Source organism: Microcebus murinus, chromosome 16, assembly GCF_040939455.1.
Source record: "Microcebus murinus isolate Inina chromosome 16, M.murinus_Inina_mat1.0, whole genome shotgun sequence".
NCBI lineage: Eukaryota > Metazoa > Chordata > Mammalia > Primates > Cheirogaleidae > Microcebus > Microcebus murinus.
The window spans coordinates 54,806,848-55,031,412 of record NC_134119.1 but is presented as its reverse complement, the minus strand read 5'-3'; the positions used below and the strand labels follow the sequence as shown (position 1 = coordinate 55,031,412).

Here is a 224,565-nt window from a genome sequence, read left to right as displayed (position 1 = left end):
GGCTTCTCCAAGCTGCCAGGAGGAGCCACAGTCCCTGGGCCCCTGCTGGCACCTACTTGTGTCTGCAGCAGAGAGATCTCTCCTCGGGGTCTCTCAGTGTGCTCAGAGCCCGAGGACCCTGGTGTGGCTGCATCTTGTCCCCACCACCACCTGCAGGCCCAGGGGTTGCCATGCCCGCCACCAGCCACCGGGCGTGTCACGACTCTGCACACCTGGATGACCCCACCCTGCCCAGTGGGCTCTCACTTCAGCACCCACAGGGCAGCAGCACCAGGGCCCCGGATGCTCGGTGCCAGCAGTGGGGGCTGAGCGACCCAGTGAATGAAGCTGCCAGTAATTCTCAAATCCTAGAGCCCACGTCAGTGAGGCCCAGGACAGACAAGTCTGAGCACTAAAGGAAGTTGGTCATTTTACTTACGGTATCTCAGATTCTCAAATTGCCAGGTGATTTTGTCGGGCCCTTTGCTGTACACTGCCTGACCACTGAATGTAGGGGGGAGAGAATGGAGTTCCACCTTTAGGAAAAGACACCTCTTCCTGCTGGCTGATTTGGTGGGTTTTGTTGAGCTATATGGTTTTCAGACAATCTCAGCTGTGGGACTTGTACACAGGACGGACTTGTTATATTGGAAGTCCGATCCATAGCAGCAGAAGAAATCAACACACCCTGGTTGGCAGAGGCCTGGGGGCCCAGCACCCTATGTGCCTGGCCTTCATCCTTTCATCCCCCACCAGCCTTGGGCCCTCAGGGGGCTCCAGGAGACCCCCTGATACTCCAAGGAGAGCAGTGAAACCTACAACCTCTGGGACAGAAGAGATTACCAGAAACAACTGATCAGTCCTGGGGCTCCTGTAGTTTGGGCTTCTATACATCAGCTCAGGACAGTGTCGCTATTTTGTTATTGATAAAGACCTGCCTTGCTCCAAGAAGACTACAGAAATACAAATATCTTGGTTTAAGGGGCCTGGGACAAAGGGAAAATGGTGGCATGTGGTAAATACAACCAGGGTATGCTTGCTACGCAGAACGCACACCATACAGTTATGGTTGTCATGGGCGGAACACTTATGTCCCCCAGAGTTCATATGGTGAAACCCTAATGCCCAGTATGGCTGTCTTTGGAGATGGGCCTTAAGGAAGTAATTAAGGTGAAATGAGGTCATAAGAATGAGACCAAGATCCAATAGGATTAGTGCCCTTATAGGAAGAGACACCAGGAGCTAGCTTGCTCTCTTCACGAGCACACCCCAAGAGAAGGCCATGTGCGGCCACAGCAAGAAGGTGGCCACGCCCCACAAAAATTCATATTAAGCCTCAACCTCCAGTACCTTAGAATGTGTCTTTATTTTGAAATAGGGTCTTTCAGACATAATTAGTCAAGTTAAGATGAGGTCACATTGGAATAGGATAGATACCCAATCCAACATGATTAATGTCCTTATAAAAAGGGGAAATTTGGCCAGGTACGGTGGCTCACGCCTGTAATCCTAGCACTCCAGGAAGCCGAGGCAGGAGAATCGCTCAAAGTCAGGAGTTTGAAACCAGCCTGAGCAAGAGTGAGACCCCTGTCTCTACTAAAAATAGACAGAAATTAATTGACCAACTAAAAATATGTAGAAAAAATTAACCAGGCATGGTGGCGCATGCCTGTAGTCCCAGCTACTCAGGAGGCTGAGGCAGGAGGATCTCTTGAGCCCAGGAGTTTGAGATTGCTGGGAGCTAGGCTGACAGAGTGAGACTCTGCCTCAAAAAAGGGGGGAGGAGATGGAATTTGGACACAAATACACAGAGAAAGAACACCATGTGAGGACTGGAGTTATGCTGCCACAAGCCAAGAAGCTTGGAGATATGCCTGGAGAAGAAGACCATTTCCCTGGTGCCCTATCTTAATCTCAGACTCCTGGCCTTCAGAATTGTGAGAATATCAATTTCTGTTGTTTAAGCCCCTCAGTTTGTGATAGTTTATCATGCAATCCCAGCAAACAAATACACATATAATATAATCCTGCCAATTAACACATGTGAGTTCCACCTTCCGTCATGAGATTCCTGGTGGCCAAAGCAAAGAAAGGAATTTGTTATTGGAATCTCAGCATTTCATACAGGCTAAACTGGCCACCTCAACAGTACTGACAGAGTCAGGGTGACTAACACAGTGCCTGACACCAAGGCAGTGCTTAAAAATAAATGTTACTTTGCATTTTCTTGTTTTGAAATTTTTTCACTTTTTATTAACCACAGAATTTTTTCCCCATGAAATCATCACTTTGGATATCAGTAGACTAGAAACTATTCATATCTAGGTTTCCTTTCAGCCTGTGGTTTTAAGATTTTACAGACTTCTTTCTGTGGCTAGTGTTGGTTTTCATCCCACTGAAATAGCTGATAATGGAATCCATGGACTGTGGGCTCCGGCCAAACCACAGGGCCAGGGCCAGCCCTGTTCCCCAGACGTGTGCCGCAGAAACCACCCCTAGCGTTGGCAGACGTGCGGCAAGGACGGCCACAGAGCAGGGAGGAGCGCTCCTGTGCTCTAGCTCACCTTCCCGTTTGACTGGGAGAAGGCTCATAGGGACTTGTGTTCTGCCCCATCCTGCTCTGCAGTCTTTGGGTGAGCCAGCACCCTCCCTAGGCCTTGCTTTTCTCCTTTGTAGAAGACATTTCATGCACCCCATGACCTACATGCCTGGTGACCTTGTTCTTCGATGGCAGGTGGCTTCATGGCCCTCCATACCACTGTGCTGTTGACAGGCATTTTTAACCAGACCAACTGCACCAAGAGGAAGATCTTTGACATCCCTGAACTAAATAACCTCAAAGGCCCCTTCAGAAGGGAATGTTCTAGAATGCCACTCTTCCCTTTATGGGCCTCCAGACCTTGGTTCCTACACCAAGAGCCAAGCTGATGGCACCCATCTCTTGCTCACTGACCACTTGTTCTGGGAAGATGCCCTTTGGGCCCAGGTCTGGGCACACCACAGACCTCTCAGGCAGAGACCCCGAGAAGGGGGCACTTTTCCTTCCTCGCAGTGGAGCACAGCACGCCCACCTCTGCACCCTCCTGCCCTGGGCACCCGCTGGGGCTTTGCACACGGCAAGTGCTCAGAAATATTTATTGACTTAGTCAAATAGAAAGCAAATCTGATGTCACACCCATTACAGTGGCAACTATCATAACCCCTCCCCCAAAACTGTTAGCAAAAATGTGGAAAAAGCAGGATCCTTGAGCACCGCTGGTGGGAATGTTGAATGGCACAGCCACTGTGGAAGATGGTGTTCCTAAAAAAGTTTTTTTAATTAATTTAAAAATTAAAATTAGAAATTAGAAATTTAACCAGTGTGAACTAAAATAGAATCTTAAGCCTCCCTAGCTGACTCAAGGGATCCCATCTTGGTCAAGGGGACCCTCTAAAAAAACCTTAAAACTCAGTTGCCGGCCATAAGGAACAGGGAGATCAGACACACCTAGCTTTTCCCTGTCCCTTACAGAGTTGTTCTTTGTAACAATAAGATACAAAATCATTAACAGGCCTAAGGCCAAGTAAGGCAAGGCTCAACCACACCTGCAGGCCAGCAATTTACTCAACAGCTCACTTGATTCTTCCTAGTGTCCAGTGGTTTGTCTCTGATTAACAGACATCCTTATCTTAAAATGTTCCAAGCCTTTAGATGAAGCTTCATTTCTTAAACCAAGTGCAAAGCAAAGAATCTTTAAACCCACCTATAACCTGTAATTCCCTATTTTGAGATGTCCTGCTTTTCAGGCCAAACCAATGTATGCCTTCCATGTATTGACTTATTGCTTTATATGTAGTTCCTATCTCCCTGGAATGTATAAAACCACACTGTAACCCAATCGTGGTGGGACCACTCGCTCAAGGCTTCTTGAGTGTGGCTCTCCGGACCATGGTCACACAAAATCAGCTCAGAATAAATCTCTTTAAATTATTTTACAGAGTGTTGGTTCTTTTCCATTGACACCAGCAATCCTGCTTCTGAAAGCAGGTGAAAGGACAGTCTTGCTAATAAACTATCTAATAGAGAAAAAAACTATCGAACTTGCTGTCTCTAATGTTAACCGCAGGGATCTTAACTCACTGTCTCTGATAATTAACCACCCTTGGAGAGTTTTCACAGCATTTGAAAAGAGCTGAGCAGACAGGAAGTGCAAACCCTCCTTGCCAGACCAGTCTGGGCACACCACAGAGCGGACCACCTCCAGGTGAAGGAGAAAGAGGAAAACCAGATGCAGCAGCTCCACAGCTGTTTTTCCTGCTATCAGTCTACCACAATAAATTTTTCTTTTTTTCCCCCTTTTCCTCAAAAAAATCCCAAACTCCTTCTGCTCATGGCCAGCACTTCCCCTTTTCTTTCTTTTGAGTGCCACACCATTTCCCTTCTCTCTCCTTCTCTCCCTTCCCCTCTCCCCAAGCCCCGAAAGTACTTCTTTCTACCCTAATCTTTGTGTTGAGAATTCTTTCTCCTCCCATGTACCAGCTCCCACCCTAACAGCAGGGCTGTAAACACATCTCGCTCGCGGCAGCTTATTCACAGCAGCTAGGAGGTGGAGGCAATCACAGTGCTCATTGGCAGATGAACGGGCAAACAGTGTGGTAATGCCTACCATGGAATGTTATTCAGCCTCAAAGAGAAGGAAACTCTGACACGTGCTGCAATAGATGAACCTTGAGGACGGTATGCTAAGTGACATAAGTCAGTCCTGAAAAGATGAATGCTGTATGGTTCCACTTCCTGTGGCATGCAGCTGCAACTTCTGCTTCTTTTTTTCTATTAATAAAGAAGACCACGCAGTGCCAGAGATAAGATCCCCTTAGATCATTGTCCCCCCACGCCAGTAACAAAGTAATTGTCCTTGGAATGTCTGTAACTAACCGCATCGCTGTGATGCGCACCTGGTCATGTAAAAGCTACATGTAGTCCTGCTGGGACTTCTGTCTCTGCTTCGATCACTGAGACCTCAACTTCTCCACTTTGGAAATGCAGACACCATTCATTTGGAGTCAGTGCTTTCCAGAGTGGCCATCCTCAAGCTCTGGACTCAATTAAAATCTATACTTAACCCTTTGCACTCGCTTGCTTTTTTTCTTGGTTCCTTTCTTCTACTTGGGATTTAATTTTTTAAATACCCCAGATTTTACAAAGTGCAGCAGTAGAATAAAAAACTGGAATTTCTTTTAATACAAGCTTATTTATTTGGAGTTTTTATATTTCAAACTATTGATACATTCAAAGAGTAATTTTAATCTCTATAATTTTTGCTAACCGTGTCAAGTCACACTCGACATCCAAGTGCAAAGGGTTAATCATATTTTCTGAAGCTCATTATTTAAGGCAAACACTCTCTCCGAAGGCTCTAGATGACAACCACTCTTTGCCTCTTCCAACCTCTGGTAGCTCCAGGAATTCTTGGCTTATAGCTGCATCGCTCCTATCTCTGCCTGCATTTCATGTGGCCTTCTGTTCTGTCTCTGTCCCATGTGTCTCATAAGGACACTGTCCTTGGATTGAGGGTCCACTTGAATAATCCGGGATGACCTCCTCTCAAGATCCTCAACTTAATTACATCTGCAAGGACCTTTTTTATTCCAAATAAAGTCACATTCACAGGTTCCAGGGGTTAGGACGTGGACTTCTGTTTTTGGAGGTCATCTTTCAACTCATTACATACACCTGTAGCCAGTGTACTTGTAGTTCATTTCAATTAATTTCAGTTCTCTTCTGCGTTTCATTTGAATCCAATTCACTTCAATCAATATTGATTTTATACCTGCCATGTACCAGGGCTGACCAGTTCCAGAGATGACTGGCGTGATTCCCACTCTCTCCAGGGGGGGCATGGCAGAGACAGACACAGGGAGAAGGGGGCAGCTAACTCTCCCTGTGGCCTGTGTGGGGTTTCCAGAAGAGGTAACAAGGGACTGCAGTGGTGGAGGAGGAGCCTGTCCTTTAGGAAGCCACGGGAACAGCCCATGGACAGCCCAGCACTGTGGCAGGTCACCCTGCAGGGGTGTAGGAGCCAGCGGTGGGGGACACTGAGAGGGATGCAGAGACATGGGCCACCGGTCATGGCTCAGGAGGACCAGGCTGGATGGGGCATTCCCAGGGCCTCAGAGGGTCCCTGGCCAAGCCCTGTCCACCCCGCCACTCCTCACTCACACAGCGTGTGACTGTTTGGAGACAGTCCTGGTCGTCAGGAATATGACGAACGTGGGACAATGCTGGGTCTCTGTACAATTAGGAGAAGTGGCCACCCAGCCTGCAGCACCGTGGCGGTGAAATCAAAGGTGATGTCATTAATAAATCGCCAGTGGCCTTCAGTGGCCTCTATTTCCCACCCCCACCTCCCACCCCTGAGCCTTTATGATTCAGAAATGGGCAATCTGAGCAGCTAGAGGCAAAACCATAAATATCCCTCCCTGCCTTTTGGAAAAGAGTGCGTTCTGCCAGGAACAATTTCCCTGAGTATAAATCAAGTCCTTCCTGCAGAGCCAAGTTCATCAGCCGCCCCACTCCCACACCGAGCTGTCTGGGTCCTGGTCCACACGCTCCCTGCCCCGCACGGCCTTGGCCCTTCCGCTGCCCAGCGCCCTCCCAGCCGGGGCCTCCTGGTCTGGCTGGAGCCGCAGAGATCTCTCTCCCTGAGGCAGGTGTGCTCCGCAGGGTGGGCGCTCCGTGGCCGTGGGCCTCCGTGTGTGCACATCTATAAAATGGGCATAACGATCGATTTTATTCCAGTGGGTGTTTTTAATTGAGGTAAAATATATACAAGATAAAATTTGCCATTTTAACCATTTGAAGCGTAGGACTCATAGGCACTCGTCCCACTCATAGTGTTGGGTGGCCATCGGCATCATCTATTTCCAAAACTGTCGTATTACCCCGGACAAAAACTATGTGTGCATCAGGCAGTAACCTTCCAAGATCCCCCTTGACCACTCTAACCCTGATCTTCTTTCTGTCTCCACGGATCTGACTACTCGGTCCCTCACGTGAGTGGAATCACAGGCTGTTTGTCCTTTGTGAGGGGCTTGTTTCACTTAGCAGAATGTCTTCAAGGTTCATGGACGGAGCGATGGCAGGTCCCCGTCCTTTGTTCATCCCTCCACCTGCGGGCGGACGCGGGGCTGCTTCCACCTCCGGGCGCTGTGCACAGCGTTGCCGTGGGCATGGGCGGGCGGACACCCTGTGTCCTGCTTCCGGTTCTCTTGGGGATATGCCCAGGAGTGGACCTGCCGGGACCTGTGGTAGCTCCGCGCTTACTGTTTTGCCAGACCGCGACTGCTTCCTTCCCACAGCGCCGCACCAGGCTGTCCCCGAGGGAGCCTGAACTGGCGGGGAGGGCAGTGCTCGGCACGAGGAGCAGGTCAGCAGACGTCAGCTACAGTCACTCCGTCATGTCACTGTCTGGGGACCCCCATCGTGTGGGGGAGCCAAGTTCCTAACCCAGAGTTCAATGGCCCCAAAGTGAGCTCTGCCTCCGTGAAAGACTGTCACGAAATGAGTAGCCAGTTCAGCCACGGGTGAGAGCAGGAACTCTGGAGCAGGCCACCTGCGTCCCCTTGCTGCCACATACTGGCTGTACAACCTTGGCCAAAAATCTCAGTGTGCCTCAGTTTCTTCTCAGTAAAATGGGGATAATTGTTCTTCCTCATAGGCTATCAGAGGATTAAATGAGTTCTGCAAAAAAGTAATTCAAAATCCAAGCTGTTGAAACCCTAAATTATTTTGAACCTTAAAGGAATGTGAATTATGGGCCCTGAGTCATGGGACAGGTGGGAGTAAGCTTTTGTTTGTCTGATTGAGTCTTTTTCCTCACCTGCACGTTTGGTGAAACGTTGTACATGGTGCAGGGCCCAGGGAAGAGGCTTCCTTCCCTCTTGCCGCTGCCGGTGTGGATTAGCCTCCTCTCCCTTTCTCACACTGTTAGAGCAGGAAACCGTAGGACCACAGAACAAAGAGACAGGGTCACTGAGGCTGAAATCATCAAAGGAGTTTTATTGACTAGCTTGAGCTGGGGTCCAAGTCCCAGAGCACCGACAAGGCGGCCTCTATTTGGACAAAGACCCTGAGCACTGTGGGACGGAGCCCTTGATGCCCTAGGTGCAGAACCTGTCCACACGCTTGCCCTTTACATTGATTGGTTGGCCCCTTGTGCCCACGCGCTTGACCTTTTGTTTCATCCCCAAATTTACTGCGATCAGCCCGCTCAAACCAACTTCCTAAAAACAAGCAATATATAGAAGCTAAAAGAAAGCAGTTAGCCTGAGGCTTCACAGCACGGACCTGGGGCTATCGGGCACCTTAGATGGAATGTTAAATACAGTCTGTTAAATTGGAAAGGAAATGAAACCAGCTATGAAGAAAAGAAAACAAGACACACAGAAAAGAAACAAACTGTAATTAATTTGTCATAATTTTTAGACCAGCCTTGTCTAGAAAATGTTGTAAGCCTATTATATTTCTTTGTCTTCCCCCTATATAAGCAAGAATTTAGCTTTTAACTCTGGAGCACTATCCCCATTTCTCCCAGAATGGCCATTCCAGCTTTCTGCTTGAATAACTCTTTAAAATTGGAATCTGACCCTTTTAAATTATTTCAGGTCGAGGGAGCTAATCTTTGTAAAGTGCTGGAGAGTGGTGTCATCTCAGTGTTGTTAAATAAACGAACATGCAGCTCACTGCCTCCTGAACTGCCCACACCCCACACTCTTTCTTCCCTGGACCTTCCTGGTCCCTGCGTTGGGACCTTGCCCTGTCCCCATCTGCCATCCCCCTGGTTATTCATAGCTCCCCGAAGCTGAGCCCTTTGCACATGACTAGAGTCCAAATGCCAATTTTATGGTTTAAAGACCCTACTTTATTGTCTGTGGCGCTGACGCTGCGAAGCCCTGCAGAGCGGGGAGCGCCTGCTTGCAGAAACCGACTTGCAGCAGGGAAGAGACCCAGCCTCAGCCTGCTGACCCACTGCGCAAAGTTGACACAAACTGTAACGGGGAATGGCCTGGAAACGGGTAAAAATGTTTTCTGTCTTTCTAAAACCTCCCCGACTCCTTTTGGGAATTCAAACCTGGACCCCTGGCCCAGGCCAGTGGTTGGGAGGGACAGGGGACTGTCCTTTGTTCTTTGTATCACAGGAGTTGGCTCCAGGGAATGTACCGGTGCAGGTCAGAGATGGGACGAATCAGAACCATCAAGTGCAGCTGAACAGCAAGAGCCTGCAGCTGAAAACCTACCTCTGAAAGCTCTGCCTTCCTGCTCAGAGTCAGGACATTGGCACTTTAAGACGGGAGTCTGCCAACCTCCCCATTTGCCAGCAAACTAACATGTTTCTCCCTCCTCCTCAAACCACTTGTTCTCATTCTTCTGATGTGTCCTCCGCGACAAGTGCCGAGCTTTCAGTAACAAAATCCTCCTCCAGGAGTGTGGATGTCCTGTGACTTTGACATTTAATCTCGAATGTGGGTTGCATGCCCAGCCCTGAGCCCCTGAGCAGTCTGAAACTTGGAGCTCTCACAGCTCTCACTTCCCCACGACAGTCTTTCCAGGCCTCCGTCCACCCCCGCCCCCGCATAAAGAGTCAAAGGGCATGTGTTCAAAACCCACTTTCACCACTTGCAGCTGCGTGGTGGCCTTGGCCACGTGACTTAGCCTCTCTGAACCATTTTCTTCTTCCTAAAATGGGAATAAGAATACTTTTTGCAAAGGAGCACTGAGGGGGTTCAGTGAGGTCAAGAGGAAATGAGGTGCTGGCTCTTGCTCTGGGGATGGTTCCCCTCAGGGCTCTCGCTGACTTTGCCTGCTGTGACCACCCTGTCTGGCCGATTCGCTGGGCGATCGCTGCGGGCGTGCTGCCAGAACCGCAGCGCTCGGTCCAGGTCCAGCCGCTCCTCACACAAAGACCCAGTTGAGACAAGGATGCTTGCCAAGGGAGAAGGGAAGTTTTAATATGGCAGACAGCTTGTTGGGAGAAGCTGCCTCAAATCCATCTCCCCACTAACAGAGACCGCGGGCTTTGTCGGGAGGGTCCCGTGCCTTGGGGCCGGTCGTGGTGTAACTAGCAGGGCTGCGTGCTTTGGGGGCCGGCCGAGGGGGATGGTGAGTCTTGGCGTCAGGAAGCCTGGCAGGGGCCTTGAGCATCTGGGCTCCTTTGTCTTGCAGAAAACCCATTTCTGGGAAAAACTCAAAAGGTCAAGTAGTTGGTTAAGGGAGATAATTATACAACAAACACATAAAGGTCACTGAAACTAGCTCACGGGGCCGGTTACAGGCAGCCCTCAGAAGCACGGTGCCCACGTCAGGGAGCAGCCAGCCCGGTGTGGTGGGCTCTGCAGAGCCGGCGCGTGGAGCTGCCCGGCCGGCTCTGCCCGCGAGATCCACACCCCTGTCCGCACGTTCCTGTGGTGGCGGTCAGCGTCCTTTCATGTGAAGCAGTGACTGTTTATCTTTAGACTTGTTTTATGCAGAGAAATTAAAGACATAAGAAAAGCCTCCCAGTGTCCAGTGTACGTGTGGAGAAACACCTGGAAGAGTGAGGGAGAGGCTGCTGGGTGACTTGAGGTCTGGGTCGCGGGGCCTGGCGGCGCTGCAGGAGCACGGCGCGCCCGGGGAGGAGGAGTGGCCGGCACCCGCCGCCCCAGCACTGCGGCTCTGCGTGTGGGCGCGGGAATCGGCAGGCACCTGGGCTCACAACCCGAGGGCACCTCTTATGAGCTGTAGGGTGGAGTGGCACCCCCTAAAAAGATGTGTCCACACCCTAATCCTCGGGACCTGCCGCTGCTGCCGTATTGGCAACAGGGTTTTTGCAGATTTATTCAGTTGAAGGAAAAATGGTGCCATTAAGAATTTTCAGATGAGACAATCCTGTGCTGTCCAGGTAGGTCCCCAATACAGTGACAAGTGTCTTCATAAGAAGGGCAGTGGGAGATCTGAGAAGAGAGGCCATGTGAAGACGGACGCGGAGGAGGAACTCTCTCCCGGAGCTCGGCCCGCGGGCGCTGACTGCGGACTTCGGCCTTTGGAGCGGCGGCTGCTGTGGCCTTTGCCACGGTGCCGTAGGTCCGTCAGGGCGCCGTCATGTGCCGCAGGTGTTTGTGATGGCAAGAAACTGATACAGGAGCTTTATGGCTTGAGTGGATCCCAAATCGTCTAAGTTTCCGTTTCCTCACCTTCGAAGAGTGCATAACTTACAGAATTATTTTAAGGATTAACTGAAAGATTTAGGTTGAAGCATATTAAATTGCCATTTCCGTAAGTCAAAATGACTGGGTGTTGGCAGCCGCCCTGGAGCCAGCCTGCCGCTGTGTGCAGCGACACACGGGAGCGAGCGGGGGGCCGGGAGCCGGCCTGCTGGGGGGGGCGGGAGCCGGCCTGCTGGGGGGGGCGGGAGCCGGCCTGCTGGGGGGGGGGCCGGAGCCGGCCTGCTGGGGGGGAGCCGGGAGCCGGCCAGCTGGGGGGGGGCCGGGAGCCGGCCTGCTGGGGGGGGGGCCGGGAGCCGGCCTGCTGGGGGGGGGGGCGGGAGCCGGCCTGCTGGGGGGGGGCCGGGAGCCGGCCTGCTGGGGGGGGCCCGGAGCCGGCCTGCTGGGGGGGAGCGGGAGCCGGCCTGCTGGGGGGGGCCGGGAGCCGGCCTGCTGGGGGGGAGCGGGAGCCGGCCTGCTGGGGGGGGGCCGGGAGCCGGCCTGCTGGGGGGGCCGGTGGCCGCGGCGCTGGGCCCGGGCGGTGGCGGGGCTCTGGTGGAAGGACGCGGCCGGGTGCCCGCTGGAGGAGGCGAGAGCGGCGACGCTGGGCGGGGAGAGGAGGTTCTGGAAGGCGCGGGAGGGCCAGGAGCCACAGGGTGATGGCCGCCGCTGCCGAGCCTGCCCGCCCCTGCTGAGCGCCTGGCCGCGCCTCCCCGGCGCTCCCCAGGTTCGCGGCTTCTGTGGTCGTGACGCTGGGACGGCTGCCCCACGCGTGGGCCGGGCGGGCCTTGTTCCGCGCAGCCCTGTGACGCGCCGGAGGGGCCTTGCCTGGCCTCCTGCCACCTCATCACCGCCCCGCCCTCGGAGGAGTCCTCCTCTTGGACACGCTTTACAGATACAGACCAGGCACCCAGAGTCCACACGCACCCACCCCCTGGGGGCTCTCACCCCCGCCATATCGCCTGCCCGCCAGCCCGGAGCCGCGCACCACACAGCCACCCGCCCTGCCGCCCACTCCAGAGCCCCGCCCGGCTCGCCTTCCCCTGCTGACGGCTCGGCCAGCGCCGCTGCCTCCTTCTCTGGGGAACTGCAACAAGCCACCTTTCAGGGCCACTCGCCTCCCAAGTGGCTTAACTGCACCTCAACTTTCCCATTAGCACACCATGGTTGAGAGCATGCCACTCCTCAGAAGTCACTGGGAGAAAGCGGAAAACTCCTTAGCTTGGTGTGCCAGTTTCCAGCGGCTGCTGTAACATGTTACCACAGACTCAGTGGCTGGAAGTAAGAGAAATTTATTCTCTCGAGTTCTGCAGCCCAGAGACCAGAGACAAATTCATGGGGCCTAAATCAAGGCGTTGACAGAGTGGTGCCCCTCCCGGAGACTGTGGGAGAGGCCCTCTGCCCACCTGCCCCAGCTCTGGGAGCTGCCCTCCTTGCGTTCCCCGGGGAGTGACTTTCCTCAGTAGTCACCCCCCCCCTCCCCCGGGAAAAAAACATAGGCGTTTTTTCTGTGTCAAAGCAGCCTTATAAGGACACCTGTGATCACATTTAGGGCTCCCCTGGTAGTCTAGAACACACTTTCCATCTAAAGATGCTTAACTTAGTCACAGCTTACAAAGCCCCTTTGTCATATAAGGTAACAGTTGTAGGTCCCGAGGATTAGGACCCAGATGCCCTGGGGCCGTGGCGCCGCCAGCCACAGCTGGCACTAAAGGCCCCTCCCGGTTTGGCCTTCGCTTCCCTCAGCAGCCCTAGCTCTTCACCTTCCCGCTCGCCCCACCTAGCCCTGCTCAGATGTGCCAATGACCTGCTCCTTCTGGAACGTTCTCCCTGCTCTTCCTCAAGGCTCCTTTGTCTGGAGGGTTCACAAGTAACCTTGTTACAGCAAAACAGGACTGGGAGACAAACTGAGAGTCACACAAGAGTGCTGCAAAACAGGCTTTTATTTACCCCAGCAGGCTCAGAGGGATCTTGCCTCCAGATTCTGAACCCTGAACAAAGAGCGCAGCAGTCTTTTATACGTTTTGTTTAGGGAGGGAGGGGGCAATGTGGTTATCTTTAGCGGGGCAGGGTCTCGAGCAACCTCGGTTCCTGGTACAGAGTTCCTGTAGAATTCCTTCCTGTCTTATCATAGCAGAATCTGCTGCAAGTGGGAACTTAATGGGAGGTTTCCAGAGTTAGAGCTGCTAGGGAAGGGAGCAGGGGTGTTTACAGAAGCGAGAGTTAGGGCTGTTTAGACAAGACTACAGGGTAGAGCCCCGGGAGTGGTGTTTTTGACTTCAGCCTCACCTGTGGCCATTCCCAGGCACCCCAGAGCACCCGGTTTGCACACCTCTCATGCAGAATCCAAATGCAGAGTCAGTTGGGACCCACACTGGGAGGAGATATTAACAAACAGGCACAGGTGTTGGTGGGGTTGAAGGTAAGAGGTTAGCAAGGAAGGGACAAGGTAGGTGAAAGCAGTTGGAGATTCTGAGAATGCCCAGAAAAGAGAAATGTCAGGGCCAGACGAAGTGCACTTTCTAACGGGTTACTACTAGACTAAAATTTACCAGCCGGGCGCACTGGCTCACGCCTGTAATCCTAGCACTCTGGGAGGCCAAGGTGGGTGCATCACTTGAGGTCAGGAGTTTGAGACCAGCCTCAGCAAGAGTGAGACCTCATCTCTACCAAAAATAGAAAAATTAGCCAGGCGTGGTGGTGCACACCTGTCTGCAGTCCCAGCTACTCGGGAGGCTGAGGCAGGAGGACGGCTTGAGCCCAGGAGTTTGAGGTTGCTGTGAGCTAGGATGATACCACTGCATTCTAGTGTGGGCAACATAGTGAGGCTCTGTCTCAACAACAACAACAACAAAACTTACCTTAAAATGCATATAGGCCTAAATGTAAAATGTAAAACTGTGAAATGGTTGGGAGAAAGCACAGGAGAAAATCTTGTGATCTCAGGTTGAACAGTGAGTTCTTAGGCATGAGACCAAATGCAATCAATAAAAAAATTGAGAAATTGAAGTTTTGAATTTTAATTGAAAAATTAAAAACTTTTGCTCCTTGAAAGATCCTTTTACAAAAATGTAAAAACAAACTGTAGACTGGGAGAAAATATTTTCAAATCACACGTCTGACAAGGGATATGTCTGGAATATAAAAAAGGACTCTTAAAAATTAAAAAGAAAACAAGCGACCCAATTTCAAAAATGGGCAAAATTTTAACAGACACTTTGCCAAGGAAAATGGCAGACATCAGAGAGCTTGATCAGCTGTATTCTTATTGTGATGGTGGTTACACAGCTCAGAGAATGGTACCCCCTAGAAAAGTGAACTTTCTTGTATATAAATTTTAAAAGAAACAAAAGGTATGCATTACATCACAGAAATACAAAAGAGCACTTGGGCTGCATGCAGAGAACAGACCGAAGGGGCATGAGTGTACACAGGTGGGCCTGGGCAGCTGGGAAGCAGTGACGACCACGGCAAGGCGTGGCTGGCATGGGCTTTGTTGGAAGACAGAGGTGATAGCACTTGCTATGGGCTGGCTGGAGAATGGGCAGAGCTAAGAGAATGAAGGAATCTTAGCTATGGGCACAGCTAAGAGAATGGAGGAATCGAGGGTGATCGTTAGGTCTTGGCTGTGGACATGCCTGGATGGAGCAGAGGGGAGAGGAGCAGGCACCTGCTAGCTTTCAGGCACAGGACAACTTGCTCCTGCTTCTTCAGGCAGAGGGCGATTTAAAATAGGGAATCCGATGCAGATACAAGTGTCCGAATGACCCAGGGAGCAGGAGTGACTTCAGGAGCAGCACTGCTGAACTAGGCCACCATAAAACCACCCTAGCCACAGCCAGGGAGATGATGGTGGAAGACACTTGTCTATCTGGTGGCTCTGAGAACACACTGTGCTGCAAATCAAAGGCCTCAGGAGATGTTGCCTCTTTCTCTAGTTAGTCCAAACCCAGGTCTCTGGCAGGTGCATCTGGCCGACAGTGTTAGGCCACCATAACAAAGAACCATACACGAGGCAGCTTAAATAACAGAAACGTATTGTCTCACGGTATTTGAGACCAGAAGGAGGCCAAGGTGGAGGTGTCAACAAGATTGGTTGCTCTTGAGGCTTTTCCTTGTGTCCTCACATGGTCGTCCCTCTGCGAGTGTCTCTGTCCTAATCTCCTCTTCTATAAGGATCCCAGTCATATTGGGTTAGGGCCCACCCTAAGACCTATTTACCTTAATCACCTCTTTAAAGACCCTATCTCCAAATACAGTCACATTCTGAGTTGCTGGGGTTACAACTTCAACTTATGAATTTTGGAGAGACACAGTACAGCCCCTAGCACTGATGGAATAGAAGTCACATCTGGAACCCCAGCTGCAAGGGGTAAGTTGCCCATATCCTGTCTCAAGCTGTGTAAGGAGGGCACAAGAGAAGGAGGTCAGCACAGAAGTGAGACCAGATAATCTGCTATTTTGGCCACAGGCAGGGTTGGAGTAGGGACAAGAGGGGATGTTGGGAGTTCTTTCTGGATACTTGGCTTACAGTGCACCTGTTGTGGGTTGGATTGTGTTGGTTCTAACATTTGGTACCAGTGAATGTGACTGTGGTATTATCATATGTATATTGGTTTTCATCCACTGCTCCTATGAGTTTTATGACTCCCATAGTCCTTGTTATGATGTTAGGGCACTTTAGGCTTCAGGAGTTAGACAATGAGGACACTACACCTGCTCACCATTGGGAAGTCAGTGGATCATGCATCTGGGATTGAGTTCAGGCCTGTCGGATTCCCATCACGCTTCCCAACCTCCCAGAGGTGTATGTGATGGCAGTCCATAGACTTTCAATTCAGGATCCTATTTTCTGCATAACTACAGTCATCCAACTCATGGAAACATAAAAATATGTGCTATTTCTATCAAAATTATAGCTACTAGTAATTTTAAAAACCCATTTTTCTTGTGGTTTCATGCCTTACATTTAAGACTTTTCTCCATCTTGTATTAATTTTTGTGAGTGCTGAGAGATAGGGATCCTGTTTCATTCTTCCGTACGTGGCATCCAATTTTCCCAGCACTGTTTACTGAATAGGGCTTCTTTTCCCCAGTGTGCACTATTGTCTGTGTTGTCAGAGACCAGCTGGCTGTAGGTAGATGGTTTTATAACTGGGCTGTCTATTCTGGAAGTCATTCTATCAAAAAGGCACCTGCATTCAAATGTTTATTGTACAATTCACAATTGCAAAGAACTGGAATCAATCCAAGTGCCCATCAATTCATGAGTAGATCAACAAAATGTGGTGTATGCATACCATGGAGTACTACTCAGCCACAAAAAGGATGAACTAATGCCTTTCGCAACTATTTGGAGGGAACTGGAGGCCATTCTCCTGAGTGAAGTGTCTCCAGAATGGAGAAGCGCACAGCATGTGTGCTCTCTGATGACCTGGAAGTAACCAGCAGGCACACAAGTGCACAGAGGAAGTTCAAGTCATTGGAAATCAAGCAGGCGCTTGGGGGGAGGGTAGGGGAAAGCCCACCCAACGGGTATAATAAACACTATTCGGGTGTTGGGCACATTTACAGCCTTTACTCAAATCATGTAACAAAACATCTGTACCCCCTTAATAGTTTGGGGGACAAGCGCAGTGTGTTGGTGTGTCGGGGCCGCCATATTGCAGCACTGCCGCCGGCGCCACGCGACGGCATCGCATCTCCCACAGTTCTGGGGCTGCCAGCCCCGAGGGAGCTCCGGCGGCCTCCATTTCTGGTGTGGGCTCCTCCTGGCTCGCAGATGGCCGCCTCCACTGTGTCCTTGCACGGCAGGGAGAGTGAGCCCTGCTGCCCCTCCTGTTTACAGTGGCGCGGCCCTCTCAGCTCGGGCCAACCCTGATGACCTCATTTAACCTGTATCACTTCCTTGCAGGCTGTTTCCAAGTGTAGTCGCACGGCGGCTAGGGCTACGGCACATGGATTTGGGGGGAGGATACTAACACGTTCCTAAGAGTGAGGTGCTCTGAACAATGTGCCCCCAAATTCCTGTACTTCCTACACCCAGGGCCTACGAACAGCACTTCGAATGGGAAGGGGGCTTTGCGTGTGTGATTCTGCCAAGGATCTTGAGATGAAGAGACCGTCCGGGATTGCCAGGGGTGAGGGGCTGATGTGACCACAGTGTCCTTGTAAGACACAGGCAGGAGGGAAGAGGGAAACAGAAATTGGAGGGGTGCATTTCGAAGATGGAGGAAAGGGCCACAAAGCAAGGAATGCAGGTGACCACTACAAAGAAAGGAAATTATTCCCTCCTTAGAATCTCTAGAAGGAACCAGCTATGCCAGGACCTTGTCTTAAGCCCAGTGGAACTGATTTCAGGCTTCTGAGCCCTAAAACTGTAAAAATATACACTGTGTTACTTTAAGCCACTCAGTTTGTGGCAATTTGTTGTGGCAACAATGGGAGACTGATACAGTTGGAATCAGGTTTGCCTGTGAGTGACAAAATCCCAAACCGTGGCTTAAACAAAAGAGTTGGATACAAAGTCTGGAACTAAGTGGCCCAGGGCTGTGGAGGGCAGGGCTCTGCCCCACTGAGTCCTCAGGGCCCAGCTCCTCCCAGCTCCCCGGCCACACGGTCCAGGGGGGCCCTTACCCTCCTCCAAGATGCTAACCACAAAGCAGGCAGCAGGAGGGAGAAAGGGACAAGAAGACAGGGCCAGGGAGTGTGCACCAACTGGCTCTTTCAGAAGGTTACCAGAAGCCGCCACATACTTCTGTTCTTCTCCCTCTTGTCAGAACGTAGTTACAGGGTCACACCTAGCTACGAGGGAGGCAGGACAATGAGGTTTTTATTCTGAGCAGACAGGCACCTGGAGGAAATGTTTATTGCAGCTGAAGAAGGGGAGAATGGATGTTTGGGATAAGCCACATCCCTGCTTCACCTGCCTGAGCTAATCTCAGGAATGTGCTCAGCTTCAAGGAACAGAAATCCTGCCCTGACAGGGCTTAAGCCAATAGGGCTCTACTTTCCTCACAGAGCAAGGAGTGTCTGATTGCTGGTGTAGCACAGCCAGCTCAAAGACAACCATATTTTGAGGGTTAGTTTCCATCCTTAGATTTGTAGCCTCAGGGACAGAAGGCAGTTGTGGCGCCAAACATCAGTTTTGCATTTAAGGCAGGAAGAAAGATGAAGAGTGCCACCAGACTTGTGTGTCCCTCTTCAACAAGAAAACAAAAGCTTTACCATGAACACCACTGGAAGACTTACAAACCGTACCCATTAGCCAGGATGGGGTCTCATGGGCCCCTCTCTGCAAGGGAGGCTGGAAAACCAAAAATTTAGCTTTGTAGCCTCTCTATGAGATAATCATTGAAAAGCATTATTCCCTTTGTACATTAATTCCATTTCTGGGAATTTCTATACCAACAGTTATTATCAAATAATTGCCCAAAGATATTCATTACATGGTTACTCATCATTGTGAAAAATCATTTACATCCTAAATGCTCAGCATGCCTTGCTGGGCCCCAGTTGATGAACCGATCGCTCAGTGTCTGGCCCCAGCACCTCGTTACTTTATCTGGAAGACAGAAGAAAATGTAACTTACCCATTAGGATGATGATGAGAACCAGAGATAAGAAGTAGAGGTTGTGCGGCCCATAGCTGGTGCTCAGTCAGTGGTCTCCAACCTTTCTGCTACCACCTGCCCCATCTTTTACCAATCAAGAAGAGTGGGGAACTAACAAAAGCCAATGTGTTGTTCGCACCTTATGAGAAGGGTGCATCTGTTACCTTTAAGATCAAGAGAGAGTGAAACTCCACCCTCTAATTCTCCACGCCCTGGTGAGAGCTGCCCGCGTGAAGGCCAGGACAGCACTGGCTGTGGGGCAAGTTGTTCTGGGTTCAAATTGGTGGATAGAGGACTTCATGCTCTACTGTCCTGCAGAGGGGACACCAACAGTCCTGACCTCCAGACTGTGCGGTGAGGTTTCACACACGCCACACAATGCTCCCAGCACAGTGTCCTGACCCCAGTGCCCCCCGAACACATGCTGACTATCTCACTCCTGACAGCGGATGATGGAGAAGGACACTCCTGCCCTGACGCGGAGACAGCAGCAGGGAGAACAATGTGACAGGCTCAGGGTTTCCGTTCCAGCTGGAAGTTTCCCTGGCCTGAGGCATCCAAGGGCTCCCGGCTAAAAGGTGACCTAATTATTAATGAAAGCTCCAGAGAGAAAAGCTAAGATGTAATCCACCCCTGAATGGATTCAGAAGGAGTGGATAATAGGTCAATAAAATTAATCTTGTACAAAAACACAATTAGCGGTGTCATTTATGAATCTCGTCTCCTTCCACATGGGGCAAAGCGGGGAGCACCCTGAGCCTCAGCGTGCACAGCTCAGCCTCCTATTTCGCATGGATGGATGCATCTTCTGCTGGGAAAACATTTTCATTTCACATTTAAGGGTCATTGTTGGAGGTTTAAAAACAACCTTAGGAAGCCGAGATTACCCAGAGAACAAAACGAGCAGTGCAGTCTGCGTCCCTGTGCTGTGCATTCCGAGTCCTTGGAGCAGTTGAGGGACAGGTGGGAGTGGGCGGGGGGCGCCCTGTGCCAGGCCTGAGGGTGGGAAGACGGACGAGCCCCCGTTCGGCCCTGCCAAAGCTCCTGAGCCCGACGGAGGAGGGGCAGGTACAGGAAACAGAAGACAGACTGGCCCAGCTGTAGCTCCTTTTCCCAGCTGGGTGACCTTGAGCCTGTTCTTGACCTTCACGAGCCTCAGTTTACCTACAGGCAACATGCAGCGAATGAGGTGAGGATGCCTCCCCTGGCTGTTGGTGCAGGCCGGCCCCGGGCAGGCTGGTGCTGGAGCTCAGAGGCGTCCTGGCCCTGCCCTCCACTGCCCCACTCACCTCACAGTCTGTTCACAATAGCGAAATGCAGCAATTCACACGACGTAAAACAGTCTCCACGTCAAAGCATCAAAGTCACTGGTTTCTTAGTGCATTCGGAGCCGCGCTGTCACCACTATTTAATTCTAGGATACCATCCCCAGAGGAAGCCACGACCATCAGCCACTACCTGCCCCAGCCCCAGCAACCACTAATCTGTTGTTTGTCCCTGTGGATTTGCCTCTCGGGGACATTTCGTGTAAACAGAATCACACAGCACGCGGCTTCCGTGCCCGGCCTCTCTCGCTCAGCGGACGTGTCCGAGGTTTGTCTGGCAGCGCCTGGCCAGTCCCTTCCGTGGCGAGTGGCGCTCTGTCGCGTGCACAGGCCACACTGGCCTACCCGCCTGGCGGGGATGGGCAGACGGTTCTTGCCGCCTCCGGCTGCTCCGACGAATGCTGTCACAGATGCTCGGGGACATATATTTTTGGGGGACATATATTTCAATCCTCGTAACTGCTGGCTTATGGGTGAGTCTCTGAAGGTCGCACGCCGTTCCCCCCCCTCAGCACCGTGTGTGAGCAGCAGCTCCAGTCTCTCGAGTCCTCTCCACACTCCTGTGGTCTGCCGATCTCCACCGCTTCCTCGGACTGCCTCTTGCAGCTCTCCCTCCCGTCCCTCCCCAGGGCCTTGTCCTTGTTCCACCTCACCTTCTCCTGCCTGGACAGTGGCTCCGCCAGAGGTTCCTGATTGCAGAGCTGAGCTCCTCCGGGCAGGACCGCTGCGCGCTTCCTGTGTCGGCCGAGGTCGGCAGCGGCAACCGAACTGCCAGAGTACTGCAGATGGTGTCCTTGCAGGGCCCCAGGAAGCTGTTCATCACCTTGGGTCTTCCACAGTTTCCCCTGCCTGCAAAATGAGGTGTTGGACTAGATTGGGGTCTCAACCCCAAGTGCCTGCAGGGGCCAGGCAGGCTAGTATCCCAGGTGAGTGAGCACATGCCCATCTAAGGAGGGATGAGGGAACAGAGGGTGTGGGAAATGGGCAGCCATTGTCCTTGTGCAACTGATTTTTGCCACATGACAATGTCTTTGTTGTCAGATCTCTTAATTTTTCAGAAGAAAACAGGAAATCTGGATATTTTATGACATCTATGTTTTTGTTTTTGTTTTTCAGAGTCTCACTCTGTTGCCCAGGCTAACATGCAGTAGTTCCATCATAGCTCACCAGAACCTTGAACTCCTGGGCTCAAGCAATCCTCCTGCCTCAGTATCCCGAGTAGCTGGCGCTATAGGCACGTGCCACAACACCCAGCTTGAAATCTGGTTTTTAAATGTTTCCAATAAAGGCATATTTTAAAGTATAGCCTGGCATGCAGAATTCCAGTTTGTAAACCCAGAACCAATGATTCTAAAACAGAATGTGCATCAGAACACCCAGAAGGCTTGTTAGAAGGGTTTCTGATGCAGCAAGTCTGGGGTGGCGTCCGAGAACCTGCATCTCTAACAGGTCCCAGGTACGGTGGTGCTGCTGGTCCCAGGACTCTGGGAACCACAGTCCTGGACTTCGCCCCAGCTCTAAATGTATGTTTAATGATCCTAAAACCCAAAATTCAGGTGCTGCACTTAAGGGAGAAGCTCATGGCACAGACAGGGCTCTGGACAAGCAGACATGAAGCCCTGATCCTGCCTTGACCTGTGAACGCCAACAGGGCCCGACGGCAGCTCTGAGCAGGTCCCCTGTGCCTTCACTCTGTTGAACTTTAATCACAGAAATTCACACTTGCAAAATACTTTGAAAACTTTCTACAATGTCTGTGATGTCCACATATGAAATATACAAAACATGAAGTATAAAAAACACAAAGCATCTATATTGATTTCCTAGGGCTGTCGCAGTCAATTACCATAAACTGGGGAGTTTAAAGCCGCAGAAATCTGTTGCCCTACAGTTCTGGAGGCTGGAAGTCCAAAATCAAGGTAGCAGCAGGGCTGTGCCCCCTCTGAAGTCTCCGGCCGCTGGCTTCTTTCCTGGCTGGCAGCTCTGACAAGCGCAGCATTCCTGGGGCATGGTAACGGCACTCCGGTCTCTGCTTCTCTTGTCACGCGGCCTTCTCTGTGTGTTTCCCTTTGTTCCTTCTTTTAAGGACACCAATTATTGGATTTAGGGCCCACCCTATGTCCAGATGATCTCACCCCCAGATCTGTACCTTTTTATATCTACAAAGACCCTATTTCTAAATAAGGTCCCATTCTGCGGTTCCAGGTGGACAGGTGTCTGGCAGGGGCACACTATTCCCCACTGCAGTGTCCCTACTCCTTTTCTCAGACCTCATTCCAGTAAGTTTGGCCATTTGGATTCTCTGTTCACAGCATACTAGGAGCAGCAAATTGGAAAGCGAGAGGGGTGAGTAGTGAGGGTCCCTGGCTATAGGCCCCCTAACGGGGGCAGTGGCCACAGAGGTGGCAGCAAAAGCAGACCCGAGCGCTACCCAGGCCCAGAAACCTGGGGATATTGAGTTCAGGCAGGAGGCCCCAGCCTATCACACCTGGCCTAGTGTGAAAGTGGCTATGCTTAAAGCTGACCTGATTCTTCGAGAGGTTAAATTCTTCTCACTCTCCTCTGTTTTGGAAGGCAAGACAATGTGCCTTCCATTTTAGATTGAGTCTGGTCCAGAATGAGAAAAATTGGAGCTAGAGGGATCAAAATTCAATCTCTGGAAAACCCTCTCCAGAGGAGCCCACCTCCTGCCCCGGCTGGGCCAAAGAAAAGAGGGGGAAAGTTTACAAATTAAGGAGTGTTAAGAGAATCACACCACAGCCAGAAGTCACAGGACAGCCCAGGGCCTGTGGGTCAGGGCTGGCCAGGGGACCACATGCTAATGTCACTGTGCTGCAACCACGGAAACCTCAGCCGCAGCTGCCTGGGTGGAGACATGCCAGCCAGAAATGCCCCCCTAGGCCACTGCCCTGCTGCGTACTCTGGCAGCCTGTGAATTTTAGACACTCTCCTGGGACCTTGGCTCCACAAAGCATGAAATGAATTGCATTCATCCATCTGTGGGCTTTAAAAATATTCAATAATTAATTCAAGCTTATGGTGGTATTACTGTTATTAGAATTTGGCCTTTCTGTGGTTCTTTACTTTCGCAAAGTGCTTTTATAATCATTTACCGGCTAAATAATTTAATTCGAGTTATTGTTACAAGGCAGCAACCTGGACTTGGTGGGTGCGGGGGCACTGGAAGGCCCGCGCGAGGAGCTGCGTGGACTTTGCGGCCCTGGGAATCCCTTTCCTGGTCTCGTGCTCCCCCATAGGCCTCACTGACTTCTGCTCTGAGTTAGCCTGGGCCTTTCTTGTCATGGTGACAGTGAGCAAATCGAAAGAGGGACTTCTGAGTGGGAGGAGAATTAAGTTATCCTTCCAGCCCAACCCCCTCATTTCGTGGAAGGGGAAACCGAGGTGGGAGGGTGTGCTCTGACCAAGGCCACAAGGCTGACATGGCTCTCTTGCCAAGGAGGAAGGGGAGTGAGGACGGCACGAGCTCAGGGTCAGGGGCTTTCAGGTTTGGGGGGCCTGCCCCCTTCAGTGGAATCAAGAGGGGGACAGAACACAGCGGGGTTCCTGCCGGCCCGTGTGAGCGCCCCACCAGGCCCGGGGAGGTGCGGGCCGCCTCTGCCTGGCTCTGCCCTTCCACCGCGTTCTTGAAGGGTCTGGTTCCTCCTTTCTGCCAACACCCCCAGCATCGTCTCGGCAAACACGTCACCAAGCCTTGGGGCCTCACCTGGGCGGTGGGACAACAAGAGAACCGCCCTATAATGTGAGTGGCGGGCTGAGAGAAGCGCCTGGAAAGCACTTGGGTGCTCGTCAGGTTTCGCTGAGCATTAGCTATTATTATTAATATGCTCATTTCAGCTAGTCATATTATTCCTTTAGCCGTAACATGGTGTAACAATGCCTGCTCCTTCTACTTCAGAATTTTTGTGAAGCTTAAAAAAAAAATGGTGATGGAGGGGACAGCATTCCGTCAGGCCATCGTCTGACCCTCCCCTGGAGGAGGTGAGAGAGGGGTTTCCCTCCTGAGACAGTAGGAGCAACAAACGTCTCCTTGGCATTTGTATCGGTCGGGATGCCAGGTCAGGGGACAGCTAGAATGGGTCGTGTGCGGAGGCTTGTTTCAAAGGCTCGTCTGTGACGGCGCGGCCGGCATGCGGGGCTCGCGGGGTGTCCGGCGGCCGGAGCGTGTGGCAGGGGAGGGCGTTCCAGGGTCCAGGAAGAGTGAGGCTGCCCTCGAAGAGTAGTGACCTTCTTCAACGGACAGGGGCAGCCTGAGGGAGCCAGGGGAGCAAAGCCCACTGGCCATGGCACGGGGTTCTCTGCACCGGGCCACAGGCCACACAGACCAGCTTCCGTCCCGGAGGCAGGGCTGCGGGCCTGAGGCGGATGGCGCACAGCACAGTCGCCGCCGGGCACAGGGCGCCAGGGCAGGGGCCTAGCTGCCGTGCAGGAGGCTGCCCTGGTCTGAGGGCTCCCTGGCATTGCTCACTGCGGGGAGCTGAACAGGCCGTGTGCACAGGACAGGCTCCATTTCCCCCATTTTAGAAAAAAACTAATTTATTTTTCAGAGACAGGATCTCACTCTGTTTCCCAGGATAGAGTGTAGTGGCCTGATCATAGCTCGCTGCAGTCTTGAACTCCTGGGCTCCAGTGATCCTCCTGCCTCAGCTTCCCTAGTAGCTGGGACTGCAGGTGCCACCACCACACCTGGCTACTTTTTAAAGTTTTTTGTAGAGACAGGGTCTCGCTATGTTGCCCAGGCTGGTCTCAAACTCCTGGCCTCAATCAGTCCTCCCGCCTCAGCTTCCCAAAGTGCAAGAGCCAGAGCACCCAGCTCCACTTCTCTTCTGAGTTGACAATGTCAACTCCCTGCTGGCCCAGGTGTAAAATGTGGGTGGGAACTTGGCGATTACTCGACCTCTGGAAGCCCTTGATCAAAGACAATTTCTCACTCAATCTGCATGCCACTCCCCACCCCACAGGACTTTGTAGAGTTTTATGTTCTGAATTAGATGCCCCCTCAATAGATATCTTGGAGGTGCTCTCTGGAAGTACACTTGTGCTCCCCCCTCCACCAACTGTCCTATGTGGTGAGGGGCTGCTTCTTCGGCTCCCCCCTCCCTCCTCCCTGATAGAAAACCTCAAGGTCAGGCCGGGCGCAGTGGCTCACGCCTGTAATCCTAGCATTCTGGGAGGCCGAGGTGGGAGGATTGCTCAAGGTCAGGAGTTCGAAACCAGCCTGAGCAAGAGCGAGACCCCCGTCTCTACTAAAAAAATAGATAGAAATTAATTGGCCAACTAAAAATATATAGAAAAAAATTAGCCGGGCACGGTGGCGCATGCCTATAGTCCCAGCTACTCTGGAGGCTGAGGCAGGATGATTGCTTGAGCCCAGGAGTTTGAGGTTGCTGTGAGCTAGGCTGACGCCATGGAACTCTAACCTGGGCAACAGAGTGAGACTCTGTCTCAAAAAAACAAACAAACAAAAAACTCAGGGTCATTGGATGTCCTTTCAGATTCCTTTTAGCTAGACAGGGAAATGTTTCTTTTTTTTTTTTTTTTTTTTTTGCGCTGCTATAAACATTCAAAGGGAAATGTTTCTTGTCCTAAATGTTTTCCTACTCTAATGGCCTTAATTTTCAGGTTGGACAGGTCTGCACATTTGAAAATAGCCTGTGTTGTGAGAGAGGAAGACAGGCAGGCAGCAGGAACTTGGAACTACCAGCATCTTGGATGTGATTATCCAACTGGAAAGAAGTCAACTTCTGCTGACTCTATGCCCATGGACTGACTCAACTGCCGTGCTCTGGTCTTGAATCCAAAAATGAGAATCAAGTGAGGAGCGTTTTTAAGATTGTTTCTTACATATAAAATCTTGGGGCAAAGAAAGAAAACCTATGTGATCATTCCCATCAATTTACATACAAGGAAACTGAGGTCCATTGAGGGCCACTCACCTGAGCCTTTGGCCATGTTGTTATTACTCACCCCCCCCAAGGTCAAGGGCTTCACAGACAAAGCAAAATGGATCTTAGAAATAACTTGCAGAAAGTGAATTGCTGAGCGGTTCATGAATACTCCAAGGCAAAGCCCCAACAACTACAAACAACCCTCCCCCCAAACCCAAAACAAAACACAGGCATGCAGTTCCATCTAAACAAGCTATCAAATGACTTTAAGTCCCATAATAGTATTTACTCAGTTTCTATGAGTATAAGCAAAGAAACAAAAACATGGTCTTTCGATTCCTTAACCATTTACTAAACACCTCGTGTGTCCAAGTGCTGGAAAGTCCAGAGGCCAGTAAAACACTGGAGGTCATTAGTGGTTGTGTTTATGATTTCATTTATATATCATGTATTTTAAATATTCATGTTTGGAGTTTTCTACAAATGAGCATTTTGCAGTAAGGTTAAATCTAGGAGAGAGAATGTCACAATGATGGCATGGGCAACACTGCCTTCAGCTTGAATTAAGCCATGAATTTTCTTACTACACTCTTGAACTTGGCTTTACACTTTAAATGTCTGAATTTATTGTGAGTGTAAAATCAGTGGATGCCTACTCAATTGAGCGAACATTTCTTGATTATTTAGGGTATACTGGGCCCTGTTTTAGGTGTGCAGGATGGAATGAAAGATCACGTTGTTCTGCCTGGATTTGCTCAAGATCTAAAAAGAGATGTAAACGCTCAGACCCCAGGACAGAGAAGCATAAAGAAAGGCCAGGCTTCAAAGAGGAGGGGACACTGGGCTGGGCCTGGGCCTTGGACGGCCAACACGAGTTTGCCAGATGAACAAGGGAGGAGGCAGGCGTTCCAGGCAAAGGAGACGCGCTCACAAGGGCAAGCACTTGGGGAATGGGGGTTTGGCTAGAGCACAGGGTTCAAGGACAGACAGGGATGACTCCACCCAGATGGGATGATTCTTCATATTGCAAATGGATCCCACGTGCAGAAAGATGGAGTCTAATTTCTCTCCCTGGTCCATGTCAGTGTGCCTGTTGGCTGTGATTGAGAAGTGGACCAGAGAGACTTATAGCCGTCAGAGACGAGGATGTGCGCAGAACAGACAAATCCACAGAAAGCAGGTTAGGAGCTGGCGGGGCTGGGGCAGGGGACAGGGGGAGTGATTGTTCTTGGGTACAGGGTTTCTTTATGGGGTGATGAAAAGTTCTGGAATTAGTGGTCATGATTGCACAACTTTGTGAGTATACTAAAAACTGTGAAGTGTACACTAAAATGGTGATATTTGTGGCATGTGAATTATATCTCAGTTTTTAAAAAAGGCGTTTGGATGAAGCATGTCTGGATCAAGATGGCCAGCTACAGACACACAGGGCTGAACCGCAGCTGATTCCTACAGCTACCACTGACTCTCCCTGTGCAGATGGCCCTGGGTGGCTAGCCACCCTGTTACAGCAAGTTACAGCTCTTGGCCAGGGAAAGAACCGAGCAGCATACAAACAGTCGGAGAACAGCCTTTATTTTTCCAGCAGGCTCAGCCAACTTCTAACTCCCCTTCCTTGTTCTCCTCCTGTTTTTATATCCTTGGTAGGACTCAAAAAGCGTCCAATCAGCAACAAGCTTTAACATCCAATCAGCAACAGAGGGACTCAAAAAGTATCCAATCAAGATCACGCAGCCAGCCCAGCCGGAGGACAGGAGCAGGCTGCGAGCACCCAGGGGCAGGACAGCGGGCGTCCCACGTGAGCCGGCCCAGCAGCACGCACCCCCGCATCCTCCAAGCGCCACCCCACGAGATGCGGGCGGAGGGAGGCGGCCAGCGGCTGCGTCCTGGCCCCCGAAGGTTTTCCCTCTCTACCCCACGTGGTACTCACCTGTGCCAGGTGTCGAGCTGCTCGTGGGGAAGCCTGACTAGAGCCTGCCTCTGCGGGGAACTTTGGGACCTGCAACTAGTCACTGGCCTTCTCTGAGCTACAAAGAGGCTCACTGGACTCTGGGGAATAGAGTCGCCTTTGTCACTCTGAGCACTAACCATATAACCATGAAATGCGTTGATCACCTTGTCCTGGCTCCAGTATAGGCTCCTAAGAATAGAGACCTTAGAGGTACAGAATTAGAGGTCAAAGTAATAGTAATAGCCAAAACAGGCACTGTTTTTGAAAAAAATATAACTCATTTGAGTCTTACACCACCACTATGATGAAGGTATTATTATCTCCATTTCATACATGTGAAAACTGAGGCACAGAAAGGTTAAGCAATTTGCCCAAAGTCACACAGCCAAGAAGAGGGAGAGAGGATTCAAAATCAGGCCATGGACCAAGCATGATAGCTCTCTGGGAAGCCAAGGTAGGAGGATCACTTGAGGCCAGGAGATCGAGACCAGCCTGAGCAAGAGTGAGACCCCATCTCTACAAAAAGTAGAAAAATTGGCCAGGCATGGGTGTGTGTGCTTATAGTCCCAGCTACTGGGGAGGCTGGGGCAGGAGGATCTATTGAGCCCAGGAGTTTGAGGCTACAGCGAGCTATGATGATACCACTATACTCTAGCCTGGGTGACACAGCAAGACTCTGTCTCAAAACAAAACACAACAAAAAACCAAAGAAATAAAACCAAAATCAGGCCATGGCTTAGCCACTGTGTCACATTGCCTCTTGATGCACCAGTCTAGAATTCAACTAGTGGGACAAAAGAAGTTGCTAAAAGGCTTGGACTTCGAAATGACAGGGTTGGCCTTGAGGGTCACTGTGCAGCATCTGCCTGCCCTGTGGAGGGGAGTAGGGGGCAGGAGTTACTTCAATTGTCCAAGCAGTGATGGATTTGTCCCTGCGATCCCTTACCCTGGAATTATCCCTAAAAGAGTCATCTAGAAAAATGAATATGTGCCCAAAATCCTTTGTGACACTTGGAATCAAACTGTTGGTGTTAGGATGAAACTCGGGTCCAGTGGGGAGACCAAGTCCTGATGGTTTCACTTTGTGTACACATTTGTATTTGTACAAATACCTGACACCTTTGTGTCCACAACCACTGTCACAGCTTCAGCCTTCCCATTTATGTGGCTGTTGCCTCTTCAACCTCATCTCTGCAGCCCCCTGTCAATTACTTGGGTTCCCTGAATCAATGCACCATGCCAGGCTTAATGCCTGTAGGGGCTGAATGGTGGCCCCCAAAAGACATGGCCATGTCCTAATCCCGGGACCCTGTTACCTTACATGGTGAAAGAGTGGATGTTATCTTATACGGCGAAGTGTGATTAAGTTAAATATTTTGAGAAAGGGAACTTGTCATGGATTATCCAAGCAGGCTCTAAATCCGGTGATGAGAGTCCTTGTAAGACACACAGAGGGAGAGAGACACACAGAGAAGAGGAGGACGCGATGTGACTGCAGTGGCGTGAAGGCAAAGATCAGAGTGACACAGCCACCAGCCAAGGAGTGCCTGGGGCCACCAGGAGCGGAAGGGGAAGGAACAGGCTCTTTCCTATCGCCTCTAGAGGGAGAGAGGCCCTGCTGACACCTGATTTTGGACTTCTGGCCCCCAGAACTGTGAGAGTACACATTTCTTTTGTTTTAAGCCACCTAGTTTGTGGTTACTTGTTAGAGCAGTGACAGGAAGTGACTTTGCATGCTCTGTTCCCCCACCTGGCATGCCTTCCCTGCACACGCCTTTCTCAGGCCTCCCTGTGGGAGGTGCACACTCCATCCACAGCCTTCTGGTGCTCTCTCCACTAGCAGTGGAGGTGGCCTTTCCCTCCCAGGCCCACTGCTCGGCCCAGAGACTTGCCATTTTATTTCCCTTGGCCCTAAGCTCCTTGCAGGCAGGCAGTGTGTCTGGTGCACTCTGCATTGCCCAGGCCCGTCCCAGGGCCCAGACATAATCAGCAGAGGAAGAAAACCACACAGAACAGAACAGCAGAGTCCCAGCTGTAAGGCTGGTGGCTGGGCCCCTCCTCTCCTCCCCATCCTCACAGCATTGCAAAGCTGAGACCTTGCACAGCAGCTGCCCTAACTGCATCCTGCTACCAAGAGAACATCTCGGCTGCCCAGACCCCGCCAAGGCAGAGCAGGAAGATGCCCTGAGTGCAAAACATCCTGCCTTGACCCCCGGAGACAGACGACAACAACAGCTAGCCCCTTTTAAAAGCTAACCTGCAGTCCTGGGCCGTGCAACTTCTGTCCCACCCCCAGTTCTGGGACTCTTGAACCTTGCCCAGGAGTGCTTTCAAAAAACGCTACATTTGCTAGCATCCATTTGGCCTCATTACTTCTTCTGCCACCACACAACTTGCATCAGTGACCAGCACCAGTCAGAACCCAAGAGAGCACAAAACAGTGAGTGGGCAGAAGCTGGACCGCCCACTGTCTGCCTTGGCACAGCCCGGGCCCTCCTGCCTTCATCCTCCCCAGTTGGCGAGTCTTCCAGGGAGAAGGAGAGGCCGAAGACCGCTCCTCCCTGTGTGGGACTGTGTGTGTGCCGGGCTCCGGGAAATGCTGGGCCTGAGGTGGGAAAGAGCCATTCCCTTGCCTAAGCCTACAGTGTCTCTGTCTCCTGACTCTTGTGCAGCTGCACACTGGTGCCTGGGCAGATTGCTAACTACTCTTCTCTGCTGCAGGAAGGTATCAAAGCGCCAGAGAGGTGGCTTTGGTGGCTCCCCAAGGCCTGTGGCAGGGGCCAGAGCCTGAGACAACTGCCCTCCTGGTCTTACCCAGAGCGGCCACACCTGGGCCCCCAGCGGGCTGACCTGCTGTCAAAGGCAGCTTAGACCTGCTGGGCGAGTTAAGAGGAGCTCTTCAGTCTCTTGTAAAAAGGAGCTGGCCCTCCTGAGGATTTTGAAATCAGGTCACTCATGGCAGATTCCTAGAGTGGGCCTGGGCTGGCTCAGGCACTGCAGCGGCTTTCTCGGTTCACTGCCCGGGATTCTCCTGACTCTCAGTTGGCTGATGGAAATCGCCTGGCCTCAGACGCTCGCCAGTGCAAACGGGGACCCTGAGCAAAGGGTGCGACAATAACGACTTCGGAGGACGCCTCCTCTGCCCTGGCGGTGCCCAGCGCGTGGCCCAGGTGCCCGGGCAGCAGCGCCATCCTCTGGGCGCAGGCCCACGCCCAGCTCGCCTCCCTCCCACAGCCCTTTCACCGGTGAGTCCGGCAGGCAGGGCGGCTTGGAGGGCCGCGCACGGGCCCTCACCTGGGCGGCTGCGAGAGCGCCGCACTCGGGGTGGGTGAGGGGCGCGACTCAGGCTAGAACGACCCGGCCGCCTTTCCGGGTCCCGGTGTCGCCCAAGCGGTCCCCTCTGTGCTTGGTGGCGGCCGCAGTGGGGGGACTCCCGGCTCCTCTTCCGACCAGACCCCGGGACCTCCCCGCGCTCCAGCGCGGCGCGCCGCGTGCCCTGACTACGCCCCGCTCCGCGGAGCAGCCGGCGCGCTCTCGGAGAGCGCTGCTCCCGCACCCGCGGAGCTCCGTCCTCCCTGTCCACGCGGGCCCTACCGGGGACGCGCCCTCCCGGCCGCGCGCCGAGGCACGCTCGGGCCCCCGCCGCCTCCAGGCCGCCTCGAGGAGCCCCGGGTGGGCGCGGCGGGCTGCGGGCCCGCACCTCTCCACCCCGCCTCGGGGGGCGCTCGGGCCCCAGGGCCTCCTTCCCGTCCCCTGCGCCCTTGGGCGGCCGCTGCGGCAGGGCGGAGGCGCCCCCGCTCCTCCCCGCGCGCGGAGCCCCGGGGCGGCGGGAGGGAGGCGGCCGCGCGGGAGGAGGGGGCGGCCGCCCAGCCCGCGCCTGGCCCCGCCCGCGCCGCCTCCGCCATTGCTGCGAGCCGAGCGGGCGCGGAGGCTCGGAGCGCGCAGCCAGACCTGCCGGCGCCGTGCGGTGAGTGCGGCCGGCCGGGCCGCGTGGGGCCGGGGCCTCCCCTCCGGGGAGCGGGCCTGGGGAGGTGCATCTCCGGAGCGGGGCGCGGGGTGGACGGGCGGGTCACTCGGGCGCAACGGCCCCGCGACGACGGACGCGTCTAGTCGGGCTGTGCAGGGGCGGTGCCCCTTCCCCAGCCGCGGAGCGCCCCCGCGCCCGGGCGACTGGAGTCTGGCCCGTGGGCCCTCAGCACCCCCATATGGCCGTGACCGGCACGTCCTCACGACCCCTCCGCGGAGACTAGCCCGGGACCGCGAGGGTGTGGGGAGCCCGCCTGCGCCCGCGCCGCCCGCGCCCTGCTCCCGGTGACTCCCGCCGGCCCTCCGTCCGCAGGCTGCAGCCTCGGGTCCCCGCAACCATGGTGAAGTTGGGGAACAATTTCGCGGAGAAGGGCGCCAAGCAGCCGCTGCTGGAGGATGGCTTCGACACCATTCCTCTGATGACGCCCCTCGATGTCAATCAACTGCAGTTCCCGCCCCCGGATAAGGTAAGGGCCCCCAGTGCCCCAATCCCGCCGAATGCGCACCCCGAAATCTTGGACCGAAACCGCAACAAAAGAAACGCGCGGCGTGCGCTGGGGACGTGAAGTGGGGGCGCGCTCGGGCAGCAGGAGGAAGCCGGGCGAGGACAATGTGCCCGCGCGGGATTCTGGATCGGGTGACGTTGGGGCCCCCGCCCTAGATGACGGCCTCGCCCTGACAGTGGAACGCGGCGGGGAAAGGTCCCTTCTGGATTTTTGTGGGAATCCTGTCTGCCAGCGGCCGCGCCCCCAGCGGCCCTCTGCTCCCTTGCTCCGCGGCACCAGGGCTCTGCGTCGCGGTGAGCCCAGCGGTCGTAGCTGTCCCTTGGGTCTCCCTGGGGGATGCAGTTTCCACCCAGTTTGCCCCACGGCGGCGGGAAGCCCCTCCTTGGCCAGACGGGCCCTTCTTCCAGGCTCAGTTGTCCTCCCAGCCCTTTCTGCCCACTGCTGCCCGCGCGCCCGCTGCAGGAGGGTGTGGGCTCTTCCAGCCTCCTTCTCTTTGTTCCTTCTGCGAAGTCTCCAAATCACAGCGCCTGGGCTCGCGCAGTTCTAGTGTGACTGGGAACAGCCATTCATCAGCTGTCCCCAAAGTGTTTTTTGCTGAATTTAAAGAATCCCGTCTTTTCTTGACTGCAGCTTCCAATCAAGTAGTTTCTATCCATTAAGGATAATATTTTCAAGAGTTAACATTTAAAAAGGCAGATACATCTTTGGACATCTGGACAATTGTATTGTAAAACTCAGATCTCAAACTATAAACACAGCATCCATTCTGACCCTCTCGCTGCTTAAAAACCTTAAAAACCACCTGGGCCACAAACAAGCTCGCTTTGTTGCATGGCGCTTGTGTTACGTCTATTGTCCCATTGATCCCTGATCAAGAGGTCTGAGTCGGGCTCTGTGTTCATTCTGGCAAGTTGGTGGTTGCTGGCTGGGGCAGACCCTGCGTGGGTCCTGGATTCCTGGTGGCCCCTTGAGAGGCTGGCCCAGCTCCCAACCCTATTGTCTGTGTTTTGGGTGGGGGGAGGCAGGGGAGGGACAAGGCTGACAGCAGTTAGAGAAAGGGGGTTCAGCTGGTCACACCCATGCCCCTCAGGCCTCGATGGGGTCCCTCTGGGGCACTGTGGCCCAGGCTGGGCTTTGCAGAAGGGGCAGGGCTGCCCAAGGCCTCCCTGCTCCTTGTCTAGGCATCAGACCTGTCCTGTTGGCGAGCCTGGCCCCGTGGCCCCCTCCTGCCTTGGCCCCTCAGCTGCTCAGCTGCGGGATTCGGTGCCTGTGCCAGGAATTCTGCGTCCTGAGGCAGCACCTCTGTCAGGTGATTCCCTCTGCCTGGCCTGAGTCTCCTCTTTCGCCCTTGGTCTGTTCCCTTCCAGAGTGCTTGCACTGTGGGCTTATGCAGGGTGGGAGGATTGGGGCAGGTATGAAACCCTGCCAAGCAGGGCTAGTCTAGGCAGCTCCAAAAGGTAACAAGTGTCCTGTCCCTGGAACTACTCGAACAAAGGGGCCATCTGACAGGGTGCTCCAGAGAAGGGAATTCCAGCAGGGACGGATGGTTTGGCTAGAAAGTTTCTGAGATCACAGATAAGGAAACTGAGTCTCAGCGAGTTTACGGGCCATTCCCAAGGTCACTCGGCTGAAGGTCACAGTCCTCCAGGATGCAGAAGTTTCTGGCAGTGCCTCACTCCGCCCTGCTTGGAACCGGATGTCGCTCACACAAGACGCCTCTTAGCAACAGCAGTGTGCTGCTAACAGCCAGGGTTCAGGGAGGCGAAGTCGCCTGTCCCAGGTGGCATGGCTTCTGAGGGGCTGCAAACAGGATCCATTCTCAGAACGTGTTCCGAGTGCTGCAGTGCTAGAGGCAAGGCGGCAGCGGTGGCCACAGCCGGCAGCAGCACCAGGATCTCTCCTGGTGTTTGGTGGGTGCATGTTTATTCCGAACCAGGAACTGTTCTATGAGCTTTCCAGGTTTAAATTCCTTTAATGTGCTGACAACACTGAGGTAACTACCAGCATGATCCCCAGTGTACGGATGGTGGACATGGAGGCACAGAGAGTTGAAGGGACCTGTCCAAGGCCACCTAGTCAGTTAGTGACAGATGCAGATAGAATCCAGATCAACAGAATATTGACCAAGTCCTGACATGGGGCTGAGGGTTCCAAGGCTTCCTTATCTTCACATTTCCTCACGGCTATCCCCGTAGCCGGAGGAAATAACCTTGTTCCCGTTTCATAGGCACGTGAAGTGGCTCCAGGTGGCCAGCGTGTGCTCGTGCAGCTAGTTGGGTACAACTGGGATCTGAGGATGGCCAAGTGCCACTCGAGTACCGCCTGGAGACACGGGTGCTGGACGGGGTGAGCACCGTCCTCCAGCGTGGCGAGCACGTGGCCAGGAACGAGGCCAGGAGTGCAGTTACAAGGGTCTGGCTCTTGGGGTCACTTTTCAGTGACACCTGGCATGGGCCACTTCCCCCATTCCTGCTCCCCGAAGCTGGCTTCAGGGGTTGCAGCTTGACCTAAGAGTCCCTCCAGCTGCCTGCCCGAGACTGACCATCCTGAATTGCTGGATTCCCTTTGCCTTAGAGAGCAGGTGTCTCCTCCAAACTGCACCACTGAGGGCATCTTCACTTGGCGATGAAGAAAGTGGGGGTGGCTGGCTCTCCCCAGTCCAGCAGCCCCTCCTAGCACTTCTCTGGGGAGTGGGGTTTGGGGATTAGAGCTGTGTCATCCCTTGACACTGCCCTGAACACCTCCCTCTCCAGTGGGGACAGAGAAGTAATAGTCCCTGTCAACAGGGTGTGACAGGGCAGTGCTGGTGAGACCAGGGCCAGGAGTGTCCCAGGGAGGAGGCCACGCAGGGCGCCGTGGTCCATCTGGAGCTGGTGGGGACACAGGGCAGAGGCGAGAGTCAGATTCCATATTGGAAAACGGCGCCCACCTTGCAATGGGGGTGGGGAGTGAGGGCAGGGAGACCCTTGGCGGCAGCTGCTGGGGCAGAGGAGGGAGGATGGGGCGCTAGACGAGGAGCCTGACCCAGATCTCTTTCCTGACAGACTGGCGGCCTGCTCCTTAGCCAAGTCCTGCAGGGTGTGGAGGTGCGCTCGGAGCTGCTCCCCCCCAGCAGCGCGGAAAGACCAAAGAGGAGATGCGCCTCCCCACCCCCGCCCCGCTCTGCTGGGTGGAGGGGCTCTGCCCGGTCAGGAGCCAGACGCCACATTGCATCCCTGCCCTGCCACCTATTAGCTGTGTGGCCTTGGCCAGTGAGCTTAGCTTCTCTGCCCCCCACCCCTGTCACGTTTCCCTCCTGGGGCTGCCATCCGGATTATTAATGTGTAGTTTCTCTGAAAAGCCCTAACACAGGAAGAGGAGAGTTCTAATAAGTAGGGCCTGTTCTCATTCCTTTTGTGAATTACTTCGTGGCGAAATGGTGACTGTGAACATAAGAGTTCCTGGACCCCCTCTTGGGCAGATGTCCTACTGCGTCTGGCTGTGCCAGTGACCTTTTGCTTCTCTGTTTCCTGGGAAAGGTGGTCGTGAAAACCAAGACTGAATATGAACCTGACCGCAAGAAAGGGAAAGCACGTCCTCCCAAAATAGCTGAGTTCACGGTCAGCATCACTGAGGGTGTCACGGAGAGGTTCAAGGTAAGTGGCTGAGGCGGGGGGTGAGATGCTGTTTTTGCCCCCAGGAGGCGTCTGCTGAGCTGCAGAGATGACCTACAGAACACGGGTGTGACGGCATTCGCCTGGGCTATCCCAGCTGCACAAACCAGGCAGCTTCCGGCTACTCACCAAGATGTTAGCCATGTGGCTTTTTTAAATTTCTTTTTTTTTTCATCTTCCAAAATGATCATGTATTACTTATTTTTATAACAGGGAAAACTTTCTTTTAGATAAAGGTTATAAACACTTACCAAACATTAAGATATTTACCTAGCAGTTCTAGAAAGGAAGCAGACAATGACAAGATGCTGGTGCCCCGCACTTGCTACTCGCTAGACAGGCTTCTGGGCCCTTTACCTATGCGAGCTCATCCAAACAGTGCTCCCTGGGGATCCGTGTGATTCATGTAACCCATTTTACAGAGGGGGAGGTTGAGGCAGAGTGGTCACAGCTCTCATGCAGAGCCAGGACCCAGAGGCGGTCTGGCTCAGGGCCCCGTGTGCACCCTCCTTCTGCCCCTGCTGGCGGGAAGGCCTGGGGGTGCAGCCTCCCCACAGCCCGGCGGCCTCTGAGGCGGCTCACGTGAGGCACAGCTGGATACCCATCTTCTGGAAACTCTTTCCTTCGGAAGCACTAGAAAGAAGGTGAAATGGTGGCCCTGGCCCAGGTTTAGAGGGGTGAGTTGAGAGACGTGGAGGGTCTCCAGACCTTGCGGTGTGGCCCTGGCTGGCTGTCTGGTCACACCCCACTTGGCTGTGTGAGCAGTTGGCTCATCCACGCCCCGCACCCTGCGGTCTGCAAAGCGCCTTGGCACTGCGGGTCCTGTTGGCCTTTGTGCCAGCCTTGCCGGTCACAGGAGGCAGGCCTGGGCCATCCTCGTAAGAGTAGAAAGTGAAGCGGGTACAATGCGTGGGATAGCCCAATAAAAAAAAAAAAAAAAAAAAAAAAAAAAAGAAAGTGAAGCGGGGGATGAGGGGCTCCGTGGAGAGACAGGGAGACAGGTGTGATCCGGCCTGTGGTCCCTGTGCCCACTGCTCCACACCGCCCCTCTGGGCCTGCCTGGCGCGGTGGCCGGCGAGCGCAGCCTGCTGTCTGTGGGGTGGCTTGTGTCAGCTCGTGCTCCTCTTGGCAGCCCTCCACCTCCGCCTATGGCAGTAGCAGCATCCGCAGCACCCGTCTTGCGGGGGAGGTGGCGGCGCAGGCAGTCCCCGCCTGTGTCCTGCGGGTGTGCCGAGGCGCTCCTGGGCGGCCCCCGGCTCAGCAGTTCGCAGGTGTCCGGGCTCACGGCCTGGCGCCGGGCAGACCCGAGTCAGCACCTCTCTCCCGCCCTGCCAGTGGGGTCAGTGCGCGCCTGGCCTGCCACAGCCCCGCCCTGCCCCGCCGCGCCCTGAGATCGGCTGCTGCCCCTGCTGAGGCAGGGGTGATCCGACTTCAAGGGCCTGGCCTCCATTCTGACGCCGGACACCATCTGGATGTCTGTGCGTGTCGGGCTCTCGCGCCCGCTCTGGCCTTTGCTTCCCCAGCCTGACGTCGCAGGTCCCCGCAGGGCAGGGAGCCGTGTGGCGCTGGAATGGCTGTTCCTTATCTGTTGAGTGTGTGTCATGTGCCAGGCTCTGTCCCCCGCCTCTGGGAGTTTCCAAAGCCCTGTGGCATCCTTCATTTGTGCTTTTCCTGCACGATCACCTGAAGTAGTCCCAGGTCTCTCACCTCAGGCATGGATGACGCATATTTGTCACCAGGGCTCTCGGCAGCTGCAGCTGGGACCCAGACCCCAGGGGCCCAGAAGACTTCAGACACCTGTGCTTGTCCCTGTAGACTGGCTGCTGGTGGCAGTCCTGCCTTGCCTCTCCTCTGGCTGTCTGAGAGGGTGATGTATGCAGTAGGTGCTCAGCAGATGGTGGCACTGATGCACTGTTTCCCTCATCTTACACACAGACCTGCAGGCTGTGTGCCTGTGCTTGGTTTTCGTGGCCTCCTCTGTGACTCACGACACCCTCACCACCGTCACTGGCCCCTTTCGCAGCTGAGGCTGTTGAGCCCAAGTGGTCCCGGGAGGCTGGTTGCGAAGCCAGCGCCTTTCGCCACGCCTCGCACCGTGCACACCTGCCCATGCCCATCTTCCTCACAGGGCTGGCCCAGCAGCACCTCCCCGGGAAGCCTCCCGGACCCCCCAGTTGTGGCCAGCCTCACCCTGGCTGTGCCTCCACTGCCCTTTGTCTCGAGGCTGTCACGGCCTCTGAGAGTCAGGGAGTGCGCCAGCCCATCATTATCTCATCAAATCTTTGTAAACACCGCACGAAACAGGCACTGCTATTATCTATTTCCGTTTATAATCGAGGGGAAACTGAGGCAGGGAGCTTGAGCCAGGTAGCCTGCTCTTGGCTGTGGCACCAGAGGTCCTTTGCCTCTCCTGGAGAGCAGGTCTGCACAAGGAGTCTCAGCCACGGGTGACCCTCCTGCTGTTGGATTGTTCTGCTCCTACAGTCCTTTCCCTGTGCTAGTTCAAAACCCTTCCCAGGAACTGCCGCCCTGTGGCCCTCGATCTGCTGCCTTGAGTCACTCAGAGCACGTGACACCCTCCTTCCCCATCCCATAGCCTTTGGGTACCCCAGAGCCCTGCCCCGTGTAAGCACTCTTTTTCTTGTTTCTTCCATACAAGTCCCAGTCTCCAGCGCCCTGACCTCACAGGTCCCTCTTCTGAGGGTCCAGGATGGCCCATGCTTCCCTCTGGGCATAAAGCCGTGGCAGGTGTCTTGGTGAGGTCCAGTGGGGTGGCCTTTTGAAGCAAAGGCCCCTCACCCTGAGTTGGTGACCTAGGGAGGGGAACCAGGCCATGGCGACCCTCTGAGCCAAGAATGTCAGCCAGATATGAAGGTGAGGGAGTCTTTGTGCAGACGGAGCTTACTCATGGCTGCTCTGCCAGCCACGATAAGAGCTCCTTGGTGGCTTTTCCTGTCTGGCGCTCAGTGCACGCTCCGTAACAGCGTGATAAGAAAATGCATGACTAAACGTGCCGCTGGGCTCCCGTGCATGGGGCCTTGGCCAGCTTTCCTGGGTCTGCGTGTGGGACCTTTGCTTGCTGAGTATGGTCACTGGAGTAAGCTGTCTCCCTGGGCCGCTCGTGGGTGTGAGTCCTGGACAGGCGACATTTGTCGATTCTGACCAAGTCAGGCAGGAGCCCTGCCCAAGGCCACGCGATCTGTGAGTGGCAGAGGCGGGCTGGGAGCCAGCGCGGCCGGGCGGCGGGAGCCCGGGGCTGCAGGCCGTGGCACCCGGTTCAGCTGCGGGCTTGGCCGGGACACTGCAGGCTGCACCCTCGCCGCTGACGGCCGCACTCTGAGGGCGCCTCTTGCCTTCGCCTGCTCCAAGGCCCTTTGGGAAAGAGAGTGACCGGCTCCCCGGCCCTGCTGTGAAGTGTGTGTGTGACGGCAGTCTCCACAGTGGTGTCCCCAAGTGCCTGGGGCCACCTGAGTGGGAGCCACCAAGCTCAATCCTGACGCAGGGAGCCTGGACCCTGGGAACACTCGTTTTAACAGGCTCTCCAGGGGATTCTGATGTGCTCCGAGTTTCCACCTTTCTGGGTGGAGGTGCATTCTCGCACAATGCAGGAAGGATCAGAAGGGCTGGTGCCTTTTGGGAATGCAGACAGTGCTTGCTCTTCTGCAATGTTCTCCCAGCCTTGTATTGCCCAGTTATGTCTGGCCCTGCGTGCGTGCACTGTGAGGCGTGCCGCTGCCCCGTGCCCGCCCGCTGGTCGAGGGGCGTGTGGGGAACAGGCGTGCGGAGGAAGGTCAGGATGGAGGATGCGCCTGCCTGGCCCTGTGCCCCTCCTGCCAGGGCTCAGGCTCTGCCGGGGCTGGGACAGGTCTTCCTCGTCCTGCTGTGACTGGGCAGCTTCTGAGAGGTGCCTAGCCAGCCGCCATCCGAGCCCTCTCCATCTGTGTGTGGCTCTCAGGAGTGAAGTCTCACCTGTCAGGAGTCGAAGCAGCACGTAAACCGTAAACCCGGTGTCCCTCGCGCTTCTGGCCCGCGTAGTTCTGCAGCAGCTCGTGGTGCCGGCCCTGGGCGGCGTCCTTGAAGGGAGTCTTTTGTGGTGTCGCTTCCTGACTACCACTCAGGGACTCATCTCTGGGCTGTGAGGTCCCTAGGCTGGTTGCTAGGCGACTGCTGACTGGGGCGAGGGTTCTGGAGGACTCGGCCACGCGGGACCAGCCCCAGTGGGCTCAAGCCCAGGCTCCGGCGGCGAGGAAGGCAGGCAGGTCATTGGTGGGAGGCGTCTCTGCTGAGCACGCGCTGGCTGGGCAGCCCGGCGAGCTAACCCGCACGCTCTCGGGGTGCGCTCTCCCACTCCCCGTGCACAGCCTGCCGGGGTGCTGCGGCGCCGCTCCTCAGCGCTGTCCTTCCCAGCCTGCAAGGTGGAGGGGCAGACGCGGCTGGCCCGCGACAGAAGGTCCCGCCGGCTGGTCCTGCCCTCTGCGCTTTGCCACGGTGGTGGAGAGCTGCCGGGACGCGGGCGCACGGCCCTTCGCCTGTGAGTGGACGGGCGCAGCGCCCCGCCACGCTGCCCTGGGCCTCAGGGTCGCGGGCGGGCGGCCGGCCGGTGCTCCGTGGGGCGCCTCTGTGTGCCCTGCCTGCCACAGGTTATCCTGAGGGCGGTGTGTCCTTCTCACTTCCGGATGACCTCGTGCTGCCTGTGCGTCTCCGCTATCTGGCGTGTTTCGGTTGTTGGATGTGTGTGAATGGTGATGCCGTTTCCATGGCACCAGGGCCTTCTCGTGAGGGTGATAGCGGAGACCCTAGAAATGTGTCTGGACGCCCCATGGCCTTCAGCTGTGCCCAGCGCCTGCCGGGTCCGGCGCCTGTGTCCGTGCCCCCCTGCGCCGTCTGTGCCCCCCGCCGGTCTGTGCCCTCCGCCAGTCCCTGCCGCCTGCCCGGTCCCTGCCGCCCGCCCGGTCCGTGCCCCCCGCCGGTCCCTGTCCCCCGCCCAGTCCCTGTCCCCGTCCCCCGCCCGGTCCCTGCCGCCGACCCAGTCCCTGCCCCCCACCGGTCCCTGTCCCCCGCCCGGTCCCTGTCCCCCACCTGGTCCGTGCCCCCCGCCGGTCCCTGTCCCCTGCCCGGTCCCTGTCCCCCACCTGGTCCGTGCCCCCCGCCAGTCCCTGTCCCCCGCCCGGTCCCTGTCCCCCACCCGGTCCGTGCCCCCCGCTGGTCCGTGCCCCCCGCTGGTCCGGTCCCTGCCCCCCGCTGGTCCCTGTCCCCCGCCGGGGCTCCCCCGACCGGCCCGCGTGGCTGGTGTCTCGGGGTGCGTGTCTGGTGCGGTTCTGTGTGGGCCTTCGGAAGTGTTTAGTGCCGGGAACGCTCTGAGATGGCGAGATTTGTCTTTCTCCAAGATTTTTTTTACTGCATTACTCAGCAGAAACGCTCTTTCCTTTCCCTCCCCCGAGGTGGGAGGCCAGAGAGGGCCGTGGAAGAGCCGCCCTGCCATCGCCCGGCGCCTCCGACGCTGCTCGGGCAGCCTCCCCTCGCTGTCACGCCGCGCCTGAAGGTCGGCCTTGCTGTCCTGCCTTCGCAGGTGGGGAATTAAGGCCAGAGCGGCTGAGGAACAGGCCAAGGCCAGCCCGCTGACGAGGGTGGAAGTGGGACATACAGCGCGCCCCCACACGCCAGGGCACGGGCGGCTCTCCCCTCTGCAGGTATCCTGGCTCTGCCGACCCGGCAGGAGAGCAGATGGGAGCACAGTGAGCCAGACGCCCCTCGCTGTTGTCTGCCAGACGGGACTCTGCCGACCCTGCCTCACGTGGGCGGGCAGAGAACTAGCTCGTGGGCAGCTGAGCGCCCACATAATTCACGCCCGGTGGGACACTTCTGTGAGTGACAGTGGTGGACAAAGCAGTCAGGAGGCCAGGCCGCAGCCGTCAGCCAGGACCCTGCTGAGCATCTGGTAGACAGGGCCCTGCTTATGCTGCAGCCCAGGCCTGCGCCCGGTCTGCTCGCCTGGCCCGCCGGGCCTCCAGAAAACGCTCCTCCACCCCTCTCACCTCTCGCGCAGGGAAGCTCTGGCTTGGGCTCCCCTCCTCTTGTCAGGACTCCCCAGTAGTCTGTGACACCCTGTCTCCCTCCTTCCTCTGGCCCATCTTAAAAGTTATTTTTGTTGTTATGTTTTAGAGACAGATTCTTGCCGTGTCGCCTGGGCCGGAGTGCAGTGTATGACCACAGCTCAGTGCAGCCTCCAACTCCTGCCTCAGCCGCCCAGAGTGCTGGGATTATAGGCGTGAGCCACCATGCCAGGCCACTGGCCCATTTTTTAAAAAATTGTGGTAAAATATACAAAATATAAAACCCACCATTTTAAAGTGTACAATTCATTGTCATTGACCATGTTTCCAACTATCATCACTCCCCAGCTCCAGACACTTTTATCCCCCCCAGAGGAGACCCCATACCCAGCAGCCACTCCCGGTCCCTTTTCTTCCCCCAACCCCTGGGACACTAATCTGTTTTCTGTCCCTGTAGATTTACCTATTCTACACATGTCATATAAATGGAATCATAGCATATGTGACCTTTTGTGCCTGGCTTCTTTCATTTAGTATTGATATTTTCAAGGCTTACCTATGTTGTAGTACATATCAGTGCTACATTCCTTTTTATGGCTGAGTAATATTCCACTGTATGGCCAGACTACATTTTGTTTATATGTTCATTGGTTGATAGACATTTGGGTTATTTCTACATTTTGGCTATTGTGAGTAGTGCTGCTATGAACATTCATGTACAAGTTTTATTTTTTTTGAATACCTGTTTTAAATTCTTTTGGGTATATCCCCAGGAGTAGAATTGCTGGGTCATTTGTTAATTTTATATTTACCATATTGTGGAATTGCCAAACTGTTTTCCATAGAGCTGCACCATTTTACATTCCCATCAGCAGTGTACAAGGGTTTCAATTTCTCCACATTTTCACCAACACTTGTTATTATTTTTGTTATTACAGCCATGCTAGTGGCTGTAAATTGGTATCTCATTCTTGTTTTGACCTGTATTTCCCTAATGGCTAGTGATGTTAAACATCTTTTCATGTACTTGTTGGCCATTTGTGTATCTTCTTTAGAGAGATATCTGTCCAGGTCCTTTCCCATTTTTTAATTGGGTGTTTGTCTTTTTGTTGTTGAGGTGTTCGAGTTCCTTACATATTTTGGATACTAGACCCTTATATGATTTGCAAGTATTTTCCACCATTCTGTAGGTTCTCTTTTCACTTTCTTGATAGTTTCTTTGATGTACAAAAATTTAAAATTTTGGTTAAGTACCATTTATTTTTTCTTTTATTGCTTGTGCTTTTGGTGTCTTATCTAAGACACCGTTGCCAAATCCAACATTGTGAAGATTTACCACTGTGTTTTCTTCTAAGAGTTTTATGACTTAGCTTTTCTATTTAGGTCTTTGATCCCTTTTGAATTAATTTTTGTATATCATGTGAGGTAAGGATCCAACACCATTTTTCTGCATATGGTCCCAATAACACTTGTTGAAGAGACTGTTCTTGCCCCATTTAATGATCTTGGTACCCTTATTGAAAATCGGTTGGCCATGGGCACATAATTTTATTTCTGGACTCAGTTCTATTCCATTGACTTATATGTCTGTTCTTATGCTAGTACCACTCTATTTTGATTACTGTAGCTTTGTGGGTTTAAGTTTTAAAATTGGGAAGATGAGTCCTCCAATTTAGTCTTTGTTCTCAAGATTGTTTTGGCTCTTCAGGGTCCCTTGCAATTCCATTTATGCAAAAATAAAAATAAATAAAAAGACTGTTAAGATTTTAGTAGAGATAGTGTTTGGGAAGTACTCCCATCTTAACAACATTAATATAATATAATTACTATTTAAGTTTTCCAATCCTTGAATACAAGGTATCTTTCCCTTTATTTAGGTCTTCTTTAATTTATTTTAGCAATACTTTATAGTTTTCCGTGTACAAGTTATTTCACTTTTTAATGTAGGCAATAAGCTACAGAGGTATTAGTGCCTGCGGCTGTGTTGCCAGTGCAAGTCACAGGCGTTTTCACGTCGTGCTGCAGTTGTTGCCAAGATCTTGGGATAGTGTTTACACTCATTGGCCCTTTGAAATCAGTCTTTATAAGATTTTGTTGTTTAGTGTGTCAATAAAGAAATATGTATATATTATTATATCATAAATTTATATTTTGCAACATTTTCATAATAGTATTTCAGTATAATTAGTTTTCTTTGCAAGCCTATGTATAGTGTTTTATGCGTTTAAAACATCATTCTGAGAAGGATTTGTGGCTTCACTAGGGTGCCCAAGCGGTCAGCATAAATATGGCAGAACCCTGCACCAGGCTTCCCCTACCTGCAGCTCTGGAGCCCTCACTCACGGCCCCTCTCCTGCCGGCCGCGTGATGCTCCAGCCACACTGGCCCAGCACGCCGTGTTTTCTGGCATCTCAGGCCTTTGGCACAAACCCCTTCTCCCTCTTGGACTCCCTCTTCCCTTGCTTCCCCGATGAGCTCCTCCTCCTTTGGGACCCGATGCCCCTCTCAGCAGCCTTGCCGAGCACGGTTAGGGACCCGCTCTGCGTTCTTGCCCTGGGTGGCGAAGACCAGGGGGACGCCATAGGACCACACAGCCCTGTAGGCTTCCCGGCCGGCTCCCGGGAGGCGCACCGCGAGTGCGAATGTCCACTGGCCACTTGGGGTTCCCCGAGACGGAGGACAGCAGGGCCGTCGTGGCCTTTCTTCGGTGGAGAGAATTATGGCAGTCTTGTCTAAAGACGGATACACTCCAGCCTGTCTTTATTACAGATTCATTATCATTATAGTATTTGTTCCTTCTGATTCTGAAACAGAATTAAAATCAAAGCATGTCTCTGGATTCCTGCAAGCGTGGCAGGCTGGGCACTGGGCCTGCTGCGCCTGGCAGAGACGCGGGCCCTGGAACGCCACTCTCCCTGCCAGGGCCCTGGCTGGCCGGCCCCTCATCCCACAGGCCCACCCCAGGCCGGCGCAGGGGCCAGGCACTGTCAGCCTCAGCTTCCTGGGCCTGGGGCAGTGGACGGAAGAGCCGCCCTGGGTCCCATCTCCTTCCAGGTGGGTTGTTTGATTAAGAAATGGCTTCATTTAAGCAAAGCCCTCACCCAGGCAGCTGGCACCTCCTGCAGACTAAACACCTGCTCTGTTTGGTGTATAGACGTTATTCTGGGTTGGCTCTAGGAACCCTCGTTAGGAGAGAGGTTACTGCCAACTGGATTCCTCCACTCACTCACTCACTCACTCACTCACTGCACAGGCAGGAGGCATCTTCCTTGTGCCAGATGTGTGACACAGCCCTGTCCTCAGGGGCCCCGTTTGTCGGGAGATGAGCTTAAAAGGAGAGTCTGAAGTCAGGGTGTGCAAGTATCCCCCTGAAACCTGCGGGGAAGACTCCCTCCTAGTCTCTGGGGGTGGCTGGCCAGCGTGGCCAGCGTGGCCTGCGTGCTGTGTGCCATCCTCCACCTTCACGTGGCCTTGCCCTTGCTCGCCTGCTGGTCTCTGCGTCCCAACTTCCCCCTTGCATAAAGACACGGCCCCTGGATGGGATGAGGGCCCCTTGTGACCTCATCTAAGCTCAGTTACATTTGCAAAGAGCCCGTTTCCAAATCAGGTCCCACTCACAGGTCCGGGGTGCATGTCGTCGTATCTTTCCGAGGGAGACGGGAGGGCCCCCAGCAGGGCCGGGCGTGTGCATGACCCTTGGTCTTTGTCATTCTCCCGATAGGTGTGTCAGGGCGGGAGGCACTGTCCCATGCAGAGAGGCCAGGCCACCTGCTCCAGGACACACAGTTGCAGCTTGCAGAGCCAGGTTTCAGCTCTTAGCCAGTTGGGGATCTTTCTAGAAGGGCCTATGGTCACCATGGGGGGATGCCATGCCACAGAGTGGCCAAGGAGAGGCCAGCCCCGGAGTCTGCACAGGTCTGGGGAGGACAGCCTGCAGGGGAGGGCTTGTCCCCTCGACTGTCCCCAGGACGGTCGTGTTCTCTTCCTCGGTTCTGTGCGCTCCTCAGCCGTGAGGCCGGGACCTGGAGGGAAGGCCCAGGCCGGGCTGAGGAGGACACCTGAGGAAGCGGCTTCCCCACAGCCTGGGGAGGGGTCACCCAAACATGGACGTGTGGGGCGGGAGCCAAGCACGGGCGGAGGGTTGCCCAGTCTCTCCGAGGACTCCACTCGTGTCCTAGCAGGTGTGTCAGCTGTGGCGTGGCAGGGACCTCTTCCGAGAGTGGCGTTTTCACAGCGCAGGGCAGAGCGCACAGGGTCACCAGGGACCCGGTGACACTGAACCCAGTCCTCCCCAGGGACCCCAGCGAGGCAGGCCCGCTGAGTAGACTGGGGAAAGGCCAGCAGGGTCCCTGGCAAGGTGGGTTTGAGCGAGGCAGTGGCCCGGTGGGCGTGGGGCAGCGCAGCTGGCGCAGAGGGTTGAGAGCCCGGCTCTGCCACCGGCCAGCTGTGTGGCTGGGCCAGCGAGCGCCGAGAGCAGTGACGCTGCTCCCTGACGCTCCGGTGCCCAGGCACTGTCCTCGGCGTCCTGGGGCTGCGCTGGCTCCGGGGCCCTCCCACCGCCCTTTCACAGGCGGGAGCCGGGCCTGGCACCAGGCGGAGAGCAAGAGCCGCAGGGTCTGTGCTCCTGCCGACCTCCACTGCAGTCTGTCCTGAGCCCCAGGCGTTGCCAGGGCCTGAGGCTGCCGCTGACGGGCCCTGCCCAGCGTGCTCCTGCGACGGCTGCCCCTTCTTGCTCTGGCAAACTCTGCCGTCCTTCGTCTCAGCTGCCCCAGGTGCAGGTGCTGGTGTGCTTGCCCGTGCGCCGTGGCCGCCGTGCCCTGGAACGCAGCCCTGGCTCCACCCCGTGTCCCACATCAGGCACAGGCCCTGTGGGCAATACAGGTTGTCCAGGCAGACTGGAGTCTCTCTCCGTTGGGGACGGTGGTGGCCTGGGAAGGGCTGGCTGACTTGGTGAGGGGACAGTCCCAGTGAAGGGTCACAGAGGCTGGGCCGGGATGGGGATGGAGGCAAGGGAGGTGACCAAGAAACCAGCAGGACTTAGAGACATAGGAAGGGCCTCCTCCGAGGTGGCGGGGTTGTCTGGCTGCCTGAGTGAGGGACACAGTGGAGACAGGTGTCACTCAGGCTGTAGTGGATGTGAGCTGGGGGAGGAAGGTCTAGCGATGGCTTGTGGCTTGTGGCAAGTGCAGGTGGTGGCTGTGCAGGGAGGCGGGAGGGAGCAGCCTGCTGCCCTAGTCCTGCCCTGGGGCGCTTGGCGAGAGTGCTGGGCACCGGGAGTTGGCTGCACAGTGGCCAGGAAACTGATGACAGAGAGGCCACATCCCTCAGCCCTGAGCTACCCCATCTGGCTGGCCCTGTGGCCTGGGCTCCCGGTAGCCAAGACGCAGGCTCGGGACAATTCTGAATGCTGCAGAGGCAGAGCGCAGGATGCGGGGGCAGAGCACTGACCAGCTGTCGCAACCAGCACGACTCTCTATGGGCGTTGGTTGTCCCAGGACAGTGGCTCAGAGAGGCTCTAGGTTTCCAGGGCAGTGCAGCGGGTGAGCTGCGGGGGCTCAGGTGCCTGAGCTGCTTGCAGGGGTGCGTGGGGCTCCAAAGAGAAGGAGAGTCATCTGGGGACCTCAGTGGTCCCAGCTGGTGGCCTCCTGTCTTCCGGGTGACCGTGCTTTGTGGCTTGCAGTGCACTCCCTCACTCACGTCTCCTGTCTCCCAGGATCTGGTGTCGCAGGGGCTCTTGTTCTCCTTTCACAGGTGGCCTGAGCCCAGGTCCTGAGCAGGGCCGGTGCACAGCAGACCAGCATGGGGGCCTCAGCCTCAGGACGCCACGCCTCTCTGTGTGGCGGGGAAGGGCCCAGCAGCCCTGTGGCTCCAGGCCGCCGGGTGGGCAGGTGGAAGCCACGTTGCGGAGCCCTGCCGCACGCTGGTGCCCAGCGCCCCGGGACCTGGCCTGTTTCCTTCCCACTGTCCAGGGAACCTCGTAGCTGCCCCTCTGCTTACCTGGGCTGGGGCAGGGCCACCTGTGTGCCCTCTTATTAGCCTTGGGACATGCTGTCGCCCGCCAGCCTCCTGGCAGCTGGGTGGGCACCTTCCGGGTCCAGAGTCAGCGTCACCTTGTGGCTCTTGCCTGTGCCCACCAGGGGGCAGGGCCCCGCCCCGTGCGGCCGCACGTGCTTGCTCCCATTCTCTGCAAACGCTTCACGAGCTCCTGCCGCCCTGTCAGGCGAGAGTGGCACTGGGCACAGCACAGTGAAGAAAACCGAGTCCCTGTCCTCGGGACGCTAGCTCAGCACACATACACAGGAAGCTGCAGAGGGCGGCGGTGGCGGGTCGCAGAGGCTCTGTCTTTCCTGCCTGGTTGGTGTCCGTGTGGCTCTGCGTCCCAGCACCGGCCGGGCCGCGTCGTCGCTCGGGGACGGCAGAGCAGCACCAGGCCCTGCTCCAGTCGTGCCTGAGACTGGGCACCTCATACCTGCACCCCGAGCTCTGTAAGCAGCTGGAATACTAACAGTAACTAATTTAAAATGAAGGTGAAACATGGCTGTGGTGAAAAATTAAAATGCTACAAAAAGTTGCCCAGTGAAAAGTAATTCCCCTGACCTCCAGTCCCCAGCTGTCCTCCCCAGCTTCTCGGTGGCTTTTCCAGAGACAGTCTGCACATGCCGGGACGAGTGTGCGTGGTGTGCACGTCTGTTCTGCCGCCTTCCCTGCCGTCCCTGACGCCTCTGCTCTGCCTGCAGGTCTCCATGCTGGTCCTCTTTGCGCTGGCCTTCCTCACCTGTGTCGTCTTCCTGGTCGTCTATAAGGTGTACAAGTATGACCGCGCCTGCCCGGACGGGTTCGTCCTCAAGGTAAGGCTCCATCCCCTTGGAGACCCCGGGACGCTCGGCACCTCCCTGTTCTCGCCCTGAACTCCAGGCCAGTCCTGCCGGCTCTCCCGCTGGCCCAGGGACAGGCACCAGGGCAGCAGGGCCCTGTGCCCTTAGACGGAGACAGGAGTGTCCTGCTCCAGGCCCTGCCTGGAGAGCAGGCTGGGTGGGCGGAGGCATGGCGGACCAGCTGGAAGGGAACTCTTGGACGTGACCCCTGGGACTGACCTCCGCTGCCTGGGCAGGGGCGCTCCTGGAAGGCAGGAATGCCCAGGTGACGTTTCCCTCCCAACACCGTGCTCGGGAGAGGGGAGGGGCCATCTCGGCCACAGGAAAGGGGAGCTGAGGCGCAGCGAGGGGAAGCCCTTGCCCGGCAACCCCGTCTGGGGGCGGGGCGGGGAGCACAGCCGCGCCCCCCTTGCCCCGTGGGAGTGCTCGCTCTGCGCAGACGCCGCAGCCTCCAAGTCCCACGTGGGGCGCAGAAACACACGCAGGACGACAGGATTAAAGAAAGAGAAATACAGGGAGGGAAGGCGAGGCGGAGAGAGGACGAGCCCGGAGGAAGCGTGGTCCAGTCGCTCGGCCACGTGGCAGCCTGAGGAGGCCTCCTGGGGCTGCTTCATGGCAGCCCCGGCGCAGACACCCTTGATGGCACGGCCGCGCCGCGCGCCAGCCTGTGGCCCTCCGCTGTCCGCACAGAGGCCACTGCGCCGGTGCTGGAGACAGCTGTCACGCAACGGCAAGTGTTTGTGTATCTAAGCAAGTCTAAACACAAAAGGACAGCAAAGATACCGCATCCGAGGTAAACAGCGGTGCACCTGGGCCGGGCACTTGCGGCGGGCGGAGCGTGCAGGGCGGGAAGTGGCTGTGCGTGCGGCAGCTCTCTGCGTGGGGCAGCGGCGCGGGCGACCTGCAGACCAGGACGTCGCCGTGCGCCCCTGCTGGCTCTGCAGACACTGCGCATGCAGCCGCGCTCAGTCCTGCAAAAATTTTCCTTCTTCAATAATAAGCTAACCCCAACTGTAACTCTTTTACTTTGTAAACTTTAATTTTCAAAAACTTGTCACCTTGGTAGTAACATTTAGCTTAAAGCACAAACACATTGTACAGCTGTACACAAATATTCTTTATGTCCTTATTCTATGAGCATTTATATTTTTAACTTTATTATTTTTATTTTTTACGTTTTAAACTTTTTTAAAAAAGCTAAGACACAAAAACACACACTAGCCTAGACCTGCCTACGCAGGGTCAGGACCGTCAACTTCACTGTCCTCCACCTCCACGTCGTGCCCCACTGGAAGGTCTCAGGCCCAGGGACACCCTGGAGCTGCCGTCTCCTGTGCTGACGGGGCCTTCTGGGCGCCTCCTGGAGCACCTGCCTGAGGCTGCTTCACGAATATCCCTGCACAACGCAAGGCACACTCTAAAATAACAGCAGAGAGTATGGCACCGTAATGCGTGAGCCAGTGACACAGTACATTTATGTCGTCATCAAGTGCCGTGCACCAGAACTAACTGCATGATGTGTGCTAGGCTTTTACATGCCTGGCAGAGCAGTGGGTCTGTCACATGAGCACTGCCACAACCACGATGACACGCTGCACCGCCGTGCTGTGATGGCATCGGTGACAGGCATGTCTCGGTTCAGTTGTGAGGAGCTCCATGTGTGACGGGATCGCCCCTGCACGCTCGGCCTGTCACTGACTGAAGTGCCATCATGCAGCCCTAACAGTGTCACCCCTTGCTGTGGACTCCCATTTCCCTGCACTCAGTATCTGGTTCTGAACTTTCCAGAGCCAATGTGATGTGATTATTTCCAGGATTTGGCACTAATTAAAATAAAACAGGAGCAGCCAGCTGTTTCTGGTTCTGAGCACATGTGCAGGCAAGCTTGGTCATCAGTGTCGCTGTGTAGTTGGGTTCGGGCTTTGCTTTCGCCCTTGTGCAGGTGCAGAGCAGAAAAGGCTGGAATGCATGTTCCCCGCCCAGGCCCTTTCCCTCCTTCCGTGCTGTAATGTCCTTCCGGGCTGTGGCGCTTCAGCCCTTCCTTCCTTGGCCAGTGTCCACTGGGTGCCTCCCGAGTGCCAAGCCCCTGCTGCTGTCCTTGGTGCTGGCACGCAGCCGAGCCCACCAGCAACAGCCCGGCCTCGTGAGGCTCCCTTACACTCTCAGACAGGAAGTCAGGCGTCTGTGCAGTGAGGTGGCTGTAAACAGAAGAGAAGGCCAAGGGGCGTGGGCATGCAGCGTAGGGGCTGTCGTTTCTGGAAGGGTGGTTGGTGTTGGAGCAGTCTCATGGGGGGTGAGGGAGGCAGTCTGCAGGTCCCTGGGAAAGGCACCCAAGAGGGGTGCCCACACCCCTTCCCTGGCGTTCCGTTTGGCAAATCCCTGTCCCTGCCCTGGGCTGGGGCTGGAAGAGCTTAATTCTGCTTAGATGCTGAGATGACACCTCTAAGGCAGCCAGTGGCGGGGGAGGGCTCTCAGGGGGGAGGGCTGGAAGAAGAGATCCTTGGCCTGAGTGAAATGCTTTGGTCACTTGGCTTGGACAGGGTGGCAGGTTTATTGCTGTCACACCCAAGTCCAGGCTGGAAGGCATTGCAGGGTCCCTGCAGTCATCCTGGAGCCTCGATTCCCTGTCTCTTGCTCCCCAGCCAAGCCCCAGCATTTTATCCTCTGCTGGTCAGAGCTGGCCAAGAAGGGGGAATAGGATCAGGGGAAGGCAAGGCAGCTCCCCCTTAAGGGCCCAGTCCGGAACCTGCTCCTCTTATATCCACCCGAATCCCACTGGCCAGAAGCGAGCACCAGCCTCACCTGCCACAGGGCAGTCTGGGAAGTGTAGTCTTCAGCTGGGTGCCCGTGCCCTGCTCAGCACTGGGGGAAAATGGTAGTGGAAGACCATTAGCCGTCTCTGCACACTTCCTGTGGGGGCGGATGTGCAGGGTCTCCAAGCTGTGTGGCACGCTGACTGCTGTGCCGTTAGTGCTCTGCCAGCGCCAGCCATAACTGCAGGGCACGGGACAAGCAGCCAGGCCTGGGTGCAGGATCTCAACCTTTTTTGGGTCCTAGATTTCTTACAAGCCAAAGACTGCCATGGATTGCTCTCCTTCTAAAAAGCCCATCCAGCAAAACTTCACATGCAATCTTAGGGGTCCGTGGCCCCCCCAGGTTTTGTGGCTCCCAGCATAGCCCCCATCCCACCCTCTGGAGACTCTGCAGCGGCGACCTGGTGTGCTGCAGGTCACACCTCCTCCCAGGACCTAGGGCTGTGTCGAGGCCTGTTCCCCCTGACGCCAGCCCCTGCATCGGGCTCTAGGTCCTGTATTTAGTCCTGCAGTTATTTCGTCGTCCTGCTCCAAGACTCCTCCGCTCATTGTCCCTTTGCCTTGAGTGCTTCCCAAGTCTCCCACATAAGACCCGCTGGGAACGTGACTGGAAAGAAGACTTTCTCACCTCCCTTCTGTCCTCATTTGAATTGGTTGTTTCTGGACATGTCAGAAGTGTCGCTGTTTTCTAGTAGGTTAAAAATAAATGACAACTAGTGCAACATCTTTAGTGAAGGACTGTCGTGTTATACACACCCTCTTTGAACCCAAGTACCAGTTTGCTGTGCACTTGTTAAAGAGTCTATCCTGTGAATGTTTAATCAAGGCCAGCCTTCTCTTTGGCTGTGCACTCTGAGGGTAGGATCCATGCTTGCTTTTGCACACCATTGTGTTTATTGCTCCAAGCTCAGGGAAGGTGCTCAGTAAATATCTGTTGGCTGTTAATTGGAGACACAGACTGGCATCCCTCCTGCATCAATGCGTGGTCTCAATGGCTTCTTGTCTTTCAGAATACCCAGTGCATTCCAGAAGGCTTGGAGAGCTACTATGCAGAGCAAGACTCCAGTGCCAGGGAGAAATTTTACACGGTCATAAACCACTACAACCTGGCCAAGCAGAGCATCGCGCGCTCGGTGTCGCCCTGGATGTCGGTTCTGTCGGAAGAGAAGCTGTCCGAGCAGGAGACTGAAGCAGCTGAGAAATCTGCTTAGCGGGATGGGCAAGCTCCCTACAATGTGTCACTTGAAGGTAACAGAGGGACTTTGAGGGACATTTCATTAAATACAATTACTGGTAATTTAGAGGTTACTCATTTACGGTGCAATTGCTTCTGTTTGCTAATGCTGCTTTGCAAATAAAGCTTGCTGCCGACCACCCATGGGCATAAAATCAAGTGCATATCGGCATTGCCTAAAGAGCTCTGACTCCACTTTTCATGTTAAGATCTTAATTTAGCTCATTTATTGGGATTTATTGGATGCTGTCAAAAAATAAATTTACACTGGATATGCCAAGGGTTTGGACTTCCGATAAATAATGCATTTTCTGGAATTGATTTTTTTAAGCCACCTTGTTGTCTGCAAACCTTACTCCATAGCTAATCTAGAGTGATCTCTTGTTTTGCTAAGAGCAAGACTCACTTGACGTTTCTTCCCGTCTGCCATTGGCTGGAGCAGTGCCGACTGCCAGGGCGCCGGCAGTGAATGGTGCGATTCTGGAGTGGGAGAGCCTGCGACAAGGCAGCTTGGTGTGGGTGTGCTGCCGCTGCCCCCAGACGCCTCTGTCCCGTCCCTTGGCTCTGGCGTGTTGATAAGGGCGGGGCACTGCTGGGTGGAGATGTGGTGGACTGGTGGAGCTTGAGAGGGAGGGGGCTTGGCAAGAGATGCCCCTGGGCTACGAGGCTGCAGAGCTGCCAGCTCTCCCTGTAGGTGGGCTGTCCGCTCTGGGACGTGCCCAACAGGAAGCCCCGCTGGCCCTTTCGTTCACTTCTGTTATGAATAAATTTGCAACAACAGCCTTGTTAGCAAGTAAGTTTTTAAAAAATTAGCTGGGAAGAGTGAAAATGTAATTGCTGGTAAGCCAGGGCTAGTTTAATTTTTATTTTGTGAAACAGATCTAACTCCCTTGAGGTGAGAACCAGGCAGGAAAGGCGAGGGGAGGGCTGGTGTGGCACCGTGCAAATGCAATGATGACATTTCAACTCATAACCTTTGTACGAAAATTATGTTTCCATTTGAATCTTGACATTAAAGTATGTTTACAAAATTGCCAGTTAGATAAACTAAGTGTGTAAGATAATTAAATACAAAAAAGACATTCACAGCCGTTTCTTCCATGTTATTTGAATGTGTTGTTTCTGGTGGACATGTCAGAAGTTTCACTGTTTTTTCAGTAGCTCAGAAATAAATGACAAGTAGTGCGGATTTGTTGTGAACGAGCCTGGTGATCATGGTCAACTCCACAACTGTTGTCTGAAAAGTGCTCCCAACACATGAGATGGAGCTTATTACCAAGGGTGTTTGAAACGAAGACCAGGACCTTGACATAGTGACTGTGCATCACAGAGGCAGGTGCCACAAAGGACGTGGCTAAGCCGTGGGAAATGCCTAAGGAATAATAAATAAAGGCCAAAACCTTCCCTGCCTAAATATAAACAAGCAAAGCCCATGTAAGCACAGGTCAAAGGCAAACCCCATTTGTATTTTCTCGTAGACATGTACTTTGTTGACTGTAAATTCACTCACATGTAACCTCTGACATTTCACTCTGTGCAAATAAAGAACACGAGGACACCTGTGCTGCCCAGTGGACTGTCTGTACACTCACACACTGCCAGGAGCGGTGCCAATGACCTCACGCCCGAGTGGACACCAGGGCGCTTCCTGCACAGCTGCGTCCAGATGTCTCAAGCTTTCAATCACAACTAGGTGTTCTTGTTCACACTTCCTAGGGGTCAGGTGGGCGGGCATGAGAGCAGCAGCCCCATTCTTCTGCAGTCCACTTCCTTATCTGAACAAAACCTCCTTGGACCCAATGGCAGGAAACCAGGCCTCCCACACCCCTGCCCACCTTGTGGGCTGCACCCTTCGGGAGGGCTGGAGTTTGCCCGCACTTCCTCCCTGTCGTGAGGTGGGTGGGCGTCCACTGACCTTCTCAGCTTAGACTCACTGACGATCCACGAAGTGGCTGTAATTGTATTTATTAGATTAACAAGGCAAATGTAAACTTTCTGTGATACAATCAGTCTGTGTATTGGTTGACTCAGGCAGACAAGAAGCCACAAGGAAACAAAGAAGTAATAATTTGTGGAGAGACGTTATTAACCATGTTCTTCCCTGAAGCTACGGGGACAGGAAAGGTTTCTTTTGAGCCCTGAGACACTCTGGGGATCTTGAGGCCTACTGTGCCCCTCTACTGCAGCAAGCCCCTGCCACGGCGGCCTCACGTTTAGGTGCTGTTGATAACCAGCTCTCCCTATTCAGTCTGTCTCGCCTCGTGGCTACACAGACCACTCTCCTCTCATGCGCACCACTTTCTGTTTCAGCTGCTAAACAGGCTCAGCACCACTGGTTGGGCACCCTTTTGTGGGAGTACATATGTCTGTCTCAACCTCCTCTTCCTCAAATGGCTCCGTGGTAAAATCTGGTCACCACCACACTCCAATGCCGGAGACACAGGAGAGCTCAGTGTGTCAGCGTGTCCCACGCTAGCTGTCATACCAGTCAAGGAAGAGCAAGGAGAAGGAGCACATCACAAGGAAGAAGAGGATCCACACACGGAAGCCAGCGTTGTTTTTAATGGCCTGGGCAGGGACAGGAGCACAGGTGTTTTTATCAACAGGATTTTGGTTTTAAAAGCCCCCAAATGCTCTATTCTTACCATGTCCTCTCCCAGTTGAGGCTATAGCTGTATGTGTTGCTCAATCCTACACTTACCTTAATAGATGACTTAATTATTAAGCAAAACCAAATGGTGAGTTTAAAATCTATCAGGAGACAAATGGGTTCTATTTTCCTTGCTGTTTAGGACCTCCATAATTTGGAGGTCCTACGCAATTCTCCCAGGAAACACAACACTCCAGAAATCACTCACTTCTGTCCCAGGCTTAACGGCTCAGAGCAGAGTATGGCCCTGGGCTTTGCGTTTTCTAATAATGCAAGGTCACTGGTGACCTGACCCTGAGGACTGAGCTCTGGAGACAGAGTCCAGTCAACAGAGATGGCCTGTGGTATCCACCATAAGCAACAGACAGTCTCTGGCCTCTTGCGGGGGGGCCAAAAAGTTTGTCCAGTGGTGTCCACCCCTGGATTTAGGGAGCTGGCCTGACCCTTGCCAAGAGTACCCTCACTGGGCCCAGATTACACCCTGAAGCATGATGAGCCTTTGCTTCTCAACAGTAGCTGAAGTTGGACCAGTGGGTCTCACGAACACATGTGGCTTCGCTGGGACTGCCCCTGACCTCAGTTGTGTGATTGGCCCTGTGAACTCTGCTAGTGAGACTAATGCTACTGCTAAGACCCAGGACACCCAGAGAGTACCCACCTCTCTTATGTCTTCATTGCCCTCCTTGATGTTCTCAGTCGCCCCTACAACTAACTGGTGAATGCTGTCAATCTCGGCTTCCTGTTGAAGAAAGGAGTGTCAGCTAAACACAGGTTGACAACCCTTATCTGAAACACAAAATGTTCCAATGAGCATTTCCTTTGAGTGACACATCGGAACTCAAAACGTTTCAGATTTTAGAGCATTTAGGATCTCGGGTTTCTAGATTAGGGACATTCGACCTGCCCCCTACCCCCAGCACACATCAGGATACAAACAGCAGCTGCCCCTTTTCCTAAGAGCCAGGGCTTACCTGCACAGCACCTTGAGAAGTAGCTTTCACCCCTTTTTTTATAAAAGGGAAACTCAAGGCTCAGAGAAGTTTACAAACTTGCCCAAAGTCACGCAGCAACTAAGTGGCAGGACTGGGATGAGACTCCCACCTTGCTGGACCCCAGTGCCTGTACTCCTTCCACCCCACCTGCCATCTCCTGTGTCACTGGCCTGATGGCAAGGACAAAAACAAAGTTGCTGTTTGTGGGGCAGCCACCACATGCCAGGGGCTTTCCCTGCAGTCTCTCATTTATTCTTTCTGAAGTCCACAGAAGCAAGCTTCAAAACCTTTGTGCTTCCAAACACACATGCTAGCTTCAAAAATAGTGCTTTGTGTTTTACTATTACATCTCTAAAAAATAGGCTAAAATTGAAAAATCAAAATAGGATTTTTTGCTTGCAGAAAATACAAGCCCCTGTATTACTCCACAGCCTTGGAAAGCTTGAGAAGGGCGGGCCTGACACACGGGCGCTGGCCGGGGCGCCCTCGCCACCCTGCAGGAGTGTGGCCCACCGGGATGGCTGCAGAGGCAGGAGCGCCTGTCTCCCTCTCCCTTTGGCAGTGGCAAAAGGAAGCTATGCTGTATATGCTGCATGTACACTGTGGCTTCCGGACAGGTTGGAGAGGAATGGACACTAGCGTGGCCTTTTGGAGAAACCTGACTGATACAACACCACAGGGAAAAAAGCTACCTTTGGCCACCTTGTTCCCAGAGATCAATATTACTGGCATGGCTTTGCTCTATAATCACACCTTTTTTTTTTTTTTTTTTTTTGAGACAGAGTCTCACTTTGTTGCCCAGGCTAGAGTGAGTGCCGTGGTGTCAGCCTGGCTTACAGCAACCTCAATCTCCGGGGCTCAGCGATCCTACTGCCTCAGCCTCCCGAGTAGCTGGGACTACAGGCATGCGCCACCATGCCCGGCTAATTTTTTGTATATATATTTTTAGTTGGTCAATTAATTTATTTCTATTTTTGGTAGAGACAGGGTCTCGCTCAGGCTGGTTTCGAACTCCTGACCTTGAGCAATCCGCCCGCCTCGGCCTCCCAAAGTGCTAGGATTACAGGCGTGAGCCACCACGCCCGGCCTAATCACACCTTTTTAAAGAATCTCAAAGTGGGGTCTGAGTGACCACTGCCAGTGTTCCCATAAGAGTACTGATATGAACCACTATGCAAAACTGGCGGAAAAGATAAGACAGATACCGGTTCCTTAGGTCTTAGAAGCTCCGGAGAAGCCAAGGCAAGGCTCTGGCCTGTGCTGTGCACACCCCTGCCAGGGAAGCGCTGGGGTGCTCTGAGGCAGGCAGCGCCCCAGCAGCTCTCTCCCATGCACCTGGCCTGGTCTGTCCCAGCACTCTGGAGCAGCTACTTACAAACCACAACCACCGAGCTAATAGCAGCTGGTCCTCCTCGGTAGCTGGGCTGACTCTAGGAACCTTAGAAATGGTACAATTCTGATTTCTAGTGCTTTTCAGTACATGTAAGATACACCGTAGCAACGTTCCCTTTGCCCGTGGCCACCGGTTGCACTGATAAGACAGGACCCTGCCTGTATTTGTCACGGCCACACCTAGAAATAACAGCAGTCCACACGTTAGGAGCCTGCCACAGGCCAAGTGTGTGCCAGGCAACTTCTTACTCACTGGCTCTGACGACGAGGTGGGTGACTTGAGCCCTGTTTTACAGAGAGGGACAGGGCGCAGGGCCGCAGTCCAGGTCTAACTCCGCCAGGACCCTGAGCACCTGCTACCTCTGGACCCAAGCCTGTGTGCTCTGAGAGGAGACGTCTGATCTAACTGTTCTATGTGTAATGAGGCTGAACTGCTGACCGTCAGACTGGAGAGTCTTTACCAAGCCAGCCACCAGGCTCCTCAGTTAAGGCTCAGCGTGCATACGTGTGAGTAGTTCCTTTAAGGCGCTGTTTGAAAGGGCACCTCTTATGAGCCTGAATTTCCAAACTGTTGTTAGACTTAATGTGCCTCATTTACAATGATTTTACTCTGACCGTGTGGTTTAGGAGAGCTGCTTTGTGAATGAAGTTTCTTAAGCCAGGAATCCCTTTAACACGCTGGAGAAAAATGATTTTGTCTTTCAAATCCTTCCACAGTCTTTGGGTGCTGAAAACAAAAGGGTAAATTTCTCAGGTTTTTAAAATTTTTGCCAGTTATTGGCTGGAAGAATTTCAGAACTGTACCAAGAAATAATGTGAACATTCACTAAAGAGAACAAGCCTATCTCCCACGAAGACACCACACATGAGGTGGCATGGTCCGGCACTCTGCGAGGCCCAAATCTTAGCTCCTCGCAGTGCCATACAGTAATCCTGAAGAGTCGCTCCCCTTCCCAGATAGGAAACTGCAGCTCAGAGGGCTCCCCAGCTTACACGAGGGCCTTGTGGTCACCCTGCCTCCCAGGTGCCACCGTGTGCTCTACCACACAGGGTGGCACCTCCCCCTGCACCATCTATGTGCAAAGGCTGCTCTGAGGTGAGGAGACTCTCCCTGAGGAGCCTTGCAATGTGCTCTTGCTGACAACATGCAGCTCTGCTTACAGTCAGGGATCATCAGACGCCTTCAGAAGAAATGTCCTGCGTTCTCAGCACATTCCCCTTTTAAGTGAAAACTCAAAAACTACTTGTTTTTTTACCTGTTGCAAAACCTTTTCCGTGAATATCTCCTGGAGCCTGGAAATTTCAACCACTTTCCCTTCAATTTGCCTTCATAAAAAGAAGAATTGATAGATTACATATTCACTATTAGAACTTGGTAATCTAACTAGAACATTACACATTTCTATAGAGATCATCTCTTCCAAGTGAAGGTGGGAGAGGAGCAGGGGCCATACCATGGCGGGTGGGGGAAGAGGAAGTGGGCAAAGGAAGGTGATCTACTTACTAGTTTGGCTTTTCTGCCTCCCAGCTTGGTCCAGTGTGCTGGGCTTTTTGGAAATATGCTGTACCATGTAAGCTGACCCTCAGTCACCAGAGGCGGGTGTGCACAGTGCCCCTTGCACTCTGAGTCACTGCATGGGGACCAGGGAGCGCCTGGCCAGGCCCCAGTTGCAAAGCACAAAGTCCCCAGTAAGTCCTATGACCAGCCCAGTAAAGCACAGTAATGTGGTGGGATTCAAAAGACAGCACCAGAATGTCTGATGACCGGACTCTGTCACTGCCCAACAGGTTAAAGAAAAAAGTATATTTCACGTAAGCCAACTCCCTGTCACAAGGGAAAAAAACTGATTCAGATTGAAAATAACACATTTGGGTTTGGTAACTGAGTGTCTCTCCACCTTGAAACACTTCAGTGAGCCATCTTCCCTGTGTCAGGGTAGCATGGGTTACCCTTGCGGTAGGCTGGGGGCTCACACAAGTCTAGAGATAGCAGCTCACACGGGCTGAAGTACTGCTCTAGCACAAGCCAGCAACAGGAAGTGGCAGGAGCTGAAACATGCTGGGGCAATGCGCTGAGGTTCCAGAGGTCCGGTGGAGGTGAGGGAAGGGAGGAGACGCCAAAAGAAAAGGAGTGCATGTCCAGGCTTGGGGAAGGCACAGCCAGGTGGAGCTGGGCTGGTCAGAGAGAGGGCCAACACATTCCTCTCTGAGGGCAAAATGCCAGAGCCCCTTGGGGGCTGTCACCTGCACGGAGAAAGTCTCCAGGCTGTGCGTGCAGCATCAGGACCTGTTTTGGGGACATGCCCATAATGCAGTAAGACTTTGCAAAGACCCAGGCCTTATTTCCAGAATGCTCCACACATTCCTATAGAACCTGAGGCTGCTGAGTGCTTTCCCTGGAGGGCCAGTGGTCACATAGGCTTGGTCATGGCTTGCCTTCTGCATCCCTGACTCCCTGCTGGATGAGGGAGAAGGCAGACCCCAGGGGAGCCGTCTGCAGGAGGGTTTCCCTTCCTTAGAGAAGGCCCCCCATTTCATTTGAATGATATGTAAACAGCCCACATTGGGTGTTAACTGTGTCCAGGTAACTGGCCATCACTAACTGATCCCCTCTGGTCATGAGGCCCTGGGAGCTCGGCAGCAACAGGCAGGGGTGGCCTCCCAAAGGCCTGCGAGCCGTGCGTGGGGGCTTCAGCAGCATCCCGCCAGGATGGCTCAGGGGGGCTGCACGTGGATTCTGGGCACCACGGTAAATAAATAAAGTTCCTACTTCCTGGAGAAGCTGTAAAGTAGACTGTCAGCTCACAAGGAGCTACATACATACCTCACTTCATCAAACAAGCTGTTCATTTCGCCAATTAGCCGCTGATTTTCTTGTTCAAACTGTGAAGATGAGGAGACAAACACATTCAAGATGACATCACACTGAACTTAGGCAAGAGTTTCGCTAGAAAACTTTGATCTACCCTCCAGGAATCACTACCAAGCCCCTGGAGCCCGCAGTGGGATCGTCCTAGAAAGCAGTCTGGCCCCTGGACTCTGGCGCCCACTGCCCAGGCCCTTTTTGGGCTCTTCCAGGCATGCTTTCTCTGTGCCAAACCCTTTCACACTCCTGTGCTGTGACCCTTACCTCGATCCCCACCTGTGCCCCTGTGAACCTGGAACTTCCCCAGGCTCTGTACGCAGCTCTTGCTGTGTGGTGCTCAGATTCTACCAGTAACTCCTGTGTTCTCGGTGTGTGAGCTGTGCTTGGCCACAGACTGCAAGCCCTGCCAGCCAGCCACCAGGGCCTTGCATTGGCCTATTTCAGGGGATGGGGCCAGGGACATCTTTCATGTGGATTTAAGAAACAGAAGTCACATTCATGTCTTTAAAAATTATCCCAAACAATACATCAATAAATGTAGGTGGCTTTACATGAGGCAAATAAAAGGAACTTTTCTGCTTAGAAAAGGAGGAATTTTCTCAAAGTAACATCAGAAAACAATTTGGTTCTAATCAGCTCGACCAAAAAACATTTGCTAACTCAAAGGCATTAATATACCTGTATCATGAGTTATAAATGGAAATTTATTGTGCAAATCATACAATACCCTGAAACAATTTTGGAATATGTAACAACTGTTCCTTTGGGTGAAATAATGAATTAAATTGCCATTATGGGGCTTTAATTCATTATTTTACCCTGAGGAAAAATTCCAAAACAGTGATTATGAATTATGACCACAATTTGCTACAGTACTTTCCAATTTAAAACCAAAAGTGTGGTATGTCTTTCTATTTGTTCAGGGTTAAGCCTTTTGAATAAGATTTGGGTTAGTCAGACTATAAGATACAGTACTTAGCTATTATTCCCAATTAAGAAAGAAGTTAACTGGATATTAAACATCCTGTCATAAAAGTACTGAACATCATGGCCTTCTGCCCAAACCTCTGGAAGCGACACAATAAACATTAGGACGTTCTGCTGATTGTGGCTGCGCTAGTCACTGACGCTACGATGCTGAAGTAGCCGGTGTTACTGGGAATGGTCTCGGAAGTTTTCAGACAATGACTCAGGTCAGTGGAATGAAACGGAAGCATGGTGCGTCAGCAGTCACTATGGGAAGACGACACTTACTCTGTGGACACTCATTTGTCTCCTGCAGCTGCTGAATCACATGCTGCATGTGTGCAGGGCACACGGCGATGCAGACTCACAGCATCTTTCTGCTGGGAAGGGCCAGCACTTGCTGTGCCCTGCCCTCTGCCAGGTGCTCTACATACACTGCTGCGTCCGGCGCTTGTGACAATTCCATAGGGTGTTGATTCTGACCCAACTGAAGGCAGTGAAGCTAATTTTCTCACTCCAACTTAAGATAGTAAGTAGTATACAGAGGAATCATGGCTGACTCTGTCTAGTCCCAAAGCTCATATTCTTTCACCATGTCTTAATGGCAATGTAGCATGAGGTCATCATGGACATCCTTGCTGCCACCTTCCTCTGGTCCACCTTCCATGGCTGGTGAATTGTGTCTACAAAGGTTAATATACCTTTGCTGCTAACGAGTGCCTACAGGAGAAATGTAAAATCCTCAGACAAGCAATTGACTCTATTATTATGCTAGCTAGTTCCTTTATTTAGAGTAGTGGAGTGCATTTAAAAAAAGTCCACCACAGAAAGGTAAATCCTGCTTAAATATAAATGTATTCTTTCTTAATGAAAAGACAGGGCTATACACATTTTTATCTCTAGCAAAGAAATGGGGCAATGTTATAATATTTTGGGGAACATGATTCATCATTTCCATTAATAAAATTATTTTGTACAAACTGATGACAAAACTGAGATTCTAAGAAACATTTGCCATCATTTAGCTATAAGAAGGCAATATGATCCAACTGTACTTTCACCTGTCGGCTTTTCCACCTCAGCCTGCTCTCTGGTGGGGTGTCCCTCAGGGTGGTGGAGTGTCTCCAGGGTGGTGGAGTGTCCTCAGGGTGGTGTGCATACCCCTTTTATCCTCCCCTGTAGGTGCTGTTTCCAGGGAACCTCATCCAAGCCCATGCTTCAGACACCAGAGGTAAGACATCTCCTACATACACGTCTCTAGCCCAACCCCTAGACCCCATGCCCAGACACCTTCTGTGAATGTCCCCCAGGTAGCTCCCACTCACATCTTTGTAAAGTGAAATCCATTCATCCCCTGTCCAGGCCTGGACTGCCTACCTCTCTCTTTTTTTTTTTTTTTTTGAGACAGAGTCTCACTCTGTTGCCCAGGCTGGAGTGCTGAGTGCCGTGGTGTCAGCCTCGCTCAAAGCAACCTCCAACTCCTGAGCTCAAGCAATCCTTTTACCTCAGCCTCCCGAGTGGCTGCGACTACAGGCACGCGCCACCATGCCCGGCTAATTTTTTATATATATTTTTAGTTGGCCAAATAATTTCTTTCTATTTTTAGTAGAGACGGGTCTCGCTGTTGCTCAGGCTGATTTCGAACTCCTGACCTTGAGCGATCCTCCCGCCTCGGCCTCCCCGTGTGCTAGGATTACAGGCATGAGCCACCGTGCCCGGCCTATCTCCCTCTCTTGATTACCTAAGTTAGAAAACTCAAGGCTCTTCCCCAACCCCGCACCTGTCCTCCAATGGACCCCAGAGTCTAGTCCACTTCCCCCAACAGAGCTCTCATGGTGGCCTTCATTGCGCTCCCTGGTCAAGGCCTTCTCCGTCACTCGATTGGACTGGACAGCAATGGCTGACTGGGACCCTTGCTGCCATCAACATGCCATGCACACTGAGGCCTCCAGGTCCCATGTTTACTGGGTTTGGTGAGCACTTAATGAAAGAAAGAGGATGTGTTCTGGAACATGAGAGAGGCTGGAGAGGAAGGCAGGGGCCTCACAGTGTCCTTTAAAGCATTTGACTTACTTTCTTAGCTCAGAATTATTTTTGCCTATGCAGGACAAAGACAGCTCTGCTTATTATTCCAAAGAAAGTAACTATAGGTTCTGAAGGAGCACACCTCCCCCTAAAGAAAGTCCCAGGAAAGTCACAGCTAACAGTACCATCACTGGAATCAGTTTCAAATTTCTAAGGTGATGGTTTTAAAGGTAAAGCCACTCAAAGGGGATAAGCAGGTGTGAAACTATATCATGTATGAAATGTCTGTGAAATGAGGCCGAGTGCCAGCTGCCCCCTGCAAGACCTGACGCTGCAGTGCATGCCACAGTCCTTCCCTGCATGTGGGCAGATGTGACCCAAGAGCCTGAGCACTGCTGTCTCTTCTATACTGTACAGAGAGAGGCCGTCCTGCCTCATTTTTACAACCTGTCACCCTGAAGAGGAAAGGCAGGGGGAAGTCAATCTTACAAGCACCCGTGTGCCTGGCACTGTGTTGTATGCATCTCCTGGGCCGGCTCACTCTGTCATTAGTCCCACCTGTGAGGTGGCCATTATTTGTCCATTTCACAGATGAGGAAATGGAAGCCTAGAGCAGTGGGAGGGCACGGCTGACAGTGATGAGGCCAGGAGTGGGTCCTAGCTGGACAACTGCAGGGCTTGTATTCTTCCGACTAGGCTGTGCTACCTCTTGGCTTCTGGGTTTTTAGTGTTCACGTGTTCATGCCTTTTTAGGAAAGAGAAACCTGCCTCAGTCCTTTATTTCAGGCATGGAGAAGAAACAGTGAGTGTGGAGAGCAAAAGGAGCCCGAGCCAGTCCTTTGCCCTGGGCAGCCGATGCTCATGAGAGCACATGTGGCCCTGGCCATCCCTGCAGGTTTCAGCCTGCACACCTACGCCTGCAACAGCACTCTGGTGTGCCTGCGTGGCTGTTTCGACTCGCTTGCAGGCCGGCCCGTGTCAGTGTGCCACGCTATTCCTGTGAGGCTACACTCACCTAGACACCAGAGCCAACTTGGGGACATAAGTGAGCTGTCACACAGCAAGAGAAGCACAGGGTTTGGAGCCAGGGCTTGTGGTACAGAGCTTGGCTCAGCTGCTCTACTGGTTCCCTGACCTTGGGCAGGTCTTTGGAGTTTTTGTGCCTCATTTTCTTTAACTGTATAACATGACAGTTCCTACTTCACTCGATTGTTATGAAGATTAAACAAGACACGGTAACACAAAAGGCTTGGCATACAGAAGACATCCACAAGTATAAGTAGTAATACTAATACTAGCTTAACAAACTAGAGGATTCTTCTAGTTACTATTCATGATCCTGCTTTACCATTTAAAACAACCTTAAACTTTCATACTGTATTCAAAGTCATTCATCCATTCAACTAGTAATTCCCAAACACTGTTCTAGGCTCTGGGAATATGGCAGTGAAAGCAAGGCAAGATCCTGCTCTCAAGCTGGGCGCGGTGGCTCACGCCTGTCATTGAAGCACTCTGGGAGGCTGAGGTGGGAGGATCACTTCAGTTCAGGAGTTTGAGACCAGCATGAGCAAGAGTGAGACCCATCTCTTCTAAAAATAGAAAACCCAGCCAGGTATAGTGGCAACCTGTAGTCCCAGCTACTTGAGAGGCTGAGGCAGGAGGATCGCTTGAGCCCAGGAGTTTGAGGTTGCTGTGAGCTATGATGACACCACAGCACTCTAGCCAGGTTGACAGAGTGAGATTTTGTCTCAAAAAAAAAAAAAAGATTCTGTTCTTACGGAGCTTGTGATCTAGTGGAGGGCAAGGGAATAAAGCAGGATAATGGGACAGAGTGGCTGGGAGCCACCTCAAGTGGGGTGGCCAGGGAAGGCCTCTCTGAGGACATAACATCTGAGACCTGTAAGACTTGACAGTAGGGAGAGAAAATGCTTTCCAGGTGCAGTCATCAGCACCACAAACACCCCAGTCAGAGGCTCAGGGCTGGGAAAAGACAGGAACTCATTCTCACTTTACAGATCTGCAGCTTCACACTTCACTGGAGTAGCGGTGCCCAATCCCCAGTTCCCGGACCAGGACCAGCCTGTGGCCTGTTAGGAAACAGGCTGCACAGCTCCGCCTCCTGTCAGATCAGCGGTGGCATTAGATTCTCATAGGAGCGTGAACCCTACTGTAGACTGCGCGTGCCAGGGATCCAGGTTGCGGCTCCTTATGACAATCTAACGCCTGGTGACTGAAGGTGGAGCTGAGGCGGTGATGCTGGCGCCGGGGAGCGGCTGCAAATACAGATTCTCATTAGCAGAGAGCTTTGACTGGATAATCAATGCAATGCGCTTGAATCATCCCAAAACATTCCCCGCCATCTGTGGAAAAATTATCTTCCAGCTCTACCACTTATTAGGGGATTTTAGGCAAGATCCTTTCTTGGGTTTTTGCCAATGTTAAAAGGAGATAGGATGAGACTTTACGCTGAGCAAACAAGCTAGTGAGTAAATAAATAAAAAATAAAGATGGGAGTGCCCCACCACCTCTTGGTGCGATTATTAAGAAATCATGAAGAAAAGGGGTACCAAAAAGTTCTGTCAACTGCCAACTGGGACTCAAATTAAGATGCTATCATTTGCCAGGTGCAGTCACTGGAAAGCATGCTATGTGTGAGCCTTGTTCTCCATCCTTTAGGTAGAGGGCAGCTCTAGGAAACACCTGCCCGAGCATAGGAGTGTACTCCCATCTGGCTTCCACCACGCCAATGTCCAGATGAGCTATACACACACACTACTGGACATGAGCTGGCAGAAGTCTGTGCCAAACCTATCAGTTTCCTTTTGAAACACACCAAGAGCTAATTAACTATAGTGGTCAGCAACTAGGGGACAGGTCACTAAAAGGCAGGGATATTAGTAAAGGGGTTACTCTTTTGATTTTGCAGTCCTGACTTGCACTTTCTTCACATTACCATAACACTAGCAATTCAAGCAATTAAAAATCACCATAGTGGCAATTATAAAAGATCCATGTAGTTTAGGAGACTATTTTACTGCTGCTAAAAAGATATCTATTATTAGTAAAATTATTCCAAGACAGTTTCTTCTTTATGCTACCTTAAATTTATTTATTTATACACACACACACACACACACACACACACACACACACACACACACACACACAGAGTCTCACTTTGTTGCCCGGGCTAGAGTGCCGTGGCGTCAGCCTCGCTCACAGCAACCTCAAACTCCTGGGCTCAAGCAATCCTACTGCCTCAGCCTCCTGAGTAGCGGGGACTACAGGCATGTGGCACCATGCCCAGCTAATTTTTTCTATATATTTTTAGTTGTCTAGCTAATTTCTTTTTATTTTTAGTAGAGACAGGGGTCTCACTCTTGCTCAGGCTGGTCTCGAACTCCTGACCTTGAGCAATCCTCCCTCCTCGGCCTCCCAGAGTGCTAGGATTACAGGTGTGAACCACCACGCCTGGCCTACTTTAAATTTAAAACGTGAAAAGCATACTACGAATTAGGAAATGAAGTAGGAAAGTATATATAAAATATATATTTATAATTTTAAAAACTCAGTATAAAAATCAAAGGCATTTAGGATGACCTTCTATTTAAGGAAATGATGTTACAAAAACCACTTAGAAATAAATGATAAGACAGAAATAGCATTACCATTTGTATTTCTTCTGGGGATAATTCATCTTCACCTTTGCCCTCTCCCCAGGTTCCCAATTCAGGTTGTGCTTCGGCTGAAATCTTTTCTGTTGAAAAACATATTAAAAATAGATAAAATACCAAATATTCATTTCAGAATAGGTTGGCTTGGATGCAAGCACATTAAAAACACAAGATGGAACCAGAATCTTACAGCTGTCCATATTTGATTATCTGTTGGCTAATATTCAGGCATTACAGGTGTGAGTCTTCCGCAATGTTTAGGCCTTAAATTGCCTTTATGTATGCACATGTGTGTGCATGTGTGTGATGGGGAGGGGCACCTATGCAGTTTCCACATTGCTCTGATGTCAGCAATGGCTGCCAACTAAATGGACATTCTTCAGAACCAGTTTAAAGTGTTTTACTTCAAGACACATATATGCTTACACTCCTCCCTCTACTTTTAAAGACTGCAGAAACATGAATATTTTCATTCATATAAAATATATAAATATATGTATGTATATGAATGTATGTATATGAATATAAATAAATAAATACAGGAAGTGATATACCATTCCCCAATCCTATTCCTCTCTCAGAAGTTAACTGCTTTGATGTAGCTTCATAGACTTTATTTGAAAGTATTCACATACAAAGATACGCAAGTCCCTGCTCACTCCTGAAACTCAGAAATAGTACATAGTTTTGTGTGTATAGTGGCTTGTTTTTCACAAAGCTATCAATGGTAATATATTGTTCTAAAATGTGTTTTGTATGATTTATCAATATATCTTGGAGATCATTCTAGGTCAGTCCATATAGACCTACCTCATTCTTTTAAACTGGTGCATAATATTCCATTGTAAGGATACTATTCTTTTGTTGTTATTGGGTAATAATGTTGTTTATTCCCAGGATGAAAGACAACAGAACACTCTCATAGGAACAGTCCTGTTTTGCTTCTAATACCCCTTGACCAATCTGGAAAAATGTGTCTAATCAGCCTGGAGTCCAGTTACTGGACATATGAGGTCCCTACAGAATTTGGAATGGACACACTGACCCCTAGTATTTATTGAGGGGTTTTTGTGGTGCTCAGCTTTGAGGATACACTATTCTTTATGTAACCATAACTCCACTGATAATCCTTCAGTTATTTCAGATTTTTCACTAGCACAGTGGTACCATGTCCCAGTCCATGCTTGTGTGCCTGCTGGAGTACTCTCCCAGGACAGACGCCACAGCATGGAACTGCTGAGGGTGAGTGCATGAACATTTTAATCTAGAGAACTTTTTGAGCATCATCAGATAAACACATGATGGTGACAATGCCACTGGCTCCTAGAAAGATTGCTGTCATTCAGGATGATGTGAGAGAGATCTATAAGTTCATAAATGAGGTAGGAGTGGGAGAAGAGGGGAGAGGGATAGCAGGGATTCATCCCTGAGTCACTCTGTGTCTGCCTGTCTTAGCCATGCCTCTGGGCTTATCAGTGGGTTGCCAAGTACTCAAAGGCAAATATTGCTTTTTCCTTTCTTCCTCAAGCTCAGGAAATTTCCCATAGTTGATCTTAGCCCCATGAAATGCGGACAAGTCCAGGGTTTTTAAATAGGGGAAAAGAATATAACGATAGTAATGATTTAGAGAAAGCAGATGAAGCAGGACATGTATGAAAGTTATAATTATTATTGGGACTATGTCTTCACAAAGAAAAAATCTCTGTGTCATCCATGATTTAGTGCAGGCTTTTAACCCTTTGCACTCAGATGTCGAGTGTGACTCAACACGGTTAGCAAAAATTATAGAGATTAAAATTACTCTTTGAATGTATAAATAATTTGAAATATAAAAAAATCCAAATAAGCTTGTATGAAAAGAAACTCCAGTTTTTTATTCTACTGCCACACTTTGTAAAATCTGGGGTATTTAAAAAATTAAATCCCGAGTAGAATAAAGGAATCGAGAAAAAAGCAAGCGAGTGCAAAGGGTTAAAAAATGGCTGTTTTGGCCAGAACTGTCATTATAGAAAAACATGTTTATAAAAGACAGGCTGAAGTCATCTTTAGATTGGGTGTTGTTCTGAGAAGATATTCTTCAGGCAGGAACATTTGTACTTTTCATTCACCTGCTATGCCGCCCCAAGAGCTCACTGTCTCCAACTTGTCCTCACTATGGTACCCACTATACATTTTTACTGTTGTTGACTTTACTAAGGATAAAAACACCAAAATTGGAAACACAGAAACCTCATTCATATCTGAACCAAGCACAGATTAACTCTGAGTTAGAAAGAGAAAGTTCTGTTAGCAGAACTCATATTCTACAACATGCTCAAGTCTGTGGCCATCTGAAGCCTTCCTGACTTGCTGTTCTCAGAATATGCTAAAAGCACAGCACTCACCACTTCAGACTGCCAGTGCCCTGGTGCCAGCATAGCCAAGTCCAGACTCCTTGGTCAGGCATTCAAAGACTTCTGTGCCCTGGGGCCAGCCCACCTTTCCAACCTTAATCCCCCTTCTTCTCCCCTTTCCTGTGCATCACCAAACCCCAGGTGTCCTCTTTCCGGACTCCATTCCACTCTTCCTGCATTCTGGCCTCTGGGCACTTGCCTGTGTTGCTCCCTCTGTCTAGAGCAGACACCCTTCCCAGTGCTGCCTCCCTTGAAGTCGCCCTGACACTCTGCCTGAACTCTGAACTCTGTCCTCTCACCTCTGCCCCCCACTTAGTGCACTACTTACTTTCTGCCAGGAGCTGGCATCTTATCCTTCCCATCAATTGGGCTCCCTGAGTGCAGGGACCAGGAGTCACTTGAGAAAAATGATGATAAGGATTCACAAGCAATCACATCCATCCTAGTGCTAGGGGAAATCAACGTCAGGAAACAAATTACAAATGGGTACGAGAAGATCTCATCCTGACTAGGCAGGAATGCTGAAGAAAAAGGCCTAAACATCAGATATGGACAGGAGGTCAGTTGTGAACACAGAGGTGCTTAACATTGCTAACTAAATGAAAAAAATAACAAATGTAGTGCCTTTTTAAAATAGGAGTATGACAGGCAAGACACTGTTCTCTGCCTGGAACTAAACCACCTCATCCTATACCAAAATATATTTTGTCTAAGATACATTGCAAGTGTCAAAAGAAAAATGTAAAAACTAAAACGCAAAAATAAATAAAAGAACACTGTGCATATAGCCCAGGTTAAAAAAATCTTTTTGGTAACTGTAGATAAACTTAGAAAAATGTCTGTACAGGTCGAAACCATCTTCCAACTGGCACAAAGGAAAGGGCAGATACACAGCATGTTAACAAGATTCACCTGCCAATGTCAAGGCTGGGATGGAGAGGGAACATCAACGGCCCTAGAAAGCAGGCGGTGCATGGCAGGCAGGGCAGGCCTTTCCCCTGGGCTAGCCCTGGCCTGCATCTCCCTTCCTGTACCTTCTTCTCAGCGGGTATATCCAGGCTCACAGCTCTCAACCGCCTATTTCCAGCCCTGCATTCTTCCCATTCACTCCAATACTGACTCCTTTTCCACCTGCATATCAAACAGGTATCTCAGATATGACATGTATAAATCAGAATTGCAATTCCATTTCCTGCCCACTCCTCCCAGCTTGCTGCCAAACCTCCAGCCAGCTCAGGCAGTGATGCCACCTTCCAACTAGTTGCTCCAGCTCCAAACCTACCATTGTCCTAGCTTACTCTCTGTCCCACACATCTCACAGCCTACTGCTAGCTCATCTCAGGTTCCAGAGCACAAGCTGAGTCCCACACTTCTACTTCCACCTGGGCCCCTGACCCTCACTGCAGATACCGTCAGCCCATGTCAGGGACACTGCAGGAGGTTCCTGACATGCTAGCTGCCTCTATTCCAACTCCTCACAGCAGTCACAGGGGTTTAAAATGTGAACCAGACTGAGTCTCTCCCCAGCCTAAAAACCTCCAGGGGCTTTTCTCTGCACTTAGAGTCAAAGCCAAACCTATGCTCCCCAGGAGGACTAGGCCTCTCCCTGCCCCGTCTTTTCTCATCCGCCCTTCCTGTCCCCTGCCCCAACCCTTCCTCACAAGGGTGTGTGTACACAAGCATCTGTGTGTATGTACGTGTGCTTAAATATGCCAAGCTCATTTCTCCCTCCTGTGCCTTTTCACTGCCTGGAGAGCTTTCATCTGTGTGAGGCTCTGATTTCTCCACATCTTCGCTAAGGCTTGGTATCATTGGTCTTCTTCATTCTAGCCACCCTCGGGGTGTGAACTGGTGTTTCACTGTGGTTGGGGTTTGTAATTCCCTGATGACTAATGATGTTTTACATCTTTTCACATGCTTACTGATCATCTGTATGTCTTCCCTGGAGAAAATTTTACTTAGATCCTTTGTCCATTTGTTAATTGGTTTGTCTTTTTATTATTGAGCTGTAAGTTTTTTCTATATTCTGGATACAAGTCCCTTATTAGATGATTTGTAAATATTTTCTCCCATTCTGTGAACTGTCTTTTCACTTTCTTCATAGTGTCCTTTGAAACAGAAGTTTTTAACCCCAATGACTACCATTTATCCTCCCCACATCCTTGAAGGTAGGTATTATCACCCTCATTTTTAAAATAGGAAAACAGGTGTGCTCAGAAGTGCCAGGAAGAGCTGGGGGTGGGAGCCAGACTGCCTCTGAAGAGGCCCCTTCACTAGCCCACCTGTCTCCACATGCCAGACGGTGTAACCGAGCGCTCTCCCTCAGTGCTGGGCGGGCTGCTTTTGTCAGGAGATGACCTTGTAATTATAAAGTACCTAAATAATGACTTTAAAGTAAAAATGTAAGCCGTGAAGAACAACATTCCTTCACTCTGATAACTTGTTTTCTACCATCCAGAAGCAATAGGTTTCTCTAACATCAGGCAATACTTCCACAGCAACAAAAAGCAATCAGTGTACCACACAGGGTCTCCATTTAGTCACTTGTTTTCTCAACAAATACTGACTGCATGCCTCCTATGTGCCAGGCATTGTTCTGGGTACCAGTGTTATGGTAGTTAACAAAATACAGAAATTTCTGTCCTCATGGAATTTATGTTTTAATAGGAAAGACAGATAATAAAGATTAATTAACAAAAAACTTATAAAAATTAATAAAACACATACAAGGTTAGTGAAAAGTGCCAGGGAGAGAGAAAGCAGGGAGACAGGGAGACAGGAAGTATCAGGAAGGCTCAGTCCTCCTCCTTCTTCTTTCCAGCTACCTTCACTCTTCAGGGATCTCATCCTCTCTCAAGGGTTCAGTGCTACCTACAGACCTGTCACCTGACCTCTAGACTCCCTCATGAATCCAACTCCCTGCTCAGCATCTCTGCCGGGTGTCTCAATAGTCACAGCCCCTGCACCGAGCTCCAGACCCACCTGGTCCCCAGCTTGCCCCCACAGTCCTCTACTTGCAGAGGGCTACTGTAAGGATGATGATACAGGTCAAGCATCTCTGATCTGAGAATCCAAAATCTGAAATGCTTCAAAATCTGAAACTTTTTGAATACTGACATGATGCTCAAAGGGAATGCTTACTGGAGCATTTTGGATTTTGGATTAGGGATGCTCAACTAGTAAGTATAATGCAAATATTCCAAATCCAAAAAGATCTGAAATCTAAAACACTTCTGGTCCCAAGCATTTGGATAAGGGATACTCAGCCTGTAAATTCTGTGACACATTTGGGATGTGCCAGGTATCTGGAAGGAGTGAACGAGAGCTGCTGTGTACCACAGAAGGGTATGCTAAGAAGACTCTCAGGCCTCTCCTGGCTTCAGCTGTAACCCTGGGATTCAAGCAAAGCAACCCCCCACCCACCGCAACTCGGAGACACAGCAAACTAAGCAGGCACCCCTACGTGGGGCAGGGCGCTGGCTGGACATGAGGATCAAAGACATCTATGGCCACCCTGTGTAAGTCCCCCTGCACGTGCAGACTTTATGGAGACCCCGTATTTCTTCAGCGTTCACTGTGTGTCAGGACCTGTTCTAAGTCATGGGCCATCTCGTATCCATGATGACAGGAAGCACATAAACCCAGACTTGCATTTCGTCCCATTGGCTTGACTGGCTGTGGAAGCCCACTGAGATGGCACACTGCACCCTGAAGCGGGCCTGGCGGCTCCACACAGGGGCAGTGCTGACGCCACAGGGCACTGTCGCCAAGGAGGACTCCTTGAGCAGGCAGCTCTGATATTTCCTCCTGAGTCTGGGGCTCCAGTCCCCAGGCAGCCCATGCACAGCGCCAGCAGACGCTCTCTTCTGGACGCTGCCAGTGTCCTGGTGACTGGAGAACCCTCCCATCCTGCCTCTGCAGTAGTCATTAAGCTCTGTGACAGAAAAAAAGGCTGCCACCTCCTTATACTTCCTTTGCTTTATGCAAATACAAATACCCCAACATTTCTGGGTCTGTGATCCTTTTTCCCTACGTTGTATTCTTGCCAACATGTCATGAGAAAGAAATTTAAGGCAATATCTTTATTTTAATTCATACCTGGATATTCTTCAGTGGTAGGTTTTTCCTCAGAGTCTTTTGAAGGATTCTGTGACACCTTCTCAGATGTGGATTCTCTTGTTTTTGTCTTTGGCTCTGGTTCCAGCTTAGATCTAGAAATGAATAATCAGCAGTCAACTACTTTACTTCCATAACATGGATTCCTTTTTGACAACAGAAGGGAGTCAAATGTGACCCTGTACTTTTGTTCTGTGCCTCTCTACAGGGGAGTAGAGTTGTTGCCTTTGGGCCTAGTGGCCACCTGGACACACCTCCAATGGGGCACTTTTTACAAGGCACTGGCATTGCTGCCTGCAGGATAGAGACTGTGCACCCACCTCTGCATTCCCAGCCACAGCACAGTGACCAGCATACAGGGGGAGGGTGCAGTCAGTAAGTGCTGAATACACCCCCCCATAGATTGGACACTACATTCAACACGTGGGCAGTGAAAGCTGACTGTCCCATGTTCAGCAAACCCAGGAAACTGGATTTACACTAATCCAGTAGTTTACACTAATGCAAAAGTACGGCTGAATATATACACACACACATTAATATATGCCCATACACATATGTAAGCACTATGTTGAAACAATGTAACTATGAAAGCACATATCCTTAAATAAACATTTCCCTGCCTCTTTCCCCACTGGGCTCCTTCCCATGCTATTATCTTCTTGTCCACCTATAGGGCTCAGCACAACCTTACCTACTTAGAGAACCCTTCTCTGACTTTCCTATCTAAGAAAGGCTCCTCCTGTTCCTCTTTACCTGTCTTTTCCACAACAGTTATCACAGTCTCTAACACCTTATTAATTATTTGTTGACTGTCAGCCTTGCTCCACTGAGCGTACATTCTGTGAGGAGGGTCTTTGCCTTTATGAGCTGTGCTTGTTGCTTAGCCCTAGATCCTGGATTAGTGCCTGGCATTCAGTGTTTAATAAATATATGTTGAATGAATGAATGCATTATAAATACCAGTAAATGGCTAATAAGAGAAAAAAACTGGTTATGAAACAGGCCTTGTAACAGCTTTACTAGAATCTATATAACTACGAAAATTATAGACAGAGTTCTAAAACCATCTAGGATAAATTCCATATTGTTAGGCAGACAGACTATAATTAAAAGAACAACGTAAATACATATTAGATGATATTACTAGTGGCAGCTAACATTTATTGAGGGCTTATGTACTGGACATTTTTCTAAGCACTTTACATGGATAGATTTATGTAATTCCAAAACATCCCGATAAGGTAGGTGCTAGTATTAAAGACCTTTTTACAAAGGAGGAAACGAGGTATATATAAGTTAGAAAACTTGCCCAGTTCAAATTATAGTCAGCAAATGGCTGGGCTGGGACATGACCTCAGGGAATCCAGCTCTGGACCCCTCACTCTTAACAGCTGCTCCATGTAGGGTATACGCTAATCATCATGTTCCATGGGAAAGGACTTTTGTGCTCAAAAAGTCTGTAAGAATTATCTGGCTATTTCTAAGACAGAATTATTTTATATTTCCACTAGCTATGTATGAGAGTTCCAGTTGCTCCACACCCTCCCCAACATCGGCCATTTTTAATTTAGCTAGTCTAATAAGTGTGAAATGGTATTTTGTGAGTTTTTATTTATTTTATTGTGAAACAATCACACAAAGTAAAGTCTGTAGTACAAAGAACCCCTTTTTCCTGAACCATTGGAGAGCAAGTTGCCAACCTGATCCCCTTTACCTTCGAATGTTTTCTATTCCCTAAAAATAAGAGCATTCTTGGACATGGTAAGAATATAACCATCAAAAGCAGAAAATTTATATTCCCACATTACTTCCATCTTTTCCTCAGACTCCATTCTACTTTGATCAGTTATCTCAATAACATCCTTTATAACATTAAGAGCCAGCTCAGAATCACGCATTATATCTCATTGCTATTTTTCCTGTCTCCTTCATTTGGAACAATTGTTCAGTCTTCTTGAGCTTCATAGCCTGATACACAACAATGTGCCAGTTATTCTGTAAGAGGTCTCTCATGTTGAGTTTGATGTTTCCTTACTGTTGGATTCAGGTTATGCGTCTTTGTCAGAAATCACAAAAGTGATACTGCTTCCCTTTTTTGGTTGCATTCTATCAGGCTGTGTGTGATTTCACTTTGCCCATTTGATGGAGGTGGTGGCTGCCAGGCTCTCCCAGGGAAAGTTATCTTTCCCACTTTGTAATTAATAAGTATGGTGAGGGCTTTGACACTATGTATCTATTTCAAACTTTCAACTTATTCATTTATTTATTCCTATCTAAATTCATAATGTCCTGTTTCAGTCAATGTATTATAATCTGCTACTATCATTTATTTTTATGCTCAAATTATCCCCCATTTGGCCAGTAGAAGTCTCTTCAAATTGACTGCTGTGTCCTTTAGATATGTTCGCATCATTATCATAGCCCTTCTTTACTTTGCGATATAACCGAATGTTCTAGGCTCATTTTACAGGTTCCTTGCCGCAGCCTAAGAATCAGCCATTTCTCCAAGAAGCCTGGGTCTCTGAGGGTGAAATTGGTATCTAGGAGCCAAGACCGTGGTGGAAGTATGCTTATTGCTACTGTGGTGTCACTGCTTCCAGGCTTTCTCAGTGGCCAGAGATTGTGAATATATCCACGCATTTTCATACATATACATACACACACTTACAACCATACTTATTGCTATGTTGATCTTAGTAATTGAAAACCATGAATTCACACCAGTATCTTTCATTCCAATGCACAGCCACAGGGTTCATTCTGGCTTTCCACCTTAAACGTCTCCTATAGTGAGAAACCTGGCTTCTAATATCCTTCTGTATTTACTACATGGTCAGTTCCCCTATATATAACCCACTCCTCATCTCTACCAGGGACTCTTCCCTGATGCCAATCTGCCTCTCTCCTTGCCGGGGCTCTGCCTGCCCACGCTGAGCCACCTTCCTCCCCCAGCTCGGGCTGGGCTCTGATGCAGTACTCCAAACGAAATGCTGCTCCCCACCACTGTAGACACCCTTCTTACAACCCCTGCTTCATGGCTGCAGGACTGAATTGTTTAGGAAGGCAGAGGGCTTAGTCAACTTTTAAATAAGGGCTCCTTTAATGTCTGTCATCCTTTGTGTCCAGACTATGCTAATGTGCCAGTTTTCAATTTAAAATGACTGAAAGACTGCAGTACAGCAGACTTAGACAAAGTTAAGTGGAGTTTATTAAGTGATAGAAACAGACTAATTATACCCAGAATGTCTACTGAAATCCTCAGAGAAATTACAAATTTACTAGTTGAAGACAATTAGAAAAAGAGCAATTTTTTAAGTCATCAAAAGATCTGTTTATGCCCCATGATTTATTTAAATTGATTTCTCAAACTGAAGGCTAAGCATTTCAGAACTGCAATCAACACAGTTTCTACCTGACCAACATCTGTTTCCAGGTCCCATATTTGAAAAAACTTCAGGATTCTATTTAAAATTTAAAAAGAAAAGGAGACAGAAAAGAGGAAGAAAGACAGACTTTTTAGTATTGAAACAAGAAAATATGTGGGAGGTCTTTGCAAACCTTAAATAAAGCCCTATACAAATATTACACAGAAGAGATTATTTAAGATTTAAGCATAGCTCTTACACAGGCATACCTTGTTTTACTGCGCTTAGCTTCCTTGCCTCCAAGATATTGTGTCCTTTTTCCCCCCAAAAAAACAGATCGAAGATTTGTGGCAACCCTGCATTGAACAAATCCGTTGGCACCATTTTCCTAATAGCATGTACTCACTTTGTGTCTTTGTGTCACATTTTGGTAATTCTTGCAATATTTACAACTTTATTATTATTATTATATCTGTTATGGTGATCTGTGATCAGTGATCTTTGATCAGTGATCTTTTGATCTTTGATGTTACTACTGTATTTGTTTTGGGGTACCATGAACCACAACCATATAAAATAAAAAACAATAAAAAAATGTATGTGTTCTGACTGTTCCCCTGACTAGCTGTTATGCTCCTCCTCAGGCTGCCTTAGTCCCTGAGACATAACAGTATTAAAATTAGGCCAATTAATAACCATACAAGGGCCTTTTAGTGGTCACGTGAAAGGAAGAGTCATACTGTCTCTCACTTTAAATCAAAAGCTAGAAATGATGAAACTTAGTGAGGAAAGCATGTCAAAAGCTGAGATAGGCTGAAAACTAGGCCTCTTGCACTAAACAGTTAGCCAGGTTGTGAATGCAAAGAAAAAGTTCTTGAAGGAAATTAAAAGTGCTATTTTAGTGAGCACACAAATGATAAGAAAGCAAAACGGTCTTATTGCTGATAAGGAGAAAGTGTTAGTGGTCTGGATAGAAGATCGAACCACAACATTCCCTTAATCCAAAACCTAATCCAAAGAAAGGCCCTAATTCTTTTCAAATTCTATGATGGCTGAGAGAGATAAGGAAGCTGCAGAAGAAAAGCTGCAAGATAGCAGAAGTTGGTTCACGAGGTTTAAGAGAAAGAAGCCATCTCCATAACATATAAGGTGAAGCAAGAAGTGCTGATGGAGGGCTGAAGCAAGTTATCCAGAATATCAAGCTAGGATAAATGGTGAAGGTGGCTACACTAAACAACAATTTTTCAATGGAGATAAATAACTTTATATAGGAAGAAGATGCCATCTAGGCCTTTCATAGCTAGACAGGAGAAGTCAATGCTTGGTTTTCAAGCTTCAAAGGGCAGGCTGACTCTCATGTTAGGGGCTTCAACTTGAAGCCAACGCCTTTTATCATTCCAAAAATCCTAGGGCTCTTAAGAATGATGCTAAATCTAATCTGTCCATGTTCTATAAATGGAACGACAAAGCCTGAATGACAAAACATCTGTTTATAGCATGGTTAATTATTGAGTCTTACTGCTCAGAAAAAGATTCTTATCAAAACATTACTGCACATGGACAATCCACCTGTTTATCCAAGAGCTCTGATGGGGACTTACAAAGAGATTAATGTTTTCACGCCTGCTAACACAACATTCATTCTACAGCCCATGGATCAAGGGGTAATTTTTACTTTCAGGTTTTATTATTTAAGAAATATATTTCATAAAGCTATAGCTGCCATAGCTAGTGATTCCTCTGATGGATCTGGGCAAAGTAAATTAAAAACTATATAGAAAGATTCATCATTCTAGATGCCATTAAGAACTTTCACAATTCATGGAAGGAGGTCAAAATATCAACCTTAACAAGGGTTTAGAAGAAATGGATTCCAAACCTCATGAATAACTTGGGGGTGGGGGGGATTCAAGACTTCAGTGGAGGAAGTAACTGCATTTGTGGTAGAAATAGCAAAAGAATTAGAAGTACAGCCTGAAGATGTGACTGAATTGCTGCAATCTCATGATAAAACTTGAACAGATGAGGAATTGTTTCTTATGGATGAGCCAAGAAAGTGGTTTCCTGAGACATAATTTCCTCCTTCACTTTGGTGAAGATGCTGTGAACATTATTGAAATGACAAGAAAGGTTTAGACCATTACATAAATTTTGTTGATAAAGTAGCATCAAGGTTTGAAAGGATTGACTGAAGTTTGAAAGAAGTTCTACTTTGGGTAAAATGCTATCAAACAGCATTGCATGCTAGACAGAACTCTTTCATGACAGGAAGAGCCAATCAATGTTGGCAAACTTGATTGTCTTATTTTATGAAACTGGCACAGCCACCCCAACCTTCAGCAACTGCTACTCTGATTTGTCAGTAGCCATCAACACTGAAGCAAGACCCACCAGTGAAAAAATTATGAGTCACTGAAGGCTCAGATGTTTATTAGCATTTTTTAGCAATAAAATATTTTTTAATTCAGGTACACGTACACCTTGGTTTTTTTAGACATAATGCTATTGCACACTTAACAGACTATAGTATAGTGTAAACACAGCCTATACATACACTAGGAAACCAAAACATTTGTGTGACTCACTATATTATGATATTTGCTTTATTGTGGTATCTGAAACCAAACCTGCAACACCTCTGAGGTATGCCTATACTTCTTTCATGCCCCCAACAAGGGATCTAGGTAGAAAGAAGATATTTTTGATATATAATATCAAAGTACTATAATTTCAAAACTGGCTTTCAGAATTGGCATCTACTCAGGCACAGGTACTGTATACTACAAAGAATAGACGATATCTCATACCATCTTGATTAAACCATCTTTACCATTACTCAGTCACTCATTCAACAGATATTTAATGGGCATCTACTACATACTAGTGATTTTCTAAAGCCAGTGCTACTCAAAATATGGTCCATGCATTGGTACCAGACCACATACTATTTATTATTGGTCTGCTTACAAGGTAAGTACAAAAATGAAGAGTAAGCATTTAGAAACATTTATAGCAATCTGACATTGCCATCAATCAGTGGTCTCATCTCACTGCACAGGGCATAGACTAGCTCAGATATCCGACCACTGTGGTGAGTTATCTGTGGCATAAGCTGTGAACTTGTCATGCGCAGTAGAATACACATCAGTCCATGATGGACCGTAAAAGAAAACACAATAAAGTGGTCCTTCAACCTCGGGAAGTCTGTTCTAAGCCAGGGGTCAACACACTTGTTCTGTAAAGGCCCAGATGCTAAATATTTTTGGCTTTGTAGACTGTATGTGGTCTCTGTCACATATTTTTCTTATCTATTTTTTTAATTAACACAAATCTTTATGAGTATAAAAACCATGCTTGCTCAAAGGTTGTACCAAGGGCAGGATTTGGCCCACAGGTGATAGTTTGCTCATCCCTTTTCAAGGCAATGAACAAGACCCCTGATCCAGCCAGTGAATAAGACAAAAATCACTGCTATGGATCTAATATTATACTATATCATTTTCCCCTCATCTTTATCATCATCATCTTTAATTATTGGCAACATTTACTGAGTTCTTACTATGTGCAGAATAATGGGCATGGGGCTGTGGGTAAAAAGAGGTTAAAGATGCAATCCTGCCCTCCTCAAGCTCACAATCTAGTTGGGTGAGAGGAGTGAATCACATGTGATAATGTATGTGTACATTCTTCAAGTACCAAGTAAGTATGGCGACAGTATGTGTTATAAGAGAACCAATGTTTTCTTAAAAAGCAGGAGGAGAAGAAACAAAATTCAGCAAAATTTTGATCTTCTGTACCAATGTAAGGGAATAAGTAATAACTAACTCAAGATCATATACCTGGCCATGGGATTAAGGCAGTATTTTCTCAAGTGTGTCTGCCAGGTGTTTCAAGAGAAAGGGTCCATGGTTAGCAAGGCTGAGAACAGTCCTGCTCCCTCTTGGAAAGACGTGATCAAGGCACAGTGACAATGGAAAGACTCTGAGAACTCTGAACACTGTTTCTCAAACTTACTGGACTATTTTCATAGTAAACCTTATTGAGATCCCCAGGATTTCCTCAGAGTATCGTAGGAAATTCTCACTTATATTACCTTTTAGAATTTACTGTAGGATGGGCTAATATTCTGGTAATAAACTTCAAGCTACACTGATAAACTCAGAAGTTGCTAGGAAGTTGCTCAGCCTTACGATCTGGTTGTTTTATAATCTACCCAATGTTAGAAGAAACCATTATCTTTCAGACTAATAAATTTTATTCTTCTCACTCTCCCTCACGACAGAGAATCAGCCCATAGTTTCTACTTCTAAGAACATCAGTGTACAAGTCCGAGTGATGTGTTGGAATGATGGACCAAATGCAGCAGACTTTAAAGCAAGGTTAGCCATGGGTGGAAACAGGCCCAGATGTAACCACTCCCCAACCCCCGCACCCCCACACACCAGAGAAGTAAGAAAAAGCCATTTAGAAGAAAAGGCCTTATGTTGTTAGTTGGATTTGTCCCTGGGCTTCTGTCTCGTTTATTACGCCTTCAGAAAGAAAATCCTCTGAGCCCTTGGGAAAGAGCATCAGAGGTTACTCCTGATTTCCAGATTCTACCTTGAACTGCTTCTGTAAGAAACAGCCTGTGATATACAACCTGGTTACATTCTGGAAAAGGAAAATGTTTCTGATTAATTCAGATAGTTTTTAATTAGAGTATATACCCAGAAGGACATTTGATGGCTATTTCAACTTAAATCATAAACCAAATATTAGTGCTTTAAAGTGGTCAGGAGAGTAAGAGGGCATATTTCAAACCCTTTGGCGATGACAGGGCCACTTGTGCCCAATGTGTATCTGTTACTGGATCACAACCTTTCCAATGTATAGGTGTCCCCCATGTGGAGCTGATGAACCAGGGGTAAGCAACTGTGCCTCATTCATTATTTCCTTCATTCAAGAACCATTAATTGAGCACCTACTTTGTGACAGACTCTGAGAAAGGAACTGGGACCAGAGAGATAAAAGATGCAATGAGGGCTGGGCATGGTGGCTCATGCCCAGTTTAATGAACAAAGCATTTTACCCAGTTTGGAATAAGAACCCTTTGGTAGGGTACATTAATAGGATATCATCATTCTATGAAAATAAAATCCAGCGGAGGATATCTTTCTTCCTATATACTGTTAAAAGATTTAAAGTAAATAATTAGGCTGCTCCTTAACTAACAAATGTTTTTCTTTCACCAAAAACAAAACAAACATGATAGTAACAATAATGCCATAAAACATGAGCACTTGGGTTTCTCAAATCAATTTATAAAAAATACTTTTAATAATAATCATCACCAACTAAAACATAATAATACAAAAACAAATACAAGAACTCACCAATCCAACTTGACAATAAATACACTCCACTTACTGTCAAACTATCTTCAGGAAACTTGCCATTCATTCATTCAACAGTCCTTCCTGAGTGGCTTCCACAGACGGGACAGGCACTGTGCTATATGACGGGCTGAGGTGGTGTAAGGGACAATAAGCCAGTAGCAGCTGTATTAGAATATATATGTGTTACACTCGACCATGAACGATGTGCAGGGAACCCACTAAGAGAAGAGCCACTGACACTGCCTGTAGGAGCTGGAAGAGACTTTCAGAGAAGCAACATGTTAACTGGGGCTTGAAAGATGAACAAGACTTAGTTTGCCAGATGAACAGGGCAAGAGCCGGGGAGGGAAGAAGAGAATCAAGTGTATGTGAAAGGCACTCTGTGCAGAGAAGGCAGCAAGGGTTAAGACATAAGAGCTTCCAAGAGCAAAGCCTCTTTAGGACAAAGAGTAGTTGTGTAAGGCCTGGCCAGAGCATAAGTCACTAAGAAACTAAGGCTGTGGTCCACGCATTATGGGCCTTGAATGACATGTGATGTTAACCCTTTCTGAGACATGGAAAGAAAAGGAACGATAAAACGCACGTACATTTTAGGCAGATGCCTTCTGCCAAAGGTGAGGAAAACACTAAAAGGAGAGAGCTGGACTACTTTGTGAAAGGTCACATAGTTATTTCCCTTGAGATCTTTTGCTCAAAGTAATTGGCACAGGGCAGCTATCTGGCAGGAGACAAGGCTCTACTTCACTGTCTAAATGAGAACAATTCCCACCTGACTGATCTAAATTTGTATTTTAGTAAAACGTCTGCTGAGAACCAGGAACTAAGGAAGTAGCAACAAAAGTCTCTTCTTCCTTTACTTGGGGTAAAGCCTTGAGTGTCCTAAATGAAGCAGAAATTTGCATCTCTCTCCCCTGGTGAGTGTGAGGCCCAGGGACCACCATGCCATTTTGGTGGTAAATCACACATCATCAGAGTTCTGCCTTCTCCTCCATGACTTGCTCAGGGCAAACTGGTCCCACTGTGCCTCAGACACTCAGCTCATACTCCTCCCTGAGCCTAGACTGTTTTCTATCTCTCTAACCCACTTAGATATTTCTCTTTCTACAGCCAACACCCATCCCATTGCTGGAGAAACCTGCTCTGATTATGTTGAGGTTCACATCTTAGCCCAGCTGTGACACTGTATAGCTAACCCAAATTCGTTGAGTCCTGATTTATTCATTTATACAATGGGATACTAACATTTATTAATAAGGTAGTTGTGAGGATTAAATGAAACAAATTAACATACCACCTGGCACAGGGTAAGTGCTTAATGGTATTCGAGATAATAGCACAAGTTATCATTTATCAACTCACAAGTGTTTTCAGCATTGGACCACATTGTTTGCACAAACAATTCAGGCACAGTAAGCTACTCTTATCAGTTAGGATGGTATGAACCTTCCTGACATCCAAGTTCTCAGATGCCAGCCAAGGGTTAACTTTGCAAGCATATCTTCTTAAAGATAGCAGTCTCAGGCCTGCTATGTGAACTCTTTCCTACATACCTGTGAAACAGATTTGAAATTATAAATGCCAACAAACAGAAGCATTTGTGGAAGATAGTAAGTAGATTAGTCAAGTTATCTGTCAGCAAACAGTTACTATTTATTATATAATGCACTGAGGGGTAAGTTTGAGAGAAGCACTTGATAAAGTCTCTTTTCACAGGAAGCTTGGAGACAGGCTGTGTTACTGTATAAACATGAAAAATTAGCCAACTTAATCAGAATATGTCAAAATTAGTGAGATCTGTAGTAAGTTCAGAGGGGGAAATGGTACAATCAAATGGCATAGTATAGTGCCTGAGAGCTCAGACGCTGCAGCCCGACGGCCTGTTTTTGAATCCTGGCTCTGCCACTTATAAGCTGTGTGACTTTGGGCAGCTTGCTTAATTTTTCTGTGCCTTAGTTTCCTCAGTAACAGTCCCTACCTTACAGGGTGGTTGTGAGAATGAAATGAGTTGATTTATTTAATCTCCGAGGTCACTGCAGGGGAATGTGAACACAGTCCCTGTGCTCTAAGAGCTCACATGCAGCCCAAAAAGGAAGACAGGTGAAGAGGCAGGTACCGTAGGAAATACTGAAGTCTGGCTCTGCTGCTTCCTGGCTGTGTGGTCTTGGACGAGCCATTTAACCTGCTGGAGTGTCAGTGTCCTTACCCGCCTGCTTAAGTGGGTGGTGGGGTTGGAGTACAGTATATACCCAGAGCACGTGGCATCTAGCAAGTCTCTGTCGGAGTGGAGGGGTGGTGGGAGGGTAGGTAACGTGTCACTGAGGACATGAGCAAAGCCTCATGGAGACATGGTGGCTGTGCCCTAGCTCTCCCCTCAGGAATACACTTTCAGAGATAATAAGGAAGGGTGTAGGGGAAAAGAGACAGAGGTAAAATAGCTCTAAGTGTAGCAGCTCATACGGTTAGAAGGAAACAAAATGGGCAAGAGCATAGATGTGCTCCTGTTTTGGACCAGCAGCCTGGGCTCAAATCCCAGTGCTACTACCTCCAGACTGCGAGGCCTTGTGTGAGTTATCAAACCTGTTCCTCAGCTTCCCCATCTGTAAAATGAGGGTGTTAACAGCAACAACAGCAACTGCCTCACATAGTGCCTGGCACACGGTAAGTGCTCCATAAGCATCAGCTATGGCATTTTGTGAAGAAATTTCAAGCATGGTACATTGCATAGATTAGATGTTATTACTATTATTATAATTAAGAAACACCAATGAAGGCAATACTTACAGTCTTTTCTTATCCACCACTCTTTTAACTCGGATGGCTCTTTGTTCTGAGTAAAGTTTACACACTCCTGTTGCAGGGGAAAATACCAGAACAGAGACCATTTAAAATGGCTTCACAGGCAAAGGTATCATTCAGTATAATGAGGTACTATAATCTTCAGCTAGCAAAGCTAAATTCCATATCACATCTACTGTGAAATGCCACATTTGACCTTTAAGAAGAAAATGAAATACTTTTTAAGTAATCTTCAATGAAATCCAAAACAGCCGTCCTGTGCTCCTTCACTTGCTGGGAATGTATCTCCTTGTGGGCTATAACAGAAAAGGACAACATTCAGGTCTTTGTATGCAATTATTCTAAAGCTAACAATTTATCAACTTCCTTAGAACAGTTTCTTTATTGAAAGTATTTTTAAAAACATAGCTATAAAATGAGTTAGCATCGAGTGAGACTTATTAGGCTTTAAAGAGTAAAAGATTAAACCCATAGAAAACTATAGTCAAATAATTTATGGCTTATTACAGCACTTAGGGACAGTATTTGACGCAGCACTTCTTGAGTGCTGACCTCATCTGTAGCAACAGCATCCAAGGCTCAAGCTGACCTTCAAGAAACATGTTTAAATCACAATTCAATCACACACTCCTCCCTGCCTGAGCTTGCACAGCTTTTCAGATTGAAGGGCCTTGTCCTCTTTCCTAGGCACCAAGCCAAACTCTCTTTCTCCAGGAAACCTTCTGTGACTCCTGGCCACAAGGATGCCTTTCTTCTGGGAACTATGTGTAGGCACTCTGATAGTACTTTACATATATACTGCTAATAATCTAAACAGCAGTTCTGATTATGCCTGTTATACACATGAAGAAATTAAGGTTCAGAGGCAATAAGTAGCCCAAGGTCACATAGTTTCATATTTAATTGCTGGCTTTATTAATGTTTAGTAATGTTGTGTATTTTCTAGGAATCTCAACGAACATATATGGCCCTAAGACTGGGGACATGAGTTATGTCTTTACCATAGGGCTGCTTCACTTGAGACTCATGTGAGGGATCAGGGACTCTGTGAAATTGTACATACAATTTTGCATGCACGTACATTTTTCTGGCAAGAATGTTTACAGCTTTCATCGGACTCTCCAAGTAGTCTATCTTGGTTATAGTGTAAGCTTTCCAAACAAAAGTCAGTGTCACAAGCATAATAGCATCTGACAACTTTGAGCTCTATATACTATTTAATGTATTCTGTATCTCCCTAAGCAAATTGAAAAAGAATCAAGAAAGAGGCAAGACTTGGGAAGCCATCTTAGTGTCTCAGTGAGAAATGAGCATCAATGAAAGTGAGATGATAATAACCACCCTAGTGCCAGACATGCTGTAGGAATTTCCTTTAATTCTTATAACAACCCTAAGAGATACATCCTATAATTGCCTGCATTTCACAGATGAAGAAACTGAGGTCCAGGGAGTTTAAGTGACTTGCCCCAGGCCACATGGCTAGAACGTGCAGAGCTACGGTGCATACCTAAGCAGTCATGGCTCCAGAGCCTTCCTTCTAACCATGAAGGTTTGATATGAAAATTTAATACTACAAGTAGAAAGCTCAGTATCCTCTTCCACCCTTATCTACAAGCTATTGGCTCCCGCTTCACTAAATGCCACACAGACAGACAGATACACATACACACACAAACTTACAATTTGTCTTCTCTGTCCCTGACCCCTTGGTAAATTTTTGGTCTTGTTTGAGAAAGCTCTTTTCATCTCCCTCCTCTGAATATCCCAATCATTTAACTTGAGTAATGGCTTTTCATTACTTTTAACAGATTAGGTTAAAACTATGATCAGGAAAGGAAGGATTTTAAAGTTTTAAAACTTAACACTAAATAAGAACATAAGAGGGAATTTTAACTGGTTGTGCCATATGATCCTTGTTTAACTACTTGATATATTCATGGTTGTCTGTCTGCATCTTTCAGAACACTTTACCTTCTGTTCTTAGTTGTTGAATTGCTTCAGAACAGGTCCTCATGAATATCTGAGCATCCTGGTCTATCTGGTCTCGTTCTGTGTCTGTCATCCTTCCATAATCAGACACGATATGGCTAAAGAGAGAGAGAAAAGGAAGAGGCAGCAACAAATGACAACACAATATAGTTTGGGTACATGAGGAGGGAAGAAAAGGCTCCCTGATAAAGTGACATTTAGGAAAAACTGACCCAGCTAAGAGGCAGGAAAATGATCTACATAGTGTAACTAACATATATGAAGGCCTCGACACAACTGAAGCAGGACCAGACATAAGAGAGAAGGAGTGAGGGGAGGAGAGGGGAGGGGAGGGGAGAGGAAGGGCAGGGAAGAGAGAGGAAGGGCAGGCAAGGGAAGGGAAAAGAGATGAAGGGGAGAGGAGGGGAGGGGAGGGGAGAGGAGGGGAAAAAAGGGGAAGGGAAGGGAGGGGAGGGGAGGGAGGAGTGGAGCATGGAGGTGCTGTTAGGGACTGGAGCACACAAGGCTCATTAAGAACATAGGCTCTGCCTTTGTGGACAGTGGGACTGCTACTGCATGGACTCACACCACACAATGACTGAATTAGACTTACACTAGAAGCTCACCCTGGGTGCTGCATGGAGAATAATGCAAGGACACAATCTGCAAGCTCTTGAGATATATGTAAGAAGCTGTTTTAGGCTGCCATTTTTCAATGTTGACAAGTAGTCTTCAAAGCTCACAATAAAAGAGCTTTTAGAAACAAATTTCATTTCCCTTAATACTAAGTTAAACAACCCTAAAGTTACTGAGCTAGTAAGGGTGTTCGCTTTCAGTAAGATAGCACCTTGAAGCTCAAAATAGGACAGCCCATCTTGATTTGAGAATCACATGCTACCAAGGCGAAAGGGACTTAACATAACACACAGACTCAAACCATCCCATTTTCTCCCCCCGCCCTCCCCCCCCAGCCTGGCTGGCCACCTACTCTCACTGAGAATAAAATGCAAGGTCCTACATGCTCCCACACACACTCCCCCCATCCCCTCACTTCCTGCCCCACTGGCCTCCTTGCTGTCCCCTGAATCAGCTGAGCACACTCCCGCCTCAGCCGGGACTGCTCCCCAGCAGACGTCCACTCTTTCTCTTCATTCCGCCTCTGCCAGGGACCCACTCAGGCTGGCTTCCTCGGAGGACCGCTGGCTTGCCCCGCCCCACAGCACTTGCCCACCACTGATTCCCAGCACCCGTGCTGGATGGGAGGCGATCGCCTCTCCGCTCCAAAGCTGCCCTTCCCTGCTTTGTGACAGGGGAGCTGGGCCTCTCCAAATCCTACTGTTACTTTGCTACTGTCTATTCTTTAACCTGCTTTCTTTTTCTTTATAGCACTTATTCCCTGAATAATAAATATTTACATCTATCTCCTCCCAGTAGAATGTGAGCTTAATGAAGTAGGGACTTCATCTTGTTCATTTCTGCTTCCCAGTACCTAAAATGGTGCCCAGCACACAGCAGGTGCACTAACATTAGCTGAGCACTCAGGACATGTCAGATACTACCGAATTTTCCGCACCTTTATGTGTATTTTATTTACTTATTTTATCTTCACCATTCATTCATTCACTCACTTATATACTGAACTCCTACATATCAGGCATAGGACCAGGGGTTGGGGATTCATAGTTGAATAAAGCTCATTTCTGATCCCCACAGAGGGAAGACTGACACAGAGACGGGAGTACAAGGAACTGGGTGAAGGCTGTTGGTACAGAAGCTGACGGTGGGACCCAAAGTGGTGAGTGGTCAGTTTGCGTAGGCAGAGAGGAAGGCACTCCACAGAGGAAGGAGTGGCGGAAGAACAGGCACAAATTCCTAACCTGTGTGTCATGGTTAGAATGACCCCATGACATGTAGTCCAACCCAGGAGATATCTAGGAGTGAAGGGGGAAAGGAGTAACAGGCTGGTCCCATGCACACCAAGCAGCCTGGCTGAAGCCCTAGAGGCTCACTGGAATCCTTCAAGAGGGCAGCATGTCATGTACACATGGTCAGTGTCTGCACTGTTTTTTAAATGAATGTGGATGTCTGGATGGAAAAAACACAAACTGCTTTTTTCCACTCTCACCCTACAACAATGAGCACAGAAGACTTCTGTTACCAAACATCTGTGGGATTTTCCCATACACTCCAAATAAGCAATCAGTTCTGCAGTGGACACCAGCTGAGTGTCCCCTGATTCAAATTGATCCTGACACCACCTGCCTGGAGACAGTGTCAGACCCCACAGGGTGAGGGCTCCCACAAGACTGTCCCTGCTTCCCTGCCACTAACTGCAAGCCCCAGGGTGTTTCACTTGGCTTGTGACTAACTGGCTAAAAAGTCAGGGATCCCATTACCTCCTCCTCAGGTTTGATTAATGTGTTAGACTGGCTCACAGAACTCAATAGATATAACTCACTTATATTTACCAGTTTATTATAAAGGATATTACAAAGGATGAAGAGGTACATAGAGCAACATACAGGGAAAGGGTATGGAGCTCCCATGTCTTCTCCAGGCACACCATCCTCCAGAACCTCCACACATTCAGCTATTTGGAAGCACCTCAAACACTGTCTTTCTGGGTTTTTATGAAGGCTTCGTTATTAGGCATGACAAATTAATCATTGGCCATTGGTAACCAAATTTAACCTTCATCCCCTCTCCTCTCCTTGGAGGTCAGGGGTGGGGCCGAAAGACCTAGCCCTCTAATCCTGCCTGGCCTTTGGGGTGACTAGCTCCATCCTGAAGCCATAACTCCTTAGCATAAAAAAAGACATTACTTTGGAGAGTCCAAGGATTTTAGGAGTTGTATGCCAGGAAACTGGACTAAGACTAAATATGTGTTTGACAATATCACAGGATGGTATTATGACAAATACACATTTATCTCAAATTGTTACTGACCCTGTGATAGCTGTCTCTTCAACACAAATAGGTTTTCCAAAAATATAACGATCATACAAAATACTGACATTTCATTATCAATTGGAACAAGGTCCTGGCAGTAAAAAGTTGGGGATCACTGGTATAGTCAATGGGGACAGCAACTAGAGAATTTTAAACAGGGGAATGCACATTCTGCCTTTGTTTCTCTGTGGTAGGTGGCCGGGGACAGATGAAACTAGACCCTAGGGGACTTTAACCACAGTTAAGAGACCTCTGCCAGAGTCCAGGAAGAGAAGAAGAGAGCCTAGGCCGAGGCAGTGCCTGTGAGGAAGGAAGGGAACATGACTGAGAGACATGACTGAGAGACATCTACTGACCGGGTGGGCACTTAAATGAGGAGAAGTCCAGGATGAGTTTCTGGTTTACATGCGTGCACAATCAAGACGCAGAACACAGAAGGCGGCATAGGTTTGAAAGGAAAGATGTTAAAACACTGGGCAAAAGATGGCATACAAATTTTAGCGGACTATAGATGAGATGGAGCAACTGAAGAAGGGTCCAAACCGTTATTTTTCTCTGATACTTTCAGAACATCACAAGATATATAATGGGCATTTGAGACAGTCATTTTTTAAAAGGTTTACCTATCTGGCAAATAATTTTTAAAAATCCTCATAGGACATGCATATGTAAATTTATCAAATTTTATTTTTATTTCTTTTATAACATACAGAAGAATAGTTTTATTACAGATTTCAATTTATCTAAATATTAGATTCAATTAAAGAAGACTATGTTAGGTATAGGTTTGGATTTGTCAATTTACTTCAGGGAAAAAAGAAAAAAACTGGGTGGTAAAGTTTATTCACTGGTTTAGAAATACTTATTTTTATTATTTAGTTGACTAGTATATTAAGAAAGGGCAAAACATTACATTCCTCTATTAATTTAATACACAACTAGATACTTGCTAAGGACAGAGAAGAAGAGAGAGTACCAAAGTTTCACATTCTATGGTAAAGGTTACTGAAAAGGTACAGACAAAACTTACAGACTACAATCTTATTTTTGCTATAAATATTAAATTAACAGATTGATTTCATAACATATGCTGGGCATGTACTATGGGAAAGCAAAGTACCTTGTCCATCGTATATGCCCAACACACATTGTGCAATCCATCTGTCCAATGTGCATTAAACTGTTAATGCCTGGGCTGCAGATATGAACAAAACATAGACCCTGCTTTCGATAAGTCATATCACAATAGGTGACACCCAAAGGCTTATGTATATGTTTATATATCATAAAACAACAGCTAACACTTATATAACATTTTGTATGCATTAACACTAATCACTGTTCTAAGCGTTTCATGTATATTTATCCACTTAATTCTCAAAATTCTATGAGGTAGGTATTATTATGATACTTATTTTACACATCAATCAACTCAGGCACAGAGAGTTTAAGTACCTTGCCAAGGCCACACAACCAATAATGAGCAAAGCTGGGATTTGAACCAAGGCAGCCTGCTCTGGAGGCCAGGCTGTTTCCACCACTCTAGGGTACCTCTCATTTCCTAAAAAGCAGGAGGGCTCAGAAGAGGGGAGGCTTACTTCCCATAGCTGACTGGGAGGAAAGTGATCTATGAACTAAATCTTGAGAGGCAGATGCGGCTGTGGGAGCAAGAGCAGATGCTCTGAGTAAGTGGTAATGGAAATGGGAGAAGGCCTATTTGAAGAGCAGTGACAGAGCTCAGGGTAAACGGAAGGCATGAGTCTACCTCCAGTGCCAAGGAGTTTTATTCTGGAGCCAAGGGAAAGGCTGAGCTGTATAGAGATAAAGGCAGCCATACCCTGCTGCATGGAACAGAAAGGGAAAGATCCAGTCCTGGGGTACTGAAATCAGGCAGAGCATCTTAGCTTGTTCACCTTTGCATTCCCCAGCACCATGAACCATGGAAGTGCTCAGTAAATTTTTGTTGAGCTGAAATTTAAGAAGGGGCAATGGCAGAGCTTGGGTGGTGGCAGGGGAATGGAAAGAGGGGAAGGAGCTGTAAAACTATCAGGAACAGCCAGATGTTGGAGGCAAAGCATCATCAGACTCTAGAACCTGGGCCTAGGTGAGTAAGAGGCATTAACAGAAACAAAGAACACAGAAGGAAGAGTACAAAGAACTGGAAATATGAATGAGAGAAATCACTATTAACACTATTTAATGCAATTTAAAAGGACAAGAAGTAATGCTCTCAAGACAAATGTTCCATGACCAAGACTTTGTTCTGAAAAAAGAAACCTGGGCAAATGGTCTTAAAACTATTTTGTGAAAAAATCTTGAGAAACTAAAGAGGATTGCTTTCTGAAGTTCTACAATTTATTAAGGGCAAAGGAAAAAGTCACTATGACACTTAGTACGATGGCCACAAACCTGAGCTAGGCTCAGGATAGTTCCAAATGCTCACCATGGCCCAATAAAATAAGTAAAGAATTAAATTTGGCACGATGGCGCACACCTGTAGTCCCAGCTACTCAGGAGGCTGAGGCAAAGGAGGATCACTTGAGCCTGGGAGCTCCACGCTGCAGTGAGCTATGATCATGCCACTGTACTCCAGCCTGGGCGATAGATAACAGAGCAAGACTCTGTCTCTAAAAAAAAAAAGGAAAGGAAAAGGAAAAGGGAAGGAAAGGAAGCAAAAATTGGTGCAGTCTAAAAATTATAATAACAGATAGCTTTCATATATTGTCTCAAAAATATCTGATTGCTTGGTTCTCACTTAATTTATCTGACTGTTTTCATCCTAATCTTCCAAGAGCCATTGTTTGGCCCCCGGGAGAAGTTCAGGGATGAGAAGCAATGAGAGAAGAACCATTTGGAGTCGGAGGCAGAGACCAGGGAGGCTGGTGGCGCACTGAGAACCAAAAACAAACAGCTCTGTATTTAGCTTAGTTTGGGATCTTGTGGGAATCATATAGATGGAGATTAAAACATCAGCTTTATCGCAATTACTAATCTCAAGTGACCGGATGGTGCCTGGAAACGATGCCACATGTCCTGTGCACTGGCTCTCCTCCTCTCCTGACGACCATTTCGTATCTTCTCCATTCTCCTCAAGCTGCCAACACCTCCTTGACCATCTTCAGTGTCAGTGATCAGGTTGCTTCCTGTTTCCTGAGAGCTCTGATGAGATCTCATCTCCCCGTTTCTCCACCTCTGGGCACACAGAATCCACAGACAGTTCTCTGTGGAAGAACTGTCCATCTCGCAGGTACAGCCACTCCCTCTACCTGGGCACCAGACTGGCCCTGGCAATTCTCCATTCTCTTTCCTCCGCCTTACATGAATTAATACATGTGTACAGTGCTTAGATTGTGCTTGGCACATAGTAAATAAACACTATATGTATTATTGTTACTAATAATGTCAATTATTCCCACCTATTAGATCTTTCCTGACTACATAAAACCTAGTGTCATTTCTCCCAATTTAAAAAACAAGACCAAACCTCTCAATTCCATTCCATGTCTCCTGTCAGCTACTGCTCAATTTCTCCCCTTTTCAATAACGCTTCTCTCAGAAACATTTCCACTTCAGTCTCCTTTGTCCCAATCTTTCTCTCTTGAGCCCAGACAGGCACTGATCCTCATCACTCCACTGCTGTCAGTGCTTGCCAAGGACACCAATGACCCCCACGTTGGCTCAGCCTTCATCTTAGTCACTCACCCTAGGTTTGATGGAGTTGATTATTTCCCCTCCTTCATTTGTTTTCTTCCCCTGTCTTGAACAACACGACCTCACCAGCTGGGTATCTTCACCCTTTCTCTTGGTCCCTCTTAGCTCTCTGACCATTTTAAGATGGACAGTTTATGGCTCAGTGTCCAAGTCTCTCTGCTATCTACACTTGCTCTCTTGCTGAGTTCATTTAGTCTCATGGCTTTAACCATCTGCTTTATACTGACAAGCCCCAAGTTTATATTTCTAGCCTGGAGATCTCCTTGAACTTGAGATATACATACCTACCTACCGGCTCAATATCTCCACTCAGATTAATTTGCACTGCAAATGTGTCCAAAACTGAGTTCCTGACTGCTTTCCTCAAATATGTGCCTCTTGCAGCCTTCCCCATTTGTGCTGGTGGTGATTCCAATCCTGCTAGTTGCTCAGGCCCCAAACCCTGGAGTCATCCGTAACTTCCTTTTCTCTTTCAGCTCACATCTAATCCATCAACAAATCTTGTTTACCCTACTTTCAAAATATTTCCAGAATCTGACCTCTTCTTGTCATGGCCACTGCTCCACCTCTGGCCCAAGCCAGCAGTACCTCCACCTGGACTGTAAACTGTCACCTCCTAATTGCTCTGCTGCTTCTGCCTGGCCTCACTGCAGTCAATTCTAACACGCTAGCCACACTGATCCTAAGCAAGTCAGATCGCATCAATCCTCTGCGCAAGACCTTCCCATGGTTCCCACCTAAGAGTAAAAGCCAAGGTCCTTACAAGAACTAGAAGATTCTTAAAAGGAACTGTAAGACCTGGTGCCCTGCTATCTCTCTGAGCTCCTGTTCTCCTGTGCTCCTCCCCGCCTGTTCCAGGCACTCTGGCTTCTTGCTGTTCCTTAAACACCCAGGCACACTCCCACTGCAGACCACTACCTGTGCTGGTTGTTTCCTCCTGGAATGTTCTTTCTCCAAACATCTGCATAAACTAACCCCTTACGTCTTTTAGGTGTGTACTCAATGCTGCCCCCTTAACAAGGCCTTTCCTCACCCACCTTTGTAAAATTGCACTCTGCCTGACATTTCCTCTACCCTTTTCCACTTCACCTCCCCACAAAGATACTCACCCAACTCTAACATTCTATATATTTTACTTTTTAATTTTATTTCTTATCTATTTCCCTCTTCAAAAATTTAAGTTTCACAAGGCAAGGACTTTTTTGCCTGTCTGTTCACTGTTGTATCCTCATCATCAAGAGCAATGCCTAGCATTTAATAGGCTAATAAACCAATACTCAATACTTTTGAATAGATTAAATCAATGAATGACCATGAACTGGAGAATGTGGCTTAATGTACAGTTACAACTGTGCACTATAGTAAGTTCCTCCCAAAGTTATACAGCTCCAGCCCCAAGACAGGTAGGCATCCTCCTTCTAGAGCCTTCTCTAGAAAGCTCAGGACTCAGATAAGCAGGGAATTCATCTATCCTGAAGACAGGCCCCTCTAAAAGAGATGCGTTTAGCATGGGGCTCTTCTCAGCCCCAACCATCAAACACCCTTTCCTCCCTTGGTGTGGCCCCTTCCCTTCCCCTACTCTACTTCCACATTTTCTGAGGGAGAGTTGGAAAAAGAAGGATTCCCATAGCCTCCTGGGGAATGAATGTTCAGTTCTTTCCCTCAACGGAACTTGAAGAGTAAGAGGGAAGTATTTCTCTATCCCAGCACTCCTTGGCATCTTAGTCCATTAACTCATTCTGCTTAACATGGTAACTACAAGAAAGTACTCTGAATGAGGCAGAAGACCCAGAAATGAAAAAACAAGGGGCTGGGTGAGCAAGCTTAGTTCCTCCTCCCAGCTCTCCAGCAGGCGAGGGCTCTGCTTCTGGGAGGAGCGAGAGTGGTAAGCATTATGCTCATCCCTGCCAGAAACCATCTCACCGGAAATAGAGGCTGAAGGGGTTGGGATGAATGAGTCAGAAAAGTATTCACTGCTAAGTGAATATGTGTCCTGCAGACAGAGCTGACCTAGAAATGAGTAATCCCAAGAACACTAGATTAACATCTTCCTATGAAGGTCTAAAGGTTAATTTGATTAAACTGATTATTTAATTAAAAGGTAACATTTCTTTATGATACATTTTATATATACATTAACCTTCTGAATTGAAAAATGATAGTATGGCTATTCTATTAGTAACAATAGAAACAAAGAAAGTTTTTCTCCCAAGTGGTACTGTTTTGCTGCCAGGATATTATGGAAATGATATATCTACCAGAAGTAGAGACATTATTTTTAATTAAAGTCATTCAGAGATTGAGCCAGAGGCTATCTAGGTTGCATGCTATTCTGCTCCAGTAAAATGTCATTATTAAAAAAAAATTAAATGGGTCAATAAAGTCTGAGCTCTACATTCTGGAAAAAATTACAGCTTCCTAATTATGTCAAACTAACAAAGTTTCAGAGATCTGAAGGCAATATTTCTACACATATTCTTTCAAGTCTATGATATATTGCATATAAAATGTTCCTGGAAGCGGGCTGAGGCCACTATGTTGCATCAGGAGGGAAGAGGAGTGACAAAGAAAGGCTGTAAGCAAGAGCCCACCACCTTTGGGAGGCACTACTTGATGGGAGACAATAAGCGTAGCCTTCTTCCATCTGGAGAAAATGTGGGGCACTGGGGGGATGCTTATTCCCAAGTCCCTGTGTTTCTATGTGAACCTACGTCCCCAGAGTGATACCTCCTCCCTCTGCCAGAAGGCACTGGGCATGCATCTAGCATGGCACAGGGCATGCACCTCTCTCTTCTGTCTTTGGGATGTGCCTACTTATAGACAGCAGACGTTCTGCTGTTTCTCTCTCATACACTGCACAGGGGCCTGCCCTGATGTCTGTGCTCCAGAGACTGTGACTGTTCAGTGGCACTAAAAGCTGAGTGAGTCTGTCTAATTCAGAAGCAGAGTGTCAGCAAGGCCACCCACCTGGAGACTTGTGCTCTGTCTGTCAACCTAGATTTTACCAATGACAAAACTGGCAAGATGTCGGTGTTCATGTAGATCCAACTCCTGCTTCCTGAGTCTGTCTGTCTCCCTCCCCATCCCTCCCACCTACCTCTGGCAGGAAACAGAGGTGGGTTTTGTTTCGTTCAACAACCACCCCACCACCACCACCTTCCACGGCATCACAGGTCAAATAGGATTCCAGCTCAATTTATCAAGGGACTCCTGTGTGCCAGGAACTCTCCCACACGTCTCATTTAATCCTCATGAGGACATCATCCACATTTTATACAAAAGAAACCAAGCACAGTGATTAAGTGAGTTGTACATACTTACATGACTAATATATGGCAGAACTGGACCTTAGGTGTGACTGACCCCAAAGCCCGTGCTTTTTCAAAGGGACCAATATAAAGGTAGGAGTGGAGTTCAGAGTATAGGAGTTGGCAACGAATAGCTGGCAACAGGAACCATTAGTTCTGTCTGATGATCAAAGAGGGGTTAAGTGATATGCTTACGGCACACAGCTAGTAAGTAGCAGAGCTGGGACTAGACCCCTCCGATTCCAGTCCTTACTTCCAGCATTTGCTGCCATCACAGCTAGGAAAGGGGAGAGTTTAGGTCCTGCACCTACTGTACTGAGAGACAGCAGTCCGTGCTGCAGCAGTCTGGGAGCGCTGAAAAGCAGTTTGTAGGAGCCTTGCTCCACTGTTTGAGGACAACTGCCTTAATATCACTATTACAATAAAAAACTTAAAACTACTGCAAAGTTATAGAAGGGCACCCTGATACAATTGCATTGTTTTATATTTTTTTGCTTTGTATTTCAATTATGTTGTCTTCTTCGAACTCTAAACTACTTCATGAGTGATTATCACTTCCGCTGTTGGCTCTGTAAACTTTTGCTGAAAAAGACCAGATAATAAATATATTGGACTTTGTAGGCCTTATAGCCTGTCACAGCTACTCAGCTCTTCTGTTGTGGTACAAAAGCAGCCAGAGGCAATATATAAATGAACGGGTGTGATTGTGTGCCCCTAAAATTTCATTATGGACACTGAAATTTGAATATCATATAATTTTCACATGTGATAAATATTTTTTCCCTAATATTTAAAAATGTACATTTAAAAATATATAAATCTGCATGTCGTAGAATTCGTCTATATGCCCAGCTACTCAGGAGGCTGAGGTAGGAAGATGGCTTGGGCACAGGAGTTTGAGGCCAGCCTGGGCAACAGAGTGAGACAGTATCTCTAAAACAATTTTTAGCTAACAGGCTATACAAAAATAAGCAATAGGTTGGATTTGGCCCATAGGCTATAGTTTGCTGACCTCTGGTTTAGAAGCAGACACCGAGTTTCACAGATTAAATGGCTTTCTCAGATTCATATGGCTTATAAGGAATGGCTTGAACCAAACAACATTCAAAGCATTCACCTTGCTGGATGTTTCTTCCAGACAAAGGGAAGTGAACAACAGATTTATTTCTATGAAAGATCTCCATAAGCACATCTTTAACCAAAGTTGTCAAATACTACAGAAAGGAGTTGGAAATTGATAGGTATATATCAGTTTTATAAACTTTTCCAAAATCATGGTAGCTTTCATTTCTACTGCCTACCAAATTAGTATTTCATACGCATATATGCCTTTAGAAATAAAATATACACTGCCACCTAGTGTTAACCAATAATTTTAACTGAGAACTTAAAAATAAGGTTTTCTTGGTACTAAGCATCAGAATAATTATTTTAGTATATTCCAAAATAATACAAATGAAACACACTTAAAAGTATAAAACTGCCTCTCATGTTAAGTATAAGCAGACAATGCATCAGGGATTAAAATTCACTTGGGTTATTTTTCTCTGTTGAATAATTTATGTGAACCTTTTCCATTTTTGCATATATTGACAAAGTTCTTTAAAAAGTTGAGGATTTCTTTTATATTCTTAACTTTGTGAGAGGAAGGCTTCTGAAATATAAACACCCCTTATTTTATAAAGATGAGATCCCAAAAAGATGCTCCTAATTTCATCTCTGTCAAATCTAACTTTTCCATTAATTTACATAATACATTTGAAAATGTGTACTGTAGCAAAACACCATCCTAAAGCCAGGTGTGAATGGAGCTGAGGGAAGACCAGAAGACAAGATGGCTAGACTGCAATGTGCATGTGTCTGTGGACAGCTGGACTGTTCCAAAAACCACTTTGGAAGTTTTGGTCAAAATGCTTTCTATCTTTTTAAAAATCAAACCCTCTTTTCGAATGGTATTTTAGATGGCATTCCTTCATCTGTTCAATAAATATTTATAAGTGAGAAACTGTTTTTTTCATCTCAGCATGTTTCACAATAGGGCAGACACTGTCTTCAGTTTTACAATAGGACAGACACTGTCTTCAATCCTTTTGCATTTGAATTTCCTTCCTTCCTTTTTACCTAGGTAACTCCTATTCTTTCAGACCTCAGCTCAAGTGTCACTTCTTCAAGGATACTTTCCCTGACAAGGCTAAATTCCTCAAAAGCTACTTGTACTCTATTTCTGCTGTACCTGTCACATCTGCAGTGTTAACCTGTTTGCATGAATCCCTTAACAGCTCCATGACTCCATGAAGGCAAGGACGACCGTGTTTGCCATTGCTCACTATTTTATACTCTACGTCTAGCATGGTGTATAGCACATGGTAGGCACTCAATAATGTCTGCAGAATGAATGAACTGATGAGTGAATCAGCTGATCAAACTTTGGCATTGTGAAACATGCAGAGATGAGTAAGATGGTTTCTCATTTCAAGAAACCTAATGGAAGAGATTACAGACAAATAACTACTGTACCAGGCACATCTGAGAAATATCATAAGAAAAGCACAGAAAAAGAGCTATCAGAGTTCAAAGGCAGGAGAGACAGCTTTTAGATAGGAAGGCAGGGCCAGGACAGCCTCTACGAGAAGGTGGTGGTGGGAAGTGGGTCTTTTAGAATGGAAGCATGTGAACATGTGACATGTACAGATTGGAGTCAAGAGCAACAGGCCAAGCAGACAGTGTGATTAGAGGCCTAGAGGCGGAAAAAATGTTTGTTCTGAATGCAGCTACAGGGCACGTGAAGGGGGAGAGAGGATGGAAGAGTGGATGAGGTTAGTGAAAAGTCTTGCTTATCTAAGAAGTATAGATGGGTCATATCCTGCAGTCAGAGAAGGGATCTGAAGAAGGGAACCATGTGATCATATCCACGGTGACAAGGACAGGATGACAGCTGTGCCTTTAAGACAGATGCGGAGGGGAAGCGACAAGGAGCAGGGAGTTGAGAACCAAAAGATCAGGCAAGTGACAAAGACTGCATGACATCCTCTCCAGGGAAGGAAGGAGTGGGCAAAAGTGGTGTGTGGAGACTGTGCTGCTTGCATGCACTGGGCAGGCAGGACAGTGACAACAGGGAACTAAGGGTACCTGTGGTTCATGGCGTGCACTGAGGAACTGTTGGCATAGTGGTGAGAGAGAGAACTGTGACAATGTATAGGAGCGTGTGGTGGGGAAGGGCGTGGACTCCACGGTCAGACCACCGAGCCCTGGCTCAGCAGCTCACCAGCTGTGTCTTCAGTAGGTTACTTCATCTCTACACTCCATTTCCTACTGTCACACAGGCTTAATAGCAGTGTCTTCCTCATGTGGCTGGTGTGAGGACCAATTAAGATAAAATATTAATTAGTGCTTATCAGAGTACCTAACATGGAGAAGGCCTTCAAGATGGACAGAGAAGGGGGTGGGTAGACAAGTAATGATGGATAGAAATTTTTTTCTAAGCACAGTCGGGACAAATAAGACAAAAGGGTCCCAAACACAATACAGGAGTTCTTATGGGGGTAGATGAAGGACAAAGAGGCAACACGAGGAGTGTGTGAGGAGCCAAGAGATGAATGGAGGTTAAGGGAGCAAGAAATTCCAAGAAATTCATGGTGATCAATAGGGCAAAGGCTGGAGCAAAGAAGAAGAGCTGAGAAGGCCACGCATGCTCCCTGGCATTGTCATTAGAGAAAGACAAGTGTGACACACAGTGAGATACACTTGTACACTTTCTTATCATGGTTAAAATGAAAGAATAGCCACACCAAATGCTAGCAAGGATGTGAAGCAACTGAAGGAGTATAAAACAGTAAAACTGCTTTGAAAAATTGATTGGTAGTTTAGTTTAAAGCTAGGCACACACCTACTATATGTATGACCTGGCAATTTCACTTCTAGGTACTTATTCAAGGGAAATGAATACATATGTCCACAAAAGGACTTGTAGAGACACTACTCATAGCAGCTTTACTCATGGTAGCCCTAAACTGGAAACAACCCAATATTCTCTATTTGATAAATGGATAAGCATATGGTGATAATTTCACACAATGGAATATTATAAATAATAAACAAAGCAAAAAAAGTAACAAACTACTGTACACACAACAACATGGAAGAACCTCAAAAAGATGTCTAGTGAAAGAAGGTAGACACACAGGAGTGTGTACTATATGATTCCATATATATTCAGGTTTGAGGAAAAGGTACTGGATTTGGTGATTAGGAAGTGACAGATGAGCTCCAGGAGAAAAGTTTCAGAAGTGAAGGAACCTGAGCCAGCCCTGACATGATGAGGGAAGAGTGACTTAGGGTGAAGCAAAGGGTGGTGTACCAGGGGTCAGCAAACCACAGTCCGCTGGCCAAATCTAGCCCACAGGCCTGGTTTCTGGGAGAACTAAGAATGATTTTTACATTTTTGAAGGTTGTAAACAAAACAAAACAAAAGCATATGTGATAGAAACCATATAGGGCCCACAAGGCCTGAAGTATTTGCTATCTGGCTCTTTCAGAAAGTTGGCTGGTCCTGAAGCGAAACAAAGACGGGGATAAGTGCCTGTGGCTTGAGAAGGAAGCAAGGTCAGTGTAAACGCGGACAGGAAGAGGAGAAAAGAGCCTGATGATCAAGAAGATTAGACGTGAATCACAAATATTTTAGAAGCAGTGGGAGTGGTGAGATAAAGGACACAGAAAGACAGTTATCTTTAAAAACAGAAGAGAAAGATTTCTCTACAACAGGTATAAAGAAGGAAGGATGAGGTGAGGAGGGACCTGAGAGAGATCCTAACAGAGTTTCCAAACTTCACAGAAGAGGCCACGAGGGCATCTCAAGGGGCCTGTACTGACCACTCTGTAAAAACCACAAGCCTTCCCCACACTCCAATCCCTGTCACCTTGTTCTATTCTTTCTTTTTTTCATAGGACCTATCACCTAATGCACCCTTGTCTTTGCCAGCCTACTAGAATGCAAGAAGCATGAGGGCAGGAATATTTGTCCATTTTACTCCCTGATGTGCCCTCAGCATCTAGAAGAGTGCTGGGCACAGAACAGGCATTCGACAAATCTCTGGTGAATAAAAGAGCTTAATGTGCAGAGTGAGGGTGTTGGGCTGGAACAGGGGCTCTCAATGTCAGCACTACCTACACTTTGGGCCAGAGGGTTCCTTGCTGTGGACAGTTGTTTTGCACATTATAGGAGGTTTTGCGCACCCCTGGTCTCTGGCAGTAGCACTCCTTTGCCCAGTTGGGACACAGAAAAATATCTTCAGATATTGCCAAATGCCCCTGGGGTGCAAAATCACCATGGTTGAGAACCACTGGGCTAGTCATGGACTTTAGGACTGTAAGTGAATCAATCATTCACGTAGCAACTACTTTCTGAGTGCCAAATATGGGTGAGGCACTATGGAAACAAGATGAAAAGCTGACAAGGTTCCTGACCTCATGAAACTTAACAGCCTGGTGACAAAGACAGATAATAAACTATAAACTATTATTATTAATTATAAATTATGATCACTGGTATGAAGAAAATATATAGGGTGGAGAAAAAAAACTAACTAACAGAAGAGATCTAATTTATAAAGGGTAGTCAGAGAAGGCCTCTTGGTAGAAGGAATATTAAAGTTGAAGCTTTAAGTCTGAAAAGGAGATTGCCATGGGAGGAGGAAGAAAAGCACACGCCTGAGCTCTAAAGCTGAAAAGAGCACAGTACCTTCCAGGAAGGCTGGCATGTCTGCAGCGTGATGACAGTGAGGTTTGCAATGAGCCCAGGGAAGAAGGCAGGGGCCAGATCGTGAGTGGTGAGACCATAGTACAGAGGCTGGTGTTAATGCTAACTGCAATGGGGTATTAGTGGTGGGTTTACTCAGGTGGTGGCATAATCCAGTTGATATTTTAAAAAGACTCAGGCTACTGAGTAGAAACTGGACTGAGTTTTCCATGAGGAATGTCCCCATGAGTTACATTAGGGGATGAATAAGAAGATTCATCAAAAGTACCCTAAGGGTCTGGGCATAGTGGCTCATGCCTGTAATCTTAGCACTCTGGGAGGCCAAATCAGGAGGATCGCTTGAGCTCAGGAGTTGAGACCAGCCTGAACAAAAGCGAGATTCTGTCTCTACTAAAAATAGAAAACATTATCTGGGCATGGTGGCATGCGCCTGTAATCGCAGCTACTTGGGAGGCTGAGGTAGGAGGATCATTGGAGTCCAGGAGTTTGAGGTTGCAGTGAGCTAGACTGATGCCACGGCACTCACCCAGGCCACAGAGTGAGACTCTGTCTCAAAAAAAAAAAAAGTGCCCTAAGAAATGAAGGCCATGCCAAAGCAGGCTTGTGGCTGTCTCCAACAGGTGCCAAAAGGCCTGGAAGGACAGAAGGAGATGACCATCAGAACTAAGGACTGGGAATTGGCAAGGAAGACATGACCTAGTGACATGTGACATGAGGATGAGGACTGAAAAATGCTCATGAGAACATCACCACCACAACAAAACTGGTGTCACAGGCTGAGACAATGAAATATGGGCAAAAACAGCCTAGCAGAGCCATGAAAACTTTATTTCTCCACAAATTCAGATGATACACTTATATGTGTCCCTGGCTTCATACACTACTCTAGTAAGTATTCATGAAGTGAACTTCATTTGATAGGAAATAATAGTACACAGAGAGGTACAAACAGACTAGAAGATATTGCTGTTGTGATACCATGACTTTGAAGACACAGAGTACTCTTCCACTGCCAAACTGATCTTCCCCATTACAACTCCAAGTTATTAAGTAAAAAGTAAGGACAAAAAGCTCAGAAGGAATATAGGCATAGAACAGAACACAGCCACCAAAGTCGTGGTAAAAAATGTACACTTACCTATAAGCATTAATATAATCTTTCCTGTGTTCCAGAAGAAAATCTCTCAGTTTGCCAATGTGAGATATCTAAAATTAAAAAAGAAAGCAATCAGTTTATATAGATAGATATGTTATACTCATGTAATGAATTTTAAGTTAATAGAGAATGGAATGCAGGTTGCAGAAGATTTTGAAGCTACAAACTGAGCAACTTTAGTTTTAAACTCTTGCATAGTCACCAATTTGTTAACATTGCTGGGCCTTGGTCTGTTATTGATGGCTCCTTCACCACTGATTATCCTGATCTATGACATTATGAATAGATGATCCCTAAAGAACTTAGAGATTAAATGAGATAATGCATGTCTGGTAATTACACAGGACATGTCCAATAAGGTCAATTCCTTTCTTTATGTGTCTTACATAAAAAATTTTACAGATAAGTATTCCTTCTTCCTTGTGTTCTAGGGGATGGATTCTAAGGCTGAAGCCATCAGCTTTATAAACAGGGAACATGCAGAGCAGCAGAGTTAAAAAAAAATTTAGGAAGCAATTGAGTTATCCCTACACAGCAAATTCCCATCTTCCCTATGGCCTGCATCCATGGATGAGCACAAAGAATCTGAAGACACAGGTACAAAGCACTGTACTCATGATGGCTCATTCCTAGTACAATAAAACCCTATTCTAAAGCACCTTCCATGTGTCAAGTACTACGCATGAAGCTAGGGATTCAAAAATAAACAAATAAAATAAAGAAGAAGGAATAAAACCTCAGATCATAGTTAACAGGGACAAAAGTACTTCCAGAGGAGGGAGTATTAACTAGCAGTGGCCTGCTCCTGTCCTCTGACCACTGCTCAGTCTAGCTTCCTACTCAAGCCCTTTGTGCTCATTCCAAACACATGGCGCCAGCCTTGCAAAGTTTGAACTTTCATCTCTTCATAAAAGTTTTTCTGTCAAGACCAACTCAGGCTGAGTTTTACTCTTGGTACAAACTTAACAGGACTTCTGGATACCCCCATTTGGTACTCAAATTATTCATGGACATGTATTCTTAACTTTTTTTTTTTTTTTTTTGTCACCCGGGCTAGAGTGCCATGGCATCAGCCTAGCTCACTACAACCTCAAACTCCTGGGCTCATGTGATCCTCTTGCCTCAGCCTCCCGAGTAGCTGGGACTACAGAAAGGCACTACCACTCCTGGCTGATTTTTTCTATTTTTAGTAGAGACGGGGTTGGGTCTTGCTCTTGCTCAGGCTGGTCTTGACCTCCTGGGCACAAGTGATCCTCCCACCTTGGCCTCCCAAAGTGCTAGGATTACAGGTATGAGCCACCGTGCCCAGCCTTGACTTAACTTTTATATACATGCTTCTTTGTCAGTGGCATTTTGAACTACGCAAGGAGGGGCTGTCCAGCTTTCCCTACAGTTCTAAGCATAAGAAGCACAAATGGTGATCAATAAACACTCATTGTGGAATGAGTTCAGGCCTAAACACAAAATGGAGTTTATCACCAAAGAAACATTCAGGGTTTGTCAGGGGATAGGTCAGTAAGGGTTCAGTTAAATTTCCCACATAGTCTGGACTGTTATTATAAATGCGGTTCAGAAAAACACCTTAAGTTATTTTAAAAGCATAAACAAAAGAAAAAAAATTAAGTATGGCCTCAATTTATTTAACAGATAACAATAATTGAGAGTCTGTCCTATGTCCCTGGCACTGGTAGGCACGTTCACATGCAGTCTCTTTCACTCTCTCTCTCTCTCTCCCCGACAGCCCTGCTGAGGCCATGAATTATCGGTGTTCTCACTGACCAGCTTGGGAAAGTGAACCTTGTAGAAGCTAAGTGCCATGTCTAAGGTTATACATTTAGTACATGAGCTCAGATTTAAGCTCAGGACTGTCTGAGCCTAAATTCAGCATGTTTCCAGTACACCACAGCTATCCTCCTCACATTCTTGTTCCTATTTTCCACTTAAGCTACATCATGAAATTGGACTTTTAAGTCCGTTGAGAAAAATTTTAAGATATGCCAGCAAGGTTTATTGCATCACATACAAGATTTGATCAAGTTACTCTTCTATTTCAAAACCTTCAATGGTTTCCATCTCCTTACCTCAACCCTTACCTACCAGAGGTAACAAACTCAGCTCTCTTTAGGGGCCATGTAAACAGTATAAATGAGAAAAGCAGAGGGAGTGATGAGTATAATACATTTGGCAATGGTGAATTCTAGTTCAGCAGCTTTGCAGGCTGATTTGAAAAGGGGCAGCCAATGCATCACAGCAGGACCTAACCAATGGGAGTAAATCCAAACCCCCAAATACACACTTAAGCTGTAGTTTGAGCTTCACAATTCAGCCCCAAAAGCCCTGCCACACTCCTCCCAGGCTTCAGGCTCCAAGTCCCAAGGCCTCCCGTCACTTGCACACTCATGGTTCTCACTGTCCATGGAATGTCCTACCCACCATTCCCTCCAGGTCAAATTCTTCCTTCTCATTTAAGATTCTCATTTTCTTCTTACCCATTCCACACTCTTAGTCATAGCCAGATCCCATTCCCTCATAAAATGCTGCATATGCATCTATTTTAGCACCTACTCCTTCTTGATGACCACGAGGACTAGTTCACAGACTGATTTCCCTTCACCAGACTGCAAGCCCCTAGAGAGTAGAGAGTCCTCTCTCTTTTCCCAGAGCATGGAAAGATACAGTTCCTGGTGCAAAGCAGAGCCTCACAACTTTTATTAATACTGAATAAATAGTGGGTCCTGAATAATCCCAGAAGGATTACACTTGCTGTGGTGGGTAGAATGATGCCTTCCTAGCCCCATCCCCCTCTGTACCTCCTGCCAGATATCCAACTCCTAATTCCTGGAGCTTATGAATATGTTAGGTCATATGGCAAAGGGGAATTAATGTAGCAGGATGAATTAAGGTTGCTGATCAGATGACCTTAAAATAGGGAGATAAATCGTGGGTTACTCAGGTAGGCCCAATGTAATCACAAAGGTCCTTAAACATGGAGGGGGGAGGCAGAAGAGAGAGTCAGGGTGAGAAAGACTCAGTCCAACGTGGCTGGCTTTGAAGGTGGAGGAAGGGAGCCAAGGAATGTGGGCAGCCTCTAGAAGCTGGAAAGGGCAAAGTGATGGATCTCCCCTAGAGCCTCTAGAAAGGAACACAGACATGCCAACACCTTGATTTTTTAAGCCCAGGGAGTCCCAGGAATCAAGACACCTGACTTACAGAACTGTAAGATTCTAAATCTGTGCTGTTTTAAGCCACAGGTTTGTGGTAATTTGTTACAGCAGCAATAAGAAACTAATATACCTTATAAGAGCCTTAATATCCACAACAGTTTTTTTAGGGTTCATAAAGTTTTCCATAAAAAGTTTTTAAAAGTCCAAGGGAATCTATTACACAGGCTAGGTCCAGCTGCCTACCCCCACTTTTAGCTCGCACTGTCTATAAGGGTAGAATGGGCCTGGGGCTGAGTGTCAAGAGCAAGCAGACTCCTCAGGCAGCTCACAAGAACATAATTACAAGACTTTCCTTAAAGTCTAACAAAGGTGATCCCAACTTCATATGCCCTGTAATGGCAAATTTCTATAAAATGAGTTTATTAAAACACAGTAAAGCTTTTTCAGAATTAAATGGAATTCTTGAGAAATTAAGAGGTGTTAATTATTCACTTAATAAATAACATCAGTCTAATAACTGAATACTTAACATGAGCACAATGTATAAAATCATATTTCAAATGCCAAAACTGAAAATAAAGGAATAAGATTTCTTTAGACATTTGAGAGTTCTGAAATTTCTATTAATTCCTAAAAAAATATACAAAAAAAAATAACAAACCTATAACAATGAAAAAAGTTCAATAGGTCTTTCTACAATTTATCTAAATCAGCATACTTAAGTCTCCAAATAACATTTTATGGTAAGGTTATCTTTGTAAAGAATGATGTGACAGTCAGCTGACATGACTAACCATCATCTTTATAAAGATTCTCAGCCAAGCTCTGATCTATTTACAGCCAGGCTTAGTCATATTTTTGTGAATAAACTGCCAAAGACAGCATATTCATACAATTCTGGCATGCCCCTCATATTTTGTAAATTTTAGAGAGGTTAAATAGTCATATGCTTTGGATCTTTAATGTTTCTATAATATATATAGAATAATATATATAATTTTTAAAGGGCCACTTATATGATAAAGTAGGAATATGCATATACCTAAAGAGAATGCAAATGCCTCTTACTTCTAAAAAGAAAAAGCCATTCCAGTATAAAGTTTGATTTAAAAAATCAGAGTAAAATAAAAGTGAATTTACCTCTTAAGATCTAAAACTAGTTCTAATTTCTTACAGTCTTGATCCCACCAAAAACATGAGGAAGGGATGTAGGGAAAAGGGCATGAGAGGAAGGAAGAGATCCCTTGCGAAGTCTCTGAGGGACCAGGTAGGTGACAAGACATAAGAGCTAAAATAAAGAGGGCTTTGGTGACCAAACCTGTGTTGTGAGGCATCTCACAGGACTGGACAGCAGAAGGAACACACCATCCTCACTGCTCCATACCTCTGTGATTGCTCTTCCTCTGCCTAAAAAGCCTTTAATACACTCAAAGAACCCCTGCTTGTCCTCCCAGGTTCTGCTTAAATGGCACCTTGTCTATGAAGACTTCACATTATCTGTAGATACTTGTTTACTCTTTCTGTATTACATGAGAAGTGTTTATCTGTGACCCCCACTAGACTTCCATTAAGTTCCTTCAAGTCAGCATCTCTCTCCTATTCATTTTTGTATCTCAGTTGTGCCTGTATGTTGGAAAGGGCTAAAGTTGTGGGGGGTAGAGAGAGAAAGGAGGGAAAAGAAAATCCAACAGAAAAAAAGGCTTCAAGATCTGATAAACCCTGATGTACTAGTTGGATTAAAAAGGTATCAAAGGTATCACACATCCTGCACTTAGGTAACTGAGTAAATAAAAAAATGAAGAAGAAAGAAAAAAAATACTGACTTCCAACTATCCGAAAAAAAAAAAAAAAAAAGAAGAAGAAGGACAAGCCAGCTGTTTGTGCAAATAAATAGTTCTCCTAGAAAAGTCAGTAAGGTATATTCAGAAGGCACAGCATCACTAAAATCTACCGAGACTGGGCAACCTAATGTGCTTCACAAGAAGATCATCTGTTCCCCACGAAGTGGATAATCTGCCATCTGACTGATGGCCTACCACGGAAAAGAGCTGCTAACAGTAAGCTATGGTTTGATCACACTGTCATACTGTCTTAATTATGTCTCTACCAGAGAATGGGTAGGGACAAAGAATAGAGAATCCTGTATTTCTATCATAAACTATAGTCTAAAGCAAGAATTAAACTATAGCCAAAAGAAAAAAGGAAAGGAATACAATATTTATTTAATGTCTTCTTTGTGCTTGTAAATGGGTTATTTTATTTAATTCTGACATCAATCTGTGGAAATAGTTATTTTTCTAGTGGAAAGAAACCAAAGCCCTGAGAGGAGATATTACCAATAAAGCTGGAACTGGAACCCCTAATTATGCTGAACTGGCATGGGCTCCCTCAGTACTGGTAAACTAAGGAGTACGTTGTCTAGTTTCATTTGACATTAAAGTCATTTTAATGTCCACTGTATATTATTGGTATTTTACTGGTTAAAGAATCTCCCATTTAATACTTAATGATATTAAGCAATTAAAATGAATTTTTTTAGATATCATAATGATATTATATATTAGGATTATGGTTTATTTAAAATAATCTTTATTTTTTAGAGATATATCCTGAACAACTTACAAATGAATGATATTAACAAAATGCCTGGGATTTGCTTCAAAGTAATATGGGAGCTGGGAGGGAACAGATGAAACAGGGTTAGTCATGAGTTGCTAGTGGCTGAGGATGGGTACATGCATACATGGGGGTATCTTACATTATTCTGTCTAATTTAGTATATATTTAAAATTTTCCATAATAAAATATGGGTTTTTTTGTTTTGTTTTTTAACAATACACACCAAGCTTAGTTTATTAGAAATGTGCCAGGCAAGGGAGACAATGGCCAAATAAAGTCAGTTAAATGAACGAATAAAATGTTATTTTTAAAAATCTTGGCCAGGCACAGTGGCTCATGCCTGTAATCCTAGCACTTTGGGAGGCTGAGGCAGGAGGATCACTTGAGGTCAGGAGTTTGAAACTAGCCTGAGTAAGATCCTATCTCTACAAAAAAATTACAAAAATTAGCCAGGCATGGTAATATGTGCCTATACTCCCAGCCACTTGGAAGGCTGAGGCCGGAGGATCGCTTGAGCCCAGTAGCTTGAGGTTGCAATGATGACACCACTGCACTCTAGCCCAGAGTGAGACACTGTCTTAAAAACAAAAACAAAAACCAAAAAACCCTCCCATTTAGTACTTTCTTTTAATAGCAGATTTTCTGCTATTAAACTGGTAATAACTATACTTAAACCAACAACTAAATCCCAACAATCTCTGCCTACTTTATTTCTAAGTACTTGCAATCTGCTTAAGTTCCATTTTACAGGATCAATGCCGCTTAAAAAAAATCAACAACACAACCTTCTTTGAGAGTTTACTCTGAGACAGGCAGAATTCCAAGAGCTACATGTGCATTAGCTCATCTACTTGTCCCCACAATCCCTAGGATGTAGTATTAACATGTCTGTTCTATAGATGAAAAAACTGAGTCAAAGAGAGGATAAGTAATTTCCTCAGCAACACATGGGTTGACCTGAATTAAACTAAACCACTCTGACTATGAGGCTTGAGTTCTTAATGACCAAAGTTAAATAGAGATTTCTGGTAGGTCACAATTATAATTTTCCAGGACTAAATTCACAAGCAGGATGCCTGGAAATTGAGAAAAGCAATCCAAGTAAGCAATATCAACTATCAACCTGTTCTCTTCTTCTTGTATTGTATCTATATTCAACCATGTACTACACACCTAATTTTATCCGGTTGTGATCAGTACTTACCAAACACCAGCCACATGTGTGCCACAACTGCTTGACATGTGCTCTGTTACTTCTACCCCCATAACAATTGTATGAATTAGACCCGTGGTCTCCAAGCTTTTTGGCACCAGAGACCGGTTTCACGGAAGACAATTTTTCCACGGATCAGGGTCGGGGTGATAGTTTTGGGGTGATTCAAGCGCATTACATTTTATTGTGCAGTCAAACGTCTCTACTGATAATAATTTGTATTTGCAGCTGCTCTCCAGCACTATCATCACCACCTCAGTTCCACCTCAGATCATCAGGCATTAGATTCTCATAAGGAGCCACAACCTAGATCCCTTGCATGCACAGTTTACTCCAAGGTTTGTGCACTTATCAGAATCCAATGCTGCTGCTGATTTGACAGGAGGTGTCAGGCGGTGATGCGAGCAATAAGGAGCCGTTGTAAACACAGATGAAGCTTCACTCGATTGCCCACCACTCACCTCCTGCTGTGTGGCCTGGTTCCTAACAGGCCATGGACCTGTACCAGTCCTTGGCCCAGAGGTCACAGACCACAGAATTGGACAACACCTCTCCCCCCATACACATACATTTAAACATGGAATCTGAGGCCTATCAAGGTCACAGGCTAATACATGGCAGAACTGGGACTGATCATAGATCTGTGGGACTCAAAGGCTATGTTATTTATTCTATACTATACTGTCAAAAGACTAATAAACTATTAATACTAATAGTTAGCTTAACTAAGTTTGAGTTTTTCTTCATAGAAACATAACCTAGGTTTCATGTGAGAGTATTTGTGTATGCTGATTTTAAAATGTATGTTTTCACTGACTGACGGTGTCTCCTCTGAAGCTGGCTGCTGTTCCTTGTGTTTGTGACATGGGAGGCCTGGAACTGGCAAGGGCAGAAGAATAGTGACAGGAAAGTCCACAAACATGAGCAGGGACTGAGGATGTCCACAGGACTAGCAGTATGATGGTGACCAGCTTGCCGACTGTCAACTGTCAAGCCACCTCAACCAGTGTCTAGGGTTAGTTTCTCCCCATTCACTCTTTAGCTTAGGACAGGGTATAGGACAAAGGAGAAACTCTGCGCAAAAGACTGTGTGGGATTTGGGTGAACCAGCACAGACAAGAGGAAGATGGGTGAGAAACCCAGGGAGTTGGCCACGATTCTTGGGTTCTAATCCCTGCTTGGCCACTTCCTATGAAGAAGATCCTTGCCTCCGCCCCTATGCCTTGACTCATGTTCCTGGCCTATCTCTCAACTTTTACTCATTCTTCTCAGAGAAAAGAGGAGTGACTTACCTGATTTGTAAATTGGAGAAGGGAATAAGCATGCTGCCCTGTCCTCTCTTCTTTTCAGATCAGCCAGCCAGCAGAGAGCATACTCTGACCCATGCTCCACCCATCTTTGGCCATAAATCTAAGCCAGGTTCTCCACTAGGCTTTTTCTTGCTCTGACTCCTATGTTTTTCTTTCAGGTAGTTCCAAAACTGGGCTGAGAAGAAATAGGTATATTTTATAAGTTCCCTTAAACTTTTAACCTTTGCTAGCTGAAATTCTGAGCAAGCTGCTTAATCTCCCTGGGCTTCACTACAAAGGGAGGGGGATAAAAACTATTTTTAAAAAGTAGTAGTAGTATAAGTTAATAGTCAACTTTTATTGAATACTACATACTATGGTACCAATCCAAATGCTATGCATCCATTTATCTCCTTTACTTTTCCTAGCAACCCTTTGGGGTAGGTATCATTATTATCCCATTTTACAGATGAGAAGACAATAAGGTAACAAATTCCATATAAATAGTTCAAAATAAATGGAAGACTGTCTGGTGTATCCCGAACCAAGCACCTGTGTGCCTTCAGCCCCCATAAGAGTACCCAAATAGGTGACCCTGCTGTCCTGAGCACATTAAGTTTCTGACGGTCTCATTTCCCAGAAGCATAATGGGACATGTTGAGATCTAACTTGTTCCCGTGAAAGGGACTATCTAACAGCCACACTCCAGTATCAGCCATGATCTCGCTGCTTCACTAGGCTAATACTTAACCAAAGAAGTTATTTAACTCCATTCCAAAGCTACAAGCATTCATACGACTCCTCCTTTCTTTCTCCAAAGATAAATCAAGTTCACTTTTAATTGGCTATATTTTAATAAGGCTAATTGAAATTCTCCACACAACTCATCTACCATAAAAACAAACTGATTATAAAACAGTAGCAGTATGGTCCCTATATTAGATGCATTTGACAAAGAATAAGAAGGCTCTCTTATATTATCTGTCTTTGCATATATAAAGTTTTACTAGGAAAGACCAAACAAACAAAAAATCCCAATATATCAACCTGTGAGATCTGGTCCTATGGGTGAATCTATACCATTGACAGGGACCCAACACCAGGGACTGCTGACACAGATAGTTTTTACACAAAGACATTGTTGAATGGGGAAGAACCGAGGCAAAACCAAAGTTGCCCAAAGCATGTACATCATGATCAATTTATGTGGAACATATGAAATGCACACCTAACGCTGCATACATATATAGTGAGGAATCTGAAAGACTGCTCATCAAAATACTGATGGTTGTCTGTGTGGTAAGATTTGGAGACTTTGCTTTCTTAATATTCTTAAAATTTTGTACTTTAAAACTTTTCTATAATTAGTATGTATGATGTCTATAATCAGACAAAACATGTTTTTAAACAAACCAACAAAAAAGGGTGAATGTTCCCATATATTCCTTGGCTAAAAAACTGCACATCAACTTCCCCATGACCTTACTGCCTTCTCCAGATGCAAAGCCCTCCCCACTTCCAATTTGAAGCATCTCCTGACACACCCCTACGCAGGAGAGGCCTGCTCAGGGGTCCCACCTCCTAAAAGTCTTTTCTGAGGTTTCCAGGCCAGGTTAAGGAGGACCACTCTTATAAGCGTATCTCTTTCAGATGTCACTGTCTTGTTTTGAATTGTTTTCACATCTATCTGATATAAGCTGCTCAGGCATATGCCTGATGGCCCTAGCCCAAAGTGGCTCCTCAATAATTATTTAATGCTCAAAATTGAATTGATTTTTTACTTCCTTCAAGAATTAGAAATAGGGTAAAATAAGCTCCAAATGCGGTAAAGCAACAATGCACTTCCCACTATCCACTAGATGGCAACACAAGTATTATAGCAGTAGTCATAACAGGACCTCTTTCAAAAATATCACTATTTTTTACCCCAAGGGCTTTTAAAATTTCTCTGGTTCTTTCTTTTTGATCTGAAACCAAAAGTCTAATACAGGTTCACTATTCTACACAGGCTGAAGCTGAAATGGCATTGTTTTTAAACACACATGTGCACTTTGGATGAGACCAGGAAGATTTTTAAATACTACATTCTAGGCAGATTCAGACACAAAGGGCGCTCTGGGAGCATGGCTGCCAGCTGCCATCCCAGGTGGCAGGCCCAGCTTTGTTTTTAATGTGTCACCCACAGAACAGCCTTGCTATTGCTAGCAGCTCCTTCGTGGGTGTTTTGCAAATTATCAAAAGCAAGATAAACTGTAAAACAAAAACCCTGGTACAAAATGGTGGGATTCTTCTCAAAAAACGACTGCATTTTAACTGTAGGGAGAGTTCAAAGCCATTGACAAGTGTCCTTTGCCCAGCACAGCAGAGGTCTGACTTGCAACACCCCCTCCCATCCCAGGATGATAGAAATTCTATTTTGCTGGCACTCACAACACTTCCAACAAAGACCTGATTGATTGTGAAACACTAAGTACCGATTTGCATAATTTGCCTCTGCAAGAAACAAGCATTGTTCAAGATTAAAGAGACTCCAGTAGGTCCCTCTGGCATATTGTAAAAAGTTCCCTGTAACACAAAATCATTATTTTATTTTCATTCAATCAGTGGACACAGCTTGCTGTTCATTTTAGTATGCAGCCAAAGGCACAGCCAGAACAACCACTGTTGTATAAATGTTTGCCAACTACTGATAAGCTAAAATGATTTTTCACAAGGATCATGTTTCCAATTTTAATTTAGAGCCCACTAACTAAATTCCAACTCCACTCCCTTCAGGCTGAATTAAAAAATGCATCAATACCGATTACTAAGTCTGAACTAACACAGCTCTAGAGAGCGTGGACCTTCCTGAAGTCACGGTGGGGGCTGTCTAAGTCCTGTCCCCTTGGGGGAGACACTCCCCAGGAACTTGGCACCCACAAAAGAGTGTGGCATTGCCACAGACATTCTACTGTGCTCTGGGCCACAGCAGCAAGTTTGCTAAGCAACTCCACGTATATGAACTGTTCCTTTCTTGCTTGCTTTTCTTTCAGTTTGGGAAGCAAGTCCCATGGGTGGGGCCTATCTCCTACCCTTTCCCCCTAATTCTTGCCGAGGGGTGGCCATCACCTTGGGAGCCTCTGGCCACGCTCCTCTCCAGGCCTCACCAAGCTCACTTTCCTGGTCTCCTCCTGAAGCACTAGCCTCCTGTGGCTTCCAAAACACCACTCCCTCCAGGTTCCTTCTGAAACCTCTGACAACTGTTGTTCGCCTTTGCTCATTCCCTCTCTGCCTTTGCTAACCTCCGAAATTTATGTCTTGTAAGTTCAGCCCTTTCATGGCTCTTTTCTCCACACATTCTTGCTAGGCCCTCTCACTGCAATCCACAGCTTTATTTACTGTCCACATGAAACGTTCACCCCGTCCTGCCTCTCTCCTGCGTTGCTGCTGAGCATACACAATTGTCTCCTGGACACTGCCACTTTTTGCCACTGGCACCTCAAAAGCAACACATCCCAACATCATCCTCGTTCAGCCACTCACACTCGCTCTCTGGCACACTCCGAGTCCCTCCTGTCCCAATCGCCCCAAAGAGAAAGCCTTGACCCTCTCTCTCTGGAATCCTCAAGTTAGAAAATCTCAGCCATTTTAGACTCTTCCCTCTTTCTCACCCCACAAATGAAATTGGTCAGCCAGTCCTTGTTACCTACTGGCCACAGGAACTGGGCCCCACCCACCAGCTTCCCCCTGCATTTCCTGCATGCACTGAGCGCACCAGACTGCAGAGTGTTAGAGGCAAAGACCCTCAAAGACCCTCAACTCCCCTATGACTCGTCCTACACACGGACTTCGCCCTGGAAAATTCCAGCTATAGCTCTGAGAAGAATGCAGTCCATGACGTGCTGACCACGGGATGCTCCAGGGTATGCTGACTGCAATTGTTCCCGACCACCTGCCAGGTTGCAGATGAGTAACCAGTCAAAAACAGGATACCGATAAGACACTGATTGGGGCTAATTAACCCAGACCCAAGCCTCATCGTCAACACTCTATTTTTTTGTTTCTACTTCCTTGTTTCTGTATGCTTATAAAACCTACTAAGAATCCAAGTAAAGCAGACCTTGACAATCATTCGCTTGGTCTCGTTTCTTTCTCTCGTTCATCTCTTTCAGGCACGGTCCCCCTCGCCCCCGCGAGTAACAGAAGGTCCCGCGGGTCGGGACAAGTGGCGCCCAACGTGGGGCTCGAGGTACGGACCTTTGTCGGGTGACGCCACAGAGTGCTCTTCGGCTGAAGGAAACCCTACAGAGACCCTCGTTCTGCCGCTCACAGAGTCGACGGTCTGGTGAGTAAAATTTTACATTGTCACCCCATCGAGATGGGCCATTCATTGTCTAAGGAGGCCGTTTTTATTAAGGATCTCAAGGCCTCACTCAGAGAGAAAGGAATTAGAGTTAAGAAAAAGGATCTAGTAAAGTTTTTTGTGTTCATTGATCGTGCTTGTCCTTGGTTTATTATTGGTGGACGTGAGATTCACCCACGCAAATGGCAAAAAGTAGATAGAGATTTAAGAAAAAAGACTTAGTAAAGTTTTTTGTGTTCATTGATCGTGCTTGTCCTTGGTTTATTATTGGTGGACCTGAGATTCACCCACACAAATGGCAAAAAGTAGGTAGAGATTTAAACAATTTACTTCTAAGTCAGGGCCCAGATGCCGTCCCTGGATCTGTTTTTTCGTACTGGGGACTAATCAGAGATATTGTTGAAGGGGCAGATTCAGACCCCAATAAAAAGCAGCTGCTCTCAGTAGCAGAATTCTGCCTCCGACCCGTGTCTCGGTCTGCTTTGAGAACTTCTTTAGAGGCGACCGGAGAGTCGGCTTCTCCTAATGATCCTGAGAGACCAACATGCCCTTCCCCTTGCCCTATTCAATTTCAGTCGGCCTCGGGGAACAGCCGACAAGAGGATCCCCAGCCCCTAGACTCCTCCGAGCGACTTGTGTGGACTTGTGTGCCTCCTCCGACACAATATTAAAACCTGAGGATGGTGTTCAAATTTTGCCTACTGGCTCATTTGGACCCCCACCGGCTAATATGTTCTTTTTTATTCTGGGCCGAGCCTCCTCTACTCTTGCAGGGCTCATAGTCCACCCTTCCATAGTAGATAGTGACTTTACTGGGGAGATTAACATCTTAGCCAGCGCGCTTACAGGCCCTGTGTGTGTCTCTAAGGGACAGCGCTTAGCTCAGGCGTTGCCCTTGCCCCTTAATACGTCCTTCCCAGCCATCACCTCTAACCGAGGTGCTTCCTGCCCTGGCTCTTCTGATCTCTATTGGGTCTAAGCTATCACCAAAAAGCGACCCACCCTGCGGTTAAAGTTAGATGGTAAACTTTTTGAAGGCCTTCTTGATTCTGGCGCCGATTCCACAGTTATTGCCCAGGACGCCTGGCCCCAATCATGGCCATTGCAGCCTTCACTTACACACTTACAAGGTATAGGACAGTCTAATAATACTCTCCAGAGCTCAAAAATTTTAACATGGGAAGACCCTGAGGGAAATAAAGGCACCACCCAACCCTTTGTAGTCTCAAACCTGCCTGTTAACTTATGGGGGCGTGATATCCTTGCACAAATGAATGTCATTATGTGCAGCCCCAATGAAGTTGTAGCCAGCCAAATGCTTAAACAGGGATTCCTCCCAGGACAGGGCTTAGGCAAGGAGGGTCAGGGACTAAGAGCACCCCTGACCACCCCCCCTAAATCAGACAGATCAGGACTAGGGTTCAAAGAACATTTTTTGTAAGGGCCATTAATCCCCCTGCACTTCAGGCAAATAAAATCACTTAAAAGAGTGACTCACCTGTCTGGATCGATCAGTGGCCCCTCCCATCTAACAAGCTAGCCGCAGCTACAGCGTTGGTGCAGGAACAATTAGCTGCCGGACACATAGAGCCCTCTACTTCACCATAGAACACCCCCATTTTTGTCATTCAAAAAAGGACTGGCAAGTGGAGGCTGCTACAAGACTTGCGGGCTGTTAATCAAACAATGGTTCCCATGGGGGCACTCCAGCCTGGTTTGCCTTCACCCGTAGCTATCCCCAGAGGCTACTATAAGATAGTCATTGACCTAAAAGACTGCTTCTTCTCCATACCATTGCACCCAGATGACTGTAAGCGCTTCGCCTTCAGTCTTCCCGTAGTAAATTGTATAAGACCCTCCCCGCGTTTCCAGTGGCGAGTATTGCCTCAAGGCATGGCCAACAGCCCTACCCTTTGCCAAAAATATGTAGCTCAGACAATTGATTCTTTTAGAATTCAACATCCTCAAATATATATAATTCATTATATGGATGACATTCTTTTTGCCGGAGCCGACGAGGCAACTTTACATCAAGTTACTATGCAAGTTGTCTCGGCCTTACAAGCTCGAGGCCTCCGCTTGTCCCCCGAAAAGATTCAGGTCTGTCCCCCTCACCTGTTCCTAGGTTTTGAATTATTCCCCAATAAGGTCCTCTCCCAAAAAGTACAGATCAGGAAAGACTCTCTTCAATGCCTTAATGATTTTCAGCGTCTTCTAGGCGACATTAATTGGCTTCGCCCATATTTAAAACTCACCACAGGACAGTTAAAACCCCTATTTGACATCCTGCAGGGAGATACTGACCCAACCTCTCCCCGCTCCCTAACTAAAGAAGGGCAGCAAGCGCTTAATTTGGTTGAGCGGGCCATAAATGCCCAGGCCATTGGCTACTTCTCCCCAGATTCCCACCTGTACTTCATTGTCCTCCCCACCCCCTTTTCGCCCACAGGACTCTTTTGGCAGGGCAAGCCTCTTTTTTGGGTTCACCTATCGGCTTCCTCCCCTAAAGTCCTTCCCACCTACCCTTACTTAGTAGCTAAAATTATTCGATTGGGGCGAGAAAACTCCCTTAAGCTTTTTGGAAAGGATCCAGATATCATAATACTCCCTTATAATGCTTCTCAAATTCAGTGGCTAATACAAACTGATGATGACTGGGCAGTTAACTGTACGTCTTTCCAGGGCAAACTAGATAATCATTACCCCCCTGATAAACTAATTCAGTTCCTCTATCGGACACCTGTAATATTTCCCAAAAAAACAAGAGTCTCCCCCATTCCAGGAGCCGTCTTAGTCTTTACCGACGGATCCTCCTCAGGCACCGCGGCCTATAGCATTAATGGCCAGGTCTGCAGTTTTCCCACCAAATTCTCCTCTGCTCAACTGGTTGAGTTAGCAGCCTTAGTCGCAGTCTTCAAATACGTAGATCAGTCACCATTTAACTTGTATACTGATAGTTCTTATGTTGCTCATGCTGTCGCCACTTTAGAAACTGTGCCTCATATTCGGCCCACCAACAATACCACTCAAATGTTCCAGCAACTACAAGGACTCATTCACTCCCGTTCCGCGCCCTTTTTTATAGGCCATATTCGCGCCCACACTGGCCTTCCTGGGCCTCTAGTAGCTGGAAATAATCTTGTTGATCAGACGACTCGCGTTGCAGGCGCTGTTCACAATATCACTGTTGATCCTGTCTGCGCTGCACGCCAGGCTCATGATTTACACCATCTCAATGCCCATACCCTCAGGCTTAAATTCTCCATTACTAAAGAACAGGCCAGAGAAATCGTCCACCAATGCAGGGCTTGTTTTACCCTTCTCCCTGAGCCACACCTTGGAGTCAACCCTCGCGGCCTGATCCCTGGGGAGCTCTGGCAGATGGATGTCACTCATTACCCCTCTTTCGGAAAGCTTAAATATGTACATGTCTCTATAGATACTTGCAGTGGATTTATCTTTGCTTCCCTACAAACAGGCGAGGCCACCCGCCACGTTATCAACCATATTATAGCCTGTCTCACCTCCCTCCCTCAGCCTAAAGTTATTAAGACTGACAATGGCCCGGGATATGTCAGCTCCAATTTCAAAAGTTTTTGTGCTCAGTTAGGTATTAAACATGTTACAGGCATTCCATATAACCCTCAGGGCCAAGGTATTGTAGAGAGAGCTCATCAGACGTTAAAAAATACGCTCTCCAAACTACAATCGGGAGGAGGAATTTTGTACCCTTTAACAGGTAATTCCAAAACCCTGCTTAATCATGCCCTGTTCATTTTAAACTTTCTCACCTTTGACACTGCCGGCAAAACAGCTGCCGACCGCCTTTGGCACCCATCCACCACGGATACTTATGCACAGGCCTTATGGAAGGAGCCGCTTACAGGCAAATGGCTGGGGCCTGACCCTGTCCTCATATGGGGAAAAGGACATGCCTGCATCTACGATACCCAGGCAGGAAACGCCAGATGGCTACCAGAGAGAGCGATTAAGCTATATAACCCACCCAGGGAATCCCCTGAGAAGAATTCTTAATTCTGTTCTCTTCCAGAAATACAATGACTCCCCGAAAAAAGATGCTGATCCTCCCGTGCCTAGTTCTGGCCACGGTCAAGAACACCGCCGCAGCCAACATCCACCAGGTCTACAACTATACATGGCAAATAATTAATGAGGCAGGAGACGTTGCCAATTCCTCCTCGCACCTCTCTGCCACTACGCCATGGGATCCACTAGAAATTGACCTATGCGTGTTGGCCCTTGGAGCCCATGACTATTGGGGCACGCCCTCACATTTTGCACCACAGGTAAAACCCATTAACACGGGAGAACCAGACACCAGTTCTTGGCCAGGCTGTAGCTCTGGGGTTCGAAGAACCTATCTAACCATGGCCCCTATATATGTTTGCCCTGGGGCTCATCGAGACCGCTCTCTTGCTAAAGCATGTGGCTATGCCCCTGACTTCTTTTGTGCTTCCTGGGGCTGTGAGACCACCGGTGATGCCTACTGGAATCCCTCCTCTTCCTGGGATTATATCACCGTCAAAAAGCAGTTTCCCCATCGAGCTCCTTCATCCCCTTACGCCCCACAACCCCCCACTGACCCTCAGTGTAAAAACCAGTGGTGCAACCCCCTGTTGATTTCATTCACCAAAGCTGGAAAAAAAGTTTCCTGGGCTCAGTCCAGGGGATTTGAGTGGGGACTTAGACTTTACACATCTAGAAAAAACATTGGTCTCACATTTAAAATCAAGTTAATTAAAAGCCTCCCCAGAGGTCCTACGGTCGCAATAGGTCCTAACCACGACCTACACCCACCTCGACCTCACGGTCCCTCCAGGGACCTACCCTCCTCCCCAACTGTGTCCCCTCCTCTGCTCAGCACCTCCCTATACCAACCTACCCTGCCCGAGGGGCCCCCCTCCTCTGCAGAACTAATTCTCTCCTTAGTCAACGCCTCTGTCAGGACCATCCGAGAGGCCAACAATTCAGAATATCAGGAGTGTTGGGTATGCTACTCCCCCCGGCCTCCCTTTTATAAAGGCGTCGCTACATTTGGTCAGCCATTATTTACTAATGACACCAGCAGACTCAGATGGGGCCTAGAGACCCATGATGGCCTAACACTCAGCCAAGTCACAGGCCTAGGCCTTTGCCTTCTTAGCCCAAGAATGCTCCCTCCCGCACCCTTAGAGAAAATATGTAATCAGTCAATTACTGTCAACTCCACTTTTCAGTATATTCAGGCATCTAACACCTCTTATTTTGCTTGTTCTTCCGGCCTTACTCCGTATGTAGTCTCTGCAACGTTTCTTGAGCATAGAGAATACTGTGTGTTAGTCATGCTCTTTCCCAGGCTCACTGTACATCCTGCTAATGAGTTACTTCAGTTTTGGGAGCGCGGCACCACAATGCCCCGGGTAAAGAGAGAACCCATCACGGCCATAACACTCGCAGTTGTTCTAGGCCTTGGTGCCACAGGGGCTGGAACAGGCATAGCCTCTCTAGTCACCTCCAATCAGCAATACCTACAGCTCTCTGTAGCCATCGATAATGACCTCCGAGAGCTACAGCAAGGTCTAAAATATCTCAAGGAGTCCCTCGCTTCACTCTCTGAGGTAGTGTTACAAAATAGAAGAGGCTTAGATTTAGTGTTCCTCCAAGAGGGAGGTTTGTGCGCAGCACTCAAAGAAGAATGCTGCTTCTACGCAGACAAAACAGGCCTGGTAGAAGATAGCATTAAAAAAGTTAGACAAAGCCTTGAAAATAGAAAAAAACAGAGGGAACAAAGTAAGGCATGGTATCAAAATTGGTTTTCTACATCCCCCTGGCTATCCACATTGCTTCCCAGTGTCTTAGGGCCGCTTGTAGGCTTTCTGTTGCTCCTCACCTTTGGGCCTTGGGCATTCAGAAAACTAACCAACTTTGTCAAGTCGCAGGTAGACGCAGCCACACAAAAATCGGTCTCTGTGTTTTACCAACGGCTAGAACAAAGAGGCTCCAGAGAAGACCTCCATACAGAGTCTCCCCATTCAGCCACAGAGGGTCTAAATTTCTCAGACCTTGCCTCAGACATGGAACCCAGTTGGTTCCAAAAGCTGTGGAGACGCCCATGACGGGATTATCGCGATGCCGTGTACCAGGTGCACACCCCCGCCAGCTGTGAGGTAACTCCATGACGGGAATATTGTAGGTCCATGCCCGGGGGCACACTTCATAATCAAAAGTGCCGGAGCTGGATGCCACCTACATAGCCTAAGACAGAGGCCTCACCTTCACATTAATCGCCAGATCTTATATTTGGGGTGCTGGTCGCGGAAGCACATCTCGTAGCCTAAGACAGGCTCTCCACCAACTTATATAAACCTCCCTCATATTAATAAGGAGAGGGGGAGATGTTAGAGGCAAAGACCCTCAAAGACCCTCAACTCCCCTATGACTCGTCCTACACACGGACTTCGCCCTGGAAAATTCCAGCTATAGCTCTGAGAAGAATGCAGTCCATGACGTGCTGACCACGGGATGCTCCAGGGTATGCTGACTGCAATTGTTCCCGACCACCTGCCAGGTTGCAGATGAGTAACCAGTCAAAAACAGGATACTGATAAGACACTGATTGGGGCTAATTAACCCAGACCCAAGCCTCATCGTCAACACTCTATTTTTTTGTTTCTACTTCCTTGTTTCTGTATGCTTATAAAACCTACTAAGAATCCAAGTAAAGCAGACCTTGACAATCATTCGCTTGGTCTCGTTTCTTTCTCTCGTTCATCTCTTTCAGGCACGGTCCCCCTCGCCCCCGCGAGTAACAGAAGGTCCCGCGGGTCGGGACAGCAGAGCCTTTCCTCAGCAAGCCTCTGCTCTGCACCTGGCACCTGCTCCCCTCTCAGCCTGGAATATCTTCTTTCCCACTGGCCAACTTCTACTCAAAGGTGCTGGACCCAAGGAGGCTTTAAAATATGGCATTCTGGGTTTACTTCCCGCCTTCCCTGCACGAAGCCTTCCTTGAGACATGCTGTAAGTGTCTGACAAATGTTAGTTGGATAGATAAAGCACTCTATCTCATCTGTTTGAAAATCTCAGAAGAAACAATATATAAGACTATTTTGATCTATGGAAAATTGTAATCAGTAGCTAAATAACCTGTTCTGGATTTTTGTTGAGAGCTAATACCAATCTTACCGGACTGTAGTTTCCAGAATTCAGTATATATATTTTTTAAGAGAGACAGAGAAAACATGTATATAAAGAGAAGATTGATTTTTCTGGTTCTGCCCTTTTAACGTCATAGAGTCTTGAGTAGCAGATAGCAGAGCTGGTTAAACAGGAGAACAAGGGTGATTAACACTAGATAAATGAATTTAGCAGTCTAATTTCTGATATTAGCAATCAACTTTAGAACAAGCTAAAAAGTACTGCTTCCTTTCTAATATTAAGCTTACATCCTCTTTAACAAAATTCAGAAATTAAAAAAATAAAATCGTAGATTCTTAGTGTTAATGACATAACCAAACAACTCATGATTGAATTTCCAAAGTTGAGTAGCACTATATGGAGCCTAAGTTACTCATTAAGCTCAATGCAACTTCCATTTTACAACAGGTCTAGGACTTTTATACCCGAAGCAAATGCCTATCATAAACTAACTCTTCCTCCTTACTCCTTCCACCCCCCATTTTCTTTTATAACTTTAATCTAATTAAAAATTTTCATTCCTATTCTTCTAGCTACCCAAATTGCAAATTATTCAGCATTACTCAATGCATTCCTTCTGTCTCCAGAGTTCTGTCCACTCCTCTACTCCTAGTTTATCTGACCTTTCTATTTCCCCAGCATACCCTAGGTGGCATACAGGGTATAAAGCAAGTAAGTATCTCCCTGCCTGGATTCTTAAGACTAGCAACAGTCTGGAAGATACCCGCTTTGCCTGAAAAGCAGCATGGTGGGGCATCCTCTGCCTTTCCCCAGCCTCAAATAGTATAAAGTTCTTTGCTACTCTGAATTGAGGTCAGCTATTATGTTTCCCTGTCTTCTCTCTTCTCTGAGCTAAACATTCCATTCCCTCAAGAACTCTTTATGTGGAATACATCTGTGGCTCCTGGCCATACTGATTACTAGTGAATATAGCAGTCCGTGGGCCTCACAAAGCAAATGTGGTTCCCTGAATGGACTCACTACTCTATGTGTCAGCAGCAAGTGCAGAGAGCAGAACCACCGCCTCCCTTATTCCAGACTGAGCTTCTAGTTATGCCACATAAGGGCATGCTTACTTTCATGTCACTGAGTCTTTTCCATCAGTGCCACTGATAAACTAGGTCTTCATTATATTAGTATTTTTCCTGGCCTCCTGTTAGTTGTAATTCTGATCATTTTGCCAATAAAGATATCTACAACTAAAAATCATCAATTTAAAAAAAAAATGTGGTGAAATAGGACTGAGAAAAGAAGCACAGAGCTATAGACCCTTCTCTGTGGACAACCAGCTCAACTAGTCGTGACGCCTCAACATTTTAAAAAAGGTTTTCTCTACAAAAGTATCATGGAGAAACTCTGCTAACTACTGCCTTCTGTAATCAAATATTCTCCTCTCCTACCTGCCTAGCAACACAATTGGAAAGTACACAATGAGGCTGGGAGGACATGGTTTAGGCTTCCTGAATCTACGCTGGTTAATCATCACTACTTTCTTTCTTTCTGTGTGCTTGGAAACCTTTCTTTCCTTTGTTCACTTGACAAATATGTAAGACTCAGTATCGGCCAGGCACATTAAGGAAGGAGAGAATGAAGAAGTGAGGAAGGGAGGAGAGGGAACAGAACAAGAAGTTCCATTCCAAGGATCTGACATGGCTTCACATTGCTTTGCAGATTCAATCCAAACTGTTGAGTCTGGAGGCTGTATGTGCTGAGTGCTCATCAGTGTTGTGCTCTTTCTAGTCTCAGTATCACAAAGGATGGAACACAGAGTCAAACAGACCTGGGTTCAGATCCCAGCTCTGCCACTTACCAGTGAATGGCCTTGTGCCAATTACTTAACTTCTTCCAGCTTTCCTCTCTGCGCTATAAACTTGAGACAATAATAACTGACGGTGACTACAAGTCATTAATGAAAATCTCTGTAAAGAATCTGACACTGTATTTGGCACAGAGTAGGTGATCAATCATTCTAAGTGTTCTTTTCCTTCCCTTCATCACTGTCTGGCTCTCACCCATGAGGCAAGGGACACCTTAAAGCAAGCTGAACTTTAGCACATAAGGTGAAAGGCACACACAATTCAAATGACACCTCAGAAAGGGCACACTGGACTTCTACAGACTCTTGTAGTAAGTTCAAAGCAGCTCCCTGACCCCTGCAGTGTTGGAATAGATTGCTGTTTTATCAGTTGAACATCAGGAGAAGTGACTGGTTTAAGTTCAGGGGACATGATGAGAGTGAAAATATATATTCTTAGATGCTAGAATCTTAGGCAGTTACTAAAGAGGCCCTAGGGAAACCAAACCAATGAAGGGACCAGCAGATTCACAGGCCCCATCTCCCCCTCTCCCCAGAGCCTGCACAGGCTGGCTAGACAAAAGGCACTGATGAAACAGGTGTTTTCTTCCTGTGAAACACACAAGGTTAGCCTCCTACCAGCTAGGCATCTGCAGGACGTGCCTGCGCTGTGCAGCATGCCCCCACCCTGCATGCCAGCGCACTTTTCTATCTTTTCTGCTGCTCTCAGTGCCTTCCTTTTTCTCAATACTCTCTCCCTGGAACAGTCTTTTGGTTCACCACACTTTCTGAGACCACTACTCATACTTGCATTCCACAGGCAGTCTATAACCTTTCACTACCAGAAACAGAGGAGTAGTGGATAGTCAGCGTGCAGGCAGGGAGCAGGGACGCCAGCTCCAGGCACGTGGCGACCTCAGAGTCACTGCTCCGTGCCTCGATTCCTCACTTGCCTACGTGCTGTGAAGGTCAGGAAAGAAGATCCCCAAAGTCCTTTCTAGCTCAGAAATTTCAAGATAATTTTTTGGTGTTCGATCAACTGGAAAGATTCTATGATCAAACCCTGTCAATTTCTTTCCACTTCTTTTATGCTTTCCAAAGTTTCCAGCATCATTGTAATGCTCCAGGTACTTTGCATTCTCATTTATTAGGTTATCTGACTGAGAGCAATTCAGCCATAGGATTTTGGAAAGTCTAGTCATGAAATATTTATAATTGTTCACATGTCAATAAGGTGTAGGTAAAACAGACAATAAAAGAATTACCTTTACAATTGTAATAAGCAAATTTGAATATTTTGTTTTTGAGAAACAATAATGGCAAACACTTATTAATATATAGTACTTACTGTATGTCAAGAAGAATTTTAAGAGCTTTTTACAGATTGGTCCATTTAATCCTCATTATAATCTTATGAGATACCATTATTATTCCCATTTTACAGATGAGAGAAGCAGAGTCACTGGCTCAAGGTCTCACTAAGTAAGTGGCAGACCTATACTTGAAATTAGGAAGGGCTACTCTAAGGGCTTGTATTCTTAACTATTCCTTGCTCTTAAAATTTTTCAGAGCTTTAATAAGAGAAGTGAGAGGAAAAAACATTTCACTCATACTTGAGTTCCTCAAATTAAAATCTCAATTCTACCCTTAAAATTATTCATACATCTTATAATAGTAATAAATAGTATAAATATACTATTAGCACAATAGTATAAATATAATAAATAGTATAAAATTCATATGTGAGTTTCACTTTCTAGGAGGGGGTTATATTTTTAGTTTCTCAAGTGGCCTTACAGAAAGAGTCATGAACATCTAAATATACTTCTTAACCTTTTTATAGGGTACAGATGCCTTTGAGACTCTGACAAAAACTATGAATCTGATCTCTTCCTTTAAAAAACTGAAAACATGCACAGGCAAAAAAACCTGTCTATCATTTCAAGCTTCAGAGGCTCTTGGCTCACTGGAGCTCAGGTTAAGAACCACTGATCAGGCCGGGCGCGGTGGCTCACGCCTGTAATCCTAGCTCTCTGGGAGGCCGAGGCGGGCGGATTGCTCAAGGTCAGGAGTTCAAAACCAGCCTGAGCAAGAGCGAGACCCCGTCTCTACTGTAAATAGAAAGAAATTAATTGGCCAACTGATATGTATATAAAAAATTAGCCGGGCATGGTGGTGCATGCCTGTAGTCCCAGCTACTCGGGAGGCTGAGGCAGAAGGATCGCTCGAGCCCAGGAGTTTGAGGTTGCTGTGAGCTAGGGTGACGCCACGGCACTCACTCTAGCCTGGGCAACAAAGCGAGACTCTGTCTCAAAAAAAAAAAAAAAAAAAAAAGAACCACTGATCATAAATATGGTTCAACACACACACACACACACACACACACACACACACACACAGACACACACACACACACACGAGGATATACACTTTCTGTAAACATCATCTGCCTCAGGAAGAACTTTCCAGCTCAGCACCTGTAGACAGCTGCTGGCCATCAGCGGTGGAGTTTGTCTGCATGGTCACACTAACCAGTCACACTAAGGGGGAGTTTGGGGCCTGCTGGTATGAAGGTAAGACTGAACATACCATGAGAACCACCCACAAGTCTGCCTTACAATATGTAGAATAGGGGAGTGACAGAAGAGAACCTCCAAATCATCATTATAATAAATCATAATGAATATATAGTGTTTCCTATGTGTCAGGCACTGTGTTAAGCCTGTTGTATAGATTATCTCATTTAATCCTCACAACAAATGAGAAAACCAACGAGGAGACTTGTCCAAGATCATACAGCAAGTTGAAAAGCCAGGGTCCACACTCTAAACAGACTCTAGAATAGACTCCAGAGCCTGTGCTCTTAAATTCTTCACTTTATACGTGTGTGTGTGTGTGTGTGTGTATGTGTGTGTGTGTTTGTTTGGGACTCTCCAAGAATAAAACTTCAGCTGAAGAACCAAACCAAAGGGGAGTTATCATGCAGCCTTCTACAATCTCACACACACAAAACTCATTAAAACAAAACCATCAATTTTATCAGTCTCTTAAAAAGCATTTACTAAATGCCTTTTAAATTCTTCTAATGCATGACAAAAAATACTAAGCAAATAAACACATTTACACTCCATCACAGTGCATTCTACATCCAAGTAATATGTTCATTTCCTTTTGTGGTGAAGAATTTAAAAAGCCTTTTAAAAACTATATGTCCACAAAAAGCTATATCTTATTCATTTTGGATTCCCAAAGTCTGACATAGTTTCTAGCTCAACAAGTATCTAGGAACATTCAACAAATGAATGAGTGATACATTTTATCAAGAATTTGTCATTTTAAAATAAACATTAAAGAACAACTACGCCTAAAAACTGATAGTTATGAAGTGTTAAAAGTTTTTTTTTTAAAATATGGAATTGTTTCACTTAATTTTTGCAACTATTTTCATATAAACCGAATTTTTGCAACTATTTTCATATAGTCCCTATAACAAGCAGCCAACAATTTATGATCTACAGTTTATGATCAGCAGCAACTACTCCCCTTGTGAAGTGAACGATTAGCAGTACAGTATAAACAAAGTTTATGGCAGCAAATAGGTTCTATTCAAAGTAATCTCTTAATACTGAACTGAGGTTTAAACAAAAGCACTTAAAAACATGAAGTACTCCAAAGACTGAACACTGTCACACAGTCATTTATAAAAAATCATTTTATATATGAATTATAGTATCAGCTATAAGGGAAAAAGGTCTGTGGAAAGCACGAGGACCAACACAAACACCTACAGAAGTGAGAAAACCACAAGTAAAACTGAAATATCACAACTGCTCTCAATCTCATTCTCCTGGAATTCTAGACCTGGGTTCAAATTATGTTTGAGAAACAATATAAAAACTCACTTATGTGCAAGCCTAGGGCAAGTGCTACACCAACGCAGACCTTCTACTCAGCGCAGCGAGTACAGGACCCTTCCACTAGGTGGTGCTCTCCGCCCACTGTTCCTCAGAATAGTAACAGTACATCAAAATGACAACAGCCTGGTTTTAAGATGATTTGTCTCTTGAGGATAGACATTTGGTTTAAGTTTCCACTGCAAAGTTAAGGTTCTTAAGATAGGTCATGCAGATCAATTGCTCCTGTAATCTGAAACTCAAAAGAGCAAGTAATATCTAAACAAGGGGATGGGGTGGCCCTGAACTTATAAGGGTCTCTAAATGCCAGGAGACAGTCAGCCTGGCTACCTCTAATCTCACCATCAAAGCTGTTACCTTGTTCAGTTTCTGCTTCACATCAGCAAAGAGAATAGCAAAAGCAACTTCAAGTAGTACAAAGTGAGAACATACATTCAACTTCTATAATGCTTAATATATGCCAATAATTTACTTTGAACAGAGAACACTGCTTTGATAACATTCAAACCCCCAAAGTAGAAGTGTTTTTACTCTATTCAAACTTATTTTTTCTCTTTTAGTAAGAACAAAAGCAAAGGAAGGAATGTTCGTTTTATCATGAAACTCTGGGAAAGAGGATTTGGTAACAAGATACACAGCCTTGCTTCCAAAGTCATCTTTCAACTGAGTAAATCGGAATAAAATGCAGACTATGCTGGCCTCAACCAATAACACAGATGTCCAAATTCCAACCAAAATCCAAGGCCTTGTTTCAGCACTCCCTGTCTTCAAAAATATATATTCCTTTCCCTCATTATGGTCTTCTTTGGAATAAATTAGCCATAAATGTCAAAGTACTTCAGTATACATGGAAAAAAATCAGAAAATATTATTTCAAGAAATAAGTTACAAAACATTCTAAAATACTCTGCTTGAAAAAAATTAAAATGTAAAACTCAGTGGTTTCTAGAATTTAAAGAAACTATAGCAAATTGCTAACTAAGTTTTATAAAATAAGGACCTGTTTGATAAAAATTTGTTATTTAAGTGTTCAAAATAGCATAAAAGAACTAGTTTGTGATATAATATTTGCTAGAAAGAAAAATCTGTGTAAAATCAACTAGAAAAATAATGATTAGGTCCTGAACAGTATATTACAGATCTTGATTTTGAGAATCAAACTATATCTTTTCATTCTACTTTTAAGAGTTACTGTTTTCCTTGGACACGAAAAATTTTAGGTCCTGTATTTGAATTCAGAACTTGGTTTGAGAGCTTTAAATGTAAAACCAGCATATACAATTTAAATCCCTTTTAACAGTTTTTCAGATCACTAATTAGGTAAACCATTTAAAACACCACACATAAAAATTTCCTTTCCTATCACAGCAATGAATTTCATTTAAAAATCACACATTAATTTGTAAGAAAAACTGTCATCAAAATGTAACACTACACCCCCCAACCCAAGCAAATATACATACACTTTTAAAGGACACACATAGTTGTATACCAAAGAAAGGAAAGGAAAATTTTACAATGTTCAAGAAATCCTTTGAAAACTCTATAATACTAGTCAGTATCCGATCAAATGTTAGCAGAGCTACGATTTCAAAAGTGCCTATATGTAACAACTGGCAAAGTGATATCTTTCTACACTTATAGTATTACTACAGTAGAAAATAGACAAATTTCCCCAAGAATTGGAGTATAAGCAACTGAACATAAAGTGCCAATTTGTAATTGTGAGGTCAATCTTATAACAGCGAGATTGAAAGCAAATTTCAGATTAAAGTTTTAAAACTTTATTTATACTCTATATTGTGGTATATTTCAGTAATTAAACAAAGTAAAATTTTCTCCCTCCTATTTTTTCTCCAAAAGAGAGAATCTCTATATATGCTTATTTTGTTTAAAAAATAGTTTAAATTTTATTAGAAACTAAGTATTGTGTTTTTTAAGTGAAATCTATAAATACATACATAATTTCTGTGCCCATAATTGAAAAGGAGCATTTTGGAAACTCCCATAACAATCACTAAAGATCTTAAAAACAAAAACAAAAAAATCTCATCCATGTTGAAGAATTCACATTTAACCTTTATTTTAAATTACAGGCAAAGTCTTTGTTCCAAATCTACATAAATCACTGTTCTCTCTGAAAATAAGTGTTTTGAGAAAACATTATTAGATGTTACATCTGACTTTAATAGAGTTTCCCATGTGTTTTTATATGTTTATTAACAAACTCTAATCATGATTTTCCCAAATTATTTATACTTTCACACGAACTTCCAAAGTTTTCCCAACTTAAATAAAAACCCACAAAAACTGTGGGAAATGTTTTGCTTAAAAGATGAAAGTAAATTTGTCCAAATGCACATTTGCAATAATCAACGTTTACTCTTGCTGTTTAAACATTCAGCTTACAGCACTTTGAATATCTGCATTCAACTTAATTTTTGTCTCTTAAAAAAAGAGGAAAAGTAGTTTTCTTCTTTTCCCCTGTTTTGCTCTCAAAATATAAACTCATTTAATGCAAAGCATTCCCAGGATCAGGCATGTTTTAAACTACAAGCACATCTAGTCTCAACAGCATTCATATTACATACAAAATGCCATTCTTTCAAATATGGCATATTTGAATATGCCATATTTGGCATTCTGAATATTTAAGTCTAAATATTTTATAAATCTAATTTCACCTTTCCTAATAAAATCAGGATGTTTTACTATATTAAGCCCAGTGATGCTGTCTAATTCTAGAGACTGAATTGTGTCCTCAAAGAGGATCTAAGTCAACCATATGAGTTAAAGGTAATGAAACTAATACGAAATATTTCCTAATAGAATGAACATAAAGTTTGTATGACTGACAACAGAAAATAATTTTTTTACCATTAAAGAAAAAATCTGACAAGAGATTCTGGTTTTGAAGTACATCACACCCCAGCTCCCCAGCCATGAATCCTAGTTCATTTTCTAAAATGAGGTCTATTTCCTGTAATTTTAGATATTTTAGAGTACAATTATTTTACATTTTTATGATGCCTTTGGGGTATCATTACAAATATTTTTATGTGCTCAAACTTAGGAAAGTAAAATTAAGTAATAGCTTCTCTTAAAGGGAGCTGTCAACTTTCTCCTGAACAAAAATCTTTGTTTTAAAGCAATCTAGAGATTTATATCCCTAGTAACCATAGAAATTAATCTTAAGCTTTAGGAAAAATTGCATAAAATGCTCTTTATTTAATTAAAATCAGAGCTCTGTTCTCAGAAATAAGGACCTTCTTTTGAACAGAAAGAATTTTCCAGAGTAGAATTGTTTTAATTCAAGGTGCACTCTTTGTGATAAATTAATCAAATACATTTAACTCTTGAATCTGTACGCATAGAAAGTTAAATACTTTGTTGGAAAGGATTTGCTCCGGGACTATATCCACTCAAAACTTTTCATAAGAAAAGAAAGTGAAACACACAGCATCCAAGTATTTGTAGATTATCTAAGCGTGAGCAAGAAAAAAAGAGCAAAGAAGAGAATTTAAACAATAACAATCAGGAGAATCACTCACCGTGGAACTCACTTTGTTTTTACTAGGAAACTGAAAATACCATTCACTGTGCCTTAATATGAAGATTCATCAACACATAAATCATATTTCATTTTATGATGACTATCACTTTCTATTTCACATGCACTAAAATGGAGACACGTTCTCAACTGTGCTTATCACCAGATGACTAAGAAGTTTATTTCAGATTTAGAAACCAGGGGGACATCTGGGGGAATCTACTATGTTCTGCACCGCTGCTTTCCTCCTGAGCCGCTCTCCCCCCAAGTGCTCTGAAAGAATGTGCACAGTTGAGGGAAGATAAAGACAAACTCCTCAAACATTTGTAAAATATCAAAGTTTTCAAGGCTTAGGAAATTCAGATTCTGAGGAAATCTGTGTACTACCAAATCTGATTAACTTTCATGAGATTTAAAATTTGTAGCTTCAGGCTTTTCTCTTCATAATAAAAAATTTTAAAAGGCAGCCACATTTTGATTCCCTGATTTCTTAAAAACTTGCATATTTAGAAACAAAGAAATTGCTGATCATGTCATAAAATAAATACTAAATATCTGTAAAGTGCTCGGACAGCATATTATAAACACCAAATAAAGGCCAAATTACAAATATTTCTGCTTTCAGACAATCAAAGTCTTTGGAGAGGTCTAAAATAGATGTTTCTCCACACAAGTTTAGGCAATGTTAAAAATGATAAATGTTCATTTCACCTTCTCTGAGCAACACCACTTTTTGGAAAAAGCATAGGCATTTCCACACCCCACTGTCCATGGCTAGCTTCACAGTCTTACAAAGGAAAGATTCACTAAAGCCTAAGAGAATGAGGACATCTTGGTATATGTCATGAGTTGCAGAACTCAGGACATGGAAGTGATGAGGAACTGTAAAGGGTGAGAATAGGTAGCTCTGTGGCTCATGCCTGTCATCCTAGCACTATGGGAGGCCAAGGTGGGAGGATTGCTCCAGCTCAGGAGTTCGAGACCAGCCAGAACAAGAGCAAGACCCTATCTCTACTAAAAATAGAAAAATTAGCTGAGCATGTTGGCACACTCCTTGTAGTCCCAGCTACTTGGGAGGATGAGACAGGAGGATCTCTTGAACCCAGGAGTTGGGGTTGCAATGAGCTATGATGATGCCACTGCACTCTAGCTCGGGCAACAGAGGGAGACTCTGTCTCAAAACAAACAAGGTAGTTCCCACTATATTTAACTAACAGCACAGCATGTTCACTTGGTAGTCCTAAAAACTATTCCTCTATGGTCAAAAAAAATAAAAAAATAAAAAAAACATTTTTTTATTGGGTGGGGAAACAAATCAAGAATTTTGATTCAAATGATGCATTTTATCTTCATTGTAGGCTGCACACTTTCATAGTAATTCGTCCTCAAATTAAACAATACATAACATGTGTCAATACATTTTCACTTTTAATTCAAATTATAATAATCAATAATGCTCAAAATCTAAAAATCTATGCCAATGCATTAATAGAAAATAATGTTAATAATGGCTTAAAAATAATCTCAAAACATAATGCCATTTTGACAATTTTACAATATGATAGTAAAAACAAAATGTTAATGTTCTATTAGAAGGATAGTTGGAATATGGTCATTCCCCTCTGCTTCTGACCTTACACATACAAGAACTTGTAAAAGATACGGAAGGCTCATTTTCACAGGAAATACAAGAACTGGAAAGAGGTTTGCGGGCTTTCAACCACACATGGTTTGAATGTTTTTAACTCTTCCCTCTTGTGCAAAAAAAAATCAACAAGGTAAATATATATTCTTTTCCTGTACCTCCTTAACCCCATATCCCATGCTAGTCTCCTTTAGGATTTTGTCTCAAAAGCTTTAGACTGGGGTCAGGTAATCTTGGCCTGCAAAGTTGTTTTGAGGGTTAAATAACATATCCATGAGTGCACTGAGGTAGCAGAGAATGCAAATGCTATGAAGTAAACTCTAATAATAATCACAGTGGTAAGTAGTATTCATTAACCATTCATCAACTATTTGTACATGGTATAGAATGGGTTTCTGTATAAAGACTACATAGTATGCCCTTGAGCAAGTCACTTCTCTATGCTTCAATCCTTGCTTATAAAATGAAGGGATTGTATTACCTAATCCCTAGGGTCTATGCCAGCTCCAAGAATTCCACTGCTTCTTGCATTTTATGGAAAACTGAATGTTGTATTTTCAAGTGATTTTTCATATCCAAGTCTTATGAATACTGTACTTCATTTACAAGGGAAAGGATTTAGCATTTATTTCTGATTACCTACTATATTACAGAGCATATGCCATGTTTCATATCTCATTTAATCTTTATAGCAGTCCTCTAGTATTATCACTTCTCCCATTTTATATTTAAGAAAACTGAGGCACAGACATGCTTAGCATTAGTATTCAAATCTAGATCTGTCCAGTTAACTACCCATGTTCTTTCCACACATCATGGGCTTGTCCCTGATGCAAAATAACGACAATATATTGAATCGAGCGCTACGTCACGTGTGAAACACTGCACTGGGCACTGTGCAGGATGTGCACAGGTAGGACATGTCTCCCTGTCTCCATGGCGTATATCTTACAGAGCTATACCAGAGATGTGTGTCTTTAATTGCCCAAGGCCATTGGGAACCCCACATGTGCCATGAAATCAAGGAAAGGAGACTTTTGACCTTGGAAGCAGGAGAAGTGGTAAGATTTGATTAGTCTCATGTAGGGCCCTGTAAAATTTATTTATCTCCCCCGCCCATCTCCAAAAGCTCCCCAGATGATTCTAATACAGCAGTCCCCAACCTTTTTGGCACCAGTGACAGGTTTCATAGAAGCCAATTTTTCCATGGCGGGCGCACAGGGCAGAGGCAGAGCTCGGGGGTTGGGGACGCAGTTCTAATGCATAACCAGGGTTGAGAACCACTGATGTAGGTGGCAGAGGAGAGTGGCTGAGCATGGACTTTGGACTCAGACTGCCTGGATCTAATACAGACTGACATTCATGAGCTATTGGTATCTTTGCCTCAGTTTCCTCATTTGTAAAATGGGAAGGATAATAGTACATACCTCATAGTGTATATGAGAGTGAAAGGGCCTAGAAAAGTGACCAGTATACTCAGTAAGTACTATGCCAATGTCGAAAGGCCTCAAATGCCCAGTGAAGCAATTTCTGTAAGCCAATGATGTTAAAATGTTCTTTTACAAGTGGTGACACAAGATGGCAGCTTTTCTTCTTTCTTTCTTTTATATTTAAGTTGTACAGTTAAATAAAAAAAAAAAAAGGATAATCTTATGTTAATTCATCTCCAGCTTCCCTCATTCCCAGACCATTTTTTTTATTTTTTTGAGACAGAGTTTTTGCTCTGTTGCCCTGGCTAGAGTGCAGTGGTGTCATCATAGCTCACAGCAACCTCAAACTCCTGGGCTCAAGCGATCCTCCTGCCTCAGCCTCCCAGTAGCTGGGATGACAAGCTGTGCCACCATGCCCGGCTAATTTTTCTATTTTTAGTAGAAATGGTATCTTGCTCTTGCTCAGGCTGGTCTCAAACTCCTGGCCTCAAGCAAGCTTCCAGCCTCAGCCTCCCACAATGCTAGGATTATAGGCATGAGCCACCACAGCTGGCCCTCAGACTTCATTTTTAAACAGAAAAACGACATAGTAAAATTCATTTTTAGGCTGGGCATGGTGGCCTAAAAGTTAAGTTGTTTTTTTAAAGGAGGTTCTTACAGTATCCTAATGAAAAGAAATGAAATGAATAAAATGCATATAAGGGTTCAAAATAGAATGGCAGAGCAATGGTATTATCTATCCATATTCACACTAAGGGCTCTAAAACTTATTCATGTCTAAAATATTGGGAAGGTAAATGAGAACATCTATGATTATCAGATAATGTATTTTTTTATCCTATAGTTGAATTACATTTCCTTAAATAATGTACCTTCATCAAGAGCTCTTTGCCATATACACTTTCAAAAACAAGCTTTCTCTTTCTTCATTTATTCTTTACATTCTTAAGAGAAAGGTAAAGCAAATAATAAGATTTTCCATTTTAATTTTTTTTAACAGATCCACCTGACCAAGCCAAGGATTTTTCCACTTAAAAATGAAGAAACTGAGAGTCAGAGGGACTTGCCCCAAGGCCACCACTTAGGTGAGATGAACACTGATTTCATAAGCAGCAACTCCAGTGGTGAGGTGAGAGAAAGAGGAGAGGCCTCGACAGCAAAATGAATCAGCCTCCAAAATCACTGCAGCCTCTCACATCCTGATAACTCTGTCTCTAAACACGGCCCAGCGAGATCCCAAGGCTAAAGTTCCTCTGTCTTTGTTATGAGAAGAACATCACTGTCTTCTCAGGCTAAGACCTCACAGTTGATCGCTGCCTCCTGGTGAACCACCACAGCGAGTCCACCATCAAGTCCTACAGAGACTACATCTTTAAGGGCTCCTAAATCTACTCCCTGTGCTATCCCATCAGCCTCACCCTTGGATTCCTCACCGGTGCCCCTTTCTGATCCAACATCCACCGTCCCACGCCACCTACGAAGCTTACACAACCCTTCGTACGAGGGAGGAAAAGCTGAGGCCTGGGATATTTGTGCTATTTTTAAATCAGTAGCTTCTGCATGCCATCCTCAAGCCTCACTCAGGATGCTGCCCTATCCAACTGTGGTAGAAAGACTGACATTTTCTCTTTAAGCCTTTCCACGTTAAATAACTGTTGCACCATGAGTTTGTGAAGAAAAAAAAAAAAAAACTACCATCAGTCATGTGACACCATGGTGCCGTGCAGGAGACTAAAATCTTGTGCGCCTTAAGTACTTAGGATACAAAAAAGAACAGATGCCTGAAATAGCTAGAGGAAGTGTGTGGGAAGCATCGACTTACATGCCTTTTCCAGCAGGCAAAAAGAATGCTCTTTTAAAATGTCAGGATAAACTAGCCTGTATCTAAAGAGGACTTAACTAGAGTGCCTAGATAATGTACAGATTGGGTTCTACGTGTTTTTCACAGAAATGAATTCCACAAAACCAGCATTTCAACTAGAGCAGTTTCTGAAGATGATGGCTCAGAATTTAGGCCCTAGATCGGCCGTACAAGCAGGTAATCCCTGACACTTATTTGAGAGGACATTACCAGGACTCCCCCTACCTCAGGCTCCAGAGCCAGAGCAATTGTGAAGACAAGATGAATTCCCCAGACCCCAGTTTCTGCACAAGAAGCATCCTAGATAGGGCTTCAGGATGACTTGACCTCTGATTTACTCTCAGAGGCTCAAGCTGAATTCCCAAGATTATAAGACAATATGCCAATGAGGAGCACAAACTTCCATTTTCTAAAATGTTTATAATGCACCATCGGTGGAGAGAGATGAGAAGAAAAAATGTCATCATTCAACTCAATAAGCACTGACTGACCAGGTCTGAGAACTATAACATTTTACTTTATTATTCTGTGATTAAAACCAAAAACATCAATGGATAAATACCTATTTGCTTATTCAATAGCATTCATGTAACACTATGCACCAGGCACAGCGTTATACTGTCCTACAAATATTAACTCATTTCATTCTCATTAATGACCTTATAAGGTTTTTATTATTTCACATGTTTTTATTTTACACCCATTACCCCTATTTTACACATGAAAAAACTGAGGCTCAAAAAAGTTAAGTACTGTACCCAATGTCACTTAGCTAATACGTAGCAGAACTGGATTAAAACTCAGTTAATCTAGCTCTAGAATCTTTGCTCCTAACTACTGTCTACATTGCTTATCATAGTATCACTGCCTCGAATACAAATTATAAGATCTGCCAATTAAAACATATATTCACTGGTCCTCAGAATCACCTTGTCAGTTCTTCCTAAGATATATCAACTATAACTAGAACAAATTTGTCCTGTTCCTGCAGAGGTAAACTAACATCAACTTTATCTTCTAAGACACAAGAATGTAAAAAACCAACATGTTTCTGGCCATTGGTAGTATATTCAAAGGTGCTAACATCTGAAAGTATATGGTATCCATCAAAAAGAGGTATGATTACAGATGACCATAAGTGGGTAGATGCTGCATTTTCCTACTTACTAAAAAATACCACATAAGACTTTAATAACAATATTAATCAGGAAACTCAAACTTAATCACTCTTTTCTAGACAAGGGGAATTAGTCTACAGAACCTCAGTGCATACTGTTGTTCACCAGAAATTTACAGCTTATTTATATATATCTTCCCTAAAGTTTAAAGTTTTTGATTTTAGAACAATTTTTCTCTGAAGGGAAGCACTCCCAGCAAAAAGAAGCAAATAGATTTACAGTGACTCTTCTACTTCTTTGTAAAATAGTACCAGATAACAAGACCAATGATGATAATGAACCCCAAATAATAGTATCACTGTCAATATATCAGAAAGATCTCCCTATTAGACTTGCTATACCTTAAAACACTGAATCTGTGGTTTGTTTTAATCCTTAGTACAATACTGGCACATAGTAGGTATTCCACAAATATTTACTGAATAGGTAAATAAAAGTGCATGTGTTTGTGCTACCTGTATCATTGGTCCAATCCAAAATCAAAGACTTCATAATCTCTTCAAAGAAAACAGTTCCATGATACTAATTTCCAAGTATACAAGACCATTGTCAGAACAAAGCCGGCAGCTAATAATACAGGCAGTCAGGACACTTAAGGAATATAATAAAAAGTTGGATTATATCCATATAAACATAAATTAGTAGCCCAAAATATTAGGCAAAGAGCAAAGCAGTTTAAGTTTTAAGAAAAAGATCTGGGTTTCCTATTAGACATGAGAGAGAGAGAATTGGACACTGAAAGAGGCTAAACACTAGGAAGACTACAGAATTTTCTTCTTTGAAGGCCTCTAATAATAAGACGCCACCGGCCGGGCGCGGTGGCTCACGCCTGTAATCCTAGCTCTCTGGGAGGCCGAGGCGGGCGGATTGCTCGAGGTCAGGAGTTCGAAACCAGCCTGAGCAAGAGCGAGACCCCGTCTCTACTATAAATAGAAAGAAATTAATTGGCCAACTAATATATATATATAAAAAAAATATTAGCCGGGCATGGTGGTGCATGCCTGTAGTCCCAGCTACTCGGGAGGCTGAGGCAGAAGGATCGCTCGAGCCCAGGAGTTTGAGGTTGCTGTGAGCTAGGCTGAGGCCACGGCACTCACTCTAGCCTGGGCAACAAAGCGAGACTCTGTCTCAAAAAAAAAAAAAAAAAAAAAAAGACGCCACCTATTTCATAGAATCTAGGATTATTTCTGCAAGAAGACAGAAAGTTCACTGAGACAGCATAACCTAGCCCTACAATTCCTTTAGCTATAGCATATGAAACAAAACTAAGCCAAAAAGCCAAATGAAAAAGCTAAAAGTGCCACTTCTTAGCAGGGGAATAACAATTTGAGGCTGCATAAATTTATATAAGACAAACATCTCAAAAATGTATCCCTGTGCCTAACAAACTTTCCTTAAAAGATCTTTTCTTTCAACTTAAAAACAGTAGCTTTATTAATGTACAACCCATTTCAAATTTGAAACACAACTCTAAGTCATACCTTGTGGAATGGAAAGCCATAATTGTAACATGGAATGAGATCAACTGAAATCAATATAAGAAATTTAAAGTAAGTAAATATACTTTTTTTTTCTTGGGGGTAGTATAAAATGTATGAAATTACAGTAGTAAGAAGTTATTAATTTGAAATTATAAAGTAGAATTGAAGATTTCAAAATACTCAATAGATTTTTTCAAAAAATTTTGAAAGCAAAGAAAACCATCCTGTGTTCTGGAAAAGCTTACCTTTTAGAAAAACAGCATTTAATTGACACAGCTGCTTGGTCATGTTGTACTGCACAGAAACAGCAATACGCATCCCACCAAGCCCAAAAGTGATTAAAGAATTTTCAGGTTGATAGGTATTCACCTGCTGGCTTCTATACAAACATTCATTATTTAAAGCTAACCCAACTTAATTATTAAGCCTAAACCAGTGAGAACAAGAACTGTGTCAAGTTACCAATATAATAGAATACTCTGGCAAGCATATTATGACAATATCAGCAATCACTGGTCAGAATGTTACCTTCAAGTCAGAGGAACTAACTAAGTAGGCAGGCACCCTATAATGTTTGCTAAATGAAAGAATAGGGGAAAATTCATTCAAAAGGGGAAAATGGCTTTTCAAATTTATTTCTTTCCAAATAAAATGACTGCTGATTAAAATAGCTACTGGTGGATTTTACCCCACTGCTCAGCATCCAGGTGGGTCACTGTCCCCCACACTGGGATAACCACTATGGGGGTAGGGGTGGGGCAGCTGTGTTTGACTATGTGAGCATAAGCATCACAGAATATGTATCTATGATCCTATTGTCAATGGAATTTTTTTTTTTTTTTGAGACAGAGTCTCACTCTGTTGCCCCAGCTAGAGTGCCATGGCATCAGCCTAGCTCACAGTACCCTCAAACTTCTGGCTCCAGCAATCCTTCTGCCTTAGCCTCCAGAGTAGCTGGGACTACAGGCATGCGCCACTATGCCCAGCTAATTTTTTCTATATATTTTTAGCTGGCCAATTAATCTCTTTCTATTTTTAGTAGAAATGGAGTCTCCCTCTTACTCAGGCTGGCCTCGAATTCCTGACCTTGAGCGATGCTCCTGCCTTGGCCTCCCAGAGTGCTAGGATTATAGGCGTAAACTACTGTGCCCAGCCTGTCAATGAGTTTTTAAAATGTATAGTCAGCCCTCCACATCCATGGCCGTATCTGCACCTGTGGATACACAAACCTCAGATGGAAAACAATAAAAAAAAAAAAAAAAATGGATGGTTGCATCTGTACTGAACATGTACAGATATTTTTCTTGACATTATTCCCTAAACAATACAGTATAACAATTGTTTACATAGCATTTATATTGTATTAGGTATTATAAGTGATCTAGAGATGATTTTTGGGAGGATATGCAGGTTATGTGCAAATTCTACACCATTTTACACCAGGGACTCGAGCATCTGTGGACTTTGGTATCCACAAGGAGTCCTGAGCCAATCCCTGACAGATACTGAGGGACAAATGTATATCCTTCATAATAAGTGAAACCACATTATATGTGCTTTCTATATTCCACTTATTTAACACCACGACAAGTACTTCCTGTGTAAATTAAAAATTCTTCTAAAAAATTACCTGTAATGGCTATGTAACAACTCATTGTTTAAACTTACCATAAGTTAACTATTTCTCTACTGTTAGACAGCTAGGTTGTTTCTTCTGGTTTTTCACAAGGACAAATTATGCTGTAATGAACATCTTTTTGCTAAACCATAACAGAGTACTTTTTTTTTTTTTGAGACAGAGTCTCACTTTTGTTGCCCAGGCTAGAGTGAGTGCCGTGGCGTCAGCCTAGCTCACAGCAACCTCAAACTCCTGGGCTCAAGCGATCCTCCTGCCTCAGCCTCCCGAGTAGCTGGGACTACAGGCATGCACCACCATGCCCGGCTATTTTTTTGTATATATACTTTTAGTTGGTCAATTAATTTCTTTCTCTTTTTAGTAGAGACGGGGTCTCGCTCAGGCTGGTTTTGAACTCCCGACCTTGAACAATCCGCCCGCCTCGGCCTCCCAGAGTGCTAGGATTACAGGCGTGAGCCACCGCGCCCGGCCAACAGAGTACTTTTGTACATCAAACCTTTGTCTGATTTTGTAATTCCTTAAGATAAAGTCTTTATTATTATTACTATCATTATTATTTGGCCTCACATAGTCAAACACAGCTGGAAAGATAAAGTCTTAAAAGAGGAATTACAAAGTAAAAAGTTAGAAACATTTTAAAATCTTGACACATGTTGCCACATGGCTTCCTGTCTGCCTCACAGCACAGCTCCCAGCCTCCTAGGCTGGCAGGCCACACTCATGAACAGAGCTGCCAATCCTGCCTCCCCCTCTGCCTGTTTAGAATGACTGTATTTTAAAACAATAAACAACAACATGATTATCCTAACACAATTAAACTCAATCCTTTCACTCAAGTTAGTGATCTTTTTCTCTCTACAGAGCAAAATAAGAACTCTGTTTCTTCATCTGGAAAATCAGGGGAGCCAGACTAAAGGACCTCTCGGGCCTGTTTGGAGTTGTAGCATTTTCTGATTGTTATCTTTCACTGTGAAGACACCAAGTGTTTAGGTTCACAGGACACTAAAGAATAAAACTGAACCTATTTACTTACAGCTGTTCAGCTGTTATTCAATCTTGTTTCTCCAAGAGCAGATCATGAACAGTAACTCTACAACTTAAAAATACTAAAATATATTGCCATACAGCTTTATAAAAAGAAAGATAACATTTCACTTCTGGTATTTAAATAAATAGCCTAGTTCTTGATTCTCAATTCAGGCTCCATAAAACTAGATGAAACAGCTGGAAATTCTGATTCAAAATTATGACTTCATAGAAAACCAGATGCTATATTAAAGGTAAGATTTCCTGGAGAAGTGTAGCATTTTAAAAGGCAATCCAAAGTCTATATTCGATTCCTCCAGGATAGTCCCTAACCATTAAGAATCTGCACATTAACAGAAAGATGAAGCTGCCAATCTGCAGTTAATATTTCTTACCAGTAATATAATCTACTTATTGGTGCACACATGAAGATCTCTATTAGGTGTAATATATACCTAAAAGTATCTGCCAGATACCTCAAAAACACTGTAAGCAAGAAGAAAACACATGACAACACTATTTTTTAAAAATAAGATTAGCATAAAGAGTGCTAAAAATACCCTTAGCACTGTTTTAGCTGAGAATTTGAGCAGAACCTTATTACTTGAAAAATATAAAAGTTACCTAAAACAATGCAAATGGGAAAATAAAGAAAAAGGATTTAGGGAAAGTGGCCATTATTATTAAGTTAGCAAGAAGCTGCTGAGTCAATAAAAACTTTACTTGTAAAAGATTATTTTTGTTCTTGAAAATTAACTTAATAGCATAAAAGAACACTCAAGAACAATAACATTTTCCCTTTTATATCTTTTCAAAGGAAACCAAAAAGGTTCATAGATTTGGAGTCAAATTTTACACAAATTTTTCCCTGTATTCAATATCAATAAAGAAAAAAACTTTATTGGGTTCTTACCAGTTGCCTTGAGCTGAGAAAACTGTGGTTGAAAACAAACACATAGCTCTCTGCCCTGTTGTAGATTTCGGCAGCAGCCCACACAGATGGGTACCCCTGGAAGTGGAGGCTCAGGTGGCTCCTGGCACACGAAATGCTAAGGGAATGGATGTCTAGATCCTCAGCTTCCATCTATCCTCTTCCCAAAGCAGATCCGCATCAGAATCTGCCATGCCCCACCTCTCCGTGGTTCCCATTTCCTTCACGCCCCACACAATCCCCTTCCCCTAATTCAGAGAAGAAAACCAGCTCTTCACCAAGCCTGACTCTTCCCATGCTGCAATGTCTGCATATAAAAACCTCTAATAAAGAGACTCTCAGAAATCCCGAGTAAGCTGAGAAAGTGAGTGATTCTAATGACTAGACAACAAATCCTTTCACAAGTCAAAGGGCTCTCAATTTTTTCCATACAACAAAATTAACAGAGGATCTGAGTTGTCATCTGACAGATAACTAAAAAAAAAATGTTGATGACAGTTTTGTCATGTAACTCAGAGGAAGTTCTATGAACTAAGTGGAATGGCAGTGGTATAACAAAACTTCCTTTCTTATCTACTTATTTACGTAAACAAGTTTTCTTAGCTCTTATGTCCATAAAAATTGAAAACTAAGAATGTAATTGATATTGAACCCTGTCACATTCTAGAAGAAGGTAATAGTCATCAACTTGTACACAACCTATATAGAAAAATAAAATGAACCTATCTATTGTTTTGAGAGGGTTTTCTGATAAAATAATGTATTTTTTGTTTTAATCCATATACACAAATAATAATTGCAAAGGTACCTAACAAAGAACAACTCAATACACAACACTTAGAATCTTTTGGTCACCACTGGAAATTTTTAAAAAATTAAATTTCAACTTGCATACCTATTTTTGTTGTATAGAAGTATGTTAGAATGACCAATAAAAGATTTCCAAGCATATATAGAGACAGGATGTTATGTGGGGAAAGTGAAATGGAAATACGAGTTCAAGGAGAAAAACAAAGGTTGTAAAATTCAGGACTGTAAAGTTTTTTCAAGGATTTTTTTCAACTAACAGTGGTACATAAAACATGGTATTCAGATTCCATGGGATACATTTAAAAGAGTAATTAAGTTTCCCTTTAGCGGTGGGAGGGGAGAGGAGGGGATGGGTATATATAAACACAATGAGTGAGATGTGCAACGTTTGGGGGATGGTCACGCTTGAAGCTCTGACTGGGGGCCTGGGGGGACATGGGCGATATACGTAACCTTAACATTTATACCCCCATAATATGCTGAAAAAAAAGTTTCACTTTAAAATGTCAAGTTTTGTAGTACATTGGACATTATATCATTTGCAACTATTTAAACTTATGATTAAAATATATATTAATAGATGTCAGCTTGAAATATATATGTGAGAAGTTAACTAGTTTTTTAAAAATTCTTTTAGGGGATACATGAACAAAAATGTTTAAAGGTCATGTGTTTACAATCCTGATAAGGAGCAAAACACTAAACATGCATTTACAAATAAAGTCTAATGAAGCAAAAACATAGGGATACTATGAGAGCACAAATAGAAGCATCCAGACTAGTCTGGGGGAGGGGCCGGAGAGTTTTTGCCACTAAGCTAATCTCAAGAGGGTAAGGACTGCTTTTGTCCTGTTCACTCTTACATCCCAGGGTACAAAAGACATAAATGATATTTGAGCTAATAAATAAAAAATTAAGAAGTTGGCCTAGCAAAGAAGGAAGGGAAAAGTGTTTCAGGAGGAAGGAACAGCATATCTAAAGGTTATGAAGTAAGAGGGGAACATAAAATGTTCAAGGAATCCGCTAGATCATACCATGCTTTATAATCTATTTTATATTAGAGATTTATTTATTTTTCCTAAAGAGATAACTGGAAGGAAATGTTTTAATTAGGGAAGTGACAAAATCATGTTTACTTTTAATATTTGTTATCTTTCAGAAAAAAATAATACTCATGTATTGATGAGGACTTGGGTTGTTTCCACATCTTTGCAATTGTGAATTGTACTGCTATAAACATTCAAGTGCAGATGTCTTTTTTATAGAATGTCTTTTGTTCTTTTGGGTAGATGCCCAGTAATGGAATCAAATGGTAGATCTACTTGTATCTCTTTAAGGTATCTCCACATTGCTTGTTTGCAGTCCCACCAGCAGTATTAATAAAATGTGGTCTGTGTATACCATGGAGTACTATTCAGCTATAAGAAAATGGTGATATAGCACCTCTTGTATTTTCCCATTTTTCTAGAACCCATTCTACTAAGTGAAGTATCCCAAGAATGGAAAAATAAACACCATATGTACTCACCATCAGATTGGTTTCACTGATCAACATCTAAGTGCACATACAGGAATAACATCTATTGGGCGTCAGGCTGATGGGGGGGATGGGTATATACATACATAATGAGTGCGACACGCACCTTCTGGGGGATGGACATGCTTGAAGTTCTGACTCAGGCAGGGTGGGGGGTGGGGACAAGGGCAACATACATTACATAACCTAAACATTTATATCCCTGTAATATGCAGATTTAAAAAAAGTTACTAATCAATAAGAAAAATTAATTAATTAATTCATCCATCCATCCATTAAATATTGACTAAATATCTGTTATGTGACTGATACTCTATTAGACACTTAGGATATACAAGTAAACAGATAATAAATCTCCGATAACAACAGATAATAAATCTCCGATAAATCTCCGATCTCTGTAACTCACCAAGAGGTATTTAATCTAAAAGAATGAAAAGATAGTCTAAATGGGAGACTACCAAGAAATATCTGCAAATCACATATATGACAAAGGACTTGTATACAAATCCTATATAAAGAAGTCTCAACTCAAAACTAAGAAAACAACTCAATTAAAAATGGGCAAAAGACTTGAACAAACACTTCACTAAAGAAGGCAAATAGGCATATGACATGTTTGGCACCATTAGCCATTAGAGAAATGCTAGTTAACAATGAAATTAACTTCTCACCTATTAAAATAGCTAAAATAAAAAGTATTGACAATACAAAGTACTGGTGAGGATGTAGAGCAACTAGAACTCTCATATTGGTGTTGGGAATACAAAATGGTACGGTCACTTTGGAAAACAAGTTAGTAATTTTCATTTTTAAACAACAGCCTATTGAGATCTAATTCACATAGCACACAGTTCAGCATCTAAAGTGTACAATTCCATGGGTTTTTTTTAGTATATTCACAAGCTGTGTAATCATCACTCCTGTAAATTTTAGTATATTTTCATCACCCCAAAACCCCCATACCTATTAGCAGTGACTCCCCATTTACCTCAACCCCCCCAGAGCTAGGCAACCAATCTACTTTGTGACTCTATGGATTTACATATTCTGGACATTTCATATATAGCTGCTCCTTGACTTACAATGGGCTTATGTCCCAATAAACCCATTGTTAATTGAAAATAGGGTAAGTTGAAATGCATTAACTGCATTTAATACAGCAGACTAAGCCTCACCTACCTAAATGTGCTCAGAACACTTATATTAGCCTACAGTTGGGCAAAATCATATCCAAAGAATGCTCGCAACACAGTATATCATGGAGTATGTGTTGTTTATCCTTGTGATCGTATGGCTGCCTGGGAGCTGATGCCCAGCACCATGAGAGAGCGTTGTACTGTGTATCACTAGCCTGAGAAAAGATCAAATTCAGAATTTGAAGTACAGTTTCTAATGAATGTGGATCAGTTTTGCAGTACTGTAAAGTTAAAAAGTTGTGTCTTGAACCTGTGTAGGTTGGAGATAGTCTGTAAATGGAATCATACAATATGTGGCCCTATGTTACTGGCTTTTTTAACTTAGCATGTTTTCAAGGTTTATCCACATTATAACAAGTATTAGTACTTCATTTCTTATTACTGCCAGATAATATTCCATTGTTGGGATACACATTTAATTTATCCATTTATCAGTCAATGGACACAGATTATTTTCACTATTTAATCGTTATGAATCATGCTGCTATTAACATTTACATATAGGCAGTTTCTTAAAACATTAAACATACCCTTACCATATGACCTAACAATGTTACTCCTGGGTATCTTCCCTAGAGAAATGAAATTTTATGCTTACACAAAAACCTATATACAAAAATTTGTAGCAGCTCTATTCATAACTGCCAAAAACTGGACACAACCCAAATGTCCTTCAAACAGTGACTGATAACCGTAGCACCTTTATATAATGGAATAACACTCAGTTATAGAGAAGGCCGGAATTACTGATACATGTACATCATGAATGAATCTCAAAGACATTATTCTGACTAAAAGAAGTCAGTTTCAAAGGGTTACAAACTACATAATTCCATTTATATGACATTCTTTTTTTTTTTTTTTTGAGTCAGAGTCTCTGGTGCCTGGGCTAGAGTGCCGTGGCAACAGCCTAGCTCACAGCAACCTCAAACTCCTGGGCTCAAGCGATCTTTCTGCCTCAGCCTCCAAAGTAGCTGGGACTACAGGCATGCCCCAACCACCATGCCCGGCTAATTTTTTACATATATTTTTAGTTGGCCAAATAATTTCTTTCTATTTTTAGTAGAGACGGGGTTTCCGCTCTTGCTCAGGCTGGTTTCGAACTCCTCACCTTGAGCAATCCACCCGCCTTGGCCTCCCAGAGTGCTAGGATTATTTATAGGAGTGACCCACAACACCTGGCCCATTTATATGACATTCTTAAAACAAAATTATAGAAATGAAATAGAATTTGTGGGCTGGTCAGGGTAAAGGGTACAGCTACAAAAGAACAGCACAAGAGAGTTTTTTGTGGGTGATGGAACTGTTCTGTACCCTAATTGTGGAATGGTTATACAAAACACACACACACACACAAAGTAGTTTCCCTCCTTAAGAGCAGGAAATACATTCCAAGACTCCCAGTGGATGCCTGAAACCACAGATAGTACTGAATCCTATATATACTACGTTGATTCCTATACATACATACCTATGATAAAGTGTAATTTATAACTTAGGGACAGTAAGATTAAAAACAATAATAATACGATAGAACTCATAACAATATACTATAATAAAAGTTACATGAATGTGGTCTCTCTCTCAAAATACCTTATTGTACCGTACTCATACTTCTTGTTGTGATGATGTGAATGATAAAATTCAAACCACAGGTGAATATCAGGTAACTGAAACCGTGGAAAGCAAAACCACAGATAAGGGGAGACTACTCTATATAAAATGTTAAATTCATAGAACTGTATCTGAAAAAAAAGTTGCTTTTACTGTATGTTAACTTATAAATAACATTTATATTTTTCTAAAAAGATGTGCAATGATTCTTCTAGCACCTTGTGTTCCAGCCTAGAAAGTCAGCATTCCATAGTTAGCATGTGCTTACCAGCCACTGTGCCAAAGAGCTGACCTCAGAACAAAAGACTTGGCCATCCTAACACAAAAGTAAAAGGTATTTTGAGTCCAAATATAGGATGTTTTTATTTAAATACTAGCTGGCCTTCCATTACTGCTCAGGAGAATTATTAATCATCATTAAATAATGGATCATGCTGACACTCCCCCTGGTACATAAGACACAGAAGTACCTGTGTGAAAAGCACCTGCTTTTAGGACTTTCAACTTGGGGCTCATATCTTTAAACAACTGCTATTTTGTTTTTGGTTTTTGTCTGTTTGTGGTGTCTTAAGTATGTCATACGGGCCTCACCATATTCCCCACTTATGCTTCTCTGGAATATAACAGCCTATCTCTTTAGACTGACACTTCTTGCCTCCCACTTATGCTATAGAGCCTATATTTTACTTGAGATCGCCCTAAAAATTTGGTGAAAATTTTGGAGTTTTTGTGCTGCAGTCAGAAACACAAAGAAATTTCACTTTAATTATTTATACACACACACACACACACACACACATATACTCACATATATAATTTGTTATTCTGAAGCAAAGACTGAGCCCAGAGCATAAGGATATCAGGGTGGTAGATCCCAAAATGTCAGGATTACTCTCAAGTAAACAAGAAGGAGATGGTGTATAACAAAAACTGAACTGAACTTGCGGTCAGAAGATCCCAATTTGAATGATCATGACTCTGCTTACAATCTCACCAGATTCTAGGCAAATAATAAACAAAAAATATATGAAATATGTTAAAAATAACATATAATAATAAACAATAATATGTGTGTTAATAAAGTATGCTACATGGTGGTGAGTGTTATGGGAAAAAAAGCAAAAGTAGAGCAAGGTAAGGGAAATCTAGGCAGAGTGTGGAAAAAGAGGTGAATTCTAATTTTCAATAGGGTGGTCAGGATGGCCTCGCTGAGAAGATGCTATATAAGAAAATGTTTGAAGGAAGGGATGTAAGAATTAGCCAGGCAGATATCTGGGGAAAAGCACTCCAAGAAGAGGAAACAGTGAGCACAAAGTCCCTAAGGCAGGTGTACACCTAGCACCTGTGACAAACAGGAAATAGACTGAGTGTCTACCAGACATCCAAGCAGAAATGTTAGGTAGGTAGACATCTGTAGATGTCTCTAAGTGTAGAATTTGAAAGAGAAGTCTGAGCTGGAAATATAAATGTGGCAATTACTGGACTACGGATATTATTAATAGAGTTATGGGGCTGGAGGAAATCACCACTCATCACTTTGTGAACTAACATTTTAATGAGTGTCTTCTATGTATTAACTGTATGCCAAGGAAAGAGAGAAAGAAAGAGAAACTCGGCCTCACAAAATAATCTGCTAATTTAACTCTAGTTTAACCAGAGCAATGAGGGAAGGTAGGGGAAAGAAACTGAGAAGTCATCCCCAGTCATAGTTTTTAAAAAATTAGTCAACGTGAGAAAAATATAAAAGATTTTTGGTAAATATAGATAATTTTAACTCTGGTTCTTAATCTAGGTGATTACCTGCAGGCCCCTGCTAAATGTCTCATATCCTCATTGTCAAGTCATTGACTAACATTCTTTTCATCAATTTGTCCATCCAGAAATCCATGCCACAGTTTGAATGTGGGTTGGGAGATGAATCAAAGGTGCAAAACATTCTGACAGTTTCAAAGCAGAGCCCTGCTTGCCCAGCCCATGTTACAGCAGACCTGGCAGCTCCCTGTGCCAGCAACATTTTATCAAGGCCTTGAATAAGAGTATTGTTTTGTTCCATGTAGTTGAACACCTGATTTTTATCATAGTGATTCCTAAAAATGGTGATTTCATCCCTGATATACAAGTTATGAATGTAGATCTTACAAGTTGAATGTAGATCTTACAAGTTGAATGTAGATCTTACAAGAAGTCTTAGGAAGGGCAACATAATTTTAACGCAATCCTAGTAGCAATTTATGAATAGCCTTTGCTTCAAAAGTTTAGAATATGTGTTGTTTAGTTACCCAAGACAGCCTACAAATGTCTATTTGAACCTGTATGATAGGCAAACCAAAAGTCCCTCTAAATCTAGGTGATGGGATATCTGTATACTATGTCAGTTATAAGTTGAAAATTTTTAAATATGTATCAATCACCAAACAACACTCACAATTAGTTTATATATGTACCCCTAGGTTAGCTAAGGTCTTCTTGAAGAGAAATAAATTCTAGCTAGCTTTCTAAAAATGGGGGAGAAGGTATTTGAATGGATACCAAGGTAATATATGAAGGATGGGTTAAAATTCAGAGTTTATCAACTTAAACCCTATTGACATTTTAAGCCAGATAATTTTTTGGGGGGGAGCCGGTGTCTAAGGGAAAGCTATCCTGTACATTTGAAGATGTTTAGCAGCATCCCTGGCCCCTACCCACTAGATGCCAGTAGCAGCCCCCTAGCTGTAACAACCAAAAATGTCTCCAAACATTGGCAAATATCTCCTAGAGGCAAAACAGCCCCTGGTTAAGAGTCACTGGCTTAAATGATGAAAACATGGGAAGGACAAAGATACAGCTGGGCTTTTGAAACAACTGAAACCAGATATTTAAAACTCCTCTTGGAAGGCCACATGAAGACAGTGGCAGAGATTGGAGTTATATAGCCAACAGAAGCTGGAAGAATCAAGGCAAGTACCCCAGAGGCTCCAGAGGAGTATGGCCAGCACCTTGATTTTGAACTCCTGGCTTCCAGAAATGTAAGAGAATAAGCTTCTGTTGTTTAAAAATAAAATAAAAATAAAACTCCTCTAGAACTCCCTACATTTCTAATTCTTATTTTCTCTACAATTTTAGCTTTAATTCTCTCATTGCTGCTTAGCAAAGAAAACTGGCCACCAACAGCTCCTGAGTTTTATTTGTTGAAACCCAGGCCTCTGGACAAATAATAACTCTTCTTCCTAATTCCAATTAAAAAAAAATCCTAGGGAAGGATGCTGATTGGCCTGTTTGAGTCTGTGACCTATAGGGTAGATGATGTCAGGGAAACACAGCAGCTTCTACTAAACTCACGTGGTAGAAGTCAGAGGTGGAGTTAGTTCCCAAAAGGAGGAAAATGCTATTGCTGACAGAAGGGTGGTTTGGGGACAAAGAATAATAAGTATACACAACCATTTAATACTGACTAATGAGAAAGGATCCAAAGGGTCTTTCAAGTTCCTAGTTAGGAACGTTAATCTTTTGCCTTCTCTGTGAAGATCCTAAGAAGCATTCAATAAAGGCTAATTATGACAATATTTCCAATATGGGGACAAGAAGAAGGTGAGGCACAACATACGCCAGGACATTAACAGTTCTTCATAATATTGACCTGGATTTGCCTTTTTACATTTGAGGCCTATTTGCAAGTTAGGTACTCTGAGAAGCATTTGAGTCCTTTGGGAGATCACTATTAATTTTTGGATAAATGGGCAGAGTACATATCTATGCTTGGAGGTTTTTTCACTGATGTATTTTAAAGTGAATTTCTGGATGACACGTTTAAGTAATCCACAGATGAAATCTGGGAATATTATTACCATATATTGCTCACAGTCACATATGACAAAGGACTGACAGTTGGTATGCTTTGTGGGCTCCTAATAAAATATACTTCTAACACGAGACTCTGCCTCAGTCAACAGAAGACCAAAATTCAATAACTATTGCCCAATTTGTGGGCTAACAGAAAGCCAAATGTTTGCCTTGAGAATTTCCAACTGGGCTCAAGAATAAAATCTAGGAATATGATAATATACATATCAAATGGACATGAATGTATCCATTTCAGAATTTAAAGAAAGCAGCAATCTAATTTAAGAATTTTTAAAACTTTGCAAAGACTAAATGGAGGTAGTACACAGGAAATCCTTCCCTGGTTCTCTCTTTGGCAAATCCCTGAAATTATGTTCTGTGTTAATTAAATAAGCACCTGTACTTTGACTCTGGAGGGTGAGCTTTGACCTGTATCTTAACTCTCAGCTTTGCCTTAGGCCAGCTAGAACTCATAGGGGTTTCCCAATCAGGAGCTATCTTCCAGTGGAAAGTAGACTCAAGCACCTGATTGCAGCTTTATCCCAGAAGCAGAACTTCTTTATCCAGTCAGGAGCCAATCATAATCAAAGGACAGAGAAAATGTTTGAAGAGGTAAAGAAAAGTGGGGAGGATTTCAACCTTCACAGTCATCTCAGTCTGCTTCATGGGGGGCTTGGGTTTAATGGTCATGGCCCTCACTGCTCTGTTCTTGGACTTCATGGTGTTATGGTTGGTTTTAGGGGCCACATTCCCCAGTGAGCAACATACAGGCACAGTAATATTTTAAAAGTCCATAAGTTGATTACTTAAATGTGGCACATTGAAAATCTCTAAAATCCCAAAGTTAGTAAATATCACATTCCTACATTTTTAAACAGACACCTGACAAAAAGGAATGACCAATGAGATTCTTAATGCTAAGTAAAAAGTACTCCAGCACTCCGTTTTCACAGCAAAGCCAGAGGTCTGGGATGTCTCCTTGCTAATCCAATAATAACTTGTGAGTTGACTACAATTAAACAACCATAAACTTCAATTTTTTCTTATAAAACAGATGATGTTCCACCATTGCTTTTATTAATATAAATGACATGATTTATTTCTCTTTTAACCTCAGGGCAGGGGTGTGATAAAAACATTGAGGACCTGGGGTGGGAGAACCATACAAATGCACCAAGAGTCAACAGTGGAGAGAGACCTGTAAGACTCCACCTTCTACAGTAGCAGAGAGTCCAGCCTACAAGGAGACATGATGACCAATCCCACAGTTCAAAATCCACAAGGCCAGGGCCTGTATGTGATGGTTTCACTGCACCAAGCAGCACCTTAAAAGCAGTAAGTGCTCAACACTGTTTGTTGATTGACTATTTCTGCAAGGCTTATGAATCAGCAAGACTTATTGATATGCAAATCAGAGAAGTGTTTCTCAGTCTTCTCACTGGGAATGGGGAAAGCAGTTGCATAAAAATTATCATAAGTTAAGCAATCAATTTGTCAAATACAATAGATAATATAGCTTCAACAGAAAACAGACCTCATGAATAAAATTTACTCTATCATTGCTCCTATTTTTAAAAATTTAGGGTGAGAAATAAAAATAAAGTTCTATCTTTCAGTTATTTGGGTATGGCAAGAAAAAGAGAGAGCTATGTGTTATTTAGAAGAGATTTCTAATAATTTTTAAGGATCCTTCACACCTACCTTTCAGTACTAAGTATCTAAATGGATGAGCTACGTTGTCTCCATTAAGTCAAAGCAAGTGCCTTCCAAAAACTAGGCACTGTGTTTGATGCTGGAATACAATGGGAGAACATAACACCCCTCTAGCCTTTGATCTGAAGGAGATTATAGTCCAGTGGAAGTGGCATAAACAGATTAATCGACCAATATAAAAATTCAAACCATGGAAGGCAGTTCCCACATTAGATAATGAAAGCAGGAATCAGAAAGGAGCTCTGGTCTGTGAAACAGGGTGGAGAAAGAATCAAGAACACTTTCTGGGCCGGGCACTGTGGCTCACGCCTGTAATCCTAGCTCTTGGGAGGCCGAGGCGGGCGGATTGCTCAAGGTCAGGAGTTCAAAACCAGCCTGAGCAAGAGCGAGACCCCGTCTCTACTATAAATAGAAAGAAATTAATTGGCCAACTGATATATATATAAAAAATTAGCCAGGCATGGTGGTGCATGCCTGTAGTCCCAGCTACTCAGGAGGCTGAGGCAGAAGGATCACTGGAGCCCAGGAGTTTGAGGTTGCTGTGAGCTAGGCTGACGCCACGGCACTCACTCTAGCCTGGACAACAAAGCAAGACTCTGTCTCAAAAAAAAAAAAAAAAAAAAAAAAAAAAGAACACTTTCTATGGATTACACAAGGGGGTGAAAAAGAGAGGAACCAAAGGATCTCTCAAGTTCCTAGTTAGGAAAAAGATCCTAAGAAGCATCCAATGGAGGCTAATTATGATAATAGTTTCACAAAATATGGGGACAGAAAGGAGGCAAGGAAATCATATTATCCAAGTATTCTTGAGCAAATGTCTCATGGAAACATTCAACATAAAGTACTTGTAATCCTCTTAAAGCTTCATTTTTCCCATATAATTCTCAGAAAGCATATTCATGGAATCAAATAAAACTGCTTCTCCCCAACAACAGAGTCCTTAAAACTTCCAAAGGATGGTAAGACCTAAATGAATACAACTTTTAAAAACAATATAACATAATAGGAATGATTGTAAAGTTTCTAGAAAAATTCATGGCTTAATATGCAATGATTATTTTCAATAAATACCTCAAAACATTTGTTTCTAATACTAATTAGAATGTGAATGACTGTGAATACTAAATATCAGGGAAAAAAAGGTTTTGACTGTTGCATAAGTGATTCTAAAAATTGTTTTAATCTTTTGTTTGCTCTGTGTTTTAAGAAAAATTTGAATTTCCAAAGTTCCTGGATAAAATTTAAATATTTTGAACTAGCTATGGCAATTCATGGTAATTATCACTCAAAGATTTATCAGGTCATAAATTGACTTTACTAAGAGAAATGGTTTGAAATGGATTTTGAGTACACTACATTGTATTAATATCTTATAATAGATGCCAATCTGATTAGCAAATGCAATAAAAATATATAAAGAGAAAAAACCTAAGATGTATTTGACAAAAGAAAGGTTTGTTTCAGCAGTCTACGAGTATTTTTAAAAACATCTTATTAAGTGTACAAACCACTGAAAATTAACCTATAGTTTTCTAAGTTTAAGAGGAAAATAAATTATTTTTTCCTAGTACATTAAAAAAAAGACTTATAGTTATAAGCAACACTTTAAAGGCTACCTTAAAAAATACTACTCATTGGTAAAATCCACGCCCTCTCCCATGCAGTCTTTTCTCCAGTGCAAATTATCGATTTGCAGACAAGAGTTAAGTATTCAGAAAACAAACATCTGATTATAGTATAAGCTATAGCTCATACAAAAGCTTTCATGATGAGAAAAGGCATATCTCAAATCTAAGAAGGTAAAACATCAAGTAGCAAAAATGAATCCTTTAAGAACTATCAAACAAAACAAAAAATAAAATTAGATATAAATTCAAGTTTTAGACTGTGGTCAATTGAGGTCTAGACAAAACCCTATGTTTGTTCACTGCCTAGTCTCCAGTCTGCTCCAAGTTTGAAAAGGTAATTGAACACAGTCTATAATTACTGGATTAGACACAGATGGGCTCTGTACATTTCAGGGGGAAAAAAAAGCACTGTTTTGATTCATTTTATGATTGCCTGTAAGGTCAGACTTTTCAAAATGTACTTTCATCTGTTAAATGGTTTCTCAAATTCCCTGGGGTATACCTTCAATAACTGTGATGTTTTAAGCAATTTGGGCCTATCAGATCCTGTCTTTGAGTGTAACTAGCTGCCCATTTTCTAGTATTATAAATGTGCATGTAGGTTAATTGTTACATCTCTTACATATTTTCTGAAGTTGCAGTTTGGGGAGAAAAAATTGAAAAACTGTGCTTCTTTTCCAACAGGAATTGGCAATATTTATGAAGATTTTAACATAAGAAAAAAATTAGCTATGTGATAACAAATGATGTGGTGTCATCTAGTCCATGAAAAATATTTTCTAAATGATTCAAGTGAAAAACAGAAACATTCTGGATGTAAAGTTGTAAGCAAAATAAATTTAGATATCTTGTAACTGAATAATTCATAAAACATTGTAACATATTCTTTGCTAAAATCCTATGCATTTTTATTTAATAACTATAAATTATTTTGTCTACTAACACAAAAAAGTAAAACTATTTCATAACCTAAAAGAAGAAAAATGTTAAACACAGCATTTATATACTTTATAATAATAATGTTATTACATAGCAATGTATTTACATTCATAGTGGAAAATAATATCTAGCTTGCAGAATTCAGTATTTGGTTCCTTCTGTGTAGTCCCTATCCTATTTCCAAACTTCCTATATTAAAAAAAATCTATGCAATAATGTTATCCACAAAGTTTTTAATTATGAAAATTTGTGACATACTCAATAACATCATTAAAATGACATAAAAATCGTCTTTGCTTAGTATACTTAACCACAGAAAGGTGGTTCTCAGGCTAAAGACTTTGTCAAAGTCTTTAGTCCCCAACTCCATCAAATAAGTCTCCAGAGAACAGCTGTTCTGTGCTAGCGGTAAGCAGGGTGGCCAGGATCATCAGCACATTCTTCCTCTCGTTCCCACCCACAGCATGACATTAGGTGCTTTAATTTTTTTTTTTTAAATCTCCTTTCTAATCATAGCTTTAGTTTCTATTCCTAAAATTCACTTCAGTTATCTACTATACCTCAATACCAAAAAAATTAAAATAGGAAGATAGCGTAGAATAAGGAATAATTCCAAAAAGTTTTTATATTTTAGAAAGTTATTTTTTATGTGTACCATGTTTTCATACATTAGGAAAAGGGGAATGTATAGTCACTTAATAAAACTTAAGTTGATATTCGTCATGAAATCACATGTGCATGTAGAAAGTATTTATACTTAAAACAGGAAAATCTTTTCAGCCATGTTCAAGAAAATTTAGCAATTTTACTGGCTCTCTCTACAAGATGTAAAAATGTGATCTACTCATAACTTCTTGTCACAAAACCAAGGAGTTTCTAAACCACGCAGATAATCTTGTGTTTTTTAAAACACACTAATCTGAGTAGAACATTTTACAGAGACAAATGTTTATATCACTATTTACATGAATCCTCATTTCCTTTATAAATGTTCCTATAAAATGCTGTTTTGTACTAAGAAAGTACCTTATAAAATTAAGTCTATTATAAATGTGTTTTATCTTTATGCAAAATGAACTGCAACAATTTTATATTTCACATATATATGGATTTTCTTATGTTTGCTAAACGTAAGATATATCTGTACTAAGTGACTAAAAGCACATAGTACCATGTAAATGCTGTATAAAATTATTAACAATTTCCATCCTTGCTCTTCATAGAGTTCATGCACAAACTCAAGATAATATCAAAATAAGGCATTTGTATAGAAACCGTGACAGAACTTTGGCCTTGTTATTGTGCTGTTTTGTGCTTTCTTCCTGTGGTTGTACATAAACTAAGCTAAACAAAATTGTAAAACTACTAAGGGAGGGGAGTTTCTTCAGGTAAATCTATTTGTGAATTTCAATGTTTCAAAAGATTGGTTACCAAAAATTATCCCTTAATGTAGATTATAAACACACCACAACTACTTAAGAGAGCATAAGGATTTTTTTTAAAAAGATATATATGCTATAAATTAATTCCTTTCTTCTTTCTTTACTCATCACCCCCTTTCCACCCTCTCTCCTTTCCTTTCTTCCTTAATTTCTTTAATTTCATTTCCAAAGTGACAGAAAACATGTCTTAAAAGATTATAATATAATGAATTTGACATTTATTATCTGCATCAACACCCAGTTTTAGCCCAGCTATAGATCACATCTTTACTGATACACATGTACTTTAGATCTTAATGCTCTAAATAAATTGTGAGCTTAAAATCATGAAACTGATTATAGAAACAAAAGAAAGCGTAGAAAGATTTCTTCCTAGCCTCTCTCAAAAAAGGTCTGTCCATTTTTAAACAATTTACATGATGTTTTATGGTCCTTTTAGAAAAGATTATAGTAAACAGTACTCCAAGTGGGTTGTGTGAACCCACAAACCACTCCTCATAAAACTGCTATAATTTTCTAGGACAGGGACAATAAAATATCATACATAAGCCAATGCTAAATCATGGTGTGACCACAGTAACAAACACATTATTTTCTTGAAAATTAAGCATGATAAAGCTGACAAAAAGATGACAAGGAGAAAAATCCTGACAGAGTTTTGTCAATCTACTTAGCACACAAGCATTTACACAACTTTCCTTCATTTCCTAACTGACTTGAAATACAGGTGCTAATCTAGCACCCAAATTTTTATATGTAGTTCACCTATTTTTAATGAGATTAAGAAAATTATTAACTTCAACTGAAGCTCAAGGAACACTTTAAATAAGCCAGTCAACCTACCTAAAATTATTAACATTTTTGTTTCTAATCAAACGTTAAGTTTTATGGAAGATTCTAATGAAATATTCAGGAGATGCATTTCCCATTTCAGACCACTAGGGACCAATACGTGCCTTAGATTCCCAAGTCAGTAATTGAATAGTTAATAGAACGAACATAAGGCAAAAATGAGCACATATTCCCTTCTCCTGAATAGAACCAAATTCATTAACTGTAAAACAGTTGAGAAGATCCAAACAGTATATAGAGAAAAAGAAATGAGCAAATGAAATTTTAAAAAGACAAAAGTAGTTCAAATAGTATAACTATGGAATCATCATCTACTCTGAAAAACTTCCTACTTTTCTTTCCCCACGGTAGAATTGTTGAACAATAAAAATGAAAGGCAATACTAAAAACTGTTTTTCTAACTTGTGGGTGGAAGAAACTGCAATACCACATGTATCAGAAAATAAAGCCTGCCTAATACAATTCCCTGTAGCTGATCACAGCAGCTTATTGCTAAGTCAGGCATAATACTGAAATTAGGATCGGTGAGCCAAGCCAAAATATCTATAAAAGAGTATCATTTATCTTATGATGCAGCAATAATGGTAAAATGAAACAGCATTTTCTACTTAAATCTGTTCATAATTACTAATTCTGGTTAGAGGGAACTATTTAAAATATTTGCGACACTCCTTCATAGTAAAACATTGGAAGAGAACTGGAATGAAATAACATAAAGCCCTGAAAAAAGCTGACACAAATTTTAACGGATATATTTTACTGCTTTTCAGATTCTTAAGTTAAAATGGATGGCTCTTTCTAGAGTAACAAATTATGCTGAACTTATATAGTATTTGTATATAGCTCAAAGTTCCCGATTCTTTCAAATAGATGTTGTTAATTGCCCTCTCAAATTTCCAGAATATGGTAGTGATTCAATTAAATCTGTTAAGACATCATACACAGAAATTTGCTTTCCTTCCTTCTACAACACACAAAATATAAAATAATAAGTACTTCTAAAATAGTGAGAGAACAAAAGTTGAAAACTTGAAATGTATACTCATCAAATCCTTTCATATAAAAATTTACTTTAAATATTCTTGCTTCTAAATCAGACTTTAAGAAATAGGACACCTAAGAAACTTTTTATACTAGTAGATATAAAGAACAAATAGCCACATTAAAAATGAATTCATTATTCTTAAGGTTAAATATGGTTTTGTATAATAAAATACATTGTCCTATCTATTCATCTAGCAGACTTTTGTTTGTGTTTATTGAAAATGCTTTCCATATACTTAAGGCCCCAAATCAGAGCTTCCTGAATGGAATCTACAGAGAAAAAAAATACTGATTTCCAAAAGAAGACTGTGCAAACAATACATAGTTCCAAGATAAATAAATCTACCCAAAGCAACAAAACTTTGTCCGGGTTAATCAACGACTCCTCCTGCTTAGTGAAATATTTCTTTCAGAAAACATAAGATGTCTACATGTCACAGACTTAAAATTAAAATGATCTTTAGAATCTAAAAAAATTTCAACAGCTTAAACACAATATACAATTTATCTAGTCTTGCAAAAAGAATTGAAGAATCTTTGAAGACACAAAATATTTTCACCTCATCCTACAAAATCCAACCTGACTTCTCTGTTTACCAAAGTCCACTCACCCACCTCTACCTCACCCCACCCCACCCCACCCCACCCCACTCCACCCCACTTCCTTTATTAGATTCTCTGTTAATTGCCCATTAGAATGCAAAGGTCTGCCTATGGCAAAATTCTTGTAAGCAAAAAGAAAAATTTACTGAATCTCTTTTCACTCCATGGCCTGGCTTCCTTTAGGTCCCCTCACTGACATTTCTTTGGCCCCACAGTGTGGGGTACAGGCAGATCTGCATGGCTGGCCATATAGATGTATTATGAAGCCTTTACAATTGACCACACAAACACAATACCACAATGTAGGTCAACTTGTGCGCTCAAATGCCAAAGTGAAGCTTATATGGAAGTAAACTACAGACATAAATCTGCAAGGGTAGAATTCCATCCAGTGATCCTAAAATTATTTCAAGGAATCAATTTCCAAGAATGCATCATGAAATCAGAAAAGCCCAGTTACGCTTTAAGAAGTGGGGGTAGGAAGAAGAAAGAAAGAAAATGAAAGACTTTAGAAGAGGCAGTGAAGGTTTCACCAATCATTATATCATTGAGAAGGCTCAAACTACAGATTAAGTTAGAATAAAGAAGATTGTAGAAAGGGTACTTAAAATTATTAACTGATCAAAAATTTGTAGTTGTCATTAAAAAAAAAATACAACTTAGCAATTCAGTTCAGAAAGAAGAATATCCCCAGGAACATACACATCTGTTTAATATTACAAGCCAACTGTCAACATCCTAAGTGAAGTTTTAATTTAATATTTTTTCTTTCTTGATGTTTTACCTTTAATCAATGCCTCATGAGAGTATCAACTTTCTATAAGAAACTGTTAAATATAAAGAAATGTTATTGTAGCATGTTTATAAAATCATAGTTCGAGAACTTTTTATTTTTCCAAAGCCTGACCACAACTTAATTATCTGCAGGACATTCCAAGCTCACAATTGCAAGCTCCAGTTCCCAAGCAATTTTAAACAATATCTACTGTACAGGACAGAGGGTACACAAAAGACCGCAACATGGTTATATTTCCAAAAGTCAGCATTAGGCCCTTTAGACATGGTTTTTATTTTCATTAAGCAATATTTGTTTCCTCACTAATCATTAAATGGTTTTCATCACTATCGCCTGCTTTCCTTTCACATGTCAGTTGTTAGCATCAGTGTTTGTGTTCATAATAAATAAAAAAGTGACCCATCCAGTTATTTAAAAATGAACACACAGGATGTCTGGTTCAACAAGTGTTAAGAGATTCAGCAACATACTCGCACCCTGAATACTGTTCTATTTTAATCTAGACTAAAAAAAGAAAAAACTTAATGGAGTAATATACTCTACAATACTCTCCTCAAAATCAGATTTAAGCTTCATGCCGGCTTATGTTATTGTGGGCATATAGATCTAATCAGTGGTTCAAGACATTTACTCGGGAAAATGGAAGAGGAAAAAAAGACAGTAAGTTCATATTCCTGACCATAACAGAGAGGGGCTAAAATATTGTCAGTTCTGCAGATGGATGAGGAAAGTAGCCTGACTAAAAGTTACATGCCAGAAGCTGACTGAAACATAGGAGAACAACTAACAGAGAATTCCAGAACTTTAGGGATGATTCTGAGAAAGTAAATTTTATATTATATTATTTTATTTTATGTGAGACAGGGTCTCACTCTGTCAGCAGGCTGGAGGGCAGTGGCACAATCACAGGTCACTTCAGCCTTGAACTCCCGGACTCAAGCAAACCTCTCACTTCAGCCTCCCAAATAGCTGGGATTACAAGTGTGCACCACCACACCTGGCTAGGAAAGTAAAGAAAGAAAAGAAAGCTGTAAGCTATGAAATATTAGGAACAATTCAAAAATATGTGAAGTGTAGATGAAACAAAGAGGTGTATCACAAAGACAGAGATAAAATTAATAGTCAATAGAAAAAAATAATCAGTAAATAATCTAGAAAACCTTCCAGAAGTCAGATAATTGTATTGCTGCACTGGAACCACTAGAGTTTTCAGAGGACCAAATTATTAAAGTCCAAATAAATTAATTGTGGGTTTCAATTAACTGGCCAGTAGGTTTGAGTGCAGAGAGACAGAAATGCATAAATGCAGAGCAGGCACATGCATTTATTCATTTATGTATTTATTTATCACAACACTTTATAGTACTTCTTATGTGCCAAGAACTTGGAAAATGTTTTAGTCATTTTAATCCTCCAAAATTAGGTACTACTTTATTCCTATTACACAGATGAGGAAATGAAGTTAGATAATTTGCCCACAGATCACCCACCAGGAGGTGGTAGAGCCCAGAATCTACCCTGTTAACCACCATGTCCCAAACTATCCTAGGTGACATTACTTTTATCAAGGTAAGAATAACTGTTACTTTGAGGGACCCTCAGGCCTAACTTCTCCACAGTCACTACCTCTGGCTTCTTATCCTCTGCCAGCCTCTCAATTGTTGTCTTTCCCCAGGAATTACTTGAGGCCTCCTTTCCTTTCCATCTGAAATGCCCCTTAGGCAACCTCACTCTGTCCTCAAGGCATCAACCTCCACTTACACTCTGACGTCTCCACAGTCTACACCCCTGGCTTAGAAACTTCCTCTCATTCGTTTCCATTTCTATATTTATAACCTCCTGGTAAACATGTGTCCCTTGAGTGTTCAGCAGGTATCTCAAATAACTACAAAACTGAACTCATCTTAACCACTAGTCACCCACAATTGAAACCTCAAAGTCATCATAACCACTGATTTTCATCTCCTAGCCTGTACAAGTTCCAGTTCTTGTCAAATATATCTTGAATCTATCCTCCATCCCTATAGTCATCAGGCCCTCCCTGTGACTTTCTAGACCTGATTACTGCAAGAGCAATTGGTCTTCCTCCTTGCTGCCAGTCCTTCTCGCCTCCACTGAACCCACCAATGGCAGCAGAATCAATACACACCTGATCGTGTCAGTGCTCTGCTGAAAACTTTTTATGGTTTATCATGGCCTTCATGATAATGCCATTCCTCTCCCATTCTAGGGGAATCCATTTTTACTCTTAAAAGGTTCAGTTCAAAATTCACCTCTCCTGTGATTCCTTCCCCCTTTAACTCCTTCCACTGAGTTCTTTACTTCCACCTATTCCACTTTGGTAACAGCACTTACTACAACATGCTTACATTATTTGCCTACAAGTCTGTCTTTTCACTAGACTGAGTTTCTCAAAGTCAGAGATTGTCTCACTTATTTTAGCATACCCAATACCTACTTGCATGCCTGGCATACAGTGGATGCTCCATAAATTGTGAGTGATTATAAGTGAATTAAGAATTCATTCTCAGAGATACCCTCAGCGCAAAGTGATATTAAGGATCTGTCTAAAGCAGAGTGAAGGGGCACAATTTTCACTCCAAGATATATCTCTTGTTGGCTACCCACATGTATTGCTCCCCTCCTTCTGGGAACAGCTCCCCAAATTTCCTTCGGAAACCATTCTTCCCTGAGCCTCAGGCAGGCACGCTGGGTGGAAGTTGGAGCAGTGTGCCATTTCAATCCAATACCAAGTGAACCAAGCTAAGCAGTCTATCCTTTCTCTGGAGACAGGGGTGGATTCAAGGATAGGCATGTCTCAATCTGAGCCAGTGAGAATGACTGAATCCCAGGATTTTTGGTGGGTACTACAAAGAGTCTCTCTCTTCCTCTGGATGGGGCAGTGAGGGAAAGTGAGGTCTGCAAGGCTGCAGCTATGTGGTGACATTGTTTGGTGCACTGAGTCTAGCCATGCAGGAAGTTAAGTCATATCATTAGAGTTTTAGTGATATAAATCAATATATTCCTTTGATCATTTAAGCTAATTTGCTTAAATTAAGTTCTCTGTAACTTATAACCCTAAGACTCCTGATCAAGCAAGTTAGTATTTATAGGAAGAAAATCAAGCTACAGTTTTAGAAATGTGTAGAGAAATGAAACAAACCGGGAAAGGGTGAGAGTGGACAAGTTAAATCTGACACAGGATATGAAGTTCAAAAACAAAAAAAACCAAAAAACAGGATACTCTAAAACACAAATAGGAGAATGAGACTCCAGATGTGGAAAGAAAGACTTCCATTCCAGACAGCATCAATCAGGCCCACATAGGGGTATCCTGTGGTATATTTATGAAAAGAATAAAGTTTTATAAAAAGCTAGAAAAAGAAATAAAAAAATAACAAATGATTCTTTTGAAAAGGACTTTATGAGAAAAAAGAAAAAGGCTTTTGGATCATTTAATCTGAAGAAAGCAAGTCCTAGAGGCAATTTAACTTGTCAAAGGGTTATTTAAAAGGAGGTGACCAAGCAGCTGTTCTCCAATTTCACAGGGAATAGAATTAGAGGAAATCGATTTAAATTTCAGTATGAAGCTGAAGGCGGGCAAAAGAGAAGCACTTGAGGGAGAACTATTAATGATGGAAAAATAGATTTGTATGTCTTTGAGAAGATGGAAAATCACCTATGTTGATTCTTTTAGCTTGGGGTCAAACTATTGAACAAATATTTGAGGAGTGCCCTCTGTACATTTATTCAAATATCAGGTATTGAGTCTCTACTACACGCCAGGTGCTGTGCTAGACACTGGGAACACAAAGACGAGTAAGAAAGGGTGTCTGTCATGTCTAATGGCTGTAGAACTAGACATAAGACCCACTGTGGGAGACACAAAGTAGCATCAAAACAGAGTCCTTCTCGCTCCTTTTCCATCCCCCACACCCAAAAGAAAGACCAAAAGTAAACAATATCATTTAGGAGACAACAGGACAGCAGTTAGAAAGAAGCAACAGTGTAATGATTAAATAACAATACAAAACATTTAATCAAAGGGTGTCATAGGCCACAGGTAGTTAGCTCCTTGCTCAATAAAATAATACAGACAGCAAATGCTTTGAATTCAGGAGACAAGTATAGGCTAGATACAGGTGTCCTCAAACTACGGCCCAAGGGCCACATGCGGCCTGCCGAGGACATTGAGGACATTTATCCAGCCTGCCAGGTGTTTTTGCCATTGCTGCCTGTCCTGCTTAGCAGCCAACTAGTCCCCAGGCCCACAGTGCTCATGTGTGGAATGTGCGCATGTGTGGAATGTGCGCATGTGTGGAATGTGTACTGACAGTGAACTGGCCCCCTGTTTAAAAAGTTTGAGGACCCCTGGAGAATGTGCCTTTGAAGATAAACAGAATTTAAGAAAGTGAAGGAGAGCAAGCAGTCTAGGCAAGAGAAACAGCAGGAGCCAAAAAGAAGGCAAGCAAGCTGAGGAGATTGCTAACAGAGCAGCTTGGTTAAAGCTAGTGGCTTGATCCAGGGAAAAGTGGGATGTAACACTGGAAAAGTAGGCAGGCTAGCTTTATAAAGACCTCTGAACACCAACCAAATAACTGAGAATTCATCTCGGGGAATGAGCAGTACTGACTGCTTCTTAGCCAAAGTAATGATGAAAGCAACATTTTCTGCACAATGGCTTTGGTTCAGACAGAGACTAAGGGCTGAACATTATTGTGTCAGCTCAGACTCAAGATGGTGAGGGTCTGAATCCATATGGTCACCATGAAATAGACAAGAAAGAGAAAACACAAGTGCTCATTCACTTAAGTCATTTCCAAAGACTATGTGCTGAACTATGCTCCATGCTGAAGGGGAGTGGAACATAGCACCCATCTTCTTGGGCCTGATAATTAACTGGATAGGCAAGTCCAGAAAAACGGATACAATAGCAAAAATGGCAGTCAGTGCACAAGAGCTGTTTGGTCAGCTCTGATTCCTAGAATTTTATTTATACAAGCTAGAACAACAACAAAATGTGAAAATATAAACAGAAAAACCAATTCCCCCAAAATTTCTCTTCATATTCATCATGAGAGATACTGATTTTACCACCAGTTGGGTCAATGGAAAGTATAGAAGCAAATATGCCTGTAGTAATTGAACTATACTAATTAAATGAATAATTAAAAAGACTGCCGAAGCCAGGCATGATGGTGCGTGTCTGTAGTCCCAGCTACGAGGGAGGCTGAGGTGGGAAGATCACTTGAGTCCAGGAGTTTGAGACGAGCCTGGGCAACAGAATGAGACCCTATCTTTAAAAAATAAATAAATAAAGACTTCTAAAAATGAGAGAAATAAGGTCTTTTTTAGCACTGAAATGTTTCCAGATTTCATCTTTTGATATAAGTGAGATGTATCACAGATTTCCAATCACTTCTCCATAGCTAAGTATTTAGAAGCTTTCAAAAAATTCATCACCTCTCCTTGGTAGCTCTTCTTTTTTCTTTCTTCCCTTAATTTAATTTTGATTTAACTTCCTCTTGTCACTGCTTGCTTACAAATCACTGCCTCTGTGTCTAGAGTCAATCAAGCCTATAAAGTACCCCACCACGCCTTCATCTAGGGACCCATTTATATATATTTTCTTATTTCAAGAGGTAGAGCTAAAAAAAAAAAGCCTGTAACTCTAAAAGTTTCCAATCGACCATCACATTCTATTCTTTGGGAAAGTATGCTTCTCTCCACAGTTAAGAAGAAGATATCAAACTACATATTTTGCAAGAATATTTCCTTTCCACCTGTATAAAGATAAATTGTGCTTTGGGAATTCACTTGCAAAAAAGGGTTGAGTGAGGGTAATAAATGCTTAATAGCAATAACATTAAAAAAATCTTTCTACTATTTAAAATTAAATGTAATTTCCTTATTACTTTAATGGAATCCTTTGGAGTTGAAGTATTTAACTGGTCTCTTTCACATCAAGTAATTCTCTTTTAATATTAGGTATGTAAACTATTCATTGACAGAATAAAAACACACATTTCCACTGGAAAAAAAAGCTGGAGAAGGACAAGGCAGCTTGATTCAGAATCTGATAATGGCTTACAGATTCCATTTCAGTTCAAATTTATAGTCAACATGCCACAGAGCCATTTACCACCTCTAACCTTTCAAGTCATATTTAGAAGGAAAGTATGAACAGCCACATCACTGAGGGAAAAATCTGTTTAAGCCTAAAATACTTTACTTTTCCCACTGTAATGGTGAGCTAGAAAGAGGAGGAAAGAAAAAAAATCTCATATAAAAACCACTTTAAAGGCTGGCACGGTGGCTAACACCTGTAATCCCAGTACTCTGGGAGGCCCAGGTGGGAGGATCACTCAAGGTCAGGAGTTCAAGATCAGCCTGAGCAAGAGCCAGACCCCCCCCCCCCCCCCGTCTTTACTAAAAAAATAGAAAGAAATTAGGTGGACAACTAAATATATATATATATATATATATATATATATATATATATATATATATATATATAAATTAGCAAGGCATGGTGGCGCATGCCTGTAGTCCCAACTACTCGGGAGGCTGAGGCAGAAGGATCGCTTGAGCCCAGGATTTTGGGGTTGCTGTGAGCTAGGCTGACACCACGGCACTCTAGCCCAGGCAACAGAGTGAGACTCTGTCTTAAAAAAAAAAAACACCTTAAATAAACAGCCAGAGATGAACTGCCCCAAGCTCTTGCCATGAGGACTTCCCTTTGTTGCTGTCTTTCAAGGTCACTCCTGAGTGGGTTGCAACCCCGTCCACTGCTGGCTGGTACCAGTCGACTGGCTAAACTCATCCTAACTCACAGGAAGTGTTTTGACATACACACAGAAAAAAATTCTACAGCTGGTGGGCAAACACCTAACCCGAGTCGAGGGCTGTGAATGCAAAGCCTCTACCCAGATCCCAAACCAACCCTCCCTTGGAGCCCTCCCACCTCCTGGAGCCTCCTATCAGCTGAATGTGATCAGAAGCCAGATGGCAGGAAAGCCCACCATGCAGTCCCTCAGGATCAGCCCCTGCACCCAGAGCAGAATGGAAAGGACAGAGAGTGGACCCAGAAGAGCCACCCTTGTCTACTTCTCACACTCCTCCAGGTAGAGCTTTTCTCAGTGGATTTTACCATCCTATGCTCTCCCATCCTTCAAGCCTCTGTCATATGTTCCTAGCCTGCCTCTCCTCTTTGCATTTTCACTTGTGGAAAATCTATGGCTCTTTAGAGGCCCATTTAAATGTCACCTCTTCCATGAAGTCTCCCTTCAACCTTACCCAGAAGTAATCGCTCCATCCTCTGAATTTTCAAAGTTCCTCTTTTGAAGGTTTCTGTAATTACTTATGAATGTGTCTTACACTTACGAGTTTACTTAGATTACTTATCACTACTTGACACAAGCATTTTTACATATCCTTGTTTACTCTAAATTTTCCATTAGAATATAAGCTCCATGAAAGCAGATTTTATCTTTTCTCTTTTGACAGTGTCAAAAACAGTGTATAGCTTACAGTAGATGCTCAATAAATATTCACTGAATGAATGCTCTCTTCTAGACTGTGAGCAGATTTACAGCCAGATGAAAGTTTCATTCATCATCAATCCCAAAGAGCAATCTAAGTGCCTTCCTTACTCATAGACTGACACTCAGTAAATCTAAGGTGGTAATAAAGTAATTGCCATTTCATGAGTATCTATAATGTACCAGATACAATGCCAGCAGTTTCACATATACTATAACATCTTACTCAATCTGCACAACCCTAAAAGGTAGCATGGCAGAACTGCACCTTTAGGACTGAGGCTCTTTTACTCCAACTGCTAGAACTGCCTGCTGATGGCTCACAGCTGAGTGTCTTTCAAGCGGAAGGAGCTGCCTGCCTCACCCACCACAGGCTCCTTCCCTGGGAGAAGCCCACGTCCAATGCTGGCCAACGCAGTCCTCAAAAAGGCCGTCCAATACTGGCCAACGCAGTCCTCAAAAAGGCCTGGCCCTTTGCCTCAGCTAGGCAATTCTAAAATGCCATCTCAGCTCCAGAGCCCTCCATGGGATTGACTGTTAAATGAACAAAGAAATTTTAAAACTAGTGTCCTAACAAGGAAAAAAGGGAATTATATTTTTCCATTTCTTTAATCTGTAAATTGGGTCTCCCTCCTTTCCAATTATTTTAGTAACTAAAACCACAAACCTTTTCCCCTTTTCCCCAAGGCATCCCTCAACATTATCTATAAGAAATGTATAGTCGCTAGACAATTATTGATGATAAAAATGTTTGGTTTGGTGGCAAAAGAAAGTTTGGTTTGGTATTTCCCCAAAAGCTAGTCAAGCACCTTCAAATATGTGATTTATGAACCAAAATATGCTCCTAATGACGACAGCAGATGATGTGACAACACACCAAAGAGCAAATCCCCAGAGGCCTGGCCTGAGGAATGCCAAGTGGAGTGCAGCTCCACAACCTGCAACGGCATTCACATGGCACACCTGTGCGTGCCCAAGAGCCTGGGGAGGCAGCAGGAAACCCAAGGAACGTGGCACACATTTGTCATTATACTCATCTCACAGTGCCAGGGAAATCATCTTGGGAGATGGCTTAACTTTCTGAAGCTCAGTTTCTTCATGAGTAAAGGGACCTAAATTGCAAGGATCGTCAAACAAATTATAAAGGTTTTAGCACAAGGCCAGGTAGTATAGTAGTTCAACAAGTGGTAGCTATTATTATCACTTATTATTTTTTAGAATAACAATCAGAAAGCTAAGACATCAATGCAACATTTGTAGATGATTTTCTTGTACAGGTTAAGAAAGTATGGACTGAAAATCCAGCTGAGTTACAGGAAAATTACTCCCTTTATAAAAGGTTTTACCACAGACTTCCTTTAAATAGGGGCTCCCTCCATTGAACATTTAACATATAATTAGATACTGCTTACTCATAACATTTTTCTAATCAAAAGCTATTAATTATTTTCTATTTCCTACCACAGCAAATAAAAACTCATCTGTCAGGAGTTACACTTGTTCTGTTTTGCTTTTCATTTCAAAAGTAATATGTGCTCATTAAAAAAATTCTGGATAATATAACAGAAGCAGAAAAATATTAATATATCCCCACAGTATTAATAATGTGGTATTATTAAATACCCATATTAAATACCCATGTGGTATTATTAAATGTGGTATTAATATACCCACAGTCTCATCACCCAGAAATAGTCATGGTTAACATTTTGGTGTATTCCCTTCTAGTCATTATTTCCATGCCTTGAGATTTTTGGTTTTGTATACATAGTTTTAGTTGTAACTGGTTTTGGTAGTTTTTTTTTTTTTTAATCTAACATGATAATACAAACAATTCTTCTCATGTCATGACCTACTCTTCAGTATGCCACATTTACCTAGTATTTATCTATGTAAAGCACTTGTGATAGCTGCCATCACTACCATCAAAATCATCACCATTATTACCATTAAGACTGATGCTGCTAACTTTTAAACTCAGAAGGACCTTCCAATTCTAGAAAGTATGTCAGCATTCATCTTCACCTTCTTCAGTTTTGCTTTCACAATTAAATATTTAGTTCATCTAGAAATTTACTTTAATATGTGTTTGGTAAGAGATAAAAACCTAAAAATTTCCCTTTTTCCCCCAAGGTGCTAACCAATTATCCCTCAAACCATCACTGAATAAACCTTCCTTTTCTTACTCATACAATGTGTCCTTTAGAATGGATAAAATTTAAACACACACCTCTGGCCTGATAGGTTTTGCTGAACAATTCTACAAGCATATATTATTATATTAAAATATTTTAATAGCTGATAAGGATGGTACCTTCTACTCCAACACACACCCCCTTCTACTCTTTTTTAAAAATCAATTAGCTAATTTCACACATCTTTTTTCTAGGTGAATTTTAGAACTACTTTCAGGTTACTCTCAAAAAGGTCTATTGCTATTTTGATTAGCAATGCATTAAATTTACTAATAATTGATGTCTTACAATACTTTTCCTTCCCTTCCAAGTATATAATATATATTTCTATTTATTCAAATCTTCTATATCTGTCTACAAAATTTTGTAGTTTTCTTCATCTGAATCATTTACATTTCTTTTTAAGGTTAGTACTATTATAGAAATGCTTTTTGTTACTACTATAAATGTTTCATTATATTTTTAATGGTCATTCATTCGAAATAGGATCACCATTGATGTCTGTCTACTTATAACAGAGGGCTCTCAAGGCCCTCTGTTGTCAGGACATAAAGCACCTCCCCAAATTTATTTCACACCAGTGACCAAGAAGCCCTCACTCGCCTCAACAAGCCTGTTTCCTTATCATCACTGAGGCACCGGGCTTATGCTTGCCACCTATCCAATTTTACTTCTTTAAGGGTCGGCTCCCGTATAAAAAATTTCCTGACTAGTCTGCCCCTAACTACATCCCCTTTTTTACTCAACCAGCATTAATAAGTTCTAATACATTTAATATTTTCAAATAATTTGGCAATTAATCTTCCTTTTACCAATATTAGATCCAACTTTTTATATTTGAAAAAAGATTAAACAGAAAACAAAATAAACTTATATTTTTTGTCTTTTTAAGAGGTTATAACTTTGAAACAAATTTGGTAAAAATATACTATCTGTTTAAAATAGCGATAAGCTGAAAGCAGCCTAAATAGCTTTCAATAGGGTTTCAGGTAAATCAATTATGTAATATTATTTTTAATAAATATGCAGCCAAATAAACTGGTGGTAAGAGCAAAATGTACTGATATAGAAAAATGTCCAAAGTATATTATTAAGTAAAAAAGGTAAGAAGGGGGGGGTGCGGAGAGAGAGGTTACATAACAGTATGGTAGAAAAGTCCTGTTTTTACTAGGACTTTTAAAAGTCTGGAAAGTTAAACACCCAAATTATAATAAGGGCTATTTCTGGCCAGTAGTACTAAATGTTAACTATTTTCTTCTTATTCTGTTTAATGAACACTTACTACTTTGATAATCAGATTTTAAAATAGTCAACTTCAAAAATGTGCCCTACTGATAGATAATAGTTCATTATAAGAGTATATAACCACTATTAAACCAAATACATTTGTGAAAACATACCAAATGCCAACTTTGAAAAAAAAAAAACACCTCAGTTTTTTCATCTAGATAAAAAATTCCAAATATGTAGGGACTCGTAGGGGAAATGTTACAAAGCAGTGGGCAGTTATCATTGCAAAAAGCATTTAAAAATATATCCTGGGAATTTTAGAAAGAGTACTGAATCATGGAAATATCCTATTGAGAAGGTCCTTAAAGATTACCTAGTCAACATCTTTCATTAAGCAAATAAGTAGAGTGAGATCCAGAGAGCTTAGGTGAGTTCACCAAGATCACAGAGTAAATTACTAGCAAAATCTAACAGTATTTATAATTCAAAACTTACACCTTTTAATTCCTTTCCCAATTTTTCTGAGTTAAGATATTCTGTAGCATGTCACTTCTACTTAGACTATAAAATTTATTACTGGAGAAGATATCCAAGAAAAGGCAAATGTTCATTTTACCAGTTTTCTGATCATTTGACTATAAATTAGAAATGTTATGATATTGTGAAATAGACTCACTCTCTTGGTTAAATATAGTTTGTGAGTTCCACGATAAGAACATTTTGACAAACAGACATATGTTATACTATGATAAGTAGAAGCTGGCAAATTTTAGTATTTATAGACTTTGAGTATCTGAAAGTCAGAAAGACAAAAGTATTACTGAGTTTAAAATTTAAACTGTGCTGCAAGCTTTTCATATCTGAGCTGTTGGGTTCATTTGACATATACTTTCATTCACTAAAAGAAAGTTTATTCACTTTCTTTTAGAGGAGTTTTGAAGGGGCCTCCTTTTAAGTCAATTTTAAACCTAATGTGTTTTAAACATAAAAGTTTTCATACCTTAAGCCATAATTAACATTTGTAGACTTTGTTGATACTTTACCCACCAGAGAGGGAGAACATATGGATTTTCTTTTTTTTTTTTTTTTTGAGACAGAGTCTCGCTTTGTTGCCCAGGCTAGAGTGAGTGCTGTGGTGTCAGCCTAGCACACAGAAACCTCCAACTCCTGGGCTCAAGCAATCCTGCTGCCTCAGCCTCCTGAGTAGCTGGGACTACAGGCATGCGCCACCATGCCCGGCTCATTTTTTCTATATATATTAGTTGGCCAATTAATTTCTTTCTATTTATAGTAGAGACGGGGTGTCGCTCTTGCTCAGGCTGGTTTCGAACTCCTGATCTCAAGCAATCCGCCTGCCTCGGCCTCCCAGAGTGCTAGGATTACAGGCGTGAGCCACTGCGCCCGGCCACACATAGGAATTTTCATGTGACAAGAACTCTCAAACATCAAGCCTACATGAATTCAATAATCAGGTTATTCATAATACAATCAATATTATAAAATAATTTAATATTCTATTTCTATCCCTCAAAAAGAGAAAAATTAAATAAGATCAGATACATAAAGTCCTTAACAGAGTTCCTGATCTACAGAAGCTCAAAAAATGATTGATTTTCCAAAATTTGTATCCTCCCGCATATTAGTTATAGTGCTCAAAATAAATGAACACACTTGGTATTCTGACTTACAAGTTCATGTGAGCTTGGATGATACCTGCCCTGACATATGGTTCTATCTTCAATATGTAGACACATCTGGTTCTTGAGCCTATGAGATGAAACCAGCCCCTGGATAGGAAGAATTCACTAAAAATGTCACACGGAGGAGACCTGTTTCAGCAGCCCTACCCTAGGTGATATACTGAACTGTTGGTCACCTGCTAACTAGGAAGTAAGGAAGAGGGAACTCTTTGACATATTCCAGATTCTTCTTGGAATGAAGGAGAAAACCAACTGGCTATCCCTGAGGAGAATCATGCTTCTACAACATGAGATACGGTCATTAGCACCAAGATGAGTTTCTTTCAAGAATAAAGAAAGCACAGCTGAGAAGAATGGGAGAGAACCTGGCATTAAACCGGGCTTCCTAAATCTCTATCCCCTGGAATCTCTTGCCACCAAAAAGGCCCAGCTGGTGTTTGCTGGACTTGTGAGACAGGCCTCAATCTCCATGCAGGTGGCTGGACATATGTACTAGGTATGTATTTTGTACTCAACTTTCCCCAAGATCTAAATATGGCAAAGTTGAAGGACCCCACTGGGTTCCAGCTATGGTCTCCAATCCAGGTTTATTAGGAAGCACAGCTGCTGGGGAGTTACCCACTTGCTCTCTTAATAAAACTCCAATGTCCACTGGCTCCTTGGACCTATTGTCTACTGTTTAGAATTGAGAAGGTATGAGTAACTGGCACCCTGCTCTAACTCTGAGAAACATACGTTATTGTGATCTATTACAATTTTCCAACCAGAATTATTCTACCTCTTCCTCTTTCTAACCATACTAGTTAGTTACTAAGTTATACTAAGTTTGTTGAGTCTACTGACTAAACACTAAATACCTACTTCATCTACCCTTTCTTGTCCAACCTACTGTCACTGGCTCCTCAGCTTTCACCTGGATCATGGCAACAGCCTCTGACTAGCTTTCTGTGCCAGTCTCACTACACTCCAAACCCATCACCAATACTGCTACTGCTTATTTTAAAACACAAATATGATCCTTTCATGCCTCTGCCTGCATAGCCCAGAGCATAAGTCCAAGCTCCTCAGCACTGCTGACAATACTTGAATCTAAGAGCTGGCAAACTTTTTCTCTAAAGGGCCTGAGAGTAAACAGTTTAAGCTTTGCAGGCCTTTGCAGGTTATAACTCTGCTACTGTAGAATGAATGCATGCTTGGCCTATATGTAAACAAATGAACATGATGGCATTTCAATAAAACTTTATTTACAGACCAGGCATGGTGGCTCACGCCTGTAATCCTAGCACTCTGGGAGGCTGAGGCAGGAGGATAGCTCAATGTCAGGAGTTTGAAACCAGCTCTGGGCAAGAGGGAGACCCCGTCTCTACTAAAAATAGAAATTAATTGGCCAACTAAAAATATATAGAAAAAAATTAGCCAGGCATGGTGGCGCATGCCTGTAGTCCCAGCTACTCGGGAGGCTGAGGCAGGAGGATCACTTGAGCCCAGGAGTTTGAGGTGGCTGTGAGCTAGGCTGATGCCACAGCACTCTAGCCTGGGCAATAGAGTGAGACTCTGTCTCAAAAAAACAAACAAACAAACAAACAAAAAACTTTATTTACACAAACAGACAGTGGGCTGGATTTGGCCCTGATCTAACCCACTCGAGCACAGCCTCATCTCCAACACCACTCTCACCCAGGCCTCCTCCAAAAAAGGGCTCCAGCCACACCAGTCTTGCCTCTGCTTCCCCCATCACTCCACTATTGTGCACCACTGCCTTTGCTCACACTCTCCCCTTTGAGGCATGTGATTTTCCCTTCTCCTAGGTCTGGTGGGATGGTTTCTGCCCTTTGAGGCCCAGTTTGATGATCACTTTCTTTTTTTTTTTTTTTTTTTTGATGATCACTTTCTCTCTGAGGATTCTACTGAGGTTTCCACCTAAATCCCGAGGAGATTGAGTTATTCTTTTTCTGTATTTTCAAAGAGCAGGGACATATACCTCCTAGTTTTTAATGTCCTCACAATGCCTGACACACAACAGATGTTCAATGCTTATTAGATGATGGAATGAATCAATTATTGAATAAATATAATTTCAAAAGCTGCAATCTTCCTAAGTCCTGGGCAACATTCAGAAGTGCAGTCCACAGAAAGAGCTCACTATTAATCTTATGAAAAGTCTCCAGTGCTGAATTCTGCTCACAGTATACAACTTCGTTATTGCAATCCAAAAAACACAGCATCATGAAGCTAAAAGAGGCCTTGGAGTGCATTAATGCAGTGGTTTTTAAACTGTGTGTCTCTGGGTTCTCTGGTTGGTTCCTAAGGGTTCCTCAGGAGAAGGGGCAAGGATAGTAGAAGGACAGGCTGGCTAATGAAACTCTCTTCCCAGCTGCCTCACCCCAGCTTTAACCAATACTCCTTATTTCATTTGCAACTAGGTTTCTGCCACATCATAATAAAAAAATCTACATGATTCAATATATTCATGCTCTGTTCACAGCCTGTATCTTAAACTTATATTGTTTCCTGACCCTATTCTTATATTGTTTGGGCCGGTTTCCTGTCTTTCACCCTTTGCACCTGGTGCCTGATACTGCTGCTTTGAACCATGCTCCCTCACCTGAAATCCCCTGTTTAACTAGGATTATACTCAATCTTTGGATAAAGTCTATTTCCAGCTTCTCTGGATAATAATACAGGTGGTCCCAGTTCAACCTCTAGGTCCCAACACTGGCACACAAGTTCAACACTACCCCTCAGGAGGAAATAAAGGAGGACCCGGGGAATCAATGCTAAGAGAGATATAGTTGTCACTCACACTTGAGTTCTTGTGCTACCTGTGTAGACTATGAACTCCTTGAGGGAGGAATTGAATCTTAGAAATAAAATAAAGACTACTATTTATTGGCATGTAGATGCAGTTTTAGAAGCTACAAATTCAGTGCAGACAACATAAAGCCTTAATTTTCAGGAAGTATATATGCCAGTAGATAAACAATAAACAATAAATAAAAGGATACATGATATGCTAGGTAATAAAAAGAATAAAGCAGGGTAAGGGACAGAAAAAGGATGCTACTTTATGCAGGGCAGTCAAGGAAGGCCTCATTGAGGCAACATTTGACCAGAGACCTAAAGGAACTGAGAGATCAAGCCATGAGGAATCTGGGAGAAAAGTGTTCCAGGTAGAGGGAACAAACACAAAGGCCCTATGGTAGGAATGTGCCTAGTGAATGCAATAAAATCAAAGAGGCCAGGGTAGCTAGAGCAGAGTGAGTAAGAGGAGAGGGAGAAGAGGTGAGGCCAGAGAGGTAAAGACCACATCTTCTGGCTTTGGGGCACTCTAAGAACTTTGGATTTCAGCCAGGAATTCAAAATAATCAATCCCTTAAAAAAATAAGTAAATGAATGGAGTTTAGCTTTCACAAAAACAATACACGATAAAGAAGAACTAAATCTCATCTGCATGCCTAATCTGAAAATAGAATTGTCAACAATTCAGGATCACTATACCTTACTTAGAATCAAAACATCTTTGTTTTATAAGAAATCTCTGCAGTTATCTAGTCCAGGATCTCAGTTTTACTAATGTACAAAGTAAGGCCCAGAGAGATTGTGTGGCCAGCCCACTGAATGGCAGACCCGTGACTAGAACACAGGCTTCCTGGTTTCCTGCCCAGTGCTCTTCACTGGCCCCTGCTGCCTCTGGACACACAGTTGGGCTGCTTACAGAGGTCTTGGTTACCTGTGTGGTAGCTTCCCCTGGCCTCTGTAACCTTTATAAATCAGTAGGAGAATAGCTGCCACTATGAGGTATTTCTAGTCCCATCCTCACACCCAAAGCCTGTCATTACAAACTCCCACAATTCTAGTTTTTCAGTTCCCACAGAGTTGAAGACAACATGGCAGGTAAGGTGAAGGCATGCCAGGCACTGACCTAGGCACCATGAGGGACATTTGTGTTGGTTTTGCCTGTTCCACGTCCCTTCCTCTTTAACTCCCAAACACAGCACTCCCTTTTCCATGGTTCTGGTAGGGCTGCAATCATAGTACCCAAACCACCTATCGGCCAGACTGAAGTGGACATAGACCTGATGGGCTGAAGAACCTTATCACTCTGGCCATAAGGGCTACTGTAAGAGAGAGCCCAGAATCCAAGCAGAACCAATTAGAGTCCTTTCCTGGGGTTTTATGGATAAGAGCCAGAGAAGAAGCTTTATCCCTGGATTTCCCAGTTATACAAGCTAAAACATTCCCATTTTGTTCAGGTTAGTTTACACTGGGTTACTATTACTTGCAACCAAAAGGATTCATACTCATGCAGACACCTGCATACCTTTTATTTCATCTGCCTTTATAAGTTGCTATAAATCACTGTATTTTAGACGTAAGGACAGAAATCAAGTTGCTTACCCAAGTTCATACAGCAAGAGGATTTCAAATGCAAATCTTTCTGCCCCAAGTTCCATTCAGTGTTTAGTTATGAATTCAGTATAAACTCAAGAAGAAACTCATCACTATTCAAAAGCCGAAGAACTTTTGGTTTAAAAATTGTAAGATGAATGGCTGAATGGATAAAGAAAATGTGGTGTGTGTATACATATACATATATACATATACATGATGAAATACTATTCAGTCACAAAAAAGAATGAAGTCATGTCTTTTGGAGCAACATGGGTGGAACTGAAGGTCATTATCTTAAGTGAAACAAGCCAGGCACAGAAAGTCAAATATCATATGTTCTCACTCATACATGGGTGCTAAGAAATGTGTTCATGTGGATGTAGAGAGTGGAATAATAGGCAATGGAGACTCAGAAGGGTGAGCAGGTGAGACGGGGATGGATGATGAGAAATTAGTTAGTGGTACAATATATGTTATTTGGGTGGCAGGTACCCTAAAAGCCCTGACTTAACCACTACATGATCTATACACGTAACAAAACTGCATGTGTACCCCATAAATATGTACAAATAATAGGAGGATATGGGGGGGGCAGCATTAAACTGGGTCTAAGGACCTGACTTCTACCTCTGGGTCTGCCCTATGACCTCAGCTGCTATGACTTTGGGCAGGTCATTTCATCTATTTGGGTGTTAGTTTTCCAACCTATTAAGAAGAACTCAATGTCCTTTTAAGTGCTTTCAAAAAAAAAAAAAAAAAAAGAAATCCATGGTTCTGCTTTAGGTATAGAGATTTTATTTTTACTATATGTGAGGCAGGATGTCAAGTAGATTTTAACTTGAATTTCAAACCCAACAATTGGTAATGGCTCCTGGGGTACAATGTCACAAAGAATTCTGAGCCACAGGGATCCATAGGAAATCAGCAATGGCTTCCATGGTCACAGGGAAGAAGAGAGAGGAACAGCTATATACTTGCCACATATTTGCCATCACTGATAAAGTTTCACCTTGACACAGAAATGCTACTGTTTTTTACAAGTGCAGGCGGTATTTCTGCTCCACAATTGATGTCATCTATACATGCACAGGATTTTCACTCATTCCTTCATGCACTTACTCGGCTCCCCTTTACAAGCAAGGAATGAAAAGTACAGAAAAAGCTAAGTGGTTTGGAGACTATAGCTTGTGCCATTGAAGAAAATATGTCTAAAAGGCCTACAGGGAGAGAGGAGAGGTAGTGAAGGGGAACACTAATCATCAATATTGTTACTTATGTTTTATAAGATCCTAACAATTATCTTGTGAGTTAAGCAGGGTATTAGCATGTCCATTTTATAGAAATGGAAAATGAAACTCAGGTAAGAGGACCTGCCCAAGTTCCCCCATTTCTAAGTAGCAGAATCCAGATTTGAATCCAAGTCCTGGTTCTCTTTCCAATTCTATGGTTCTCAGTCTCACACTTCAAATGAGTTAACTAATCAAGCTCCCATTGCAAAGTGGCATATTCATCATTATTTGGAATTATTTAAATAATATAAGTTCTTCCCCCCAAAATCTAAAATGTCATTACCGTCCATTTGTAATCTAACAGGTAGACTTGCATTATGAACTTAACAAAATTGAGCATAATAATTAAATATATAAAGGAAAGATGCAGAAGAAATCAGGCCAGAGGACAGGGATCTAGTTTCAACACAATTTTATTACACTTGATACAACCTCTACAACAATTTGGTGAGATAGAAATCTAGTATCAGCATATATTTGAGGAATGTAATGGAAGAATGGGAATTGAGCCAGGTAAAATGCATCCTGGAAATGACAGCAAATGCTTCCAGGAAGAAACTTATCAAAAGACATTACTGTAACTTGCTACATTTCCTTAGGTATGACAACCAGGGCTAAACCTGAATTAGAATATGTGCATCTAGTATTGACTAGATTTTTATGTATAAGAAATTCAGGCCAAACAAAATAATGGCCAGCCTTTTGACACATCTGATTATAGTAAAAGCATGGGACACCTATCACTAGCTCTTCCTCTGGTTAAATTTTCCACAAGGGGAGGAATGGGGAATGACTGTAAGACAGGATATAATACACAAAGCAACTGTAACATAAAATCAAAATTCCTCAAAAGAAGATGTTTTCCCTAACTCAAGGGGGGTAGGGGGCCTAAACAACACAGATGGTATCTTTACTTAACAGAATCACCAAGTCTTCCCACATCACACCTACCCACATCATTAAATAGGAGAATTGGAACTTTTACTGACATGAAGTTGTACCCTTCAACAAATACACCAAGTTCTTCTCATACAACTCTGACAAGTAGTCATCCCTCTATTTAATTACCACCAGTGACAGGGAACTCAGCACCCAGGGGACTGTTATTGTCCCTGCCTGAGGCCCATTAACTCTAAAGCCTGGGAGAAGCTCAAGTGATCACAGGGCTCTCCAAAGGGCTTGCCAACCCAACTATGCTGCTTATTTCTACCATTCCCAAATCCCCTATCCCTGAGCAGAACTCAAAATTAGCACAGTGTTAAGAAGTCAGAATTTTCAGAGTTAGAAAGGGCCTTCCAAAAGCCAAAACTGTGATCTTCACACACTTCTAAAAAAGGAACCTCAAGAATTGCTTGTGCCAAACTAGGGGTATAGGGAGGGAGAATGTCCTGTTTCCCATCCTCTCATTTCAACTGAGAAGCTCCCACTTTGATCCTCTATATATGAAGTATCAAGGTGGTTTTTAAAAAGCCTTATGTTTGAGAAAATAAAAAGGGGAGAGGACCATTTACAGGTAAATAAACTGAGGTCATAAAACTTGCTTAAGAACATGGTATGGCTAATAGTTGCAGGGATCCTTCTCTGGTGCTTTCTCTACCATATAATATCTAAAGGCCTGAGAAGCAAGGTTCAAATTCTGAATAGTGATACACAAGGCCCTTCAAGATCTTTCCTGTCTGCCACTCTAGTCCAAGTTTTCTCAGTGTTCCACACTACAGTCACACTCAAATATTTATTGAACCAACTCTTTTATTTTATTTATTTTCATTTCAGCTTATTACGGGGGTACAAATGTTTAGGTTACATATATTGCCTTTGCCCTGCTCAATATCGAACCAGCTCTTGTCAGACAGTTTTCCATGCCTTTGTGCATATATTCTCTTAGCCTGAGAAGACTTTCCCCATCTTGCCTGCACTGGAACCAACTAATCCTCTTTTAAGACATGTTTCCAGTATCATCGCCTTCATAAAGCCTTTCCTGACCCTCAGGTAGAACTGACCACATTCCCCTCTGTACCCTACATACCTGCAAGGCTTTATGGTACTTGTTTATCTGTTTGTATGCCTGTCTCATCCATCACTTTTGCACTGTGTTACTCTAACACAGTGCTGGTCAGGAGGCAGGTGCTGAATAGGTGTTTATTGATGGACTGAATGCATTCATCTGGTCCAATTCCCCTTCTGATGCTTGAACATCCTCTGCAAACTGCCACACATTAATTCATGAATACATACATTCATTCAAAAATACCTGAGTGTCATAGGTACTGCAGTAATAGGGTATTGGGCAGGTGGGAGGGGGGCGGGTATATACATATATAATGAATGAGATGTGCACCCTCTGGGGGATGGTCATGCTGGAGACTTAGACTTGTGGGGGTAAGGGGGAAATGGGCATTTATTGAAACCTTAAAATATGTACCCCCATAATATGCTGAAATAAAAAGAAAAAAATAAAAACAGATTGCAAAGCCCCAAAAAAAAAAAAAAAACCTGAGTGTCTACACAATGCCAGGCATTGGATTGTGGGCCAAGCAGAGGTGGATTTATTATGAAATTAACGAAGCTTACTTAAGTTTCAGGGTCTCTCACTTGCACCTTCCAAAGCTCTGAACCTTTTCTTGTGATTTTCTATTTCTTAAAGAGGGAAGACAGAACTACATAAGCTTTAGGCCCCACAATAACTAGGTCTACCATTGGTGCCAAGGATACGAAAGGGAACAAGATAAACATCTCTCCCTTTATGGAGTTTCCTGTTTAGTGGGGAAGACAGACAATCATTTGTTCATTCATTCATTCCACAAACATTTACTATTCAACAGCATGAGCAATGCATTCTGAGATGAAGACAACACTGTTCCTGCCCTTAAGGAAAAGGTTCCAACTCTCAGGGAGGTAACAAAGGCCTACTGTGTTTACGGAAGAGAAAGTACTTTAGATGACTGTAACACCCAGCGTTCATGAAAGATTGCCCTAAACCAGTCTGAAGAGGTATTGAGTCCTACTTACAGGGCCAGAGACAAAAGGAAGGGAGCGTTCAGTGGAATGTGGCTTTTTATCTCAGCTGCGGGGGAAGGAGTGGCAGACAAGTAAACTGAAGAAGCAAATGCGGTGTGGTCAAAACTGCGACAGAAACCAAAGGACTGTGGGGAAGTTTCCCCTGCGTTCAAGTCGGCAGTGACGGCGAAGTCATTTACCTCACAAAATAGCCCGTGAACTTTGCAGATAAGAGATTTCCGAGAGCCCCCTGCGCACCACCCCCCCAGAAGAAATCTGCTTCCTAGCGTGCCCCGATATGAGTCTCCCTTCCTCAAAATAAGGCCATTCCTTTCTCAAGACAGCTGTCGGCTCTCCAAGGTCAACTCTCCTGCTCCGCTTGGGACCACTTCCCTCACACAATGCTCAGGGAACACGGTCAGCTTTGGGGTCTGGGGTCCGCCCCCACCATCTAGCCCTCCGCCGTTTCCATAGCAACCAGCTCACCACTTCGCGGGCCCGGCTGGAGAAGTCGCCCTTGGGCCGGGGGCTCCGGCGGAACAGCTCATCGCGGCTGCCATCGACCCCGCCGCCCACCGCTACTCCTAGCGCCTTGTTCCGCGTCTTCACGGTCTTGACGCTGGCCCGGAACAGCAGCGTGATGTCCACCGCCATAGCGACCCACAGCCCCACACCGGGCCGGCCCACGTCAGCAGCCGGCGACAGCGGCGTGAACCCGCCGCTGAGGACTGTTCCTGTTCCTCACGCTTCCCCCGGCAACGGCGACGCGAGAAGAAAGGTTCCGGCCTCAGCTGGCGCGCGTGGCTGATTTGAGACCCCGCGACGCGACACGCTGGGCGCCCCTTTCTTCAGCACACCCCTGCGGGCTTGGCCGCGCGGAGAACTCTCCGCGCTCCCGTGCGCTGGTTTGGGGCGCGTGGGCTCCGGGGGCACGAGAATCGGGAAACCGGGAGGCTCGTTCCCTTCTCTTGGCTCCTCACTGAGCCGGGGTGGTGTGGTTGCGGTGGACGCAGAGGTGTACCACCCTTGACCTTTGACCTCCAGGTCTCACCTTGAGCAGGACAGAGGCAAGTGGACGGTGACCATCTGGGTGCAATAAGTGCTAGGACAGAGCGGGTGTGCAAGGCACAGAGATAGAGACCAGAGGCCTTTATTCTCCAACCTTCAGCCACCTCTTCTGTAAAGCGAAGCCAGGATCTTCCTCGGAATTTATCGTGAACGTTAGATGACGCGTGTAAAGTGTTTTGCTTGGCTCCTAGTAAGTGGCCAATAGGTGTTTGTTACGGTTGTTAATATTATTATTATCATCACTGTTATTATTTATGGTAGGGAAGAGATTTGAAGGATGGGTAGGAATTTGTCAGATGGAGACAAAGGTGAAAGCTCTAAAGCCGCTGGATTCGGTTCATCCGTGATGTATAGTTTTTAAATGTTTCATCTTGCATCATAGTTATTTAAATTGACCACAAGTCAGCCAATGAGTTTTTTTTTCTTGCATTTTCGGTTCATGATTCAGTTTTAGTTCAGGATTTCATTAATTTCATCAAATTTGTGTTGTTGTTTTTTTTTTTTTAAAGAGGATGCACCACTAGAATGTATATTAAAACCGCTTTTTAATGGTCACCAACATAAAAAAAAATCCATAGTAATACTAAGATGCTATTTGCCTTTTCACTCTAATTTTCTCATGAGTTGTGTACAGTTGAGTTTCCAGAGACTGATAATTGCAACAGACTGAATGCAGAAACAGCTGTCTTCTATTAAGCCAGACTTTAAGATTTGCAAAAATGCAAAAAGTTTTTGTTTTAATTTCAGATATGGTAAATATAGATAGATAAAGCCCATATAACAAAAATTGTTTAGGCCCTGAATTATTTTTAAGAGTGCAAAGCAGTTCTGAGACCAAAAGTTTGAGAAGCACTATATTAGAGAAAAAAAAGTTTATCAGAAATAAATGTCCAAGAAAGTACATATTTACCGGAAAGGAGGAAAGAAAAGATTATTTAAAACCCAAACTGTAGCCACGTCCTGTATGAGGAAAATAAATTTCCGCACAGCTTTCTTCCACCCACGGAGGGAAAGAGAAAGAGAAATAAAGAAATTGCAAAATCTTTGCCAAAGATTCTGTCTTGCATAAATGACCCTTTGTTTTATCCAGACATTAATGAGTCTTTGGCTATGCAAAGGTAAAGGCTGGGGTGAGTATTATGCTCTGCATAATAAAGTGAGGGGGGTTGAACTAGAAGAAAGGGATGGGGGGAGCCAAAATCCAGGACCAGGAAAGTAGAAGTTAAGTAATTGGGAAGAGTTTTTAGGTGGGAGGGAGGCTAAGCTACACCAAACCTTCAGTGAGTGGTGCCTTGTGTTTGGCACACCAACACAAGTCACCACTCACTGGTTTTATGGTTGGTTTTTTTTTTTTTTTTTTTTGGATACAAAGGTAGGAAGGGACAAAGATCTAAGTTTTCTGTCTGGATCTGCAAGAGCAGAGAAGATTGTGAAAAAGAGCTTAAAATAATCAGTCTATAAAGCCACAAGTACATATAATTCCTAGAAAAGTCACAAAGATCTTAAGGAAGCCGCTGGACTTCCCACAGACCATGGGATATGGCATTATGCCTTTTTATTTTGTTTGTTTTTACTCTTTTAATATCAGAAAGCAAACCTACTTCAGGACAGTGGACTAATATATGAAACCCTGCAGAGCTGAGCAGGGATGTGAATAGAAAGGAGTAACAGAAATGTTGTGGGGTGGCACTACAAACTGCCCAGTTGGGTGTAGTACACAAATTAGGTTTTCTTTATTCATTCAGCAAACATTTCTTTTTTTTTTTTTTTTTTTTGAGACAGAGTCTCACTTTGTTGCCCAGGCTAAAGTAAATGCCATGGCATCAGCCTCGCTCACAGCAACCTCAAACTCCTGGGCTCAAGCAATCCTGCTGCCTCAGCCTCCTGAGTAGCTAGGACTACAGTCATGTGCCACCATGCCCAGCTAATTTTTTCTATATATATTAGTTGGCCAATTAATTTCTTTCTTTTTATAGTAGAGATGGGGTCTTGCTCTTGCTCAGGCTGGTTTCGAACTCCTGACCTCAAGCAGTTCTCCTGCCTCTGCCTCCCAGAGTGCTGGGATGACAGGCATGAGCCACCGCGCCCGGCCAATTCATTCAGCAAACGTTTCATTGGACCAAACACTGTTGTGAAAAATATACAGTTGACCCTTGAACAACGCAGGTTTGACCTGCACAGGGTCACTTCTATGCAGATTTTCTTCTGCCTCTGCCACCCATGAGAAAGACAGCAGACCGACACCTTCTCTCCATCCTCCCTTGGCCTGCTCAGCCTGAAGACGGTGAGGACAAAGGCCTTTATGATGATCCACTTCATGAATGTAAATATAGTTTCTCTTCCTCATAATTTTCTTAACATTTTATTTTTCTAGCTTACTTTATTATAAGGATCCAGCATATAATACATATACAAAATATGTGTTAGTCAGCTGTTACCAGTAAGGCTTCCAGTCACCAGCAAGCTATTAGTAATTAAGTTTTTAGAGAGTCAAAAATTATACATGGATTTTTGGCTGCGCAGGGGATCAGCACACCTAACCCCCAAATTGTTCAAGGATCAACTGTATTGGAATCTCCAAATACAGCTGCATACAATAGCAATCCCCACACAAGCAAGACAGGTGTAGGCAGTTCAGAATCATTTGGGGACTCTTTCCTAAAAGTCATTAAATACAGCCTCCCTCAAAAAGAGAGTGAATTGCCCATCCAGATGCCCAACCCTTGATGGACATGAGCTGGGATGGAAAAATAGACCCCTGTTGTTGTCAGGCACTGAGATTTTGTCATTGTCACATCCCTTGGAGGGGTTGGTTTTATATCCCTATTGCTGGGGAAATACGGCATGAGCAGGCATTATCCATATGGAGAGTTTCCAGTGCCTGGAAGAGAATTCTCATGAGCTGGGGGGACCAGGGTTTTCTGGATCTACAGAGTCATGGACTCACCACAATAATAAAGTAACTGGAGACCCTCTGAGGTAGTGTTTATTGTTCACTCATATGCAGGGGCCCTCTCCCCAGGAGAGGATTATAGTTTCTTGACCTATTGACCACTGACTTGGCCAGGTGATTCCTTTTAGCCAATGAAAACTGACGTGTCATTTCTGGGCAGCAAATTTAAGAGCTAACATGTGATCCACCCTGCTCTTGTCCCTCTGCTACGACAACCCACAATGTTCCAATGTTCCATCAGCGTGGGTCCCGGAGTTAAGATTGCATGGAACACACTCCAAGGACATGTGTTAGGAATGAGGAGTCAACCCTTGCTGTTCTTGTCCATGGAGGTTTGTGAGGTTTTGTTAACTGTCGCATAATTAGCCTGACCTCACTGATACAACTTGTGTCCAGGTATCTGCTAAAACAAGAATATTGGATTTTTCACTTACCATCATTACAGTATTATTTATCAGTGAGTAAAGGATGGAGAGGAAGGAATGGCTATAGTATGCCTAAACCTAACCAGTGGAAAAGACCTGGCTGTCAGTGTCAGAGTGACAGAAACTTTGGGAGACTGTGACCATGCCATGGTGGAATTCATAATGCACAAGGAAAGGCCTTCAAAAACAGATGCCTTCATGTTAGGAAGTAGACTTAAGGAAATTCATCGAAAACAACTTTTTTTCTCAGGGACTCTAGAAAGGATCATGACTCTAGAGATGAGAGGCTCAAAGAAGAAACTTGTTCCTAAGAAGGAACCTAGCTAGAGAAATCAGGGTTTCTCTGGGGAGCTCTTCCATGAGTTTAGCTCTGAAACGGATGTGCAGAAGAAAAGGGGGGAAAGGTAAGATCATCATGGTCCAGCCTTTGAGGTACTGCCTTTGTCCCTCCACCACCCGCCAAAAAGCACATAGAGGAGGAGCTGCCACCTCCTCATTCTTACCTTATTGTCATCTTGGGTCCTGAGCTCCTTCCCAGGCCTTGTTTGCATTAAGGTATGTCCCAAAAGGTATGTCTATATCCTAATTCCTAGAACCTGTGAATGAGACTTTACTTGGAAAAAGGGTCTTCAAAGATATAATTAAGTTAAAGGCCTTAGATAAAGAGGTGATTTTGGATTATCCAGGTGAGCCCTACATACAATAGCAAGAATCCTTACAAGGGATACACAGAAGCAGATACTGGATGCAAGTATCCATGAGCCCAGAGATGCTGCCAGCTTCCAGAAGGGTTCTCCACTAAGCTCCTGGAGGGAGTGTGGCCCTACCATTGCCTTGATTTCAAATTTCTATCTTCCAGAACTGTGAGAAATAAATTTCTGTTATTTTAAGTCACAAAGTTTGTCATCACATGTTACTGCAACCATAGAAAATTAGTACACACCCGAACTCCTTTCCTTCCTTCGTTACCTATTCTCCATTTTCTGGGCCTTTCTCCTTCAGTTTGCTCTCTTGGTCCTGAGGCACTGGGCACTCTTCCCTCTGGGTGAGCCACCTTCCACTGCTTGGGGTCTGTTTCTTGAGATTTGCCAAGTCCTGCAGCCGCCTTGCCTGGCACTCTTCTTCTATTCCCCATCTCTTCTTTAATCTGCCCACCATCCTCCTCCTTAAGGGATCACATCTAACCAGTCCCCCCGTCCTACAAGAAAGGCTGGAGACCAGGACAAACTGAATCTGTCCAAAAAAGACACCAAAAAGGGCTCTTTTTATCAAATTTGCAGCAAAAAGGACATCTAGTGAGCCAACATGTGGCAAAAGCTTCATTCTCAACAAGTGACTCAGAATGTAAAGATATTCCACTCTTGTTTCCAGCTTCTCTGTTAAGGAGCTATTTGAAAGCAGAAGGTGGGAGAGAGCTTGTTTGGAGGTTCTGGCAGCAACTTGTAGCATCTGGAGTGTCTATGTCCAAAAAGTGGTCCTTGTCAATCTGGAAGCCGCTCCACTACAAGCCGGCCAAATGTGTGGAGAGAGAGAAAGGGGACGCTTGCCCACGCCGCCACAGCAGCCCTGGGGTCAGTGAATAGCAAGGTGCCACTGGAACTGGCGGTTAGGAAGCAAGTCAATCCCAAGAGAACAAGGAGCCACTGGACAGTAAGAGTCTCAGCATGGGGACAAAACATGCGGCAGGTGCTCAGGGATTCGTTTGTCATCCTTGGCCCATGTGAGTAAATGCCAAGAGATAGGGTAAGAAACAGCCAAGTTGGTGGGGCAACTTCTGTGATTTCAACTTCTTCTAGTCATTTCTCAGGCAATCACCATGAGGAACTTGACTTACTCAGAAAATTGTCTTAAGACATGTCCTTTTTGTTGATTTTCATGTGGAAAGATGTGTGTGTGTGTGTGTGTGTGTGTGTGTGTGTGTGTGTGTGTGTGTGTGACGAGACACAAAGGTTAACTAGTTCTCAGTTTGTGTTGCTTCCTGCCATCAGCAATGGCCTTGGGTCTCCATCCCCCCACTGCTTCTGACCCCTCAGGAGATTCCCATTATCTCCTGCTACAAGTCTTCTTGAGTACCAGGTGCAGTGAGGGCAGGGCAGGGTGCTAAGTTTGATGTTTACACGGTTTGGCACAACCCAAAGCCCAGCTTAGAAAGCAGTGATCTCTCAGAATTAAGACCACCCCGAACTGAGACTATCCTTTATTCTGACTCTGCAGGATGGTACTTGGCACCACAGAGTCCCAGTTTGAGTGGTAACTGTGACTAGCCAGCAGGCAAGGACAGAGGTCTGAGGGCTCCTGTCTGCTAGTGTCTGTTTCCCTGCCACTGCACAGATGTGGGCACTAGCGAACAAAGAACAAAAGGCTTCTAAAGAGAGAAGGGGAAGTTCCCGCTCTGTTAACCCTCATACTGTATCTGGCCTGGAGGCCTCTAGAAACTGTAAGGCCTGGACCTACATCACTGGCACCACACATTCACTTCTCACCTCTGGACAATGAGTATAGTCCAAAGCTTTGAGTAGCCTTGAGTATTTTAATACCTATGGAATTTTTAGAGGGTACCTAAGAGACATTTATCAGATCTCTGAGTTCTTTCTAGTTAAAACAGAAGTCCAACAGTTAGCAGAGGATGACTAATAGGAAACAAAAAACAAACAAACAAAAAAACCCAAAATACAGGATTTAGAAATGGGAAGACTTGGGTTTGAATGCCAACTTCCCTATTCACTGTCTGTGTGACCTTGGACATGTTACTTTGCATCTTGAGCCTCTGGCTAAAAAATGCAGAAACACCTATTAACCACCCCTGATTTCTGTGAACAAGGATTGGGATTCCCTTCTAAGTACGCTTTACACCTCCACATGGAAGTCGTCTTGGTCATCTAGTTGTTGGGCAGGTTGGAGCCAGTCTATCAATAGTTCTGAGCCTTTGCCATTACCCCGAGCCAGTGCGAGGCAGTGACCGGGAGAGGAGCGTGTTCTGCAGTCTTGTACTTTTGCTCAGGGAAGCGAGAAGCCAGGGCATTACCAGAATGCTCTGTTTCATTCTGCTTCTCTGTTCCTCAATGTAATTATTATGTCCTCCAATCAGTTTTCTCTGCCTCTCTGTTCCTGTGGCTGAACACGAGCCTCCTCAACTCCAGAGTCTGTGCCCCAGTAAAGTCAGCAGTGCGTCAGTCTCCAGAGCCACACTGCCCTCACGGCTGTCAGGACACACTCTGTGGTTGGGGCTTTGGGCGTATCTGTTTCTATTGCTACTGTGACAAATTATGGCAAACTTAGTGGCCTAAAACAACGCAAACTTGTTATCCTGCAGTTACAGAGGTCAAAAGTCTAATATGGGTTTCACTGGGCTGAAATCAGGGAGTTGGCAGGGCTGTGTTCCATTCTCCAGCTTAGGAAGGCTGCCCACGTTCCTGCGTCCACAGCCCCATCCTCCTTCTTCAAAGCCGGGAATGGCAGGTTGTGTTCTGCTCACACTGGATCACTCTGACATTGACTCTTCTGCCTCTTTCTTCCACATTGAATACCTCTTGTCATTACATTGGGCCCACTCAGTCCAGGCTAACCTCCCTCTCTGAAGGCTGGCTGATCAGCAGCCTTAATTCTATCTGCAACCTCAGCTCCCGCTTTGCCGTGCCACGTACGTCTGCACGTTTCAGGATAGGACGGAGACACCGTTGGGAGGGCACTGTGTTGCCTGCCAGAGGGAGGTAGCTCCAGCAGAGGTGGGATGATTATTTAGCAGAGAGATCCACCTATTCTTTTCCATTTCTCAAACAAGGTTTGCAGGCCTGCTTCTGGCAACCCTCTGGATCTGCAGAAATAAGGAAAGTAGAACCTTTGCCCTTAAAGGGTTTAATCTAGGGAGACTTTCTGTGTTCAAACAGCAAGGCAACGTTCCTCTGAAATCTTCTAGACCCTTCTACCTCTCTTAAGGTATTTATCACACTTTGCTTAACCCACCTTAAAGGACTCAACTCACAACAATGTAATCAACAGTCACCAAAGTTCAAGTCCCCCTCACCCCACCCCAGGTTTGGAAGTTGGTGCAACTTCTTTCCAGCACTGACTGCGTCCACCCCAGGAGTTTCATAAATCACCTCATAAAATCTCATTTACTGGTTTCCCCAACATAATGGCAGAAATAAATTGCTCAGTACACACTTGGAAACTCCCTTCAAAAGAGCTGTGCGTTGTTTTGTTGGCATGGCATCTTGGTTTCCAACTTGAATTTCTGCCACCTTTGCTTTTTGACAGTGTCTTCCATAATTAAGACGGCTGAATCCTCTACTTCTTATTGAGTTGGACAGCAAATCACAGAATAAATGCTTTCCCTTGCCCTTTAAAAGGATTTAATAGGAAAATATTTTTCCTACATCCTGTTTCAAGGGGAAAATGTGATTTTAAGGGACATTTTATAGTTCACAACAGGATATTGAAGGGCATTTGGTTTTGCTTAGTTTATTATGACTGTGTTTCTCCAGCATGAAGTCGTGTTTTTTGTGATTATTTAGATAAGTCTGATTAAGGTAGCTAGATAGCCATGAAATGATGGAAATTTAGGACTGGAAAGGGCCTTAAATACCATCCAGGCCAACGTCCCTCATTTTTCAGATGAGAAAAACAAGTGACTTGTCCAAGATCACACGTTGAGTCAGTGGAGAAAATGATATTAGATGCTTTATCTGACAACTGTTCGATGCCCCCAAACCAACTTTGTGGTGGCGGTCGGCGCGGGGAGAGTGGCATTTATACAGAGATATCCATGTGCGTCTGTAAGGACTTCTGAATTTGAGAATTGGAGTAATAAAATAAGTGTGGATTTGTGTGTGATTCATTCACCCATCCATTCATTCAGTCAGTCAGTGAGTCATACTCTAAACATTTCCAGTGTCTACTCTAGGTGTCCCGGTGCTAGATGCTAACAATACAAAACAATGCTGAAGTTCTGACCTGGGAGCAGGTCAAAGGTAATGAACAGACAGATGTTTACAAAGATAATTATAATTGAACATAAGCATGATGATGGAGTTTTTTTTTTTTTTTTTTTTTAATGATACCTCTGAAGAATGAAATAACAAATAACAAAGCTGCTCTGCAAGGAAGGGGAAAGATCAGCACTCCAGACACAGAGCTGCTCTTATGGTCTGTTTCTGACCATTTTGTTATCCCTGTCTTGATAGGACTCCAAGAAGCAGGCACCTTACATACCTCCTGTTTTCATGAAAAAAAAAAAAATTAAAAAAAAAAAAAAAAAAGAAGCAGGCACCAAATCGTAGCCTGGCATTGTGGCAAGGCCTGGGCTCTGTGTCAGACGACTCTAGTTGCAAATCCCAGTCACTTACTAGTAACAAGATCTTTAGAAGTTATTTCCTCATGTATGAATTAAGGATAAAAATGTATCCACCAGGGCTGTCGTGTTCAATGAGATGATCTATATAAAGTGTACAATGCAGTGTCTAGCACAGAATTAGTAATAAAAAGCTGGCCATCACGGCAGTGAGGGTGTCGGGGATGCCGGCAGGCGACGGCACTTCGGGCTGGGATGCTGGGGCAGCTGGAGGTGGTGAGACGTCTTCCTCGAGTACTGGAAGGAAGCTTGGTTTGCCTTCAGGCCTACACGTCACCCAGTGGATGTGTGTTGTTCAAGAATGAAGGCAGAGACAGTACTTGGAATTACAGGGAACACTGAGAAAGCAATTGGCCACATGGTTTGGTTAAGTCTCAGAGAATGTTCCTGGGATTTGGAATACTCATTCTGGAGGAGAGAAGACTTAGGGGTTGGATGAAGTAAAGGTCTTCAAGTGTGTGAACCAGCAATGGAGAGCAGCTGTTCCCTATTTCTGTTTTGGACAGAATGAGAGGAAATGAGCTTACATTGAAGCATGAGGGATTTAGGCTAAACATTAAGAAAAATTTCCTGGATGGGGCATTGTTGGAGTTCGGAACGAGTTACCAAGGTGTTTAAAATAAGGACAGTGTCTCTCTGGCTACAGATCTTTAAATGTGGAAGCATTGGTTTCATGTAGGAATGGCTATACTCCCAAACTCTTTCCAAGCCAGGGAGTCCGTGGCACTAACAGAATCTTCTTGCACGAGGATATGAGCGTCAGCCAACCCCAAAGCACTGCCCTGACCTTGATCTGTCATAAGAAATGACTGAAGTACTAGCTGGGTGATTTCCTCTGGCAATCTGCCATTGGACATTCCGCAAATACCACGGTTGCTTCTGTAGGCTATTCAGTGACCAAACACCTCCCTTCTATGAAATTTATTAAGAAATTCTCTGTAGGGCTTCTTTCACCAGAAGTGCATTTAATAAAGCCTGGAATTTCCTCACAACACATTGATTTTTGCTGATATATTTTTAGAACTTGTCTTTGCTTTTCTTTGCTTTGTGGCACAAAGCAGGGAGCACAGCAGAATTCCAGAAGTTATCAACCCACAGGCACTGACCACACACCTGGGGTCCTGCCCTATTCTCCAAGGAAAGCCAAGTCTTTAGCTGATGATTTTGGAAGACTTTAAGCCAGGGGTCCTCAAACTTTTTAAACAGGGGGCCAGTTCACTGTCCCTCAGACCCTTGGAGAGTGCAGTGCACATTTACACATGTGCACATTCCACACACGGCACTGTGGGCCTGGGGGCCAGTTGGCCGCTAAGCAGGACAGGCAGCAGTGGCCAAAACACCTGGCGGGCTAGATAAATGTCCTCAGCAGGCCGCATGTGGCAAACTCTGAACTTGCAGAGTTTGAACAGCTGCAAGTTCAAACTCAAACAGGAAGGTGTCACTGTGAGCATCAAGGGGAACAGTTGGGGTTTCTCCCACCCCCAAATAGCCCATGATGGGGTGAGGTTTTTGTTTTAAAATTGATTTAAAGTTGAGTAGCTATCACTTGTAAGAGGCTTTAACAGACGCTGTATATTAGCAGATATCAACTACGTCCCTATGTATCCCAAATTGCTTTGTCCAAAATGTCTCATTTACCATAATTTAATTTATGAAGTCCTTAATTGTAATGAAAGGACTTTCCCGTGTTGGCTGCCACCTGTCCCACCCACAGGGTTCTGCTGGTGACTGCGACTGATCCTGGCTTGGCACTTGATTCCCACTACAAAAGGACTGGGTGAGAGTTTCCGTAAGCAAATGGACTTGCTCTTTCCTGGAAATCCCTCGCAGAGTTCAGAAAAATGTGCAAGCAGATGCCCTAGGACCAGCCGTCTTCCCAGCCCCATAGCCAGCGCAGAACCTTAGCACTGGAATCCGCAGGCACCTCCGGGCTGCCCTTCTGGTCCACACAGAGATCTCCCCCTTCCGGCCTTCCTTCTCTTCATCCCTTCTTCTGGCCCCAACTCCTTGGTCTGCTTAACCCCTGGGAGGTCCCCTGGGGTCTTACCCTCTTTGGGTTGTCATTTGTCTTTGCTTCCGCTGCTCAGGCAAGGGCTGCAGGCAAGTCTGCTCTGCCCCTCAGGTACTGTCGTCAGAGTGGATTGGATCAATGATCAAAGGACTTTTCATTTGTGCTTCAAGTTTAAGCTCCATGAGCTCCTTCTCTAGGTTCCATCTGCCTCCTCTTTCCTCCTTAGTTTGTATTTTATCTTATCCTTGGGAAGTGTAGGATCCAGGAAACTGAGGATGGGAGGGTAGTGGAAAATCCATTTCCCACACAAGATAATCTGAAATTTCTGGCTTGGGAGACTGGTGTTGTGAATAGAAAAAGATGGTGATGAAAGGGATGATGATGATAGCCAATCCTCATGCAGCGCTGTGTTCAGTGCTTGAGGGAGAATATATCACACAGTCCTGTGTGGTAGGTATTCTTATCCCCATTTTATTGATATGCAAAATCAAGGCACAGAAAGTTTAGGGTCACACAGCTGGTCAGTAGCAGAGCACGAGTGGAACCCAGATGACCCAGCTCCAAAGCCTAAAGGCCTCTCTGGAAGAGCAGTCAGGCCAGAATGTCTGCAGGCCAGCAGGTAGAAATGTAGAGGAGCTGCAGGGACTCTGGCCTGGAGGCCGGGACAAGGTGACCTGGAGATGGAGCTTAGGGGGCCATCTCTCCCTTTGGGGTCCTGGCCCCACTGGGCTGCTCTTCAAGCTCCACCTTGCTGGCCACATCAGCATCTCCTCCCTTTGTCCATTTGGTTGACACTCTCACCCACACATTGTCCTTATTAAATGCACCCAGTCCCTCCCCAGGAGTCTCCCGACTCAGTTTCTACTGCCTGCCTTTACAATTATTCCTGTTGCACTCGAGCCTCCGCTACAGAAGGACTCACTTCTACGTCCCCATTATTCTGTTGCCTACCCATCCTCGAAGCTCCCATGTACACACAGCAGCCCTGAAAGGACTGTGGTTTAGAATAGAGAAACAAATGCAGTTACAATGCCGTCTCCTTGGGAAGGAGCATTTTCACCATGCAGTTGTTTTCCTCCATCCTGCTCTGCCCCACCTCTGCTCCAGCTCATGGAGAAGGAAAATGCCATAATGCCATTCAAAGAATATAATTTACATAAAATAGTTTCCAAATTTATTAAGGAAGCAAAGGAAAACCCACAATTAAGGAGTTTTTGCACGCATTCGATATCTTTCCACTGGCTGATGTATCATCTTCCTGAATTAATGAGGTCTGGGCAAAAACTACAGCACAAAAGTATGCTCCACATTCAAGACTTCAGGGCATTTAGCATCCTGGTGGGGCAGACATCGGGGGAGGACTTGGCAGGATAGAGTTAGAGGCTGATCTGTTTTTCTAGGATGTGTGGCCAGACTTAAATGATGAGGCTGATACTGTAGGTACAGGCAGGGGAAGGGGCCTGTGTTTGTGACCAGCTAGCCGTCCGCTGATGTTACGATCCCTCCATCCTCTACCTCACTCTTTATCCATCCTTCTATTTAATACATACAACTGGCCTTGTTCTCAAAAGCACTTGAAGCAGAAGGGCAGAGATCTGGACCCAAAAACAACCAGGGGAGAAGAGGTTGGACAGGGAGCAGAAGGTGCCGGGTGGGCGTCACACAAGCCACAGCCACTTCCCCAGGAGCGTGTGACATGGGAAGAGCTGGCTTTGGAGTCAGGCTGCACCAGCCTTGAATCCTGGCTCATTCGGTTGCCACCGTTGACTAGTTTCTTCACCTTATTTCTTTGTCTTGAAGAACAGAATCCCACTGAACCAGTGAGGTGTTGCTGGATTAACTAGTAATGTTAGTAATGTGCTCATTTTATGATATCTGACATTGAGATGGACACTGAATATTTTATTCATTCTCTAAGTATTTACTGAGTGCCTAGCTGCAGGAACTATGATAAAGAATTGGTTAGCCCTGCTCTCATTAAAACTTCTTCAAGTCCTTATAGGACTTTTGCTAATTTAAACCCTCATACAAGGCACAAGATCAATATACAATTTGTCTAAACTTTGGAGAGCAAAGCAAATAAAAGAAAGAGTATTGAGACCCAGAATGTGATGCTCATATGATTTCATTACAAAAAACAAAACAAAACAAAACAAAACATGGAAACAAGGCACACAAAAAGTAACAAGAGGTTTTGTTGTCTGTTTTTGCTTTTAGGAAACATATAAGCTGTTTATAGAAAAGAAAAAGTAAATGTGACCTGATGTTTCAGCTTCAGGCATAATATCCCTGACATTTTTGAGACCCACAAGGGTAGCTTTTACTTCTCCAGAATGCCTGGCTTCCTTTTCCCTCCAGTGGAATAACATAGACAAACTCTACCTATGAATACTGTATGAAATACGTGCTGGCCTAGAGAACATGTCTCTAACTAAATCTAAAGAGTGCAGCATTCATTCATTCATCCAACAAATGTAGTGCTGTTTACCAAGCACTGTGTATTAGGGACAAAGTGGTATAAAACAAACAGACCTAGGCCTCAGGAAGAGAGGCTGTGACACACAGAGACAATGCCATGCACCACAATGAATGCTTTGATGAAGGGACTCACAAAAGGCGGGGTCTCTCCCTGTGGGGGTGGGAAGAGGGGGAACAGCTTCAGGGAGCTCATGGCCCTTGCACTGGCCACTTCCTCCTTTCATCTCTCCTCTCTTCCTTCCTCCTTCTGTCTTTCCTTTCATCCTTCCTTCCTCCCTTCCCTTTGGAAATCACCAATAAAAGAGAAATAGATGTCTGAGAGAGAGGCATGGCAAGGGCTTTCATACCTAGCCTTATGGAATAAAATATGTGAGGCCCCACAGAATTTAGCATCTATTCCCAAGACTTCCTTGGGCACTTAGATTTCTCTCCTAGAACACCACCAGCAAAGGGCTGTCTATTTTTTACTTAAATACCCCCATGGGTTGGGAACTTACTCCTTTATGGGAAAACTCTTTGTATTAAAGATTTTGGGATACTCCAATTTGTTCACTCAGCAAATCTTTACAAAGCTTCAAACACGTCCCAGACACCCGGAATACAGAGGTAAAGCGGACACCTCCTGCCCTCCAGCCAGCCCGTGCATTCTAGCTCCTTTGGGGCCGGGCCACCTCTTCTGCCCTGCTTTCGCACCCTGTCCCTTCTCCCGTCCTGTGGCTCTTCGTTTGGTCACCAGTTTGCTCCTGTTTCTTTCCAGAATTGAGCCCCAGACTTCAGGTGTGGTCTGACTCACGTACCTCTCAGGTCTCTCATCTGAAAACTGAGCTCGTACCAGAGCAGCGGGAGCTCACTGACGTTCCTGGCAGCTGGGCCCTAGCCCTGAGGCGCAGGCGCAGGCGCAGGCGCAGGCGCAGGCGCAGGCGCAGGCGCAGGCGCAGGCGCAGGCGCAGGCGCAGGCGCAGGCGCAGGCGCAGGCCGTCCCAACGGCTGTGGTCTTTACACACTGGAGGCTGTTGTGACTCACCTCCCTCATCGTTCCCCTGTGTGGGGCACTTTTGGACAAATGTTCAGAGTCCAACACCTGCTCTTGTTAAACTTAATCTTGTTACAGTAGTCCCCTTGTTTTAACTTCTCAAACCTTTTGAATCTTGTTTCTGTTACCCAAAAAGACCTAGAAAGCTCTGCATCCCCTCGTGTGTGTGTGTGTGTGTGTGTGTGTGTGTGTGTGTTTGCGTGCACATGCCTGGGTGCAGCTCTGAGGAGCCCACCCATAGGGCTCTGAACATTCTTCCATGAATACGGCTCATTCACACACAAATTTATTCATCTGCAACATTTATTCAACATCCCCTAACAAAACTGTTGGGTTTTCAGCACTTTTTTCCTAGGTATTACAAAGACAATTAAAGCAAACTAATCTATACTAAGGAAGACTGGTCATTTTCACCCTCTTCATAACTATCCCTGAGTATTTGCTTCTTAAACGAATTGGTGAAATATCACACAGTAAAATCAGAAGTAACTGGAGGCTTGTTTTAAAGGGCATCATTCAGCTAACTCCAAAAGAGACCTTTCCATATGTCACCCGGCCATCTCCTCTGTTGGAGCTTTTGGAGAAGGAGGCTGGCTAATGCCAGCACTTCAAGATCTTCAGAGAATCCTCAGCAAACTTTCTGCTCACCCCGGTTACCCACTTGATTGATTGAGCTCAGAAATGTTGTGGGAACCCCAGAACCCCACGGTCTTCAGTGCTTTCTCCCGCCCCAAATCACAACTTTCTCCCTGGTTATTGGGAAAGGATGGAGGACGTTGTTTCAAGTCTCTGTTTCCCAAGGCCATTTTTTGCCCAGACCATACCCCGGTGGAGTAAAACTTCAGCTTACTGTATAGGGATAGGCATGACTGAACTAGGGTTTGTACCTTAGAAGTTGGGTAGAACCGGAGAAGCAGAGCCCTTAGCAGATCCAACCTCTGAAAAAAATTCTAATGTGGCAATAATACCACTTTTTCATAGGATTAATAGAAAAGTTAAACGGCATAATGGCTATAAAATGCTTAACAGAGTGGCAAGCTTGTAGTGTTTGTAAATGTTAGCTATGGTATTAGTTAGAAAAGCTAGCTAATATGGAACATGATACCCAACACAAATCCCTCCTTATGGTAGTTTGAACAGAAAAGGAGTTATTTTCCTTACACAGTAAGATGTCTAGAAGTAGGTAGTTGCAGGCATTGGTTCAGCATCTTAAAGATGATAGGGCCAAGTTTTCTGAAATTCTTCAGGCCATTCCTTCATGGATGCAAGAGGGCTATTAAAACTCTAACAATTGCATCCTTGTTCAAGCCAGGAGAAAAAGGAAAGACTGTTCTAATCACATCTGACATCTTTTATCAGGGAAAAAAAAAGGCTTTCCCAGAAATCCATGAGAAAATTTCTGTTTAAGTCTCAAGGGCTGGAACTGGGTCACTAGCTACTCCAGCAGCAAAGAGGCTGGGAAAGTTGGGAACAGGATAATCATAACTGGCACACCAGGAACAAGCCGTTGCCAGGAAGGAGTAAGCAGTTTAGATGCTAACAGTGATTACCATAATGATCACTACCAGCTCCAGTCTGCCTTTCCATTCATCTACTTCTTATTAGTGGCAAATTATCAAGTGGTCTTGTGCCAGTTGTAAATGTTATTCATAGTACTTACAACTCCCTGCACTCACCCAGGTTTTCTCTTAACCTCTACCTATCCATCTGGATAATGTTTCTGATTGGTCCTCATTTCCTGGGAACTTGTCAGTACTAGTCACGATTGCTGCTTATTCTGTGTAACAAACAACCCTCAAATATCAATAACCATTTCTTTCCTGTTTGCAGGCCTGCAGGACAGCTGAGGTGGCTCTGGTCCTGGATATGGGTTCAGATCTGTGTAGCTGTCTCTCATTCCAGGACCCTGACCTAAGGAGTACCAACTACCTAGCAGATGCTCTCTTCATGGTGGATTAAGAAAGCACAAAAGACTGAACCTTGTGAGCACATTTAAAGCTTCTGCTTGCATCATGACTGGCCAAGCTCTACTGGCAAGTCATGTGGCCAAGGCCAATAAGGAAGATTATTCTTCCCATGGGAGGGAAGGAAAAAGTGAATATTTACTTAACAAGAATCTAATTGACTACACCTTCCCAATCCAAACCTGGGTTAGGAGTGTTCCTTGGGCACCCACGGTCCATAGTATACCCTTCTGTTACAGCTTATGATTCCTCATTATCCTTGTCTGTTCAGTTATCTGTCTTCCCAGTAGATTGCAAAAAGATTGCTGTGGCTGTGGTGTGTTCGATGTCTTTCCTGGTTTCCAGGTGAGATGTGGTAATTGTCATTATGATGGTCAAGATAGTCAATTATTTAATAGTTTATTAGCAGAATTTATTATTGAAAGTTACAAAGTAAGAAATATAAAGAATAAGTTATTTGAAAGCTGTGATTAGACTGTAGTTCTAAACATCACTTAAACTTGATGTCAACATGCTGTAGATAATTCCATATCAATAGAACAGAGATTGGGTCTTCCATAGGCCACAGCGCCATGTTTTTAAGTCCCCTCTCCTAAAGTAGCATCCAGAGTTATATGCTACATTTTTTTTTTTTTTTTTTTTTTTTTTTTTGAGACAGAGTCTCGCTTTGTTGTCCAGGCTAGAGTGAGTGCCGTGGCGTCAGGCTAGCTCACAGCAATCTCAAACTCCTGGGCTTGAGCGATCCTTCTGCCTCAGCCTCCCGAGTAGCTGGGACTACAGGCATGCGCCACCATGCCCGGCTAATTTTTTATATACATATCAGTTGGCCAATTAATTTCTTTCTATTTATAGTAGAGACGGGGTCTCGCTCTTGCTCAGGCTGGTTTTGAACTCCTGACCTCGAGCAATCCTCCCGCCTCGGCCTCCCAGAGAGCTAGGATTACAGGCGTGAGCCACCACGCCCGGCCTGTATGCTACATTTTGAGAGATCAGTCTGTAATTTAAAAATTTAAGCACAACAAATAACTCATTCAATAAACATTTCAGTGCCAAATGCTGAGGATACAGTGATAAATAACACGTGGCCATTGTGCTCAGGTAGCTCACAATAGGAGGGGTGAATAGTGGTGGGAACAGAGTAGTTAACAGATAAAATAAAAAGTAGCACATGGAGCTCTCATTCACTGCTGGTGGGAATGCAAAATGGTACAGCCACTTTGGAAAAAAGTTTGACAATTTCTTACAAAACTAAATATACTCTCACCATATGATCTAGCAAGCAATCTCCTTGTTATTTATCCAAAGGAGTTGAAAACTTACTACATAATAACCTGTACACAGATGTTTATAGCAGCTTTATTAATAATTGCCAAAACATAGAAGCCATGAAGATGTCTTTCAGTAGGTGAATGAAGAAAGAAACTGGTGCATCTATACAATGGAATATTATTCAGCACTTTAAAAAGAAATGAGCTATCAAAACCATGAAGAGACATGGTAGAACCTTAAATGCATATTGCTAAGTTAAAGATGCCAATCCAAAAATTCTGCATACTATCTGATTCCTTCTATATGACATTCTGGAAAAGGCAAAACTGTGGAGACAGTAAAAAGATCAGTGGTTACCAGGGACTTAGGGGAAGGAAGGAGGAATAAATAGGTAGGACACAAGATTTTTAGGGCAGTGAAACTATTCCATATGATATTGTAGTGGGGGATACATGCCATTATATATTTGTCAGAGTCATAGAATGTACAATACAAAGAGTGAACCCTAATGTAATCTATGAATTTTAGTTAATAAGGATGTATCTATATTGACTCATCAATTGTAACAAATGTCCCATACCAACGCAAGATGCTAATGTGGAGGGGCTGACAGAGAGTATATGGCAACTTTTTGTACCTTCTGCTCAATTTTTCTGAAAACCTAAAATTGCCCCCCCAAATAAAGGCTATTAATTTAGAGGACAATGTAATAAAGTGCTGTAAAAGGGAAATGAACAAAGTATTATGACAACATGGAGACAGCAATAATTAACTTTCCCTGAGTACATTGGGAAACCCTTCCAGAGGTGGTGGGTTTAAACTGAATTTTGAAGGGTAAGTTGAAATTCACCAGGTAGAAGAAGAAGAAAGGTGAAGCTGGAGGAAGGCAACACCTGTGCCAAGGTGTCAATGTCAAGATCATCATCTGTGTGTCCACTGATGTATAAATGGCTCAAGTACCTACAGTACTGCCTGCCCCAGAGAAGGTGCTTAATAAATACTTGTTGAATGGATGGATGGTAATTGGACAGGACATGGCAAGGTGGAGCTTTATGTCCTAGTTAGGCATAAGGATTATGCCTAGCTAGGAAAGAATGATAGGTGCTTATTACAACCTCTGCATCCTACCCATCCTTAATGGCTAAAATGGTATCAAATGTTTCCGATTGCACTTTGGCTTGGGAAAGAACATCTTGATGTTGATGCTCATGCTCTCAAGGTAATTAAATACCAGGGAAGGGATTGGATTGGAGGCAATGGCATCTTTTTTACAGAATACATTTATAAACAAGCAAAATCAAAACTGGAAAGTCATATTTCAAGATGGTTTTGTGTTTCCCAACATTGAGCCAACAGCCTGTGAACTAGCTCATACTCCAGTGGAAATGGCTGCCTTGGCCAAATGAGAAAGCCTGTCTCCCAGAAGGTATTTGCGTCAGGAAGGTGGGGCCTGAGCAGGGAGGGAGAAGCACCACCCCTTGGCTCAGACGGCAGGGGCTGGGAACAAATCCTGAGTGCAAAACACTAATGGGACTGGCATGGACATCCTTGAGAAGATGCTTTGGAATCTCGCCTCTGTCCCTGGGGGCTTCCTCACTGGGGGCTCCCCCACCAGGCTTCAGGCAGAGACTGTGTGGTCCTTCTCCAATCTTTCACCCCTTGGAACCTCTAGTTCCTGAATTTGGTCAGACAGTGTCATAACTTGGCCAGCGATGGATTTATCTTCCCACTTATTGAGCACTGACTAAGGCCACACACTGTGCTAGGCACTTTATACATGTTAGTTTATTTCAGCCTCAAAGCAGTGTGCCAGGTAGGTACTATTATTGCAATTTAGAGACTCATGAAAGTCACTTACTTGGTGTTACCAGGAGGGTGAGTGACTGAGCTGAAACTGGAACTCCATCTGGCTTCAAGCTCATGCCTTTTCCAGTTGAGCTTCCAGTTATGCACTGCTACCCTGTCAACTGCCCAGCAGGGACCTGACAGCCTCTGAGCAGCACTGTCAGGGAGGGGCTACAAAAGAAAGAGATGACAGGCTCCTCCTTTGCCCAGAGATTTCTTTTTAAAAACAATTTGCAAAATCCTCCTGCCTGGGACTTGTCCTAGAGTTTGGAAGCTTGGGTTCTGTGATATGTGAGCTCCTACGCAGTGCAAACGTGCCGCTGGAACACCGGCCCCACCAGTACCGGGCCGCGTCTCTGAAGGTGACCCCAGTCCCAGAGTTAAGTCTTTGCTTAAGAAAACAAGCACAAGGCTACCAAACCCCGAAATGTACACTGTACCAACCCACCTCACTAAGCCCTTTTCAGTAATTCTCCTTTTACCTCCTTCTGTAGATTTTCATTTCCACAAAGCTCCCAGGCCCTTTTCCTTCCCTCTTGTTTTCTTCCCCATAGTCCAGTTCCCCCTCTGCTCTCCCTTTAAAAACCTCAGTCCCCCTTGTCTTAGCTGGAGCAGAGCTTGATCTGTCCTGGAGTCTCTCTCCCCCATGGCAGGAGCCTGAATAAGATCTGTCTTGCCACCTTTCAAGAGCCTCTGCCAGCGCTAATTTTTTTTGTTTTTGTTTTTTTTGACAGTTCAAATCCCACTCCCTCTGGGTATTAGCTGTGTGTCCTCAGGTGAATCATTTTACTTCTCTGAGCTTCACCTTTCACACCTTCACAATGGGAATCATAGGCATTCCCACCTTGCTGTGCAGTGCTGAGCGCAGGCCTGGCCTGCTGCCTAGTGCACTAGCTCTTGGAGCAGAGGGAATAACAGAGCAGGTCCCTGCCCGCGGGGAGTTGATGTTATAGTGAAGAAATAGGCAGTATACAGGGAAACCCACATTAAAATGTCAAGTCATGAAGAGCACTATGAAGAAAGTTAATGCAGGTAAAGAGACACAGGTGACTGACCTGGCTGTCACCTGTCAAAGGCCTCTCTGATGGGGGACATTTGAACAGAGAGCACCACGTGGAAATCTGGGAGGACCACATTCCAAGCAAAGGGAGCAAAAGGCCCAGAGGGAGGAGAGTGCTGGGCATATTCCAGAAGCATCCAGCAGGCCAGTATGGCTGCAACATAGCCAGCCAGGCACAAGGGCATGGGCAGGAGATGGGCCAGGTCATGTAGGACTCATGAATTAGGATCAGGACTCTGTGTATTTATTCCAAAAGCAAAAGGGAAGCATTAAGGGTCTGAGCAGTATAGTAATATGTTTTACATTTTATACACACACATATATTTAACATAATCTCAAATTTGCAGAAAAGTTGCGAGTATATTACAAATAATTTTTTTTTCCTGAATCATCTGGAAGTTGCCAGTGTGATGCCTGCCACCCCCAGATACTGTAATGTATATTTCCAACAAACAGGGAAAACAGCCATAAAAACCATGAAGTTCACAACATGCATTTCTACCATCTGGTCCTCAGACCATGTTCCTTTGTCCCAATAACGTTCTTTATGACAAAAGGATCTGGTGTAGAATCATACTTCACCATCCGATGTCAAGTCCCTTTAGATTCCTTACGTACCAATGGTTCCTCGGTCTGCCCTTGTTTTCCATGACCTTAACCCTTATGAAGATTGCAGGCCAGTCACTGCACAGAATGTCCCTCAGTCTGGATTTGCCTGACATTTCATCCTGATTAGATGTAGTACCGTGTTTCCCCGAAAATGAGACCTACCCATAAAATAAGCCCTAGCAGGATTTCTAAGCATTTGCTCAACATAAGCCCTACCCCGAAAATAAGACCTAGTGATGGGCGTGGCTACGCAGCACATCTGCACAACCCATGCATTTCCTCGCGGAGCGGTAAAGAAGACGAGCAGCCCTTCTCATCTGCCCCATGAGAGCTCTAGTGCTCGATGTGAGAGATTGGGGCCAATGGTTCTAAAGGAAATAGAGTCGCAAGAAATTCGGGATGGAATTCGGGGTTTGGAGAGTTATGATGATGTTCCAGAAAAAGATGACTTAACTATATTTGAATAAATGTAGATTGTTGTACCATGCTTAAAAAAAATAACACATCCCCTGAAAATAATCCCTAGGGTGTCTTCTTGAGGAAAAATAAATATAAGACTCTGTCTTATTTTCGGGGAAACATGGTATGTGCATCTTTGGCAGAAATATCACAGAAATGATGCTCTGTTCTCACTGCACCCTATCGGAGGCATAAGAGTTCAGTTTGTCCCATCACTGATGAAATTCACTTGGATCACCTGATTCAGGTATCATCTGCCAGGCCTCTCAACTGCAAAGGTCCTATTTTTACTGTTTTTCCCTCTGTGGTTGATCATTATTTTTATACGAAAATCTTGCTCCTCATAAGAGATTTTAATTTATTCAGTTATTTATAACACTGTGAACTCCTGGTTTCCTATTTTATTCTGTAGGGTATAATTTAAAACTCTTTTGTTATTTATTTATGTTAACATTGCTCCAGAGATATCCAGATATAGCTTCTGTGTTCTTCTGACATGTTTCCATTGTTCTTTGGGCAATTACTTTCCAGGGTAACAAGATGTTCTAGGCTCATCCCTGCCTCGGCCCCAGAATCGCCCATTTCTCCAAGGGTGCCTTCTTTCTTTTGGTTGAAAATGGTATTTAGAAGCCAAAATCTCAGCAAGATGTATGCTCACTGCTTTTGGAGTGTCACTGCTCTCAGGTTCTCTCAGCAGACACAACTAAGGGATATATGTATATATGTACATATCCACACACATATGTGTATGCATATTTTCCTTCCATATTTATTTCTATACCTATTTTGGTACAAGTTCATATCAATACCTCTAATTGCAATCCAAGCCACAAGAGTCTTCCCAAATTCCTGTTTCCATATTTGTAACTTGATTCTCCAAACAATGAAACATCTTTCTCCTTCATCTTTAGCATGTTTGTTTATCTGATCAATCTCCTTTATCTGATCAGTTCCCTTGCGTATAAATAATCTTTCACCTTCATTGCCATTTCCTCCCTTACAAGGACATTGTATTCACTCTGTTGAGGTTCTGACAGCCAGTGCTAGGCCTTCTCCTTGAACGACACCCTGCTCACACTACTCACCCTGCCTGGCCTCTGACACCTCTGTGGGGTTACCCTCTCACTCTGGACCCAGCACCCTGCACGGAGCTACCCTTTTTGTTGCAGACCTTCTTCATTTAGCCAGGGCTCTAACATTCATGTTGGCAGCCCTCCTCCATGGAAGCCTCCTCAGGTTCTGACGCGCCACTCCAGCCACCCTTGATGGATGCTGTCCTTATTCCACCTGTCCTGCCTAGCCACCTGAAAATGAAGAACATTTATCACATCTACCCAGGGGCAGCTTAGCCCCCCCCACACACACTTTATAAGGATGTATCAATTTTCATAGTCTGTGGCTCTGCATTTTCCAAAGGCCAATGAAATCTGAGCAGAAAATAAAAATCACTCGTTTCTTCAATACTCTCTGAAATTGTTGTAACAGCAATCATTTTCCCCGAGTTCTTGTGTGATATTGGAGCTCGAAGGACCCCATTCTAAGGACCTGCTTGCTTCTTCCATGCTGCTTTGCTTTTGTACAGCTGTCTCTTCTGCTTGGAATGCTTTCTTGGGGCTTGGTAAACCCTCCCATTTCAAATGTTTTTGACTCTGTGGAACTTTCTTTGAACTCTGAACTTGACACCAAGTTAATCATTTTTCTCTTTGTGCTACTGTTTTCACACTTAGCATTTTCTTTTTAATTATTTAACATGTTGCCACCTGTCCTACCAGGCTGTGAACTCCAACTCACTGAGAAGTCCTTCACTCATTCATCAAATATTTATTGAGCTCCTACTACGGTAAAGCTCTGTACCAAGCAGTGAGGGTGAAAGTGGAGAAGAGAATGCACTCCTTCCCTCAGAGAGCTCGCAGACGAGTGGGGGTTTCAATAAGTGATCAAGCAACGCCAATCCACATTGCTGGCCTGGTGTCTGGTGCAGGGAAGATGTTCAATGAGTAGTTATCCACATTTATAAGACTAGCGTTGCTGGAAGCACAGAATATGGTACTTGATTCCCTGGCAGAGTCTTTTCTCATTTTCCTTGCCCTCAAGGAGCTGGCTGTTTTCTGGGAGAGACAGACACTATTGCGTGTGAAAAGAGCAATAGAGTGTTTTCTGGGCCAAGACGTGGCACACCCACCTTGCGGCAGTGGGCACTGTGGTGCTCTGCCCAGGGCCCTTTATTGGCTCTGCATGCCCATCCCCCAAGCTCCTGGGCACTATACTCCTAGGACTCACACCTTCAGCCTGACACCCACCTGTGGCCTTCTTCCAAGGACTACCCTAGGCTCTGGAGCCACTTCTGCACAGGCAGTGACAGCCAACAGTCCCTGGAAGTCTGTGTGTCTCCTACCCGTGCCCCAGGGTGGTAGCCAAAGACTGGCAGGCAGGAGAGGAGGGGCGCCTGTGCTCCTGCCTCCAGGCCGGTGTCGCGTACTGGGAGCCGACACCGGCACTCCTGAGGAAGGCCTGTGCTTGGCCTCTTCTTCGTTCCTGTCCTGCTTCCTCCACTCACCTCCTGCCTTCTCCTGAGAACACTCCTTCGCCCACTAATGCTCTGAGGCTCGGCATCTCGGAGCCCGGTGCGGGTCTTCCATCCTGCCGGCTCACAGGGCAGCTGAGTGGTCCAGCCGGGAGTCCGAGCAGCCGGGCGGCTCCGGAGACCCTGGGCTTCACCAGGGAAGGGACGGAAGGAGGCAGCAGACTTCCCAGGGGAGGCGAGTGGAGCAGGCCTCAGGGGTGGGCAGGAGTTCGCGGGGGCGGGGAGCGACGCGTGGGAGCGAAGAGAGTGCGCGCTGATGCGGGCGACGGTCGGGTGAGGAGAGGAGGCTGGAGGGGCAGCTCCGCAGTGCGGGCTTGGGCCCGGCCGTCCTACTGCAGCTCCGGATCTGAGGACGGTCCTCCCCGACAGCCGCGCACGCGCGCCCAGCCTCCCCGCGGCGGAGCCGGCGCAGCCGGGCGGGACGGACGTCTGCCCGCGACTCACGCCCCGCCAGTGACTCTCGCCTGCCGCCTCGGGGCCCTTCGTCTCGGGAAGAGCCGAGGTGGCGGTGGGCGGAGGAGCTGTTTTGCTTCCGGAAAAACTGAAGTTAATTACGCAGTCGGCCCGAGCCTGACACGGACGAGAAGACTTTCACTCTTGGCGCCCCCTGGGGAGGCCCCAGGCCTCAAGGAGCAGGCTGGCCGCGCGCCAGCCCCCCGCGCCTGCCGGACCGCCTGTCCCCCCGCGCCCGCACCCCGCCCCACCCTGTCCCCCCGAGCCCGCCCCACCGTCTGTCCCCCCGCGCCCGCACCCCGCCCCACCCTGTCCCCCCCGAGCCCGCCCCACCGTCTGTCCCCCCGCGCCCGCACCCCGCGCCCGCACCCCGCGCCCGCCCCACCGTCTGTCCCCCCGCGCCCGCACCCCGCGCCCGCCCCACCGTCTGTCCCCCCGCGCCCGCACCCCGCGCCCGCCCCTCCGCGCCCGCACCCCCGCGCCCGCCCCACCGTCTGTCCCCCCGCGCCCGCACCCCGCGCCCGCCCCACCGTCTGTCCCCCCGCGCCCGCACCCCGCGCCCGCCCCTCCGCGCCCGCACCCCCGCGCCCGCCCCACCGTCTGTCCCCCCGCGCCCGCACCCCGCGCCCGCCCCACCGTCTGTCCCCCCGCGCCCGCACCCCGCGCCCGCCCCTCCGCGCCCGCACCCCCGCGCCCGCACCACCCTGTCCCCCCGCGCCCGCACCCCCGCGCCCGCCCCACCGTCTGTCCCCTCGCGCCCGCACCCCGCGCCCGCCCCTCCGCGCCCGCCCCTCCGCGCCCGCACCACCCTGTCCCCCCGCGCCCGCACCCCCGCCCCACCCTGTCCCCCCGCGCCCACACCCCGCGCCCCCCGGACCGCCTGTCCCCTCGCGCCCGCACCCCGCGCCCGCCGGCCCGCCTGTCCCCCCCCCCCCGCGCCTCCCGCGCCCGCCGGACCGCCCTTTGAAGTGCGGCCTTGCCCAGCGCGCCCGGCCTGCCCGCGGCCCCGTGTGGGCGCCCCCGGAACGCCGCAGGGCGGCCGGAGGGCGCAGGGAGGAGCGCGCGGCCCGCGGGACAAAGGCGGAGACGGGCGCGCGGCGGGGGCCGCGGGCTGCACAGCCTGGCTCCCAGCGCCCGGCGCCAGGTCCGCCGCCCCCAGCCCTGAAGAGAGGGGCGGGGACCGCAGGGCCGGCCTCTTCAGTGGGCGCCTGGAACGCGCCTGTGCCACGCCCCGGCCCCAGCGGGGTCGTTTCTGACAGCGTGACCTGGTTTCCCTGCAACGCACGCAGGGACTGTGATGTCCCCTCTGAGCGCGGTGCGGGGCTTCCCTTGCACCTGGTGCCTTTGGAGTGCAAGGCCCTCTTCCAAATCTTAGCTTCCATCGACCCATTTTCTCCTCCGGCGACCCCACCTGGGACCGCTGGCCCCATTGCGCAGGTAAAGGATCACAGGTGATGCCGCCAGGCTGCAGGGCCTCCGAGTGCCGGACGGATCGTCCTGTTTTAATTTTTGGTATTTTGTTCATCTTGCGGGTTTTAAAAAACTTATTTCGATTTGTTAAAAAAACATTACATTAAAGTATTATTTATCTTGGTTATTGAGTTTTTTGGCACTGTCTTAAATTTTGCATCCCAAGCGAGTGAAGCCCTGCCCCGCTCTTACCCACACCTCTCTGCCTGTCGGCAGCTGAGGTTAAGGACCCCGGATATTCCAGAAGGGAAAGCTGAAGCTCAGAGTTGACTTGCCCCGCTGGCTAGCCCACACCAGCCCTGAGCGAGTTAAGGTCGCAAGTTACTAACGGCAGACCCTTAGCCTGCCGTGGCTCTGGAGGACCCAGCCTTCATCGCAGCAAGCTCTTAAGAACACATTACATGCAGCCTTTTTATTACATAATTTCTGAAAGGATTTTTATGATTTGTATTTTGTTTTTACTTGGCTACAAGGCACCAATTTACAATGGTTGTAATTTCACAGGAATGATTGGATATACTGGGAAATTCTTGCAAAGTGAGAAAATCTAAATCGTTTTCACATGTAATGAGATTTTTAGGAATAACTAATTTAGCAGTTTAATGATGTTGACATGGTGCTACCTTCTGTAGACATTTAATTAAACATTTATTAATTTTGACTTTGCAGTTTGCTTTTCTCCTGTTGGTGCCCAAATTGACTTTTCCAGATCTCCAACATTTTTGCTGGAAAGCCCTCCCACCAGCTTGGGAGACCCAGACACTTTGCCTGCAGTACTCAAGACCTAGGGTGGTCGGGTCCACAGAGGGCTCCGCCCACCCTTCTAGTCTCCTGGCTTCCAAGTGATCAGCCTGTCCTCCTCTCAGCCCCTGCTAAGCTGTGAGCCTCCCCAGAGCCCAGTGTAACTGTGACCCTGTCTCAGCCACCCACCTAACTCGGACAGAGAAGGGTGGGGAGCTCTGGTGAGTCCCAGTTAGTTCAGGCTGCTGTAACAAAATACCATAGCCTGAGTGGCTTAGACAACAGACATTTTTTCTCAGTCTGGAAGCTAAAAGTCCAAAATAAAGGTGCTATTCCATGTCTGGTGAGGGATCTTGCCCTAGCTTGCAGAGAGCTGAACTTCTTGCTGTATCCTCACAAGGGGGGGGCGGGAGTGAGAGAGAGAGAGAGAGAGAGATGGAGGGAGGGGGGAGAGGGAGGGAGGGAGGGGGGAGAGGGAGAGGGAGGGAGGGAGGGGGAGAGAAGGAGGGAGGGAGGGGGGAGAGAGGGAGGGAGGGAGGGGGAGAGAAGGAGGGAGGGAGGGGGGAGAGAGGGAGGGAGGGAGGGGGAGAGAAGGAGGGAGGGAGGGGGGAGAGAGGGAGGGAGGGAGGGGGAGAGAAGGAGGGAGTGGAGGGAGAGAGGGAGGGAGGGGGCAGAGAGAGCGCCCTCTCTGGTCTGTTATAAAGGTAGTGATGCCATCACAAAGACCCTACTCTCATGACCGCATCTAAATCTAATTACCGTCAAAGGGCCCACCTTGAAACTTAATCACCTTAGGGGTTAGGGCTTCAACATATGAATTTTGGGAGAACACAAGCATTCAGTCCGTAATACAGTGCTACTACAAATACTGTGTGTCCCCAAGGAAGTTCTGCCCCTCTCTGACCCTTAGTTTCCCCTTCTGGGAAATGAAAATGGACTTGCAGATTCCCAGTCTGAAGCTCCTTTCAGCGCTATCCTTCTCTGACTGCTGTGGGCTCATGGAAGAAGCAGTTTGGTCTCATGCAGTTCCGCATGGCACGAGGGAAGGCCCTAATAGTCTGCTTTGGCAGATGGGGTCAAACACGTTTCAACAGTGGAAGCTTGTGATTCCCTGTGTTTTCCTTCAGGTGTAATTTCCCCACCGCCGTCACTTTCCCTCAAATCCTTAACAGATGCTGCTGTGGCTTTTCTGTGCCTTGTGCCATTGTGACATGTCTGAACACCAGGCATGGGGCCTGGCTCATAACAGGTGTTCAACATGTAGTTGTCAGTGAGGACTGTCTTTTACAGATGAGGAAACTGAGGCGCGAAGCGGTCTGAGTGACTGCAAGAGCAACCCAACTGCTGTGGTGTCTCTGCACAGCCTTGCCTGGAAGAGGAGAGATTTTACGTCTGCATTCGGATGGACTTTCTCCCTACCTGTGCCCAAATCACAAGCTGAATGAAGTCAGTGAAGGGCACTGCTTTCCCACCAGAACAGCTTTTAGGACAGCAGACGGAGAACTTTCCTCCTTATTTAGGCATCTCAGCCCCATTACACCTCAGTGCATTTTAAACAAAGGCCTCTAACTGAAGGCAGCTCGCTGTCTGGGGGCCCAGGAGCCAGGGTGCCGGTTCCAGCCATGGTGCAAACATAGCAGGACACTCAGGGAGACCCTCACCCTCTCAGAGGCTTTGCTTCCAAACAGGAAAGCAGAAGTTGGACTAGAGCAGAACTTCTCAAACAGCCCGCTGGAGGACCCTGTGGGAAGGCAGAGTCTAGCTCAGGAGGTCTGGGTGGGGACAGAGACCCTGCTTGTCTAACAAGCTCCCAGGGGGTGCAGTTGCTGACTTTGAGTGGCAAGGACTGAGAGGACCTCTGAGGTCACTCCTGGCTCTGAAGGGACCCACCTTGAGCCCTGGCAGTGGGCATAAAGGGAGTGACCAAAAAAAGAAAAAGAGTTGCCAGATTTGGGTTATCTAGGCAACACAGAATGTGAAATGATTCCAGGGAGGTCTTTTCAACCAACAGATAAAAAATCTTCGTCATCGTCATCATTATCACCAACAGATAGTTGTGCAGTGCTTTTTGCTGTCCAGAGCAGCTGTGACATCCTTGAACCCAGCCGACCCTTACGGGCACCGCTTTGTGAGAGGTTCATTCAGTCTCAGCAGGGGCCTGTGCGGAGCACAATGTCCCCCAAACTATTGTTTCCCAGCTGCCCTTTGATTTTCATAGCATTTTTTTTTGGTGCCTGCTCTCTGCCTTTCCTCCTTTGTCTCCTAATGCACCCCTCCCCATTCCTCATTCCCCCCTCCCCCAACACACACACACACACACACACACACACACACACACACACACACACACAGATTTCTTACTTTGGGTCTTCTCTTCTCTGATCAAACAGAACCCAGCTTCAGGACCAGAATCTTGGCTCATTTTAGGAGGACCTGGGGCAAATCACCTCCTCTCTTCTGGTTTGTAACAAGGTAATTTTCCTTAAGATGGCATTTGTGAGGGACTTATGTTGTCCAGGCACTATGCTCAATGACTTCATTCTCATTTTCACCCTGAGGAGTAGGAACCCTGAATACCCTCACTTCATTGATGAGGAAACTGAGGCTTTAAGATATTTACCTGCCCAAGGTCACTTAGTTGGTAAGTGATGGCATCAGGACATTACCTGACCTTGGCTGACTGACATCAAGATTGTTGTAGACTCATGCACAGTTGTAAGAAATAATACAGAGAGATCTCATGCACCCTTTATCCAGTTTTCCCTGATGGGAACATCTTGCAAAGCTATAGTACAATATCACAGCCAGGATATTGACACTGATACAATCCAGCCATCTTGTTGAGATTTCTGCAGATTTTCCACTTGTACGTGTGTGTGTATTTAGTTCTATGCAATTCTAACATATACCATGTTTCCCCAAAAATAAGACAGGGTCTTATATTTATTTTTCCTCAAGAAGACACCCTAGGGCTTATTTTCAGGGTACGTGTTTTTTTTTTTTAAGTATGGTACAACAATCTACATTTATTAAAATATGGTTAAGTCGTCTTCTTCTGGAACATCATCATAACTCTCCAAACCCCAAATTCCATCCTGAATGTCTTGCGACTCTATTTCCTTTAGAACCACTGGCCCCAATCTCTCCTGTGGAGCTCTAGAGCTCTCCTGGGGCAGATGAGAAGGGCTGCTCGTCATCTTTCCCGCTCCGCAAGGAAATGCACGGGTTGTGCAGACGCGCTGCGTAGCCACGCCCGTTGCTAGGGCTTATTTTTGGGGTAGGGCTTATGTTGAGCACATGCTTAGAAATCCTGGTCGGGCTTATTTTATGGGTAGGGCTTATTTTGGGGGAAACACGGTATGTAGGTCTGTGTCTGCACCCCCACAGTCAAGACAGAGGACAGCTCCATCACCACAGGGATCCCTCATGGTGCTCTTTCGTAGCCACTTCTACTTCTCCTCCCAACATCCCTAACCCTTGTGACCACTAAATCTATTCTCCATCTTTATAATTTTGTCATTTAAAGAATGTCCTACAAATGGCAGCACACAGAGCATATGCTTTTGGGATCGGCTTTTTTCACTCGGCATAATTCCCTTGAGAGTCACTGGAGTCGCTGCATGTATTAACATCAGCAGTCTGTCCCTTTCATTGTGAGTGTTCCCCAGTGCAGAGGGATTTGCTTAGCCATTCACCCACTGCAGGATGTCTGAGTTTCTGGTTTCTGGCTATTGTGAATAATGCTGCTATGAACATTCATGTACAGGTGTTTGTGTGAACATACATTTTCATTTTTTTCTGGGACAAGTGGCAAAGAGTGTAAAATCCTTGCTTTTAACCCCAACCTCGTGTGGCCCTCTAGGCTGGTTGCAAAAATAATAAAATAAATGAGTAACATTTATTGAGATGTTTCTATATATTTGGCACTATGGTAAATACTTTGCATGGATCAATTCATGAATCTTCAAAATGATCCTTTAAGCTTAGGTGCTATTATTATCCCCATTTTGCAGATGAGGAAACTGAGGTTAGAGAGGCTACATAGTCCAAGGAAATGCAGGTCATAAATGGATGAGCCAGGATTTCAGTTTAAGCTGTCTGACTCCAAATCTGGACTTTAACCTACCTATGAATTTTCTTTTCTTTCTTTCTTTCTTTCTTTCTTTCTTTCTTTCTTTCTTTCTTTCTTTCTTTCTTTCTTTCTTTCTTTCTCTCTCTCTCTTTCTTTGGCAATTTTTTTCTGTAAATAAAACACATACATAGCAATTTGCACAACTCTTAAGAGCAAGGCTCTAGGAATTTTTATGAAATGATGAATATCCCCTTGAAACCACTGCTCAGATTAAGGTATGAAGCATGACCAATGCTACAAGTCCCCTTAATATCTGTCCCTGCCATTATCCCCTAATAAAGTGAACCACTATTTGGACTTCTCGTGCTGCAGATTAGTTTTGCTTGCTTTTAATTGTACATAAACAAAACCACACTGTATGTTCTGTCTTGTGTCTGGCTTCCTTCACTCCCCGTAATGCCCGAGACTCCCCATTGTGGTGTGCAGAGCAGTCATTTGTTCTTTCTTGCTGTGTCGTATTCCATTGTATGGGTATACCAGAGTTTGTTTATCTTTTCTCCAGTTCCAGGGCATATGGTTTGTTTCCAGTTTGGGCTATTATGATTAATGCTGCTATAAATACTTATATAAGCATAAATATTTAGGATTTTCCTAGTTTCATTGTTATTGGTTTCTAGTTTAATTTCACTGTGGTTAGCAACTGTATATGTATGATGATAATTTTTTCAAATTTGTTGAGACTTGCTTTTGGCACAGTATGTGGTTTATTTGTGTAAACATTCTGTGTGCTCTTGAAAAGAATATGTACCCTGCAGTTGTTGTTTGCATTGCTCTGTTCTTTCTTTCTTTCTTTCTTTCTTTCTTTCTTTCTTTCTTTCTTTCTTTCTTTCTTTCTTTCTCTCTCTCTCTCTCTCTCTCTCTCTCTCTCTCTCTCTCTCTTTCTTTCTTTCTTTCTTTTTGAGACAGAATCTCATTCTATTGCTCCAGCTAGAGTGCAGTGGTGTACTCATAGCTCACTGCAATCTCCAATTCCTGGGCTCAAGTGATCCTCCTGTCTCAGCCTCCTGAGTAGCTGGGACTATAGGCATGTACCACCATGCCCAACTAATTTTTCTATTTTTTGTAGAGACGGGGTCTCATTCTTGCTCAGGCTGGTATTGAACTCCTGACCTCAAGTGATCCCCCTGCCTTGACCTCCCAAAGGGCTAGGATTACAGGCGCACACCATGGCACCCAGCCCTGCTATCTATATTTTTATTGGCTCAAGTTCATTAATTATGTTGTTCAAATCTTTTATGTCTTTACTGAGTTTCTGTCTGCTTTTTCTTTTAATAACTGAGAGAAGTATCTTAAAATCTCTACTAGGATCATAGATTTGATGATATCTGCTTTCCTCTAGCAGCTCTTTTTTGTTGTTGTTGAGGCTGTTTTTCACTGCATGCAAATTTACAAAATTTTTATATTGTCTTGTTTAATGACTCTTTAAATTATAAAGCATCTCTAGTAACAAATCTTGCCTTAAACAATGTATTGTCATTAACTATGCATTGTTATAACTGTGTATATGTTATAATCATGTTGCTATTAGGTATATGTTAATATAGTTACATCAGCTTTTCCTATTTTTTTAATTTCAGTTTTTCAGATTCCTTATATTTAAGGTACATGTTCTTTATAATCACAATACAATTAGGTTTTGCTTTTTTAGATATCTGCCAACTTTTTGATTAATAAACAATTTTTGAAAATTTTCCATTTTCCCCACTCTGCCAACTTGTTACTTATGCATTCTGGGGTTATTCCCGTTCCCCGAGAGAGTAGGACAGTTATGCTCGACTTGTATCTCCTTCCGTTTTGGAACTTACATTTCCAGCACATGGCGAGGGACTAACGTCACAGAGAGCCCGTTTATCCCCTTCTGACTTTTGTGCTATGTTGTCGTGTATTTAATGCTACATATATTTTAATTCTCTGAGTACATTGTTACTTTTGTTTTAATTAGTCAGTATTTACTTATATTTACACATATATTTACCATTCCCATTACTACTAATTTATTTTTATCTCTTTGTGCTTCTGTCTTGGATCATTTATTTTAATATTTCTTTTAGTGTTGGTATTCTGGCAGCAAGTTTTTGTTTGTTTAAAATATCTTTTTCTTACCATTGTATTTTATTTTTAATTGACAAATAAAAGTTGTATATATTTATGGAGTACAATGTGATATTGTGATACATGTTTACATTGTGAGATGATGAGATAAAACTAACAAACCCATCACCTCACATACTTATTATTTTTTGGTGAGAATATTTAAAATCTACTCTATTAGCGATTTTGAAATATACAGGGCATTGTTATCTATTATCATCACCATTGTATACAATAGATCCCAAAAACATATTCCTCATACCTAACTAAAACTTTTCACCCTTTGATCAACATTTCCCTTTCCCCATTCCCTGTCCTCCCCATCTTCACTTTAAAAAAGATACTTTCACTGGGTGTCAAGTTCTAGTTGGCTGCTTAAAAGATGCCATTCCATTGTTTGGCTTCCACCATTTCTGTTGAGAAGTCTGCCATCAGTCTTATTGTGGCTTTTTTGAAGATAAAGTATATTTTAAAGATTATTCCCTTTGTCTTTAGTTTTCAGTATTGAGTATGACTTGCTATGATAAGAGTATGATTTATATTTTTATGTTTGATGCTAACAGCTTTCAAGCCCCTCCTCTCCTTCTTCCCCTTTTGCCCCATATCTGGGCTTTACTTTCATGACTTAATCATCCCCCCAAAGGCTTCACCCAATACTATTGCCTTGGGGGTGAGGTTTCAACATATGAGTTTTATAGGGGAACACAAACATTCACAACATAGCACCAAACAAGGAGTCACTGTAATCTAGTCAAGTTGACACACAAAATTAACCATCAAATGGTCTAGTCTTTCTCTCTTCTATTCTTGAGACTGAAGTTACGTGTTGTTAAATATTTTCTACCTGGTCCCATATGCATCTATTTTTCTGTATCTTTATTCTTTTTTCTCTCTGCTTTAGTCTGAATATTTTTATACCCCTATTTTCTGGTTCACTTGTACTCTCTTTTGATAGAAATACTAAACCTACAAATGAAATTTTACAATTTTATAATTTTAGGATTTCTAATTGATAATTTTTAAATAGATGCCAGTTTCTGCTGATTTTATCATTTTCTCTATTTTTTTGGCATATGGATCATAGTTATTTTAAAGTGTATGTTTGGAAACCTCAATATCTGTTTCCTCTGCAGTCTGTTTTTATTCTGATTTTGCTTGATTTTTAACATTTGATCATGTTGCGTGTCCTGCCTGGTAATTTTTAGACTTTTTTTTTTTTTTTTTTTTTGAGACAGAGTCTCACTCTGTTGCCCTGGCTAGAGTGCTGTGGCATCAGCCTAGCTCACAGCAACCTCAAACTCCTGGGCTCAAGCGATCCTCCTGCCTCAGCCTCCCAAGTAGCTGGGACTACAGGCATGCACCACCGTGCCTGGCTAATTTTTTCTATATATTTTTAGTTGGCCAATTAATTTCTTTCTATTTTTAGTAGAAACGGGGTCTTGCTCTTGCTCTGGCTGGTTTCGAACTCCTGACCTTGAGCTATCTGCCCGCCTCGGCCTCCCAGAGTGCTAGGATTACAGGCATGAGCCACTGCGCCCGGCCTCTGTCTGGTAATTTTTTTATTGCATACTGAAAATTGCATGTGAAAAACTGTAAAGCTTCTGAGTGGCATCATATTCTTTCAGAAAGGGTTTATTTTCTTCGTCCTAGCACATAGAGTATGGCCAAATCATCTTTATCTAGTCATAGCTGGGCTATTTGCATTTATTCTTATTCTTAGCCTTTGTGGGGTTTTGACTGAAAGGCTGAGATGTTTATTGGGAACCTTCATCCTTGATTTGCCCTGAACTCCAATTTTTGTTTCCCCAATCCCATGAGACTGCCAAATTCTCTACTCAGCTCTTAGATTCTTAGAAGTTCTTTCTAGCGGAGTTCTCTGAGTCTCTCCCTGTGGTTACATATTTAGGATTTAGTATGTTTCTTGCAGAGAAATTGAGTGCAGACAGTAGTTCTTACTTCTCTGTGACTCCCCACCCTCTGGTATCTCGTCCTCTCAGTCATGGCTGCTTGTTACCCTTGAGATCTAATTTTTCTAGTCTGCAGCCCAAAGGAGGGCCCCTATCAGAACTCCACCACGCTTGTACCCTGATCCGAGATTTCCATCTTCCAGAACTGTGGGAAATGCATTTCTGTTGTCTGTGAGCCACCCAGCTGTGATATTCTATTGTAGCAGTCTGAAATGATGAAGACCAAAACTAGTATTCCAAAGTGGGGTGCTGCTGTAACAAATCCCTAAAAATGTGGAAGTGGCTTTGGGTAATGGGTGGATCTGAAAGAGTTTTGAGGTACGTGCTAGAGTCAAGATTGTCACGAAAAGACCTTGAAGGTGATCCTGGTGAAGGCTCACATAAGAAAGAGGACAGCTACAGAGAAAGCCTCTACCTTCGTAGAGAATGCACAACAATAATTTATAGACCATTGGTTGGTACAAGGCCATTCTGATGAGGCCAGAATGGGAATGAATGGGAATGAGGAACATGTTATTAGACAATGGGGGGGCAATCATTGTTATCAAGTGACAAAGAACTTGGCTAAATTGCCTTTCTGTTCTAGCATTTTGTGGATGGTAGAACTTGTTAACAATGAAATTAGACCTTTAGCTGAGGAGATTTCTACGTGTTGGAGTGGCTTGCTTCCTCCTGACTGCTCATAGTAAGATATGAGAAGGGGGAACAACTCGAGATGGAATTGAGAAACAAAAGGGAAGTATAACTTAAAGATCTAAAATTCTCAGCCTATTCATTTTGCAAAAAATGAGAAAGCATGTTTGGAAAAGAACACTAAGGGTGTCACTGTGTGGCTGTTTGATAAGGAGGTTAGCTGGGTGTGAACCATGGACCTAGCCACCCCAGCAGGAAACTGTCTGTTTGAGCAAAAGGGGAAGGAGATGGGAAAAAGTAAAGGAAGGTTGTTGGACTTCTTGAATTTTACAGAGTGGGCCCATAGAGCCACTCAGCTGTGAATGTGTGCTATTCTTAAAGACAAGGAAAGAATGATCCCAAAGGCAATGCAGAGATTATTAGGGTTGCCTCCTCAATTTCAAAAGGGGATCACAGCCTTGAGAATGGCTTCACTCAAAGCTGTGGGGCATGGCCAGCCTGCAGAGACCTGGGGCTGTGCCTCCTGCCCAGCAGAGCTGCAGGAGAAAGATTGGTCCCGGAGTGGCTCTGCCCCAGTGTGTCTGGAAGGCAGGACTGCTGCCCCAATGGGCCTGGAGGAGAAAAAACACTGAGGCCAGAGGATTATCTTCATCCTTAATATCTCATGAGATTTGCATTGCTAGGTTTTGAACTTGCCTGGGACCTGTTACCCCTTCCTGCTTTCCTATTTCTCCCTTTTGGAATAGGAATGTCTAGCCTATGCCTGTCCTGCTATTGCATTTTGAAGGTACATAATTTGTGTGATTTCACAGGTTTGCAGCTGGAGAGGAATTTTACCTTAGGATGAATTGTATCTAAAGTCTCACTCATATCTGATTTAGATAAGATTTTGGACTCTGTCTCACTCATATCTTTAGATAAGATTTTGGACTCTAGACTTTAGAGATGCTGGGATGTGCTCAAACTTTGGGAGGTTTGGGGATGGAATGACTGTGTTTTGCACATGAGAAGGACATAAATTTTGGGGGTTGGAGAATGCAATAGACTCATGTTTGCTCTCCCCACCCCCAATTTATATGTTGAAACCTTAATCCCAATATGATAGTATTTGGAGATAGGACCTTTGGGAGGTGACCAGGTCATGAGGGTGGGAGCCTCATGAATGGGATTGGCGCCCTTATAAGAAAAGGCCAGAGAGCCAACTAGCTCCCTTTTCACCATACAAGGAAGTTGGCTGTCTGCAACATGGAAGAGGGCTCTCACCAGTATCCAACCATGCTGGTGCCTGATCTCAAATTCCAGCCTCCAGAACTGTGAGAAATAGCTGTGCTTTGTTTATAAGCCAGCCAGTCTGTGATCTTTGTTATGGCAGCCTGAGCGGACTGGGCGTCCTTCTTACCCTGCTAGGGTGTTGCCTTGCACTCTAGATCACTGCTTCCAGTGGCCTCTGCGGCCCACACTGTGACACCCCCCAAGGGATAGAACCTGCAGGGGTGCAGCATGAACCTCAGTGTTTCTCTGCGGTCTTGGTCCCTCAAGTCCTGCCTGCCGGTATATTTTTCGATGTCTTCAAACAGCCCCTTTTAAAGAAATTTTCAGCTTTCACAGTTGTTCTCAATGAGTATGTTAGTCTGATATCAGCTACTTATCTTGAAGCAAAAGTCCGAATTAAGTTTTGTGTGGGACTTTGCATTTAGAAAGTTTCTAACTCAATACAGGTTCTCTTCCCTGATGAAAAAAGGCTACTGGTTTGTCTGGACCATGAAGGAAAGAACACCCTAGTGGTTTTTGATTTTTCAAGACATGCACTTGTTCTAACTGCCCTGAAAGGAAGCTCCCATGTGAGAGTAAACAGGGCGGAGTCTCTTTTCCGCGTCAGGGCAGTGTGTCCTGCCTGCGGCAGGGCTGGGGCAGGGCTCAGACTCACAGGCGGCGTGGAGCCCAGTGGGGCCGGGCCCTCCCATGGTGCACGTTAGCGGGCGGGAGGCCTCTGAAACTGCAAGCAAACATGGTGTCCACCTGCATATGTGTTTCCATCAGACTCCTAAAATATCCTTGAGACAAGACAAAAACAAAAACAAAAACAAAAAACAACTAAGTCCAGTGATCTACTCTGAGGAACTGAGGCAGCCCAAGACAGGAAGCTGTGTTTGTCTGCCTGGCTGTGACCACCCATGGCGGTTCCCCTGGGTGCATGTGGAGAGAGAGTTCTCTCATGTCTCCTTCTTTTCTTATAAGAAAAGAACCAGTTCTGTTGGATCAGGGCCCCACCCACAGGACCTCATTGAACCTTAATCAGCTCCTTAAAGACCCTGTCTCCGAACACAGCCACATTATGAGCTTTTGGGGTTCAGGGCTTCAACACATGGATTTTGGGAAGACACAATGCAGCCCAGAATGCAAGGACTATCCAAGGTTATGGTTGGTGACCAGACTGAGGCTAAAGATGAGACAAGCCCCCACTGCCTCTCTGACCCCCAGCTGAGCTCATTAAAAGGATGTGTTTTCTCACATCTGTGGCTTCTATGCCTACGTATTTTTTTAAATTTTTTTAATTTTAGCGTACTATGGGGGTACAAGTGTTAAGGTTACATATATTGGCCATGCCCCTCTCCCCCCTTGAGTCAGAGCTTCAAGTGTGTCCATCCCCCAAACGTTGCACATCTTACTTGTTGTGGTTGTATATACCCATCCCCTCCTCCCCCCTCCCACCCTCCCGACATCCAATAAATGTTACTCTTGTATGTCCACTGAGGTGTTGATCCGTTAATACCAATTTGCTGGTGAGTACATGTGGTGCTTGTTTTTCCATTCTTGAGATACTTCACTTAGTAGAATGGGTTCCAGCTCTGCCCAGGAAAATACAAGAGGTGCTAGATCACCGTTGTTTCTTAAAGCTGAGTAACTCCATGGTATACATACACCACATTTTATTAATCCACTCATGAATTGATGGGCACTTGGGTTGTTTCCACAGCTTTGCAATTGTGAACTGTGCTGCTATAAACATTCGAGTGCATGTGTCTTTTTCATAAAGTGACTTTTGATCTTTTGGGTAGATGCCCAGTAGTGGAATTGCTGGATCAAATGGTAGATCTACCTGTATCTCTTTGAGGTATCTCCATATTGCTTTCCGCAGAGGTTGAACTAGTTTGCAGTCCCACCAGCAGTGTAGGAGTGTTCCTCCCCTTCCGAATCCATGCCTGCCTTTGTTGTTTGGGGACTTTTTGATAAAGGCCATTCTCACTGGAGTTAAGTGATATCTCATTGTGGTTTTGATTTGCATTTCCCTGATGATTAGAGATGTTGAGCATTTTTTCATATGTTTGTTGGCCATTATTCTGTCTTCTTTTGAGAAGTTTCTATTCATTTCCTTTGCCCATTTTTTGATAGGGTTGTTTGATTTTTTCTTGCTGATTTTCCTGAGTTCTTAATAGATTCTAATTATGAGCCCTTTATCAGATGTGTAGCTTGCAAAAATTTTCTCCCATTCTGTGGGTTGTCTGTTTGCTCTCTTGACGGTTTCTTTGGCTGTGCAGAAGCTTTTTAACTTAATCAGGTCCCATTTGTTTATTTTTGTTGCTGCTGTGATTGCCTTTGGGGACTTCTTCATAAATTCTTTGCCTAGGCCAATGTCTAGAAGAGTATTTCCAACATTTTCCTCTAGAATTCTAATAGTTTCACACCTAAGGTTCAAGTCTGTTACCCAGCGTGAGTTGATTTTTGTAAGAGGTGAAAGGTGTAGGTC

At 45.0% G+C, this 224,565-nt stretch overlaps 2 protein-coding genes across 5 annotated transcripts; one reads left to right on the top strand and one right to left on the bottom strand.

The window, feature by feature from the left end:
* Nucleotides 1-31,114: 31,114 nt before the first annotated feature.
* NSG1 (neuronal vesicle trafficking associated 1) lies at nucleotides 31,115-54,711 on the top strand. Of its 3 annotated transcripts, XM_075992959.1 has the most exons (6): nucleotides 31,745-31,958; nucleotides 32,331-32,484; nucleotides 36,042-36,158; nucleotides 48,967-49,077; nucleotides 52,928-53,165; nucleotides 53,546-54,711. In XM_075992959.1, the coding sequence occupies exons 2-5, from the start codon at nucleotides 32,356-32,358 to the stop codon at nucleotides 53,126-53,128; spliced, it is 558 nt and encodes a 185-aa protein (XP_075849074.1). In that variant the 5' UTR covers nucleotides 31,745-31,958; nucleotides 32,331-32,355; the 3' UTR covers nucleotides 53,129-53,165; nucleotides 53,546-54,711. The 3 variants fall into 3 exon arrangements, with proteins under 3 accessions (XP_012595156.1, XP_075849074.1, XP_012595155.1); XM_012739702.3 differs by lacking the exon at nucleotides 31,745-31,958 and adding an exon at nucleotides 31,115-31,236 and having other exon boundaries at nucleotides 52,928-54,711; XM_012739701.3 differs by having other exon boundaries at nucleotides 31,748-31,958; nucleotides 52,928-54,711.
* A 389-nt stretch (nucleotides 54,712-55,100) lies between these two features.
* On the bottom strand, nucleotides 55,101-184,972 carry STX18 (syntaxin 18). Of its 2 annotated transcripts, XM_075992958.1 has the most exons (12): nucleotides 150,848-151,045; nucleotides 112,900-113,092; nucleotides 104,594-104,661; nucleotides 87,736-87,851; nucleotides 85,983-86,060; nucleotides 85,750-85,816; nucleotides 74,208-74,320; nucleotides 67,711-67,799; nucleotides 61,010-61,068; nucleotides 59,442-59,511; nucleotides 56,460-56,540; nucleotides 55,101-55,719 (listed from the first exon to the last, which is right to left on the bottom strand). In XM_075992958.1, the coding sequence occupies exons 4-12, from the start codon at nucleotides 87,824-87,826 to the stop codon at nucleotides 55,624-55,626; spliced, it is 744 nt and encodes a 247-aa protein (XP_075849073.1). In that variant the 5' UTR covers nucleotides 87,827-87,851; nucleotides 104,594-104,661; nucleotides 112,900-113,092; nucleotides 150,848-151,045; the 3' UTR covers nucleotides 55,101-55,623. The 2 variants fall into 2 exon arrangements, with proteins under 2 accessions (XP_075849073.1, XP_012595154.1); XM_012739700.3 differs by lacking the exons at nucleotides 112,900-113,092; nucleotides 150,848-151,045 and adding an exon at nucleotides 184,709-184,972.
* Nucleotides 184,973-224,565: the final 39,593 nt, after the last annotated feature.

Bases quoted from the DNA above. Each gene is read 5' to 3' on its own strand.
- NSG1 (XM_012739702.3), top strand. From the start codon at position 32,356: ATGGTGAAGTTGGGGAACAATTTCGCGGAGAAGGGCGCCAAGCAGCCG. The intron at 32,485-36,041 runs GTAAGGGCCCCC...TTCCTGGGAAAG, and splicing joins AGTTCCCGCCCCCGGATAAG to GTGGTCGTGAAAACCAAGAC. The intron at 36,159-48,966 runs GTAAGTGGCTGA...CTCTGCCTGCAG, and splicing joins GTGTCACGGAGAGGTTCAAG to GTCTCCATGCTGGTCCTCTT.
- STX18 (XM_012739700.3), bottom strand. From the start codon at position 184,876: ATGGCGGTGGACATCACGCTGCTGTTCCGGGCCAGCGTCAAGACCGTG. The intron at 87,852-104,593 runs GTAAGTGTACAT...CTCTCTCTTTAG, and splicing joins GATTATATTAATGCTTATAG to CCATATCGTGTCTGATTATG. The intron at 56,541-59,441 runs GTAAAAAAACAA...TTTCTTCAACAG, and splicing joins CGGAAAAGGTTTTGCAACAG to GAAGCCGAGATTGACAGCAT.